General features: G+C 29.4%; 23 protein-coding genes, 1 long non-coding RNA gene and 7 pseudogenes across 64 annotated transcripts; 17 read left to right on the forward strand and 14 right to left on the reverse strand.

The window, feature by feature from the left end:
* Nucleotides 1–2904: 2904 nt before the first annotated feature.
* On the reverse strand, nt 2905–3950 carry LOC111297040 (protein PHLOEM PROTEIN 2-LIKE A1-like). The gene is made up of 3 exons (XM_022891619.2): nt 3741–3950; nt 3491–3606; nt 2905–3392 (listed from the first exon to the last, which is right to left on the reverse strand). The coding sequence occupies exons 1-3, from the start codon at nt 3798–3800 to the stop codon at nt 3014–3016; spliced, it is 555 nt and encodes a 184-aa protein (XP_022747354.1). The 5' UTR covers nt 3801–3950; the 3' UTR covers nt 2905–3013.
* An 11562-nt stretch (nt 3951–15512) lies between these two features.
* Nucleotides 15513–27200, forward strand: LOC111296870 (putative disease resistance protein RGA3). Of its 10 annotated transcripts, XR_016346838.1 has the most exons (10): nt 15513–15687; nt 15775–19270; nt 20770–20943; nt 21083–21534; nt 21872–21966; nt 22115–22196; nt 22440–22507; nt 23240–24803; nt 25044–25111; nt 25983–27200. XR_016346838.1 is itself a non-coding variant. In XM_022891343.2 (3 exons), exons 2-3 carry the CDS (start codon nt 15802–15804, stop codon nt 19561–19563), a joined length of 3492 nt encoding a protein of 1163 aa, XP_022747078.2. In that variant the 5' UTR covers nt 15513–15687; nt 15775–15801; the 3' UTR covers nt 19564–19872. The 10 variants fall into 10 exon arrangements, 1 of the variants encoding a protein (XP_022747078.2); XR_016346832.1 differs by having other exon boundaries at nt 21083–22196; nt 25983–26045; nt 26775–27200; XR_016346834.1 differs by having other exon boundaries at nt 21083–22196; nt 23240–23681; nt 23864–24803.
* A 21914-nt stretch (nt 27201–49114) lies between these two features.
* On the reverse strand, nt 49115–52052 carry LOC111297440 (RNA polymerase sigma factor sigB-like; annotated as a pseudogene). The gene is made up of 6 exons (XR_016326318.1): nt 51791–52052; nt 51057–51227; nt 50695–50937; nt 50408–50547; nt 50016–50234; nt 49115–49913 (listed from the first exon to the last, which is right to left on the reverse strand). The product of XR_016326318.1 is annotated as an RNA polymerase sigma factor sigB-like (transcript).
* Nucleotides 52053–52676: 624 nt separating this feature from the next.
* On the forward strand, nt 52677–55076 carry LOC111296502 (Ribosomal L18p/L5e family protein). Its single transcript, XM_022890852.2, has 3 exons — nt 52677–52894; nt 53060–53188; nt 54494–55076. The coding sequence occupies exons 2-3, from the start codon at nt 53075–53077 to the stop codon at nt 54944–54946; spliced, it is 567 nt and encodes a 188-aa protein (XP_022746587.1). The 5' UTR covers nt 52677–52894; nt 53060–53074; the 3' UTR covers nt 54947–55076.
* A 2007-nt stretch (nt 55077–57083) lies between these two features.
* LOC149515590 (uncharacterized) lies at nt 57084–59365 on the forward strand (annotated as a pseudogene). Its single transcript, XR_016346840.1, has 2 exons — nt 57084–57570; nt 58994–59365. The product of XR_016346840.1 is annotated as an uncharacterized LOC149515590 (transcript).
* Nucleotides 59366–70061: 10696 nt separating this feature from the next.
* Nucleotides 70062–71219, forward strand: LOC149515591 (inactive beta-amylase 9 pseudogene; annotated as a pseudogene).
* A 1172-nt stretch (nt 71220–72391) lies between these two features.
* Nucleotides 72392–76733, forward strand: LOC111296042 (uncharacterized). Its single transcript, XM_022890053.2, has 3 exons — nt 72392–72738; nt 74762–75429; nt 75857–76733. Exons 2-3 carry the CDS (start codon nt 74822–74824, stop codon nt 76536–76538), a joined length of 1290 nt encoding a protein of 429 aa, XP_022745788.2. The 5' UTR covers nt 72392–72738; nt 74762–74821; the 3' UTR covers nt 76539–76733.
* An 819-nt stretch (nt 76734–77552) lies between these two features.
* On the reverse strand, nt 77553–79684 carry LOC111296043 (tubulin-folding cofactor A-like). 2 transcript variants are annotated; one of them, XM_089769092.1, is made up of 4 exons: nt 79571–79684; nt 79069–79228; nt 78770–78856; nt 77553–77853 (listed from the first exon to the last, which is right to left on the reverse strand). In XM_089769092.1, the coding sequence occupies exons 2-4, from the start codon at nt 79219–79221 to the stop codon at nt 77743–77745; spliced, it is 351 nt and encodes a 116-aa protein (XP_089625218.1). In that variant the 5' UTR covers nt 79222–79228; nt 79571–79684; the 3' UTR covers nt 77553–77742. The 2 variants fall into 2 exon arrangements, with proteins under 2 accessions (XP_089625218.1, XP_022745790.2); XM_022890055.2 differs by having other exon boundaries at nt 79538–79677.
* Nucleotides 79685–84440: 4756 nt separating this feature from the next.
* LOC111297025 (protein NUCLEAR FUSION DEFECTIVE 4-like) lies at nt 84441–88949 on the forward strand. Its single transcript, XM_022891556.2, has 3 exons — nt 84441–85091; nt 86976–87865; nt 88302–88949. The coding sequence occupies exons 1-3, from the start codon at nt 84783–84785 to the stop codon at nt 88774–88776; spliced, it is 1674 nt and encodes a 557-aa protein (XP_022747291.2). The 5' UTR covers nt 84441–84782; the 3' UTR covers nt 88777–88949.
* A 1708-nt stretch (nt 88950–90657) lies between these two features.
* LOC111297024 (Nucleotide/sugar transporter family protein) lies at nt 90658–92147 on the reverse strand. The gene has a single exon (XM_022891555.2). The coding sequence runs from the start codon at nt 92034–92036 to the stop codon at nt 90792–90794; it is 1245 nt and encodes a 414-aa protein (XP_022747290.1). The 5' UTR covers nt 92037–92147; the 3' UTR covers nt 90658–90791.
* A 3460-nt stretch (nt 92148–95607) lies between these two features.
* AUG7 (nuclear matrix protein) lies at nt 95608–101222 on the forward strand. Of its 2 annotated transcripts, XM_089769094.1 has the most exons (10): nt 95608–95885; nt 95975–96060; nt 96160–96221; nt 96690–96781; nt 96950–97075; nt 97834–97924; nt 98526–98633; nt 99138–99236; nt 99949–100167; nt 100575–100713. In XM_089769094.1, the coding sequence occupies exons 1-9, from the start codon at nt 95752–95754 to the stop codon at nt 100165–100167; spliced, it is 1017 nt and encodes a 338-aa protein (XP_089625220.1). In that variant the 5' UTR covers nt 95608–95751; the 3' UTR covers nt 100575–100713. The 2 variants fall into 2 exon arrangements, with proteins under 2 accessions (XP_089625220.1, XP_022746559.1); XM_022890824.2 differs by lacking the exon at nt 99949–100167 and having other exon boundaries at nt 95617–95885; nt 100575–101222.
* A 287-nt stretch (nt 101223–101509) lies between these two features.
* Nucleotides 101510–102641, reverse strand: LOC111296488 (putative glutathione S-transferase). Its single transcript, XM_022890825.2, has 2 exons — nt 102305–102641; nt 101510–102055 (listed from the first exon to the last, which is right to left on the reverse strand). The coding sequence occupies exons 1-2, from the start codon at nt 102614–102616 to the stop codon at nt 101705–101707; spliced, it is 663 nt and encodes a 220-aa protein (XP_022746560.1). The 5' UTR covers nt 102617–102641; the 3' UTR covers nt 101510–101704.
* Nucleotides 102642–111743: 9102 nt separating this feature from the next.
* On the forward strand, nt 111744–117779 carry LOC111288229 (LEAF RUST 10 DISEASE-RESISTANCE LOCUS RECEPTOR-LIKE PROTEIN KINASE-like 2.8). Of its 4 annotated transcripts, none has more exons than XM_089769095.1 (4): nt 111744–112547; nt 113161–113184; nt 113356–113385; nt 116262–117779. In XM_089769095.1, exons 1-4 carry the CDS (start codon nt 111869–111871, stop codon nt 116330–116332), a joined length of 804 nt encoding a protein of 267 aa, XP_089625221.1. In that variant the 5' UTR covers nt 111744–111868; the 3' UTR covers nt 116333–117779. The 4 variants fall into 4 exon arrangements, with proteins under 4 accessions (XP_089625221.1, XP_089625222.1, XP_089625223.1 ...); XM_089769097.1 differs by having other exon boundaries at nt 111747–112547; nt 116242–117779; XM_089769096.1 differs by lacking the exon at nt 113161–113184 and having other exon boundaries at nt 111746–112547.
* Nucleotides 117104–123151, forward strand: LOC111297442 (AUGMIN subunit 7-like). The gene is made up of 6 exons (XM_089741730.1): nt 117104–117269; nt 117382–117443; nt 119721–119822; nt 120423–120530; nt 121036–121134; nt 122477–123151. Exons 1-6 carry the CDS (start codon nt 117104–117106, stop codon nt 122672–122674), a joined length of 735 nt encoding a protein of 244 aa, XP_089597856.1. The 3' UTR covers nt 122675–123151.
* Nucleotides 123152–123410: 259 nt separating this feature from the next.
* Nucleotides 123411–124604, reverse strand: LOC111297443 (putative glutathione S-transferase). Its single transcript, XM_089769099.1, has 2 exons — nt 124220–124604; nt 123411–123970 (listed from the first exon to the last, which is right to left on the reverse strand). The coding sequence occupies exons 1-2, from the start codon at nt 124556–124558 to the stop codon at nt 123620–123622; spliced, it is 690 nt and encodes a 229-aa protein (XP_089625225.1). The 5' UTR covers nt 124559–124604; the 3' UTR covers nt 123411–123619.
* An 8975-nt stretch (nt 124605–133579) lies between these two features.
* On the forward strand, nt 133580–137473 carry LOC149515592 (AUGMIN subunit 7-like). Of its 2 annotated transcripts, none has more exons than XM_089769101.1 (4): nt 133580–134052; nt 134604–134711; nt 135217–135315; nt 136655–137473. In XM_089769101.1, exons 1-4 carry the CDS (start codon nt 134035–134037, stop codon nt 136850–136852), a joined length of 423 nt encoding a protein of 140 aa, XP_089625227.1. In that variant the 5' UTR covers nt 133580–134034; the 3' UTR covers nt 136853–137473. The 2 variants fall into 2 exon arrangements, with proteins under 2 accessions (XP_089625227.1, XP_089625228.1); XM_089769102.1 differs by having other exon boundaries at nt 133594–134002.
* Nucleotides 137474–137589: 116 nt separating this feature from the next.
* On the reverse strand, nt 137590–138838 carry LOC149515593 (putative glutathione S-transferase). The gene is made up of 2 exons (XM_089769100.1): nt 138454–138838; nt 137590–138149 (listed from the first exon to the last, which is right to left on the reverse strand). Exons 1-2 carry the CDS (start codon nt 138790–138792, stop codon nt 137799–137801), a joined length of 690 nt encoding a protein of 229 aa, XP_089625226.1. The 5' UTR covers nt 138793–138838; the 3' UTR covers nt 137590–137798.
* A 12990-nt stretch (nt 138839–151828) lies between these two features.
* Nucleotides 151829–153146, reverse strand: LOC111297236 (F-box/kelch-repeat protein SKIP25 pseudogene; annotated as a pseudogene). The gene has a single exon (XR_016326251.1). The product of XR_016326251.1 is annotated as an F-box/kelch-repeat protein SKIP25 pseudogene (transcript).
* Nucleotides 153147–163280: 10134 nt separating this feature from the next.
* On the forward strand, nt 163281–178059 carry LOC111297966 (uncharacterized). Of its 15 annotated transcripts, none has more exons than XR_016346844.1 (21): nt 163281–163346; nt 164783–164862; nt 164965–165030; nt 165141–165222; nt 165314–165391; nt 165541–165600; nt 165720–165824; nt 166580–166690; nt 169141–169182; nt 170448–170561; nt 170686–170867; nt 171753–171874; nt 171947–172053; nt 172161–172203; nt 172292–172383; nt 172835–172883; nt 173621–173691; nt 174539–174699; nt 175407–175492; nt 176595–176640; nt 177479–178059. XR_016346844.1 is itself a non-coding variant. In XM_022892598.2 (21 exons), the coding sequence occupies exons 2-21, from the start codon at nt 164840–164842 to the stop codon at nt 177509–177511; spliced, it is 1632 nt and encodes a 543-aa protein (XP_022748333.2). In that variant the 5' UTR covers nt 163281–163346; nt 164783–164839; the 3' UTR covers nt 177512–178059. The 15 variants fall into 15 exon arrangements, 14 of the variants coding, with proteins under 14 accessions (XP_022748333.2, XP_089625230.1, XP_089625229.1 ...); XM_022892598.2 differs by having other exon boundaries at nt 174580–174699; XM_089769104.1 differs by having other exon boundaries at nt 171950–172053; nt 174580–174699.
* Nucleotides 178060–178236: 177 nt separating this feature from the next.
* LOC111297968 (RING-H2 finger protein ATL52 pseudogene) lies at nt 178237–180992 on the forward strand (annotated as a pseudogene).
* A 6545-nt stretch (nt 180993–187537) lies between these two features.
* On the reverse strand, nt 187538–195140 carry LOC111296838 (BolA-like family protein). Of its 2 annotated transcripts, XM_022891311.2 has the most exons (3): nt 194733–195131; nt 192856–192923; nt 187538–188122 (listed from the first exon to the last, which is right to left on the reverse strand). In XM_022891311.2, exons 1-3 carry the CDS (start codon nt 195057–195059, stop codon nt 187969–187971), a joined length of 549 nt encoding a protein of 182 aa, XP_022747046.1. In that variant the 5' UTR covers nt 195060–195131; the 3' UTR covers nt 187538–187968. The 2 variants fall into 2 exon arrangements, with proteins under 2 accessions (XP_022747046.1, XP_089625242.1); XM_089769116.1 differs by lacking the exon at nt 187538–188122 and having other exon boundaries at nt 192852–192923; nt 194733–195140.
* A 2089-nt stretch (nt 195141–197229) lies between these two features.
* LOC111297444 (benzyl alcohol O-benzoyltransferase-like) lies at nt 197230–198852 on the reverse strand. Its single transcript, XM_089741601.1, has 2 exons — nt 198360–198852; nt 197230–198114 (listed from the first exon to the last, which is right to left on the reverse strand). The coding sequence occupies exons 1-2, from the start codon at nt 198525–198527 to the stop codon at nt 197230–197232; spliced, it is 1053 nt and encodes a 350-aa protein (XP_089597727.1). The 5' UTR covers nt 198528–198852.
* A 6742-nt stretch (nt 198853–205594) lies between these two features.
* On the reverse strand, nt 205595–206009 carry LOC111296093 (zinc finger A20 and AN1 domain-containing stress-associated protein 7-like; annotated as a pseudogene).
* Nucleotides 206010–207167: 1158 nt separating this feature from the next.
* LOC111298027 (F-box protein At5g07610-like) lies at nt 207168–208364 on the reverse strand. The gene has a single exon (XM_022892715.2). The coding sequence runs from the start codon at nt 208362–208364 to the stop codon at nt 207168–207170; it is 1197 nt and encodes a 398-aa protein (XP_022748450.1).
* A 17187-nt stretch (nt 208365–225551) lies between these two features.
* Nucleotides 225552–231807, forward strand: LOC111296246 (maltose excess protein 1-like, chloroplastic). Its single transcript, XM_022890445.2, has 9 exons — nt 225552–225956; nt 226548–226721; nt 227387–227677; nt 227835–227924; nt 230415–230516; nt 230616–230734; nt 230963–231025; nt 231149–231210; nt 231363–231807. Exons 1-9 carry the CDS (start codon nt 225720–225722, stop codon nt 231443–231445), a joined length of 1221 nt encoding a protein of 406 aa, XP_022746180.2. The 5' UTR covers nt 225552–225719; the 3' UTR covers nt 231446–231807.
* Nucleotides 231808–231859: 52 nt separating this feature from the next.
* LOC149515594 (uncharacterized) lies at nt 231860–232523 on the forward strand. The gene is made up of 3 exons (XR_016346846.1): nt 231860–231995; nt 232114–232222; nt 232393–232523. It is a non-coding gene; the product is annotated as an uncharacterized LOC149515594 (long non-coding RNA).
* Nucleotides 232524–233055: 532 nt separating this feature from the next.
* On the reverse strand, nt 233056–237569 carry LOC111296211 (PPR repeat protein). 3 transcript variants are annotated; one of them, XM_089769117.1, is made up of 4 exons: nt 234200–237569; nt 233850–233925; nt 233632–233714; nt 233056–233521 (listed from the first exon to the last, which is right to left on the reverse strand). In XM_089769117.1, the coding sequence occupies exon 1, from the start codon at nt 237413–237415 to the stop codon at nt 234308–234310; it is 3108 nt and encodes a 1035-aa protein (XP_089625243.1). In that variant the 5' UTR covers nt 237416–237569; the 3' UTR covers nt 233056–233521; nt 233632–233714; nt 233850–233925; nt 234200–234307. The 3 variants fall into 3 exon arrangements, with proteins under 3 accessions (XP_089625243.1, XP_089625244.1, XP_089625245.1); XM_089769118.1 differs by lacking the exon at nt 233850–233925; XM_089769119.1 differs by lacking the exon at nt 233850–233925 and having other exon boundaries at nt 233289–233521; nt 233618–233714; nt 234200–237067.
* A 140-nt stretch (nt 237570–237709) lies between these two features.
* Nucleotides 237710–243508, forward strand: LOC111296212 (uncharacterized). Of its 2 annotated transcripts, none has more exons than XM_089769120.1 (9): nt 237710–237812; nt 237887–238530; nt 239253–239770; nt 240926–240976; nt 241054–241161; nt 242357–242452; nt 242581–242679; nt 243024–243083; nt 243160–243508. In XM_089769120.1, exons 2-9 carry the CDS (start codon nt 237909–237911, stop codon nt 243226–243228), a joined length of 1623 nt encoding a protein of 540 aa, XP_089625246.1. In that variant the 5' UTR covers nt 237710–237812; nt 237887–237908; the 3' UTR covers nt 243229–243508. The 2 variants fall into 2 exon arrangements, 1 of the variants encoding a protein (XP_089625246.1); XR_016346845.1 differs by adding an exon at nt 242188–242266 and having other exon boundaries at nt 237738–238530; nt 243160–243344.
* A 4858-nt stretch (nt 243509–248366) lies between these two features.
* On the forward strand, nt 248367–257115 carry LOC111296458 (cytochrome P450 89A2-like). 3 transcript variants are annotated; one of them, XM_089769122.1, is made up of 2 exons: nt 248367–250039; nt 256833–257115. In XM_089769122.1, the coding sequence occupies exons 1-2, from the start codon at nt 248502–248504 to the stop codon at nt 256849–256851; spliced, it is 1557 nt and encodes a 518-aa protein (XP_089625248.1). In that variant the 5' UTR covers nt 248367–248501; the 3' UTR covers nt 256852–257115. The 3 variants fall into 3 exon arrangements, with proteins under 3 accessions (XP_089625248.1, XP_089625247.1, XP_022746510.2); XM_089769121.1 differs by lacking the exon at nt 256833–257115 and adding an exon at nt 253627–256065 and having other exon boundaries at nt 248368–250039; XM_022890775.2 differs by lacking the exon at nt 256833–257115 and having other exon boundaries at nt 248372–250195.
* A 7145-nt stretch (nt 257116–264260) lies between these two features.
* Nucleotides 264261–266132, forward strand: LOC111296457 (cytochrome P450 89A2 pseudogene; annotated as a pseudogene).
* An 8459-nt stretch (nt 266133–274591) lies between these two features.
* LOC111296681 (GTP binding protein) lies at nt 274592–278964 on the reverse strand. 3 transcript variants are annotated; one of them, XM_022891107.2, is made up of 8 exons: nt 278635–278964; nt 277496–277528; nt 277167–277286; nt 276873–276930; nt 276599–276734; nt 276117–276444; nt 275522–275650; nt 274592–275445 (listed from the first exon to the last, which is right to left on the reverse strand). In XM_022891107.2, exons 3-8 carry the CDS (start codon nt 277249–277251, stop codon nt 274781–274783), a joined length of 1401 nt encoding a protein of 466 aa, XP_022746842.1. In that variant the 5' UTR covers nt 277252–277286; nt 277496–277528; nt 278635–278964; the 3' UTR covers nt 274592–274780. The 3 variants fall into 3 exon arrangements, with proteins under 3 accessions (XP_022746842.1, XP_022746840.1, XP_022746841.1); XM_022891105.2 differs by lacking the exon at nt 277496–277528 and having other exon boundaries at nt 277167–277281; XM_022891106.2 differs by lacking the exon at nt 277496–277528.
* Nucleotides 278965–288358: the final 9394 nt, after the last annotated feature.

The following is a 288358-nucleotide window of genomic DNA, read 5'->3' on the forward strand; positions in this document are numbered from 1 at the left end:
ATTTTAAACATGGCATCATTGAAATTAAAAGAGCAACCTAGCAAACAAATGAGACTAAAACAGTAAGCACAATGGACTGATTACAAAGCTGAAACTGAAAACTAACATGGCAGCCAACAAGCTAAATAAATCTAACAAAAATATTAAATGATGGGTTGAAGTAATATGGAGCCACATAGATATGACTTTCCCTAAAGGCATCCAATGAAAAAGAAATACACACAAACACTAAGTGAACAAATTCTGGAAAATGAAATGCAATTGATGTTCTTATTATTATTATTATTATTATTATTATTATGGTGTTTTTTCCCTCCAAATTAAGCCCATCATGTAATAAAGATTAAAAGACAACCTAAAGAATTTTTAAAGCAAGAAACAAGTGGAAAAGGCCCCTAATACAGCCCAAAACCGTGAACAGCCACAATTTTGGCTTCTTTTTTTTTTATTAATGACGGATTTTGATATTTAATTTTAGAAGAGTTAATTAATAATATATAAGATATTTTATTTTAATTTTTTCAAAAGAAATATTTTATCATATTTACTAACAAAACGAAAATAATATACTAATAAAGAATGATGAGTTACTAAATTATAAAACAAAAATATTATTGTGATAACATTATATTTTTAACAATAATAAGATTTACAATTAAAGATAAAATTACTAATTACATATTCTATCATGATTAATAAAATTTTCTTTAATTTTTTAGATATTAAAAATTGAACTAAAAAAATGTACAAAGAACTCAATTATTAAAATTTTTATCAAAAACAAAATAACTAAATGTATTTTTAAGAGAATATAATAAAATTTTGAGATTAAAAATTATGGTGCTTTGCCATTTTTTCATAAAGCAAATCAAATATGATTTTTTGTTGAAAAAAATTATGACAACATCGATATCTAAAATAAAAATAAAACTGAAAAATGATACAGAGAAGAAAATTTGAAATAAGCTAAAAAGAAAAGGGATTGTAGGACTCAATCCAAATGGTTTGCCTAACTTTCCAAGAGATAGATTCATGTGAAATTAAAGTTCAATTTTTAAAACTTACAATTTCTCTTTCTTTAAATCCTCTAGGCATCAATCTCTTGTACCCAAAAAAAAAAAAAAAAAGGAAAGACACATTTGATGCTTGATTGGAAATGGAAATGGAGTTTCATTGAGAAAACTAAAAAAATTATTTTAACTATTGTTAAATTCACGTTATTGTAATTTAAAATTTATAATAAACTTTTTAATTTTAAGAATTTATAAGTAATAATTATTGAATATAATAAACGAATAAATATTAATGTGATTTGAACGTCTATTGTATAGGATTAAATAATAAAATAAAAAAAATTAACAATTTTAATTTATAATCAATTTAAATGAATTATCTATCTATCTATCTATATATATATATATATATATATATATATAGATATAGATATAGATATAGATAGATAGATATATAATGGGCCCTAGTTCTTATCACACGCCGCCTAAGCTTTTCACCCTCCAAGTTGCATGGTTTCTCTCCAAGTTTAATCCTAAGCTTAAAACACACTTCATAAATCAAACAGTCTTGTGAAGTAGTGACCATGCATGGAGAGGAAACCTATCATGGAGAAAGACGTTTGAAGGGGGCCTCTTTTTCTAGCTGTGTGAGAGCTCTTTCAATATTTGATTCCAGCTTCAAGTGACGCAATCTCAACCTTCAAAAATGCCAAGTGAGCCCAGGAATATTTTGGAAAATAGGTTATGGTTCTGCACTAGCTAAAATTTCCAGCTAGCTTCCTCCACATATGCTGCTTGTTTTACCGGTCAAATGAGGTGTATTATTAGCTTCCAATTTTAGGTGAGTTGTCATCATTGTAAAGTTTTCAAAAGTTGCCTTATGAGCTGTCCAAATTGACCAAACACTTCGAATCTTGACAAAACACTTTCGGTGGAGCAAGTCCTCTTCATCCGAAATTTGAGCAAGAAAAATTGTAAAGCAGCTGCCTTTCCCTTTCTTTATTTCTTTTTTCACTTGCATTTGCTTGGAAGAGCTCACTTATTATGTCAAAGACTTTGGAACCCATGTGCACATTTTCTTGCATTGGAGCTGCTAAGCTTGTCTCTCTCTTTCTTGCATGACTTTGACGGTATATGAAGTTTCCATCACTCTCCTCCATTCATTTAGCTCATTTGACTTTTACTTGGTCATGGCTTTCTTCATTACATGCAGCTCAAATTAGCTTGGCAGCAACTTAGCATTTTCATCATTCATATACACGGTTTGCAACACACAACACTCCCCTCTTCACAGCAAGGTCTTCATGGCATCACTTTTTAGCTCTTTGCTTGACTTGAATTAATTGCCTACACGTGAAACAATCTGATTAATTAGGTAGATAACTGAATTAAATTGCTAATAATCAAGCAAAAATTTATCAAGTAAGTAGTAAAATTAATCAAATAAATCCTATAATAATTCTATATTATCAAAAACATATGATATTTGAAACCAAAGTTCAATTTAGATGATTTATGTAGCTGCCTCTAAGGCGACATCTAGCAGTTTTGAAATTAAAATTCTAACACCTGCAACTCTTTTCTTATCTCCAAGCTATGGCCTTTTTTGTGAAAAAAAAAAAAAAGAAGACCACCCGATATCCTTCCGTAGGTGTGGCAAGTGTCTATGTCTTGTTACTTCAGCTATTGGAAGTACTTAGTAGTTTTCAGCAAGGCATTGTAACTTGAATAGAACCATTTTGATTTTGTTATACAATATTTATCTCATTCAACTTTTAGTATACTTTATGTACGTGTGTTTTGACATGAGGACCCCTTAGTTTAAAGATTTTTGGTATAGAATCAGATGAATGAGTGGCATTTTAGGTCTGTGAAAGCTCCCACAATGTAATTCAGTCGAAAAAAATCATCCCATAAAACAAAGACATAACAGCTGTAACAAGCATGAATACAAAAGTGTGAAAAGGAGTTAAAACTAGTTTGTTATTCAAGTAATGATTTTAGCTTTTAGGCCTTAAAATAGCACCCCCGATAACAAGTCCGTTTTTCCAATGGCCTCCATGTTCATAGAGATCAAAACAAACTTCTCTTGCTTCTCCTGTTTCTTCGTTTTCTTCTGTGCAGAAATTGCCGACATTGAGCTCCATCCATTGCCCTCTAGGCTTCTGCAAAAGGCTGACTTGCCTTTCTTGGACTCTGCCGTTAGGGAGGGATAGTCTCAGCTTGATAGGAGGTTCCCAACCAAATGCAGATTTTGTCAACTTGATTTCATAAACAACTTCGTATAAAGTTCCAGGGGAAAGGTCTGATATTTTGAATTTTCCTCTCACATCCAGCCAACATACGTGGCTTAGTTTGGCTACTTCGATGTTTTCATCACTGCAAATGAAGATATAACTTACAATATTTTACAATCATGAGAAAACAGCAATTGACAAAACAAAGAATTTCCATGAAAAATATCCCCAGAATCTCACCTTGTATCTTTAAAACTGTTCCAAATCCAATGCTCACGGGCACCCCAAGTGATGTAGAGTGACCTTGCATACAACATGAAGCATTTGTGACCAGATTTTGCATCTTCCCAGGTTTTCTGCATGATGAGTTGGAACATATAATAATAAAATCTTTCTCTGTACAATATCACATATTCTAACTCATCCTTCATTTAGATGTACGAAAGTATAAGAACGAGAGAGAGAGAGAGAGAGAGAGAGAGAAACAAACCTTTCTCTTATGCTCAAGGAAGACTTCCTTGTTGTCTGTTGTTACAACCTTCTTCTTCATCAAGTTAATTGTTTATGTTCCCAACAAAACCAACAATCTCCGGACTCCTAACGCTTTTCCTGTATTTACTTTAATGGCACCTTCTTCCCATTTGTCTATTTATAGTTAAACCTGAAGAACAATGTAAAGGAAAGGGAAACGAGAGAGAAATTCCATTGCAGTCCACTTGTATAATGTTTGCAATTAATTTCTGAAACGTGTGGGGACCGCGAGAAAGAGGGACCATGGAACTAGAACAATAAGAAAGCGTCAATAAATTACCTGCTGCCCTATTTGCTTTACGCTACGTTTGGATATTAATAAAAGAAAGAAACAAAGGTTTTTTAAAAGAAAGAAAAAATTATATGTATTTCTTGTTTAGATAGTTAAAATTAATAAAAAAATTTTAATAATTATTATTTGAATAAATAATAAAAAAGAAAAAAAATTTATTATTAAAATTTTTTAATTATAATTTTTTTATAAAGTAATATATACAAATATATCTTTATACTACCTTATTTGTATAAACAAATTTTTTTAAACAAAATTGAGTATATTTAATATGATAAAATATATTAAGTAGTTATTAATTTACTCTTAATTTTGTATTTAATTTAGACTTTTAATTTATTCTGACAATAATTTGACTTATTTTGTTATTAAAACTTAAAAAATTATAAAATATTTATAAACAGTGATATTATATAAAATACTTATAAAAAAATTATTTTTATAGGAAGTGTCAATTATATAATCAAATCTAATATCATAATAAAAATATGGATATAATAATCTTTTTATAAAAATAAATTTTTTTCAAATTTTCTTTTTTGAACTTTTCTCTCAAATTGAGATATTGAAAAAGTGAAGATTACAAGGAAAACTAAAGGTTATTAGATTTTCATCTCTTTCTTTCCTTTTAAATTAAAAGTTTATCTAAACAAATGAAGACTTTTTTTTTTCCATTACTTCCTTTTATTTTCCTTAATTTTCCTTCTCCCCCTTTCAATCTAACCATAGTGTTAGCCTCCATCAATTACATTGCTTTGCGTGTAAGATATAGTTTTATCTCCTTCTAGATTGCATGGATTGGAAGGTGAATGAGACTTCCTAACAACTATAATACCCAAACCTAATTTTATATCCTAATTAGTTGACCCAGTCCATATGTTAAAAAAATTAAAAAAAAAAACTTTGCTACTTTTCCTTTTATAGTTTCTCTGAAAGGAAAAGTAATACGAAAACTAGAAAAAAAAAAAAAAAACTCTACACTATGTTTGGATTTAGGGGAGGGGAAAGAAAGGAAAGTAAAATAAAGGAACATAATGAAAACAAAAAAATATTTCTTTTATTTGGATAAACTTTTAATTTAAAGGAAATGAAAGAATTGGAAACCAATAACATTTGATTTGCTTGTAATACTCACTTTTTTAATAGCTCAATTTGGAGAAAAAATTAAGGGAAGGAAAGTTAAAAAAATTTTATTTTTAAGAAAAAACTATTATATCCATATTTTTATTATAACATTAAATTTGATTATATAACTGATATCTTTTACAAAAATAATTTTCTTTTATGAGTCTTTTATATAACATCACAGTTCATAAATATTTTATAATTTTTCAAGTCTTAACAACAAAACAAGCTAAATTATTGTCAAAATAAATTAAAAAGTTGAATTAAACACAAAATTAAGAGTAAATTAATAATTAGCTAATACATTTTAACGTATTAAACATGTTCAATTTTGTTCAGAAAGATTTATTTATACAAGTTAGGTTGTATAAAGATATATTTGTATATTATATGTTACTTTATTAAAAAAAAGTTTTAATTAGAAAAAAATATTATAATGAATTATTTGCTTTCTTTTTCACTATTTATCCAAACAATAATTATTAAAATTTCTTTCTTTTTTTTTCTTTATTAAATTTAACTATCTAAATAAGAGGTACATGTGTCACGGTCCTACGGAGGAGCCATAAATCCCACATCGACTTTGTACTATTATCATGCCCCAAGGTCAACACGCAACACGGTCATATTACCTTGAAGTAAATCTTAAAGTAATACGAAGCCTTCTTTCTTAACCATTTTAAAATTCTTCAATAAAACAATCACCAAGTAAAATCCATATATTTAATCCAACTGATGATACATCTTTATATATCCAAATACAAACCATATAAAATACAAAACCGTCTTATAAGATCTTATTGGCCAATATTTTCTCCTACGACTAAGTAATCTTTCTCATTTCATCTTCTAGCTTCTCACAAGACTAACCAAACTTATCACTTACTCATCTGTAAAGAAAAAGTAAAAGGAGAATAAGCAAACAATAGCTTAGTAAGTATAGGCTCACACATCTTACCAGATCAAACATCGTTTTTATACGTATCATATAGAGTATTCAAAATAATCATCAAATCATAATGTCAAAATATTTCAAGATCATCGTTCTGTCAAACATTTCATAAATTCATAAATTAATATCAAAACATGTCAATTCATCAATTATAAATCACAAAACATAATCAAATACATATTTCACACAAATCATGGATCAATATTTAAAATCATCATAAATCATCATTATCATTCATTTATCGTTAGGTACGGTCACTACTATAACCTGTGACATTAGCCGTATCGATAATTTCATCCTCATGATCATTGCTAACTATTATAACCCGCTAGTGAAGATCTTACGCTAACTACTATTACCTGTTAGCCAGGGTTGTGGAACTAGTTCTAATGTTGATGATCTCACTTCCTAGGGATGTAAAAACGTAGTTATCATAAAATTGTTCTTTAAATATAAATCATTTTCTTATTTCATTTGTAAACATGATCCATCATTTATATAGAGAAATGCAAAATAATCATATGTTTGATCTTATCTTCATACATCGAAAATAATGAAATAAAATATTTGTTCATTTAGAAACATATATATATATATATATATATATAGATTCGAAAACAAACAAAATGTGTGAGATTCTACTTATCTCCTTTCGATTTCATCGCTTAGTTTTTCTCTCAAAATAATTAATAGCCTATTCAAGATTATTTCAACACATAAAAATTTAATCAACCTTTTTTTAGACTATTTATACAAAAATCAACTAAGTTACACAAAAGTTAACTCAACTAATTAATACTGGCAACCTGACCTCTTTTTGTTAAAACAGTCATATCTCAATATATCCAAACCAGAATTAAGATCTCTTCAATGTATTAGAAACTAGACTTGATAAGCTTTCTAACCATATATGGCCCACATCGTAATTTCTTGTAGATTAATTATAAAATTTTTTGCAATCCACGTCAGATGCTGCTACCAAACAGGCTGTATACCTTCTCATAAAAATTATGTATTTATTCATAAGAAACTCCAAATTCAATTCTGCTTGTTTTGTTGAAAAGTAGACTCAATAAGCTTTCTAAATGACTTAATCTGTAATTCCTTGTATAAAAATTAAGATAATTTTCGTAATTCAACCCTGATGCTGCTGCCTTACAGCCTGCATATCTTTAAGTAAAAATTAGACAACTCTTTATAGAAACTCCGATTCAACTTCCGTTTATTTCATTAGAAAGTAGATTCAACATGCTTTCTAATGATAAATCATAATCATAGCAATAATCTATCCATTAATACAAAATTCTATTTTAATTTATTATTACAGATGATAGCATCTCATCTAAAAACAAAATTTTTTCTTCAATCTTTAAAAAAACCAAATCCTCACTTTCAGCCTTTAAACTCCGTTCAATAATCATCAATAAATCTTAAGAACATAAAATAAACAAATCTCAATAATTTACCCAAATAGATCATGAAGATTAATGAAAGATTTTATAATTTTTTTTTGTTTTGCTCTCAAAACTTCAACTCCAAATAATAGCAATCAACTTGATATTTTTTTTTAAATAAAAAGAGGGCATATACTCACCTTTAAGGGATTAACTTGATTATAGCATTTGATTTTGAATCGCCAACTTGATTTTTCATATTCGCTAACCCTAAGAAAGATGAGAAAAAAGAACTCTTATTTCTTTTCTGGTTCTCGATAGCCAGGTTTTCTTTCATTTAATAACTCAGCCATTTTTCTTTTACTAATTAGTCTCTTAATAAACTATGAGCTTGGGTATTAGTCTAGCCCAATTATTATTTGGGCTGGGGTATCACATTCTCCCCTCCTTATAAAAAGTTTCATCCTTGAAACTTGATTTACATTTATATCTTATTCCTTCATTTCTGTAATCACATCTCTTACTGTATGATTGTTTCATTAAACTTTAACAAAATAATCATTTTGCCTCAAAACTTGTTCTTTCCAATTAACCATTTGGAAAAGATATTTTCAATATGTTAAAACTCATATCATCTTGAATTTCTAAATACTCATATCCAATCACATAGCTTCTATTAAGATATTCTCTTAACATAGATTCATCATGTACACTAGACATCAGAGGTGATGGTATTCTTTATTTTGAACTTTTTTTTCTTTTTCAAGAACTTCAAATGTCTTTATAATGCAAACTTAACCTTTCTTACTTTATAATCCTTGTAACGAGTATAAATGATTAACCACTTAAAGCTATAAATCATATCTCCAAATTTTGATATAATTCTTTTGCTTACTTTAAACCATTGTTTAATCAACCAAAATTTATCAACTATTTGTTTCATAAATTCAAGAAACAAAAGTTTCTTCTTACTCATTTTTATCCCAATAAATTTGAGATTTAGATCTACTTCCATACAAATCTCAAAATGAACCATTGAATGTTTATCTTATGACTATTGCTATATAAAGTTTTTTTTTTTCTCTTCAAGTCTCAAGATAAGCACTGCTTAAAAGAATGTCTATGAATGATAAAGCTCTAAAACTAGAAGGAACACAAACTATACTTATCCCAAAATATGTTAGTCCTTATTTATTAAAGATTCATTACTTTCTCAACTAAAAATAACATAACAATTTAGAACTTAAATCAAATCAGGCTTCCACTGTGCACTATGATATTTTCTTCCAATAAAATTCAAACAAATTAACTTTTATAACATTACTTTGTAACAAGAAAAGCATGTGTCCACAAAATTCCTTGTAATCTGCTTCACACAATGTGTTCATAACCATAACAATCTTGAATAATAATATCAACAAATCATTTTGTCACCAAAAAGATATCATATAGTACTTTAATTTTCTTTTCTTCTTCATTGACAATATGAAAATTTCTACCAATTAATCATTATAAAACATACGAAATCAATGCAACAAATCATATCTATAAATTTACACCATGTAAATTCAAACATAAATCTCTAATTATCAAAGTTGTCTTTAATTACGAATATTATTCTTTCTAATTTAATAGACCAATTATCATATAATAATTGATTATTCGTAATCCCCACAAACATCATAATGTCTAAAATTTTCTTTTTACCAAATTTATTGCTATCATCTCCAAGTCATAGTCAAAACCTATGCATCATAATCCATAAATAAAATTCTCTTATAGAATTTAAACAATAAAAACTCCAAATACTTGAATTCACACCAAAAGTATAATTATGAACAATAGCCAAATGCATCACATTATTTCAGAAGTTTTTTCAAACTTCTCTAAAATTGAATACATGCTCAGCATCACCAAGTACACAAAATCATCACTTGTAAGATTTCAACCAATCTTTTGCCCTTGTGAAATTCAAACAATCATTTGCACTTGTAAGATTTTAAACAATCATTCTTAACCAAAACATGTATATTTTTCTATAAATCGATTACTCTTTTAAAACCAACTTTTTTACTAAATCATTTGGATAACTACAATTTTAATTTTTATCCATAAATTTAATTCCTTGCTAAGTACACATCTTTGTACCACAATAAGCAATGTTCTCCATAAATCTAAAATTTGAAGGAATCCAATAGTATACTTCAATTAGAAACTATAACCACAAATTAATCACTTTAGCTATTGAAAAAAAATTAGTACACCATAAATAGGAATTTAATAATCAAACTTCAAATTAACTATACAAATGTCCAACTTGCATGATCAAATCTTAAATACTTTCTCAATAAAAAAAATGTAAAACCAAATCAAGTGAATATCCTCCTTTATGAATATTAAACTATTTATCACAATTATAACATTTCGGACTAAATCCATCAAAACAAATTCTCAAACATTATAATCCATAAATAATTACTTCAAAATTTCAACATATCATTTCATTCCAACTCCAATATTCTATACTTTTAATTTCAACAATGAACACTCTTGTTCCAATTTTAATTCATCATCAAGGATTCACTTAACACTTATCAAATAATTTCGAAACCTCATTAAGTCGAAAGTCTTTTCTCAAACCCATAGGATCTCCAATGATTAAATCGTTATCCTAAATAATCTTTTAAGTCATAAAATATATCTCATTATAAGTCGCATCGAAAATCTCTTCAACTCATAAAATTGCACTATATCAAAGTAATTATACTTTTTCTTAACTGCAAGATCCAAAAGCAACATGTAAATATCAACTAAAATAATTACTCCATGAATTCATTGAACCATTGATTCCTCAATATTCATTGAAACTTTAACTACTCCAAAAATTCATCGAATCATTTTCTTATACTCACTACTATAGTATATGGATCAAAGTTATTTCCTTGAAAAATTATCACGTTATCCAGAGGTCATCATCTAAATTCTTAAAAATCTCCACATAATATATAGATTATAACCATACTCATAGAATATCTCTTTCAATCAAAAGATCATAAGCTACATTCTTTGAAACTCACGTTAATCTAATTATCATAGTTTAACTTCTTAGGAATCTCTAAATATCATAATTATACTTCTTAAAAAATCTTCAAAATCATAATATAAGCTTTTTAATATCTCACAAAGTTTAAAGATCATGACTTGAATTCTTAGAAAATCTCCAAGAAACATAACTAAGGCTTTTAAAGAAAATCACATCATAATCTAACTTTTAAAATTCTCTCAAGATCGTAACTTAAGCTTTGATATCATTTTTTGTCACGTCTCGAGATCAAGACGCAACACAACCATATTACCTTGAAGTAAACCCCAAAGTAATACAAAGTCTTATTTCTTAACCATTTTAAAATTCTTCAATAAAATAATCTACCAAGTAAAATTCATATCTTTAATCTACCTGATGATACATCTTTATATATCCAAATACAAAATTCTATTTTAATTCATTATTACAAATCATAGCATTTTATCCAAAAAATAAAATTTTTTCTTCAATCTTTAAAAAAATTAAACACTCATTTTCAGCTTTTAAACTCCATTCAATAATCATCAATAAATCTTAAGAATATAAAATAAACAAATCTCAATAATTTATCCAAATAGATCACGAAGATTAAAGAAAGATTTCATAATTTTTTTTTGTTTTGCTTTCAAAACTTCAACTCCAAATAATAGCAATCAACTTGATATTTTTTTTAAATAAAAAAAGGACATTTACTTACCTTTAAGGGATTAACTTGATTGTAACCTCTGATTTTGAATCGTCAACTTGATTTTTCATATTCTCTAACCTGAAAGAAGATGAGAAAGAAGAACTCTCATTTCTTTTTTGGTTTTCGATAGTCGGGTTTTCCTTCATTTAATAACTCAACCATTTTTCTTTTACTAATTAATCTCTTAATAAATTGATAGGCTTTGGTATTAGTCTAGCCCAATTATTATTTGGGATGGGGTATCACAACTATAGTTAGTCATGGGATATAAATGTTCGCATCATTTTCAACTTGTGAGGCGTCTTTTGAGAAACAAAATCGTGAGATCCAATAGGTTAAAGCGGATAATACCTCATAAGTTAGTATGAATTGTGACATTTAGGCTAATCTGAGACATAAAAGAGGCCATCCCTGTGTTCTGAAAATGTGTAAGCTTAAAGCTTGACTTTTGACCAATGATAAGTGGTATCAGAGCTAACTCTGAGATACTAACGATGTGCCACCAAGGACGATGGACTTTTGTTAGAGTGAGAGAGGATGTCATGATCCTAAGAAGGAGCCATGAATCCCCATGTTTTAGAGCCACGTGAGCCTAAAACTTGAGTTTCGACTCATGACATATGTACATTTTCTTTTCTTTTAAAATTTTTTTTTCCTTTTTTTTGCCTTTCATTTTTTTCCTTTATTAATATCTATCCAAACATAGCGCTAAAAAAAGAAAAGAATGGCTGAAATTAAGAATTTAATTATGCATTTGAAGATTTGGAGGTAAAACTTATTTTTTAAACTGTTTAATTTTCGTCTTTATAAGAAAAACTCAAATATTAATATCTATCCAAACATAGCGCTAAAAAAAAAGAGAATGGTTGAAATTAAGAATTTAATTATGCATTTGAAGATTTGGAGGTAAAACTTACTTTTTAAACTGTTTAATTTTCGTCTTTATGAGAAAAACCCAAATATTAGATTAAAATTTTTAATATTTTAAACTTTAGGCAACATTCCAATAACTTTTTGGCAAAATTTTGAGTACCAATAGAAAGAAAGAGACATTTCTAATGGTATGTGTGGTACTTCATTTAGGAGAATTTAATATTTCAAGTTTTTGATTTTTAGGTGTCTGACAATTACAAATGCCTAATTTTGAGCCACAAGAACTTTCTACTCCAGTAACCGATTTGGTCAAACTTTAAGTTTTTTTGATAGTTCGAAATGTGAACTTTCTAGTGGTACAATTGGTTTGTTCAAATGATTTATAAGCTAAAAGAGTTAAAGCCCCAAAGTAGGCTTTTTGAATTAAAAACCAAAAAAATTTAAGCTGTTTGTAATAATTTGTCAAGTTTTGATATTTAAAACTTAAGTTTCTGGAAATCATTTTTGTCGAAACAAAATTTTATGTTGTAGTATTACATTCTTAGTTTAAATTCATGCTTTCTTTTGTCACTAATAACTATATGATGTTCGAGATTTTGTAACTCAAAGTAAACCAAATGATCACATAATGTGAAAATTTTAGAATTTAGAAATTCTTATTTTTAATTATTTTAAAAATTGTTTTCAGCCACTATTTGATTTACTTAGTTATAAATTACATGAGTTTTAGTTATATTATTTTTAAAAAGTTTTTACTTATTTTAATATATTTGTATTGTGTTAATTTCATATTATTAATAATATTAAATGGTTATTAAGTTATATTCAGATTTACAAAAAAATAATGATTACTATTAAGTATTAAAAATTAAAATTTTGTAAAAAGCTATATTGCTACTAATTTTTATGTTTTAATTCTTAATTTCATATTTATACTTAATTTTTTGCATTTTGCTATATTAAAAGAAAATTTGTTTTATATGCTTAAAAAAATACTTTCAATTAGTTTCGAATTATCAAAAAGGTTGCCACACAACCCATTTTACTTAGAATGACCTGCGGAAGGTTTGTCTTATTAAATTTATGTTTTTGGGATAAATTCTGATTTTTGAATATTTATTAAATTATAGGATACTAAAAGAATTAAGTGATTTGCTGTTTAAGTTTTGGTTTAGCGCATTAGGTAAGTAACTTGATATCCCTTTGATTTTTATGTCCCTAAACGTCAATCTCAATATATCTAAAGTTGAATATATAATATATATTGTTTAATCTATTTGTTTTGTAAATCGGGTTGAGCATGAAAAATGTATATATAATTTCTTTATTATGAGTTTGAAATATGGTTTGATATTATTTTGATTTTATTTTGATTTTCGAATATGATTTCATAATAATATATTTATATATCCATCATTTGTCGGAATATGAAATTTCACTTTGGAATGATTGTGGAATTTACTTTGTGTGGATTATGTTTTGAGAAAATTTATAAATACTAAATTTGTATATGTTGGGTAATTTGAAAATATATTGTGATTTTTGTCTCCTAGTATGATTATGTTCTGACCCTACCAATAGGAATTCCAGTTTCAAACTGTGTTACCGGTTGAGAATAATGATTTTTGTTCACCTTGCCATCGGTGATATGCTTTTATCCCATTGCACTAAAAAGGTTAGTGTGATTTTTATTCTGTCCCATTGCACTAACGAGTTAATTACGATTGTCAGTGCAACGATTTAATTGCTTATGATATATTTCTTCCCATTGCACTAGAGGGGTAATTTTGATTTTGACTTATGCCACAAGGGTTAAGTGTGATCATAATATATTACGAGAAACTAAATAAATTTGTAATTTTATAATATTTGATTCTGTTTTGTGATTTGAGAATCTAGTTTTGAGAATATGTTTGTGAATGCAATATTACCCAAAATATTTTTGAATCATGTAGTTAATGTTTTGGCTTAAATATTTTGTGACATGCTTAATTCAACTGAAGGGATGTCGATTACTTGTTGAGTCATTATACTCATTCTTTTAATTTTTTTTACTTTTTCAAATTCGATATTGATATTTTAGAAGGTTTAATCTTGACAACTATTTGAATTAACAAGATTAACATTTATTTGTAATTTGGTATAACTTTCGAGTGAGTATTTTATTATTAAATTTACAAGATTTATTAGTAAGAATTTTAATTTATTTGACTAACTTGTAAATGATATAATTTTATAGACTTAAAATTTTTTTAAAATATTATTTTAGAGATTATTAGATATTTTAATCTAATTTAATATTTTATTATCTTGGATGCTTAGAAAATTTATCTTATGAGTGTACGATATTGTTACTTCTTAAATCTTGGGGAGTTGAGCGTGACAAGTAGGTGCCATAAAATGAATTATATACTTGGTTGTCAATCATTTTCCATGCACTGTTCAAAAGTCGATGAAGTCAAGGAAAATAGAGGGAAAAATCCAACTAAAGACAGAACGATGCATTAAATTATAGAAAGAGAAAAGGAAAGGACAGTTCTCTGCAAAAATTGAAATGATGTGCATAGAGGACCATTGGTTGGAAAAGTTCAGGAAGCCAGCAATTATTATCAAATTCATTTTTCTATAGATTGCAATGCAAGACTTTGAAATTATCTTTGGTTTCCCACCACATCTCTTCAGATATTTTCCTTGAATTATCTGAAGCATTAAACTCTTATAGAATTATGCAATTTCATTTTTTAGTTTACATTTAACAAGGCTAGTCCCTTTACTCAACTGATCAACTACACCAAGGTCAGCGAACGCGCTTCGTGTTAATTTTGCTCTGCATTGCAAGACTTTGAAATTATCTTTGGTTTCCCAGCATGTCTCTTTAGATATTTTCCTGGAATTATCTGATGCATTCAACGCTTGTAGAATTATGCAATGTCTTACATTTTACAAAGCCGTAGTTGCTTTAATTTACATTTAGCAAGGCCAGTCCCTTTACCCCACCATACTCACACGCCTAAACTTTGAAAACAATGAGTTTTCTACAGATAAATTTCCCACTAGTCATAAAGGATATAAGAATAAGACAACTCTGGTGGCATTAAATGAAATGCAGCATGTATAAAACAGATCAATCTACTTGCACCCTTTGTCGTCAGCACCGTGTGAGGTACTTTATGTTAGCAAGAAGAAAGAAGTTTCTCGTCAGCACCGTGTGAGGTATTTTATGTTAGCAAGAAGAAAGAAGTTTCATAGGAATCTGCAGGCAGACTTCGAAGTCTGTCTGAACTTTTCTATATATAGACAGAACCAGAAACCAAATGAAACCAAAGCAATTCATCCTGTTCCGATTGATTTCTTTTGGGGTTTTCGACAAATTTTCTTCTTGAGTAACCTGTCAAAGACGAACAAATGATGATAAAGAAGTAGGAACCAAATGAAACAACACAAGTCATCCAGTTCCAACTAAGTTCTTTCACATTCTTTGACATATTTTCTTGCTGGTGAGTTGTTGTGTAATTCTTCCATCTAGAAGAATAAATCGAATAAAAAAAAAAACCATACTTATTGATGCTTTTTCTTTCTTGTAGGACTTACTATCAATTAGGTGTCGAGTTATGCGAGATCCAGTTACTACTTTTGTGTCTCCTATTGTGAACAAAATCATTAGCACCGTTGGATCCTTGATCCAAGAAGAATTTCTTGCAATTGTGGGTGTTAAGAAGGAGGTCGAAAAGCTGTCAAGCAATCTAATCACCATTGGAGCTGTGCTTAAAGATGCAGAGCAGAGGCAACTGGATGCTGATTGTGATACATCTTTGAGAGTTTGGCTAGCGAAGCTCGAAGATGCTGCTTGTGATGCAGAGGACATATTGGACACTTTTGCAACAGAAACTTTCCTCTGGAAGAGAAAGCAGCAGGTACGCAAAATCCAAACTCCAATCAGTGTAAGCAAGCTTATTTATAAAGCCAGTGTTGCTCATAAGATCAAAGAAATTTCAGCAAAATTTGATGTGATTGCTAAAGAGAAAAGCAATTTCCATCTCAACGTAAGTATTGATGGTGGAAGTGTTCAAAACCTTCCAGAAACCACTTTCTTTGTAGACACAAAATATGTCTTTGGTAGGGATTCTGATAAAGAAAGATTAGTAGATCAGATGCTATCAAATGAATTTGATTCTGAATCAAATGTTTCTGTCATTCCTATAATTGGGATGGGAGGCTTGGGCAAAACAACTCTTGCTCAACTCATCTTCAATGATGAAAGAGTAAAGAATCATTTTGAGTTTAGGATGTGGGTCTGTGTCACAGTAGAATTCAATTTCAGAAGGATACTCAAGGAAATGATTGAATTTCACACAAAAATGGAGTATTCTAACAACTTACCCACCAGCATCCTAGAGTCACGCTTTCTAGAATTCTTGTCTGGGAAAAACTTTCTGCTTGTTTTAGATGATGTTTGGAGTAACAATTACCAAGAGTGGGAGCGACTTGAAAACCTCTTGAAACAAGGAGGTAAGGGCAGTAGAGTTTTGGTCACTAGTCGAACCACCAGGGTGTCGGACATTATGGGAACACAACCACCCTATAGATTGGAATATTTGCCCGAAGAGGAATGTTGGTCATTGTTTAAAAAAATTGTTTTCAAAGACTGTAATTTACTAGGTGGTTTACAGAAAGAACTGGAAGACATTGGTAGGGAAATTGTAGGGAAGTGTAGGGGCTTGCCTTTGGCAGTGAAGGCAATGGGAGGTCTCCTGCGTGGTGATGTTAATGTGAACAAATGGAAACAAATCTCAAGACATAGCATATGGGAGCTAGAGGAGGAGCAGAACCCCAATAGGCCTGAAATTCTGCCTGCTTTGAAATTGAGTTATTACCACCTACCTTCTTATTTAAAGCAATGTTATGCATACTGCTCTGTGTTTCCAAAGGCCTATGTTTTCGATAGGAAGGAGTTGGTCAAGCTTTGGATGGCTGAAGCATTTGTTCAACCCAGTGGGCAAAATAGTGTAGAGGAGACTGGAATTGGATATTTTGATGAGTTGTTAATGAGGTCTTTCTTCCAAATTTTTAGCATCGATGGCAAGGTGAGATATATAATGCATGACCTTATCCATGACTTGGCCGTATCAGTTTCAACTCCCCGGTGCTGCTTTGTCAAGGATAACAATTCATGTGTTATCTCTGAAAAATCTCGTCATGTCTCGTTGCTTTGTCAAGATTTAGAGAACCCTACCTTGCAGATTATTGAAAAATGTAATAAGCTGCGCACGCTCCTACTGCCTACTGAGTACTTGAAAAGCTTTGGCCAGGCTCTGAACAAAATTTTTCATTCTCTAAAATACATTCGTGTTCTGGATCTAAGTTCAAGCTTGCTCTCGGAACTGCCAAGCTCTATTAAAGAGTTGAAGCTATTACGATACCTGGACCTCTCTAGAACCGAGATCAAAATGCTTCCCAGCTCAATATGTGAACTTTGCAATCTACAGACACTTAAGCTTCTAGGGTGCCTTTGGCTTTTCGAATTGCCCAAGGACCTTGGAAACATGGTTAACCTGCATTATCTTGAGCTAGATGAGATGTTTTGGTTCAAGTGTAGGACGCTGCCACCAAGAATGGGAAACTTAACCAGTCTACAAAATTTGCATGCGTTTCCAGTCAGTGGCACAAGTGGACATGGCATTGGAGAACTGAAGAACATGGCAAATCTTACAGGTACACTGCATATTTTGAACCTGGAAAATGCGGAGAATGCAGCTGACGCAAAGCTGAACGAGAAGGAGCGCCTTCAGAAGCTGATGTTAGAGTGGAGTGACGGAGACTTGAACCAAGAAGATGAAGTCAGAGCACAGAGGGACCTTGAAGACCTCCAGCCTCATTCAAATCTCAAAGGGCTGGCAGTTGATCACTTTAAGGGCTCTAATTTTCCTACCTGGATGACAAATGGTCTGCTTCAAAATTTGGTAACACTTACTTTAAGTCATTGCACTAAATGCACGACACTCTCTGTTGGTCGTTTACCTTGGCTTAGACAGCTCTACTTCAAAGGGATGCTGGAACTGGAAGAATGGTCCGATGTTCAGTGTCCTTCATTGGTTAGACTACATATCAGTAACTGCCCCAAGCTGAGGAAGGTACCAAACTGCATGCCAAATTTAAGTGTCCTGAAGATAAAGAAGTGTGATTCACTGAAGGCTCTTCCAATAGTTCCTTCCCTGATGTTTTTAATACTCACTGACAATCTTGTTCTGGAGGATTGGCAAGAAGGAATGTGGGTTGCCCTAGATGATCAAGGCAACCAAATAGGCCAACCCAGGCCTACTTTGATTGGTCTTTTGGAATTGAAAATGGTAAATTGCCCCAATATACAAGCACTTCCTCAAAATTTTGCTCCTCAGAAACTGGAAATAAGTGGGTGTGGACTCATAACTGCCTTTCCTGTCCGGATGTTCGCTGGACGTCTTCAGCATTTAGCTCTGGGAACATGTTCTAATGGAACACTATTAAGGGCAATACCAAGTACCAACTCTCTCTACTCCCTGGTTATTTCAAATATCTCAAACCTTGCTTCTTTCCCAAAATTGCCCCATCTTCCAGGGCTTAAGAATTTGTATATCAGTGATTGCGAAGGCCTCACTTCTTTGTCTGAAGAAGAAGGGTCATTGAAAAGTTTGTCCTCTCTCAAACTGCTCTCCATTCGAGGGTGTCCAAAGCTTGAATCATTTCCTGATGAAGGGTTACCAACAGAACTTGAGTGCCTAGTGATTGGCTCTTGCCCCATTTTAAAATCTCTAGGTTCCAAACAGACCTTAAAAAGCCTTCTCTCACTCAAGGACTTATATTTGGAAGATTGTCCCTTGATACAGTCCTTTCCCGAGGATGGACTACCTTCCTCTCTCCCACATTTGGAGATTCATGGATGTCAACTGCTGATTGAACAATGCCAAAAGGAGGCTGCAGACGGTGCAGAATGGCCGAAGATCATGCATGTTACAGACCGGGAAATTGATTCCATCAAGCTACCTTCAACCCCAGATTTGCCAAAGAAGAAAAAATGGCCTCCTTTAATTGGCAGGAGTAAAGGTGAGTTACTTTTCCCTTGCTCATGTCCTATTTTTTGAGGTAAACAAATGATTAACACCATTTCCAAAACTTATTCTAGCTGGAAATTATTCTTGTTCATTGCTATAAATGGAAGTTATCTTAACAGAAAAGAAGCTAAGAATTTGTGAATATAAAAGTTCATTTTCTTTATTAGCTTAAGAATATTACTCCTTCATAAATGCTTAAACAACAAAACCTCTAGAATGAGAAAAGCAGTTTATTCCACAGTTGCTTATATGTGTTTGTCAGGGCCTGAAAAGATGAATGGTTGATTCAAGGAACACTGTCCATTGTGGTGAATGATTAAGCTGCAGCAAGGGATGAGAAGATTAGCTTGATAACTTAAAACCATGACTGCTACTGATATGTGTGTGTTTGTATTGTATTTGTATCAATAAAAAAGGCCATTGTCAGTAGGAGACAATGGCTTAAACCATTACATATTTGTTTCAAATCCTGTTGTTCATGTTCCATAGCTTTTTTTCTACATGGATTGAAGTGAGAGTGATCACTTTATTCCTCGTTTTCTTATTCAGATGTAATAAATGATAAATTGATAATTGGATGTTGGTTTTCTGCAATGCCCTGGAGCCTATTCTTTCTGTCTTTCCTAGTTATAATTTATCTGACCCTTTCCAGGTTTTCTTAATCAAGTTCTTTTGATTTTGTTCGTTGCATGGGACCGAGCAATCCAATACCATCTACTGCACCAACAAAATGCAGAGAGCCTGATCTATGGAAAAAAATGATAGTTGTTTATTCAATAAGCTTCAAAACAAATTTTCTTTTCCATAGTTAAAAGCATTCTTTTTTTTTTTAAGAGACAAGACACGTCATTAACTCCAAAACCAGTTATTTTGGGTTAATCGTATGTGTTAAAATTATTATTGAGGTGATGCTCTTGTGAGTAAACGAATCTTATATCAATAAAGAATGGGATGGAAAGGTGGCATGTATACATAAAAGATCCACAACCCAAGGACTTCAGCTTTTGGCCTCATTTGATATCTATCATGTATGTATAGACTCTTTCGGTATGTTTCTGTGGTCTTCAAATGTGGCTTATTCTCACATCAATTATATACTATACCTTTTAGACTGTTTTTCACTTTTTTTTTTATGGTTTTTTAAATGACAAACCAAATTAGGATATAACAAAAGATTAAAAAATCCAACTAAACAACAATTGCTCAGAAATCGGTATCAAGCTATTCACGTTTAAAACTATACATAGACAAAAGGATAGCTGATAATCTTGCTAACATCATCTCTTGCCAAAACTAATTCTCCAAAGATGCAAAAATCCAAATGTAAGAAAATTAAAAGAGTACGTGTAAAGACTCACAAGAAACCAACATCTCCTCGTGCCCCAATATTCCAAAGTCTTTAGTACAAAAGAGACCTTATGTTTGGAGAATTTTCCCTTGATTCAGTCCTTTCCCGAGGATAGATTACTTATCTCTTTCCAACATTTGCAGATTCATGAATGTCCCCTGCTGATAACAAACAATGCCAAAAGGATGATGCAGGAGCTATCAGAATGGCCAAAGATCGTGCATGTTACAGACCAGGAAATTGATTCCACCAAGTTATCTTCAGCCCCAGATTTGCCAAAGAAGAAAACTTGGATTCCTCTATTTGTTTGCAGTACAGTTAAGTACCTTTTTAATCCTTGCTCTTATTTTGAAGCTCTACAAAGAGAAACATTTTTCTCGACAAGTCAAAAACTTCTTGTTAGTATTTTATGGCAATGTTAGTTGCCTCTAAGATGAAGCTTCAACTTCTTTTCAGGGTTAGATGTTAGCTGAACAAAAAAAAAAATCAATTGCTTTAAGCATAAAAATGAACCAACGAATGCATACATGTATTATCCAAGGCCGTAAAGTTGAATGGTGATTCAAGGGATGCTGTCCATGGTGATGAATGATTAAACTGCAGCAAAAGATTGCTTAAAATTATGATTGTACTGACATCTGTATTATGCCTGTGTTGATATCAATAAAAGCCTTTGAAACTGGGAGACACTGGCTTAAACCGTTGATATTTGTTTCAAATTCTGCTTTTCATGTTCCACTTGTGTTTCTACACTGAGGTAAGAGTTGAGTACATTTTTTGCAGCTGATTTGATATGCACTTTAAAGGAATTCAGCTATCATGAAGATTTCTGGGTGAAAGCTTATGAATTCTTACCACAGATTCTCATTGCAATGTTCTCTCAGGCTCACGAGAGTGAAAAACAGCATGTAAGATTGATCCCTCAACCTGTAAAGGATCAATAGATCTTAATGCCATTTAATTTTCAGCCTGTTACAAATAATCTCTGAATGAACACTTTCCATCTTTGAAAATGGTTAAATCTGCTATTATTTTCTCAGAATTTTCTCTTTGAACAATCTTTGGTATGAACTTTATAGCTGTGTAGCAATCAACACAAACACGAATGTTCTTGGTTATTCGAATTGTTGTCCCAGCAGGGGTACCAATGATGCCAAAAGCTAAAGCTAATCTCTCACCATGGCTAAATATCTAGTATTTCTTCTGCTCCTCCTCAACATCATGACAAAACCTCACTTGTGTCAGGAATATACCCTTCTTGTTCAATCTGCTCCAGAAGATCTTTCAATGCCTTATTTATTCTATCATAAAGAGGATTTGATTTATCTCCTGATATGAAGGTATGAACGCGGCTTCTAACTTCTATGCAGCTGCAGGCTGGCTCCTTTCTTATGCCTTTTTTCTACATAATTTCCTGTTCAGTTTTAAACTCAAACGTCAAAAGTCTAACTGCAATATGTTTCTCAAATTTATTTGTTCACAACCCAGCCTGCCTGCCTGCTGCCAATTAGGGTGGATGGTGGTTAGGTTAGAGGAGGCCATGGCCACTGTTAGTGGTTGAAGCAACTAGGTATGGCATCTCTACTACAACTTTTGCAACATGTTCTGCCATCTTATGTAATACCCGAAAAAAAAAAAGACTATTTTAAGTATTTTTATAAATAGGGGACTCTTTAATAAAGAATGAGAAATGCAGAGGATTTATTGATAAATAACTCAATTTTTTTTATTAATAGAGTTAACTTTTCAGTTTTCAGTCGACGATTAATCGAAAGAAAAATAGAAACTTATTTCTCATATGTTTCTTATACAGAAAAGATCATTTGAAGGATTCCAAATGAAGGGAAGAACAAATCTACAAGGAGAAATTGTCTATTAGAGGTGAGTATATAATCTCTTTCAATTTTGGAGTATTGATGGTTAAGTCTTAAGGCGTAATTTATAATCGAGAAATCCTAAAATTTTAGGGTTTCCATTACCCCTCTTTGGGCAGATGATTTAGACTTTAATTAGAGTCAAGTTAAGTGTTGAGAAAGTTGGTAATATGAATTTATTGCTGAAACAGAAATTTGATGGGAATAGAAAGGAAAATCTTTGTTTCGTATAAATCCTGATATGAATCATGTGTTTGTAGTGATGAATTAAGGTTATATTCTGTATTAAAGGGTTAAATACTACTATGATTACTATATATGGTTGGAAAGCATGTTGAATCTACTTTCTAATGAAATAAACGGGAGTCGAATTCGAGTTCTCTATGAAGAGTTATCTAATTTTTACCTAAGGAGGTGCAGGCTGCCTAGTAGCAGCAATAAGGGGGAATTACGAAATTTCCCTTAATTTTTATACAAGGATTTGCAAATTAAGCCATATATGTTTGGAAAGCTTATTGAGTCTACTTTCCAATGAAATAAGCGGAATTGAATTTGGAGTTACCTATGAATAAATACGTAATTTTTATGAAAAGGTATCAGAGCAAAGGTTTAAGATCCAGGAAAGGAAAGAATTGAGTTATAGTTAGTGTAGAGTTTAAGTATTCTTAGCATTTACACTGATAAGATTCAATTATTTTATTTTGATCGCTTACGATTTTTTTTATTGGTATTAAATTAGGTAAGAATGAGTGGTAGAAATGAGACATTAGCAGACCTTGTGGGTCGAAGAAAAAGAACTAAGAGGAGAAGGGATGAATCTGAAACCACTAATTTTCGAGATGAGCAAATTGATATTGAAAATGCTCTTAATGCTCCGGTGACGCGAGATGATTTAGTTGGAGTGTGTCAGGTGGTGTTAAATTTGATACAACAACAGCAGTAAACACAAGAGAATCTGCAACAACGCGAGACAACTTATGAACGATTTCGAAAGGTCAACCCACCTCAGTTTGAAGGCAGCCTTGATCCTTTGGTTGCAGAAGCTTGGGTTAAAGAGTTAGAAAAACTCTTTAAGGCAATGCGTATCTCTGAAGATTTGAAATTGAGCTTGGCTGTCATTCAACTAAGAGAAAATGCTGAGTACTGGTGGGATACCATAAATCCCACATTTGAAGATTCAGGTGAGCCTCTAACTTGAAAAAAGTTTAAAGAGATTTTTTTTTATCAATATTTTCCAGAATCAGTGAAAGAGAGAAGAAGAATGAGTTTCTACAATTATAGCAAAAGCATGATATGTTTGTGCTGGAGTATGCCAACAAGTTTAATGAGCTGGGATGTTTTTGTACTCGTATCATTGACTCAGATAAGAATAAGGCAATACGATTCGAGCATGGGTTGAAGCCAAGTATGGTGAAATTATCCGATTACATGGAGTTCCAGTGAGTATTGTGTCAGATAGAGATTCTAGATTTATTTTTAAGTTTTGGGTAAGTTTACAGCGAGCTATGGGGATAAATTTGAAATTGTGTACAGCCTTTTACCCTCAGACAGATGGGCAAACAGAGAGAACAAATCAGATTTTAAAAGATATGCTTCGAGCATGTGTGATTGATCTAAAAGATAGTTGGGATGATTACTTACCTTTAACGGAGTTCGCTTATAATAACAGTTACCAATCTAGTATTGGGATGGCTCTTTTTGAGGCCTTGTATGGTAGAAAGTGTATATCCCCGATGATGTTGGGGAAAGAAAACTCCGAGGGCCAGAAATGGTGTAACTAACTGTAAAAAAGATCAAGGTGATTAAAGAGAGACTTAAAGCAGCACAAGATCATCAGAAGAGTTGGGCAAATAAAAAGAGAAGGGAGTTAAAATTTCAACAAGGGGATTTTATTTTTTTAAAGGTGTCACCCACAAAAGGTGTTATACGATTTGGGAAGCGAGGACAGCTAAGCCCACGTTATATAGGTCCGTTTGAAATTCTTGATAAGGTGGAAGAAGTTGCATATAGGATAGCCTTGCCACCTCAACTATCTGGTGTGCACAATGTTTTTCATGTGTCCATGTTGAGAAAGTATGTCTCTAACCCAAGCCACGTGATAGAGTATGAACCTTTAGAAGTTCAAGAAGATTTAACATACTTGGAATATCCTATCCGAATAATTGATTGAAAAGAGCAAGTCTTAAGGCATAGAACTATTCCCTTTATAAAAGTCCAATGGAGCAATCATACACCAAGAGAAGCAACTTGGGAAATGGAAGATGATATGAAGAAACGACATCCTCAGTTATTCGAAAATAAAGGTAAATCAAGTTTCAATGATGAAACGTTTTATAAGTTAGGGAGATTGTAATACCCGAAAAAAAAAGACTATTTTAAGTATTTTTATAAATAGGAGACTCTTTAATAAAGAATGAGAAATGCAGATGACTTATTGATAAATAACCCAATTTTTTTTATTAATAGAGTTAACTTTTCAGTTTTCAGTCGACGATTAATCGAAAGAAAAATAGAAACTTATTTCTCATATGTTTCTTATACAGAAAAGATCAATTGAAGGATTCCAAGTGAAGGGAAGAACAAATCTACAAGGAGAAATTGTCTATTAGAGGTGAGTATATAATCTCTTTCAATTTTGGAGTATTGATGGTTAAGTCTTAAAGCGTAATTTATAATCGAGAAATCCTAAAATTTCAGGGTTTCCATTATCCCTCTTTGGGCAGATGATTTAGACTTTAATTAGAGTCAAGTTAAGTGTTGAGAAAGTTGGTAATGTGAATTTATTGCTGAAACAGAAATTTGATGGGAATAGAAAGGAAAATCTTTGTTTCGTATAAATCTTGATATGAATCATGTGTTTGTAGTGATGAATTAAGGTTATATTCTATATTAAAGGGTTAAATACTACTATGATTACTATATATGGTTGGAAAGAATGTTGAATCTACTTTCTAATGAAACAAACGGGAGTCGAATTCGAGTTCTCTATGAAGAGTTATCCAATTTTTACCTAAGGAGGTGCAGGCTGCCTAGTAGCAGCAGTAAGGGGGAATTGCGAAATTTCCCTTAATTTTTATACAAAGATTTACAGATTAAGCCATATATTTTTGGAAATCTTATTAAGTCTACTTTCCAATGAAATAAGCAGAATTGAATTTGGAGTTACCTATGAATAAATACGTAATTTTTATGAAAATGTATACAGGCTGTTTGGCAGCAGCATATGATGTGGAATTCAAAAAATTGTTATAATTAATCCACAAAGAATCACGAGATGAGCCATATATGGTTAGAAAGATTGTCAAGTCTAGTTTCTAACGCATTAAAAATATTTTAATTCTGAATTGGATATCTTGAGTTATGGTCATTTTAATGAAAGTAGCGCAGATTTCCAGAATTAATTACTCGAGTTATTACTTGTTTAACTTAATTATTTTGGTATAAGTGGCCTCAAATGGGTTGATTAATTATTGTTATGTTAGAATTATCTTGAATAGGCCACTAAATTTTGGGGGAGAAAAATTAGGTGGTGGAATCAGAAGAAGGTAAGTAGAATCTCATACACTTTGCTTGTTTTCAAATCTATGTATATATATGTTTCTAAATGAATGAATGTTTTATTTCTTTATTTTCGATATATGAAAATGGGATCAAGCATATGATTATTTTGTGTTTCTCTATATAAATGATGGATCATGCTTATGAATGAAATGAGAAAATGATTTATGTTTAAAGAACGATTTTGTGATGGCTACGTTTTTACATCCCTGGGAAGTTGGATCATCGACACCAGAACTAGTTCTACGACCCTGGCTAACGGGTAATAGTAGTTAGCAAAGACATGATCATACGACCTTGGCTAATGGGTAATAGTAGTTAGCGTAAGCCCTAGCTAACGGGTTATAATAGTTAGCAATGATCATGAGAATGAAATTGTCGATACGGCCAATGTCACGGGTTATAGTAGTGACCGTAGCTAACGATTTGAATGATAATGATGATTTATGATAATGATGATTTACGATGATTTTTAATGATTGAACCATGATTTGGTTTGATTACGATATTTGAATGATAACATATTTTACAATGATTTATGAATTTACGAAATGTTTGACAAAACGATGATATTGAGATGTTTTGACATTATGATTTGACGAATGTTTTGAATGATCTATATGACATGTATGAAACAATGTTTGATCCGGTAAGGTGTGTGAACTTTCACTTACTGAGCTATGGTTTGCTCATTCTCTATTTTTTTTCTTTTACAGATGTTATGAATGATAAGTATGATTAGCTTGAGAAAGCTAGAGGAATCGAGCGTTGGAGAACTACTTAGAAATATAGGATTTTATGAAGTATTATTTATTTTAGTTGTAATACTCGACTTTGAACCTTTGGAGACTTGTTATCTAGCTATGTTACTTAATGTGAACCTTTTATATTTGAGAGTTGTTCAATGGTTATGGATTAGGCTTCGTATTGCTTTGGGATTTTACTTCAAGGTAATATGGCCATATTATGCCTCGATTCGGGACGTGACATCTTATTAGTTTAGGTAGCATGATGGATCTATGTATGGTAATCCATACTGTTAGGCAAACAACTTTTGTAGTAGTTAAACAAATTTTTATATTTTTGAAGCCTATAAATTAATGAAATGAAGCTCATGATCTGATAGAGCCAATTTACTGCAAGTATCAAATTAGTTTCTTCATTTTTTCCCTTGTTCTTTCTCTACTCTAGATCTTTCAATTGGTATAAGAGCTTCTTTAAGGTCTTAAAAGACCTGTGAGCTCCTGAAATTGAGTGAAAAGCCATCAAATACTTACTAGCCAACTTTTGTCAACCTTAAGTGACCTCAAGTAGTTGCTCCTTACCTCCACCTCCTATTTTTTTTTGTGATAACTACTAGTTATGGGTTGTCAAAATAAAATTTGAGTGCTTTTGATTTGTAGGAAGTGGTGGAAAATGAGAAGGAACCACCACAACTTCCTGTAAATCCAACAGTAACTCAAATGAAAAATTATAGTGAAGAAAAAGCAAAGAGGTATATGTTTAAAAGCTATATTGAGTCTTTAGTTTTTGATGACATATTCATCAGAATCATGACTTGTGCAACTACAAAACAAGTTTGGGATATGCTCGAAGAAGAATTTTAAAGCAGTGACAAGATAAGACAAATGCAAGTGTTGAATCTTAGAAGAAAGTTTGAAGTCTTAAAGATAAAAGAGTCTGAAAATTTAAAGGAGTATAATGACAAACTCATGAAGATAGTAAACAAAATTAGATTATTTGGTGAAGAGCTGTTAGTTAAAAGAATTGTGGAGAAGGTTCTTGTCAGCTTACCAGAGAGGTTTGAGTAAAAAATTTCATCCCTTGAAGACTCCAAAGACCTGACCAAGATAACTCCAACAGAGTTGTTCAATGTTTTGCAAGCTCAAAAGTAAAGAAGGGCTATCAAACAATAGGATTTAACAGAAGGTGCTTTTACAGCCAAAGAACAAGGTAAGATGCAAACAAAAAGTAAAGGCAGAAAATAAGGAGATCGAAGAAACAAAGGTTCTGAAAATAATGAAAAGAAAAAAAATATTTCACCTTGCTATCACTGCAAAAAGACCACTCACTTGGAAAAATATTGCTAGTATAGACTTGACATACAATGTAGGCACTGTAAGTAGCTTGGTCACATAGAGAAAGTATGCAAAAACAAAAAATAACAGCAGCCAGATCAACAAGCCAAAGTTGATGACAACCAACAACAGCTAGAAGAATAAATTTTTGTTACAACTAGAACCTCCTCAAGTGCATGGCTCATTGATAGTGGCTGCACACACCATATGGCATCTGATATCAATATATTCAAAGAACTAGACAAGACCTGTACCCTTAAAGTCAGAATAGGTAATGGTGATTTCATAAAAGCCAAAAAAAAATGAGTAGTGGCTGTTGAGACACAAACGGTACCAAACTCATTTCAGATGTGCTATTTATGCCTAAAATAGATCAAAACCTGTTAAGTGTAGGACAGTTGCTAGAAAAAAACTACTCTTTAGTTTTCAAAGACAAGGCATACATAATTTATGATCCCACTGGCCATGAACTCTTTACTATTAATATGAAAGGAAAATGTTTTTCCTTGAATTGGCATGAAGCAAACTCCTCTGCATATGTTAGTTCACATGATGAATCTTCTTTATGGCATAAAAAAGATAGGACATTTCAACTACAATGCATTGAATTTCATGCATAAAAATGATCTTGTATTAAACATGCCTACTGTTGAAGTCAGTGCTGGAGTGTGTGAAGTCTGCCAGCTAGAAAAACAAAGTAAGTTGCCATTTGTAATTAACAAAGCATTGAGGGCAACTGAAAAACTACAACTTGAATTGGCATGAAGCAAACTCCTCTGCATATGTTAGTTCACATGATGAATCTTCTTTATGGCATAAAAAAGATAGGACATTTCAACTACAATGCATTGAATTTCATGCATAAAAATGATCTTGTATTAAACATGCCTACTGTTGAAGTCAGTGCTGGAGTGTGTGAAGTCTGCCAGCTAGAAAAACAAAGTAAGTTACCATTTGTAATTAACAAAGCATTGAAGGCAACTGAAAAACTACAACTTGTTCATATTAATATTTGTGGTCCTATGATAACCTTGTCCTTGAATGGCAGTAGATATTTCATTACTTTTATAAATGATTTTACCAGAATGTGTTAGATTTACTTCATGAAACAAAAGTCTAAAGTTACAGATGTATTTTGAAAGTTCAAGGCTTGGATTGAGAATCAAAGTGGCTGCAAAATCAAGATCATAAGGTCAGACAATGTTACTGAATACACATATGATAGATTTAATAAGTTTTGTGAAGTTGCAAGAATTGAACACCAACTCATAGCAACTTACACTCCATAACAAAATGGAGTCAGTGAAAGAAAGAATAGAACAGTCATGGAGATGGCAAGATGTATACTATTTGAGAAGAATCTTTTCAAGAAATTTTGAGCAAAGGTAGTCAATACCTTTATCTATTTGCTCAATAGGTTACCCATAAAAGCTTTGAAAGGAAAAACTCCTTTCGAAGCCTGGTATGGGAGCAAACCATCAATGCAGCATCTTAAAGTTTTTGGCAACATCTGTTATGTGTTTGCTCATAATATCAAAAGGGACAAACTTGATCAAAAAGTAAAAATTTATATTTTTTATAGCAACATCACCAAAGGCTATAAGACTTACAATCTACTTGCATGCAAGATGATTGTAAATAGGAATATGAGATTTAATGAGCAAACTGTTGTAGACATGATAAGCTTTCAAGATCAATAAGATTATATGTTTGAAAATGAAATCATTGATCATGAACCAGTGAGAGGAATTAGACCACTCACAGATATTTATCAGAGATCAAATGTTGCCATTCTTGAACCTGCAAGCTTTGAAAAAGCTATCAAATTTTTAAAGTGAAAGAATGCCATGAAGGAGGAGATTCATATGATTGAGAAAAATCAAACATGGATGCTGGTTGACAAACCAAGCAACAAAAACATCATTGGTGTTAAATAGATTTTCAAAATGAAGTTGAATGCTGATGGTTCCATCAACAAACTTAAAGTTAGATTGGTAGTAAAGGCTACTCCCAACAGCTTGGTGTTGATTTTTTGGAGACATTTGCTCCAGTTGCAAGGTTAGACACCATAAGGCTGTTATTAGCCTTAGCAACTTAGTAAAGTAAGAAAATATACCAACTTGATGTCAAATCTACCTTCCTAAATAGTTATCTTGAGAAGGAGATTTACATTGAACAACCTGATGGTTTTGTTGTCAAGGGCGATGAGGGCAAAGTCTATCTACTTAAAAGGCTTTGTATGGATTAAAACAAGCTCCAAGAGCTTGGAATTCTAGAATTGATGATCATTTGCTAAAGTTAGGATTCAAGAAAAGCCTTAATGAAGCAACATTGTGCATTAAGGTTTTTAACAGTAATGATTAATTGATTATTTCTTTGTATGTCGATAATCTTTTGGTGACAAGTAGCAAATCAATTTTTTGAAAGATTTTAAACTCCAAATGCAAAAAGTTTTTGAGATGACAGATATGGGAGAAATATCTTATTTTCTTAGAATGGAGACTCATTAAGACTAATAAGGAATCTTCAATTGTCAAAAAAAATATGCAAATAAAATCTTGAATAAGTTTGGGATGGAAAATTGTAAACCAGTCAACACCCTTTTGGCTCAAAATGAGAAACTCATTAAGGAAGATAGAGATAACAAAGTTGATGGTTCTATTTATAGAAGCTTGGTTGGTTGTTTATTGTATTTGACAGCAACAAGGCCAGACATCATGTATGCTACAAATTTACTTTCTAGGTTTATACAAAGTCCTAGTGAGTTGTATTTTAAGGCTACTAAGAGAGTGTTGAGATATGTCAAAGGAACCAATGAACTTGGAATTTGGTTTAAGAAGAATGAAAGCTTAAGATTGGTTGGATTCACAAACAGTGATTGAGTTGGCTTTCATGAAGACATGAAAAATACTTCAGGTTATGTGTTCTTCATTGGATTAAATGTGCTCAGCTAAAATTTAAAGAAACAAGAAATTATGGCTCAATCGACAGCAGAAACAGAGTATATAGCGACTGCAGCTACTATTAATCAAACAATTTGGCTAAGAAAAATTATGATGGATTTGAGTCAAAAGCAAGATGATCCAACAAAAATTTCTTGTGATAATCAGTCAATAATTATAATGGTCAAAAACGCTGAGTTTCATGGAAGAACTAAGCACATTAAAATCAAGCATCACTTTATTAGAGAAGTTGAAGCTGAGAATAAAGTGAAACTGGTGCATTGCAAGTCAAAAGATCAAATTACAGATATTCTGACTAAGGCCTTACCAAAGGTAAGGTTTGAAACATTAAGAAAAAGTCTTTGTGTTTTCAGTAGAAATGCCAATGAGGAGTGCTAATGGTTGAAGCAACTAGGTATGGCATCTCTACTGTAACTTTTGTAACATGTTCTGCCATCTTATTAGTTTAGGTAGTATGATGGATCTGTGTATGGGGATCTATACTGTTAGGCAAACAACTTTTGTAGTAGTTAAACAAACTTTTATATTTTTAAAGCCTATAAATCAATGAAATGAAGCTCATGATCTAATAGAGGTAATTTACTACAACTATCAGATTAGTTTCTTCATTTTTTTTCCTTGTTTTTTCTCTACTCTAGATTTTTAAGCCACTTAGAAGCTTTAAAATTCTTATATTTTGATCTCACAAATTTAAAAGATTACAAATTGGCCTCCAAAACCATTAATCTTATATTAAAAATTATACTAGTTTATATTATTTTCATGCACAGTTTTATATTGGCCATCCACTTGAGCCACTGCGGCCTATTCATTGTTCTTCTTAGTTAATTATATACAATTATTCCTTCCTAGAAGCTACCTTTTTATTTTTGTTTTCAAAACTATCTTTAGTCAGATTCTTAATTTCTTTCGGTTAATACAATTACACTGCATAAAAATAATATGAAAAAAATATAAAAGTAACTTGATTTAAAAGGATAAAAATCCATATGAGTTTGACAATAAAAAATGTATTTTGTGTATGACGTATCTGTAGACACCCAATTTGGTCCAAGTACGGATCAATTGAACCTGGTCCAAAGGAGTCAGCTAAGCCCAAAGACTTATTTATTTATTTATATTATTTATTATTTATTTATTTATTCTTTCTTTTGTTCTTTTAGAATTTATTCCTGATTAATTTTTTATTATTGATAATAATTAAGATAATAATAGAAGAGGGAATATTCTACCAAAGATCGAGATTGGTAGAGTTGCAATGGGATTCAAAAACTCTATGATGAATTTGATGATCTATGAAGGATCCAAGAACCTAATCAAAAAGGGACTCTGAATTAATCATAAATTCTGTGATTAATCTCTATAAATACACATTGATCAAAGACAATAGGACCGACAGAAAAGAAAACAAGGAGAAAATTGAAGCAAAAAAATAGTGTTTAGCAATCTTAGAAATTTTTAAAAATTTTTTGAAATTTTGGCTTTGTTTTTCTAGAAATTTTTTGGAAATTTCCATAATTCGGTGAATTTTTTGGCAAAAATTTAAGTTTTTCGACTTCTTTCAAGTGAAAACCCAATTTTCGGTGATAAAACTTAGAAACCGATAAACTTTTCAGCGACAGCCAACGAAAAATGATGATCGAAAATCACCTAGAGAGGCAAAAGGGTAGAGAGAGGAAGAGAAAAAACGGTTTGAGGAAAAAATAAAATTTCAAGCCTTTTATATCAACTGAAAATGATGTCGTTTCAGGGAGCTGAAAGTGATAGGATCCACGTATTTTGCCAAGATCTGACCTAGGGTCGGCAAATTTACCCAAATCCGTCGGGTTCCGACCCGACCCGATAATTTAGGGTCGAGTTTTTTTCTTAAAAAATGAGTTTCGGGTCGGGACGGGTCGGATTTAATTTTTGAAATGTCGGTTTCGGATCGGGGTCGGGTTTATATGAAACTCGACCCGACCCGACCCGAGATATTTACTAAAATACCCTTAATATATATATATGTAATTTTTTTTAGGGTTTCTGAGTTTCGATTGCTTTCAATGTTTTTGTTTTTCGCCCGTCCTATCCTTCTCATCTCTTTCGATTTGTTCAAAATTTCTCATCCACCCATCCAATTCCAGCCATCCCACCTGTTTTCATCCATTTAACTTCCATCTATTTAGCTTTCTTCCTTCGAATCTTTCCTCTATTTCAACAAAAAAAGCCATCAAGCTAGAAAGAGTAAAGTTAACAGGACAGAAAGACAGACGAGTCGCAACCATTTGTAATCTCCACAGTGCCAAGATACCAGCAGACAGTAGTTTTGAGGGAAGCCAAAATCATCTCCTTACCCTCTACTGTTAATGTTATATCGAGCATGTTGAGTTTTTACAGAGACTTGGATAGTTTCAATTTCGATTTCAGACAAAGCTGAAACTCTGCTAACCGGCTGTTCTGGTTCATGTTCTGTTGCAACTTGCAAATCATGTTTTGTTACAAACCATGTGCTGTTTTCGAAACCATGTTCTGTTGCAAACCATGTGCTTGCAAACCATGGGAGGGGTTTTGGATAAACTTTTTGCGTCTCTGAGGGAGTTGAAAAAGGCTATGTTTTAAAAATTGGTTTTGTAACTTTTCAAGAACAAAGTAATGCCCTGCAGAATCGAAAAACCTTAGCTACGATTGTAGGTTTTCTAGGAATCTTTTCGGGTTTCTTTTTCTTTAAGAACAAAAAAAATTTGAAAAATCCCTGCAGTGTAGACTTGTGGTGTATCTACCTACAACTTTTGTTTTTGTCAAATTGAAGGTGCTGGTCATGGTCGGGTCGGGTCGGGTTTTATTCGGGTAAATAATATTTGTAACGGGTCGGAGTCAGATTTTTCACTAAAACCTCCGAACGGGGATGGGTCGGGTATCGGGTAGAAGCACTAAGGCTTCGGGTCGGAGGCGGGGAAAGCAAAAATCCGACTCGCCCCGCCCCGCTGCCATCCCTAATCTGACCTGACCTGCAGCGCACTGACCCGTCAACCCGTTCACCTAGCCGTTGCTAAGCCGTCGAGTCGAGCCACATACCAAGTCGCTCCAGCCGATTCTCTCTCTCGAGCTGCATTCCATCCGAGCTCAATCGAGCCGTCAAAGTTTTTTATTCCTTTAGTTTTATTATTTATTTATTTATTTATTAAATTGAAATAATTTATTCTTTTAATTAAACATTCTTCAATTTTCAATAATCTCTTTAGAATAAAAATTTGAAAAAATATTTTTGAAAGAAAGTTAAATGTATCAATTTCCTTTAAACATAAACAAAAAATAAAAATATTTTTGGAGAAAAGTTGAAAGTATCACTTTTCTTAAAATAACAAAACTTTAAAAAAAAACATTGTTTTTTAGGAACAAAAATTAAAAAAAAAAACATTTTAAGGAAAATTTGAAAGTATCAATTTTTCTTAAAAATAAATTTTATAAAATAAAAATTTTTTAAAAATATTTTTGAGAAAAAATTAAAAGTATCAATTTTTCTTGAAATTAAAATTTTAGAAAAAAAAGCATTTTTGAGAAAAAGTTGAAAGTATCAATTTTTTTTTTAAATAAAAACCTCCAAATGCTTTAAAAAAAAAATTGAAAATATCAATTTTCCTTGTATAAAAGCAATGAGTTTTTTTTTATAAAACGAAAAGAGAAGGATTTATATCAAAAGTCTAATCATTATTCCTCTTTTTTTTTTTTCTTGAAATTTTTAAATATTATATAATCCGACGATGGAGCCTCTGTGAGAGAAACAATAGTTTCCTTGCATACTCTTGATGTAAGAGGATTTTCTTAATTTTTTACCAAAAGTATTTGAGTTAATTAAGAATAATTTTTAATAATTAATTACTTGGTAAAATTTTTAAGGCTAATGGATAACATAAAATCAAGCTGGTACCATTTTTTAATGGGTGTTGCGGAGGTGCTATAACCTTCATCACGCGTAATCGCACTCTTAGACCTAGCTCTGGTTTCGTAGATATTGAATTTACCTTTTAGAGATACCTAAGTCGAACTTAGAAATCCTCTTTAAAAGGGACATATTCAGTTAGGTGGTCAATCTCACATAAACAAAAAGATTGATGGAAACTCTTCAAGTCAATGTCAGCGATAGGTCCCTAGATCTAGATATTATGATAATTTGTCGACTCCGCTGGGGACAACCGAGAGTCAGGCCAGTGAATAAATTCGTGTTATCCAAAAGCTTAATAAAATTAAACCTTTTGTATAGATTTTTTATTCATTCATATTTATTTACTTTGTTAATTCTATCATTCATATGCATGTGCAAAATATGAGCTTTATACCCGAGCTTCGTTCCTTTAGGAGGGAGTTAAGTACCTATTACTTTCGTGAGGTTTTAGTGCCTCCGCAGTGGCTAGCAAAATACTCCCACTCAGATTGAACCTTTTTCGCTTGTAGCCTGTAATAGGTGAGGATTGGGTGCCTTACTAGTCTGTGATGGACAATGATGTAAGAAACAATTTGAGAATCTTTAAACTTTAACCTTGAACCACATATAGTGAATTTTAGAAGCACTTAACTTATAGATAGAGCCATCTCCTTCCCTTTAGAATTAACCAAAAGCATAGGATTCATTCCTCTTATTATGTGTGACATTTTAATTTATTTAGTTATTTATTTATTTATTTCTCTTTATTTGATGTACTAACCTCTTCTCTTATTCATGTTTGCATGATCCATACTCATATCATAAAATTGCATAAAGAACATTTACCTGAAAGACAGTCTTCAACAATGAGTTTTTCACAGACTCCATAGAACGACTAGTTTGCTCTTCGTTTGTATTAGCTCCTTATGAGTCATCCAATGAAGTAAAGCTCTAGTTAAAAAGGACTTAACTAAAGAAAAGGGATTGTTTACCAATCGACTATGCTTCTACCTTATCTCAAGAAACATCTATCCTCCTCAAGAAAAATAATCTAAAGGATTTGGCCCATTTTATGGGGACAAATAAAAAGATTATGGATTCTCATACAAAGAAGAAAGAAGAACAGGTTTGCCTACCTTGAAAGTTTTTTCATGATTTTTTAGTGCAATATACCGATGAAGAACGAGAGTTAGACGTATTTACCTTAGCCAGATACGAAATGGTGATATTTTTAAAGGTTTTAGGTTATATTGAATTAGCAGTGGTTAATTTCTTCAAAAATATGATTAATGGTTATAACCCTTCAATGGTAATATTAGTAGAGACTATCAGATCTTTGAGTTACTGTCACCGAAATGGAGGGCATTTTACAGGCTGCATACAATTATTATACTTATGGATGAGAAACCACTTCGAGTGAAAAAGAGGTGCTTTCTCAAAGCTTTATGTCCGCAATTGAGCTCCGATTAAAAAATTATGTGAAAGTGAGTGGTCAGAACAAAAGTCTAAAAAAAATAGATAGTTTTTTTACAAAAGCTGACAAGTATCGAAGTAAGATAGTTGGTCCCATGGATGAATCGTGAACCTATACTATATCAATGTCGAGATAACACTGTGGTTCTACTTCTGAGTTTATGGGGAGCAACAAGTTATTAGCCACTTCTAGTGAAAAGGCAGTTTGGGGAAGAACAATTCATTCCCATGATGCATAAGCTTCATCAATTAGATTTTTCTTACAGTGAGCCAAAAGCATTTTAAAGGATGAATGAGATGATTAAAGCATGAAAAAACCACCGTAGAGTGAGTTCAGGACTGTTCATTGACAAGGTCACTTATAAATACTTGGTTTAAAGAGCAAGACAAAGATAGAAAATAGTATTCACTTATGAAAGCTTTCAACCGTCAACAAAAGGAAAGCTTGAATAGATACCATCAAAATTAGAGCTTCCAATAAAAAAATTTGAGACCGAAAAGGATAAGTTAAAGCAAGAAATCCAGAAGCTTCAAAAGAAGAAGGATCAATGGAAAGATAAAGCTAAAAAGCATGAAGTCAAAGTTTGTAAGATTGCTAGAGAACATAACGCAGCTATCAAGGACTTAACAGAGCTACACCATGAACATAAGAGGTTGTATGTGAAGGTAAGAGCCAAAGAGATAACAATCACTAAGCTAACAGATGAAAATGAGCGATTAAAGCAAGAATATGCTAATTTAGGATAAGAAAGTACCTAGGTATAGATAGAGAATAACATGTTAAATAGCTACCTAAGCAGGTTGAGACAGAAGTTGAATAAATAAGAAGACTATATTGTTGTATTGGTTAGAAAGCATAGAGAGTTATCATACCAAGTATGGTGTGATAAAAGGGAAAACCTGGGAAGACATAAGTATATTGAGCACTTAACAACCCAAATTTACAAAAAGGGGTATGTAAGGTAAGAGAAATGGCCGAAGAGGTAGAGGCATTGAAATAAGTTGTGGCCCCAATAGGAGAATATGGGCAACGTCTCCTGAACTTCATCGATAAAGCTAGAGACTAGTATGAGCAGATCAAATGATTTTATGGTTATAACTCTAGGATGATAAATTCTATGTAAATGAAAGTTTTTTAGAATAAATGAAACTTTTGGTTGAACACTATCTTAAGGTAAATGTTTTTTTCGTGCATGTATTTTCATTCATTACATTCAACAAAATAACCATGAGACAGTTGTATAAACTTGTTAATTGTAAGATATGGTATTCAAGGTTCAAAGATAGTTTCATCCAGCAAGAACCTTATCCATCGATATAACACAAGAGCCAGAGCTAGACAAATGAAGTAGAAAAACTCTCATCAACTTGAAAAAATACAAAAAGCATAAGAAAAGCTTGAGAATGAGTTGAGTAAGATTTTGGATGCCCTCAATAAGTTAAATAAGGGAAAAGGGATAGAAGAAAACATAAGCCAATAAGGCCTTTCATCACAAAAAGTGGTCGATCATCTATATCCTTTCGATTTTAGTCCACAACAAGCCCAGTCCACACAGGATATACTACCATAGCAGTTCACATATCCTGTATACTTTGAAATGTCATCAGTTTCGAACCTAAGGCATTACTATAACTATGTGAATCCTAACTTTACTGAAAAGACAGTAGAATCGATCCAAGTTCCTAATCTAGATAACTTAAAAGAGAAGGAGAAAGAAAAGGCAAAAGTAGAATCTCAAGAAGATTCGAAGATTAGTGCTTGAACAAAGATTACAGGCTGTAGAAGGAATTGAGTTTTATGGTTCTGTCGATGCTGATGGGCTTTACTTAGTCCCAGATGTGGTTATTCCACCAAAGTTTAAAGTATCAAAATTTAAAAAATATAATGGTACGAAGTGTTCAAAAACTCACATTACCATTTACTATCGAAAGATGGTAGCCCATACCCATAATGAAAAACTATTAATGCATATTTTTTTAGATAGCTTTACAAGCTCTGTTGCTATGTGGTATATCTAGTTGGACAGAACCCGCATCCGTTCTTAGAGTGATATGACCCATGACTTCATCAGTCAATATCGGTATATTATGGATTTAGCTTTTGATCGTTTGTCTTTACAGAACCTGAAAAAAAAGATAAATGAGTTTTTTAAAGAATACGCCCAGAGATAAAAGAATATAGCTTCTCAAGTGCAACCTCCTCTAACTGAAAAGAAAATAATAGTGTTGTTCATCAGCACTCTGAAATCTTTCTATTATGAAAAGATGATAGGAAATACAATAAAGAATTTTACCGACATAATGATCTCGGAAGAAATTATCGAGAATGCCATCAAGAATGGCAAGTTAGAAAGAGGAAAGGCATCAAGTAAAAGAGCCTTAAAGAAAAAAGAGACTGAAGCTTAAGCTGTGAGCTTTGATAGGCAACAATTCAGGGGTTATAGATCCTACCCACCACAAGGATATCCTTTATATTATCTTGCTATAAATAACACTTCTCCTTACCCATACCAACCAATCCCACAGTTATCTTAGCCCCAAACATATCAACCTTTTTTTAGATCTCAAAATACCATATATAGTCCTAACATTCAACCTACCCAAGACCTCAGACCCGTCCGGGTAGCCCAATGGGTGGTTCTCGGGAACAACGAACTACTTGTGAAAAGTCTGTGTTTGACCCAATTCCTATGACCTATATAGAGTTATATCATGAGCTTTATAATAGTCATCTAATTGCTCCTAGCAAATTAGAGCCACTCAAGCCGCCTTACCCTAAGTGGTATGATCTCACAGCCTATTGTGATTATCACTATGGGATTGTTGGTCATTCCACTAAAAATTACACTGTCTTGAAACACAAAATGTAACAGTTGATAAAGAATGAAATGATTAGCTTTAATACATGAGGGGTAACTGCACCAAATGTTAGTGACAATCTTTTGCCTAATCATAACATAAATGCTCTAAGTAAGAAACATGAGCATCATTTGAAGAGAACAAGAGCATCATCAGTCAGCTATTTGATGTTTTATAAAGAGTTGACATGATACAGCTAGTAGGTCTGCATGGTTATTATGGAGCATATGTAGCAGGCACTAGCTTTAAATATCATAATAGAGCAATTGGTCACTCTATCAAAATTTATGAGCAGTTTCGTCAAGAGGTACAAAAGCTTATGGATTCGTATAAGATGGAACTCTATGAAAAATGAGAGGTCTCAAAGAGTGTTGAAGTATTTATGACCAACAGGCTAGCAAAACTATTTTTAAAATCGATAACAATTCACTATGGGAACAAGCCAAAGTCAGTTATAAATAAACTTATTCCTAAGCCAGTAACTTTTAAAGTCACGACTCTATTCTCGTATAAGGATGACAAAGTTGTATCTTAAAAATATGGCTATGATATGGTAGTTCAGGATAAAAGAAAAATGTTTCTAAGTCCAATGCTACTAACATAACAAGTGTAGGGGCATCACCCGAAGTGAAAGATGCTATACTCTAGAAATGCTGAAAAAGGCTAGAAAAGAAAAGGCCAAGGTAGGTGAAGAGTGAAATAACCCCGAAATGGAACTTGAAGAGGATCATCCGAAGCCAGTGTAAAAAAAAAAGCTTATGAATTTTTAAAACTGATAAAACACAATGAATATTCTATGGTTGAACGGTTAAATAAAATATTAGCACGAATCTCATTATTATCACTGCTATTGAATTTGAAACCACACCGGAATGTCCTGTTGAAAGTGTTGAACCAGGCATATATGGCACATAATGTGTCTGTTAAATATGTGAACCACTTAGTTGAAAACCTAGTCATGCCAAACTATATTTCATTTAGTGATGATGAGATTCCCCTAAAGGGAAGAGGAAGTGTCAAGGCTTTGCATATCACGGTCAAGTATAGGAGCCATATTATGGCTAAAGTCCTTGTTGTTAATGGTTTTGCTATTAACGTCATGCTTATGTCAACTTTGGTAAGGCTACTTATCGATTACTCTCATATAAAAGACAATCAAATGGTCATACGAACTTTTGATGAGACTAAACAAAAAGTTTTAAGAGATATCGAAATGCTTTTGCAAATTAGGCTGTGCACTTTAATGTGAAGTTTCAAGTGATGGATATCTCTTCAATTTATAACTATCTGCTAAGAAGGCCATGGATTCACATGACAGGTGCTGTGCCCTCTACTTTACACCAAAAGATCAAGTTTAATGTAGAAAGTCAATTGGTAGTGGTATTCAAGGAGAAAGATATGCTAGTGACCCAACCTTTGAATACTTCATATGTGAAAACTGCTGAAAAAATGATGAAATGCTCCTATCGATCTTTCGAGTTAGTCAACTCTGTGAGTGAAGGATCTAAAAATCAATAATTTTCAAAGATAATGATGTGCCAAGTCATCGATAAGGGCTGATATCCAGGAATATGGTTGGGTAAGAACTTACAGGAAATAAGAGAGCCACTAACAGTGGTCGACAACAGTGAATGGCTAGGTTTAGCTATAAAGCAGAAGAATGGGGGATCAGAAGAAAACTAATAGGTAAAACAGCAAGACTAATGATCATTTCACACTTATACAAGACTTTCAGGCCTGAAGGATTCATTTACCCAAACGTAAAAGAAAATTCTGAACAAAGTATGGAAGAGGCATTTGCCCAGTTGACCATCTATGTTATTGAAGATAAAACGGGGCTTGAACAAGAAAGGTGGGTCTGCCCTTATCCATCAAATTATGAGCTAAACAATTGGAGTACCATTGAAATGCCTTTTACCTTTGAGACTAATTCAATGTAATTGTACATCCCAATAGCTATTGCCCAAGGCATTAGGGTGATCTTTCTTGTTTGGATCATTTATCTTTTATTATTTTAATAAAGACTAGGAAGGATGCATTTTCATTCATTTATTTTTGTGCCTTCATTATTATAATTTTTTTATTTTTTCAAATACATGTTGCCAATATATCCCATTTCATTCAATTTCAGGTCTTTAAATGAACAAAAAGATAATTATGATAATGATCAAAATGTTAATTTTAAGAATTCAATTAACATTGATAAACTTGACAATGAAGATGATTCTAAAGAGTATGTTATACCTCTGAACCTAATGAAATTGATTGAATAAGAAAGTAAGCCAATTGAGCCTCATCATGAGATAACCGACTTGGTAAATCTAAGAGATGAGAAGAATAAGAAAGAGATCAGAATTGGCACTTCACTTTCATTGAGAGATAGGCAATGTTTGAAATATCTACTTTAAAAATTTATAGATGTGTTTGCTTGGTCTTACCAGGATATGTCAGGGCTGAGTACGGAGATAGTAAAGCATAGATTGCTCTTAAACATAAAATGTAAGCTAGTCCAGCAAAAATTGAGGTGAATGAAGCCTAAAATACTGCTAAAAATCAAAGAAAAGGTGAAGAAGCAGTTTGATATAAGTTTCTTACAAATGGTTAAGTATCCAGAGAGGGTAACCAATATAGTATCAATTTTTAAGAAAGATGAAAATGTACGAATATGTGTAGATTATTGTGATTTGAATAGGGCTAGCCCAAAGGATAATTTTTTTTTACCTCATATTGACACACTAGTAGATAACACGGTTAAGCATTCAATATTCTCTTTTATGGATGGGTTCTCAGGGTATAATCAGATAAAAATGATTGTAGATGATATGAAAAAGACCACTTTTGTGACCATGTGGGGGACCTTTTACTGTAAAGTCATACCTTTTTGGTTAAAAAATGTTGGGACAACATACCAAAAAGCCATGGTGACGCTCTTTCATGATATGATGCACAAAGCAATTAACGTGTATGTGGACAATATGATTACAAAATCTCATAAAAATGAAGCTCATGCCACCAACTTTAAAAAGTTGTTTGAGAGGTTAAAAAAATTCTAACTCAAGTTGAACCCAGCAAAGTGCACTTTCGGGGTAAAGTTAGGGAAGTTGCTAGGCTTTGTGATCAGTGAAAAAGGGATTGAAGTTGATCCAGATAAAATACAGATCATTCAAAATTTATCACCTCCAAGTACACCAAAAGAAGTTCGAGATTTTTTTAGAAGATTGAACTGCATTTCACAGTTCATATCTCAGCTTACTTATAAATGTGATTTCATTTTTAAGCTTCTCTGTAAGAATAACCCTGAAAAATGGAATGAGGAATGCCAAATGGCTTTTGATAAAATTAAGTAATATTTATCACATCCTTCAGTGTTGGTACTACCTATTTTAAGAAAACCTTTAATTTTATACCTGACAGTGTGCGAAAATTCAATGGAATGTATGATGGGGTAGCAAGATGAATATGGTCGAAAAGAGAGAGTTATTTAGTATCTAAGTAAAAAATTTATAGAATATGAGTCCAAGTATTCTTTTTTGGAAAAAATATACTATGCATTAGCTTGGACTGCCAAAAGACTCAGACAATACATGCTCTATCATACCACTTGGCTTATAGTAAAATTAAATCCAATTAAATATATCTTCGAGAAGCCTTCTTTGTATGAGAGAATTACTAGGTGGCAAGTAATGCTCTTGAAATATGATACCATATATGTAAGCCAAAAGGTAATAAAATGGAGTGTTATAGCTAAGTTTCTTGCAGATCGTGCTACTGAAGAATATGAACTAATAAGATTAGACCTTTTTTATGAAGATCTGATGACTGTTTCTCAATTAAAGAATGAGGAGTATGAAAGAAAGTGTTGAAAGATGTATTTTGATGGAGCTGCCAATGCTTTGAAACATGGAATTGAGGTAATTCTAATTTCTCTAGAAGAACAATACTATCTTATAACAATGAGGTTAAATTTTAATTGTACAAATAACATCCTTAAATATGAAGTATGTGTCATGGGTTTATAAGCTATTATAGATAGAAAAGTTAAAGCATTAAAAGTGTTTAGGGATTCATCTCTAGTTATATATCAATTAAAAGGAGAATGAGAGACAAGAGATTCAAAACTCGTTCCATCTTATAAGTATATTTTAGAGTTGATAAAACAGTTTAAAGATATCCAGTTTGATCATTTACCTCTATAGGAGAATCTGATTGCTGATGCCTTGACTACTCTGGCTACAATGATCAGAACTAGTGATAATATTGACATTCAGCCTATCAGGTTAGATGTCAAGGATATGCCAATTCATTGCTCCAATGTAGAACAAAAAAATGATAGGAAGCCATGGTTTTATGATATAGCACAGTACATTAAGAACTAGCAATAACTAGTCCAAGCAATAGAAAACGATAAAAGGATCATCTGAAGATTAGCTATGAACTTTTTCCTGGATAGGGATGTTCTATACAAAATGAGCCATGATCAAGTATTGCTGAGGTGTGTAAATAAGTTCGAGGCAAGAAAAATCATTAAAGAGGTACATGATGGAATATGTGGGGCACATGCCAATGGACATATAATGGCAAGATAGGTCATAAGGGCAAGGTATTATTGGTTGACAATGAGGAGTGATTGCATTGATTACACTAGAAAATATTATAAATGCCAGATATATGCTAACAAAATCCATGCTCTCCCATCTGCTTTACATGTTTTGGCACCACCTTGGCCATTTTCGATGTGGGGCATCGATGTCATTGGTCATATTACCCCAAAGGCTTCTAATGGGCATAGGTTTATTTTCGTGATGATAGATTACTTCACGAAATGGGTAGAGGCAGCATCATATGCAAATGTAACACAATTTATGATTTACAAGTTCATAAAAAGAGAGATCATTTGTAGATATGAACTTTCAGAGAGAATCATTTCGGATAATGTCAAGAATCTGAATAGCAAGATGATGAAAAAAATATATGCCCAATACAAGATCATGTACATAACTCGATGCCATACCATCCGAAAATGAATGGGACAATTGAGGCAGCTAATAAGAATATAAAAAGAATTCATGAAAAGATGATTGAGACCTATAAAGATTGGCATGAGAAGTTGCCATTTGCATTACATGCATATTAAACATTGATGCGTACTTCTATTAGAGCAACCCCATTTTCTTTGGTTTATGATATAGAAGCTGTACGACTAGTGGAAGTAGAGATTCCATCTTTAAAGGTTCTGAAGGAAGTTAAACTGGAAGAGGCTGAATGGATTCAAGAGCGCTATGAATAGTTGAATCTCATTGAGGAAAAGAGATTGATAGCGTTATGCCATGGTCAGTTATATCAAAAAAAATAATAAGGGCTTATGATAAAAAAGTTTGACCTCATTGTTTTTGGGAAGGAGAGTTGGTCTTGAAAAGAATTCTCTCAAGCCAGCACGATAATAGAAAAAAGTGAACTTCGAATTAGAAAAGGCCATATGTTGTGAAATAGGCTTTCTCACATAGAGTATTGATATTAGCTGAGATGGATCGAAATGACTTGTCTCATCCTATAAAATTTGACACTGTGAAGAAGTACTATGCTTGACAAAAAATTAAAAAAAAATAAAAAATGAGAAAAAAAATGAAAAAATAAAAAATGAGGACTCAAAGCGAAAACTCCAAGAGAGCGATTTGAGTGATAAGGGGTTTATCTAGGTTGAAAACCTGATAAGGTAACTTAGATAAAGAAAATACAGCATCAAATCTAAAAATTCATTGGCATAGAGCCTCTAATCAGCTTTGTTTATGGGTGTTTCGAGTGTTTTTTTTTTAAAAAAAAAGTGAATGTATCGACATAAGTAGGGTATCTACGTCTTTGCACAATTCCTGTTACACAGGAAATACGTAAAAAGGGACAACTGTAGACACCCAATTTGGTCTAGGTTCGGACAATTGGGCCTGATCCAAATGGGTCAACTAAGCCCAAATACTTATTTATTTATTTTATATTATTTATTATTTATTTATTCTTTCTTTCTTTCTTTTATTCTTCTAGAATTTATTCCTAATTAATTTTTGATTGTTGATAATGATTAAGATAATAATAGAAAAGGGAATATTCTGCTAAGGATCAGGATTGACGAAGTTACAATGGGATTTAAAGACTCTATGATGAATTTGATGATTTGTGAATGATCCAGGAACCTAATCAAAAAGGGAGTCCGAATTAATCACAAATTATGTGATTAATCCTTATAAATACACATTGATCAAAGACAGCAGGACAGACAAAAAAGAAAACAGGGAAAAAACAGAAGAAAAAAAAAGTGTTTAGCATTCTTAAAAATTTTTCAAAATTTTTCAAAATTTTCGCTTTGTTTTTCTGGAAATTTTATGAAAATTTTCAGAATCCAGTGAATTTTTTGACAAAAATTTAAGTTTTTCGACGTCTTTCTGGCGAAAAACCAAGTTTTTAGTGATAAAACTCAGAAACTGACGAACTTTTCGGTGATAGTCAATGAAAAACGGTGATAAAAAATGCCTAGAGAGAGAGAGGCAGAAAGGTAGAAAGAGAAAGAAAAGAAACGGTCTAAGGAAAAAATGAAATTTCAAGTCTTTTATATCAGCTGAAAACGACGTCATTTCAGGGACCTGAAAGTGATAGGATCCGCATGTTTTGTCAAGATCCGACCCGACCCGCAGCGCACTGACCCATCAACCAGTTCACTTAGTCGTTGCTGAGCCGTTACTGAGTTGTCGAGCCGAGCCGCATACCAAGTCGCTCCAGTCGATTCTCTCTTTCGAGCTACACTCCGTCCGAGCTCAGTCGAGCCACCAAAGGTTTTTATTCTTTTAATTTTATTATTTATTTATTATTTATTTATTTATTTATTTATTAAATTGAAATAATCATTCTTTTAATTAAACATTTTTTAATTTTCAATAATCTCTTTAGAATAAAAATTTGAAAAAATATTTTTGAAAGAAAGTTAAATGTATCAATTTCCTTTAAGCATAAACAAAAAATAAAAATATTTTTGGAGAAAAATTGAATGTATCAATTTTTCTAAAATAACAAAAATTAAAAAAAAAACATTTTAAAGAAAAGTTGAAAGTATCAATTTTCTTTAAAAATAAAATTTCTAAGATAAAAATTTTCAAAAAATATTTTTGAGAAAAAATTAAAAGTATCAATTTTTCTTGAAATTAAAATTTTAGAAAAAAAATATTTTTGAGGAAAAGTTGGAAGTACCAATTTTCTTTAAAAATAAAAATTATCAAGAAAAATATTTTTAAAGAAAAGTTGAAACTATCAATTTTTCTTAAAATAAAAATCTCCAAATGCTTTAAAGAAAAATTAGAAGTATCAATTTTTCTTGTATAAAAGTAATGAGTTTTTTTTTTTATAAAACGAAAAGAAAAGGATTTATATCAAAAATTGAATCATTATTCCTTTATTTTATTTTATTTTTTCTTTTTTTTTCTTGAAAATTTTTAAATGTTAGATAACCTGACGACGGAGCTTATGTGAGAGAAACAGTAGTTTCCTTACATACTCTTAAGATGAGGGGATTTTCTTAATTTTATGTCAAAAGTATTTGAGTTAATTAAGAATAATTTCTAATAATTAATTATTTGGTAAAGTTTTTAAGGCTAATGAATAACACAAAATCATGTTGGTACCATCTTTCGATGGGTATTGTGGGGGTGCTATAACCTTCCTCACATGTAACCGTACTCTCGGACCTAGTTCTGGTTTCGCAGACATTGAACTTAACTTTTAGAGATAACTAAGTCGAATTTAGGAATCTTCTTTAAAAGAGACAAATTCAATTAGATGGTCAATCGCACCTAAACAAAAAGATTGGTAGCGACTCCTCAAATAAATGTCTAACGATAAATCTCTAGATTTAGACATTATGACAGTATCATGATTATAATGCAATAATTTTTGTATTTTATGCATATTTGACGTGAAACAAGCACCACACGAATAGTCAAATCCCTTGATCTGGCCAAAGGCATGATCTTGGCAGGCAGTCCTGGTTTGCTGGTTCAAATGCTTCTCTTAACATATTTTGGCATCAACAGGGTAAAAGCCGATTTGGATAGCAATGCTTTATGTTTAACTTAGTTTTGAATCCTCAAACTCCCCAAATTCTTAGATCAAGGGGCAAATCAAGCAGCAAACTTTGTTCATGCAAATAAAGTTCATCCTTTAAAATGAAAGTAAAATAAAAAGTTACAAGTCTTACACAATTTATACACCTCTATATGTAAATTTTTCATGCTCCTCCAATTTAAATGAAAGCACACAAACCTGATCTTTTTTTTATTTTTTTTGTATTTGAGACCGTCATGATTTGAAGCTTGGCTACCATAAACAAACAATAACAAGCAAAGAAATGTATTGCTGCAAAGAAAGTAGTTTCAGGAGGGATGAAGCAGGGCTCAAACTCACCAATAATTGTACAAAACCAAGAAGAGCAGAAATAAAAGTAGAGTTCCCAATCCAAACCCATCATCAAAGGCGGAGCTGCTTGTTTGTTGAAGTGAAGGAGAGGAAAAAATGCGTAGGGTGGGGACGAACGTTGAAAGCAACTGCACAAGGACCAACAGTAAAAGAAGCACAAGCACCATCACAACATAAAAACTTCCACCATCCGACTCTCCTGCTTGAAACAAAGGCAGAACAAAGTCTATAATAGAAACCAAAGTAGGACCAAATATCACCAATCCCAACACTCCCACCATTAGAGATGGTACCAATGGAGATGGCCCTTTGCTTCTCATTGCTCTCCTTTTTTTTTTTTCTGTGGGGTTTTCAAATGCAAACAATCTTCTTGGCAGTCAAAAAAAAAAGTTGTTTGTGACTGTGAAAGTAAATGAGTTTGTTGAAGATGGATAAGGAATTTGAAACCATTTTATGATCCTTTTCTTTGAATTTTGTGTTAGTTGATCCATTAGAAAATGTCCATTGAGTTAATCCAGTCATCTGTATTTTAATCTCTTTGTTTGTACATAGAATGGAGGTTAGCTACAAGGCCAACTATGATCGGATTGAATCAGAAGGAAAATTTGTTTTTTAATGGTTTTCTTCAAGGATTATAACTACGGAAATGGAGCTAATTGCTAGAATATATATTTATGAAAAGGACATTCATCAGTCATCGATGCCTTCAAAGTGAAATTTTAAACTAACAACTTCGCTGTCAGAATGACGAAAAATTAGTAAAATGTTAGATTCTTAACTCCAGTGATCAGAAATTAACAACACTTGCTATCCTGCTTCATTTCCTGCAACTAGAGTTACAACACTGTATACAAACAAAACAAATATGGTGGGTTCCAGCCACACCAACACTCTTAAATACGCCTCAGTGATCAAGATGGAGGGCTATACTTAAGATGCGGCTCGAAGAAGTTCATCAACTGGCAGTCTGGCAGAGAAGAAAAAGAGACAAAAGATGTGCGAGCATTGTCAGCTCTTAGAGCCAATGTTGATTGACTAGGGAAAATATCAGCCGCGAAGATGATCAATTACAAAAGAGTTTGTAAAATGCTCCAACAACAACTAAAACTCTAAAGAGCATAACAAAAGTACATTAAGTGTTATTACATCAGAACATAATAATTAACAGAAGCAAGAACCAGACTTCCATCCAATAATACCAACCACCAACATAATAAAACTAGAAACAATCTCAAACGACCCCTTAACAATTTAACACTGTCAACTAAATTTTTATTAATGAGATTAAAACGTTATCATTGTATATACTTTAATTTCAGTTTAGCAATTAACACCGTCAATTCAACGCGCTTAAATGGGATTATTTACTAAAATTTTAGACTCAGAATTTGATACATCATTCACAAAATCTAATGTATTGCCATGTAACAAAGTAATAGAGTTATGTCATTCTAAGCAACTGATTATCAAGGAGTACTTTAATTTTATGTGGAATTACATTATTTTCAAAACTGTGGACAATCCCAGGAATTGAATCAAACATAACCTTCGTCTTCATATGACAATGAGTTACATAAAAAATGTCTCTGATACATAAAATATTGTGAAATGCTGCAGTCAAAAAATTTTATGTTTTCTATGAACAACCATTTGTAAGTACACGCACAATGCCAAAAGCCTTGCTACTTAATGCTAAACTCTTAGTTTCAGTGATTAAGAATCAATCTTGATAACTTCAAATTCAGAAAAAGAATGATGCATTTGTACCGTTGGCTTTTGATCCTCAATTCAACTATGCATGCCAGTAAGTCCATCAGTAATCTCTATCCTGGATCTTTTGTGGCATATGAAGGCAAATATTGCTGCAGATGTTCTGTTCTCTTTTTGTTCTTCAACTTCTGTAAAGCGCATGACTCGATTTGCCGGATTCTTTCTCTGCTTACACCCATTGACTCCCCGATTTCTTGCAAAGTTTTCATCCTTCCGTTCTCCATTCCGAACCTCCATCTGAGCACCTTTCTTTCTCTTGGACTCAGAGCTGTCCAATACCTTTTCAAGATCCTTCTTCATGAACTGCTTGATCAGCATATCTTCTGCCGTATCTTCTTCAGGATCTGCAATTACTTCCTGGACAAAATTAACATAGTCCCCTCAGAAAACAAAACAAAATCAAAGTGCATTAATGATCACAGGTTAAAAATGGAAAAAAAAAAAAAAAGTAAATGCCACATTTGAAATAGGACGGACAGAAGGTTTGAGATTTTGGTTGATCCCAATCTTCTGAGCAAGAGACCAAGGAACCCTAGGCGAGAGTAGAACAGCAGTGAGCCTCTTCATGGAGAGCCCTGTTGCCTCTGCAACTTCTTCATTGTCAGGCTGTCTTCCATTCTCTCTGTACAATTGCTTTCTAGCCTCCTTCACTCTGAATGTTGCCTCAACCATGTGAAACTGTAAAGCCAAAAAAGTTGAAAAAGTAAGCAGATTTGACGCATTTACTTCAATAATAACGACATATATTATGAGATCATTGATCCAACATGACAGGAATTGGTATTATCTTTATTTATCATAGACACTTAAAAATGGCAATGCATTTAGGACCAGAACACTTTAGAACTTACCGGCAAGCTAATTGTCCTTGGCTGATCAGAGAGAGACTTCCGTACAGCTTGCTTAATCCACCAGTGGGCATATGTTGAGAACTTGAAACCTTTAGAAGCATCAAACTTCTCAGCACCTCTTACAAGGCCTTGGCATCCTTCTATGAATGAACCAGGCAAGATTCAGACACTAAAAGCATAAGCTAAAGCTGCTCTTTTGCCCTTTCTCTTTCGTTTATTTTTTGCTTTTTTTTTTCACAGTTCCATTCTCACGATGAAATCAATTTATTCAGCTACATGTAGCAGACCACATACCTGAACAAGATCTTGGAGATTCATTCCAGCTCCCTGATAATTTTTTGCAATTGAAATAACAAGCCGTATATGTTGCTTTTAATCATTTTGTCCTTGCAAAGTATGCCATAATTTAAGCGCCTCCTCAGGGTCTTCTGATCAACTCCAGCAGCAGCAGCAGCCCACTGTGTAAGGGTTGGTTGTCCTCCACATCTGTCGGCAAGCTCCTCCTGGAGCCTTTCCAGTTTCAGTTGGTCCTGAAGGCATTGAAAAGAGGGGAAATTAGAAATTTACAAAAACAAAGATGAGATATATACATCAACGTTTTAGTTCAAAGTCCAACAAGCATGATAAACCATTTAGATGAGCCAATTACAGCAGATTTCTTTTCTGTTTTTGCAGAACTGTAGTTCTTAATCATCAAGGCAGCATCCTTGGCAACCTTAACAGCCGCTCATGGAAGAGCTACTGCTTCAGCAGCAGCAGCAGCAGCAATTACAGCCTCATCACTCGTCAGAAGATTTTCAGGTACTAAATCTGCTCCAAGCTAGCCTGCAGACATATCAAAACAGTGAAAATGCGACTGTATCACAGACATCATAGTATGACCTCATAACAAGCACCAAAATTGTATAGTAGATTTTGACTCTTTGATAAAGAGATAACTCAATCAGATATCGTAATTACAAATACAGGCCCAAATGATAAGGCACAGCCAGACAATTAACACTGAGAATGATCTTCAGAACTGATAATATGACCAGAACTCAGTTGCCCAGAATCAAGAAACTAAAAAGAGAAGTTAGGAGTGAAATTCTGATATGACAAATTGGCTCCATTTTAAAAGGATATCAAGAAAACAGAATTACTGGAAGAAAAACCCCTCAAATGGGACTAAAGCAAAACCTATGCACTTCTAACTAAAATGCTTGATCTTCATATACAATGTGAAGTTTATAGGCTCATTGTCGGGCATGATCTTCATATGAAAATAGATGATTCATAAGTTTATCTAGGGTCAATGAACTAGATGAAGGAAGAAAATATGTCTATTTCAGAAGTGCAATAACAAAACTCCACAGTTTTTCACTGAAATTCTCAACTTCGTACCCTCAAACTAACAAGACTGACCTCTGAGGGTGGACCAGTTGCCCCTATATATATATACCCATAGTCTATCCGCCACAACTGAACTCAGATCAGCTTCAAAAGATGGTAATCTTAGCTTTTTTACATCAAGCATTGCGGTTGTCACTGTGGATGTTGATGATGAAGTGGTAGATAATTGTGTTCAGAGACATAGATTCTTTATGTTTTTCTGCAGATTCAGCCAAGAAATCAGGAGAAAACAATTAATGGCGAATGATACCATTACCAATTAGGATAATGAGTATACAAGAAACATTACAAGCCAGTTAAACTTTAACGTTTTATATTTAATAATCATACAAAAAATCATGCAAAGAAAAATATTACAAACTACAAAGCCTTATCCAAAGTCCACTCGTGATGGGGAAATAGTAGATAAAATAGGATGGTAAAGCCATATTAATGTAACAAGCTAAATGAAGGTAATTAATTCCTCAAAAGCTGAGGAAGACAATTCACTCTGTCACTTACTCGAGGCATTAACAATAGAAATGTAGGTAATGCCCCGTTGAATGATTAAGAGCAAAAGTCAAGTGGTATTGGCATAAATTACTTTGTTATAAAAGTAACAAACGGGATTAAGATCCGATTTATGAATATGTTTACTGCAAGATAAGGATAATTATAATTTACATTTATACCATCCCAAATTCATGAACAAATTAACAAATGGAAAATCATAAGTTCTAATTAGAACCATTTTTACCATCCTCAATTCAAGTAATAAACAGGAATGTAAATTACAGCATAGCAACAAAGAGTTGAACCAAACACTCCATGACACAAACTCAAGTAGAGTTGACGTGGCAAGTTGTACAACCAAATATATATACTACCCTAAGTCCCCCTAGCAAAAGCAAAGCTAGAAGAGTGAAAAAAAACCTCTGATTTCCCAGTCCTGAGCCCTCTCTCTGTCTCAAAGGCCGCCCCGGAAATCTCGATTTTTCCTTTCACGCGGCAGCAAGGTCAAAGGCGATTCACTCCCTGCCGCAACCGAATTTCTAGGCTTCCAGTACTGAAGCTGTTAAGCAGATCTAGACCTATATCAAATCCCACAACCTCCAGGTCCAGTCTCTATATATTTTTCTTTTGCTTCAACTATAGTTTTTTTTTCTTTTTAATTTGCTTCAACCCAATTTCAATGTGGTTTAACTGTTCGATGTAATGCTTCTTTATACACTATGCAAAGTCCTTGCAATTATGTTTTGACATTTTGTTTTTGTTTTTCAGGGTGTAATTTGTAAGATGTTGAAGCAAGTAATAGGGAAGGTTTTGAGCAAAAGGGTAGTTTCAGATTATGGAGAGAAGCTTCTTTTGCCTTGCGTGTACTTGCCCACAAGTTCTTTTCACAGTGGACAGGTAATTCGTTTTTTCGTTTAAACTTTATTTAGTTTTTATGGATACTCAATTCATTTGTTAATAGAAAATTTTGTCAATTAAAACCAAAACCATTACCCATTGATGCCCAGACTCCAGAAATTGTGTTCATTGTTTGATATTACAAGAAAAAAGTACATAGAAACATGAGAAATTTTATTTGCAACATGTTTTTGTCAAGTCCTCTCTGTGTACGATGCATAGAAGAATTCAATTGGTGTATTTTGATTGAAATTTGGTTAGCTGAGAGTTCTTAAGTTCTTTTTAAAAGCTGAGTTTTTCCAACTTTCAACACTCATAATCATATAGCAGAATCCAATTCAGTCTAGTTTTGGTTTTGCCCTAATTTTTTTTCCATTTTATGATGCTAGTAATGTTCCATAATGGGTGGAGAGATTTAAAACTTACTGTAACATCTACCTTATGGCAAACTTGAAGTGAAACATTCAGCTTGGCTTGCTTGGAGGGGTCTGAAAATGGTTAGGAGAAGAGAAATGATAAGAGAGGAAATGTACATAATCTGTTCATACATCCTTATTTATTTGATTTGTTGATATAAATAAATTGACTTTGCCAACCTTACTTACTCTAGATTTAATGATTATAAGGTTCTTCTATCCTATCCTCACCTTGCTACCTATAGGCGTGGGATTACTATATCCTTTTTAACTGGTTTGCTAGTAGAATAGGGGATAGATAGCCTTTGAAAGTGCCTTTACCTTTTACTTTCCTCTAGTGGACCTGGGATTAGGTCGTTGCCTCATACATCGCTCTTTACTTAATTCCTGACTCTAGAACCAGTTAGAGAGAGCGGGCTTTCTATTACAACGCTGACTTACTCTAGAAAAAAGGGTTATTGTTCCCTCAAAATATCTCCTTTCTTCCAAATTTTATTGCTGAATGTACAATTATCAAGCTTTTTCTGATGCATGTAACCTTGTTTCTGATGGTTCTCAGCCCCTTCCTATAAGGAATTGATGTTATTCAATCTATGCTTATATGTTGCTTCATTAGGTAGAAAAGTTCAGTCACTTCCAAACTTTATAGAAATCACAATGACTAATTGATTCAAACTAAAGGGTCTGTTTTTGGTAGAACTGGTAATTCGTATGTTCATGTTTTATTTTACACAAAAATTATATGTTATAATTCGTGTCGACGTGGAAAACATGAAATATGTTTTTTTTTTTTTTTGTTAAACTCATATGATTTTCTTTAAAATTTTAAACCATGTTAGATTATGAGGTCTAATTTTTGGCAATGACAACAACGTTTTCCCTTTTACAGATTCATCGTGCGCCAAGAAGTTTTTTTGGGGTAGAGGATTTTCTTGATGATGATAATAGCAGGCCATACACTTACAAGAAGGAGAAAAAGTCAAAGAATCCAAATAAACATATGTCATTTAAACAACGCACTGGAGCCTACATGGAGCCATTTACACTTGATGTCTTCATCTCAAAGCGCTTTGTTTCTGCTTCCCTTACTCATAGGGTGACATGTAAGCAGGTTGCTGTGGGGGGCACAAACTCTAAGGACATTAAAGCAGTACTGAGATCAAGATCAGACATTCCTGCATGCTTGGCAATTGGGCGGATTTTAGCTGAGAGAGCAAGAGAAGCTGATGTATATACTGCTTCTTATACTCCCAGGGAGAGGGACAAATTTGAAGGAAAAATCAGAGCCGTGGTTCAGTCCCTCATTGATAATGGAATTGATATCAAAGTTTATCTTGACTGAATAAGTTGAATTCAATTTTGATGCTTTACTCAACCTTGTGGAAAATGTTTTCTATTGTTTTAGCTTGAGAGTATGATTGAACCAAAACCATATGCTGGGTATGAAAACAAATTTGACTGTTGCATTTCTATACCTTTTTTGTTTTTTGTATATATGGAGTCAATTCACTTATATTAGCGTAATTCTTATTATTAATTAAATAATATTAAAACACTAGAAGTGATATTATCATTATGCCCAGTGGCTTAAATAAAATGCACATTTAAATAGTAATAAATTTTTAAAAATGCAAACATTAAGAATTAAGCAAAGATTCATTTCTTAATCTTAACTCACGCCATTGGAGTTTAATATCAAAACAACATGCTTAGGTGAGTACTTAGTAAGCAAATCTGTCTATGAATCAAATTAGGTTGGATTAGATTCAATCAATCTTTTAAAAGTTTTATTGAAGGTTGGGTTCAAGAGGTTTAAATTTTTTTAAAATTATATATTAAAAAGATTAAAAAATAATATTTTATTAATAATTTAATCTCATATTGATACGAATAAATTTAAACTCAAAAATCTTTATTCAAAACCCGATTATTAAACATGTCTGCCTGCAAAATAAAGATAATTATAATTTACATTCATACCATCCTAAATTCATAAACAAAATAACAAATAGAAAATCACAAGTTCTAAGTAGAACCACTTTTAGCATCCTCAATTTAAGTAATAAAACAGGAATGTAAGGTTTCGTTTGTTTTATAGAAATTGATTTTCAGAAAATATTTTTTTAAAATATATTTACATGTTATTTGGTTATTTTCTGTAAAATATTTTTTTTCAAATAATTTAATATAACTATTAAAATATTAAAAATTATTTATTATTAAAGTATATTGAAATTATTTATTGTTAAAATTATTAATATTCAAGAATAATTATATTTTAATAATGATATTTAATATTAAAATATTTAAAATAAAACTATTTATTATTCTTTATATTAATATTCAAAATATTTAAAATAGTTTTACTATTCTTAAAATATTATTTTTATTAATATTAAAATAATAATATTTACTATTAAAATATTTATACCATTAAAATATTTATATTTTATATTGAAAGTATTTATTATTAAATCATAACAAAAATATTTATTTTGTATTTATTATTAAAATAGTAATATAAATACCTTAATAAATAAAAAATAAAATTATATATTTTAAACAAAAATAATAAGAAATTATTTAAAATATTCATATTAAAAAATTATTATTATTATATTATTTAAAATTAATTATTAAAATAATAAAAATATTATTATATAAGTTATTATTTATTATTAAATTAATAATATAATATTATTTATTGTTGAAATATTAAAAATATTTATGTTCAATAATATACAAAATAAAAATATTTAAAATTGAAATATCAAAAGACTTTTAATGTTAATATTTTAATATTTTAATTAAAACTAAATAAAATTTTTATTAACATAATAATTTTTAAATCGAATAAAATCAAATTCGAATTTAAAATATTGTATTCAAATCTTACTTAAATAAAATTATAAAAATATTTAAAATTAAAATATTGAGAGACTTTTAATATTAATATTTTAATTTTTTAAATAAAATTAAATAAAAATATTATTTATTAATATAATAATATTAATAAATATTTATTAACATAATAATTTTTAAATCAAATCAAATCAAATTCAAATTTAAAATATTGTATTCGAATTTTACTTCAATAAAATTATAAAAATATTTAAAATTAAAATATTAAGAGACTTTTAATATTAATATTTTAATTTTTTAATAAAATTAAATAAAAATATTATTTATTAATATAATAATATTTTGAATAAGATCAAAATAAATTTGAATTTAAAAAAACATGTACAAGATTTGATTTGAGAAATATTATACTATTTTTTGTTGATCTATATAAGTAATTATTGACCAATCAATTTTTTACAAAATAAATATCTAAAAATAAAAAATTATTTTTCAAAAATTATTTTCTAAAATGTAAAGGAGACTATAGCAACACCGAGTTGAACCAAACTCTCCATGACCTTACTCAAGTAGAGTTGACGTGGCAAGTTGTACAACCAAATAAACATACTACCTAATGTCACACTTGCAAGAGCAAAATTAAAAGACTGAAAAAACTTCCGATTTACCAGTCCTGAGCCTTCTCTCTGTTTAGAAGGTCGCCCCGGAAATCCCGATTTCTATGTTCACCCAACAGCAAGGTGAAAGGCGATTCACTCTCTACTTCAACCCAATCTCTAGGGTTTTCAAAGGTTTCAGGGTGCTGTAGCTTCTCCAGCGGCGGCGTCGCCGTCGTCAGCAGCAGCAGCAGCCAAGATTTCTTCTGCTTCTGCCGCTGCGAAATCAGCTACTTCGAAAGTGGCCAAGAAAACTACGAAAAAGCCAACCACTTCAAAACCCAAGACTGAAAAACCGGCTGCTTCTCGAACCATGATTCGACCCACTGGAATTGTTGAACTCTCCCCCGTTTCTACTGCTTTGGGTCAGTTCCTTGGAGCCCAACAGGCGTCCCGTACTGAAGCTGTTAAGCAGATCTGGACCTATGTCAAATCCCACAACCTCCTGGTCCAGTCTATATATATTTTTTCTTTTGCTTCAATTATAGTTTTTTTTTTTTTTAATTTGCTTCACTTCTAGTTCATTGGTTTTCATTGATGTGTTCTTATTGTTCATGACTCTAAGTTTGGTGCTTTTAAGGGATTTAAAATTGATGCTTGATTTGCAAGTTAAAAGGAGTTTTTTTCCCCAGTTTTTGTGGTTTCCTTTTGTATTTTAAAGTGACATTTATAGGAGAAAACTGGGACTCAGATGAGACTAGAAGGTAAATATTTGTTTATTCATGTAAGAAAGTGAAGTAAAGGTGAAGGGAAAGAAGGGATGGTTCCAGAAGTGATTTCTAAGACTTTGGATTCTGTCACCTGTGCTTAAATTAAGCCACATGTTATGCCACTATGGCCCCTTTTCTTGCATTTCCTAGTTTTCCAAGCGCCAAGGTTTTGCTTGGATTTTGTGCTGAAAATTGGAATGGAACTTTCTGTTTCTTGTGACAAATGATGTCTTCATTTGCTTTTCCAGAGTTTCAAGAGAGCTTAATGCGCTGGTGGATATTGGAAATCACTAGGGAAAGGAAAGAAAAAAAGACTTATATGAGAATATTTAAGAAAAGAAAAAAAGAATTGTATGAGAGTATTTAAGAATCAGACTTTAATCTCTTGAGAGTGACTTGTTGCTTCCTTCAGTTTAGTGTTAGATCCTAGAGGAGGGTAAACAAATTGAAAGGAGGAATGCTTGTTGTCCTTTGGGCTAATGAGACTGTCCTTGACAGAGAGGCTGAGAGCAATGGGTTCTTTAGGTCTATGGTGTTTGACTTGTCTAATGGCTGGTTATATTTGGTGTTTAGTTCTCTTTCTTGTTAGATGTATCCCTCCTAAGCGACATTTTCACCCTCCACTTCCTTTTTCCTCATTAATGCTTGAATAAGAGATTTCATTGGAGAATCTTAATTTTTCCACATATTCTCCCATGGCATGTGCATCTTATTACTGATTAGCTATTATTGGTGGAAATGAGAGCGTGAATGAGGAAAGAGAAGTATGGGAGAATGGTTGAGATTAGTCTCTCGGCAGTGTTAACGGATCCTCCGATCCTCTTGCACGTGTTTCATATTATGTCTACGGAGATGAGTAACACGAATTTATGCAATACATATTTGTGTTTCCTATAGGAAGGAAACAATAATCCTCTTTTTATGCCTGAACCTTAATTTTCACATGGATGATCTTGTTTCTTTGTCTGCTGGATCATGTAAGCAGTTACTGTGATCATTGTCTTGTACGCTGCTTGCCATGATGTTAAAGTTGCTGATTTTACTATTTTATGTTTAATAAATTTTGCTTAGATATCATATTGTGAGTGACTCTGACATTGTTTTATGAGGAAATTTTGTCTAATAACATACAATAAAATATATGGACGCTTTTGCCTGCAGAATTCCGATAACAAGAAGGAGATCTTTTGTGATGAGAAGCTTAGACTATTGTTGAAGGAAAAGAAAAGATTGGTTTCCTGGAGATTGCGAAAATGTTATCCCGCCACTTTGTGAAGACTACCTGACATCTATTCTCGTTCTTCAGTTGCCCAACCAACATTGAGCTAGCTCTTCTGTCATTTGGAACTGAACTCTTTTCAATATATGTTCATGTTTTGCATTTTGTTTTGAGAGCTGAAACTCTCTGGGGTGGGCTTTGCAACTGAGAAAGTTTCTAGCTGGACTAGTGTAAAAATCTAGTAGGGACTAGCGAGTGAAAAGGTTTCATTTTAATTTGGTTTCCTGATTTTAGTTTAACTGGATCTTTGATCAACTAGTAGTTTAATCATTCAATTATGAGGAAACCACTGTTGACTTTAACATTCAAAGTTCACCCTTATAAGCTTTCTTGTTTATGGGTGAGGCAAGCAGTATCATTTGCCGGCCTGCTCGCTGGCTTCCCATGCAATGAACCATGCTCTTGCATATTGCTTAATTTGAGGTTCAAATTAATGTAGGATGCAAGTTGTTGAATGTTTAGTCTATTCCAGTAGGTCAGTTGTGCTATCAGTTAGAGACAAGTTGGGCTACTTTGCAATGTTTTTCGTTTCCAAACAAATAGTGATGGTCGGATTGGTGAGCTATTGTCACCTATAGCCTATAGTCGTCGGTGATTTTCAATGGTCTATGGGGATTGTGACATTACATGGCTAACCCTAAGGTATTTTAACCCGCTGGTGGCTGGAATGGTAGCTTCGGTTTTACATCGTGAGATGCAAAAGGAAACTTGTTCAATTGGCTTTTGTATAAAGACTTCATATTCAAGCTAATGTGAAGTGCTCCCCCTAGCTCTAGATGAGCTGATACTTCAGGCACAACTCCATCAGGACCATCACCCCATACATCAGCCTGTCCAAAAACCTGATTCAAGGCTAAAACTTACCATGAGAAACTAGCACTCCACCAGCTGGAAAATCTTGAAATCACTTCTCCCAAAGAACCCAGATGGTCGGTGTTACCTGTTTGTACCCATGACCAACAAAGCGAGCACGAAAGGTTGTCGAAACAGACGCTGAATCAGTCTTATGTTTCATAACAGCAACATCTGAAATTGGTTGGTCACCATCAATGCCAACCACAGAATCAACATCCAGATTTGATCACTAAAAAGCCAGCTCCCTGGAGATACCTGCATTTACCATTGAAATTAGGGGCACAAGTATATTTTCAATCAACATTTAATGAAATGAACCAAAAATACGGCTTTACTCTGCCATAAAGCTTATTTGGTTTACTCTGCGTGACGAATTCTTTTATCGTTATATTTCACAACTCGATAGGAATAATAATCCACACTACAATTTTCAGCTTCATCAGCTGTCTTATCCAAATTTTTTCTCTTAGGCAATCAATGTATATGGATTCATGTGAATCACCAAGAAGTTTCTTGAATGAACCACATCTTTACAACCATATATTTCACATCTGCAATTTTGAGTTTTTGGTTCATCATGATAAAACATTTCTTGCGTTCTTCCATAATTCTTTAGATTCTGTACAAACTTAACAAAAATGGTGGTGCAGCCCTAAAAATCCTACCAAGTACAAATTTTTTCGGAGAACCGACTATGTCCCTTAATATTCATCCTTAAACCAACAAGCCTTGAGCTGTGAAAATACATAGCAATGTTTCACTACAATTGTGAGAGGTGAGAATTTCACATGTTAAAAAAATTTTTACTTTGAATTTAAAATTTAATTTAATTGATTTATATAATTATTTTTAAAAAATAATATAAAATTTTGAAATTTAAATCTCAACGATAACAATCTCTTCCTTTATCTTAAGTTATGATTTTTTTTACTAAAAAATGCTATGAAACTTACTATTACTCTACTTCCAACAAATATTATTGTGTAGTAAATAACTAAATATCAACAAGAGCCTTGAGGCAGAATTTTGAATTTTTGGTGATAGAAGCAAATAAATTCCAACAACCGTGACAATTGTAAATCTGTAATTAGGGGTGTAATCGAGCCAAGTCGAGTCGATACAATGAGAAGTTCGAGCTCGAACTCAACTTCCAACTCGAGGTTCGATACTCGATTCGAACTCAATCGAGTTTCATTTTCTTAACTCGAGCTCGATTCGTAATCGAAATCAAGCTACTCAAACTCGTTCGATTAAGCTCGATTAATATGTTAAAATAAACTCGATTCTTATATTTAATAAGAGTTTGATTATTTGTGCTCGAATTCGAATTCGAGATATTTTATTAATTAAAATAATAAAAAAATTTAAATATAAAAGTTCGATTAGGCTCGCGAGCTATTCAAGCCGGATATAAGAATACTCGAACTCAGCTTGATCGATAAGTCGAGCTACTCGAGCTCGAGTTTGACTCGATAATAATCGAATCGAATCGAACCCGAGTAATTTGCGAGTACTAATATATCATTTAAACTTCTATCTATAATACTTTTTCATATTAGATAATTCAGAGAAGTTTCACATAAAAGGAAAGTAGAATAATAAAAATTACTAACACACAAATCAGATGACATCTAAGCTGCAAGGTAATGGCAAAGATTCATAACCTGTGACAATTCCTTTGCTTCTTGAACTGCATCATCAACATCTTTAAATACTTACTCTCACACAATATCTAATCAATAAAAAAAGGGGCATTCCTCAAAACCACATTTCCATGTTAAAACTGCTAAAGATTTTTAAAATAAAGTATGAGAAATAATTTCATATTAGAAAAAAAAAAAAAAAGATAGTCATTTAAATTAAGAGAAGTAGAAGTTTATTATAGTTGGACTTAAGCAGCTAATGGATCATAGGTTTGGATTTTCAAGCTTGGTTGATCTTGCATTAATTAAAAATTAATGTATATTAATTAATTAATATATATTAATATTTAATTAATGGAACTTACAATGCAATAAATTAAATTTTATTTTATTTTATTTAAAGTTTAATTTTTAGTTAAATGTCTAATTAATTAAGTCTATCCAAAATAAATAGACAAATAAGAACAGATAATTATGTTTGCATAAAGCAGATAGATAAATCTGTTCAAATAGACAATTTTAATTATTAAAAAACAAACAGTTTATATCTATTCGAAATAGACTATTATATCAGTAAAATAAAAATATGCTTAATTTGTTTTATCTATATGTATATATATATATATATACACTCTTTTAATTTTTTGAAAATATACAGAAACAATTCTCAAAACTCTCCTTTCTTCAAATAAACTTTAGATTTTTTTTATAAAATTTTGCTGTAAAAAAACTTTATAAAAGTTTAATGATCTTGTAATATGTCGGTGAATACTCAGTGGGTTGATTTTGTTAGTACAAAATGTAATCAGTTGCTGAAGTTCATTATATCCTTGAGATTTATCACCTGCAGTCCTTTTATACACCTACCAATAAATAATACAATAGGGGTGAATAAAACCTTAAGAAAAGTAATATTGTTACATACCTTAAAGCCTTTCCTCTAAATTTCAAATTTATCAAAACCAGTAATTCTAGATTTTTAGACTTTTGTTTTAACAATTATTCCAAAAGCAATAATTCTAGATTTTATTTGCTTCAACAATGGCTATTGAAGCACACTAAGGGATTTGACCTTTAGTTTTGTCAAATTAGATCATTTTAATGATGGTAATTTTTGAAAATGGCAAAAAAAGATACATTTCCTACTTTCAACCTTGAAAGTTATATATGTTCTAACTACTCTTAGGCTAAAAGAAAATGAAATGGAATCTATTGCTACAACATAAAAAAGGTAGAAATGGGATAATGCAAATTACATGTGCAAAAGTCATAATCTGAATGGTCATTCTAACAGCCTATTTGATACATACCAAAACAAGACTATTGCAAAAGAGTTATGAGATAAATTAGAGATTAGGTATATGACGGAGGATGCAACAAGTAAGAAATTTCTCGTTAGTGAATTCAATAATTATCATATGATTAACAGGTGTTTTATAATTAAACAACTGTGTGAAATTAAAAGAATACTTAATTAATTTAAACAGTATAATATGAGCATGTATAAATAATTATTATGTCATCTGTGATAGACAAACTTTCTCCATTATAGAAAGATTTTAAAAAAAGTCTAAAACATAAAAAAAAAAATGAAAATCACTCTTGAGGCTTTGGCTAATCATCCTTGAATTGAAAAGGAATGCATAAAACAAGAATAAAATTCTAGTTATGATGATGCCAAGGTTCATGTTGTGAAAGAAAGACAGACCACTAAGCTTGCCAAAAAAAAATTTCAAGTTCAAGTAGTTTGCTAATAGGCTTAAATTTGAAAAGAACCAAAAAGGACAAAAATGCTAGTATTACTATTGTGGTAAGTCAAAACATTTTAAAAAAGAATGTTGGTTGCTACAAAAAAAATGATTCCTTAAAAGGTGATACTTCTAAAAAAATTATTATTATAATTTTTGAAATCAACATGCTTAAAAATGATAATTCTTAGTGGATTAATTTAAAGGCAACAAAACATGTGTGCAAAGACAAAAACATGTCTACAACATTTAAACCAAGTGATTATGTCCAGCCATTTTTACATTTTGGATTGAAAATAGCTCCATCACTATTTTAGAAAGCAATAGCAATGACAATCATAAATTTAATTTTTAAGAAAAAATAATTTAACTAATAAAGTTGCAAATAAAAGGTGTTAAGATTAGGTCAAAAAAAAACACTAAAGTAGAGCCCCTAGAGACCAAGACTGAGTTTGTGAAAGTTGATAAGTGGGGTTATATCGAGGAATGGCCCATCTATAAACTAGTGATGCAAAGGCGGTGTATGACCATGTGCATGGCTTGTTTGAAAAGGAAAGATGGTGGAAAACCTGGTGCATTCATTGAAGGGAGATTCAAATCAAACTCCTAATCCATTCATTTTCAATCAACAACTTGTTTTAAATCTACTATTATCGATTAGTTGATTAAACTTGATTTATTTATTTTCATTCTTCATACCGTTTGTTATTAGTCAATCTTGGATAAGATAATAATAAAATTTCTTTAATTATATTTCTTTTCAATTATTTGAATGATCGATGGACAAAATTCATATTTTCCTATCACGTCTTTTTAATAGAAGATTTTTAAAAATTTAATCTAAAAATGATATGATTTGCAACGAAAATCATTTTTAATTAAATATTTATATAAATGAAGCTTTAATATATAATATAAGACATGAATATTTTCTTGATATAACCTAAGATAAATATTGTAGCAAAAATAGGACATAAATTGTTTATAAATTATAATCTATATATCACTAAAATAAATCACATTGTGTAATTTCTTTTTCTTGTCAAGATATAGTTTTGGAATTCATTTGTAAATCATTTTGTTTGTGTTTGATAAAAAAATTACAATTCAAGATTTATTATTATTTTATAAATATGATATTAAAGATTTAATTATAAAATGCATCTTTCAATGCATTTCGTGTTTTTTAATTGATTTTTCAAATAAATTATAAATAAATAAAATTCATAATAATAAATTTATAATTTAACTTAATTGATTAATATAATTATTTTAAAAAAAAATTTGACAAATTAAAAATTGGAATCCTAACATTTAAAATTATTTCTTCTATTATCAAGCTATGCCTTTCTATCTACTAAAAAATAAAATACATGACCTTGTGATTTTCAATTTAAAACTCCAACCACAAATTATAATTTTTTTAATCCAAATATACACAATTTCTCCTTTTGTCACTCAATCCACTTTGAAAATGATGATTTTATTAAATTTCTTTTCTTGGGCAAGCGAACAAGGTTTTGGAGGAAGTGCCACATGGGTGACGCAAAGAGTGAAGTACTATTTTTCATTATTATTTTATTTTTATTTTGCATGATTATTATTAAAAAAAGAAAGTCATGGTTATTAGTTTTTTTTTCTTCAAAAATTCAAATTTAACAAAAATGAAATGAATGTATTAATTTTTTTAATTAAATATTTGGGTATCTGAGATTATTATTATTATTATTATTATTTTAAAGAGTTGAATTTTGAAATTCAAATTATTTGGATTCTATTGATTTTTTGAGATATTTAATTTGAAAATTGTATAAATTTGTGATAGTGTATGTTTTAAATTTTAATTTAAACCAATTATATTCATATAATTATGATAAGATTAAAGTAAATAATATCACTTGTGTAATAATAAAAGAATTAATGAGATTATCTTTTTTCGGGATTTTACTGTGAAGTTTGATTGCATAATATCCATATTGATATTTTCATTTTAATTTGCACAAAAAATGTGATTATTTTCAAATCTTTTCCGCAAGTGATATTATTTATTCTTAAAAATTTGATGATTAATAAAATAAAAGAAAATAGCTGCTATAATTTTGGAAGATACAAATTATTGGTACAAGAAAAGAATTTCATTTCTTTAAAGATGAAACTTTAAAATCAAGAAATGAAAAAAAAAAAAAAAACCAAATCAAAGTAAAAAAAAAATTCAATGTAAAATGAATTGCTAGGGTTTTTCGTGGATAACATTGCTTATTGGCCCCATTTCTTTAAAATTCTAGGGTTTTATTTTATCAATTATCAACAACAACAAACAACCTATTACGAGTCTTTTGCATGTTCTTATGGAGAGAGTGGTTTAATGGTTTGGGTTTTTCATGAATTGCTAGGGTTTTTCATGGATAACATTGGTTATTGGCCCCATTTCTTTAAAATTCTAGGGTTTTATTTTATCAATTATCAACAACAACAAACAACCTACTACTAGTCTTTTGCATGTTCTTACGGAGAGAGTGGCTTAATGGTTTGGGCCCCAATTTCTCTCATGCTTGCACATGCAATTTGTGCTGTCCAATATCCCTTGATTTTTCACTCTTTTTTTTTTTTTTTTTGACATTTCAAGCAAGATTTGGTTTCGACATGTTAGCTGACAATGCCATTTCTGTATACTTACGTAATTTATGTATGAGATTCACCCTCCCTACAACCTTCAATTAGGGCATTGAAAAATAATATATATATATATATATATATATAGAGAGAGAGAGAGAGAGAGAGAGAGAGAGAGAGAGAAAATTTTTAAGGAACATGTTTTGTTTTCACATAAAGATTTCTTTAATAACAGGCGAAAAAATTATTACATCTGTTCTTATTGCACGATTGCATCACGATTGCATCACATGTGATGCAATTTAGTTTTTTTTTTCTTTCAATTGAGAGAGCATTTCATTTTACTTATAATTCCATTATTATAATATTATAATTGTTTAATTATAATAAAAAAAATTATATAAGAGTCTATCATCTATAAATGTGAACTTCATATTTAATTTTACACAATTTTAAATTATAATTAATTAATTATAATAAAATAATTATAAGTAATATGCTTCCATTTTAAATAAAATATATAATACATTTTGTTTTGAATTAGCCATTTCAATTTTTCCAACAAAAATATAGAAATCTCAAGTTTTTTGCAAGGTGTGCTCGGTAAGGGAGAACTAACCTAAATCTATGTTATGTATCTTGCTTTTTTTTCAATAGCCACTAGAAAAAAAATTAAAAAAAAGGCAGATTTGGATCAAATTATTTATAAGTTTGAGTTGTTATTATTAAAATGGTGATAAAAAAAATCTCTCATGGGTTAAATGAAATAGAGATGGATTTAAAGATTTTAAAAATTAAAAACTTAAATTGATAAATATATGAATTTAAGATTTAATTCAATTGTTTATATAACAACAAAATAACATTTAGTAAATTTAAAATTCAAATTCTAATATTTACAAATTATTTTTATTTTCAAACTGTAATATTACTTGTACGAAAAAAATCTAATAAAAATATTGTTTATAGGTTAATACTAAATGTTAATCATTAAATCTATATTATTAAAATTTTCATTTGAAAATCATAAATTCAAAAAAATTTATATGCATACTTTTTTTTCAGTCGAACAAGTATTAAAATAAAATTCAAAGATGGGTTAAAATTTTCTAAAAATCATATTTTCCATTTTCATTTCCTTAAAATTAGATCTGACAATTTTATATTTGTATCATATAAAATACTAATAATTCATGTATTTATATCATATTTTATATAAAAATTATTTATTACAATTCGAATCGATATGAAAATAAAAAATATATTTTTTATTTTATTAAATATATTTATAATTTTTACTAAAATTATAAATTATATTTTTTATTTATAGTATCTCGTATCGTATTTTAAAATTTTCAATATGATTCTAAGCCGCCAAAGTCACTTTTTTTCCTTACTTTGGGCACTTTTTTTTTTTCTCCTTTAAGAGACAACACAAAGTGGTGCTTTTCCCATCCCACGCTTCATGCTTGTTTCTTTCTCATCAAAAACACAAATTTTATTTTGTCCCTTTATATAAAAAAAAAAAAAAAAACATATTCGTTTGCTCTATTTAGGTTTTCATTATTCTCTAATTTATTCTTTTCAAACTTTTTCTGATAAGATGTTTTTGCAAACTTAATAAAATTACATAATTTCACTTTTTAAGAATTAATTTTTGTGCATTAATACGAGAATTTTTAATTTCATAAGCATGATTAAAAAATTATCACATATTTTATTTTTAAATTATTTTTAAAAAAATTTAGTTATATTCTAAAACATATATATTATTTTATTAATTTTGATAGTAAAATATAATAAATATAATAATTTATTTTTCTAATTAAGACTTGATTTGATTTGAATAATAAATTCAAACATGTGTACTCGAAAAAATTATTTGATATTTTTATTATAATTTTTTTACACAATAATAAAAATAAAACCCATATTTCCTATTCTTTTTGTATTTTCTCATCAAATTAAATGTACCTAAAATGAGTCAAATCTAAGCATAAAAGAGTTTTGTGGTTAGGTGATTAATATAATTGAAATAATTATTTTTTATAAGTTTTATGGATTGTTTGTTTGTAGCAATCTTAGGAATCATGTTAGGTAATTATGAATATTAATTGATTTTAAGGCAATTGCTTTACTTAATTAATTAATTAATAGGGTTTAGCAAGTTTATTGATCAATGTCAATTTTGTAAGATCTTTTTTTTTTTAAATTATATTTAAGGTTGTTTCATTGAATCATTATTCTTGTTGGATTAAATGTTATAGATGTCCAACTTTAAGGCATAAACTTCTTTTTTTTTTCTTTATTTTAATTCAATTGAAATTTTAAATGAATGAAATCTAGTCATGTGTAAAGCTTTAATTAATCAATCCATAAATTATAATCAATTTAACCTTAAAGGGATTTTAAAAAGGGAAAATGAAAAAAAATATAAAATGTTTTTTTTTAATTTTTATATATATTAATTACAACATATGACAAATTTTAATTATTTTATCGGTATCAAATAAAATTTTTTCTTTATTTTAGTTGGTAAAAAAAATTAACGATGATAATTTTTTTACCTAAATATGAATTTAATCTTATTCAAATAAATATTAAAAAATTGATTGATTAATAAAAAAAACAATAATTTAGATTTTTTTAATTATAATTTGGAGATTTTATTTTCCTTTAGCCAATAAATAAAAATTCTAATTTCCAATTTCAAACTAACTACTACAAATGGCAATAGGACGTATTGAAATGAGTTTATGCTTGTCCCAATTATAATCTATTTTTTTAATAATTTCATTTTATTCCATTTTAATATGATCGATATTGAATTGTCTTTCGTCTTTTGGTTTAATGATCAAGAGGCTTTAAAAAAGACATGTGGGTTTGAGTTCTAACTCTATCATCTCTCTTCTCTCTTGTACGGAAGTTTACCCTCTTAAACTAAAAAAAAAAAAATATTAAGTTATTATTTTTAAAACCTAATGGCTTTATTGGCGATCAATTCTTTAGGAAAATTATGAGATTGGAGCTGTAGAATCTGATTCCCCGGTCAGCAAAGACTTGCATGTCCGCGAAACATGTTCTTCAGAATAGTGAGAAAAGGCTTTCTAAAAGTTTTGCAACCTTGAATTCCAAATGACTATGGTCTTCTCTTCGGCCACACCTTTTAAATTGGGCAATTCAATACCAGGGAAAAGCACATGGCCAAGGCTTAAAAATAAATAAATAAATAACAGCCACCTACCAGAAGTGATAATATAAAATACCATATAATAATATAATATAAATATGATATAAATAAAAATATAACTATAATATAATTTAAAATTTTAATAATTATTATATATATTTAATAAAATTAAAAAATATATTATATATTTTTATACTAATATGACACATAACTTTTATATAAAATATAATATAAATATATAAATTTTAATATTTTACATGAAATCATACGTATATTATATTACAACACACATAGTTACCTGATAAAATTTGCTGACATGGACGTTTAGGTGAATAATTTTATTTTTTTACACGTAAGAAAATTTTTAAAATTTCTTTTTAAAATGACGCATAAGATATTTATTAATTTTAAATTATTTATCAAAAAGATATATTTCAAAAATTATTGAATTATCTAAAATTTTAAATTATAAATAAAAAATCAATTTAAATTTTAATGAAATTGTTATCCCTATATCACCTCATCTCAATTTAAAACTAATTTTTAAATAATTTAAAACCAAATCCAAATATAAAGTAATTTACGTAATTTAAGTAATTTTTTTTGGAAACATCATTTTTTCTTCATCCTTTAAACCCATAAACCTCTCTAAGTATTCTTCAATTGAAGCTTTTCAATGGCGTGTATGTTTCTTTAAGCTTCTCGTTTTCTCTCTGTTTTTTTCAAAACTCATTTAAGATAACTCCTTTTCGAAACTCCAAATCTCTTTATTTCCTTAAAATTATTTCCCTTGAAGAATTGTTGTAAAAAATAAAAAGTCTCATTTGCTTTGTTAAATGTCTCTAATGCATGTAGTTGACCATTTGTCTTATAGCAGGAAAAGGTGGATTGAGAATAAAATATGTCCCGTATGGTATACAATCATAAGTTTGTTGGTACATGTAAAAGCCATTATCACTATAAAAATCCTATCAATAGACATTAAACTTATAAAATACATACTCAATCTAATATGCAATCGATGTAGATCACAAAATAAACCAGCATAAAAATTTCAAATCTAAAATCTTTGATAATAAAAATGTTAGAAAGATTATTCCATTAACCCATAGTCACCAAACAAAACATCAGCAACACCTTAGCCTTCAGTCCCTTGAAGTCAAGTAGCTACAAGTGCAGTAATTAATGAGAGATAAAGTTGCATAACAACCGGCTAGTCAAAGATGACCACAACAACACATTTCAATTTAAGTCTGCATTGATCAAGTGACTAATGATTTTGCTATTCTTAATGGAAAGACTCCAATTCAAGTTTACTAGGATTTTTGTGAGAGCTTTGAGTCTGTATTTTCAAATTTCATTGGTTTTATAATCACGGTAAGAGGTTTTACTTTCAAATAACTTGATCAAATAAAACAATGTCTTAGACTCTTTTTTGGTGTACTAATGCTAATGACTTCTATGTTGTGGTTTTTCAAAGAATCTCAATGGGTCTGGGACCAGATGGTGAGCTCTGTTATACCTCTCACCGTAAGCTTACCAAAAGTGGCATACATGCTTAATCTTATTAAACAACATATTGAAGCAATTTGAAATTCATTATGGGGGTTAAATGGTCCACATTATGTATTTACTTATGATCAGTCACCTAATTCAAATAGCTTCTTCAAAGATCATGATGAATCATAAAAAAATTTTTATAATGACTTCTTTTTTTTTAGATACTCAAACTAACTTATATATCATGAAAATCATCTCCTCTTTTTCGCCTTTTCAATTCAGTGATACTGCAGTGAATGTTTATAGGAAAATCCCACTGATGTAGTCATGGCGCAAATCCCGAGCACACCCTTCTGAACTGACAGCTGGCTTCCATAACACTGCCTCAAGAGATGGCTATAAAGCAGTTGCAAAAATGTTTGCAAAGAATTCATGCAAAATCATCTTGCCAGGGATGGACCTGTCAGATGAGCACCAGCCACGTGAATCTCTCTCTAGCCCAATCAACATTATGAAAAAAATAATTATTAATCTTAGTTATTTAAATATTAATTTTTGATTTTTTATCAAATAAGAAAAAAATAATAACAAAATTTTTAATATTTAATAAATAAACTGAAAAAAAAAATTTTTTAAATATTTTTATAATTCTTTAAAATTTACAAAAATTTAAACTTTTTTATATAAATAATATCATTTATAATATATTATATATAAATTATCATTTAATTATAACTTAATATTTATAAATATATAATTATATATTAAATCAATAATTAAAAATAAATTTAAAATTATGAAAATTTTAATAAAAAATCACGTACATTATACTGATTAAAAAAACTAATAAATTAATAAATCATCGTACCTACTCATATTCCCTTCTTCGTCCACTTCTCTTAATAGGAAGCCATCTGCAGCGGCTGACAGCTTGGTGGAATGCGACGTTGGAGTGAGGAAGCCGCTTGACTGTATAACTTATGCCAAGTTAAAAATTAGATACAATAATTTATTTATTTTGTATTAAATATATACAAAATATAAAAATTAATATATTATAATTTAAATGATATATCAAATATTAAAAAAAATTTAAATTTTAAATCATATTATTTTTATTTTTATATTATATAATTATATAATATTTAAAATTATCAAATCTAATAAAGATTAAAATAAGAGAAGTTATTTGATAAAAGAGGGAGATGGATATTATGATAACATAATATATATATGATAAAAAATAAAATAATAAAATAATATTATTTAAATTATAATATTAATTATAATAAATTTAATAAAATAAAAAATTATATTTAAATTTTTATGTCAATATAAATTATATAAAATTTAATATAAATATATAAAATTTAATACTTTATATAATATAAATATATGAATAATTCGTGTTTATATTTTATAAAAATTTTAAGTTATTATTAATAAATAAATAAATAAATAAAACAGTTTGGAGGATGAAGTAAACGGATGTGCGCGAAAGCGATCCCTTCTTTTATTTGCATCTTAACAAAACCCTGGTGTTGATTACAGCTGTATTCACGTCTTCTCTCTCCTCAATTTTTTTTTCATTTTTAATACTATTTTTTTATTCTACTAATAATGAAAAAGACAAATTCTTTGCTTTCTCCATCTATTTCGTGACAAATTCTGCAAAAATAAATAAATAAAATTTTGATATAATTACAATATTTACACGACAAGAAAAAAACCAAAAGAAAACAAAACAAAGACAAAGAGATTTATAAATGAAAAGAAAAAAAAAGGAGCATCCTCGTGATCTGTGAAAGAGTCTTACGTGTAAATCTAGATTGCCTTGAAGCCTTTTCAAAGACTTTTGTACACCTTGTTCTTCTTCCTCTCCCTTCAGCACCCAATTATTGTTCACATTCTTTAAAAAGCTTTTGCTTTTGTTGGGGGAGGAAAAAAAAGAATTTTTGGGGGTAAAAAACAGAAGGGGAAAGGATTTTTGGACTCTGGGGAAATGATGTTTTGATGTTTTCCTGTCTGGGAAATTTGTTTCCTTCAGCTTTTGTATGAAGAAAAAGCTTCATTCAAAGGTGGGTTTCTTTTATTTTTGTTTTAATTTTAAAATTTTCCTTTTTGTTGTGCATCTAATTAACTCATTAATATAAATTTGGCCTTTTTTTGTGTGTGGGTTGTTTTAGGTGACTTGATTTTTGTTGGTTGGTTGGGTGTAGAATTTTAGCTTTTTTTTTAGTTTTGTTTCAATTTTTTGTTTGGTTTGCAAGTAACCAACAAATATTTGTTGAAATTCAATGTGGATTTTCCGTTCCAAGTTGAAATTCTATGTGGAATTTCCTTTTTAAGTTGGAATTCTTGGCGGGTTTTTCCTTATGAGTTCAGTTAGAAGGCATTTTTTTTGGGTTGGTCAATGGAAAAGTGTGCTAAAAGAGAAGAATTTGGAATTCTAAGCAAAATATTTCTTGCTTTTAATTTGAGATTTTAATAAACTATAGTCTTTCTCACGGGAGTTTAATCATGGTAACTTCTGGTTTTTGTGAGGTCAATTTGCTGTTTTGGGAGAAACTTGAAGGATCCAGAAGGATAACCGAAGCCAGATCACATTGTTAAGTGGATAATGAAATTTTAGTAAAGAAACTGAAGGCTTTTTTTAACAAATGAATAAATAAATATATATATGATCAATTTCATGAGCATAAATGAGAAATAAAAAGTTAGTTTGGAAAATTGATCATAGATGGCTTGCTTCCTTTCTTGACTGTTTCTAGGCATGTAAATTTCTTATGGCTGTGTAGAAAATGAGGTGTCCAGTCTTTCTAGGATCTTTACGAATCTTATTTACAGAAACCAAAACACAAGATTTCCTTCTGAAAGAAGTGGCAAATCTGTAGAATTTACTTATGTTGATGATTTCAACTATTTCAATCTTTTGCTGCTATTTTCTATGTCACATAGAAGACAAAACTTTAGTTTGCATTGCCAGAGTTTTTTGATATATTTGAACTCGAGGATTCACCCTGTTTCCAGTTTCTTAGTCTTCTATGAACTGGTTGGTTTTTTGTTATTTTTCACCGAGTTTATTGTTCTATTTGAAGCATCTTTGAATTCACTGCAAAGTTTGAACTATAGAGAATAAGCACAAAAGTAATTAGAAACATATAGGTGTTGGAAATTCCCTTTAAGAGGCTATTTTTGCTGACCTTGGAAACAAGCCCCAATATGATTTTGCTTAATCCTGTATAGACATTTACATTAATTGCTGGGAGAACCTGGGGTTTCATTTCTTCTGTTGAATTTTTGCATAATTTTTCTAAAGCAAAAAGACAGACAGTAGAACTGATCAACCTATATTTATGATAAGATCCACATTTGTCGCATAACTGTTATATCATATTGATCATGGCCTGGAATATTTCTGGCAAGAAACAGATGTTCATATATTGCCACTGAAAAAACTGAGAATGATTTAGCTTTTGAGTTTCTAGTATATAATGTCGGAATAAAATATCAAGCTTTGGAACTTGGCAAGATCTTCTGACTGTTCCTTAGGGCCGGACATTGGAAGTTTTTTAGTTTGGGACCTTTACATTGGGTGTCTTAATAAATAACTTTGAAATATTTGATTGCATTGCATCAATAAATCCTACTAGTTGTTTTTTTTCCTTGCCACAAGCAAGTAGATTTGATCAGGTATTGATTATGTGGAAGAAATAAGAAGGTCCTCTTTTAAATCTTCATTAGTACTGGAGCTTTTTGTTTTTTCTCTTTCAAAATATCGGGTAAAGGTAGATAACACGGATGATATGGTCCTTACACCTGATATGATAATGCATAAGATGGTGTATGTTTCCTAGAAAACAACAACCAAGCTTACTAAGCTGTTGTAATTACTTGACTGACTCCAACCAAAAATTTCTTGCTTAGGCTACTTTATGGCACTGCCTAGATGTCATCTTGTCACCTTTTATATTTAATTAAATTGATCTTAATTAAAGTTATCAACATGCGCAGATCAGATAGCGAGGCAATAATTTTGCTACAACATGCTTCTGAGTTTGTTTCTGTGATCTAATCTTAACTTGCGTGCTGAAATGACAGGGTTGTTGAGTTGTCATAGCTTAAAGCTTTTTATACAATGGGAAAATATTTGTGACAATAATGGATCCTCAGGCTTTCATCAGGTTGTCAATAGGCTCACTGGGTCTGAGGATTCCTGGATCTGCCCTGAATTCTTCAAAAGCTGGTATTAATGCATTCACTTCTTCTTGTTCATGTGAAATACGACTCCGAGGTTTCCCTGTGCAAACAACATCAATTCCCTTAGTATCCTCACCTGAAGCTACACCTGATATTAACAGCATTGCCTCTAGTTTTTATCTAGAAGACTCTGATTTGAAGGCTTTGCTGACACCTGGCTGTTTCTATAACCCCCATGCTTATCTGGAGATCACTGTCTTCACGGGGAGGAAGGGGACACATTGGGGTGTTGGAGTCAAGAGACAGCAGATTGGGACATTCAAGTTGGAGGTTGGTCCTGAATGGGGTGAAGGAAAGCCAGTGATTCTGTTCAATGGATGGACTGGGATCGGCAAAAACAAGCATGAGGCTGGAAAACCAGGAGCAGAACTTCATTTGAGAGTAAAACTAGATCCTGATCCAAGATACATTTTCCAGTTTGAAGATGTGACCATGCTGAGTCCTCAGATAGTACAGCTTCAACGTTCCATCAAACAGCCAATTTTCAGTTGCAAATTCAGTCGAGACAGGTGATGCAAAACTCTAAATTGTTTCATCTGTCTTCCATTTTTGAAGATAAATTTTGAAAAGGGACAGTTTGTTTTAAAATATATCTGGACGCCTCTTGGAAACTATATTCAGGTAAAATTAATAAAATTGGAAACGAGACCAACCTGCTTATAGTAATAGCAATTTAAGATATATATAAAAAACTCCAAAAACTCTAGCTAGAAATTTTGCATGGAAATTATTTCTTGATAGGTAGTATTGTCTTTGACCTTTGGACTATTTCCTTTGCTATTGAGGATTTTTTCTTTTCTTTTTCTTTTTTTTGTGTGTGGGGGGGGAGGGGGATTAGTGACTTTTTAGGGTCATGGATCTCAAACATTTCTTTGTTATTTTCTAGCCATTTGCTTATTGTTAATGAAACATTTCTTGGTTGTTTTGAAATGGCAGAGTAGCACTGGTTGACCCATTAAGCACTTACTGGTCAGCTTCTGCTGACAGTTTAGACATAGAGACAGAGAGGAGAGAGAGGAAAGGATGGAAGGTGAAGATACACGATCTCTCTGGATCAGCTGTTGCAGCAGCCTTCATAACCACTCCCTTTGTGCCATCAACAGGTTGTGATTGGGTTGCCAGGTCCAACCCAGGTTCTTGGTTGATTGTTCGTCCAGATGTTTTCAGGCCAGAGAGCTGGTTGCCTTGGGGAAAGCTTGAAGTTTGGCGTGAGCGTGGCATCAGGGACTCTGTATGCTGCCGATTTCATCTGTTGTCTGAAGCCCAGGATGGAGCAGAGGTTCTCATGTCTGAGATACTTATTAGTGCTGAAAAGGGTGGGGAGTTTTTCATCGACACTGACCGACAAATGCGGCAGGCACCAACTCCTATACCAAGTCCACAAAGCAGTGGAGACTTTTCAGCATTAAGTCCAATTGCTGGTGGCTTTGTAATGAGCTGCAGAGTCCAAGGGGAAGGTAAGAGCAGCAAACCATTAGTGCAACTGGCCATGCGACATGTGACATGTGTGGAGGATGCTGCCATCTTCATGGCACTTGCAGCAGCCGTTGACCTCAGCATTGAAGCATGCAAGCCTTTCCGTAGAAAGTTAAGGAGAGGGTCCCGCCATTCTTTATAAAAAAAATAATAATTAAGGTTATTTATTCCCATGATCAAAGAATGGCTCTATATTTGTGTTGATTTCTGTATCATTTGGCATTATGTACAGGATCTTCTGGTTTACCAATGTTCAAAAATTGTTCAACTCATTTATGGTGTCAGTACAGCCCAAATGACACCTATCTATCCAGTCTTCAAGCTGGGGCATTATACAGCTGGTGAGATTATTCTGTTTTTTTGTTCTGAAATCTGATAGGGTTTCCTTAGGATGATTGGTAAATTGTCAGCTTAAGACCTAATCAAACTCTAGTCTGCATCTTTGGCTGTCATTGGTGTCATGGTGGTTACTGGCTGTCATTTGGTTAAAAAGTAGTAGACCTCGGGGCTTCCACTGGTTACATTTGGAACCATTTGTGTGAAAAAACACTAATGACCTGGGCCATAGATCAGGTGGCTGAGACAATTTTACCAAATGCATGCGTCAATTTCCATCAAGTTAGCTCATTAAACAGAACTTCACAAATGGAACACATGATATGGAGCAAAATCTTTATTTTGATGAACTCCAAAAATGACGTGTTAATGAGTAGGGAAGTTTGTTTTTTGTTTTATCGTTCTAAGTGGCCATGATAACTCAACATGGCATGCTCTTTGGAATGGTCAACTTACTATCTCATTTGGATTCTAAAATAAGTTTGAAGGAGTTTGGGTTTGAAAGACTTAATGGATAAACTAGAGAATATAGGAAATCTGACAATTTTAACAACCACATGAAAATTATATAAAATAATTTAAAAAAAAAGTATATCGATTTAAAATTTTAGTAATAACTTGAGCCAAAGCAGAATGCCTCTTTTTCAAAGGTGCCAGTGGGAATTCTAGCTTCTGAGTTTTTGGTTAATCTCCAGTAAAGTGGCAGTATTTTAATATCATCACCACTTACCTCATACAAATAAGCATGAATTCCCATTTTTTTCACCATAGATTTGGTTTTCCACAAAATGTAAAAAAACCAGACGATAAGCACTCACGATAACAAAATTAATTGGCAATTGGCATGATATTTGCAGAATCTATTTCAGAACATAGCAGACAAGATACCAAGTTCAAAAGACGTCTACCAGCATTCCATAACCCCTGACCAGATTGTTGCCAGAAATAGAAACAGTACAAACTTATAACCATCTATGCCAATTTTTTTGATTTGCAACCGCTAACAGAAGCTATAACTCAGCCGCCTCTGTTGTCTCAAACAACTTTTCGACTTCAGTTATGGTGCTGTGAGCATCTTCGAATTCTGGGCCTTCCTTCTCATTTGCTTCCTCCAACTCAGCCTGAAATTGAATATGTAGTTCATCAAACTTCATTTAGTTAATTGATCTTCAATCAGATATATAAAGGTACCTGGATAGCAAATTAATCCAAAAGCAACAGAATACAACAGCAAAGATTATAATCCAAAAGCCATAATAAAGAACCATGGACACTAAAAGAGAGGTGACAACAGAACTCTTCCACCTTTTTTCCAAGTTAGTTTGTAGTATTTGGAAGTCAGTAATCAATAAATAAGAGCAGCTTGAGCTCTAATTATCATTCTAGCACCCGAAAGGTAGCTACAAATTCAGTTATAGGCAGTGTGCATATGGGCCTACCTTTCTCAACTACATCCATGATCTATATCTGCTATCACCAAGGAATGCACTTTTCTAGGAGAGAGGGTTTGAGACAACCCCTAAACAACAGCTATTGGGTCATATTTCCCTAAGAACTAAAATCTGTTTGCATATGCCATGGCAACATATAATTCAACAATCGATTAGTGCAGCAGATTGATAGCTGGACCATCCAGCTTTGGTGCAATACAAACTCCAATACTGAAACAGAACTAATGAAATGATATTGAATATGAACCTCAAGCTTTAACTCAGTTGGTTCATTCAGTCACCTAAGGTTAAGAGGTGGCATCAAACAGGTTTGGAGTTCAAATCTCTACATCTACAACCCCTTTCTCTATCACCAGGCTGCGGCATCTTTGTACCAAAGGGAAAATGATATTGAATATAAGTCTCCATCCCTAACTTTTAAATAAAATTCAGTCAGGACCAAGTCATTCATCAATATATTAAAAACTGATTGCGGTTATCTATGGGGCTCTTGTAGAATAAACAATGGAAAAGAATCAAACCACAGCTCATTGACAGTGAATTCAGTTAGACAATAACTTCACCAAATACTATTAATGTACAATACCAAAGTTCCTTTAAGGTCAGCCAAAGAAGCCTCTAGCCGCTTGCGACAATCAGGGATCATCATCCTTGATTCAGCCAGCACATTTTCCTGTCCAAGCAGATAAAAGTTTATATGTATAGAGAACAATTTATATGCGGTAGCTCCAAATTGCACATACTCAATTTACCAGGTGAATTGATACCACAAATGAAAAATAAAATGGGTTTTCTCAACAACTTACACCTCTGAAGCAATAAGTTCTACCATCCCAAATAAGAAACAACAACCCTTAGAAAAGCAGCAATAGATAACAGTAATACCTGTTGCTTGAGGTCATAATGGTCAGCTCCTTTGTCCTTCATGTCAGCTGTTTTCGCAGCTTCCCTCTCAACTTCTTTCTCATAAGAGTGCAGCTCTTTAACAATTCGTTTGCAAGTCGATGTCTTGATTTTCAGATTTCTAACTGTTGCCATGGCTTAACTGTAATAAGCAAATGCTTTCTATTACTGATTTCCACACCATAAATCAAAAGAAATATCACACATTCCTTTGCTTCAAAAAATTGTACAATACTTTTTATCCTTTCAGCCCACATTTCTATTTTCCCTTTTTACTATTAGTTTCCTTTCATTTCCTCGGAAGCCAAACAGATGGTCTGGGTTTTTTTGGGAGAAATTATTGTCACTGTTTTAACATTTGAAAGAGTTGGGTACTTGGGTTTGATCGATCTTGTTGGCTGAATGGAAAGAAAAGCCCAAAATAATAATAAAAAATTGCATAATTACATACCTTTGATAAGGATAAGGGGGATCTGAATCTGACGATGAGAAGAGGACAGGAGTCTTGAAGTGAAGCTTCAGGATGTAAAACGCAGGTCAGGAAACAGGACCTGGGCGATACTCATAGAGCAGCGTCCTTTTTCATTTTTCTTTTTTATTTAAATCAAGAAAAAATATAATAATTTAAACATCTCAACGTAATAAAAAATAAAAAATGCTACGATTAAAAATTTTAATTAAACAATATAAATTTGATAAAAATAAAAAAATATATAATATGATAATTTTTTTATTTTATTTATGCGAAATAAATAAATATAAATATTCAGAATAAATATGATTATTGCCAATTGTTTCAGTTATGGCTGAACAATACATAAATCTTACTTCGAGTGAGCTCTTCCTCTGAAGTCTCAAGCTTCAATAAAACTATTTTATTCAAGGATGATTAACCTGTCAATTCAAGAGAAGGAAAAGCAATACTGGTTTCAACTTTGAAGTCTGTTAAGTTCATGTTGCAGCAATGCACTGAGCCCATCCTTGCCTGATCAAAAGACGCTACTCTAATTCCAACAGAGTCAAATGGCTGAAGTGAGAGTCCTTCACCAAGGCAGTGAAAATTTCTGAAAGATGAGATAAAAGGAACAATGGTCTAATTTACACAGTAATGTTGAATGCTATTTCCCCTTTTGATACATTTATATATAGGGCATGCATTTTGATTTGTATATGACGGATTTTGATTTGATCTGATCTTTTATCATTATGTTTTTTAATCGGGTATCAAATTGGGTCAAATGAAAAAAATAATCGAAGTCGGGTTGATATCAGATTTTAGGTAAATTCAATTTTAATTGATTCGATATATATATAAAAAATTTATTTTTTAATTAATTAAATATATTTAATTTTTTATTGATATTAAAAAAATAATATTATATTAATTTTGAATCATCAAATTGAATATAATTTTATATAATGTTAAATTGAATCAAATTTGGATATGATAAAAATTAAAAAAATCAAATTAAATTAAATTAAATTTAAAATAAAAAAATTTATCTCGATCCGACTGATATCATTCATATTTATGTATAGTCATTGGTGCATAAGCTACAACAACATTTCATATATTCAACATTGAGGTACAAAAGTACAACATAAATTGGAACAACTCAGGATTCAGTGCTGCCTGTGATAATTTGATTCCTTCCCTTCTTCATTTTACAGGGAAATGGTACAATTGCACCTGGTATGCCTTGTCTGTTATGTAATGTCAGAATTGTACTTCTTGCTTGAATCCTTCAATCTTTCCTCGTCTCAACAAGAATAAGAATCAATGTCCGAAACATGCATGTTTACGACACTATAACAGGATTCCTATGCATGTTGAAAACAAGGATTCTATAAAACTTTCATTCAAATACCAAAAAAAAAAAACAGACAAAACGCAAAAGCCTTGAAAAAAAAACAATAAATGAACATAAATGGATACAAAACAAAAACCCAGAGATATTTTCCACATATAAATACAAATAATAAAAAAAAAGCTATAAACGTTTACTTACATCAAGCTCAAGCAAGATCCATTCCTTATAATTGGCAGCAGTGCACCAATGAGTCCTGAGGTTGGTGTCGAGCACGTGAGAGGCTTTCTGTGAGGGTGACTCTCGAGATGCTGCTTTCACTTGTTAACTCAATGGCTTCACTTTGGGCTCCAATTCTATGTCCTTTTCTTCTTCTTTTTCTTCTTTAAGCTATCAAAAGCTTCTTCTTTTCCTCCTTTTCCCTCTTAAAGCTTTTTGGATTTTCAATTTGAAGAGGGCGGAGGATGCCTGCTTTCCCACCAAGACTAAGGGATAGAGAGAAAAATAATCTCTTCTTCTCTTTAATCTTAATTAATGAAAAAAAAAAAAAAGAGAAGAATTTTTTATGGGAGAAAATTGGAAGCTTTTGAGTTACTTTCAATCAAATTTACCTCATGACTGACTGAATTGAAGGTTCGGGCCTTTCGATTTTTAGGTTAATTGGACATTTTTAGGGTTAAGATCTGATATTCCTTTGAGCTTTGTCTATAATTTTATATCTGGTTGTTTGGATTTTTGATAAATTAAGATTTTTTTTTTTAATTTTAGATCAATACGTAGTAAAAATAAAAAAATAAAATAAATTTTTTATTAGGTTAAGAATTTGGTGTGAGAAAAAAAATCAACTATGTGGACATATATGTATATTTTTTATGGGTATGTGATCTCAATTTTTATATATTTGTTCTGTTAATTTTAAAATTGATCAATTTATTAGAAGTACTATACTCGTAATTAAATAATTTAAATATTAAGTTAAAAAACTTATAAATTACAAAAAAAAAATGAAAGTACTTAAAATATTAAGGATCATTTGTGCAATTTACCAAAAAATTATATAGAGTCATAGTGAAATTCATGCTCATAAATCATAAAAATAAAATAAATAAAATAAATTTTTTATTAGGTTAAGAATTTGGTGTGAGAGAAAAAATCAACTATGTGGACATATATGTATATTTTTTATGGGTATGTGATCTCAATTTTTATATATTTGTTCTGTTAATTTTAAAATTGATCAATTTATTAGAAGTACTATAATTGAAATTAAATAATTTGAATATTAAGTTAAAAAACTTATAAATTACAAAAAAAAAATGAAAGTACTTAAAATATTAAGGATCATTTGTGCAATTTACCAAAAAATTATATAGAGTCATAGTGAAATTCATGCTATAAATCATAATACATAAATTTGAAAGTAAATTTTTTCCAACCAACAATTTGAAAGTAAATTCAGGTACACTTTTGTTTCCCAATTTGAAAGACATTAGGAATGTGATTGAATTGAGTAAAAAATAATATAAATCTCCTAATTTTAGTTAATATTATTGAAGCTTTTCTATTAAAAAATTTCAATGCAGCTGAGATGTTTTCAACACATTAAAAGAAAAAAATTGGATTGGATTTGTAAGGGTCCAGTGAAAAATTTTTAACCCCATCGTAGCAGTTATTTTTTAAAAAATAATTATATTTTCTTTTTTGTTATCTCTAAAATTATAATGTAAAGTCAAAAATATCCTTATCACTTTACTTTTTTTCATTTATTTTTTTATTTAAAATTTTTTAAGTAATTTTATTAATTTAATATAAATAAATAAGATTTTATAATTATATAATAAACTAATTAATAATTAAATAATTTTTATTGTATTCATTTTAATTATTTTTCTTTTTTTATGAATAAAATTATTATTTAATATAAAATATTTTAATATTTCTAATAATTTATTAATTTAAAAATATCAAATATAATATTATAAATTTATTATATACATATTTAATTTAATATCTTTAATAATTAATTTTTATTCTTATTACATTTAATCTCATCGTTACTGTTGTTTTTACATCTAAGTATTTATCTAACCATTGACTTTGATCTCACTGTTATAATACTCAATTTTACTTCTACAATAATTAATTTTACTGAACTAATCTCATAATTTATATTTAATTCATTTAATATAATTGAATAAAACATTCGACTAGTAATTCATAAATATGCTCGATTTATATTTATTTATGTTTATTTATTAAATTTAACAAATTATCATGAACAATACTTTTAATTTGTTAATTAAATGAATAAATAATAAATATAATAAAATTTATTCATATTCAATTAATGATCTGGCTTGAAAATAACATGAACCTCATCAATTCAACCATAACTGCACATTACCAAGTAAATTGTATCCCAAAACCAGCAAAATATGACTTGAATACAAGACAATTTCAAAATAAAAATGATCAAAATCTAAAGTCAAGATCAACCTAACCAAATGTCACTTCTACTTGTAACTTGTAATGTTTGCATTTGATGGTAAAATCACTCAGCAAAAGAAGGAAACTAATTCACATTGTTTCTTTGGATTTTATTTAGCCATGGCTAAAACCCAAAGACAAAAATTTATCAGATATATATTTTTTTAATATTTAATTATATACTTTTTCGTAAAAATTTTAGAATTTTTAAATTTATATTTGATATTCGATTAATATATAAATTTTATATACGGTTAATAAATCAGTGATACTAATTTATTAATGAGAGAAATTAGATCATGTTATTTCATTAATAAGGTAATATTATTTGATTTACTGATAATATATAAAATTTATATATTAACAATGCATTAAATATAAATTTTTTTTAAATTATACATTTAAAAAAATAAATAAAATCTAACTCAAAATTTAACATAAACCTGATTTTAAATATGATATGATGACACAATACTAAAATGATACAAAAAAATTATGTATAAATTTAGTGTAATCGTATTTCATGTTTTAATATTGTTGACACGATTAAGATGCGATATTATTTGTGTCATGTTATTTCAAATAGTGATGACATACTTAAGATAAAATATTGTTCGTACAAACATATATAATATATAAATTATAAAATTATTTTAATTTATTTTTTAAATAAATAAATAATTATATTTATCGTATCATTTTCTTATTTAAATATATTTAAATATTTAATTTTAAATAATATTTTAATACTAATTTAAATAATTTTTTATTTAAATAAATAAATAAATTATATTTAATTATATTATTCCTGTCTAATTATATTAATCGTGTCATGTTATATTATTTAAATTATGTTAAATAAATTAATTTTAAATATATTAATTATATCGTATTACGTATAATATATATAATAAATTTATTATATTAATATTTAAATTATTCGTATTATTTAAATATTTATATCATATTTATATCAAAATTATTTATATCATATTTAAAATTATATTTGCCACGAAATTCCTCTTATACAAATTGTTTAGATACAATTTAACATAATAAACTTATTAATCCTAGTATTGCCATGCCACTCCTGTAAATGCATTAGACAAAGATACTGTCTTCAAAAGTGAAACCCACCAACAGGCCACAGGTCACATCTATATTTTTCCCTCTCAATATAAAAATGGATACTTCCTTAACTTATCTGAGACTAAGATACCCCACCTCCAATCTAAAAAACAAAGAAAGAAAGCCATGTACCCAACACAACCGTCTTGGAACCTCGGGCCTTAACTGCACAATAATTGCTGCATTCCAATCCAAGTTTATTCTTCTTCTCTCTCTCTTCTCTGTCTCTCTAATTATCTCCCTCTTTCTCCCTGGTTAAGTGAAGTTTTGGCAATGGCAGGACAATCAAGAAAATGGATGATACTAGTTGCAACGACATGGGTACAGGCTTTTACAGGGACAAACTTCGACTTTTCATCCTACTCTGCAACATTGAAATCAGTTCTTGGGATATCTCAGGTTCAGCTCAATTATTTGTCTGTTGCTTCAGATATGGGGAAGGCATTTGGTTGGTGTTGTGGGGTGTCTCTAATGTATTTGCCATTGTGGGTAGTCATGATCATGGCTGCCTTCTTGGGGCTTTTTGGCTATGGTGTTCAATGGCTTGTAATCAAACAAGTCATTACCTTACCCTATTTCCTGGTAAGTTCCCATTATTTAAAGACTATGATTTTACAGAAGATTGGAAGAAAGTTGTATGAGAAAGAAAATGCTTCTTATTTTCTTTGCGTTAACTTGAATCTATACTTGTCTAAATTTCCTGGTTTCTGCTTTCTGGGATTGTTGATCTATCTTAAGTGAATTTTGCATTTTTTTTCTTTCGTTTCTCTTGTTCCCAGAGTGGGTGGGGGGTTTAAATAAATGAGTGAACCAAACTCTTCCACACAAAACCAAACATAACCGCAACCTGAAGCTTGTTCCTAGTAAATCTAACAACGCAAGTTAGTTTGACAAATGGAAAGTGAAACTACAACATCTCATTCAATTAGGTGTGAAGGTTGTGGCTGGTTGTTGAAGTAAAAAGATTAATTTTCATATCCTTTTAGAACCTCCCCTTATCCTTTGGATGCCAACGCCCCACGTTAGTTACTATGAGGAAGCCAGTCCAATACCAAGATGATGATAGCCACTTTTGGTTCGGAACCAATTTTTTGCCCTCATTTGCTTTTCCCATCTAATTTCTGCCAAATCACATATTTTAGTAAACACAAAAGAAAAATAGTAGGAGAGCAGTCCAATTGGTATTAACCACATATAGACTCTTGGTTACTAAATTAAGCTGAATCTTTGTTAATTAGATCATTGAGAGACAAATACCAAAGACTTTACCTAATACTTTAGTTTGGTCTGAAAAGAATCTTTGCTTGATTTGTTTATTCAAAATTAGCTTTTGGGCCAACATTCTTGACCGAGTGGTTCCGGGAAGAATTATGGCATGTTATAAGGCTTGGATTCGAGTACGAGCAACCCCAACCCTCACCTCCAATAAAGTTGTTTTTTGGGTAAAACTTTCATACAAGAATATCTCAAACAAGGATGATTTTCATTTTCAAGACACTTTTTCTTTGAAAGAAAGTTAGGATATTTGCTTTAATGTGACAAAGATTCTGTACAAACTTGTTTCTGTTAAAGGTAACATGGGATTTTATGTTGAACCACTTTGTTTGTTATATCAGATCAACAAACATTTGATATCTAAGGATCAGTTGGTCCTTCAATGATGTGATTAAAAACGTCCAGCAAATTTTATTTGGATCACAGTCTGCCAGGCAAGTAGGCAACCTTCCATTCCAACCTACCTTTTCTTGCATTGGCAGCATGGGCTTATCTCCTGAACTCCAGAAGTCACCCTCAACTTGATACAATTTATTCAAACATTCAACATCTCAGTGTACCAGACTGCTTATGCTGGAAAAATACCCTTTTTATTATAGAGAGATAACTAAACATTGTTCATATTAAACATGAAAAGAAAAATTTACACGCCATGTCCACATCCTTTCTATTTGCAGACACAACCAGGAGAGAAGGACCAAATAGGTCGAATTCCGCTCTGCAAAAACCCTTGTTCCTTAATTGGGGGAAGATATTTGACCATTGAGCCAAAACTTACAATTCTATACTGACGTTACTGAATGAATTACTTTATTTCTTTGATAGAAATTCTACTGCATCCATTACTTGCAATATCTGGTACCTATCTGTACATTATTTGATGAGATGATGACTCTGCTCAGTCATGTAAATGCATTATCCATGGCTACTCCACATTTTGTGCTAATATATTTAACAGAATCTAAGCTTAGTTCCTTCTTATCAGTAATTAAAAGTTTAGCCTCAGCCACATCTGTCCCTGTCACCATCTCTCTATCTCCGTGCCTGCACCCAAACAAATTTTACAAGGAGTTGATGGATAATAACCTAGTGGCAAAAGAGGGAAACAGTTGCTTGAGTAAAAGCTTTTGATTAGTTCTGAGAGACCATTCCACTGCAAACTAATTGTGTTTTGATGTGAATTCATGGCAGGTATTTCTTCTGTGTTTGGTATCTGGTTGTAGCATCTGCTGGTTCAACACAGTATGTTTTGTTTTATGCATCAGAAATTTCCCAACCAACAGGGCACTTGCTTTGTCCCTCACCATCAGTTTCAATGGTGTAAGTGCTGCAATTTATACTCTAATTGCTAATGCTATAAACCCCGATGATGACACGCTCTATCTCTTCTTAAATGCACTTGTGCCTCTTCTTGCATCCAGCTTAGCTCTCATTCCAATACTCCGCCAAGCACCTTTGCAGCTTCTGTCCACTGATGCTATTAATCGGGATTCCTTCATTTTCATTATCCTTAATGTTTTAGCTGTTATCACTGGCCTATATCTTCTCCTTTTAAATTCACTTTCTTCTGAAGCATTAAGGGCGCGCATTCTCCTGGTGGGTGCCTTAATCCTATTGCTCCTACCTTTGTGTTTACCAGGCATTGTCTGTGGTAGGAACTGGGCTCGTCGTAATATCCATACTAGCTTTTGTCTTGATGGTTCGACCTTCAGCTTGTTTGACCCCGATGACCTTGAGCTCCATAAGGAATTGATTGGAAGTGATCAAAATAATAGCTTGAGTGTTGATTCATTTTGTGTAACAAACACAGAAGGGTTTATTGGGAAGGTAATGGAGAAAGGCAGGTTAACAATGCTAGGTGAGGAACACACAGCAAGACTGCTAGCACGCCGGTTGGATTTCTGGCTATATTATGTGGCCTATTTCTGTGGAGGGACAATAGGGCTGGTTTATAGCAATAATTTAGGGCAGATTGCACAATCACGCGGATACTACTCCCAAATTAGTACAGTCGTGACTCTCTACTCCTCTTTCTCATTCTTTGGTCGTTTGCTTTCAGCTGCTCCAGACTTCCTGCGTGAGTACGTATTTACTGCAAATAGTACATATATGCGTTTACAAGATTGCATCAACATAAAAAAATAAGCAACACCTTATCATCTTCAGAACTCATTAAGTAGAGAAAGGCATCTCCAGCAAAGTTGCATCCCTTTGCATGGAAATTGACCTTACTCTTTTAGTTGACCCCATGGACATTATTAGAGTTCAATAGTCATTGAATATACATACAATCTTAGGACTCAGAAGCAATTTTGTTTTAAAGTTGCTTCATAACTGACGAATAAATTCTAATGTAAAGCCTCAAGAGTTCGCTAATCTTGCAGTTGCCCACAAAGGCCTTATTAAAATTCATCCCTGAAGAATTTTGGAGTATTAAAATTTTAAATTGACTTCCATACTTCCATGTAGGCATTTAACTCAGAAAATGATGAAAGCTTAAATGTCTTAACAATGCAGCAAGGTGTACTTTGCAAGGAGTGGGTGGCTAGCAGTTGCCCTGGTGCCTACACCAGTAGCCTTCTTTTTGCTTGCTGCATCAGGCAGTGAGGCAGCACTGCTTGCTGGCACAGGCTTGATTGGATTAAGCTCTGGATTTGTATTTTCAGCAGCAGTATCCATCACATCAGAGCTTTTTGGGCCTAATAGTGCCAGTGTCAACCACAACATCCTCATCACCAACATTCCCATCGGATCACTCCTCTATGGTCTCCTTGCAGCTCTGGTATACGATTCTAATGTGAAAAGTTCTATACAGGAAAACTTGTTGGAGGAAGCAATGGTGTGCATGGGCAGGGAATGCTATCTGCAGACATTCATATGCTGGGGATGCATTTCCCTGTTAAGCCTAATCTCAAGTTTTCTGCTTTTCTTAAGGACCAGGCCTGCTTATGACCACTACAAAAGGAATAGAAGTCGAGCACAGTTTTCCTAGACTATGAAGTTTAAGTCCCCTCTCCCCTCTCTCTATTTTCCTTTCATAGGATCTCATATTGCTAATGCACTTAAAGGGTATAAGGATTCCCAGGAAAATTGGGAAATCCAGAAGTGAACAATGACTCATTGAACATATATGTACAACTAACAAAATGCCTATCCCCCCTTAGAGCAGGCCGGGCAAATGTTTCTAACGAACTACAGAATGAACAGGAAAAAAAATTAGTTAGATTATGACTTGTGGAATGCATCATTGTATGTAAAGGCAGACTACATTTTATCTAGTTTTACTAGTCTTGGCTTAAGCATTGTGAATTAGATATTTGCTTGTATGAATAAGTAAACATAAAGGGAAAAAGAGATAAAAACATTTATTAATATGTTAATTATCTCAAGAATAATACAACAGCTTCCAAGTTCCGACCAAGAATATTAGTGTTATTTGGTGTAACAACCACATTGGAAATGATGATGACCTTGCTTTTAGTATAAAAGCAGGGCATCAGGACATTGATTAAACCAACCATCCAAGGTTAGATTGTTAGAAGTTTCTTGTAAGTTGGGCATTGCAATTTGATTATAAGATACAATTGGTTGGTAAGGATAGTTTTTGACAAGCCCTATAATAAGAATCACTTGGGACTGAAGTAGAAAGCTACCAACAATGGTAGGTTTCTTGTCACCATCCTCCTTTGCTGATAGCAAGAAAGCTGTCTCCGCAGGTTATCTCAAGTGGCTTATTTCCGCACTTGGACAGAATTTATGAGTCTTTTACAGGGTTATCTTAGCAGCTGCTAAATACTGCTTATCCTTTTGTTTAACTCTTTCTTTATGCTAAATACCTGGAATATCATGCCCTTTTTAGAAGGCGTTCTCAGGATGGATAAGTGATAAGGGGGATCGCTATCGACACAAGAACCAAAAAGTTAGCAGTCTCAGATGTTATTTGAAAGGAATAATGCAAGAGCAAACGGATTGCCTTTTAAGTGTCCTGATCTCTTAGAGTTAGAAGTCAAGTACGCAATTTGTGCAAATCTCCACACTTCAAACAGTTGAACCATTCCTTGATAATCTGCTCTGTTTGGGGAGAGTGGGAAACAACTTAACTCTCAAAGTTTCTTGTGTCCTTCCAACTGAACCTCTGATCAAACTACCCAACCAACACAAAGAAGTGAGGGAACCATTATCCTAAGATGGTATTCAATCAACAATTAAAATGAGAAGTCATAATGTTTAATAAGTGCGTCGTGGGAGAACTCTCAACACACTGTGCATGTCGTTTGTTAATTGACCTGTAGAGCTATAATCATAAAACGCAGTTACGACGGCACGGTGAAATTCTCTCCCATCTCGCAACCAAGGGGACCCTAAAACTAATGTTAGAGCAAGTAATTGCAATTACACATGCAGGACTTCTGGGAAATTAAACCTGCATGCAACTAACAAATTCAAATAAAAGCATGCTCTCACCCCAAATATATTATAATTTTAACCTGCAATAAGAACTTAAATGCAAAAGGGTTGATTCACTTGACTACTTTCTCGAACAACTCAATACTTCAAAAGCTAGTATTAATTCAAGTTGCAGTATGCAATTGTTAATAGCATGATGCAAAATGTTATCAGATATTCAACAAGGAAAATTGCTAGAAAACTTATCTAGCTTTTATGCAATCAAGAAATATATTTTCAAAAATGTATTCCCCTTTTGAGGCTCATCATGTATCAACTTGATTCAGCTCAGTTACACCCATAAGCCAGAGACTTGGGTGCGTAAAAGATCATGTCATTTTAAGGCAACTTCAAGAAGCCAAGCAGATCTTTTTCCAAATCAAACCCAAGAACACAAAGCAAGCATATTACAGTGGAAGAGTGCAGATTAAGGAAGCAAAATATAGGTAATTTATTAACATTTATAAAAGAGAGGGAAGAAAAGATTAAAAAAAATGCAAATATAATCCGATCAAAAGGAAAAACAAAAAATTAAAAACTTTGAAGAGATTACAGAACCCCTTAGCTCTTCTTCTCACCTTCAGTGCTCTTCTTCTTGGCTGTTGCTTGTGAATACAAGAAAGTTCCAAGTATAGCAATCCCAGATCCAAGTGCATTCAAAGGCCGAACTTGATTCCTGAAGACCAAAATAGTTGACACTATAACTACAACCCTCTTCATTGTGTTCCCAACTGAAAATGTCAAAGGGCTAATTTCATCTAGTGCCTGATAAGATGATTGGTTGTATAGATGGTAAAATATCCCTGAAAGCAAGACCCATATGTAAAATGTGGATGCTTTGCCAACAGTTTGGATTGCTTTGTGATATCCTTGAACCCATTGGGACCCCTCAACAATAACAGCCACAGGAAACAGATAAAGCAGAGAGATTATACTGATCCAACCATACAAATTCAAGCCATTCACTTCCTTAAAGTTCTGCAAACTTCTCTTGGAATAAATGTTTCTTAACACAAATCCAACATTGCTAATCAAAGCACCCCATAAGCCTTCAAAATTGAAGGAAACCTCGGTTATAGCAGCTAGAGAACATCCCAAAACAATGGGAACAATGGACAGCCAGACTTTCAAAGGGTATGTATCACCAAGAAATGAAGAGAAAACAACAGAAAACACAGGCTCCGATGATTTGATAACATGAGTGAAGGAAACAGCAACCTTAGAAAATGATACACAAGCTGAAATATGGCCTATTGTGTGAAATAATGCAGGACCAAGAAGTGCAATAATAAAAGGCTTTGTGATTTTGGGACAAGGTTGCAACTTTAAAGACCAGAGAACGAACATCCAAATGGAACCAGCAAAGAGTTGAAAAGAAGCAAGAAGCCAAGGGAATGGAAAGACATTCAATGCTTTTTTGTTGTAAATATTAAAGACAATGTTTTGGAAGTACCAGAAACCGAACACAAGTGCAAGCTGTAAGGTTTTGGCCTTTGACTTTGCTGCTATTTCAGCAGCTTCAGCTTCTCCTTCTGGATTAGATTCAGATGCTGCAGCTGCTTTGGGAACATTGGATCCTGGTTTCTTGGATGGCTTTCCATGGCTGAAAACTTGGATCTTGCCAAAAGGGTAGCCATGGATTTTGTTAAAATCGCAAACTTGGGGGTTGTGAGGGGTGGATTTGTTGAGAAAAGCAGGAGGCTGAGTACAGTTTTTTGGGTTTTGGATCCTTTTGATGGGATAATATTGATGAGTGGATTTGGAGAAAGAGACGGGAGAGGATGGTACGAGATTCAATGTAAACATTTTTAATTGCAAGAGAAAAAACAAGAGATCCTGCAACAAGAGAAAACAAAAAACAAATTGAAGGAAGATTGAAGCAGGGACACATATTTCAGTGCCTCTTTGTAAAACTGGCAATTTCAGATATTTACGGTTACACCGCGTAAAAATGATATAGAAATAATCGAATATGTATTTAAAAAAATATATATTTTATATTTATACGATATAAATTTTAATACGATATAATTCGTATTATATATGTTAATTTATTTAAATATAAAATATGATATAAATAATATGCTTAATTTAATTTTATTATATAAATATACATGTAATATGTTTAATATATTTAACATATTTTTTATATTTATTTTAATTTAATATAAATATATAAAAATTATTTTAATTTTTAATTTTTTAATTATGATATTTAATTAACTATTTAATATCATATAAAAATTATTTTAAATATTTAATTATGATATTCATTTTATTTTATTACTTTTTTATATTAATAATATAAATATTAAAATTAGTTCTATATATTTTATTTTATTCTTTAATTTTTAATAATTTATCATTTTGAATTTAATATTAAAAATGAATACAATTATATAAATTAAATTAAATTTAAATATATATATTAAATAATATTAAATGAGTATTAAATTTTTTATTTTTTAATAAGTAAGTTATTTTTTATATTATTAATATATCAAATTTATTAAGTTATAATGATAGATAATTTATAATTATTTATTATTTTAATCATATTTTTTATATATTCGTATTAATCATATTTATTCATATATATTTATGTTAATTATATTAATTTATATATATTTATATTATTCATATCATATTTAAATAAACAAATTATATATATTAATTATATCGTGTTATATATAATATGTAAATTAAATATGTTATATTTATATTTAAAATTTAAATTTATTTTATAATTTATGTCATATTTATATTTTAATAATTTATATTAATATATATATAAAATACGATATAAAATATAATACATAAACACTAATTACCCACCTTTATCCTTTTGGCTTGATCCTCAATTGTTCTTTTCAAGATACTGTTTTGGGGTTACAAAAATTTGAACGTATGCATTGGGTTTTGGTTCATAGAATAAAAAAATCCGTAGGACATGGGGAAAATGCATATCAATAAGTACGTTGAAACACAAACAGTGCCTATAAATTATTCTTTCTAGCTCATATAGAAAACATTAAACTCCAGGATTCATGTTGAAAGTTTATAGTAAAGCTGAAAGGCTGGATGGATAACTTGGCTTCATGTTGTCTGATGTAGCAAGCTATTTACCTGGATTGGCCCCTTTCTAAAGTTACACAAGTGATTCACTTCCACTCGTCAAACGGACAGAATCCAAGCATCTGAATATTTTAAAAGTGCCTGTATATCCTATTCCAAAAGCTAAGTTCCATTCTTCTGTTCTTTAATCAAAAAGGAAAGTACAAAATCTGACAAAAGAAACATTGTTTGTTCAAAGCTTTTCCAGTCAAGGTAAACCTTCGGTCATATGTAGCTCGACATGTGAACAAGTTAATGATTACTAGTTAGAGTTTTCACATTTACATTCCATTTCCAACTCCCTGAAGCAACAATTTCCCATATTATTAATGATTAACTTTGGCAGCCCATCTCGCTCCGACAAGTTTTTACCCGATTCAATTCTGTAGGAACGATTTTTTTAAAATTAAGTTTTGAGTTAAATCGAATTGAGTTATATAATAATAAAAAAAATCAAGTTAGATTATAGTGAGATTTAAATATATTTCATCTCATTCGATTCGATTTGATATATATAAAAAATTTATTTTTAATTAATTATTTATATAATTTTATATTTATATTAAAAAATAATATTTTATTAATTACAAATCGAATTGAATTAAATATGATTTATATAATATTAAATTAGATTTGTTTTAAATATAAAAAATAAAAAAATCCTTGAATCGGGTCGCATTCAAATTTTATGAATGTAAAGTTAAGTTAAATTTAAGATGAACAAAAATTCATTTTAATCTAACTCGTTATTATTCCTATTGATGATAAGATGATAACAGTTTAGTTTGAATTGGATTCGATTCATTTTTTTAGATATTACACAATATTATAAAATTTAAAATTTGATTTAAATCCAAACTAAATTTTCATTAAATCCAAATTAAATCAAATCAAATTTTATCGATTCGATTTGGTTTATTGATTTTTAGTTTTTAATTTTTTTAATTTTTATGTATTATTTTAATATATTTAAATTGATTTTGATATAAAATTATTATTTTTATTTTATAAAAAATTTAAAAAATATATAAAAATTAAAAAATATATATAATATGATTCTGCTTGTTTTTTTTTTTTTTATCTAAAATTTGATCCGAACCTGATATATATTTAATATTTAAATTTAATCTAAATCAAATAAAAAATAATATAAATTAAATCAAATATTATAATTTCAAATCGATTTATAAATTTTTTGATTTTTTTTATTCCTAATTAATGAACCTTAATTTAATCATGCCGAAGCTATGATTGATGGGCACGAAGCTGCTTGAGGACGACAGGACCTTTAATCTTCTGTAAGAATGCCTCTAGGCTTAAGGCATGTAAGCGTGCGCATCATCAGGAACGTGAAGCACTAGCGTTTTTTTTTTTTTTCCTTAAGGAGATTATTATTTACATTTTAATATAAAAACAATTATATAAATTAAATAACCAACATAATAACATTGTATTAAACGTACATATGTTTAAACCCTAATCCATGCATGGCAGAGACAAAGGACTTTAAGAATGAAAAATTATTGAAGAGATCATATGATTATTAAATTATTAAAATTTTTAATTTAATCACTAAAATTTTAAAACATATTTAGCTTCTAATAGCTTGTTAACATAGCAATGACGTGTCAATTGTCATATACTATTAAGCATTGTCATGTTAACAATTTTTTAAAAAAAAATTTATAATGTCATGTTAATAATATTACGTGATATATCAAATGACGAGATAATATTATTTTAACATATTTACTCAAAATTTTATAATTAAATAAAAAATTTAATAATTAAATAATTATTTTAAAAACATGATCATAAATTGAATGATAAAAAATATATTTTACCTTTTTATTAATATATTTTTATTATATTTTTTATCATTATTTAATTCAAACAAGAACTTCTCTTTAATAGTGCATACTTTTTTTTTTAATATTTAAAATTTAAAATTCAAAAGTCATTTAAGCATTAACTCAAATGGAACGTATGTTGGTTCGATTTCTTTAAATTTTAAATTCAAGAGAATTTATATATGTAATGTTTTTTTTTACTTGAATTGAGTTAAGCCGGTGGAGGTCGGGAATGAAAATATATTAAAATTTTCAAAAGAAAATTAAAATTAAAAAAATGAAAAAAATCAAGTTGCGTTGGGCTAGCTTTTCAAACCTTGAAACCAAACAAAGCCGAATTCAAGTTTGCCCATGGATCCCTTTAGTAAAACCAAAACTAGCAATTGGGCTTTGTGGATTTGAGATTGATCACCGCCCGATTACATTTAACCAACTTACCAAACGGACCCAGTTTCAACCTCCCCTTTCCAATTTTTAAAAATTCCAGAGCAGATCCTGGAAGTCTGAAGCTCCGATTCAATTTCTCAACGTAAGAGACAGAAAAAAAAAGGGGGAAAATGGCAGCAAAACAAATGGAGGAAATTCAAAGAAAATTATCGATGCTCAATTACCCGAGAGCCAATGCTCCAGCTCAGTCTCTTCTCTTCGCCGGCATGGAACGTTACGCTCTTCTTGAATGGCTCTTTTTCCGGTAACTTCAATTTCAACACTTTTTTTTTTGTTTGCTTTTCTCTTCTTCGGGGTTTTCTTTGATTTTTTTTTTTTTGGGGTTAAATTCAGGCTATTAGGGGATAAGTCACCGTTTTCGCAACAAAATTTACAAGGGGATGCTATGGATCGTGATGAAGAAACTTCTAGAATCCAATGTAAGTTCATTATCTCTTGAATTATCTTTCTTTTCCTTTTGGGAATTGGGTTTTTTATATTTTTTGTTTGGTTTTGGGGAAAATTGTTAAAATTCGCAGATTTGGCTGAGATTGCGAAGTTTTTGGGGATTACTACTACAATTGATACAGAAGCGATCCAAGTAAGCTAGCTAAGATACTAAGTTTCTATTTTTAGAGGCTTTGTTTGATAGTTACTTTTACTTCTTTGAAAGTTGCTAAAAAAAGAATGCAACACATGTTCAAATATAATGATTTTATGTGAAAGTAAAACAAATCATGCGTGTTATCATTCATAAATAGTGTGCGTGTTATCATTCATAAATAGTGGGGATTTTAAATCTTAGTTATTAAAAGATATTTCCAAGTTCTGATAAGAGGCTTTGAAATTTTTGAGAAAGTACTGAAAAGCATAGAGGTTTATCTCTCAAGTTGTTTGCCGAATGTCTCAATGGAACAATGCAAGGAGTGTTGATTATGACTGTGATGGGATGTGTACTGATAGTGATTTCAGATTCTTCTTCATCCGCTCTTTAAGAAGCTAGCTCTAACTCTACCTGAAACTTTGTATTTCCAAGTTTTAGCACAAGCAATAACATTGTGTTTTCTAGGGACGAGGAAGCTATGAAGATCGGACCGAAATGCTTCATCTTATCGTTGATCTGGTGGAGGCAAGCATCTATGCAGATAATCCAGAATGGAGGTGCAGATGATATGGAGTTCACGTTTGGTTTAAATTGCATTAATTCTCATAGAAGAAATGTTCATTTCCTTATGTTTATATTATTTCTTTTGTTTCAGTCATTACTTTCAATGTTTAGTATGATTTCATTATTTCTCATTCCAAAATTTCCTTTACATTCTTTTGCAGTGTTGATGAGCAGGTAGCAAAAGACATACAACTAATAGATGCTATTGCAGAGAAACAAGCTCTAATTTTCTCTGAGGAATGCAAGTTGTTCCCTGCAGATGTGCAGATTCAATCCATATATCCATTGTAAGTAGCCCCCCTTTTGCCTTATTAGTGTCCACATACCTTACCTGATTCTATTTTTCTTGTTCCTCTTCTATTTACCATACTATTTAATATAACTATAAGTCAATCTTCCATTTTCCTCCTTTTGAACTTTGATTCTCTATCAACTGATCAACAAAACCCTAGATTCATCAAAGTTGATGATTATAAAATAATTGCTGATATGTTGCCATGTCCATTACTGAGGATCATCTTCAACATGGCCCTTCCAGAGAGCTAGCATTTATCACCATGAAAAATACTCAGCTATCAAGCCCAAATATGTGATTGAGCCTGAAAGGCTGCTTTTTGCCCATTTCCTGATACGACCATACCATATTGCTGTCATTGTAGTCAACATTTCCTGGGACTAGCTAGTAGGGCTTCTCTTAGTACATGTATCTAGACTCCATTTAAACCAGAATATGGAATTGTTATATGTCATGGACTGTTGGGTTATAATTCTGCTAGTCCACTAATGCTACTAGCCTCCTGCCTCTATTAGACCCCACTTCTACTTATTCTGCAATGTCACTATTTAAGAAGCTTATATAGTGCTTTGGCTGAACTTTTTAGGCTATGAAGACCTTGCTCCCAGAATAGGTCCCATTACAATTAAAAATTATCCTATATTGCAATTGATAACAATTTCAGACTTCGAGTTACATGCCAACCACGTGTGTAGTTTGCTATGAGCAGATGTAGTGACATTGTCTTCCTTTAATCAAGTTTGTTTGCAGACCTGATGTTTCTGAGCTGGAGTCGAAGCTTTCAGAACAGTCCAAGATACTCTCAAATCTTCAGCAAAAAGTTGATGACTTAGCATCGAAGGTTTATCCTAGCTCCACAGCTCATGGTTCAACATGTCTTTAAAGTTCCATGTTTGTGTCTGTTAAACTTCTTGCATTTAATTCCTGGAAATGCAGTCCTTTTTGATCAACTTGATGTTATGTTTTCTTTGAAGATGTCTTTTTACTGTATGTGATGTTTTTATTGGGAATAAAGCAGTGCCACATAGGATTTACTCTATAGGGAATTGGTTTGTCCTTAAGATGAAAATACAATATTTAGGATTTGTTACTGAGCTTACTTTTTTGGAATTTTCAAAGTTGTGTTGATTGTGCTTCAAATATGTAATTGATCTCCAGTCAGATGGAGCTTGGGCGTTGGTTATTCGGTTACTAGACTGTCAAAAGTTGCTCTTATATTTTTAAAATTTCCACCAACTTAGAAGATACTCTTTGCAAATTTTCTGAGGCTACATGGTTTTCTAAATTTTGTGTTTTCTGGATATGAATCAGCCAAAATTTTGATTTCCTGCTGTATGTTTGTGCACATAATTTTGTTTTTATGTGTTTGTGCATGCTCATGTGTCTGTTACTAGTTACTTGTATTTTGTTTATTTAATTTCAATTCTTTCCCCCCTTTGTAGCATGCTTACAATCCTGACGAGGAGTATATGGAAGTGGAATCTAAACTGCGGGCACATTTGGAATCATTTCTTGAAACTGCAAGATCATTCAATACGATTTATACCAAGGTCTGTCTTGCTGTTGCTTTCGGTTGATGTGCTTCTATATGTTTATTCTCAGTTATCTCCTATATTTAAGCTTGAAAGATCTTGCTACTTCTATGTCTTACAATTATATGCACTTTTTCTTTATGCTCTTGATACTGTGTAGTGGCATAACATAGAAAGATATAGCCAACCCCATTTAGGTGGGTATATGGTTTACTCTCTTGATTTTACTTAATAACATTTCTTGTTTTCATGTCCCACATCGCTATAAAGAAGGTTGTTAAGAGAAAAGCTTTGGTTTAATTTCCAATATATAAATGGTCTGAAGTTTTAGTTTTGACTTCCATGCCGCTTTAGATCTGCATAAAACCTTATTCTAGCATGTATTCATTTATCTGGTCTCAGTAAGGTGTTCTGCACTTAATATAATCATTGAGTTCTGATGCCCTAAAATTTCTCTGTAGAACTATCGTCATATTTTCCTCTGTCAATGAATGGTCTTAATTTTGAAAGTTTTCCTTGTAGGAAATTCGTCCATGGACACACATGATGGAGGTACCACAACTTCATGGGTTTGGGCCTGCTGCAAATCGCTTATTGGAGGCTTATAAGATGCTTTTGAAGGTATCTCAATGTTGATTCCATCTTTCTCCTCTCCTAACTTGTGATGTAGGAAGATGAATACTTCTTTTTTCAGTGGTTTGATAGGAAGAGAGATTTACTAACAGAGGGTTATCATCTGCTTTCATGAGAATGCATATACATTTGTGCCCATGTGTTTGTACACATACAAGAGCAGGGTCATCTTATGTGGACTATGTGCTGAAATGAATACTATCACCCAAGGTGTTCCCCCTAACACCTTTCATTCCTCTCACATCTATCTGAATTGGTAGAGGAAATGAATCTCTAATATCTTGCTTTCAATAAATTAGCTTTCAGGTGAATCAGGTCTAGATTTTAAAAGTTTCAATTAAAAGCTGTGTTAAATTCATCAAATGCTAGAAAGGTTAGATTGATAGCTTTGGGAAATTAATTATTTTGTGGAAACTTGGATGAATGATCAACAATAATAGGAAGCTTAGATAGATGAAATCTAAAGTTTTTTTTTTTTGGGTTAAGTTGTTTTATTTAACCAAGTTAGTAGAATTCTGCTACAACGCAACAATATAACTATCTTTCATAATCTATCAGTATTTGAAGCTCTAATTGCAGCTTATTCTAACATAGCAACATTAAGGTTCCATGCATCACATAGCTCCTTATTAACAGGATCTGCAACAATCTGACTTATTCTCTGTAATCGAAGCCTAATAGCATCTTTAATTCGATCAAGCACCTGTGCAGCTGCCTCTTCCTTGTGCTTAAACTTGCTGTAATTCCTCTCCCTCCATATCTGGTATACGTTGGCACTCCAACCTATGCACAATATGATGGAGATCAAAGCTTTCCCCTTCAATCTGCTCACTGCCCAACTCAATTCTGCAGACCAATACTCCACTTCCCTATTGATCCTGCACAACTGAAGAATCTTCTGCCAACTTGCACTACTTAGGTTTTATTTACTTGCTATTTTCCTGTCTTATATAATTAGCCTGATCATAAATCCTAAATGTAATCCTGAAAAGAATCTTTAATCCACATATAATGGCTGGAAGACATGCATATTTGTTATGCAAGAATCATCATCTGAATTTATTATGGCAAGAGAAAATATCAAAATATGATGTGCATAAATAAAGAGAGTATGTGCATATACACTGGGAGGGGGAGAGCAGGTTGGAAATGATGCTAATATAAACTAAAATGACACATGATATATCCAGTATCACTTCATATATATAGTTTTGTACTTTCAGTCCTAGAATATTCGATTATTTTCATATATATGCAACATTTTAACTATCCTTCACATATTTTGGGTTTGTTAGTGAACTTGAGATTCTTTTGCTTCTATGGCAGTTCCTGGGCAACTTGAGGAGCCTGAGAGACTCGCATGCCGCTCTTGCAGTTGGATCATCTGAAACAGTTGCAGGTGAACCCTCTCCTGTAACAAGAATTATCTCTGAGTGCGAGTCTGCATTAACTGTCTTAAATCATGATCTTGGAATTCTCTCGGCTTCTATTGCTCGTGAGAAGGGTGAGCAAGTAAATTTATGATGATTGTAGAGAGACAGCCGAAAGAACCGACAAAGTATCTCTCCATGTTGCAGAGTGTGTATGTTCCATTTAGAAAAATGCACCATTGTCTTTTATTCAAGATATGAACTTGGATTCAGTTTTGGATTAAGACCTGGGTGTTGAGAGCTGGTCTGCTATGATGCAAGTTCTTCCGGATCTATAACATAGTTGCCGTAAAATAATGGAATCTGAATTGATGTAGATGAAGTAGGAACTGGTAATTCGTAAGAGTTATTTGCAATTGTGAATCTGCATTGACATTCTTAATTTGTGATATTGGATTCTTTGGCTCAATGGTTTGTAAGCGAGGTGGTTGATGTCATCTACAACTTGATTTACTGTAATTTTTACAGTTTGATTGCTTGAACCCACGACAGTTGGCTGGTTACAATGCAAAATTGTACTAATTAGAAAATGCTTATATTTTTATTTCTGACTCCATTATTTACCCTTATACATGATCTCTTTTTATTTTTATTGTTCAACTTTCTGGTTTGGAAGGACTGAGAAGTGAAATCAAGTAAAAACTCAAAAGAATTTTCCTGCCTGGTTGTAAGAGTGGAGCCTGCATATATTGATTCTGTTTATTATTCATTTCCACTTATGATCCACTTGATTAAGTTGTTTCCTTGCATTCTACGGTCAAGGAGAGCTAGCTCTGTGATATTGGAGTTAGCTTGGATCTCGAATTTCAACATTAATTATAGTCCAAAAAATTAAAAAAGGAAACAGCAACAAATTGATAAGGCAATCTCCCTCGTATTACAACTTCTGTTTCTTGATAAAGCACAAGGGAAAATCCCCATTTATGGTAACAGTACTAAACAGGCTCAAAGGCCTTGTCTGCATAAACAGTTCAATGTGATGCCCAAATTTTATTGCAAACCATCCATGGAAAACCTAACAACAGTTCATTTCGCAGGATGGTATTTGTCATATTGTTCTTGGTACTTGATGATCATCTTGTCATGAGGTGGCCAGTTGTCTTTGATTATTGGGAGTTGCGAAAACTCCTTCATCCAGGCCAATAACAATGGAAATCTCTCATCAATTATTTTAAAGCCAAGTACCTCTTCAAAAACACAGATCAAGTTTGCAAGCCAACCAAAAACGAGATCAGCCAGTCCTATCTTTTCTCCACCGAAGAATTTCTTTCCCTTCAGCTCTTCTTCTACAAATTTCAAGTTCTCCAGTGATGCTGCAACAGCTTCCTCTCGCTCTTTTCCTTCTTTGGTGAAAATACCCGATATTGATGGTAGAAGCTGCATCATGTTTTGTCATTGACAAAATAATTTAGAATTAGATAATATGACAAAAAAAGGATAAGAAAAAGTAAAGAAAATGATACAGAATTTAACAAAAATCAAATGTTTTTTATATTAAACAAATAATTCTTGTATAAAACATAATATTAATACATAAATTGTCAATATTTTACACCAATATAATCACATCAGTTACCATATATATATAAAACAAAAATCAGTACTTGCAGAAACAAAAGTTTTGACCTTTTCATCGTTGAATTTGGCCCAGAAGCGTTGCCTGGCTTTCTCCAAAGGATGTTGGGGCAACATGGGATTTTGCTTCCATGTCTCATCAATATATTCAAGAATCACAAGCGACTCCGAGATGGGTTTTCCATTGTGAACAAGCACTGGAACTTTCTTGTAGACGGGATTATACTGAAGAAGTAAAGCACTCTTGTTGGATAGATCTTCATCAAATGCTTCATACTGTATACCCTTTAGCTTCAACGCCCAAACAACCCTTAATCCAAAACGGGATGACCATGTCTTCAAAAGCTTCACTTCTTCCGCCATATTGTTTGATATCCCAATCTTCTTCATTTAACATCATATATATAGTAATTTTGTCTTTGCTTTTACTCTTTTAGCACTCTTCTTGTCGTGACTATGTTTTATAAATTTATAATAGTTCTAAAAAAGATAGAGTTTATATTTAATACTATTAATATATAAATTTTATATATTATAAATAAATTAAATAATATCATATTATTAATGAGTAAATATTAATTTTTAAAATAAATATATAAAAATTAATATTTTTTATAAAATTTAATTATTAATAAAATGATTTTATTTGATTTATTTTATTAATGGAATTGTATCATTTAATTTATTGATAGTATATAAAATTTATATTTTGTAATATATCAAATATAAATTTCAAAATAAATTAAAATTTTTAATTTGAAAGTTTTTAATTCTTATTTTAAAAAATAAATAGTGACATTCATGAAATAGAAAATTTTTCATTATGTAATTTAATATATATAAAAACAAATTATCACATTAAATTTTTTTTTAAAATTTTACAAATAAAATTAATAAAATAATAATATCTTTTAAAAAATAACAAAAAAATATACTAATATTTTAATTTTATTGATATAATGAAAAAGTTTTACCATCAATACGGTCTGTTATATATTAAAACCCCAACTTGCTTTTTGTATAAATCGAAAATGTTAAATGAATAAAAAAAATGGAGAAGAATACATTGAATTTTCTTTATGAAAGTTTGGATTAATTGTGATGTTAACATCAAGTCGAGATTAATTTTTATTTATTTTAAATTTGATTCAATTATATATATAAATTATTTGAATCTAATTCGATTTAATTTTTTAATTTTTTTCATACTTGAATTTGATTCGATTTAATATTATATAAAATCATATTCGATCTGATTCAATTTAAAATTAATAAAATATTATTTTTTAAATATAAAATATTTTTTAAAAATATAAATATAAAATTAAATAAATATGATATATATATAAATATAAAATTAATTAATTAAAATAATTATATATATATCATATAGGATAAGATCAAATTTACTTAAAATTTAATTTAGACTTAATTATGATTTTTTTATCATTGACTCGATTTAATACCTAATTTAAAAATAAATTAATTTAAAAAAAATTAAATCGATTCAAAATTTAATAGGTAGAATCAAAGTACCTTTTTTAGGGCTGATGTATATAGTCAAATCGCATGCGGCTCTTGGAACGCAAGGTTGGGATTTTAATTTTGATAACATTTTTGTCCATATCTTCATTTAAAAAATTTATTATCCTCATATAATAATACAAAACAAAAATTACAAACACGTAGATCCACAGTGGGCATCTCAAAAATTAAAATTGAAAATTAAAAATTTTGTTTAAACACTTTAAAAATTTTTAATTTTTTTTAATAAATTAATATATTTTTTAATATTATAAATAAACAAAAAAATTTTAAATTCGTCAATGATTATATGAAAAGCAAGGCATAAAATGCATTAAAATAAATTTGGCCAACTTCTCTTTTTTTTTTTTTGATAATCTTTCTTTTTTATAAACAAAAGTTATACTTAAAATTGTGAATACGATTCCTTGAACCAACGGGGAAGCAGCAAAGTTGGTGGCCTATCACTTCAAAAGAAAAAAATGAATAGAATTCTAGACCAATTTTTTTTTATATAATTTAAAATTGAAAATATAATAATATTATATGAATATAATATAAATAAAAAATATAAAAATAATAAAATTTAAAATATAATTATATCAATGCCATCATTAGTTTGACCATAATTATTTTTTTATGCATTTTTTGGAGTTAGGACTTTGCTTAAGTGATTAACGATCACTCACTTCATTTATTGGTTTTCTCTTCTTTTTTTCTTTGTTTCTCCAAAAATGTCAAATGGGTGGTGGGTTTTGCTTTTTTTTTTTATATTATATATCAAATGAATGATTTTCGTAGGCTTGAATTTGTCAAAATTGTACTTGTTTTTTTCTTCAAACAAGGCTGATTGGTTTTATTGGCGCAACTAATCTGAATTTGGTAGGTATCCTTGGCGTTTTCACGGCAGTAACAATAATTGAAAGCTTCAACAATTTTAACATTATCACTAGGTTTTACTATTAGCTCATAGAAATAATATGGTCGAGCTATTTTATTAAAAAAAATGTAATTTAAAATAAAAATATTATTTTTTAAAAATAAATATATGAATTAATAAAATTAAAATTAAAATTTAATAATTTTTTATAACATAAAAAACAATTATTTCAATGCTATCTTAAAAAATTATTTTTCTTTAAAACTCGAATGACATGAATGAGTCAAGATGAAAAATTTTTTTAACCCAAACCTAATTAAATTATATAATCAAGATTCAAATTAAGATTTCTAAATTAAAATGTTAAGTTATAATCATTGAGAGTTTGCTTTTAAACAAATGACTTGTTGTTTATAAAGTTAGGAAATGCTAAATTGATTTATCATGTTTGCACCGAAATAAAGATTACTCCACTTGTAATTTAGCTTCAACAATTGCTTGATCAATCATAAGAAACAATGAACAAAAAGGAGAAAACCAAGCAAAATGGCGGGCTCAAGTTCTTATTTTAAATTTTTATAAAATAAAAATAATAATTTTATATCAAATTTTACTTAAATATATTAAATTTTTATATTAAAATAATATATAAAAATTAAAAATTAATAAATCAAACCGAACCAAATCGAATCAATAAAATTCGATCTGATTCAATTCGAATCAAATAAAAATTTAATTTGAATTCAAATTTAAATTTAAATTTTTATAATATTATATCATATTTAAAAAAATTAAATCAAATCCAATTTAAAACGTTATCAATGCAATCTCTACACCTAGATATGTCTGATCATCAGCCTACCACTATTTCCTATCGAGCTTCCCTCATGGGAGATCAAGATTCATCGTCTTTCTCTTTAGTTAGTAAACCAAACTTCATGGATGAAGATTCAGACCAAGAAACTGATGAAGGAGACGATATCCCAACAATCCTTCTTTCAAAAGAAGAAAAGAACAGAATCAAGGCCCCATGAAAAAATGCTATCATTGTGAAAATTTTTGGAAAGACGATTGGCTACAACTTTCTTTATCCCAGAGTCAAAGCACAATGAAGACCAAAAGAAGGCCAGGTTAGGTGCACAGGTTGTGGATCACCTGCGGCTTAATGCACGGATCTGTTTCTCAAAACGATGCCATTTTGGTTCTTTGGTCTTTTATAAATGCCAAAATTTTTTATCTTTTCATTTCTAAACCTTTTTCTTAAAAAAATCCTCTTTCTGTCAAAAAATTCTCTTAAGCTTTGTCAGAGTTCGGCATCGTGCCATTGTACCAGTTATCGCCTGAAGTTGCCATCGATGGTCATTGATCATTTTTTTATTTTTTTAACTAAAACTAATGATTTTTACTTTTATACAGAGAGCTATGGCACTGAGATTCCTCCCTTTTGGAAGGATTGTGTTTTTTTTTTTTATGTTTGTTTGTTTGGGTGCTTGGGATTGTTAGTAGAAGGGCTGCGAGGGGGGGCTAGGCTGTTTAGGGGGCTAGGTTTTATGCGTGGACGCAGGATGGAAAGGCTCGAGAATATTATGCTAAAAATGGTGATAATCTTTTTTTAGGTAATGAAAAATGAGACAATTAATTTCAAAATAAAAAAAAAAAAGAGATTCTTAAAAATTCAGACAAAACATGAAATTTTTTAGAATTTGAATGTAATAATTTAATGGGTTAAGGCTATGCTATAATTTCGAGAATTTCCTAAACCAAAGCCTCCAATTCTTTTAAAATAACCTCAAACATATTAACCTCTCAGCTCGATACCCCAAATTGGTCTTTGTTGGTGTCTAGAGGTACATTAACAAAAAAGAAAAATCTTATTACACTTAAGATAATTTGAGTTATAATCAACTAATTCTTTTTATGGAGTGAAATGAATTATTTGACACTTTAAATGGTTCATCCCATATGAGCCTTTTCTCACATTAACTTTCGTTAAGAATGGTTTGTTAAAATAAAACACCTTTCTCGAATGATAGCGGGAGCATACAAAAAAAAATGAAAAGAAAAAATTAAAAATTTTTTTTTATTATAACATCATGCACTTAAGACATTTGAAAGAATTCAAACAATCTTAATAAGTTTATCACCCAACCCAATTAAATGGGAGTTTATCTTTTCATAGCAGTTAGTGTTTTTAGGCGCTGTTATTGCACTTATGTTTTTTTAATAGGCTGCAATTTGAGATAAAAAAAAGATAAATGTTAAAATTTAAAATTTAAAATTATTAAATGTCACATATTAAAAGTAATTAAATAAATTACTTAAAATTGAGTTAAATTCTAAATTTATTGTCAAATGTTATGTTTCATATAATTTTATATTTAAATTAAATATTTTCATCTATTATTAATTAATTTTAAATTTCATTTTTACCAATAATTTCTTATTTGTTTACAACAAGACCATGCATATATTATTATGCGCTCACATTATAATAATTTATTATATATATTATATCTGTACTATCTATATTATAATAATTTGGTTATTACGTCAATATTTTTTAAAATATATATTTTAAATTATTTAAATTAATAATAATTTGTAGTCTATAATTATATATTAAAATTATATTTAAGCGATAGAATGATAACATGTGACATGACATGTGGCAAATCTTTTTGTTTACCACGTGTCAATTTTTAATTTTTTTAATCAACTTTCAAAAACTCTTTTAAGAGTTAATATGTTGATATGTGATAAACTTTTTGCTCGTCACGTGTTATTTTAAAATTTTTTTAAAAAAGTTTTTGAAATTTTTTTTATTTATTTCATTATATTATAATTATAACAAAATTAAAAAATAAAAAATGGGAGGTGAGTAATAGGGAAAAAAATATTTTTAGCAATTACAAAACCCTTTAAACTTTGCAAAAAAAATCAAATCCAACATTTACATAATAAATAAATCCTTAAGAATATATCCAACTATAAAAAAGCCAAACTTCAAAAATCTTAAAATTAACCAATATATTAAAAAATGACTTATATAAAATTCTTTTATATAAAGTTCATGTAATTTTTATTTTTAATAAAAATTAAAATTAAAAAGTTAAAATCAATGAATTGATAAAGTTAAATGAAAAAATCTATAATATGTAAAAAATTATTAAATATATTATTTATAATTTAAGTTTAATAAATATTTATTTGATTAGTTAAAATTATATTAAAAATTATATTAAAATATTTATTAAAAAATATCAAATTTGAGGTGAAAGAGGAAGTGAGACTTCAAAATGGCTAAAGACGCGTAGTACGTCAATTGATTATGATGTTTTTGTTTTTATTACTTTTTTCAAGGTCTAGAAAATCATGGCGTAACCCAGTTGACGGGAAATAAATATTTATGGAGCATAATGACCAGTCACATATCAAAGAAATTTTAATAAGTTGAAAAGGATAAAATATATCACTTGGAAAGGTTTTTTTTTTTTTTTTTTTTCAAACATATTCCTTTGAAACTTAGCCCAATTGACAGCAAAGCAAAGTGACATGGAGAGTTGGTCATTTGGGTCAATATGCAACGACTATTGACCCAGTTAGGGGCAAAGCAAAGTGACCGTCATTAGTGGGTTTTGACGAAAAAATTATAGAATCGTTTGATTTCCAAAATGTTGAAAAAGAAAGATAAGAGTGGAAATTGGGTCAAGTAACCATTGGTGTCAATTCTTTTTTTCAGTAATTGCAGTTTCCTGGGAAGATATGTCAAATAATGCCAACTAATTTTCTTTGGGGAATTTAAGTCCAAATAATGCAACTAGCAACGCGCATACACGCCTTGGAATTGGATGCATCTGCTTATTTAGATGTGGCACTTAAATTCTTGGAAAAATCTTTTAATTAATAGAATAAGAAAAAATTTAGATGAAGTTATTTAAGTAAAATTTATGAAATTTTTTATTAAAAATAATTATATAAAAATTTAAATAGAGAATTTGAAAGATTTTATTATATAGATTAATGTACAAAATTTGAAAAATAATTTAATAAATTTTGATTTTTTTATAGATTTTTTATAAAAAATTTTGACAAATTTTTTATCATTAGATAAATACTAAATAAATATGAACAAAAATAATATTTAAATTTTTTTTCATATATTATTAATCTTATCATAAACTCTATTAATTTATTAATTTATATTTTTTAAAAAAACTTTTATTAAATAATTTTTAATAAAAAATTTACGAATTTAACTTCAAAAACTTAATCCAGGTCTTGACTGATTGGGATATATTTGTGACTTTGAGAGTCGTTGACCCAAGTTGTCTTGGATCCTCAACTCCTAATGGAGTACTATTAATTAGCTAACACAACTTAGTTACTGGTGGAATATAATTTGAATTTTATCTTCTTTTTTTTTTAATCTCCAAAACCACTTTATGAATCTTTTTGTAAAGAAATTTTAAAGCTAATTTTTGTCCCGGTCCTCTTAAATAATATACTTTTTTTTTAATTTAAAAATTTTAAAGAAAAGAGATTTGAATTTTATACTTTGAATATAATTATAAGTGTATTAATTCTCGAATCTTTTTGTTTTTTTTACTTTGTTATCTATCTTTGTTAATTAAGTTGAGAGGAAAAAAAAAAGAAAAGAAAAGGAAAAAGGAATGTACTATTGTTTTTCTTCATTTGAAAAATCATGTTTAAAAATTTTAAGGAGGTGTTTGGTTTAAGGGAAAATAATTTTTTCTCTTTGAATCTTTTTTTTTTTTTTATAATTTTAATCTTTGATTTAGTTCATGGGAATGTGATTATTAGGTTATTTTAAAATTTCCAACAATATTAAAAAATGAGAAAGTAGTTGAAATAAAAAAAACTCAAGGTTTTTTAAGATTCCAGAAAAGAGTGAAATTTTTTTAATTTACCCTCATTTAATTGCATTTTCATATTATATAAAACAACATTATTTATCTTGAAAATATAGTAATTTTTTATACAATATTTTAAAAATAATTTTTTTCTTAATATATTTGAAACAAAAATCACATTTTTAACACAATATTATTGAAATTCTCACAAAAGTTATAATTAAAAACAAGCTTTTTATTGAAAACATGAAAATTTTGTTCCATAATTCAACAAAGTTGACATTTTTAAAATAAAAAACGTGATGTTTGTTAAAAATATGAAAAAAAAAATTACTTTTCAAAATTTAACAAAAATGACATTTTAAGATAAAAAAAAGCAATCTTTGTTAAAAAAACTGTATTTCTAAAATTAAAATGTAATTTTTGTTGTAGAAATGAAAAAATATTTTTCAAAATTTAATAAAAACAACAGTTCTATGATAGAAAATGCAATTTTTTTTTAAAAAAAAAACGTTTCTAAGATAAAAATGTAATTTTTATTGAAAATATAAAAAAAATATTTTTAAAATTTTAATAAATACAATGTTTCTAAAATGAAAAATGAAAGTATTTGTAGAAAACTTGAAAAAACTAATTTTCAAAATTTAATAAAGATGATGTTTCTAATATAAAAACTTAATCTTTGTTGAAAAGATAATGTTTTTAAAATAGCAATGCAATTTTTGTTAAAAATATAAAAAAAAAAAATATTTTAAAAAGTATTTAATAGAAGCAACTTTTTTTAATAAAAATTGTAATTATTGTTGAAAATATGAAAAAAAAAAAAAACGTAAAATATCTTTATTTAATATATTACATATAAAATCTAAAAGTTGGTCCACATTTTTTCTTTGTATAAAGACAATAATGTTAGAATAATAATTAAAATTGTAAAATTATATTTGTTGAAAAAATAAATTTTTTTTCAAAATTATTTAGTTTAAACAAAGACAACGTGTTATTCCCATATCAGTATTATCAATGTCACGATTTTCTTTTTTTTTTTGTATTATCAAGGATAGTATAATAAAAAAATTTTTAATAGGTTATCTTAACTCTCCTAAACCAAATATAAAAATCTAAACCAAATATAAAAATTTTATATTTCTCAAGTCAACAAAATGTACAAAACCTAAGAATCACGTATTTTCTTTAAATATCATTTTCCCTTTAAATTATTTTTCCTCTTAAAATCTAAAAATTTACAAACCTGAGTTATAAAAAAAAAAAAAAAAAAAAAACTCAACTTGCTGTATAATTAGGTAATTATCCACAAGATAGGACGCTCGTTCTGGTTTAATGTTAGGTAAAATACAATTAGCATGCAGTGTTTGGATTTTTATAAGTGAAATTAAAATTAAATCAAATTTCATTAAAAAAAATTGAATCAAATTATATGAAACCTAATTCCAACAGTTTGGATTGGATCAATATTTAAAATTTTAAAGATTTTTTTAATTTCTCATACGATTTTTACTTTGTTTACATCAATTTTGAAAAAGAACTTAATCTTTTATTTTATCAAATTAAAATAATAAATAAATAATGAAATTTGACTATTTGAAAATTTTTAATTTTTAACTTATGAATTAAAATTCAAACCAAATCAATTTGATTGAACCGAATCAAATATTATGGGTTGAATATCTTTTGGTTTTGTTGGGTTTTTTTTTTTTTTTTTTAATTTTACCATCTAATTAGGGATGTTATAGGATAGGATATACAACGGGCAAAGCATTCTCTATTTCTATCCCCATTATTGATTTTTTTCATTTCTATCCCTATTATTTATTTTTTATATTATATCTATCTACATACATATATCCAAGAAGTATTTTAAATTTATTCTCATTTTTATTTCTGTAAGTATTTAATGGATATAAATAATTTTTGTAATGATAACTTTAAAAAAATAAAAAATATTTTTTAACTTATATATTTTTATCTTACACATTTATATAATTTTTTTATAAATATAAAATTTTTAAATACAAATATATTAATTAAAATTAATCTAAAATACAATTATATGATTAAATAAAAATTAATTTATTAAAAATATATAAAATACGGATATCATATTACCCATCTCCGTACTTATATATAATAAAATATTTAAAATTATATCCATTCCTTTTCTCTTATTCAAAATTTAATTCGTATCTTCATCCCTATTAATCTTCATCCAGGTAAAAAAATTGAATATCTCATTCAATATGGATACATAAATAGATATCTGTGCGCCTGGCCTCTTCTAAGTCTTTCCGTTATCTTACGGTATACTAGCTATCCTCTATCACCATGTATTTGGGAAGGGTTATCTGCACAAACTTCTTTCTTCTGCTTCTACTTGTACACCCATCTCTTCTTCGTTGCGGTGCAAAGAAACTCCATAATTGCGAATGCGATAAACCCTCTTCTTGCGGCCAAATTCTCAACATCTCTCACCCTTTCGGATTGAAAGGCGCCCATCCTAAAAAAAACTGCCGTAAACCCATTTACCAGCTTGAATGCGAGAACAACAACACAATTTTTTACTTGAATAATGCCGTGAAGCACTACGTGCTGGAAATCAATTACCAAAATTCCACCATCAGAGTAGTTGATGCTAGTCTTCAAAAGGACAACTGCTCCACCCTTCCTTTTCGTTCTTTCACTCCTTCTAGTAACAATTCTTACATTTATCCAAAGAAAAGCAAAAGTGTTTTATACTTGAGTTGTGAAAATCCAGTTGATTCTTCTCTCTACATAGAAACAGGGCCTTGTATGGTGAAAAGGCAATATTATTCTTATGTTTTGTTGGGGCATGCTGTTATGGGAGATGTTGCAGATTTGTGCAGGATAGACATGGTGGTGAAGTCATCTTCTCCAGCAATTTACAGTGAAAATCTTTCCTATGCAGACATTCACAACGAGCTCCTCCATGGTTTTGAGCTTCAATATTGGGCTGACCCGCCTCACGAGGCTATCTGCTTTCTGTGTAAGTAATTTCGTACCCCCCCCCCCCCCCTCTTTTTTTCCCTTGAAAGCATGGCATGTGGAGTCCAGGATTTAGAGTGAAGGGTGTTGTTAACAATAGCTGTGATATTGGTAAAAAGAAAAATAAGGGTGGAATTGGGAGTTTTAATTCAATTGTTTATGAAATTAGTTTTAAAGATGTTATTTAATAAATTTTGAGATTTAAATTTTAATATTTATAATTTTTTTAATCTCTAAATTTAGTGATGAAGATGAGATCTTTGGATCATAGAGTTCTAGAATCAAATCCAATTATGTGTGAATTTAATTCAACTTTATGTTACATTTTTTTTTATTTTTTCTTGATTCATTGATTAACTTGTTTGTATATTTTTAAGTTAATAAATTTTATATTAATATAATATTTGATTAAAATTGTAATTTTTTTAAGACATTAAAAAAACACTTTATTAAACTTTATCATGATTATGTTGGATTTGTCACATTGAGAGATTATGTTTATTGTTTACTATTATAATGGATGTCTTAAGCAGTTAGGTGCGTAAAGCTTTTTAATTAGTTATCAAGTACTCTCATTAGTCATTATTAACAATTTCTTTGCTTTTTAAATGCAGGTATAATTGAGTTTATAATTTTTAGTGAGTTTTCTTAATATCCTTTATAGTAATGAACATTTTATCTTTCTTTAATTAGTGCCTTTTTCTAATTATCCAATAAATAAATTTTTTATTTGATATCATCAGAGATTGAAAATAAATAAAACATTTCATTTGGTACTTTAACGTCTTGTTGTTCTTTTCCTTTTACAGGTTTACCTGTTTATGTAGTACAATTGTTTGGTAAGACCTTCTATATAAAGCATATAAACTTATACATTAGCATATGATCTATGTCTATAATTATTTTTTTATGCATTTTTTGGAGTTAGGACTTTGCTTAAGTGATTAACGATCAGTCACTTCATTTATTGGTCTTCTCTTCTTTTTTTTTTTCTTTGTTTCCTCCAAAAATGTCAAATGGGTGGTGGGTATTGCTTTTCTTTTTTATATTATATATCAAATGAATGATTTTCGTAGGCTTGAATTTGTCAAAATTGTACTTGTTTTTTTCCAAGTTGGTGAAAAAATTGGTATTTTTATTCTTCAAACAAGGCTGATTGGTTTTATTGGCGCAACTAATCTGAATTTGGTAGGTGTCCTTGGCGTTTTCACGACAGTAACAATAATTGAAAGCTTCAACAATTTTAACATTATCACTAGGTTTTACTATTAGCTCATAGAAATAGTATGGTCGAGCTATTTTTATAAAAAAAAATGTAATTTAAAATAAAAAATATTATTTTTTTAAAAAATAAATATATGAATTAATAAAATTAAAATTAAAATTTAATAATTTTTTATAACATAAAAAACGATTGTTTCAATGCTATCTTAAAAAATTATTTTTATTTAAAACTCGAATGACATGAATGAGTAAGATGGAATTTTTTTTAACCCAAACCTAATTAAATTATATAATCAAGATTCAAATTAAGATTTTTAAATTAAAATCTTAAGTTATAATCATTGAGAGTTTGCTTTTAAACAAATGACTTGTTGTTTATAAAGTTAGGAAATGTTAAATTGATTTATAATGTTTGCACCGAAATAAAGATTACTCCACTTGTAATTTAGCTTCAACAATTGCTTGATCAATCATAAGAAACAATGAACAAAAAGGAGAAAACCAAGCAAAATGGCAGGCTCAAGTTCTTATTTTAAATTTTTATAAAATAAAAATAATAATTTTATATCAAAATTTATTTAAATATATTAAATTTTTATATTAAAATAATATATAAAAATTAAAAATTAATAAATCAAACCGAACCAAATCGATTTGATTCAATTCGAATCAAATAAAAATTTAATTTGAATTCAAATCCAATCTAAATCGAAAACCACTATGTCCTATCGAGCTTCCTCATGGGAGATCAAGATTCATCGTCTTTCTCTTTAGTTAGTAAACCAAACTTCATGGATAAAGATTCAGACCAAGCAACTGACGAAGGAGACGATATCCCAACAATCCTTCTTTCAAAAGAAGAAAATAACAGAATCAAGGCCCCATGGAAAAATGCTATCATTGTGAAAATTTTTGGAAAGACGATTGGCGACTACTTTCTTTATCCCTGAGTCAAAGCACACTGAAGACCAAAAGAAGGCGTGGACTGCATTGACCTGGGACATGATTTCTTCTGTCTTAGGTTCCTTAATGTGGATTATTTCTTCTGTTTTAGGTTCCTTAATGTGAAATGTTAAAAAAAAAAAAAAAAAAAAGAAGGGAAGAACACATTGAATTTTCTTTGGGAAAGTTTCGATTGATATCTATATATGGTCACATCGCATGGCGGGCTCTTGGAAAGTGAGGTTGGGATTTTAATTTGGATAACATCTTTGTACCAATTAACGTGTTAGAACAAACAAAAAGTCAAAACATGTTCTCAACAGTAGACTTAACTCATTGATAAAAGTTGGAGCGTCCTTTCGATCTATTCGATTAATTTTAAATCAAATTATTTAAAATTAAATTAATTATTTTATTTTATTTTTATTAATTAAAATAAAATTTTTAATTTTAAAAATTAATTAATTTAATTTAATTCAATTAATTCGATTAATTTTTTTAATTAATCAAATAATAAATATATTTAAATTAAATTATATTTTTAATTCTTAATTTTTCATATTTTAAATAAATTAAATAAAATTATTTAACAAAATATTCAAATATCAAAGTATTATATTAAAAACTCTAATAACTTAAGAAATAAAATCAATTTTATGTATTTTTTATTTTATATTTGGATTATATTATATTTCGGATAAAATTTTGATTAATTTAATTTTCAAATCTAATTAATCAAAAATTAAAATTTTTCTAAAATTATTTTAATCGAAATTAACTTGGTGATCAACTGATTAATTGAATTAAATCAATTAAATTGATTAATTCGGTTAAAACTGAATTATGAACATTCCTAATAAAGGTTCTCTTCAACAATATGAACAATAATTTTTACGTAGTGATATTATTTTATAATTAAATTTTTAAAGATTAATCATAAATCATAATTGTATTACATTTTTAAATGATTTTAAATTCATTTGTTTCAATATAAATAATCTTAAATTCAAGCATTATACAGTTAGAAAAATAATTTTCAATTCTGCATCCAAATTTGAATGTTTGGAACAATCTATTTATAATCGGATTTTTGTAGGAAAAAATTAAAAGAAAAAAAAAAAGAAAAATGGAAAGAAAAAATTCGAACACTATGATTTCTTTTTGAAAGAACAAGGCAATGAGAAATAGAAGGTTTGATTCAATTATTCAACTATTAAACCATCAATTTAGCATATGGATGGAAGAGGGTGTTGTAATTGTAAAGCTGCTATGGGAATACTGTAATTATATATATATATATATATATATATATATATATGAATGTAAAATAGTTGCTAAATGTAAAAAAGTTTCTAGCTCACGTTAGTTGGTCTTTTTTGAGCCAAGGAATTTCCCGTCTTACTCAATTTTCTCATCATTTTCTTGGCCAATCACATCAATATTTCATAGTTGTTTGCTATAGTTGCTCATTATTGTTAATACGTGTTGAGTACGTATTTCTTATTAGCTTATTGCAAATTTGTGATGAGTAAATTGGGGATTTCAACAGGAATGACCTCCGATCCAATTGAGAGATTTGAGATCAAAGAAGTTAGGGCAAAAATGGATGGCCGAGTTTAATCAAACATGGAAGAGGTAAATCAAAAGGAGAGCACAATGGATTGGAGGAATCTATTTGCAGCCTCAGTGGATCAAGCATTGGAGTACTTTCCCCTTCAACAGACATATGGCAGAATAACTGTAAAACCTCTTTATGATGCCTTCGAGGAATGTATCTATCAATGGCAAAGCGCGCTCGTAGCTCAGTTCATTGGAATGATGCCAAATTTCAGTTTATTTCAAAAGATGGTTAATGTTTTATTGGGGAAAAACAGTTTAATTGAGATCAAGCTTGCTGGAATAAATCTGTTTGTCATTCAATTCCCAAATGAGGAAGTTAGGGATTGGGTGATAGAACATAGACCATGGCATATCCAGAACAAACCATTGATTATTCAGAAATGGGAGCCAGGAATGCGATCATTAGAGTTTAACATGGAAATGCTGCCAATATGGGTGCACTTGGGCAATATACCACTTGAGCTCTATACGAAAAAGGGACTTAGCTATATAGTTAGCGCCCTGGGTAACCCATTATATATGGATTCAATCACTGCAAATAAGTAGAGACCAGCATATGCAAAGATTTGTATTAAGATGAAGGCCAGTATAGAAGTGACAAAGTTCATTGATGTGGAAAGGAAGGATGGATCAATGATGTTTGTTTCAGTAAAAATTCCATGGATGCCACAGAAATGCAAGCACTGTTGCATATTTGGGCACAATGATAAAACTTGTACAAAGACAGTAAAGATAGAAGTAATGGTTTGAGTGCCTAAGGATAAGGGTAATATGGCTATGCAAAAGGCAAAAATGACTGAAGTAGATAAGTTACAACTAGATAGTGCCATAAGGAAAAATGAGATTCCGATTGCACTCCCAACTGCTCGAGCAGGCTTTGTTAATAGATTCTTGATCTTAGAAGCTATGCAGGAATCAGAATCGGTAGTGGATGAAGGCAGTGTACATTAGAGTTATAAAAAATGAGGCTAAAGAGATAATCCATTCTCACCAAGGAAATAGAGAGCTGCAGCTGCAAGTGTTGCTAATTTAATGAAGGCCCTTAAAAGCAAGAAGAAAGGTCCAATTGATAAGGGGAAGAAGGTTAAGGCAGGAGCCACTGCCTCTGGAGGTAAGCCTAGTTGTTTTTTAACATGAAACTGATAGTATGGAATACTAAAGGACGTAATGATCCTCGAAAACAAAAGAATGTTGTAGATAGAATAAATAGAATAAGGGCAGATATTGTGTGTTTATTAGAAACTAGAATAAAGCATCATAAAACGCAGCCTGTGCTAGAAAAGCATTTTCGTGGTTGGGGTATTCTTCACAATTATGCAACATCTCCAAATGGAAGGATATGGATATTATGGAGAGATCATGTACAAGTGGATTTACTAGAATTTTCTGAGCAAAGTATTATTTGTGTGTTACAATATGAAATCAGGAAAGATTATTTTTTTTGCCATTTATGGGAGTAACGATGGTGTTCAAAAAAAGATCTTATGGTTGCATTTATTTCATATCAGTGGTATAGTGCAATCCATTGCTCACATATACATTTACTAATAAAAAGAATTATAAATCAAGATAACCTCAAATTCTTCATAACATTCAATTTTTTTAATACAAAAACAAAGATAAACTACCCAAGTTTCCTATAATCATATATAACAAGAAACTCTATTTTTATGGGTAATAAGAAGAGCCTATAAAATTCCAACACAAGACACCACAAAATAGGAACCGAAAGGCTACCTTTGCCATCTTAAATATCAACTAATGTCATTAACCTATCACTCAGATCTGAAACAACACTCAGATCTGAAACAAATGAAAATGATTTCATTAATTTTTTTTCTCTCAATTTCTTTTTGCTTTCTTCCTTTTAATTTTAAAGGAAAGAAAAGAGAAGATGGAGGAGAGAAGTCGCTAGAATCTCAAATGGAGAAGGGTTGGATTAGTTTTATTGAACCTTTGCATTTCATTTGGCGAAGGTAGAGTTGCTGCTTAACTCTAGCTTTTGGTGCAGTTAATGGAGGAAAAAACAAAATTAAGTTATAACAACGTGTTGATTTTGGGTTTATTTTGTTTTTAATTTCATATTTTTAAATTACATATGTTTAAGTTAACTTTAAAATTCCACGCATTTAAGTTTTTAAAAGTTATCTGTCATGCTACTTGGGATTTTCTGTTAATTTAGATGGTCCAACATATGGAAGAACTATATTGATACTTATTTGGACAATTAAAAAATCGATTAGAATTTTTTAAAGTTTAGGGACTAAAATAGAGTTTGGCCTAAAGTTTAAGGACTACCTACACTATTTACTCTTTTATTAATGAAAATCAAAATTACATGCAACAGGCTTTCGGCATTACAGCTGTTACCATTCTTTCAATGCCTAAATCTATCTGTATTCTATGAGTACATATTTCCTTCCTTATAACGAAGTATGAAATAAAATTGTAGAATCCACTATCATTTTTACTAACGAATCTACAAAAGCGTTAGCCTCTCTGTAGACATACATAAAATCCATATATCTTATTATCTCTTTTAACTTATCAATCTCCTCCAACTCTACTACAAAAAAATTACTCTATACTGATGCTAAAAAAATCATCAATAAAACTTAAAAATCCATTGGTATAACGTAATAAACTTTATACTATTCTTTTGCCTTATTAGTGTCCACATACCTTACCTGATTCTATTTTTCTTGTTCCTCTTCTATTTACCATACTATTTAATATAACTATAAGTCAATCTTCCATTTTCCTCCTTTTGAACTTTGATTCTCTATCAACTGATCAACAAAACCCTAGATTCATCAAAGTTGATGATTATAAAATAATTGCTGATATGTTGCCATGTCCATTACTGAGGATCATCTTCAGCATGGCCCTTCCAGAGAGCTAGCATTTATCACCATGAAAAATACTCAGTTATCAATCCCAAATATGTGATTGAGCCTGAAAGGTTGCTTTTTGCCCATTTCCTGATACGACCATACCATATTGCTGCCATTGTAGTCAACATTTCCTGAGACTAGCTAGTAGGGCTTCTCTTAGTACATTTATCTAGACTCCATTTAAACCAGAATATGGAATTGTTATATGTCATGGACTGTTGGGTTATAATTCTGCTAGTCCACTAATGCTACTAGCCTCCTAACTCTATTAGACCCCACTTCTACTTATTCTGCAATGTCACTATTAAGAAGCTTATATAGTGCTTTAGCTGAACTGTTTAGGCTATGAAGACCTTGCTCCCAGAATAGGTCCCATTACAATTAAAATGATCCTATATTGCAATTGATAACAATTTCAGACATCGAGTTACATGCCAACCACGTGTGTAGTTTGCTAGGAGCAGATGTAGTGACATTGTCTTCCTTTAATCAAGTTTGTTTGCAGACCTGATGTTTCTGAGCTGGAGTCGAAGCTTTCAGAACAGTCCAAGATACTCTCAAATCTTCAGCAAAAAGTTGATGACTTAGCATCGAAGGTTTATCCTAGCTCCACAGCTCATGGTTCAACATGTCTTTAAAGTTCCATGTGTGTGTCTGTTAAACTTCTTGCATTTAATTCCTGGAAATGCAGTGCTTTTTGATCAACTTGATGTTATGTTTTCTTTGAAGACGTCTTTTTACTGTATGTGATGTTTTTATTGGGAATAAAGCAGTGCCACATTGGATTTACTCTATAGGGAATTGGTTTGTCCTTAAGATGAAAATACAATATTTAGGATTTGTTACTGAGCTTACTTTTTTGGAATTTTCAAAGTTGTGTTGATTGTGCTTCTAATATGTAATTGATCTCCGGTCAGATGGAGCTTGGGCGTTGGTTATTCTGTTACTAGACTGTCAAAACTTGCTCTTATATTTTTAAAATTTCCACCAATTTAGAAGATACTCTTTGCAAATTTTCTGAGGCTACATGGTTTTCTAAATTTTGTGTTTTCTGGATATGAATCAGCCAAAATTTTGATTTCCTGCTGTATGTTTGTGCACATAATTTTGTTTTATGTGTTTGTGCATGCTCATGTGTCTGTTACTAATTACTTGTATTTTGTTTATTTAATTTCAATTTTTTCCCCACTTTGTAGCATGCTTACAATCCTGATGAGGAGTATATGGAAGTGGAATCTAAACTGCGGGCACATTTGGAATCATTCCTTGAAACGGCAAGATCGTTCAATACGATTTATACCAAGGTCAGTCTTGCTGTTGCTTTCGGTTGATATGCTTCTATATGTTTATTCTCAGTTATCTCCTATATTTAAGCTTGAAAGATCTTGCTACTTCTATGTCTTACACTTATATGCACTTTTTCTTCATGCTCTTGATACTGTGTAGTGGCATAACATAGAAAGATATAGCCAACCCCATTTAGGTGGGTATATGGTTTACTCTCTTGATTTTACTTAATAACATTTCTTGTTTTGATGTCCCACATCCCTATAAAGAAGGTTGTTACGGGAAAAGCTTTTGGTTTAATTTCCAATATATAAATGGTCTGAAGTTTTAGTTTTGACTTCAATGCCGCTTTAGATCTGCATAAAACCTTATTCTAGCATGTATTCATTTATCTGGTCTCAGTAAGGTGTTCTGCACTTAATATAATCATTGAGTTCTGATGCCCTAGAATTTCTCTGTAGAACTATCGTCATATTTTCCTCTGTCAATGAATGGTCTTAATTTTGAAAGTTTTCCTTGTAGGAAATTCGTCCATGGACACACATGATGGAGGTACCACAACTTCATGGGTTTGGGCCTGCTGCAAATCGCTTATTGGAGGCTTATAAGATGCTTTTGAAGGTATCTCAATGTTGATTCCATCTTTCTCCTCTCCTAACTTGTGATGTAGGAAGATGAATACTTCTTTTTTCAGTGGTTTGATAGGAAGAGAGATTTACTAACAGAGTGTTATCATCTGCTTTCATGAGAATGCATATACATTTGTGCCCATGTGTTTGTACACATACAAGAGCAGGGTCATCTTATGTGGACTATGTGCTGAAATGAATACTGTCACCCAAGGTGTTTCCCCTAACACCTTTCATTCCTCTCACATCTATCTGAATTGGTAGAGGAAATGAATCTCTAATATCTTGCTTTCAATAAATTAGCTTTCAGGTGAATCAGGTCTAGATTTTAAAAGTTTCAATTAAAAGCTGTGTTAAATTCAACAAATGCTAGAAAGGTTAGATTGATAGCTTTGGGAAATTAATTGTTTTGTGGAAACTTGGATGAATGATCAACAACAATGGGAAGCTCAGATAGATGAAATCTAAAGTTTTTTTTTTTTTGGGTTAAGTTGTTGTTTTATTTAATCAAGTTAGTAGAATTCTGCTACAACGCAACAATATAACTATCTTTCATAATCTATCAGTATATGGAGCTCTAATTGCAGCCTATTCTAACATAGCAACATTAAGGTTCCATGCTTCACATAGCTCCTTATTAACAGGATCTGCAACAATCTGACTTATTCTCTGTAATCGAAGCCTAATAGCATCTTTAATTCGATCAAGCACCTGTGCAGCTGCCTCTTCCTTGTGCTTAAACTTGCTGTAATTCCTCTCCCTCCATATCTGGTATACGTTGGCACTCCAACCTATGCACAATATGATGGAGATCAAAGCTTTCCCCTTCAATCTGCTCACTGCCCAACTCAATTCTGCAGACCAATACTCCACTTCCCTATTGATCCTGCACAACTGAAGAATCTTCTGCCAACTTGCACGACTTAGGATTTATTTACTTGCTGTTTTCCTGTCTTATATAATTAGCCTGATCATAAACCCTAAATGTAATCCTGAAAAGAATGGTTAATCCACATACAATGGCTGGAAGACATGCATATTTGTTATGCAAGAATCATCATCTGAATTTATTATGGCAAGAGAAAATATCAAAATATGATGTGCATAAATAAAGAGAGTATGCGCACATACACTGGGAGGGGGAGAGCAGGTTGGAAATGATGCTAATATAAACTAAAATGACACATGATATATCCAGTATCACTTCATATATATAGTTTTGTACTTTCAGTCCTAGAATATTCGATTATTTTCATATTTATGCAACATTTTAACTATCCTTCACATATTTTGGGTTTGTTAGTGAACTTGAGATTCTTTTGCTTCTATGGCAGTTCCTGGGCAACTTGAGGAGCCTGAGAGACTCGCATGCCGCTCTTGCAGTTGGATCATCTGAAACGGTTGCAGGTGAACCCTCTCCTGTAACAAGAATTATCTCTGAGTGCGAGTCTGCATTAACAGTCTTAAATCATGATCTTGGAATTCTCTCGGCTTCTATTGCTCGCGAGAAGTGTGAGCAAGTAAATTTATGATGATTGTTGAGAGACAGCAGAAAGAACCGACAAAGTATCTCTCCATGTTGAAGAGTGTGTATGTTCCATTTAGAAAAATGCACCATTGTCTTTTATTCAAGATATGAGCTTGGATTCAGTTTTGGATTAAGAGCTGGGTGTTGAGAGCTGGTCTGCTATGATGCAAGTTCTTCCGGATCTATAACATAGTTGCCGTAAAATAATGGAATCTGAATTGATGTAGATGAAGTAGGAACTGGTAATTCGTAAGAGTTATTTGCAATTGTGAATCTGCATTGACATTCGTAATTTGTGATATTGGATTCTTTGGCTCAATGGTTTGTAAGCGAGGTGGTTGATGTCATCTACAACTTGATTTACTGTAATTTTTACAGTTTGATTGCTTGAACCCACGACAGTTGGCTGGTTACAATGCAAAATTGTACTAATTAGAAAATGCTTATATTTTTATTTCTGACTCCATTATTTACCCTTATACATGATCTCCTTTTATTTTTATTGTTCAACTTTCTGGTTTGGAAGGACTGAGGAGTGAAATCAAAGTAAAAACTCAAGAATTTTCCTGTCCGGTTGTAACAGTGGAGCCTGCATATATTGATTGTATTTATTATTCATTTCCACTTATGATCCACTTGATTAAGTTGTTTCCTTGCATTCCACAGTCAAGGAGAGCTAGCTATGTGATATTGGAGTTAGCTTGGATCTCGAATTTCAACATTAATTATAGCCCAAAAAATTAAAAAAAGAAACAGCAACAAATTTATAAGGCAATCTCCCTCGTATTACAACTTCTGTTTCTTGATAAAGTACAAGGGAAAATCCCCATTTATGGTAACAGTACTAAACAGGCTCAAAGGCCTTGTCTGCATAAACAATTCAAAGTTATTGCCAGCATACGATGCCTAAATTTTATTGCAAACCATCCATGGAAAACCTAACAACAGTTCATTTCGCAGGATGGTAATTGTCATATAGTTCTTGGTACCTGGTGATCATCTTGTCATGAGGTGGCCAGTTGTCTTTGATTATTGGGAGTTGCGAAAACTCCTTCATCCAGGCCAATAACAATGGAAATCTCTCATCAATTATTTTAAAGCCAAGTACCTCTTCAAAAACACAGATCAAGTTTGCAAGCCAACCAAAAACGAGATCAGCCAGTCCTATCTTTTCTCCACCGAAGAATTTCTTTCCCTTCAGCTCTTCTTCTACAAATTTCAGGTTCTCCAGTGATGCTGCAACAGCTTCCTCTCGCTCTTTTCCTTCTTTGGTGAAGATACCCCATATTGAGGGTAGAAGCTGCATCATGTTTTGTCATTGACAAAATAATTTAGAATTAGATAATATGACAAAAAAAGATAAGAAAAAGTAAAGAAAATGATACAGAATTTAACAAAATTCAAAATTTTTTATATTAAACATATAATTTTTGTATAAAACATAATATTAATACATAAATTATCAATATTTTACACCAATATAATCACATCAGTTACCATATATATATATAAAACAAAAATCAGTACTTGCAGAAACAAAAGTTTTAACCTTTTCATCGTTGAATTTGGCCCAGAAGCGTTCCCTGGCTTTCTCCAAAGGATGTTGGGGCAACATGGGATTTTGCTTCCATGTCTCATCAATATATTCAAGAATCACAAGCGACTCCGAGATGGGTTTTCCATTGTGAACAAGCACTGGAACTTTCTTGTAGACGGGATTATACTGAAGAAGTAAAGCACTCTTGTTGGATAGATCTTCATCAAATGCTTCATACTGTATACCCTTTAGCTTCAACGCCCAAACAACCCTTAATCCAAAAGGGGTTGACCACGTCTTCAAAAGCTTCACTGCTTCCGCCATGTTGTTTGATATCCCAATCTTCTTCATTTAACATCATATATATACTAATTTTGTTTTTGCTTTACTCTTTTAGCACTCTTGTTGTCGTGACTGTGTATTATAAATTTATAATAGTTCTCAAAAAGATAGAGTTTATATTTAATATTATTAGTATATAAATTTATATACTATTAATAAATTAAATAATATTATATTATTAATGAGTAAATATTAATTTTTAAAATAAATATATAAAAATTAGTTTTTTTATGAAATTTAATTATAAATAAAGTAATTTCATCTGATTTATTTTATTAATAAGATTATATCATTTAAGTTATTGATAATATATAAAATTTATATATTATAATATATCAAATATAAATTTTGAAAAAAATTAAAAAATTTAAGTTGAAAGTTTCTAATTCTTATTTAAAAAATTAAATAGTGACATTTTATGAAATAGAAAAATTTTCATTATGTAATTTAATATATATATAAACAAATTATCACATTAATTTTTTTTAAAAATTTTACAAATAAAATTAATAAAATAATATGTAACTTTTAAAAAATATAAAAAAAACATGTAATAATATTTTAAAATTTACAAATAAAATCAATACGGTCTTATTATATATTAAAACCCCCACTTGCTTTTAGTATAAACGGGAAATGTTAAAAGAATAAAAACAAAGGGGAAGAATACATGGAATTTTCTTTTGGAAAGTTTGGACTGATTATAGATGATAACAGATCAGATTAAAATTAATTTTTATTCACTTTAAATTTGATTTAATTATATATATAATATTTATATTTGATCTGATATGATTTTTTAAATTTTTTTATATTTAAACTTGACTCAATTTAATATTATATAAAAATTTATTCGACTTGATTTAATTTAAAATTAATAAAATATTATTTTTTAAAATATAAAAATATTTTTTTAAAGTAAATATAAAATTAATAAATATAAATATATATATCTATAAAATTAATTAATTAATTAATTTTTTTATATATATATCGAATCAAATAAAATTAAATTTACTTAAAATTTAATTCCGATTTAATTTTAGTTTTTTTATCATCCGATTTTATTTGATTTGATATTCAATTTAAAAAAATTCAACCTTAAAAAATTTGACCCAATTAAAATTCATTATATTCTAATCAAAATACCTTTATTAAGACTGATATATAGAATCAATTCGCATGGCGGCTCTTGGAATGCAAGGTTGGGATTTTAATTTTGATAACATTTTTGTCCATATCTTCATATAAAAAATTTATTATCCTCATATAATAATGCAAAACAAAAATTACAAACACGTAGATCCACATAGAGAGTGGGCATCCCAAAAATTAAAAAATTAAAAATTAAAATGGAAAATTTTGTTTGAACACTTTAAAATTTTTAAAATTTTTTTTGTTAATAAAATTAATAAATTATTATATTTTTAATATTATAAATAAACAAAAAAATTTAAAATTCGTCAATGATTATATGAAAAGCAAGGCATACAATGCATTAAAATAAAATTGGCCAACTTCTCTTTTTTTTTTGGATAACCTTTGTTTTATAAACAAAATTATCTTTCTTTTTTATAAGACAACTTGTCTTTCTTAATGTAAGAGAGAAAAAAACAGAAGCAAAGGAGCAATAAGAGATGGGAGATTCATTGTTTGCCACACATTCCTTTTCTTAAAATTGTGAATATATTTCCTTGAACCAACGGGGAAGCAGCAAAGTTGGTGGCCTATCACTTCAAAAGAAAAAAAAATGGAATTCAAAACCAACTTTCCCTCTTTAATAATTTAAAATATAATATAATAATATAATATAAATATGATTAAATAAAAAAATAAAAATAATAAGATTTAAAATTTTCAAAAAATATATATTTAATTGCTCCACTTGTAATTTAATTTCAACAAAATCATAAGAAACAATGAACAAAAAGGAGAAAACCAACCAAAATGGCAGGCTCAAGTTCTGGGAAATAAGCCCAAGCAATGAGAGGAAAAGTAGTAAGGCCTAAAATGGCCCTATGATGCAAGAAGGGCCATGTTACTATCTTATGAAGAATGATACATTCCAACCCTCCTTTCATATATTTATTTATTTTTCATTGAAATCATAGTTTGTAAAGAATATATATACATATGTGGAGGTATTAAGTTATACAAAAATAATTTTATAATTTTTTATATTTTTTTAATCATTAATTTCAATGGATAAAAAGGATGAGAGAAACGAGACAAAAAAATTTACTCTTATTTTTTGGATCCAATGAAATCAATTGTTAGTAAAATGTATAAAATTAAAAATTTTTATATTATTATAAATTGATACATATATATATATATATATGTGTGTGTGTGTGAGTGTTATAATGTCTAATGGATTTCCTTTTGCATAAACAATAGAAGAACTAAAAGAGGAAGTGACAGTACTATGACTATTTGATCTATTTTTTATATAAAAGAAACTGTAGTGTGAGGAGTAAGGGTGTAAATGATACATTAATACTCATAAGTTATTCAGATTCGATTCGAAAAAAATTTAAATTCGGTTCGATTATTATCGAGTTGAGCTCGAGCTCGAGTAGTTCGACTTATCGATCGAGTCAAATTCGAGTATTCTTATATCTGACTCGAATAGCTCGCGAGCCTAATCAAGCTTTTATATTTAAATATATTTTTATTATTTTAATTAATAAAATATTTCGAGTCCGAGTTCGAGCATGATTAATCGAACTCTTGTCGAGTATATGAATCAAGCTTATTTTTACATATTAATTGAGCTTAATCGAGCGAGCTCGAGTATTTCGAATTTGATCGCGAATCGAACTCGAATTTGAAAAATAAAACTCGATCAAGTTCGAATTGAGTATCGAACCTCGAGTTGTGAGTCGAGCTCGAGCTTGAGCTCGAGCTATTCGGCTCACACCCCTAGTGAATATACAAGTAAAAATTGGAAATAATGAGATTTAAATTAAATCTGTAAAATATTTTTTTTAAGAGTAATTATATAAATTTATTAAATTAAATTTCAAATTCATTATTTTTCAATTTATGTTTAATCATAATTTCATTGTGTGACTAAATTTTACTTAAAACTCGTAAGTCCATTATTATTCAATTTATCTTTAGTCATAATTCAGGTGCTATTAGCCGATGACAGATGGACAGTGGCCTTCTCTTGGAGCGAAGAAGATGATGCTCCAATGGTATTGAGTAAGCTAGCCCCTCATTATTTCGACAGCCGGCTTACTAATTACTACAAGACGATGGTAGACGCATTTTCTTACTCATACAGGGCTGTTTTAGGGTTTGCCTATCCTTATTCAAGCATGAGTGGACTGAAAAGAAAGGAATGACCGACTCAATGGATTACTTGCTAACTTTCTCTCCTCATTGGCTTATTAATTACTGGCTTTATACAATCAAAGGATGGTTGCTGAGACTGCATATCTAAGAATTTCAATGTATGACTAAATTTTACTTAAAAATCGCAATAATAGTAGTGATCAATTTATTAAAAAGTCGTAAATAAAAATTAATAAAATAAATTTTAATTTTAATTTAATTGATTTTTATAATTATTTGAAAAGATAAAATTTAATAAATTTGATATTCAAATTTTAATATTTATAATTTTTTTATATTTCAAATTATAATTTTTAAAAAATATAAAAAAATTATTAATAAAACGAAACCAAAACCCAAACAAGCATCCTTTACCAAAAAAAATAATACGTACAATTTCGTCAGCAAGAAATAGTATGGTGGTGGGCATTTGTCTTAGGTCGAACTTTTGCTGCATATATATATATACCTACGTATTCAAGCTTTCATATTCTTAAAAAAAAAAAAAAAAAAAAAAGAATCCAAGATTTTTAAGTAAGCTTTTTAAATCATGACAAGATCGATGATCATCATAGCAAAGTAGTAAGAGCCAACCAAGAATAAAAATAGAAATCTTGGAGTTATTACATGTGATGTGATTTTTATTTAAAAATTTTATGCCAGAATTAAATAACAGAAAATTAAATTTTGATGAGATTTAATTTTAATTACAAAATTTTAATTCATAATAAAACGATAGATTTAATTTTAAATATTTTAAATTAATAAATATAATTTCAGATTTTACAATTGTAATTAAATCACATTAAAATTATGTAATATTCTCGATAAAACCAAAATCCATAAAATTAAAACTCAAGAAAATATAAATCATATGAAATTGAGAAATAAATTAAATAAATTATATATTTATATCATATTTATATTATTTAAATACATAAAAAATAAAATTATTATATCATAATCTATACGTTAAGCATAAATTATATTTTTCTCAAAATTATAAAATAAATTATTTTTATTTTTTTTTTTCAATCGTATCAAAATCATTAGATCTAGGGTAGGCAACCTAATTCGTTTCCGACGGGTTTCGACCTGAGCCCATAAAATCGGATTTTTTTTTTTTGAAAATCGAATTTCGGGTTAAATAGTACTAAGAAGAAGTCGGATTCAGATTTATCTAAAACTCGACCTGATTCGATGTTATATAAAAATAATTTTTTATTTATATATTTATATAATTATATATTTAAATATTTATATTTTAAAAAATAATATTTTATATTTTAAAAATAATATTTTATTAATTTTAAGTTAAATTAAATCGATTAAGATTTATATATTATCGATCAAATCAAATCAAATTTAAATATGAAAAAATTAAAAAAATATCAAATCAAATTAAAATTAAATTTAATAAATATAAAATTAAATCAATTCAAAACAAATAAAAACTCTTGATCCGTTTTCAATTAAAAGTTGTCAATTAAAAGGTGAAAGGTCCATCAAATTAAAAGGTGAAAGGTCCATCAAATTAAAAGGTGAAAGGTCCATCAACCCTTTTATGGTGTTGTTATTAACGAGAATAATAAATAAGAAAAGCTGAGGAGTTGTTGGGCATTTGGTGGTTCATACGAAAGTAAAGGCTGGATGCCTTTTCGTACTCGTTTGTCTTTGAATCTTTAATTTCTAGCCTTTCATGTGAGCCCCCCAACACCTCTCCTGCTTATCTCTTACTTTTCTCTATTGACCGAACTTTTTGCCCTCCATGCATTTGGCTTTCCTTCAATCTTCAAATGCATGGAAGAAATTGTAAACTTCATTTCAAGTATAATAATATCTCAGTGTTTCCCTTTGATTTTAGGACATGCCTCAATGATGATTGAAAACGGATCTTTAGCTTTTTTATTCAGTAGGATATCTATGTATGTTGAAATTAAAAATTTTTTTTATTATCACTGGATTTGTAATTTTTACTTGCACATATAATTTTATAATATTCTTCAAAATATTGCGTCTTAAGCATAAAAAAAAAATTGTTATTTAGGTATAGAAAAAATACTGCAAATATTAAAATTTAAAATTTAAAATTATTAAATATTTTATTTTAAAAATATTTTTATAAATTAATTAGACTAAATTTCATATTCATTAAATACATATACGAAATGGTCATAAAGTCAAGTGAATGTAATTGCATGTCATCATCGAGGTGCTTTTGGTTTAGTCCACAGTGTTGGTTAGCCTTTATGCCACTTAGTTTATTAAATTAAATTGGTTTTGACAAAATATAAAAAGGAAATGTAATCATGCACACGACACAACAAGGTTACCAAATCCATGAAATTTTTTGTTTTTTCTTGTACTTGAAAAATTGTAATAAATTCTTATCCAACAAAAAATGAAGAAAAAATGAATGCTTGAAAAATAAGCAAAATAAATATAACCCTAATATTTGAGATGAATCATGAACATATATGATTGTTTTATTCAAGCAATGGTTTGGGTTAGAGAACTGCATGTGACCACACAACCACCGTATTTGAAGACAATCTAGGGTTAGGCTATTAAATGAGCCATGCCAATCCTTTAGACTATTTTTTATTGAATTTAATTAATTTTATTCAAATAGGCACGTCAAGATATGAATCATAAACAATATGATATGTAAAAAGAGATATGATATGATCAACCATATTTTCTCTCAATAATAAAGAAGAGATCATCGGAATATAATTTAATTTTTTTACATAATTATTTTTAAAAGATAATATTTAATAAATTTAAATTTTAAATTATAATATTTGTAATCTTTTTCTTAAATTATTTTCAAATTATTTTTTTTATTTTCATATATGTGTGTGTGATAAGATATATCAAAATCGTACGCATGTATTTAAGTCAAGTAGATTTGAACATTTGGATAGACATACGACCTTGATATGCCAAATTTTATCAAGGTTTTAATGGTTGATTGATCGAAAGATCAATTTTGAAAACAATTTAAGAAGATTACGGATGATAAACATGCAATTTTTATGCTAAAAATGAAAATAATACATTCTTAAAAGGTCACAAAAAGCTTTATTAAGAAAATAAGTCCATTAATTTCTGAAAATTTATATTATTTTAGTTTCATCTTAATTTAAATAATCAGAAAAATAAATTTGAACTATTGATACTCAAAATATTAATACAAGAACTATGCAAGTTTTATTAGTTGTTCTTTAAAAATCAACAAAATTAAAAATATAATGATAAAGTAAAGTATATATAATGACAAAGTTTAAAATTGAATCATAATATAACAACAATTTTAACTTTAAAGAATCCAAAATATATTTATTTTTAAAAAGTTTTAAACTTTAAAGTTGACATACTTTAATTGATAATGTGAAAAATATATATATATATATATATATATAGTTCACTTATTCATTGATAATGTATCAAATATAAATTTTAACTTGTACGTAAATACAATTCGCACTTATACTTTTATGTTTTATATATATATATTTTTCAGCCAATCATTTTATTAAGAGTAAATAACATATGTGGTCCCTAAATTTTAGATTAAATTTTATTTTGGTCCTTAAACTTTAAAAAATTCTACTCAAATCTTTAATTACCCGAACGTATACCAATGTACAAATAAATAAATTTTATGTTGTATAAAAATTTTAACTTGTACATAAGTGCAATTCATACTTATACTTTTATGTTGTATATATATATATTTTTCTCAGCCAATCATTTTATTAAGAGAAAATAGCATCTAAGCTCTCTAAATTTTTGATCAAATTCTGTTTTGATTCTTAAATTTTAAAAAATTTTAATCAAATCCTTAATTGCCCAAATGTATACCAATATAGTTCTTCCATTTGCTAGACCATCTAAATTAATGAAAAATCTCACTTGGCATGACACATAACTTTTAAAAATTTAAATACGTGAAATTTTAAGGTTGACTTAAACATGAGTAGTTAATAAATGTAAAATTAAAAACAAAAGAAACCATAAATCAAAACATAATATAATTAAGGACTGAATATTAAACTAACTCAACAAAGATTTGCTTTTCACTGATCAAGTGAAAACATGTAAACAAACTCAACACATGTATTAATTCATGAAAAAATTTAGCCCAAATTCGTATCAATCCATTGTTCATATATACATTTACTAATAAAAAGAATTATAAATCAAGATAACCTCAAATTCTTCATAAGATTCAATTTTTTTAATACAAAAACAAAGATAAATTACCCAAGTTTCCTATAATCATATATAACAAGAAACTATATTTTTATGGGTAATAAGAAGAGCCTATAAAATTCCAACACAAGACATCACAAAATAGGAACCGAAAGGCTACCTTTGCCATCTTGAATATCAACTAATGCCATTAACCTATCACTTAGATCTGAAACAAATGAAAATGATTTCATTAATTTTTTTTCTCTCAATTTCTTCTTGCTTTCTTCCTTTTAATTTTAAAGGAAAGAAAAGAGAAGATGGAGGAGAGAAGTCGCTAGAATCTCGAATGGAGAAGGGTTGGATTAGTTTTATTGAACCTTTGCATTTCATTTGATGAAGATAGAGTTGCTGCTTAACTCTAGCTTTTGGTGCAGCTAATGGAGGAAAAAACAAAATTAAGTTATCACAACGTGTTGATTTTGGGTTTATTTTGTTTTTAATTTCATATTATTTAATTACATATGTTTAAGTCAACTTTAAAATTTCATGCATTTAAGTTTTTAAAGGTTATCTGTCATGCTACTTGGGATTTTCTGTTAATTTAGATGGTCCAATATATGAAAGGACTATATTGATACATATTTGGGCAATTAAGGATTCGATTAAAATTTTTTAAAGTTTAGGGACTAAAATAGAGTTTGACCTAAAGTTTAAGGACTACCTACACTATTTACTCTTTTATTAATGAAAATCAAAATTACATGCAACAGGCTTTCGGCATTACAGCTGTTACCATTCTTACAATGCCTAAATCTATCTGTATTCTATGAGTACATATTTCCTTCCTTATAACGAAGTATGAAATAAAATTGTAGAATCCACTATCATTTTTACTAATGAATCTGCAAAAGCGTTAGCTTCCTTATAGACATACATAAAATCCATATATCTTATTATCTCTTTTAACTTATCAATCTCCTTCAACTCTACTACAAAAAAATTACTTTATACTGATGCTAAAAAAATCATCAGTAAAACTTAAAAATCCATCGATATAGCATAATAAACTTTATACTATTCTTTTGCTTATTAGTGTCCACATACCTTACCTGATTCTATTTTTCTTGTTCCTCTTCTATTTACCATACTATTTAATATAACTATAAGTCAATCCTCCATTTTCCTCCTTTTGAACTTTGATTCTCTATCAACTGATCAACAAAACCCTAGATTCATCAAAGTTGATGATTATAAAATAATTGCTGATATGTTGCCATGTCCATTACTGAGGAACATCTTCAACATGGCCCTTCCAGAGAGCTAGCATTTATCACCATGAAAAATACTCAGCTATCAATCCCAAATATGTGATTGAGCCTGAAAGGTTGCTTTTTGCCCATTTCCTGATACGACCATACCATATTGCTGTCATTGTAGTCAACATTTCCTGGGACTAGCTAGTAGGGCTTCTCTTAGTACATGTATCTAGACTCCATTTAAACCAGAATATGGAATTGTTACATGTCACGGACTGTTGGGTTATAATTCTGCTAGTCCACTAATGCTACTAGCCTCCTGCCTCTATTAGACCCCACTTCTACTTATTCTGCAATGTCACTATTTAAGAAGCTTATATAGTGCTTTAGCTGAACTTTTTAGGCTATGAAGACCTCGCTCCCAGAATAGGTCCCATTACAATTAAAAATGATCCTATATTGCAATTGATAACAATTTCAGACTTCGAGTTACATGCCAACCACGTGTGTAGTTTGCTAGGAGCAGATGTAGTGACATTGTCTTCCTTTAATCAAGTTTGTTTGCAGACCTGATGTTTCTGAGCTGGAGTCGAAGCTTTCAGAACAGTCCAAGATACTCTCAAATCTTCAGCAAAAAGTTGATGACTTAGCATCGAAGGTTTATCCTAGCTCCACAGCTCATGGTTCAACATGTCTTTAAAGTTCCATGTTTGTGTCTGCTAAACTTCTTGCATTTAATTCCTGGAAATGCAGTGCTTTTTGATCAACTTGATGTTATGTTTTCTCTGAAGACATCTTTTTACTGTATGTGATGTTTTTATTGGGAATAAAGCAGTGCCACATTGGATTTACTCTATAGGGAATTGGTTTGTCCTTAAGATGAAAATACAATATTTAGGATTTGTTACTGAGCTTACTTTTTTGGAATTTTCAAAGTTGTGTTGATTGTGCTTCTAATATGTAATTGATCTCCGGTCAGATGGAGCTTGGGCGTTGGTTATTCTGTTACTAGACTGTCAAAACTTGCTCTTATATTTTTAAAATTTCCACCAGTTTAGAAGATACTCTTTGCAAATTTTCTGAGGCTACACGGTTTTCTAAATTTTGTGTTTTCTGGATATGAATCAGCCAAAATTTTGATTTCCTGCTGTATGTTTGTGCACATAATTTTGTTTTTATGTGTTTGTGCATGCTCACGTGTCTGTTACTAATTACTTGTATTTTGTTTATTTAATTTCAATTCTTTCCCCCCTTTGTAGCATGCTTACAATCCTGATGAGGAGTATATGGAAGTGGAATCTAAACTGCGGGCACATTTGGATTCATTTCTTGAAACTGCAAGATCGTTCAATACGATTTATACCAAGGTCTGTCTTGCTGTTGCTTTCGGTTGATATGCTTCTATATGTTTATTGTCAGTTATCTCCTATATTTAAGCTTGAAAGATCTTGCTACTTCTATGTCTTACACTTATATGCACTTTTTCTTCATGCTCTTGGTACTGTGTAGTGGCATAACATAGAAAGATATAGCCAACCCCATTTAGGTGGGTATATGGTTTACTCTCTTGATTTTACTTAATAACATTTCTTGTTTTGATGTCCCACATCCCTATAAAGAAGGTTGTCAGGGGAAAAGCTTTTGGTTTAATTTCCAATATATAAATGGTCTGAAGTTTTAGTTTTGACTTCAATGCCACTTTAGATCTGCATAAAACCTTATTCTAGGATGTATTCATTTATCTGGTCTCAGTAAGGTGTTCTGCACTTAATGTAATCATTGAGTTCTCATGCCCTGGAATTTCTCTGTAGAACTATCGTCATATTTTCCTCTGTCAATGAATGGTCTTAATTTTGAAAGTTTTCCTTGTAGGAAATTCGTCCATGGACACACATGATGGAGGTACTACAACTTCATGGGTTTGGGCCTGCTGCAAATCGCTTATTGGAGGCTTATAAGATGCTTTTGAAGGTATCTCAATGTTGATTCCATCTTTCTCCTCTCCTAACTTGTGATGTAGGAAGATGAATACTTCTTTTTCCCGTGGTTTGAGGAAGAGAGATTTACTAACAGAGTGTTATCATCTGCTTTCATGAGAATGCATATACATTTGTGCCCATGTGTTTGTACACATACAAGAGCAGGGTCATCTTATGTGGACTATGTGCTGAAATGAATACTGTCACCCAAGGTGTTTCCCCTAACACCTTTCATTCCTCTCACATCTATCTGAATTGGTAGATGAAATGAATCTCTAATATCTTGGTTTCAATAAATTAGCTTTCAGGTGAATCAGGTCTAGATTTTAAAAGTTTCAATGAAAAGCTGTGTTAAATTCAACAAATGCTAGAAAGGTTAGATTGATAGCTTTGGGAAATTAATTATTTTGTGGAAACTTGGATGAATGATCAACAATAATAGGAAGCTTAGATAGATGAAATCTAAAGTTTTTTTTTTTTGGGTTAAGTTGTTGTTTTGTTTAACCAAGTTAGTAGAATTCCGCTACAACGCAACAATATAACTATCTTTCATAATCTATCAGTATATGAAGCTCTAATTGCAGCCTATTCTAACATAGCAACATTAAGGTTCCATGCATCACATAGCTCCTTATTAACAGGATCTGCAACAATCTGACTTATTCTCTGTAATTGAAGCCTAATAGCATCTTTAATTCGATCAAGCACCTGTGCAGCTGCCTCTTCCTTGTGCTTAAACTTCCTGTAATTCCTCTCCCTCCATATCTGGTATACGTTAGCACTCCAACCTATGCACAATATGATGGAGATCAAAGCTTTCCCCTTCAATCTGCTCACAGCCCAACTCAATTCTGCAGACCAGTACTCCACTTCCCTATTGATCTTGCACAACTGAAGAATCTTCTGCCAACTTGCACGACTTAGGATTTATTTACTTGCTGTTTTCCTGTCTTATATAATTAGCCTGATCATAAATCCTAAATGTAATCCTGAAAAGAATCTTTAATCCACATATAATGGCTGGAAGACATGCATATTTGTTATGCAAGAATCATCATCTGAATTTATTATGGCAAGAGAAAATATCAAAATATGATGTGCATAAATAAAGAGAGTATGCGCACATACACTGGGAGGGGGAGAGCAGGTTGGAAATGATGCTAATATAAACTAAAATGACACATGATATATCCAGTATCAATTCATATATATAGTTTTGTACTTTCAGTCCTAGAATATTCGATTATTTTCATATTTATGCAACATTTTAACTATCCTTCACATATTTTGGGTTTGTTAGTGAACTTGAGATTCTTTTGCTTCTATGGCAGTTCCTGGGCAACTTGAGGAGCCTGAGAGACTCGCATGCCGCTCTTGCAGTTGGATCATCTGAAACCGTTGCAGGTGAACCCTCTCCTGTAACAAGAATTATCTCTGAGTGCGAGTCTGCATTAATAGTCTTAAATCATGATCTTGGAATTCTCTCGGCTTCTATTGCTCGCGAGAAGGGTGAGCAAGTAAATTTATGATGATTGTAGAGAGACAACAGAAAGAACCGACAAAGTATCTCTCCATGTTGAAGAGTGTGTATGTTCCATTTAGAAAAATGCACCATTGTCTTTTATTCAAGATATGAGCTTGGATTCAGTTTTGGATTAAGACCTGGGTGTTGAGAGCTGGTCTGCTATGATGCAAGTTCTTCCGGATCTGTAACATAGTTACCGTAAAATAATGGAATCTGAATTGATGTAGATGAAGTAGGAACTGGTAATTCGTAAGAGTTATTTGCAATTGTGAATCTGCATTGACATTCGTAATTTGTGATATTGGATTCTTTGGCTCAATGGTTTGTAAGCGAGGTGGTTGATATCATCTACAACTTGATTTACTGTAATTTTTACAGTTTGATTGCTTGAACCCACGACAGTCGGCTGGTTACAATGCAAAATTGTACTAATTAGAAAATGCTTATATTTTTATTTCTGACTCCATTATTTACCCTTATACATGATCTCCTTTTATTTTTATTGTTCAACTTTCTGGTTTGGAAGGACTGAGGAGTGAAATCAAGTAAAAACTCTAAAGAATTTTCCTGTCTGGTTGTAAGAGTGGAGCCTGCATATATTGATTGTATTTATTATTCATTTCCACTTATGATCCACTTGATTAAGTTGTTTCCTTGCATTCTACGGTCAAGGAGAGCTAGCTCTGTGATATTGGAGTTAGCTTGGATCTCGAATTTCAACATTAATTATAGCCCAACAAATTAAAAAAAGAAACAGCAACAAATTGATAAGGCAATCTCCCTCGTATTACAACTTCTGTTTCTTGATAAAGCACAAGGGAAAATCCCCGTTTATGGTAACAGTACTAAACAGGCTCAAAGGCCTTGTCTGCATAAACAGTTCAAAGTTATTGCCGGCATATGATGCCTAAATTTTAATGCAAACCATCCATGGAAAACCTAACAACAGTTCATTTCGCAGGATGGTATTTGTCATATAGTTCTTGGTACCTGATGATCATCTTGTCATGAGGTGGCCAGTTGTCTTTGATTATTGGGAGTTGCGAAAACTCCTTCATCCAGGCCAATAACAATGGAAATCTCTCATCAATTATTTTAAAGCCAAGTACCTCTTCAAAAACACAGATCAAGTTTGCAAGCCAACCAAAAACGAGATCAGCCAGTCCTATCTTTTCTCCACCGAAGAATTTCTTTCCCTTCAGCTCTTCTTCTACAAATTTCAGGTTCTCCAGTGATGCTGCAACAGCTTCCTCTCGCTCTTTTCCTTCTTTGGTGAAAATACCCCATATTGATGGTAGAAGCTGCATCATGTTTTGTCATTGACAAAATAATTTAGAATTAGATAATATGACAAAAAAAGGATAAGAAAAAGTAAAGAAAATGATACAGAATTTAACAAAAATCAAATGTTTTTTATATTAAACAAATAATTCTTATATAAAACATAATATTAATACATAAATTATCAATATTTTACACCAATATAATCACATCAGTTACCATATATATATATATATATATATATATATATATATATATATACACACATATATATATATATATATATAAAACAAAAATCAGTACTTGCAGAAACAAAAGTTTTACCTTTTCATCGTTGAATTTGGCCCAGAAGCGTTCCCTGGCTTTCTCCAAAGGATGTTGGGGCAACATGGGATTTTGCTTCCATGTCTCATCAATATATTCAAGAATCACAAGCGACTCCGAGATGGGTTTTCCATTGTGAACAAGCACTGGAACTTTCTTGTAGACGGGATTATACTGAAGAAGTAAAGCACTCTTGTTGGATAGATCTTCATCAAATGCTTCATACTGTATACCCTTTAGCTTCAACGCCCAAACAACCCTTAATCCAAAAGCGGTTGACCACGTCTTCAAAAGCTTCACTTCTTCCGCCATATTGTTTGATATCCCAATCTTCTTCATTTAACATCATATATATATTATTTTGCTTTTGCTTTACTCTTTTAGCACTCTTCTTGTCGTGACTGTGTATTATAAATTTATAATAGTTCTCAAAAAGAGAGAGTTTATATTTAATATTATTAGTATATAAAAATTTTATATACAGTTAATAAATTAAATAATATTATATTATTAATAAGTAAATATTAATTTTTAAAATTAATTTATAAAAATTAATTTTTTTATAAAATTTAATTATAGATAAAGTAATTTTATTTTATTTATTTTATTAATGAAATTATATCATTTAAGTTATTGATAATATATAAAATCTATATATTATAATATATCAAATATAAATTTTAAAAAAAATTAAAAATTTTAATTTGAAAGTTTCTAATTCTTATTTAAAAAATAAATAGTGACATTTTATGAAATAGAAAAATTTTCATTATGTAATTTAATATATATATATAAACAAATTATCACATTAAAATTTTTTTAAAATTTTACAAATAAAATTAATAAAATAATACGTAACTTTTAAAAAATATCAAAAAAACATGTAATAATATTTTAAATTTTACAAATAAAATCAATACGGTCTTATTATATATTAAAACCCCCACTTGCTTTTAGTATAAACGGGAAATGTTAAAGCAATAAAAACAAAAGGGAAGAATACATGGAATTTTCTTTGGGAAAGTTAGACTGATTATAGATGACAACGGGGGATTAAAATTGATTTTTATTCATTTTAAATTTGATTTAATTATATACATAATATTTATATTTGATCTGATCTAATTTTTAAAATTTTTTTATATTCAAACTCGACACAATTTAATATTATATAAAATTTTACTCGACTTGATTTAATTTGAAATTAATAAAATATATTTTTTTAAATATAAAAATGTTTTTTTAAAGATAAATATAAAATTAAATAAATATAAATATATATAACTATAAAATTAATTAATTAATTTATATATATATATATAGAATAAAATAAAATAAAATTTGTTTAAAATTTAACTTTAACTTAATTTTAATTTTTTTATTATCCGATTCGATTTGATTGATATTCAATTTTAAAAAAATCAACCTTAAAAAATTAGATCGAATTAAAATTCATTATATACTAATCAAAATACCTTTATTAAGACTGATATATATAGTCAATGCATGGCGGCTCTTGGAACGCAAGGTTGGGATTTTAATTTTGATAACATTTTTGTCCATAACTTCATATACAAAACAAAAATTACAAACACGTAGATCCACATATAGAGTGGCCATCTCAAAAATTAAAAAATTAAAAATTAAAATGGAAAATTTTGTTTAAACACTTTAAAAATTTTTAAATTTTTTAATAAATTAATAAATTAATATATTTTTTAATATTATAAATAAACAAAAAAATTTAAATTCGTCAATGATTATATGAAAAGCAAGGCATAAAATGCATTAAAATAAAATTGGCCAACTTCTCTTTTTTTTTGGATAACCTTTGTTTTATAAACAAAAGTTATTTTTCCTTTTTATAAGGCAACTTGTCTTTCTTAATGTACGTAAATGTAAGAGAGAAAAAAACAGAAGCAAAGGAGCAACAAGAGATGGGAGATTCATTGTTTGCCACACATTCCTTATCTTAAAATTGTGAATGTATTTCCTTGAACCAACCGGGAAGCAGCAAAGCCGGTGGCCTATTACTTCAAAAGAAAAAAAAAAATGGAATTCAAAACCAACTTTCCCTCTTTAATAATTTAAAATATAATATAAACATGATTAAATAAAAAAAATAAAAATAATAAGATTTAAAATTTTCAAATATATATATATATATATTTGAAAGAAAAAAGGCAATGAGAAATAGAAGTTTTGAATCAATTTAATTTCAAATATATATATATATATATTTAATTGCTCCACTTGTAATTTAATTTCAACAAAATCATAAGAAACAATGAACAAAAAGGAGAAAACCAACCAAAATGGCAGGCTCAAGTTCTGGGAAATAAGCCCAAGCAATGAGAGGAAAAGTAGTAAGGCCTAAAATGGCCCTATGATGCAAGAAGGGCCATGTTACTATCTTATGAAGGATGATTCATTCCAACCCTCCTTTCATATATTTATTTATTTATTTTTCATTGAAATCATTATTTGTAAAAAATATATATATGGAGAGATTAAGTTATACAAAAATAATTTTATAATTTTTTATATTTTTTTAATCATTAATTTCAATAGATAAAAAGGATGAGAGAAACGAGACAAAAAAATTTACTCTTATTTTTTGAATCCAATGAAATCAATTGTTAGTAAAACGTATAAAATTAAATTTTTTTATTTTATTATAAATTGATACATATATATATATATATATATGTGTGTGTGTGTGAGTGAGTGTTATAATGTCTAATGGATTTCCTTTTGCATAAACAATAGAAGAACTAAAACAGGAAGTGACAGTACTATGACTATTTGATCTATTTTTTATATAAAAGAAATTGTAGTGTGGGATACAAGTAAAAATTGGAAATAATGAGATTTAAATTAAATCTGTAAAATATTTTTTTTAAGAGTAATTATATAAATTTATTAAATTAAATGTCAAATTCATTATTTTTCAATTTATGTTTAATCATAATTTCATTGTGTAACTAAATTTTACTTAAAACTCGTAAGTCCATTATTGTTCAATTTATCTTTAGTCATAATTCAGGTGCTATTAGCCGATGACAGATGGACAGTGGCCTTCTCTTGGAGCGAAGAAGATGATGCTCCAATGGTATTGAGTAAGCTAGCCCCTCATTATTTCAACAGCCGGCTTACTAATTACTACAAGACGATGGTAGACGCATTTTCTTACTCATACAGGCTGTTTTAGGGTTTGCTTATCCTTATTCAAGCATGAGGGGACTGAAAAGAAAGGAATGACCAATTCAATGGATTACTGCTAACTTTCTCTCCTCATTGGCTTATTAATTACTGGCTGGATACAATCAAAGGATGGTTGCTGAGACTGCATACCTAAGAATTTCAATGTCTGACTAAATTTTACTTAAAAATCGCAATAATAGTTGTGACCAATTTATTATAAAATCGTAAATAAAAATTAATAAAATAAATTTAAATTTTAGTTTAATTAATTTTTATAATTATTTCAAAAGGTAAAATTTAATAAATTTGATATTCAAATTTTAATATTTATAATTTTTAAAAAATATAAAAAAATTATTAATAAAACGAAACCAAAACCCAAACAAGCATCCTTTACCAAAAAAAAATGACGTACAATTTCGTCAGCAAGAAATAGTATGGTGGTGGGCATTTGTCTTAGGTCGAACTTTTGCTGCATATATATATATATATATACCTACGTATTCAAGCTTTCATATTCTTAAAAAAAAAAAAAAAAAAGAATCCAAGATTTTTAAGTAAGCTTTTTAAATCATGACAAGATCGATGATCATCATAGCAAAGTAGTAAGAGCCAACCAAGAATAAAAATAGAAATCTTGGAGTTATTACATGTGATGTGATTTTTATTTAAAAATTTTATGCCAGAATTAAATAACAGACAATTAAATTTTGATGAGATTTAATTTTAATTACAAAATTTTAATTCATAATAAAATGATAGATTTAATTTTAAATATTTTAAATTAATAAATATAATTTTTATTAATAAATATAATTTCAGATTTTACAATTGTAATTAAATCACATTAAAATTATGTAATATTCTCGATAAAACCAAAATCCATAAAATTAAAACTCAAGAAAATATAAATCATATGAAATTGAGAAATAAATTAAATAAATTATATATTTATATCATATTTATATTATTTAAATACATAAAAAATAAAATTATTATATCATAATCTATACGTTAAGCATAAATTATATTTTTCTCAAAATTATAAAATAAATTATTTTTATATATTTTTTTCAATCGTATCAAAATCATTAGATCTAGGGTGGGCAACCTAATTCGTTCCCGACGGGTTTCGACCTGAGCCCATAGAATCGAATTTTTTTTTTTTTGAAAATCGAATTTCAGGTTAAATAGTATTAAGAAGAAGTCGGGTTTAGATTTATCTAAAACTCGATCCGATTCAATGTTATATAAAAATAATTTTTTATTTATATATTTATATAATTATATATTTAAATATTTATATTTTAAAAAATAATATTTTATATTTTAAAAATAATATTTTATTAATTTTAGGTTAAATCGAATCGATTAAGATTTATATATTATCGGATCAAATCAAATCAAGTTTAAATATAAAAAAATTAAAAAAATATCAAATCAAATTAAAATTAAATTTAATAAATATAAAATTAAATCAGACTCAAAACAAATAAAAACTCTTGATCCGTTTTCAATTAAAAGTTGTCAATTAAAAGGTGAAAGGTCCATCAAATTAAAAGGTGAAAGGTCCATCAAGCCTTTTATGGTGTTGTTATTAACGAGAATAATAAATAAGAAAAGCTGAGGAGTTGTTGGGCATTTGGTGGTTCATACGAAAGTTAAGGCTGGATGCCTTTTCGTACTCGTTTGTCTTTGAATCTTTAATTTCTAGCCTTTCATGTGAGCCCCCCAACACCCTCTCCTGCTTATCTCTTACTTTTCTCTATTGACCAAACTTTTTCCCCTCCATGCATTTTTCTTTCCTTCAATCTTCAAATGCATGGAAGAAATTGTAAACTTCATTTCATGTATAATAATATCTCAGTGTTTCCCTTTGATTTTAGGACATGCCTCAATGATGATTGAAAAGGGATCTTTAGCTTTTTTATTCAGTAGGATATCTATGTATGTTGAAATTAAAAAATTTTTTTATTATCACTGGATTTGTAATTTTTACTTGCACATATAATTTTATAATATTCTTCAAAATATTGCGTCTTAAGCATAAAAAAAATTTTTTATTTAGGTATAGAAAAAATACTGCAAATATTAAAATTTAAAATTTAAAATTATTAAATATTTTATTTTAAAAATATTTTTATAAATTAATTAGACTAAATTTCATATTCATTAAATACATATACGAAATGGTCGTAAAGTCAAGTGAATGTAATTGCATGTCATCATCGAGTTGCTTTTGGTTTAGTCCACAGTGTTGGTTAGCCTTTATGCCACTTAATTTATTAAATTAAAATGGTTTTGACAAAATATAAAAAGGAAATGTAATCATGCACACGACACAACAAGGTTACCAAATCCATGAAATTTTTTGTTTTTTCTTGTACTTGAAAAATTGTAATAAATTCTTATCCAACAAAAAATGAAGAAAAAATGAATGCTTGAAAAATAAGCAAAATAAATATAACCCTAATATTTGAGATGAATCATGAACATATATGATTGTTTTATTCAAGCAATGGTTTGGGTTAGAGAACTGCATGTGACCACACAACCACCGTATTTGGAGACAATCTAGGGTTAGGCTATTAAATGAGCCATGCCAATCCTTTAGACTATTTTTTATTGAATTTAATTAATTTTATTCAAATAGGCACGTCAAGATATGAATCATAAACAATATGATATGTAAAAAGAGATATGATATGATCAACCATATTTTCTCTCAATAATAAAGAAGAGATCATCGGAGTATAATTTAATTTTTTTACATAATTATTTTTAAAAGATAATATTTAATAAATTTAAATTTTAAATTATAATATTTGTAATATTTTTCTTAAATTATTTTTAAATTATTTTTTTTATTTTCATATATGTGTGTGTGATAAGATATATCAAAATCATACGCATGTATTTAAGTCAAGTAGATTTGAACATTTGGATAGACATACGACCTTGATATGCCAAATTTTATCAAGGTTTTAACGGTTGATTGATCGAAAGATCGATTTTGAAAACAATTTAAGAAGATTACGGATGATAAACATGCAATTTTTATGCTAAAAATGAAAATAATACATTCTTAAAAGGTCACAAAAAGCTTTATTAAGAAAATAAGTCCATTAATTTCTGAAAATTTATATTATTTTAGTTTCATCTTAATTTAAACAATCAGAAAAATAAATTTGAACTATTGATACTCAAAATATTAATACAAGAACTATGCAAGTTTTATTAGTTGTTCTTTAAAAATCAACAAAATTAAAAATATAATGATAAAGTAAAGTATATATAATGACAAAGTTTAAAATTGAATCATAATATAACAACAATTTTAACTTTAAAGAATCCAAAATATATTTATTTTTAAAAAGTTTTAAACTTTAAAGTTGACATACTTTAATTGATAATGTGAAAATATATATATATATATATATATAGTTCACTTATTCACTGATAATGTATCAAATATAAATTTTAACTTGTACGTAAATACAATTCGCACTTATACTTTTATGTTTTATATATATATATATATATATATTTTTCAGCCAATCATTTTATTAAGAGTAAATAACATATGTGGTCCCTAAATTTTAGATTAAATTTTATTTTGGTCCTTAAACTTTAAAAAACTCTACTCAAATCTTTAATTACCCAAACGTATACCAATGTACAAATAAATAAATTTTATGTTGTATAAAAATTTTAACTTGTACATAAGTGCAATTCATACTTATACTTTTATGTTGTATATATATATTTTTTTTTCTCAGCCAATCATTTTATTAAGAGAAAATAGCATTTAAGGTCTTTAAATTTTTGATCAAATTTTGTTTTGGTTCTTAAATTTCAAAAAATTTTAATCAAATCCTTAATTGCCCAAATTTATACCAATATAGTTCCTCCATTTGTTAGACCATCTAAATTAACGAAAAATCTCGCTTTGCATGACACATAACTTTTAAAAATTTAAATACGTGAAATTTTAAGGTTGACTTAAACATGAGTAGTTAAAAAATGTAAAATTAAAAATAAAAGAAACCATAAATCAAAACATAATATAATTAAAGACTGAATATTAGACTAACTCAACAAAGATTTGCTTTTCACTGATCAGGTGAATACATGTACACTAACTCAACACATGTATTAATTCATGAAAGAATTTAGCCCAAATTCGTATCAATCCATTGCTCATATATATATTTACTAATAAAAAGAATTACAAATCAAGATAACCTCAAATTCTTCATAAGATTCAATTTTTTTAATACAAAAACAAAGATAAACTGCCCAAGTTTCCTATAATCATATATAACAAGAAACTTTATTTTTATGGGTAATAAGAAGAGCCTATAAAATTCCAACACAAGATACCACAAAATAGGAACCAAAAGGCTACCTTTGCCATATTGAATATCAACTAATGCCATTAACCTATCACTCAGATATGAAACAAATGAAAATGATTTCATTAATTTTTTTTCTCTCAATTTCTTCTTGCTTTCTTCCTTTTAATTTTAAAGGAAAGAAAAGAGAAGATGGAAGAGAGAAGTCGCTAGAATCTGGAATGAAAAAGAGTTAGATTAGTTTTAACAATATCAAATTTGAACCTTTGCATTTCATTTGGCGAAGGTAGAGTTGCTACTTAACTCTAGCTTTCAGTGCAGTTAATGCAGGAAAAAACAAAATTAAGTTATCACAACGTGAAAATTAAGTTATCACAATGTGTAGATTTTAGGTTTATTTTATTTTTAATTTCATATTTTTTAATTACATATGTTTAAGTCAACTTTAAAATTTCATGTATTTAAGTTTTTAAAGGTTACCTGTCATGCTACTTGGGATTTTCTGCTAATTTAGATGGTCCAACATATGGAAGGACTATATTGATACACATTTGGGTAATTAAGGACTCGATTAGAATTTTTTAAAGTTTAGGGACTAAAATAGAGTTTGGCCTAAAGTTTAAGGATTACCTACACTATTTACTCTTTTATTAATGAAAATCAAAATTACATGCAACAGACTTTCGACATTACAGCTGTTACCATTCTTCCAATGCCTAAATTTATCTGTATTCTATGAGTACATATTTCCTTTCTTATAACGAAGTATGAAATAAAATTGTAGAATCCATTATCATTTTTAGTAATGAATCTGTAAAAGCGTTAGCCTCCCTGTAGACATACATAAAATCCACATATCTTATTATCTCTTTTAACTGATCAATCTCTTCCAACTCTACTACAAAAAAATTACTCTATACTGATGCTAAAACAATCATCAGTAAAACTTAAAAATCTATCGGTATAACATAATAAACTTTATACTGACGGTCAAAATATCTATTTCGATGAATTTATAATAGTCAGTATATCCTTTGTCAGTATAAACCTATACTAATAGTTTTTAAGCTATCGAATTATTTAACAAAAATATACTAACGATTTTAGTATGTCACTATATGTATAGCTATTGGTATGGCAATTATTATATTTTTTGCATTATATTTTTTACCGATGGTTATTCCCGTTAGTATTGACTTGTATGTTTTAATTTTGTCAACTTATACCGATGATGTCTTTGTCAATATATCTTTTACTAACGGTCAATGCCCATCAGTATAGCCTTATGTGATGACTGTCAGTATAACCTAAAATATTCTCATAGTAAAACACATCGGTATAAATTTTAAGGCGTCGGTAAAATTTTTTTTTGAATTATATTTTGAATTATTAATATTAATTTATTTATAATCATAATATGATATGGCTTCATATAAAATAAAAATATATAAAAAAGTAAAAATATTTAATAACATTTGAAATAAAACAACAACCAAATTGCTTTATAATCCATAAATTTAAAAAATGTTAAGAACTATCGCCATTATACCAAATCCAAAAAAAAAAAAAAACTAATATCTATGATTGAATCCTACAAACATGGTGTTCAAAGTAAATAAAAAATTTTTCAAAGTAAGATGATGCTATCCCAAGTTGGTCTAAATACCTGTTTAATTAGTAAAACCTAATAAAAAAAATTCATGTCAAATTAAGCTTTTACTAGTCAATTAACATAGGAAATGTTCCCAAGGTCTAGTTAAGCATACCAGAAACTATAAACAAATGAATTGCTAACAAGATTTTGTCCACTATTATAGGTTTCCCATACTTTACCAATCCAAGCAACTGCTGAAGTTGTTGAATTCTTCAAAATTGTTTAAATGTCTCTAAAGGGTTGCTACCCACTATCTAAATATAATGGATCTAGGATTTTGTTTATAAGCTGATTATCATTGCCTACATATAGAAAAAATATGTAATTTAATAACTAAATTCTAGGAAATATTTTTTAAACAATGTAATTTACTATTTTATTGTACCTGCACCAAGGTTGTAAATATGTTAAATCACTACTTACAGAGATTTGGGTTTTTTTGTACAAATTGTGTGAACCCCAAACATTCAATCGTCTTAAGCTATTACTTCTTTACAAAACATTCAATCATCAAAGCCAATGTTAGTAGGAGGACAAAAAAAAAGGCATGCTCGATGACACAAAATTAAAATGCAAAAAATAAAAAATACCTTTGAGAAATTACTAAAGTGTTGATGCTTCAACTTTGATTTAGCTCTAAAACAAAATGGGTGTCGATGGGTTTAAGTTTGTAGAGTCAATGAGAAGTGAAGAAAGTTGGTAGAAGGTGGAGATTAAGTATGTAGAGTCGGCGAGATGTGGAGGGAAAAAATGATTTAAACATTTTGAAGATTATTCCAAGCATTTTTTGTCAGAAACACCTTGAATAACCCCCTTCAATTTTTATGAAGGGATTATTCAAGGCACTTTTTGCTAGAAAATACCTTGAATAAGCACTTTTTGCTAGAAAATACCTTGAATAATCTTTTACAAAAAATTAAATAAGATTATTTAAGGTTTTTTTTGGGCCAAAAATGTCTTGAACAATCTAAAAAAAAATGAATGCAGATTATTGAAGACGTATTTAGCAAAAAACGCTTTGAATAATCCCCTATGGGAGATGATTTTTCTTAGTTTAAATAATATCTTTTAATTATAAAAATATTAGAGTAGCTCAATCGGTTAAAGTATATAGCTGTTAACCATAAGGTTATACGTTTGATCTCTTTTTCTAACATTTTTTTAGTTTTTCAAGAGATTATTCAAGACGTTTTCTAGTATAAAACGCCTTAAATAATCCCTAAAAAAAGAGAAAAGATTATTGATGGCTTTTTTGACAGAAAAAGCCTTGAATAATCTTCTTTGGGAAGAGATTATTCTTAGTTTAAATAATACCTTTTAATTATAAAAATACTAGAGTAACTTAATTTGTTAGAGTATATAGTTGTTAATCATAAGGTCATATGTTCAATCCCTCCATTTAGCTTTTTTTGGGTTTTTCAAGGATTATTCAAAGTGTTTTCTAGCCAAAAACATCTTGAATAATCCCTTCATAAAAATTAAATATGATTATTCAAAGCATTTTTAATACAAAACACCTTGAATATTTCCTTCTATGAGGAGATTATTCTTAGTTTAAATAATAGCTTTTAATTATAAAAACATTAGAATAGCTCAATTGGTTAGAGCATATAGTTGTTAACCATAAGATTGTAGGTTCGATCAATCCATTTAGTATTTTTTGGGTTATTCAAGGCATTTCTGACAAAAAATGCCTTAAATAATCCCTTACCAAACACCTCATATTTTTTTCCCAAATGAAAGCCAATAGTTTTTTTTTTTTGTTTGAGCTTATACTGACGGTTAGCTCACGAATAGTCATATATTGTCAAAAAAATTTTATTTGTACGGATGGTTAAATAAAATGTTAGTATAAGTATGGTATATTCAGATGATATTAAAAAACCATCAGTTAAAGTCTTTTATTAACGTAATTTGACCATCAGTATAACCAAATGTCAATATATAAAAATTTTTTTATAGTATTCTTCCCATTACCTTAGCCTAAATTGAATCTTGAATTCCTAAAGGACCATAAAACAATCTTCTTATGAGCCATGTTGCATATTTTAATACTAAGGATGGCAACCCAACCCGCTCCTAGCGGGTTCCGACCCAACCTAACTTCTTAAGATCGATTTTTATTTTGAAAATCGAATTTTAGATCAGGTAATAGTAGAAAAAAGTCGAGGTCGGATTTTAGACAAACTCGACCTGACCTAACCTGACCCTATATATATAAAAAAAATTATTTTTAATTATTTATTTAATTTTATATTTATATATATATTTAATTTTATATTTATATTAAAAATATTATTTTATATTTAAAAATATTTTATTAATTTTTAATCAGGTCAGATCGGATCATATATGCTTTATACAATATCAGGTCAAGTTTGAGTATAAAAAAATAAAAAAAATTGGATTTGAATATTGTGAATATAAAGTCGATCAAATTCGAGACGAGCAAAAACCTGCCTCAACCCGATCCATTGCTATCCCTATTTAATACACCCCCACATCCCGTCGATCTTAGTTTGCTTTTAACCAATCCATCCACATTAAACTTTAACACATTCCCTCTTGGATACTCCCATTGAATGTCCATTCTCGTCTATGTTTCATTTACAGTTGAATGGCTTTCTTTTGGATTCGCCCACCATTCTGCCTCTCCTATCCCACCTTCTTCTTCAACAGCTTTTATCCAAAATAACGATTTTAATTTAATAAGGAACACTACCTCATCTCTTTCAAAATTCTTGTTTAAAATACTGTTTCATTTTTTACCAGTCAAACTGACCAGAAGGTGGTTCCACACACTGCTAGCCATCTCTTTTTTATCACTCCATTAAATGAGGCCTTTGCACAATGAATTAGCATTTCTTTTACTCCCCCCGATATTGCCCAATTCAATTCCCACCATTTAAAAATTTTTATGTTATATAAATATATATATATATATATATATATTACCAAAAAATAATGTTTTCTAAGTAAGAATGTTGGTTTTCTAAATCATGTAGAATGCATTTTTTGATAAAATTATGTTTTAAAAATTATAAATAATCTTTGGAATGAAATAAGTAAGGTACATTCAATTACTCTATTTCAAAATAATCAAATTTGACAGTTAGAGAGCAAACATTTAAATACCTTAACTAAGTTGGGCATTTGTATACCCATATGCTTGATAGGAAAACTAAAAATCCGAGAGAGAGCATTCGAATATCATAAGTTGGGTTTTCAAATACTCACATTCTGAAATAGAAGCATCCGAGTACCCACATCTTGAAACTAAAAATAAGTTCGTTAAAAATGTTCTTTCATTCCAAAAGTTACATCAATTAATTTGAATGATACTTTTATGTGAAAGGTTGTTTGAAACACCTATTGAGGTCTATAAATACTTTTCTAAACACATTTTTAATAACACCTTTACATATTTACAAAAATTAAAATCAAAATTTCCTTTTTGCACTCTTCTTTGTGTTCTTGGTTCAAATGAGTTTAAGAAGAAATAATAGTGCAATCTCATTTTATTCATGGTAGGAATTGTATTGTAGAGATAACATTTTCAAGAGTCCATTTGCATCGTAGTAGAAAGATTATTATCCTTCATAAAGCTTTCTAGAAGTGCCTTGCTTACAACTTTGTTCTTTTTCTTCATTTATGCATGTTTATTATTGTTGCTAAAGGTATTTATGAATCGAGCTGAGTTCGATTTGGGTCGGATCCATGTTTGATATTAATAGTTTATATGCTTGCTTAGACCTGACCTGATCCGATAATTTGGGTTTCAAAATCTTTCCACGCTCGACTCAAATTGAAATATTAAATTCTAAATCCATCCATTGAATCTAATTTATATAATAAAAATAAAATAAAATAAAATATAAAAATTAAAATTAACATTTATATACTTATACAATTCTAATATTTTAATTATATATTTTATTCGATTAAGCCGAACTCGGATTTTAATTCTTTTATCCAAGACCTGACCCTAAACATAAACAAACTTAAAAATTATGCCCAAATCCATTCAACAAATTTTAATTTTTTGTCCAACTCTCTTAAAATTTGAACGAATTTTTGACTCAAAATAGATATTAGAACTCTTAAATAAGTCTAGTGGTTGCCATAACTACACCAAAATATAACATTTTATAAAGCAGATATATACTTTAAAAACATAAAATTAAAAATTAAAAAAGGTGAAAAACAATCAAGCAAGCAAACAAATGACTTGATTCTCAACGGGGCTTAGTTTTAACAATATTGACTATTCTTGCCTACTAATTCTAGGCAAAACATGGGCAGCAACCACTTCCAACCCACGAGGCGGCGCCACCTCCCAAAACCTGGCAGCTCTTCCTCCAACATCCACCACTATAATGCTTTCCCCATTTGCTGAAACGGCACAAATTTTCCCTCTCCCTGCGGCTATCTGTTCCACACGTTTAAGCTGTTCCAACTCAATTACCTTCACCCAACAATCCTTTTCACCATCATATTTGCTTAAACAACCTTTCACTTCATCAATCACATAAATCACATCTTCATCCATTGTCGCTGCTGGCCCAGTCCAACCAGCAACCATTCCTGGAGGCATGTCTTCCCATTTGTCCAATTCCACATTGTAAACTGCACCTTCTTTCACTGCATTGCCTTTGACATTAACCATGTAAAGTTTCCCTCTATATCCAACTGCTTCCACTGCTTCTCTGCTAAACCTTCCGTCTTTGAGTTGTGCCTTGTTTTCCCAACACCATTTTTCAATCTTCTTGTTTAAATCCCACTGTTCCATTGACCTCGCTACATCAGGTTTGTAATGGGAGCCAACACCGCTTGCTATATAGACCACCCCTCGTGCTGAGCCTGTAGCACACCACCTGCGTGGGATGGAGACTTGGGGGCCATAAAACCAGCGGTTGGACTCTGGATGGAAGACTAAAGGGCTGGAAAGTGCAGGGAAAAGCTTGTGAGTGGTGGCAGCTATGAGGACCAAATGGTTGGAGACTGCCAAGGATTGTATTGGAAGGTTCCGGGATAGAAAAGAAGGGTGGCGATGGAGGAGATGAAGAGGAGGGTTTTGTGGAGGTCTAGGAAGTGGTCTCCAAGCTGATGATAATGGATCAAAAGAGAAAAACTCAATTGAGTTTTGAGAAGCAACTTCTCCAAGGTTTCTTGTAGTGGGATTTTGCAAAGGAGAAAGGAGAGCATAAAGGGAGAAGAAGGGAGGGAAAGAAGGAGAGTAAAGGAGGCGACGCCATGGGTGGCAAACAGAGAAAAGAAGGGAAGGAGATAGAGAAGAGAGACAGCGTTGAGCTAGATCGTCAGGGAGGCCTGGCAAAAGGGTTTCACCTACAGTTTCATCCAAGGAATCATTCTTGGTTTGTTTGCTGCATTGAGGAGTGGTTTCCATGAAGGAATTCGGCTCAAGGACTAGAAAAGTGGATATGGACTCGAAGTCGAAGGGGAAGCATGGGAGAGGTGGGGCTTTTTATCTTCTTGTTGGGGCTCACATTTCTTTAATGTGAAGTTCCAATTTCAACATCCAAATGGTTTATCAATAAATCAATACGAGTAATATTTATACAAATGATTTTTTTTTAATTTATAATCTAAATTTTGAACCTTTATTTTTATATTTAACTTTCTTATTAAGATAATATAGGCATAATTTTTTTTTTATTCTATAATTTTTAAACCTTAATTTTATCATGCTAAATTATACAAATTTCAATCCGCATAAAAATAATTCTTATACAAAAAGATTTATGTACTAATTTATAGTACTAATTTATGTCCTATAGTTTTTAATGTTAAAAGTTAAAAATAGCAAAATAAATATAGACCACATATAGAAAAGTAAGAGTCGTAAGTGTTCAAAAAAAAAAAGGACGTGGACATATAAACTAATATAATGTAGGAACAACTTAAAAAATTTTAAAAAAAAAGTGAAAATTCAATTTGGCATGGAGGAAATTATATTTATATTAAATTTTTTTCATAGTTAAAGGGTAAAAAATAATAAAAATCTAAAAAAAAAAGTCGATTTTCATAAAAACAAAAGAAAATTTAATTCAGAAATATCAAAGAAAGTGAAATTTTAATTTTAGAAGAGAAGTGTTTAACTTTTTTTACATGAGAGATTGATTAAAAAAATTGCTATTATTATATTTTAAATTTTAAATTTAATTAAAATTATCTTTTAAAGAGGATGTACAAATTAATTAGATTAAATTTTGGATTTAAAGCACTTAAATTTTTATTTTTGATATTTTTTGCATTCTCACTTAATGTTGCATAGAACAGAAAATTAAAAAAAAATTCCATTGATAAATATAAAAACTTTTTAAAATTTTTTCTTCGAAAACTAATACTATGTAAATAATAACTTTGAAAAGAATTTATGTAACAATAAATATCGAAAAAGAAAAAGCGGACAATGGAATCCAGAAATTAATGGCAGCCGTTGATGATATACAGTATATATTCATAAACTTGTTTTGGTGACCCACTTTAGCCGTTGATATACTTTTTTTTTTTTTTGTAATGTTTTGGTACACCCACTTTTGCTTTTATAGCCAACCTTCCATTTGCCTTTTTGAGGGGCCCAAGAAAGGAAGTTGCACTTATGCCTCTCAATAATTTTCCTCCTCATCCATGGTTGGTTCAAATAAAAAAAGTGTGGATGACAGTCTGTTTTTCTTTAAAGCAAATACTGTGGAAAGCGAAAGGGAGCGGTAAATATTACAGAAATATGGAGAGCAACTGGTTAATTTCGAGCAGTCATTGCTTTTCTTTAGCAGAAATACCTCTGATGAATCAAGAGACGTAGTTAAGCATAAGCTAGGGGTCAATGCTACTAACGACGCAGAAAAATATCTAGGGCTTCCTTCAATGGTTGGAAGAAATAAAAGACGTGCCTTTAGGAGTTTGATTGATCGAATGAAAATGCAAATCCAGCACTGAAGTAAAAGGACTCTCTCCCAAGGTAGAAAGGAAATATTTATCAAGTCTGTTTTACAAGCATTCTTAGTGTATACTATGAACTGTTTTCCCTTACAAAAGGACTTTGCGAAGAATTAAATAGTTTGACTAGTAGACACTGGTGGAGCTCTTAAAAAGACATGAGGGGAATGCACTTGCTAAATTGGAGCATGATATGTTGGTCTAAACGCAAAAGGGGACTGGGTTTCCGTGACTTTGAATGCTTTAATTTGGCAGTACTAGGTAAGTAGTGTTGGAGGATATTAAGGAATAAGGAAACCATTCTGTATAAGATGCTATAGGCTAAATACTTTCCAGACAATAATTTCCTGGATGCACCACTAGGATCGACACCATCACTTACCTGGAGGAGCTTGTGTGCGGGCAGAGAATTATTGAAAGCATGTATAAAGTGAAGGGTTAGGGACGGATCCCAAATTCGCATATGGTACGACAAATGGCTGCCAAGTGGATTTTCAACGTATGATCAAGCTAGATACAATAAAATTCATCTTATAATTTTGCCACAAATATCATATTTATCATTCTAAAAAATATACATAAAAAATATTATATATATTTATATTATATAATATATTTTAAAATTTATTTTTAAAAATCGATTAATTCAATTGATGCAATTATTAATTTTAAAAATAAAAACCAACTTGATAAATCGATTAAACTATTTTATTTAATCAATTGTTATCAAAATCAAATTAATCAAATCAATTTAACTAAATTCATTCAATTTTAATTGATCAAATTGGTATGTTCACTCCTAATTTTAAAAACTTGCTCTCCCACCTCAATATGGTTTTAATCATTTTAATTGATTCTTGTTCAAAGTTATTTGCCTCAGTTAAAATATATATTCTATTCTTTGATTTTTGATATTTTGTCTCTTTAAGGAAAAATAGTCAACTTTAAGAATTAATTAAAATTAAAAAGTTTAGTTAGATGTTAAATTATAAAAAGTTGCATTAAATTTCTAAAATAGTATAAAATTTTTATTTTGATCACATAGCAAGAATATCACAAGCTAAGTCTAGCTAGCCTATTAATAAAATTAAAATGAAAATAGTCAAGCTACCTAGCCTTCAAACCAAATCATTTATATGCTGTGAATGAGTTCTAAAATCCACTGATTGCACATTGCTTACTTTGTTAAGCTATCAGTCTGCTGTTCGAAAAGTTGCCAAAACATCATTAATTGACAATTAACTTGGTGAGATTTTTTTTTTAATGAATTATGTTTGTCATCAATTCGCGAATATAAATAAATTTTATTATATTCGTATTTTTTTATTTAATTAACAAATTTTAAATTATTTTTTAAAATAATTTATTAAATTTAATAATAAATATAAATAAACAAAAATTAAATTTATTAACAAAATTATTTATAGGTTTATTGTAGCCTTAGGGCCAATATATAAAAATCTTCATGATGTGTAGCAACCGAACCTTTTTTATAATTAAAAAAGGACCCCAATGGATGCATGCTGCCTGTCATTTGATTTTGAAATGTCATGGCAAGTATTGTCCTAATTCTATAGGGTAGTGGTTTTCCTTCTCATTGCAATCATTTTCATATTTAAAAGACGGAAATGTACCATTGAGTCACTAGTATTTTTCAGTTTTACTAAGTATTTTTGAACACAAATTCTACCTAGATCTGAATTAAGGTGAAAATGTGTAGGTTTCAACTTGCTCTCTCTTGTTTGAACATAGGCTTTTTTTTTTCTCATGAAAAGTTTAGGGTGAGGGAAGGCTTCTATAATCTAGAACCTAGGTAGATGGCAGGTTTTAAAGAAAACTTACATTAGATTTATAGATCATCCACCAAAAGAGATTGGTAGTAGTAAGATTCAAATCTAAGTTTTACAAATGAAATATTCGAATCTTACCAACTCAATCAATTCTTATCGGCTATTAGGATATAGGCTTTGAGGAAATGCTTTGCCCTTTTGGCAGGGTTAGAGAATTAAAGAAGAAGATTTTCTAATATGGATGTGATATAGGCCATGTCAAGTGCTTTTGATAAAGGACCAACTTAATCTCCAAATTTGAAACGATCCAAATAACCCTTCCACTTTAAGAAAAATTGAAATTTTCAAAAGAACTAAGCACCCAACTTGAAAAATAGGAGAATTTGAAAATGCCATAAAAACCTCACATGATAACAAGGAAAAGAAACATAATTTTTACATTCTTGCATCTTCAAGGAAGTCTTTGTTAAGCTTATAAGGAATCTTGATAAGAGCGAAGATGATAATAGTCAAGAGAGATAGCAAGAAAATCATTATGTGAAGATAGTAACGGCAAAAATAAGGGCAGCAAAAGTGGAGAACTTAGGGTTTTTAGCATGTGTATTGTGTGGAGGGGAGGGTGGCAGCTGAGTGAGGGGTTCGAGAGAAATGAAAATGAGGATGAAAAGAAATTTTAGGGTAGGGTTTTGTGAAAAAATAATAAATATAAAACAATATATTTCACTATTTCATAATTCGATTAACCATTTAATTAATTCGATGAAAGCTATTGGAGCTTTGAATTAAACAAAAATATATAACCCTTTTCTACTCCATAACTTTCACATTTGTCTTCTTAAGATTCAATTTCATACTCTCAAAATGAAAATCTAAAATCCTACCCCTTAGCTTAAGGCTATTAATTTCTTCCTATTTTATTATAAATGCAACTACTCTTACATGTTTCATGGATAGCAATTTCATCAATCCATTATCATATTAGGAAAACTAATTAAATGACCAATGGGATTGTTTTTACCAATTTCCCACAATATTCTTTAGCAATATCGGTCTAGGGCTAGCACTCCTTTTAATTTCAAAAACTTTCTTTTTTTGTATTTGAAGTTACACAAAATATCAAATCTTGATCAATGAAATTAAAATTTTAACATTATAATAACATATCACACTAGATAAAATTAGAAGATACTCAATTTGTTTTAAAATTTAAACCCGAGATCATTAATAATATAGGTTTTTATGTTTCTCATATTCATTTTTAAAGAGAGTTATTACATATGTTTATCGTTTGTTCTATATAGAGCTTTTAAAACTTGCTAGTTCACTCAATGATTTCTTTAATTTGTTTCAACCTCTTTAACAAAATAGCCAAGTTTTGTTTCACCTATATTTGCATCCTTGTCCTCCTATTTTCTAGCTTGTTCATTTACCCCATATGTTAAAATATTTCTATCCCATATCCTATAGTTTTATATTTAAATTAGATCCATTTACTTATTGTATTTTAAGTTAGATGCTTAATATAATATTAGAGTCAAGATTTTTTATTATTATTCTTTTCAAATTTGTCACGTAGAATGCTTCTTTCATTTTTGCTTACATGTAATGAAAGTCTATTAAAATGATATTATATCACATCTCGTAAACTTATATTCAAATTGAATCTTTTTATTTATTGTTAATTGATTTTAAATTGGATGTTTAATACAAAGTTTTCTACCATTTCATTTTATTTTTCTACTTTAAATATTTTTTTAATTAATTTAATTACATAAGATGTTTTCTTTTGATATCGTAGTTATAATTTTAATTTTAAATTTATTAAATATTACTTCTTAAAAGTATTGTATGAATTATTTGAATTAAACTTCAAATTTTTATGAGATAAGACTTTATTATTAAGTCCAATGTACTTTTACTTGAAAAGTTGTCTTGCATGTTAGCTAGATATTAAAATGAATTATTAATAAATATATTACTTGTGATCGGCCCAAGCATGTCGGCTCGACATAGCATGACTCCTTATAGTCCCATGGCACAAAGGAAATTGGCTAGCAAGACTAGGAAGTGAACATGGGCCTACCAGTATAGGTTGCAGGAATATGGCCCATGGGTTTCCATTTTTTTTTTGCCTAATATGGTCGATTAATTGGATTTTTTAAATGTCCACTGGCTCAGGCCATAGACATTATTTTTTAAATTGAAAAAAAAATTTTTAATTAAATTTTAATTTTAAGAGGATAGATTCTATAAAATAATTAAAGACAAAGTACTGCTCATGAATTCTAGATAGCGAAGACGGTTGTTTACCGGTATTGGTACATAAGCCTACACGTATTTTTTATACAGCTACATATTAATAATTTATATATTTATATCATATTTTATATAAAAATTATATGTTATAATATATGTTAATATAAAAAAATAAATAATACATTTTTTTAAATTTTTTGTTAAATTTATATAAAAATTTTATTATAATTTTAAATAATATTATTTTTATATATTTTTATATTATTTTTATGTTATGTCAACGTATTATATTTTAAATTATCATATATAATTATTGAAATTCCTTTAAATAAACAAGAGTATTCTTTAAATAAAATTTGACTCATTGAAATACTTACAAAATATTAATTTAACTTTTGATATTTTTAAGTCATGATAGTTAAGTATAGTAATAATTTTGTATCTTATCTTCCATATTTATATGTCTATTACTAGAGGTAAGGTTCATTTAAATGGACAGTAAAATTAATTTTAATAAGATTGAATATAATAGAAATGTTGAGATTAGTAATTATAGTGAATAGATAAAAAATTGATAATAAGATATGTGTTTGAATATAAAAATAACAGTGATGACAAAATAAATTATAGTAAAAAATAACCATTAAAAATATTAGATTAAAGTTTGTGTATAATGAAAATTTTAAATTGTTTTGGTTTCTTTTTCTTTCTTTTTTTAAGTTTTTTTTTTGGGTTTTTACTATTAATTAAACATATTTTATAGTAAAACATCAGTGATGATAAAATAAATTATAGTAAAAAATAACCATTAAAAATATTATATTAAAGTTTGTGTATAATGAAAATTTTAAATTATTTTAAATTGTTTTGGTTTCTTTTTCTTTCTTTTTTTAATTTTGTTTTTTTGGGTTTTTACTATTAATTAAACATATTTTGAAAGGAAAAATCAATGAAAGTAGGATTGGTAAAATAATCCCTATCCAATATATTTTGATTCATCTTAATCTAATACATGTGTTTTTTTTTTTTAATCAAACCAAGGTTTTATGTAAACAATTAGAATTGAGTTAGAAACAAATTTATTAAACGTTGTCTCACCTCATATATATAAAAATATATATTTTATTATTTACTTAATTTTATATTGATATTCGTATAATTAATATTTTAGATTTTGAAGCTTAATAAGGTGTCCATATGACATCTTATAAATTTTTTTTAAAAAATTTTTAGCCTTCTTTTGCTTTTTTTAAAACTTTTTTTATTAAATAATATTTTTAGAAAGGGAGCTCAATCAAAGTATTGACTAGCAGCATCATTTGGGTTATTTTATTTTATTTTTATTTTTAATTAGATAAATTTTATAATAAAATAAACTTTGTGAATTAAGATGATAAAACAAGCAGTATAGGATAAGTTTCGATACATTCTTATCCAATAAGGAATAATAGTTTTTTTTTTCTTAAGTCGAAATCAAATTAAGATGGAGCAAAATTTTAAATAGAAAGAACATAGAATTAAAAGCAAGTAAAAATATTTTATCTCGATTTATTTTGAAATAAATATAAAAAAGTATATATATTTTATTATTTATTAATTATATATTTATATATTAATTATATTAATTAAGTTATTACTTAAAATATTAATTTAAGAGATTAACATTTTAAACTCAATAAATTTACCCGCTTAACACCTCAATATTTTTTCTTTTGCATTTGTAATCTTTATAAAATATATCTTAATGCTTAGTTAAGTTTTTAATCATTTACATTAAGAAAAATTATTTATTTTTGTCTTGATTTCATTTTTTTTTAAATAGGTATAAAAATTTTTTAACCCATAATAAAGCGCAAATATCATATCAATACAAGTAAGGGTGTAAATCGAGCCGAATCAAGCCGACACAGTGAGAAGTTCGAGCTTGACTCATAACTAGCGGCTCGATACTCAACTCGAATTCAATGGAGTTTTATTTTTCAAGCTCGAGCTCGATTTGTGATCAAATTCGAGCTATTCGAGCTCGCTCGATTAAGCTCGATTAATACGTAAAAATAAGCTCGATTCGTATATTCGATAAGAGTTCGATTATTTATGCTCGAACTTGAATTTGAAATAGTTTATTAATTAAAATAATAAAAATATATTTAAATATAAAAATTTGATTAGGCTCGTGAACTACTCGAATCAGATATAAGAATACTCGAATTCGACTCGATCGATAAATCGAGTTACTCGAGCTCGACTCAATAATAATCAAAATAAATTCAAATTTTCTTCGAATCAAATCTGAATAACTTACGAATATTAATATATCATTTACTCCTTTAAAAACTACACCACTTATTATTCAAATAACTTGAAACGCTGCTATTCAAAAATCACATGCTGAAGATTTAACAACTTCCCAGTATGTTTTATTTATTTATTATTATTATTATTTTTTCAAAATAAAACACTTTAATAATGTGCCATAAATTCATGGCATCTTTTTGGTACGTTAATTAATTACATATTTAAAACCACTTGAAAAAGTATATTTTTTTGGTCTGAAATCACAATTAATGTCACAAATAAATGTTCACCAAAATCTATCTATAATTAAAACGAATAATAAATAACTCTTCATTTCTTGAATTCTCTTCCCTCCCTTGCATCCAGTAATCTATAGATCTTTGTATAAGTCGAGTCGAAGCATGTTTTTATTCATTTTAAATTTAATTTATTTTTTTAATTTTTTATATTTAAATTTAAATTTAAATTTGATTCGATCCATTTTAATTTAATATTATATAAAATTATATTTGATTTGATTTGATTTAAAATTAATAAAATATTATTTTTAAAATACAAATTAAATAAAATATATAAATATAAAATTAATTAATTAAAAAAATAATTTATATATATTAAGTTGAGTTTACCTAAAACTCGACCCTAACTCAACTATAATTTTTTTTAATCACTTGATCTAATCTAATCTAATATCTAATTAAAAAAAATCGACCCTAAGAAATTATATTAAGTTGGAATCTGCCGATATGGATCAAATTGCCTTTTCTAAACGTGTGTACATAAAATAACAAGAAATATGTACAAAAATTCACAGAGGAAAACATTAAAAATTTAAAATAAACTTTTTTTATACAAAATGAAAAAGAATTCTTATTTTATATAGCAAAATTGGTCCTTTTAAAGGTTGAGTAATGCTTTTTTTGGATATCTATGTAATAATAAATAAGAAAAAACTGAAATTAACGTATTTATATTTATTTATGAAATTAAAAAATTTTACTGTTTACGTAAAAAAATTATAATTCTAAAAAAAAATCAAGAAAAAAGTTCGTAGGAAATGACATATTTTATATAACAAGTGTTATTTGAGAAAAGAAAAATTTTTTCATATGGTATCTCTTAATTTAATATTATATAATATTAATGTAATTATGTAGTTAAACTAATATTAAGAATTATTATGCTATAATTAAAATAAAAGAATTTATTAAATATGTTGACAATAAAATTTTTTAGAACTCACAAGTGGGTTAATAGAATAACACATAATTTTTAGGTATATTTAAAATAAAAATGAGATATGCTTTAGTTTTTTAATTTCATTTATAAAATTAAAAAATTTCATAGTATATTAAATAATAATTTTTAAAATAATATTTAAAATTATGATTTTATTAAGATATCATATCAATTTAATTAACAAAAAATTATATGATATTGGATTAACGGTACCAATGAAAAAATAATGAAGGTTCCATAATAGGAGATAATAAAATAATTTTGGATTCAAATTATTAGGACTTGTAATTGGCATTAATTTTAAATGTAAAATTTTGCAAGATAAAATTTGTTTTGATCTATTTTAAGATCGAATAATTTATTTATCTCGATATTTTGTAAAAATAATTATATGCTTAATGAGAAATCATTTTTTTTTGGTATAAATGATAAATCATAATTTTTTTATATTTTTAATGAAATTACTAAATTACTTTTTATTTCAATTTTTAAATATTTCAAATATAATAAATTATATAACTTATCAAATTTTTATATTCTATAAATTAAAAAAAATTATATTTAGGGTTTAGAAGTAAAATTCAATTGAAAAAAAAATCTCAATCTAACAAATTTTTATAGTATTTCAAAAAAAAGATTTTTTTTAATAATTATAAGCTCATTTATAAATTGATAGATAAAAATTATATATGTAAATTTTTAGATTTTTTCTTGATTTTATACAAAATAAAAATTTTTAAAAACTTTTGAATATGCAAAACCGAAAACCTTTAAAAGTTTCTGGTTTTGCTAATCAGAAACTTAGAGAAGGATATGAAAAAAAAAATAATTTTATTTATAAATAATTAAAAAATATATAAAAAAATAGGTACAAATAAAAGCTCAAATAGAAGTGCTTGAAAAGTCTAAACTCCCATTTAAAAAAAAAAAAAAAAACGCAATGATAGTCCAACGACCAGGATTTGACTTTGTCTGCCACTTTCCACACGGAAACCTCGAACCACCCACAATTCCATTCCCTTAAAAAAAAAAATCGCACCCCCTATAAAAACCAGGACTTTACTATCAAAAAACACAACGGGATCTTCTTTACCTTTCTAACGCCAGCAAACGCAGACCAAATAATTAATCCAAACACAGGTAAACCAATAAAAAACCTTTCTTTTTTTAACTTTTCTGAAATTCTTGTTTGGATCCGAGATTATTGGAAAAGTTTAATTCTTTCTGAATCTTGTATGGCTATATGAATCTTTGTTAGTTTTCAGTCAATTTTCTTTTTCTTTGATTTTTCTTGGTTTCCAAACGGAGCTTTACTTAAAAAGCTCTTTTAGCAATAGTTTAAGGCTATAACATGTTAATGGAGTTTAATTTGAGCAAATGAAGTTTTCTTCCGTCTTTCATTTTTGGGTGTGCCAATTACTTTGTTGATATAGATAGTTATGTTGTATTATTGTTACTGCTGTTTTGGATTGAACATTTCCTATTAGTTTCGGGTTTTTAATCTGAGGATCAGGCACTTTTTTTTTTGCGTCTGTCATGGATGGAAATAAGAAAGGGAAACTGCAAACTTAGTTTGAAATGAAATTATTGTTACGAAGTTGAATTTAGAATGATGTGTTTGGAATGGGGAAAAAAGAATAGTACTCTCCCTTTTTTCTCCTCTTTTCTCAGCCCTTCTATTCCAAACCGAGTGCTAAACAATCGCTGATTTGTATCCAAGGTACATTAGCTTTATGTTAGTCTAACAAATTTCTTAGAGATATTTTATAATCTAACTATATATGGGAGACTCGACTTGTGCAAGTAAATGCAGTGGAGAAGAGACAACTAAGATTTTGGCTGTTGGGGAAAGAAGGTGGCTTCTCATTTAAGAATCTTACATTCGAAATTGAATTGTTGGATTATTAGCGATTTAATGCAATTGCAATATAATCTAAAATCTAAGTGCTGGGAATTAGGATGCTAAATGCCCCTGAACTTTTACATTATTTTCATTTTAGTTATCTCTCTTTTCTGTGTAGGATTTGTCTTGTAAACTTGGCACCATTGCCACTACTTTACCACTCTAACCAAGCAAAAGGGCAAATTCTTCTCACTTAAAAATTTTGCATTGCATTTTGGAACTCATTGTCCGGTCATCTCACCTTTTGGTCTGACGGATTATTTTGCATTTCATTCCTGTTGGGTTGACAATGATATTAATTTGTTGCTCTTTTGAAGGGTGGGAATGGCGCTGTTTAATGGGTTCTTTTGTAATTCTTGTACTTCATCTGATGAGATGATCATTTATAGGCCTCGCTAGTCCAGATAGCCTTCCTAGTTCTGCGTATTGAATGGTTGTTCATAAATAATTCATTTTTTTCCTAGAAACTATTGAAATTTATGAATGAACTCCTGATAAGAAAAGAAAAAATATAAGAGCTGAAAATTGTTATACAGTCAAGTATCAGTTTGCTGTATGTTTGATCTGGATGTTTTATGACTTTGATCTCGTCATACAAAAATTGTGTCCCCATAACTGTAAGTACCTTGCTTTCAACTCTGACTATTTTTATTTCATGTTAATTGTCATACAGCTGTGGAAGTGGTATTCATATCATGTAAAAATTATATTACCTTCTGGACAATGAAATATGGAACAGGAGAATAAAATGAGGTACAGTGCGAGATTTTGTTAGTGATAATGGAAAATATTGGCTTTTGTGGTCTCAGATGCTGTCTTGAAGAGGACCTAGACTGACAATGTGATGGCTTCTAGTGAGCATTCCACAAATGCGGTTAACAATGATGGGGTTCAAACACAGAGCTCTGATTTTTTAAATAGGTAGTTCCCCAACCAGGTCCAAATCGTTTCATTTAACAGTCTTTTATGGTGTTTTATGTAAAAGATTGTAGAATTTGTTATTAATTTCAAGTAAATATTGCCTTGTTTAGCAGGCAAAGCTCTGAAACACATCTTGCTCCAAGTAAATTAAAAGTAGATGGAAATTTTGATTTTCAAGATCAAAAGGCTAAGGTACTGGAACTTCTTAACATTTCATTGATGGATTTTACTCTACACTCATGATGAGGCTTTTGCGTGGTTCCCTCATAATTTTATGAATTAGGAACTTCATTTGAGAGCTAGTGCACAGAAAGAGGAGATTCAGCATCTTCGTGAACAAATTACTGTTGCCTGTTTGAAGGTTTAACATTTCTAAAGGCCATTGCTTGCATTTAGATTAATTTCCATTTCCTTTTGCAAGAAAAATGCTTCAAATTAATTTTATAGTCATTTTGGCTCTAACATATCTGATTGACATGCAAAAAAACACATTGATCTGTATGGTCTCAGGAATTGCAGCTGCTGAATGAGAAATGTGCACTGGAGAGGAAATTCTCTGACTTGCGGATGGTTCATTATAGTCTCCACATTTTCAAATTTTCTCTGCATTGGTTCTTTGTGTTATTAAAACTGAGTGACAAGTGCAATCATTTATGCATGAACTGATGTAACATCATTTTGAGTCGCAGGCAATTGATGAGAAGCAAAATGAATCCATTACTTCTGCCTTAAATGAATTGGCTCGCAGAAAAGGTGACCTTGAAGAAAATTTAAAGCTGACCTATGATTTAAAGGTGAAACATAGCATCTATTTCTGTGAATAAAATATTTTCTCCTTTATAATATTTGACATTTTTGCCATGGCTATGTTGGCTTAAACTACTAATGCTATTATTCAGCAAATCGGTAAAAACAACATCACTAATGAAGCCTCACAAACTTTCTACATATATGGTAATTTAAAGTTTAGGGTTCATATATAATGAGCTAAATATGCACGGTAACATTTGGTTTTAACTTGTAAGTGACCTCAAGGAACCATTGTAGTAGCAATGATAACTCAATGAGATCAAAATGTTTACTCAATAGACTTAGCAATATACTTAATTTGTCCATTAGAATAGTTCCAATTACCAGACGCTGAAAAATGAGAAGAGTAGTTATTGTTAACATATTGCTATTTCACTGTACTTACCATTTACTCACTAGCACTACCCATAAAGGGGTCATGCAAATCAAAGAATCTTCTAACTCTTATATATTGACAACTTTCCAGTTTGACTCCAAGCCAGCTGGGTGATTTTTAACCTGTTCGCTTAAATGTATAAAATGTTGTATGCTTATATGCCCTTTAGGTATCTTGAAAGATACTAGATATCAATCCATTTTATCAAAATATCCGAGCGTCAAGTGATATTTTCAACTATTTAGTATGTTTTTGTGTGGGTGTCTGTATTCTGCAAAACTCCTTGCTCATTGTCTTTCATTTCTAGTTTCTTTCTCCGTTTGCTCATAAACTATGGTTGTTAAGCGCATTGCTTTTTCTCAGGTTGCGGAGGATGACAGATATATCTTCATCTCATCCATGCTTGGTCTGTTGGCTGAATATGGTCTTTGGCCCCACGTTGTAAATGCATCTGCCATTACCAACAGTGTGAAGGTATGAACTTGATAACATCCAGGTTCTATTTGTTTGACAACTGGGTAGGGGGATTTTGGCAAATGGGTTGCAATAATACTGATATGGCCATATGGGGTATCAATTTTGACTCGCCTCTGATTCTTACTAACATTCTGTTTGACTTATCACCATCGCAGAAATTAAAAGTTAATCACATAGGGCAAATCAGGACAAGCTGGTGCTTCTGCAGAGGCCATACTGCTTTGCCTGTCTAAATAATTAAAAAAATTCTCTGTGGCTGGTCCTCTCTATTGTACTTTTGTTTGATTTATCCCCATCAAAATTTTAAAAGTTAAAACATGTAGTCAAATCAGGACAAGCTGATACACTAACGCATAGGCCACAGAGCATTTCACATCTACTGAATAATTAAAAAATTTGTACTGGCTGTTGCTCACCATTGATCATATGGCCAGCATTCTCATATGATTTTTGCAGGAGGTATGGCCTTCTGTGTATATAATTCAATTGAAAAACATGAATTGGCTACTTTCATCAATTCACCTTCTATATGCCCTATGCTTCCTGATGATCTAATGGACAAGTATCAGTTAAGTTAAGCAGGCAATGGTCTGATTGCAGATTGCAGTGCATTGTGCTACAAGGATATAAAAAATAAAAACACCAGGCACCATATTTACAAAATGCTCAGCTTCAATGTTACTTCAGGTTAATTTGTTACACAAACATAAGATCTTTTGAAATCATCTGGATACTTCACCTATTTTTGATCATTTATGCTGAAGAGTTAGGTTTGAATGGTATCTGAGTTATAGGAATTTGGCATATGAATACAATGAAGTTTCATATAATGAGGCTTTGAAGGGCTTTATGTATTCTTTACATCCCTATGACCATGTTATCAGGACTAGGGATTCAAATAGTGGAGTAGTGGTGTAGCAGCCACTATTTTGCGGTAACGCCACTATCTGCCGCTGCTATTAATGAAAAAGCGGATGAGAATTGGAATCACGACAATAGTGGTAGATAACGGCCGTGAAAAAGTGTAAATCGGTGAATTGTGGCAATATGGGGCCACTATCAACTGCTAGTCTGTTTTTGATTCAAACATTCTAAGTAAAAAGAAAAAAAAAAAAAAAATTCAGGTTAAAATCTTCAAATAGAAAATAACCCTTGGTTGACGGAGACTTCAGTCCACAAATTCATTCCCACAAAACATCAAGCCCAAGCAATTTATTACTTGCTGTGATTTTCTGTTGAATGAAACTGGACTTTGGATCATTGAGGACTAGTGAAAGTCACTTTGTGCACGAGATTGAGACTCCTAAGAGACGGGTGACAAGAGGGAAATAGGACTGTGGGTGAGAATTGGGATTATGAGTGTGTAGGAATTTTGAAATTGGGATTTGGGATTTGGTGTGTGTGGGAATTGCGATGAGAGGTTGCCACTTGGGGGAAAAGGTGAGGGAAATTGAGAATGACTTGGGGATTGGGGAAAAGTTAGGGGAAATAATGAGAGAAGAGTGATCGGTGAAGATGCAGGGTAAAGGGCTGGTGGATTTAGCTTTTTTTTTTTATTGTTATTAATAGAGGAAATTTTTTTGTTTAGAGAATTTTTTTTTAATTTTTTGGTTCATAAGGATATTTTATTTAGAGGAAAATTTATTTTAGTAATGGTTTTTTTTTTCTTGTTAATTTTTTTAGTATTAGATTAGTTATTATTTTTTGTGTAATTAAATAATAATTTAAAATGCTGTTTATTATAGAATAAATTAAAAGTAAATTATGATAAAAATATTAAATCAATTAATATGCTAAAAAATAAATTACTTAATAAATTGAACATTTTATAATCTATTAAAATTATATTTTTAAAGTTTGTATTATTATTATATATGAATACTTGACATTTAATATGTTTTATTTTATTAATAAATTTTTTGTTTGTTTAAATTTAATATTAAATATGAACTTTTCTTAAGTAAATATTTGTTATTAAACCAAATATAAATATGTTGTGTAATCTCAAAAAATTATGAATAATTTTTTTTAAGTAAACAAAAGATCATAAACTACTTTAAAAATCATAAAATAAGAATTTTATAATTATAATTATAATTACTACACTTTGTATTAAGTTGTGTAAATTTTAAAAAAATTCACGACTGTAATGACCATGATGATCTTTATTATATCCGCAACCCATGATAAACGTTAAGCAACCACAATTTAAATCCCTGATCAGGACAATAATTGTTACCTGTTGCTCATGGGCCCATGTTGTCCTTGTTCTTTACCTCTCAAATTGTGATTTATATGCCTACTATTTTTATAACTTTTGTCCATTGAGAACTTTCTTTTAGTCCTGGAAGACTATTCAGAACCTTGTTTTATTTAGCAGCTTGTGTTCTCTTTTTGAAGTAAATGGTTTTAACAAATCAAACTTACAGTCATTTATATATTTGTAGCACCTACATGATCAGTTACAGTGGAAGATCAGAACCTCACATGTAAGTGTACTGTCCTCTGATTGCCTGTAGCATTTGTTAGTTGTAGTTCCTACTTGCTAGGTATTTATACTTATACCCTACATTTTAAGAAGGGAAACTTCGTGTACAAAATAGAAATTGCCAAAAAGAAAGGATCTGGGCAGACAAATATTTATACTTCTTATGGATGATAAACCATTGATCTCACTTATGGCCATAGTCTTATACTCTTATTTAGTTAGATGAGGAGAATTCCAGTTGTAGTTGGATGTCAACTTTCACTTGTAAATATATTCATTAACTATATATGTTTATCAACGCTGGTGGTAGAACATAAGAAGAATGTTTTTTTAGATGAAATCATTCTATTGGGATCGTACTTTGAAATGTTAATTCTTGCAATTTCAAAAGTTAAAGCCTGGTACAAAAGTGGTTCGGATAACTGAGCCTTCTCAAATGGTTTGTTCTTAAGAACTAAAATGATTTGTGTTTTTTACCAAAGCAATACCTGCTGAGGAGAACAAAAGGCATTTAACGTGTAATGGATTTCCTCAAGTTTGAAGAAGATTCTCTTTGAAAGGCACATGGGAGGATCATGTCTTTCGGCTTGCAATAACATTTTTGTATTTGTTTAAGAATTTACAAAATCAAATAACTAGAACAAGGAAATTCAAGTTTTGTTTCACAATAGGAACCTCTTTGTGTTGATCTGTCACAACTAAAATTTGTGATGTCAACTTCTACTTGGCCTCACTTGAGCTAAATTTGACTTCACTTTAAAATATAAATCCATTTATTTTATTTTGCATGAAAATGGAGAAGTGTTACATCATATATAGAAAACCAAGGAATTGGCAGAATTAGTGACTCTCCTCCTTCAAATGACTTGAAAAGCAGTTACTAGGATTAAAAGATTCTCTTCTAAATGTAATAGTTAGTTCAACTTATTCTACATTTCATTGTTCTTCTTCAATCTGGAGTCTTGAACACCACTTTTTACTATGTGACCAATGAAGTTTCAACATTGCTACCTGCTCTGCTTGCATGTCCGTGTAAACTGAGATGCACAGATTTGTAGATGTGGCTATGAGTAGATGTATGTTTGTATTCATGCATCAGCTCTTTACATGATTTTATGTTTCTTGCATCAAGATTTTGCTTGAATGTGTCTTTGCATCTTCAGGCAACTTATAAGATCAAGGTGTTTCTTTCTGCAGTGAGTTCAACTGTTGTTAATTTCATTATTTTGAAGAATGGATAGACTTGCTGATTTACTTTTATCACAGGATAGAATTAGAGAATTGACAGGTATTGTGGGAACTCATGCTGGTGGTGGATCTCATGAAAAAGATAACCCTCTTTCCGGCATTTTGAGAAATCAAAATCCTAATAGATCCATGGTACTATTTGCATGTAATCTACTAGATTACCTTCTTTCCCTGTTGCTTCTTTATCTTTTTGTTATCTATTGCATTCTTTCCATTTTATATTAATTAGTCCTTTTATTTTTCTCGTCTCTCTCAGGCTAGTCATGGCTTTTCTCCCAATAATCAATATACAGATGAGCAGCATGTTATGCCACCTGAGAATATGCTGAGATACATGCATGATAATGATCACACTGTGAAAAATTTAATGTTTAATGATCAGGCGCAGCAACAATTGGGCAATGGCAATACACAGGAGTTGTTGTTCAAGTCTCATAGGTTTGCATCACTAACCCAGTTTCTTGTAGCTGTTGTGCTGAAACATATCTGTAGCCTTTGCTTTTGGTCACAACTCTGCCTCAATTTTTTTCTTTGCTGCATGGTTTATAAATTGCAAGAGATATTATCCAATAATTTTCCCTATTATTGAAATTGGTTATATATGATAATTATGAGCACCTTTTCTCCAGATCCTTGAATTCCTATAACGAAGGACGGAGATATGCTAGTTGAGGGATTAAATCTTCTAGGACTTTATTGATCCTTTAGCATGTTATGAGCAGCTTTTCTCAAGAACCTTGAATTCCTATAATGAAGGACGGAGATATGCTAGTTGAGGGATTAAATCTTCTAGGACTTTATTGATCCTTTAGCATGTTATGAGCACCTTTTCTCCTGAACCTTGAATTCCTATAATGAAGGACGGAGATATGCTAGTTGAGGGATTAAATCTTCTAGGACTTTATTCATCCTTTAGCATGCATATTTTAGCGTGTTTTCGACGCATCTGATTTGAGCACATAGCTGTGGCAGGTTAAATTAAATCCTTTTTGAGCTGCATTTTTATGTTTATGACCCTGTCTCATTTGTTTTTTATCATTAATATGCCTTGAAATGAACATCATTGATATTGCTGTACCATATCAATCTTGAAATTTGATTGCAATTGGAAATATATCCCACATGTTAATATATTCATCCTCATTCAAAGGTAGTCTAACTTTTTTTTTTTATCATGATTTGGTTTTATTGGTTTTATTTGATGTAAATAATACAATGTGACTTGTTCATTTAGTGCCTAGTCATTGCTTTGATTTGATAATAATTGGACTTAATTTAAGTATGCTTTTACTTTGTACTTACATGTTAATCATATTCTTGCAGAGGAGACACTGGCCCTAATCCTGATAATGCATTTGATAAAGGTTCTGTGAATATTGGAGCAGAGGATATGACCAACAATGTCTTGTCTCAGCATGATGGGATGGCCTCTAATGGTTCTGAAGGTGATTGATATTTTATCTGTGGAATAAAATTATATAACTTTAATGGATCTAATATAACTTCTTCGAACTCAGAAGGGCCTGGTATTGAGGGGTTTCAGATAATTGGTGATGCCACACCAGGAGGAAAGCTTTTAGGGTGTGGATTTCCGGTTCGGGGGACTACACTTTGTATGTTTCAGGTGAAATTCTTGGATTCTATTCACATGAAAATTTTCATTTCTGAAGTTTTCCTTTAACGCATAAGGATTATTCTTTCATATGTTAACAATGTTGTTTTATACTGCAGTGGGTTCGTCATCTTCAGGATGGCACTAGGCAGTATATTGAGGGTAAGCACGGAATGAATGTGACCTTCTTTTAGTGTTCTTCATTTAGGTATCTTGTATACCTTAGTCTCTGGTAAAACATTTTATCCAGGAGCTACAAATCCAGAATACGTTGTCACAGCTGATGATGTTGATAAACTGATTGCTGTTGAGTGCATACCAATGGATGACCTAGGCCGTCAGGTATATATATTTAGCAATGATTATTTTATGTCATTCCAATCAGTTTCCTAGCAGCAAAAGCCCATGCATACTTTTTTCAATTGTATGAAGAACTCATTCAGTTCAATTCTATCAGATAGAATCTGATTGATTTTTCAAAAGGCAACCAAAATATGAAATTGAACATAGTAGTTCATATAGTGTACAAGGGATAGCTTTTTGCATGCTAGTCTTGCATTGCACTTGGACTTGATGAGGATTTGAATAGTATACTAAATATCATTTTTAACTTCTTCAGTATGATGGTAAATAATGTGTGCTTGTTGTGGCTGCATTTTTACATCCCTTGTAAATTCCATACACTGTATAAAATTTTCCTATAGCTCGCTTCGCTAAACCTTTTGACAATTTTTAGTTGAGAAGAATATTGTCTCCCTGATTCTACTTTTATCAAATTGTTTACTGTTGTCAGGGGGAACTAGTGAGGCTTTTTGCTAATGATCAGAACAAAATTAAATGTGGTAAGTGCGGAACAAAATTAAATGTGATAAGTGCATGTGAGGCTGAGTTGTTAGACCTCATGGTCACTGAAACTTAACTAGAAGTAATCCTTAATGTATTTCATTTCATTTTCCATATTTTGATGTGGTAAATTTATCTGTTTGTGATGTTTGTCAAGCCTTAATTCAACTGCTTAAATGATAAGGGATCATAATTTTGTTGCCATTTGCTTGAATTTCAGCATTACAAGTTTTTCTACTTTGAAAATATGATTTAATTTTATTTAATTTGAAATTTATTTTCCCTACACCTTTCACGGAGGTTTGAACTTGTTTATTGATGGTCCTTCTCTCTCTCTCTATCTCTCTCTTTATCTCTTTGCATATTCATACGTGCATATTCTTTATACAATTCTCAATGATCAAGATTTCACTGTTATATATTGGATATATTCTTTTCAAGTCCCATGATGCTATAATGTCTTGAATTTCCACATAGTTCTTGTTAGATCATTGTCTTTTTGTTTCTTAATAATTAACATAATGTTATTCAACTTTGACAAAATATTACTTGGCTTCATTCCTAAATTAGTAATGAAAGATTCTGTTTATGATTCCTACATGCACATCAAAGAATGTTTTTGAATAGTTTTCAGTATTGTGTATAACATATATGTTGATGCATTTATACATCAACATATATGATTTATTTGGCGTATTTTTATTATTTTCATAGAATCTGATCAGCTGCTTTGCAGACCCAGACATGCAAAATGAGATTGACATGTACATTTCCAGAGGCCAAGCAACATTTAGTGTTCTGTTGCTGGTAGGTTAATGACTGCTCTTCCAAAGTAATATAGATATTTATTCTCCTCTATGATTTATTTTTATTTTTTACTTTGTATTTATTTTTAGTAACTATACCCAATAGTATCTATTTTCCAAGAAAAGTGGTGCGTGGTGAATTCAAATAAATGGGTTGGTAACTGTTTTAGCAGGAGACTTTCATTTTATTTATCGATCAATTCTTATTGTTTATCAGTTTTGCCACTTCTGTCAATCTAAATAGTGTTGCCAATTCATATTTTAAATGCCATGGTAAATTGAGGTTTATTGCTATTATGAACCCAACTTCACCCAAATTGGATTGGATTAGGAAGGGAGGCAATATCCAGAGTTCGATGAGTCTCCTCTCCTCCCCCTTCTCTATCTCAAATTGTTCATGAGTTGCACCCTTCTGAAACCGCTACCCCTAACCACAGAAAGACTTAGTACTGAGTCAGAGAAAACTGTTTTTAGGGTAGCCTTAGACATGCTTTGTAGAGGAGGAAGAGATGAGGCTTATCATTGAAGATTAAAGAAATTGATGGTCAATGCTGACTGCTGATGTACTTTTAGCAACGCATGTGGATTAAAGAAAACCATTGCAGAGGATGTTATGCTGTTTTAGCAACTGATATGAGAACAAAGTCCATTCCCTTTTCTTGGGGGGTGTGGGTGGGTGGGTTAGTTTGGTAAGGGGGGTTTTCTTCAAACTGTAAGATATAGAAGAAACATGTTGATAAATGTTCTTGATAAATTTATAAATAAATGTGGATGGAGCAATTTAAAGGCAATTTTTCTTGTCAAATTTGTAGTTCTTGCATTTATGTGTTTATGTAAATGTGGAACAGAACAAGCAAGAGAATTAATATTGTTCCAACACTCTCAACAGATGGATTCTTCCGAGAATTGGGAGCCAGCAACTTTGACTTTGAGATGGTCAAGTTACCAAATTAAGATCAATGGCACAGAAGCTTTGGAAATTTCAGAGAAATATTCAAAGGAATTATCAGTATGCTTTTCAAATTCTCGTTCATTTTCTTCAAAAAATATTTTTAATTTATTATTTTATTTTATTCCCAAATAGTCTGTGACTAAGGTTTACCTGAGTAGAATTCATATTTTGTGGTTTCCATACTTGATCATATGCCAACTCATGTAAGTCTACTTGTCTGACCATGGTCTATATACTGTAAGTTATCATTCTATGGACTTGAAAATTTACATCTATTTCAGACAGATATACATTGTATGAATTTTCTAGATTGTATGATTTCTTAATGCCAACATAATTACCACAGAAATTATCTATGCCATCTGCTATCATGAAATCAACACTTTCTATGACAGAATTAATAAAAAGAAATTGTTGAGTCTGAATTATATCCTTTAGGTCAATGCATAATTAATGAAAATACAGAACTTTCACCTTTTCAAACCATAGAGACCGAGCAAGAAATTGCATAAGAAAACTTTCTTTTGTTCCTTTTTATGGTGAATGATAAAACTGGGAAGGGAGTCTTATAATTTGCTTAATTCGAGTGCATACTATACACTGGTTTTAGACTACAAATTGTGGGCCATGCTATGCATTTCATAAATAGCCTTGAATGCCGTATCTTTTGCAAGATCATGTAAAAAAGATTATAAAAGTTATGCCAGAATGATTGACTTATTAACATAAGATTCAAGTGCATTTTTAACTTGGTGATGTTGCAGATCAAAGTACCTTGTGGGCTCTCAACACAATTTGTTTTGACATGTTCTGATGGGTATTCACATCCCTTTAGCGCATATAATGTTCGGTAATACATTGTTCTGATGATTGATATTTTTATTTGTTAAATTAGTACTATCATTTATTTATATTTCCTATTTAATTGTTGTTACATTTTGCTTATCCTTAAGCATGTCCATGAGACTAATATTAACTCTTCCTTTATGTCCATTCCTGACTTTGCTAGCACATAAGTTTGCAAAAGAAAAATATTACTCTAAAGAATTGGATTTATATGAGATAGAAACCGTTTAGTTTCAACTCAAGAGCTCTACCCTCCTATGAAAAAAGAAACAGGGAACTGGGGAATAGAGATAAAGAGAGAAAAATGGGGGGTGGTGGGGTTGGCTGATGGAATTGGATTTGTTTCTTATCAGAAGTTTGTAGAAAAACCAATCAAGTTTAAATGATGATATAGTTTATTTTGTCATGTGGTAGACTTGTGCTGTTTAATATAAACTCATTTAGTGTGTGAGGTTTGGCTGTCTAATGCAATTTTTTTTTCTTTTTACAGTTTTATATTTGTGTAATAGAAATAAAAAAATATTAGGCTAAAAGGTTAAAAAAGCCTTTGAACTATAATTAAAAAATCCTCCGAACCCCTATTTTTTATTGCAATCAATCAACTCCTCCAACATCTATTTGCATCCAATTAAACTTTTATTTAAATGAAAAAGTTAATATTGTTAATTTTTTTGTTAACTAAAATAAAATTCCATGTGATATCAATAAAATAAATTAAAGTTTGCTATGTACCGCAATTAATATATGTGAAAATAAAATAAAATAAAATAAAATATTCTTTTTTTCTTTTTCCTTTTTCTTTTTCTTGTCTATTATTCTCCCCTTCTCCCTCTAAGGTATTTCCAAAGGTTCAATTGATTATAATTCAAGGGTTTGATTAAATAAGTTTTGCCATGTGACTTAAATTCTATCCATTTAAGGGATTTAATTGAGTCAAAATAGAAGAATAAGGGCTTGATTGATTGCAATAAAATGTTGGAAGCTTAAATGATTCTTGAATTATAATTCAAGGGTATTTTTGACCCTTTAGCCAAAATATTATTAGACTGACTTATTTTGTTTAACCATGATACTTTCTAATGCAATGCTATACATGTTCTTTGTAGAGTGCGGGATACTCTTATTTTGACTATGAGAATGTTCCAGAGCAAGGTACCTTTCTCATCAAAATTTGCTTAAGAGTGTTCCAAATGCTTGCATGTGGTTTTTGTTATAGTGGTAATGGTGGTGATTGTTTCTATGGAGAACTCATACCGTATACTTTTGAACAATTGACATCTCATACCCCTTTTAGTCAACAAATGCAAGTTTTGTTGCAAGGATGTCTGTAAGTTATCTTGTACCTGGTTATGGTATCAGATAGAAAACTTTACTTCTAGGGTAAGAATGCAAAAATTGAATTAGTGGAGATATATAATGAGAAGATACCCAAAACAATGGTTATTGATTATTATAGATTAACTACATCTGTAAAGGTTGAGTTGTTACAATAGTTTTAAATGCAATCTTATGTCATCTTTTGATTTTCTCTTAAAAAACAAAGGGTGAAATGAATGAGTGGTGTTGTTGTTCGTACATATTCCTACAAATTTGTCATGAGATGAATAGAACCACAAAGAATGCTATTGTGATGAAGTAGCCATCAGATGAGGTTAAATTTTTAAAATTTGAAAAAGTATGTGTGCTGTCATTCAGATTTGGTTTTCAGGATGAATTAATGAAGTAAGAATTATATTGAGGCATCAAAAGGGATAAAATAAAATATGATGATTTGTTACATGCCTGTTATATCTCTACTTGGACATAAAGGAAAATATGAGTAGATTGATACCAACATAAGTATGAGAATATGTATTAATCATGCTCTTCTCTACAGTGCTTAGATGAAATATATTGTTAGAATTTCAGGGGAAAGTAGTTTTATTGTTATCTTAGTTGCCAGTGCATTTAGTTATTTTTGACCCATTTTTTTATTTTATTTTTGGAGCAGGCCTTGGATGACCGGAGAAAAGGAAAAGCATAGGCCCTACTGAATTGAGTATAGGTTTAGCCTTAATAGTGATTATTCATTTATTTATAGAAATTGAGAGGAAAATAAACACGTCAAATGTTTGTATCTTAGTTTGAATCAATAATGAAAAATCATTTCTATAATCTTCTTCCTCGGTTGTATTGTAGATTACATTGTTTAGTCCACTACTAAGAAATGCACCATACATCTCTCTATTAGATCGACATATTGTTAAACTTTTTCACCCGTGACATAAAAAGCTCGATCTGGTAGCAGAAGTTGATAGAAAATTGGTAACAGGAGCAGCTGCTGTTGAAGCCAGCTGCCTGATGCCCTCAATTCGTAAGTCTTCCTAAACTGTCTTAACTGTATGATACTGGAAGCCTAATGCTGTGGCTCCATCTGGATAGAGTTTTGGAATGCAGCTGCATTTTCTGCATTAGTCTGTAAGTAATAACATATAAATTCCCTGTCTCTTAAGATTTTGATTTGAAACCATTCATTCGGGAGTGATACTATTGAGATATTTTAAGTGAACATCTTATGAGTTTTGAGTCAAATCCGGAGGCTGATTTAAACTCTAGTTTTCAAAGAATCCTCATTCCTGTGGATTTATTGCAATTTTTTTTGCCATCTATACTCAGTTGTTTTCTTGCTAGGGTTATAACTTTATGATGTAGGACAATTTTGTTGCGCTGATATATATATAAATAAATATATATATATATATATATATAAAGGCACATTGTTTTTTTGAGTATATAAGAGGCTGGAGTTTAGGAATAGACGAAAAGATTGTAAGTGTGAAGATTTAAATTTTAAATTTGTTGAATATTAGCTTTTGAAGTGAATTATATAAATTAACCGAATTAAGTTCCGGGTTCAAGGTACTTTTATAAAGGAGAATTCGTTTTGTTGATAATCAATGAGATGATCCATCTTAGTAAGTATCCTTTGAATTTTTAAGACCATTGAATTTGAAAGTCAACCCAAAGAGAGTTGCAGTTTTTGCAACTCTAATTTAAGGTGGGACAGCCATGTGATCAACCTTCACTCTTGATCAATGCCACCCAAAAATAAACCTTGAATCTTGATTAAGATGTAGAACATTGACAAGGACATTATGTTGTTGTGCGAATATTGATGGTAAATTTTGGGTCAGAGGTCAACATCCTCTTCAATCGGCGCTTGCAAGATAAAAGAAAAGGGGACAGGGGAGAGGTTCTAGTCAAGCTTGGAAATGATTTTCCGACTATCAAGTCAATATATATAATGAAAGTAATGAGAGAAATAAAATGTGAAAAAAGTGAGAAATTAGAATAGCAAAAATCCATCATTAATGTTGCAAAGAGCCCCCATTTTCCCTGCTGTAAAACTGTAGCAGCAGCTCTAGTTTATCTTCCTATCATCTATCTTTCATCTGCTCCTAAGGCCTGCTTTACGCAATTGCACCCAAAAAGGGTATGTAATCCTGTGTGGCAAATTTCATTGCTCACCAATGAGATTTTGCCACGTCAGACAATAAATGGTAGCATCTGATTTATTCTAGCACAATTTGGGAATCATGGCAATATCCCATTGGTTGAGCCTGTTGTTATGTGATTTGCTTTCTATAGGAAATGTAAAATAATCCACTCAACTACACTTTACCAACCAATATTGAATGCTGAGACGGTACTTAAGGCAATTGATTTAATAATTCTCTTTGATCCAAGAAAAACATGCCACTTAGTCAACTACCCATCAATCGCCATTGAAGAAAAAAAAAAAAAAAAAGGACCCAAAGCCAAAGCAATGGGAATAAAGTAGAGGAAAAAGAGATGAAGAAATCAACTTGCCCTTTCCTCTACTTTTTCTTCCCTTCACATCTAAGAGAAAACAAAGCTGTTTCAAAGATTGAAAATGAGTTCTTCGGCAAGCACCCCAAATCCGTGGTCACCCTATGATACATATAAAGATTGTTCAGAAGGACTTTGTAGCATATATTGTCCACAATGGTGCTATCTCATTTTCCCACCGCCTCCTCCTTTTGGCCTTGATGGTGATGATGATGATGATCCTGGAACTGATTTCTCACATCTGATTATAGCATTTATTGGCATCCTGGCAAGTGCATTTATCTTGGCAAGTTGCTATGCTATCATCTCAAAGCATTGTAGACGGCGCAGCCAGGATCATACAAGCTTAGAGTTCAACGAAAGTAGGGATGAAATGAATCATGATGGCTGGCAAGCTACTTCACAAGGATTAGATGAAGGTCTTATCATGTCTTTAACAGTTTGTAAGTATAAAAAAGGTGATGGTTTAGTTGAAGGAACAGATTGTTCTGTTTGTTTAAGTGAGTTTCAAGAAGATGAGAGTTTGAGACTATTGCCAAAGTGTAACCATGCTTTTCATGTTCCTTGTATCGATACTTGGTTACAGTCTCACTCTAGTTGTCCCCTTTGCCGTGCCAATGTTGCATCTACCATTTTTTTGCCTGATCAAGCTGCGGCGGCGACAATCCTGGAAGTTTCCAGGAATGTTGGTGTATCTGCATTTGAATATCAGCAAAGAAATTATGTTATTTCAGTGATCCAGGATTTGGAAAGTGGTGTTAGAGAAGAGGCTGTGGGTAGCCTTGTTGTGTGAGATGATGCTCCAAAGACAACAGGTGAAGGTGTTGGTGATATGGGGAATGTGCAAGAAAGTAGCAGCATGGTAGAAATTAGACAGGATGGGAATGGAATCCAACCATTGAGAAGGTCAGTTTCAATGAGTTCTTCTGTTTCAAGGCCAAGTCCTCTCCATTGCTGATATATTACACATTAGTGAAGAAGATGAGGATCTGCAAGTGGAACATCATTTCCAATCAGCAATGGGAATTAGATCCTTAAAACAATTTGATGGGGAGAATATTGCAAGTCAAATTACAGAAGTGGGGTTTTCAATTTGGTTACAAGTCCTTTAGCAATAAAAAGATCCATTTCAACAGGAAGAATGATGTTCCCCAGGTATGAAAAAGAGAAATTCTATGCTTATTGTTCCCCAATTGAAAAAGTCATTAATTTTTTTGTGTATAGCAACCGGGTTTTTTTTATTCCTCTGTAACACATTAGACACACCATAGTGCAGATCTCAGACTCAGATTTATAAATTTGAAGTGATCAGATTCTTCCATTTACTTAATCCTTATTCCTTCATGGTATCCTATCCTACAAATTTCTGTATAGATTTTTCAATTTTCTTCTGAATGGCCTAAACTTCAATCTATTCTACATGATGCAGCGAAGGATCTTGAATATTCATTAGTTTCAATTTGTTTAAATTATTTCTTCAATCAAACCTTCCAGTAAAATTGTTGTTGAGAAATGGGAAATGAAAACAACATGGTAACTTAAAAATTTGCTACATTCAAGAGTTAAAGGCACACAGTAAATTTAAGTGATGACTTATATTAAATTTACATATCGTTTACCAAACTATTAATAAGATAAACAAATTTAAACAAAATATTTTGATTTTTACCAACTCAACTAACGTTTTGAAAGATCTTTTAATTAATATATAAAAGTTGTTATAATTAATGCTTTATTTTTATTTTTAATGTATGTGTTGATGAATGTTCTCATCTAATGAGTTGGCAAATCCTAATCTCTGCCATTGCTAGCTGTTTAAGTGAAACCTGTTACCGGTTGTCTATAACAAAACATTAACCACTTCTCATCTTGTCATTTTGCCCGTTAGAAAACAAGCCTGGACTACACTTGCGCTGCGTTACCCATCTTTACTGCAAATTTTCTTTAGAGTTCACTTTTTATAATAAGCTCAAGATTGAGATGGCAACAGATCAGGTTAAAGTAAGTTTTTATTTATTTTAAATCGATTCGATTTTATATTTATAATATTCTAATTCGATTCGATTTAAAATTAATAAAATATTATTTTTTAAATGTAAAAATTAAATAAATAATTAAAAAAATAATTATATATATATATTAGATCTCATCGAGATAAGTTTATCTAATTTTATTTTATAATTATCCGACTTGACTCAAAATATAATTTAAAAAAAAAAAAAAACTAATTTTAAGATATCAAATCAAATTGAAATCCATCGAATACGAATTAAACTGTCATCCTTACTCAAAATTTCACTAACTCTTTAGTCTTAACAACACTTTCATTAAAAATGAAATGTCTCAACAACATTTGTATGGGTTTACATAATAAATTTTGCATTCAAATACTTGTTAGCCTTTTCCTCACAGTATAAATATTTTAAATTTTGTTCTAAAAATGCTTGTCTTTTTTTTTTTTAACTCTTTTCATTTCTTTTTCTAATTATCGCTTGTTGAAGCAAAAAAAAAAAAAAAAGGAAATATTTATTTTCCTTAAAATTAAAATTCAAATCTTTTGATCCTATTATGAAAACAAGGAAATTCATTATATAAATATCTATGGTTCGGTCGTCGATCTCGCATCCATGCCATCTCGAACGATTTATCATATTCTCCCAACTCAATTCTCTCAAATTCTTCTCTATTTCCATCCTTTTTTCACTGAGTCTAATCATCCTCCACTTATCTTTTTACCTTTTTCAGAGTTAATAAAATTAAAATGGATGTGTTGTGGAATAAAGAGTTATCATGTTAGTTAAAGAGTCAACTCACCGAGTTGACTCAACTTGTGTCTCTATATTAGGCTTTAATTTTGAATTGGAAATTTTCAATCAGCTAAAAAAAACAAAAACTAACACTTCATCAGTAACTCAAAATAATAATAATAATAATAATAATAATAATAATAATATTATTATTATTATTATTATTATTATTATTGTTATTATTAACCAATTTAAAACAGGTAAGTGAAATTGAGTTGATGCACTTCTGAAAGAGTGTTGATTGGTGACCCAAGAAACGACTGGCCCTAGCATTGTTCGAAGCTTTTATTAGGCAGATAGATAAAAGTAAAACTTTATCACACGTCATTGACCAAGTGGTCTTGTCACTTTAGGCTAGGGTTTAAAATTCCCCCTTTTGGTACATTTCAGTCACACGTCACACCCAATCAAAGGACAAAAAATAATTTGAAAATAAATTAATTGAATAAATATATAAATTTTATATAAAATATAATTTAAATATAATATTTTATATGATAAAATAGCATGAATTAATAAATTAAAATACATAAAAAACCATCAATTTTAAATAAAATTGTAATCATATACATATACATATACATATTTTTTATTTATGAAAAAATATATATAAATAATAAGAGGTTAATTTAGAGCCGTTTGATTTTAATCGGAGTGTCATTGACGTGCGATTAAGCCAATCCTTTTTCGTGCGTCGAAAACCAATAATATATAGAAGAAATAGTGGATAACTATCTCCCAACTAAATCCTTTTTATCTCAATTAAATATTTTTATATTCATGTTATGTCCTTAAATTTGTTATATTCGGATTAAAATATCCTATGCAAATTTATTCATTGATCTATTTTGATGACAAGTAATTTTTATTTAGTTTAATTATTTTGTCAATAATTTTTTTTTTTTACATTAATCTTGAAACAAATTTAACAAATTTGATCTATCCTAGATTTTAATTCTAAGCAGCAAGAGAAAGAGTTTCACAATAAAAAAAAAATAAAAAAAGAGAGATGAAATGTGAAGAAAAACGAGTGATGGGAGAGTCCAATGAGGTAACAATCATATAAATGTGATTCATCCAACAACGAATAGAGACTTTTTCTACCTTAAATCATGTTCTTTATTAATAAATAATTAGTTAAATTGATTAAATTTATTTTTCTCGATGAAGAGATTTTATGTTTGAATTTTATCAATACTTATTTATTGAAATCATTTTGAATGTATGATCTATAATTACCTGTCTTAGACTATTAGATATGATACATCTTGTTCTGACGAAAACTAAACAATCTATCTATCTCTGAATTTTTTTTATAAAAAAAAATCATGCACTTTTTTTATGTGCATAAATTTTTTTTGAATTTTGAATTTTTAGTCATTAATTTAAATGATACATGGATCGATTTAAGAGTTAATTTTAAATTTGATAATTTAAGATATAATATGATGACATGAAATAAACATAAAATGAAAAATAAATATAAAAATAATATGATTTAAAATTTTAACTATAACTATATATAAATTTAATAAAATAAAAAAAAAAATTTTTTTATTTTTTATCCACATAAATTATGATATGTAATTTTTCGTACAAAGACACGAAATAATTAGGTCTAATAAGTTTAGCCTTCTCTCTCTCCCTCGTTTTATATTACAATTGGTCTCTTGTTACCTCTACCTAAATCCCACATTTTGTGCTTTCTCTATATGCATCCGTTACTCTGCAAATTTTTTCTTTGACATTTTCCCAATTTCTGCCTATCCTCTCGGATTACTTTGCCTTTTCATACAAATAATTCAATACTATATATTTTTTTCTTTTCAATGGGTACCAGACAGATTAGTCTAACCATTTTTCTGTTGTTTCTGTCGTTTCTTTTTCTTCTCCTTCCTGTAAGCAATGGAGCTGTATACAGAATACATGATTCAAGCCTCAGAAACAAACAGAAACATAATAAAATGATCAAAGTTTCCTTCAGTGTTCTCACCAAAGGTGTTCCCATTCCTCCTTCAGGTCCATCAAAGAGACACAATGACCACTCCGATGGTGATGGCTCGGACGGTTCAGCTTCAGTTTCAGTCAAAGATGGTCTGAGAGTCTAGCCATATATATGATTGGAAAACATGGTGTTAACTATAAGTGTGATTGGTGAATCTTTCTGAACTCAAAAGATGAATTGTTTCAGTGTTTTTTGTCAGCAAGGCAAGTAGTTTTCATGTTCGTTGGGAACATTACACATGATCATGAGTTTGTTGTCTTCTTTTTGTTTATATGATCATGATCATGTTCTTGTTTTTTTGTTTGTTTTTCTTGTGTTTTGAGTTGAAAGATTGTACTTGCAATTTTGTTATGTTAAAGCAATCAAGGGTTTTTAAAAAAAATTATTTAGTATATGGAGTAAAAGTCATCATGCATTAAGAGGCCATTATTTCAACATGAATGATAAATCAAACAACAGTCAACATAACAAATCAATTAGACTAAACCCTCGGAATATTAATCTTGTTTATTACAGGTTAAAATAATCACTTTTCTTGCATGATTCATGTAACTAAACTCTAGAAATAATTACTTCAAGCAAATTTCTTAATGTCATCTTATATTTTTTATCTAAGATTTTTGATTCGATAATCACTTTAAATTTCGATTAATTCGGAATCGAATCAAATTGAATTTCATAAAATGAATAAGTTTTCTCAAACCTATTTTTTTCATTAATAAAATTCGAAATTAAAATTTTATTTAAGGAAAATCAAGCTCTTTACCATTCAAAGCAATAGATTTTGATAATTTCACCTCATTTGTAACTAATTATAGTAAGGTCATTGATTTCCATAATATTTTGAACAATCTTATTCTGGAAAATAATGCATGGATCAGTTCCAAGTTTTTTGGAACCTTAAAAATATACTAATTTACAAAGAAATAAATGATATACATACTAAAGTGTGGTGAAATAAGTTAAAAGATAGTAAGTTTTTGATAATTTGGCATGAATCCTTCCACTTGCCAACTAGGTTATTGTCAAGGTGACTTGTCTAACATAAATATATACCTAAAGCAACCTAATTTTTCAACCAGAATGGAGCTAAGTAGGGTTTAGTGGGGGCTTTAGCCTATACCGAATCCCAAAAAAAAAATCTCAAGTCACGTGTGACTTAAATAAAGTGCAAAAAGCTCTTATTAGTCTACTTTTTTTTTTTTTTTGGTTGTTAAGCATAGTTTTGATTTTTTCGGTTGTCTTTATTATAACTATTATAATAAAGAAAGTATTTTTATTAATGAATATTTTAAAATTTTAAATGATAATTTAATTGTGTATATTGAAAAAAAAAATGCATTTAAAAGTATTGATAATGAAATTATTATTTAATATTTTTAAAATATTAAATCATGTAAAAAATAATTATAAAATTTTTAACAATTATGATGGGATATAAAAATTTTAATTTTTTATTACTAATATAGTTATTATTTTTATTTTTTATAATTTAATATATTTAAACTAAACTCTCACTATATAAAATTTTAAAATTGATAATTTAAAACATTACATGATAAAAGAATACAAATAAAATATATAAAAAAAATATGATTTAAAATTTTTAAAAAATTAAAAATAAAGTTAACAAAATTAAAAATATATATGTTATATTTATACATTAATATAAATTATGATATATAATTTTTATATAAAATATTTTACATAAAAGTTATTGTACTTAAAAATTAATGAGTGAAATAAATATAGCAAGGAGAAAAATAGAAGTAGCATGACTAAGTTCAGAACAAAAGTTGACAGAAACTAGTGCAATCAGACACAAATATGGTGAAAGTAATATTTATAAGAAAGCACTACATATAAAGTTACGTTTTGTACAAGGGATAGGTTTGTTTTATTTTTATAGGGTTTGCTTTATAGGTGGGGGCAGAATGTGGCTATCGTTAAACCCCTTTTTTATTATTATTAGGTGCTAAGTTGTGGTCAATGTTTTTTTTGTATTATTATAAGCCTGTTGCTTCTCTTGAGTTGTTTCATGGACGCAAGGCATCCTTTACCCTTTCTTTTTTTTTTTTTTTTTATTATTATTTTAGTATATGTTTTCAATTCATTTTCATTTCCTAGTTCTACAGAGATAGAGAGAGGACTCGAGTAAAAATGGGAGTGGCATTTATGGCAGCTAGCTTGACTCAATTAAGAATATCAAATTATTTTTTTAATAATTTAAGTTGATTCATGAAATATAAAATATATATTTTTAATTTTTATTAAAATTTTAAATAATATTATTTTTATATTTTTTATCATATAAAAAATTTATAATTTAAAAATAAAAATAAAGATTACAATAGCTAACATTTAAAATTTAAATTTATTAAAATATTATTTTTTAAAAATAATTATATAAATTAATTTAATAAAATTTTTAATTCTAATCTTTTTCATTTGAAATGATAATAAAGATTATAAATACTAATATTTAAATTCTAAATCTATAAAATATCAACTTTGACGACAATTGATTGAATCAATTGACTAAAATATTAAATTCTAATATCTTCAATTTGAAAGAGTCGAATTTTGGCTTGAAAGCACACAGGCTCTTCCATAAATTCTTTTTTTTTTTTTCCAAGGATTTCTCCCTATACCAAACAGATAAAAGTAGAATTGGTAACGAAACGTATGGAAGATAAATTTTTGCTTACCTGAATTCGATTCAATTTTTGTATCATCAAATCCAAACTCGATTTGATTTGAATTTTTTTTTAATTTTTTTAATAATCAATTTAATATTATATAACTCATATTCGATTTAAAATTAATAAAATATTATTTTTATAAATATAAAATATTATATATTTAAATATAAATATTTAAATATATAATTATATAAATATATATAATAAAAAAATTAATAAATAATTAAAAAATTAATTTTTATATAAATATCAGGTCAAGTTATATTTACCTAAAATCTAAATCCGACTCGATCTAAATATTTTTTTTAACAATTTTTAACTCGACTCGAAATTCAATTTTCAAACCTTATGAGATTAGATTAAATCGAAATCCATCGGAAGTGAATTGAATTGTCGACCCTAAGTAAAAAGGGCTGCCTTAAAATTATATGCAAGCTCTACTTTCCACTCCATTTTCCTCTCCCACCAAACACAAGAAACCTCCAACCTCAAGAAATCATTGTTTGTATATGCCTGCCAAATTCCTACCTGCAGCAGTCCGTTCAAACTCAACGAGCCCTTACCAGAAATAATATGGGCAATCAGAAACCACACATCAGCAACCATAGTTCATATAGATGACAGATAAAATCACTATCGTGATACTTGAACTACGTGACTAACTTAAAATAATGACACGTGATAGATAAATAACTTTCAAAGTACTATATTAGTTAATCAATTTATAATTCAAATATCATATTAAAAATTTTTTAAATTCAGATATCATATTTATCATTTCAGTATAGTTTAGTGGTCATTCATGATGTAACCCTAAAACAAAATCATAATAACAGCCAACACAATGGTAGTGACTAGCAATAACTTCCATCCTTTTTCTGGCAGAAGAAAGGGAGGAGAAAACCCAGTAACAGTAACTCTTTCCCTTATCTAGTGCATGCAGTGATAAATTCTGCAAAAGTTTTTGACTTTTATGGTAGTGGAATATAAAGGAGAGGAAGAATACAAATTGCTACTAGCCAAACCAGATTGAAGACTCTTCATAAGGCAAGGAAACTAAAGAGAATTATTGGAAGGAGTTTGGTTGTCAGGTTGAAAATATAGGCTATGCTTTTTATCACATCTGACTTGCTGCTTCACTGGGGGTTCTAGTAGTCATCTGGTCTACTGCATGCACCGTGTTTTGGAGCTCCTCCCATATGGCTTTGTAAACCATCCTCTGCCTGTTCACAACCGATTGTCCCTCGAATGCTGAAGAGACGACATCAATGCTGCAACAAGGAAGATAAATTCAGTCCAGAAATTGTGCAAACTATGAAGCCAAGCACACTATAAGCTCCAAAACCGAGTAAATTGCACTATCCAAAAGAATCAACAGTTTACAGAGTGATTCAGACTTAGCTATTGCTAAGTAGGTATTTACAGCATTGATGAACTAGCCATAACTGTGCAACATCATAATTCGCAGAGATACGCCATTCCAGATAATCAGATACATGGAGACCAACAATCAATGTTTATAGTACTAATTTATTAAGGAAAGACCCTACTTCACCTCCACTCTAAAAGCTAATTATAACTCCATGAAGTCCAATAACTGCTTATCTTTTGAGAATGCAAATATATCTAGGGGCAAAAAACTAAATTCTGGCTCAGGGCCAGCAGGCATGCTTCACCTTCAGTCTCCATTTCATTCATCAGACTTTGAACTTTATACCGAAACTACCCTGTAATTTGCTAAAACGACAACTCAGAATATGAGTTTTACAACAACAACACACTAAGCCCTATATCCCATACTCTGGGGTCGACTATATGAAAAACCAAATAAAAGAATCAAGTTAGGTTGTAATTTGAATCTTCTTGCGCCACTCATTTCTATCAACAACCACCTTTTCATCTAATTCTTTAACCATTATATCGTTTTTTATTACTTGCGTCCATATCTTTTGTGGTCTATCTCTAGATGTTTTGATCTCTCCTAGATCTAAAGACTTAATTCTCCTAACCAGCGCACAGATAAGCTTACATTTCACATGTCCAAACCATTGCAAACGTTCCTCTTTCATCTTCTCTTCAATTCGCACCACCCCTAATTTTTCTCGAATCTCCTCATTTCTGATTTTGTCTCTTCTAGTCTTACCACACATCCATCTAAGCATACTCCTCTCCGCTATGTTCATTTTCTTCTGATGTTGTTTCCCAACAGCCCAATAGTCAGTCCCATAGAGTAATGCATGCCTTACAGTTATTTTATACAACTTCGTTTTTAATTTTAAAGACATGTTGCGATCACACAAAACACCCGAAGCACTTCACCACCTCGCCCATCCTACTTGAACCCTATGTTTGACGTCTGCTTCTATCTCAATATAACTCTGAATAATTAATCCCAAATATTGAAACTAGCTACTCTTTAGAACTCCCTCACCATCCAACTTAATCACACTAGTACCCACTTCCTTTTGACTACTAAAATTGCATTCCATATATTCAGGTTTAGATCTACTCAATTTAAAACCTTGAGACTCTAGTGTACTCCATAATTCTAATTTCGTATTAAGGGCATCACAAGTTTCAGCAACTAAGACTATATCATTGGTAAATAACATACATCATGGCACCTTATCTTGGATATGTCTAGTAACTTCGTCCATAACTAATGCAAAAATGAAAGGACTTAGTGTTGAGCCTTAATGTAATCTTGAGGTAATAGAGAAGCTATCTGTCATGCCCCAACTGTCCTCATATTCGTTACCACTCCTTCATACATATCTTTAACTATATCGATGTACTTTAAAGGTACTCTTTTCTTCATTAAGGCTCACCAAAGCACCTCTCGAGGAACTCTATCATATGCTTTCTCCAAGGCGATAAATGCCATATGTAGATCTTTCTTTCTCACCCAAAAACCCTCCAATAAAAGCCTCAAAAGATAGATCGCGTCTGTTGTGGAACGTCTTGGCATAAATTCAAATTGGTTTTGAAAATAATGCTCTCACCTCGTAACCTACATTCACATACTCTCTCCAAAGTTTCATAGTGTGACTCATAAGTTTTATTCCTCGATAGTTCGAACAATCTTGTACATCACCTTTATTCTTGTATAAAGGCACAAGAGTGCTTTTCCTCCATTCTTTTGGCATCTTTTGGGTACACCAAATTTTGTTGAAAAGATCCGTCAACCATATTATCCCTATTTCACCCAAGCATTTCCAGACTTCAATCGGGATTCCATCTCGTCAAACAACTTTCTTTAATCTCATCCTTTTCAAAACTTCTTTAACTTCGTAGCTTTTAATATTACACTTAAACACACGATTTACATCCTATAAAGGTATGTACAACCCACCTATATCATGCTCAAAGCTACTATTAAAGAGATTATCAAAATAATCTCTCCATCTCTTTTTAATCTCCTCATCCTTTACTAAAACTCTTCCATTCTTACCTTTGATGCATCTAACGCCATTAAGATCTCTACTCTTCTTATTCCTCGTCTTAGCAATTTTGAATAGTTCTTTTTCTCCAACGCTTGTCTCTAATTTTCTATGTAACTCCTCATGGATCCTACTCTTTGAGTCTGGAATAGCCTTCTTGGTATGCTTTTTTGCTATCTTATACTTTCGATAATTCTCCTCATCCCTATTATTCCATAAATTTTTATAACGCTCCTGCTTAATTTTAATTGCCTTTTTCACATCCTTGTTCCACCACCAAGATTCCTTTCCTATTGGTGCCTTATCCCTAGATTTTCCAAGTATCTCTTTCGCAACCCTTTGAATTCTGACTGTAATATTTTCCCACATTCCTTTTACATCCTCATCGGTCTTCCAATCAACTTCTTCTACTAGTCTATCCCTAAACACTGCCATTTTGTCCCCCTTCAAGTTCCACCACTTAATGTGTGGTTCATGACTTTGATGTCTCTTCTTTGACCCCCTGAGGTGGAATGGATCGAAAACTAACAATCTATGTTGTGTGGCCACACTCTCACATGGTATAACCTTACAATCCTTACAACTATTTCTATCCTCTTTTCTCGTAAAAAAGAAATCAATTTAACTAGCATCTAATCCACTCCTAAATGTCACCAAGTGTGATTCCCTTTTCATAAAACATGTGTTTAATATCGTTAGGTCAAATGCAGTAGCAAACTTTAGGATATCTCTCCGATTTTGTTTCTCTCTCCAAAGCTATATCCTCTATGTACCCTCTCAAAGTCATTACCCTCCTTGCCTACGTGACCATTAATGTCTCCTCCAATAAACAATTTTTCTCTGTATGGTATGACTCGGATTGTCTCGTCTAAATCTTTCCAAAATTTTTACTTACTCTCCTAATCCAAACCTATTTACGGGGCATGGGCACTAATGATGTTAATAGTTTCCTCTTCTAAAATAAGTTTGACAAGTAAAATTCTATCTCCCTTTCTTTTAACCTCAACCATATCACCCCTCAAATTCTTATCAACAATTATCCCCACTCCATTTCTACTCCTCCTATTCCTTGTGCACCAAAGCTTAAAGCCCTATGTTTCTATCTCTCTAGCCTTTTCCCCTACCCACTTAGTTTCTTGGAGACACGTAATATTAATTCCTCTTCTAGCCATTGCATCTCCCATCTCTACAAGCTTACCAATTAATGATCTTCTATTCCAAGCAACTAAGCATAATTTACTCCTATGGACTAGCTTCTTTACTTGTGTTCGTCCACCAAAACATGAGACCCCTTGGCTATTTGACACCACATCCGGGTGGCGATGCAACACCTCACTCTCGGGCGATGACATAGCAACCCTTGCATATTTAACACTACATCCGGGCTCCAATGTAGTGCGTTGCTGGGAGGCGATGACCTAACGAGAATTCTTATTTTGGTCTTTCATCATGATTTGACTATGTTTTACATTGGCTATCAACCTATCGCAACCCTCCTCCTTTATTCGAGCTTGGGACTGGCAGTGTGACATGAGCTATGCACAATATCATATCCCACTTAGAGCAATTAGAAGATAATAATGTCAAATGGACTGGACAACTATGTTCCCCTTAGAACATATAATTAATATAGTCTCCAAGAATTATATAATGGTACTTGTTAGAGTACATAAATTTGGTATGAGAATCAAAGCTACTATGCTCTATTAGTCCCATGATGGTATGTTCACTGAAAGAATTTATTTTGGATATATTTTTATTTTAACTTTTAACTTTTAACATTTCCCATCAAACGAACTTCACTCATTGCAGTGTAGAACTTATCAGAGCAAGACATTCTAACAAATTAGTGGTCTTATGTAATGATTTACATGTTTTTCTGCAACAAAGCAAGATGCAATACAGATTTGATTAAAGCAAATCTCCAACTATATGCAAACTTCTTAGAATCCAAAAGAACCTATGAAATGGTGAGCTTGACTTTCCTTCAACCCTCAATTTTTACACAATTTTTTTTACTTTGCCACAACAGCCATGTCCAATGGCATACCCCATATCCTTGCTCAAATCTTTTGAGGCAAAATGCCACTATGATCGTCTGAGAAAGAATTTGAAGAAGTTATGCATAAAAAATGAATGCAGAATATCCAACAGTTGATATAACACAGTTATGTGTTTTACATCGTATGTTATCATATAATCTTAAGTCTACACTAGTCATAAGAATCCTATGTTACAACTCGCAAGTATATCCCTTCTATAAATTGAAAGCATCATATCCTAATACACAAAGGAAATTTTAAGACAGGTCTAGAAGATGCTGCTAAAGGAATCATACAGCATTGCTACAAATCTACAGAATTGAGGAGTTTCTTACTGATGACAGAGCAATCTCATAGATTACAACAGAATACTTATTAACTATGCAAAACAACTACTTGTATGGATTCACCGTAACGTTGAACTACAACTTCCAAGAACGGTATTAAGAATGAAGCAAGAGGCCATTGCAGCTCTTAGCAAGTATTTTTGCTCAATCTTAAACCAGTGAAAACATGGCTTACCAAACATGTCGACCATCTCCAGATGCATCCTTTACAATGACTGATTCTGCATTTAAATGTTCTTTGATCTGTGGAAGCAAAGTAAATCATTAACTCCAATAAGAGCATAGACCAAGTAGACAAGAATTATACTACCTCTATGAACGACAGTGAACAAGAAAAATCAACAGTTAAAATGGCAAAAAGTAAATAATACTGGTGCCTCTACTGGAATAATTAAATAAAAACTCACATTAGACAAAAACTGAACTCAAGCTACAGCATAGTTGGATAAAATGAATAATACCAATCAACTGGAAATAAATTGCATTTCACCCATGTTTATTTCAATTAACAGTTAACATTGATACAGGCTCCTTTAACACTTGACTAGGTAATTTGAACAACATTCACACATCATCTTTTGCAGAGAAAATTTTCTTTTCTAACAAAACTACTCTCATTTTTATACAGTTGGTTCCAGCCAAGCTATGATTTGCTTTCATTCCTGACAAGTTGGCCCAATAAAAAGCTTTATCAGAGCCATGTACTTGTTGTAAAGGTCAAACATGGCTACTTCTTGCCAGAAAGAAAGAAATAAGGCCTTCTCCTGTAATTGATCAACTTATAGATGACTCCAAGACATGAAACCCATTAATATTAATTATTTAAAGGCTCATTCCAAGACTGTCACCAGTGCCTCTGTATTGACAGCTTTATAGGGGATGACTATCATCCAGCTGTAAGAGATATGTTAATTGCTCTCCTTGGAATTGATTACTGAGACTGCTGGAATATTGAAAGTGGATTTATTGTCAAACAGTTATGTTATTTGAAAACAAAGGAACAAGAGGACTTTGGAATAGTTAGTTGGAGATGATAAACAATTTAGAATTTGTTTTGGACAGTAATTGCATTGAAACAAATAGGGAATATTTTCTTGTCATCAGCAGGGACTACTTCCATTGATACCTTAGGTTTAAATGGGTAAAAACTGAAAAACACCTTTTCCCATTTGCTGAAGTTGAAAGTAATTTTTTTCGTAAAAAGTCAAGACTTTGTGGAGGCAATTCCTTGAAATAAAGATTGAGGGCTTGACTGAAGCTTGCATTAGGGGTTTTCTTAAATCATACAGTAGACACAATGAATAACTTTGACTGCAAAAAGAAATGGACAGTAAATAGTTATATTCCTCTTTTGTTTTGAATTACTTTGATAGAATGGCAAGTATGTCTTTAATTACTGTAAGGGCCGATTACGAGTCTAAATTTCTAGGCTATTAGTGTTTCTATGAAATTAGCCTTAGAAAATTTCTCCCTCTCGAACAAGCTTTACAAGCAACACTTAAAATTGGATTCTTGAGATATATACAATGAAGATTAAACTCTTTGAATCTTAAACTCATAATCCTAAATGAAAATCCAGAAAAGCAAAGAAAATCGATGCCATGAAACTTGTTCTATGTCTTCCTTTGCATTCGATAATATAAACAGAACAAACTAATTTAGAAAGCCTTTTATTTTCAAACTTCAAAAAGGCTTCATCCTTTTTTTTAAAAAGAAAAAAATTCTTTCCATCAGTCACACAGATTACATTGCAGAGTGCTAATAGCTAACAATTGATCAACTTGCAAAAAATTTAAACTTTCAGGTTTTAGCCTGACATAATTATTCAACTTATTATCTATTAATAGAGTGCTGGACTCTTAGTTCAATGATCGGAGTTCAAATCCTGGCGTCTCAAATAGCAAAAAAGAATTAAGCAACAATCAAGAAACAACATATCCTCATTTCACTTAGCCAAACAGAAACAACTAAATAACAACCCTATGAGAATAAAAATCGAATTTTGAATAAAATCAAACATAAAAAAAGTACAAAAGAAAGAGAAAAAGTTACCTTTTTCTCCATAGATTGCATTAGAGGGGAGTCAATAGAGCCAGGATCATTAACATGAGTAGCTTTTACGGAAAATCTGCGGTGACCCAAAACTCTAAACCCGGTTATTGAAACAACCCGGGTGTTCTTTTCTTCATTGTTGATTGGTTTATTAATGTTGGAAGAACAAAACAACCTTGAATTTGGGTGGTTTTTGATGGCCAAGGGTGTGGCTTGAGAGTTAAAAGATTTGTTGAAATGAGAAAATAATGGAAAGGAGTTCAGGAAAAGATTGGTTTTTGTTGATGAGAAGATGGAAGGGCGAGCTGTTATTAGAGTCTTGGCCATTGCGGAGGTTTAAGGTTTTCCTTTGCGGTGATTTTTGGGTTATGTTGTTGAAGAAGAAAACGAGTGGTGCGAGCAAAGGCGAAGGCAAAAGGAAAAAAATGGGCTTCGCATTTTGGGTCCAACTGCTCATTGTATTGAACGTGGTAATACGAGAAGGTGGGCCAAACCAATGAAAAACATTGTCCAAATTTAAAACTTGAGGATGAAATGAACTCTTTGTTCATAAATTATTGCCAGCTTCAGGGCACTTTTTTTTTTCTTCAATTATGTTGGATTCAAAAGAATCCTCAAATTTCCCCCTTTTTTTTTAAATTCTTGTGAAATTATTCGTTTAAATATACAATAATGGAATATTTGAAATTATTAAAATTAAAATTTTAATATTTTATTAACAACTCATATGATTATCGATTTCTTCTTTATATGTTGATAAGCACTTTCCAATCAAGTACTTTTTATTTTCCCTTCTTTTATTAAAGTCAAAGAATTTTTTTGGATAAATTAAAGCCAAAGAATCGACCACATCTAGACTGCAAAAAACTAATGTTGAATCTAGTTCAACTATCACCATTATTGATTTCAAAGGAGTTTCCACAATTAATCAATTATTATTGTGACAACAAACAATGATCATGCTTACACGTTGTAGATTTATTTTCAGTCTCATAATTTTTCTTTAGTCTCTTTACAATCTAAACATATCTATGAATATGTATTGCTTTCATGGGGCTCAACTTCTACAACATTAGATTTAGTTTGAAATATAAATGATTCTCATTTTTTTTTCCAATCTCAAGTAAGAGTGTAATCGAGTCGAGTTGAACAGATACAGTGAGAAGTTCGAGCTCGACTCCCAATTCATGATTCGATACTCGGTTCGAACTCGATCGAGTTTCATTTTTTAGCTTGAGCTTGATTTGTAATCGAAATCGAGCTACTCGAGTTCGTTCGATTAAGCTCGATTAAAAATAAACTCGATTCTTATACTCAATAATAGTTCGATTATTTGTGCTCGAACTTGAACTCAAATTTGAAATATTTTATTAATTAAAATAATAAAAAATATTTAAATATAAAAGCTTGATTAAACTCGTGAGCTACTCGAATCGGGTATAAAAATACTCGAACTCTACTCGATCGATGAATCAAGTTACTCGAGCTCGACTCGATAATAATCGAATCGAATTCGAGTTTTATTCAAATCGAACCCGAGTAACTTGCGAGTACTAATGTATCATTTATACCTCTAATCTCAAGTGATTACTACAATAGAATGGTCAATTTTTGCCTTCTTGGAAACCCAGAAAAGAGCACAAATACTAAACTATTTGTAAAGGAAAATGGAGGAAAAGATGGGGAAAGGAGCTTATTATTCCATCAGACATGTCAAACATAGATAAATATAATAAGATGAAAGTAATATATACGATCTATGTATCGAAACAAGATTTAGATGAAATTTTTTAAGTAAATTTTGTTTTTTTTTTTATTAAAAATGATCTAAAATATTAATAAAAAAATATAAATTGATAGGTTAATAGAGTTTAATGAAAAGATAAATAATATATAAAAGTAATTGAAAATGCAACTTATAATTCAAATTTAATTAATATTTATTTAATAGTAAAAATTTTATTAAATTTTTTTAATAAAATACCTATTTATAAAATATATATATAATTTTTTAAAAACTTTTCAAATTTTGCACTTGATATATATAATAAGATTTTTTAGTCTATCGGTTTAAAATTTTAATTTTAATTTATACTTATCATTTTTGATAAAAAAATTTTACAAATTTTACTTAAAAATCTTTGTCCAAAATTTTCCTCTTTGTAACAAGCACTCAAATTATTCTATTTGCACATTAAGCTCATCCTAAACCATCCTTTTATAAAGAGTAAAAAGGAAAATACGGCTAAAGAAACTCATCAAGGAAAACATAAACAAACTTAAAATCCCAATAGTTTACACATGGAAATAATGCCCAAAAACAACAAAAAACCAATAAAAAAAACATTTAATTAAGTCTCAACTCCCCATTTGGTATACATTAAATGAAAGATTGAGAGTAAAAACTAAAAAATTATTTCGAGTGAGAAATATTTGTGATTGCATAACAGGTTATGCACTTATTCTTACAAACTCATGTGATAATTAAAATTAGTAATTATAATTTGTTACTCTCATCCTTCAACATGCCATCCATCTCCTTTACAAAGCTTTTCATGGCTGGGGCTGGCAGGCAAACTGGCACCACAATTCCATCCTCTCCGTCCTTGTTCTTGGATTGTATATAGAAGCTTATTAGCGGCAAACTTGTGGCTGGTCCAACGAAGGCTGCCTCATCCCATCCAAAATCCACTTCTTTGAACTTGGCTCGTGTTAAATCCGACACAATGTAGGATCCAACCAAGTTGACATTTGGTCGACCTCTAATCACCAGTAAATCAGCTGTTGATTTCATGTACTCTTCCGTTACTTTTGTCTTGACGAGTTTCACGAGCTCTAATGCATATGATAATTGGTTTTGGCATAGCTCTCCTGCAGTTGTTGAAGCCGCCGGGTAACCAAGTACATTCCCATAATATCCTGACGGTAATGGAGGATTAAACTTGGAGCGAGCATTAACAATGCAGATGAGGCGAACATCATCGTCAGGGTCAAGTTCCAAGGCTTTTGTGCGACAGCGCCATAACCATGCAGATAAGATATCAAACGTCGAACAGCGAACGTTGTCAGGGACAAATCTGCGAAAAGCTGAAATTTGGGTTGGTCCGAAGAAGAAAGAGCGACGAACCAAGTTGCCAGTCGGGATAGTTGTACCTTTTGTGGCAACCGAATCATTGTAGTACTCGTCGTGCAGACATGTTATGTGTGGTGTATCTCGAGCATTCAAGAGGTGCCTTTCCCAAACCGATGAGATTGAGGGAGCACGCGCACCTCGTGCTATCTCTCCCACAGCATACATGAATTGAGATAGCCCAGCACCATCGCTCATTGTGTGGTTAAACCGGTGGGCGAAGATGAAACCTCCACATTTCAAGCGTGTCACCTGTTAAATTTTCAAAGGTGAAAAGGATTTAATAAATCTAATTTTTTCCATTGTTTGCAAATATATATATATATATATATTTTGCCCGGCTTGAACCTAAAGTTTAGCACAGTTAATTTATGCAGAGAAAATATTATTTGTGATTCAAATCTCAATTTCTGCATTCTTTTCTTCTATCTCTCGTGGCCTTCATAAAAAAAAAATCCCATAACAAAGTGAGAGATAAGAGTTATAAAAACAAATACCTGAATTAGCAGCAATGGACAATTCGGCAGTTCGGTAGAACCAGGGACATCATAAAGAAGCTCCTCCAAACATGGAAACGGTGGGTGAAGCACATCACCAAATTCCTCCAAGGTAACGTCAGCATCAGCCTCAATAAACATGACACCTTCCCCAGTACAATCAACCATCAGCTTTCGGTTTGGCCCTTCTCTCAGCCTACCAGCAAATGGATAATAAACACAAGGGTTTGAGCAACTGCCTCCCTGATATCCTTAGCAGGGTCCTTCCCTTGCATGCAGGGGTTGTGTTCATAAAAATGGAGCCCTTGGATTTGGAATCGATGACCCTCTTGGTCGTGAATGTCCGAGAGTAATTTGCACTCACGAGTGGTTGGCTTAGCTGGGACGACTAGCTCAGGCTCATGCCTACGAACTGTAAACACTAAAGGATTCGTTGGTAACAATGCCATGGCTAAAAATGATGATCGAATAAGGCTAAACTCTTCCTTTCCTCCTTAAACTCTCTTACTTTTGTTTCTTGGGATCATATTTATAGTGTGAGAGATACAAGGATTTAAGAAAAAAAAAAAAAACTTTCAATCCTATTTTGTATGTTGATATTTGATTTTTTTTTATCCAACAAACTCAACTTTAATAATTTTTTTAAAAATATTATATTAAATTAAAATTTTAAAACTGTTTTTTTTTTAATTTTGAAATTCAAACTTTATAACTCTTATTATTAAAAATTTATTAATTTTATAAATTAATAATGTATTGATTTTTTTTTTTTAAGTTTTCAAGAAGGCTCAATCTTGAAGAAACATTTTTTTCCCACTTTCTTTAATTAAATGCCACTTCATCATAACAACCAATGTTCATCGTTGACCTGCAAATAATTATTAATTTTTTTTACCAAAAACCTATAAAAGTTTACATTTTATAAAAAAGACGTAGCCTGGAGATGTAAAATAAATTATAAATATTAAAATTCAAATTATAAATTTAATATCTGAATATCATTTCAAATAATTGGATAAATAAATTAAATTAAGCTACAAATTTACTGACTTTTGCTTATTACTAAGAAATCACCATCTTACGGATACATCCTCTCTTGAACATTCTGACAATCCTGCATGTCAGGCTAGCTGCCATATTAGCTTTTCCTTTGAACATAAATAATTAGTTTTAAATAAGCTACTATCACTATCACCATAATTTATAAAATAACAATGCTCTTAAATAATTAATTTTTATTAATTTATTGATTAAATGATGAACAACTAACTAGAGATTCCATTCTTCCAAATTGTTTTTTCTTTTATTTTTCAGTATCATAATTATTGTTAATATAATGTTATCTAATATTAATATAATTATATAATCAAACCCAATATTCGGTATTATGATACTATAATTAAAAAATAATTAGATAAATTTTTTAATGAGTATCATAATTACTAATATCACCTTTGATAACATAATTATCTATTTATGAGAGAATGAGGGTTTGAATTAAAATTTTTAGCTAAAAGAATATTATGGGTGTGCTTTGGAGTCAAATATCTAAATCTCAAGCCAATTACTAAATTTTAAAATGATTTAGGTTTATTTATGATCATTATTGATGTAGTTACAACCCTCCACTCCCACCAACAACTACAACAAAAAAATTGAAAGCAAGTTTCAAATAGATATAGATTAGTTTCTCTTGCAGTCAAGGAAAGTGTAAATTAAACAACAAGTCAAATGTCTAACCTTCACCAAATTAAGGGATTATTTTAAATCGAAGGAAATTTTCTTCACAAATGGCAATGGAAACTTGTTGGGACCTGCGCATGAGTAGTTGTTTTAATAATAGATGCTATAATGTATCTCCTATACTCAGAAGTCATGGGTTTTCGTGTTGGTAATTGTTTGTTTTCTAATTATCAATTTAATAGAAGATTTGATAATCATGCATTCACGTTGAATAAAGTATTAATAATTTATATTCGTATAGTCTTTTATATAAAAGTATGTTATAATTAATGTTAATATGAAAAATAAAAGTGTATAATTTAATTTTTATTAAATTTATATATAATTTTTAAAAAAATTTTAAATCATATTAATTATATATATTTTTATATTATTTTAACCAATCATCCAATCATATTTTAAATAACTAAACCTACTCAAAGGGTATTTGATTTGTAAAATCTTAGATTTTGAAAAAAAAAAAGTGTGATTTTGAAAAGATAAGATATTCAAAAATTTTTTATCATTTTTAAAGTATCTTATATTCAGATTCACTCATTTGGTTGGAGATAATTTACGTATATTAATTCTTGTATAATTACTATTATCTCTTTAACATATATGATGACAATTTTTTATTTTTTTATTAATAATAAATATCCAAATGACAAATGATGCCTTTAGCAACAATAAAATAAGACAAATATTTTATTTGATTACTGTTTTTATTTATAAAATATTATCAATTGAAGCATTTGGCACTTTGCACACCTTAATTGATAGTACAAATTATTAGAAAAAAGATCAATAAATCTCCAAATTTAAATGATCATTTAATTTTTTATAAAATGATTATTTAAGTTATTTTTGTACAATAACGTGTTAAATGATCATTTTATAAAAAATAAAATAAAGAGATCATTTAAAGTATTTTTTGTACAGAAACTCCTTCAAAGATCATTTTATTTTTTTTATTATGGATAATTTAAATGATTATTTAATTTTTTTTTATAAAATGATTATTTACAGTGGTTCTGTATAAAAATATCTTAAATAATCCTTTAATTTGGTTATAAAAAATTTATTTAAGGCGTTTATGTACAGAAAATACTTTAAATATTTCTTTTATTAAAAAATAAAAAGATCATTTAAGGTGTTTATCGTATAGAAAGGCCTTAAATTATCATTTTATTTTTTTCTATTATGGATCATTAAAAAATTTCCTTTAATTTATAAAAGAATTATTTAAGATGTTTTTGAATAAAAAAGCCTTAAATAATTATTTTATGAAAAAAATTAAATGATCCTTTTATTTTTTATGTTATGGATAATTTAAAAATAATCATTTAATTTATTTATAAAAGGATTATTTGAGATTTTTTTGTACAAAAATACCTTAAATAATTTTTTTATAAAAAATTGCAATGATCATTTAAGGCATTTGGGTGTTTCTGTGCTCAAACGCCTTAAACGATACTTTTTTTTTTATATATGAAAAAAATGAAAAATTATCTTTTAATTTATTTATAAAAGAATCATTTAAAATATTTCTATACAGAAAACGATTAAATAATCATCAATTAAGGTATTTTTTCATGCAAAACACCTTAATTACAATATAAAAAAAAATTTCTATAAAAAAACCTACAACTGAGTTTCAATCACTTCCAAAAATACTTTTTAAAAGGGTAAAGACTATTTTATAATTTTTTATTCAGATCAAATTTAAAAATAAAATAACTTTTTTCTTGAAATCTTAAAATATTATAGGAAAATATGAATTTTTTATTTTGAGACTTTAGATACTATTAATAATCTAATTTTTTTTTATGATTGAATTATTCTAAATCAAATATAGAAATTAAATACTCACTATCAATATTTTGAGAAAAAATTTGTGAATTTTCCTAAATCGAATTTTCCTAAATCAAACTCACTCTTAAAAATTGTATAAAGTTTTGCATTGCTTGGTTATATAAAAAATTGTTCTTATCAAACTAAAAGTAAGAGGCTTATTAGGCAGCATGAAGTGTTTTGGGGAGGGGGTTTGGGTCGGATTGGATTTAAGTGAGGATTTAGATTGTATCGTATTTTTAGTGTGGTACAGTTTATCATTATTTTATCAATTGAATTTAAATATTAATTTTAATAAAATTTATTTAATATAATTTTTTTTATAAATTTTTTTAAAATTAAAATTATAATAATTTTTTTCAATCATAATTATTATAATAATTATTATTATTTTTAATTTCACTAAAATTAATTTTATTATTTTTTTAAATAGACCCTACAATCTGAATCCAACTTGAATAGACTAGAATGGGGGGCGGGGTTGATAGAGCAGCTGACCTAGAGCCAATAGATATATTAGTCGTCGACGGGCTTCCATGACCTTGTTTCATCAGCTATAGTGCAGCCTATATAAATTAGAGGTTTTTCATAGAAATTCTAATAATTTAAAATGTGATGTCATAATATAATATAAAAATAATTTAAAATATATAAATAATATAATTTAAAATTTTAATAAAAATTATATATAAATTTTAAAAAGATAAAAAATATATATTTATATATTTTTTAGTAATATAATTTATTATATATAATTTTTATATAAAATATAAAATAATTATATAAATTATTAATATTTAATATAATATAAATACATAAATTATTAAATCTAATAAACAGCATAAAATATTATTTTAATATATTATGAAAAATTATTAGTCTTTTCGATTTAGTCTGAGAAGAGATTAAATAAGATTAAATAAACCACGTAGCTACGTACCAATGGTGAGGTGGCTTCTTTATCAACTTCCCCTTTCACTAGTTTTCGATGTGCCATCAAATTTCATTTGCAATTTCGCTTCTCACTTTTTTTAGACTTGGTTCCCTTAAAGTAAATTTACTTTTCATTTTGAATTAAATTTAAATTTTAAAATTGATGAAATGAAAATTTATTATTTTTTGTTGGGTAAATTAAATAATTAATTACTCACTTATGATTGTATTTTTAAAATAATTACTAAATTATTAAACTTTTTAATTTAATAAAAAATTTGAATAATTTTTTTTTTACATAATTTTTAACTTTTAACAATATGTTAACATGGTAATGTTACATCAATTGTCAGATGTCATATAACATTATCGTGCCAGCAAATTTTATTTTTACTAAAATTTATAACAATTTATTAACAATATCACATGACATATAAGATGATATGATAATGTCATGTGGCATCTTGATAGCTAATGTGAGATTATGTAATATTTGACAACTCATATGGTATTATCATGTTAACAAACCATTAGTTTTTAATGATAAAAAACACGTATTTAAAATTTTAGTGACTAAATTAAAAATTTTAATAATTTAGTGACCATTTTAAAAATACAATTATCATAACGGTTTTGAAAACTGTTAAACGAATTTTCAAAATTTTAAATTAAAGGAGTTGTCTTAAATATTTTTTTATTAGATATGATTAGCCACTTGAAAAGTTTTATTTTTTTAATAAAATCTTAAAGTTAATTAAACCCTATTAAAAAGATAATTTTTGGTTTATGAAAACAAAGTAGGATTTGGTAGTACAGTTATACATGAAAAAAAATTAGAATCCCAATAAAACCCATTTTAAAAACGATACTAACTAATTATATGTTATCATTTTGATTTGATAAATTAAAATGGCCTTAATCCTAAATTAAAATAATTCTTTTAATTTTTATTTTTGTAAAAATCTTTTTTGAAACCTTTTTATTTAAGAATAAAATAAAAATCTTCGATTTCAAAAAATTCTTTTGAATTCTGCAATATTTAGATAAAATTTCAAAAACTATTTCTCCACTTATGATTTTTATAATTATCTTTGAAATCTGGCTCAATATTCTTTTATAAAGAATAATCATTGAAAAACCTTCAAATAGGTAAGATTCCAAAAATTATCTTTATTTTAAAATAATATTTTTTATTTCAAAAATCTTTTTTTTTCAAAATTTTATTTTTTATTTCACATTTATTACTAACTATGATGCATGTAATACCATATATGAAATAAATGACACAAATAAAAATCACACAATGCAATTAATTTATTTTATTTTTTCAAATCTTTTATTTTTATACTTCTTAGCATTATTTTTTTAGAAAAATCTTTAGTGATAGAAAATTTCCTTAATTCTCCAATATCTAGGGGAATTTAGGAAAATTGATCATTTATTTTTAAAAATTATAATAATTTTTAAAATGAAGATAACATTTCTTGATAAAAATAAATATTTGAATTTTTTCCAATATCTATGCAAGATTTTCAAGCTTATTTTTACTTAAAATACTATCGTATTTTGTAAACATCTAATTTTGTCCAGATCAATTTAATTTTATTCAATTTTTGTGCTTAATTCAAATGGTTTAATTTGAACTAATTTAAGTGTTGTAATTGGATTAACTCATTTAAGCAGTTTTTCGAATGAATTGTTTTTGATCATTTTGCATAAGATAAAATCCAAATTTTATTCTATTTAGGTTAAAACACAATTTAATTGGGGTTAATTCAAAATTTAGTTAAAAGCCCAAATCCATCCTTAAAGCTCAATTTAACTTTAGATTAAATCATGATATAGGCTTAGAAGCCCAAAAGCTAATAAATCCACTTTCATTTCATAAAAGCCCAATTTAATTTTTATTTTTTTATCATTTAAAATTAATCAAATTAATTTAAAAAATACAAAAAAAAAAAGAAGAAAACAAAAAAATTTAGTGATAGACAATTCCTGCCTTGCGAGGCCAAAAATCTCAGGGGCACCAACCACTGGTCCATGTGAAGTACTGCAATTACTTGTTCCATCCTCGCGCTACAATTTCATTAAATGCAGGCAGTTAGTAAGGTCTTCTCACTTGCATCTTTGAATGGTCGTCTACGCGAGACTCATCATAGTGTAAGCTAGATGAGCTTGGAGTTTAGTTTAATAGGTTTATATTGCAGTAATTTTCAAGAGATAATATTTAACAGGTTTAGGGTATAAATTTTAATATCTATAATTAATTTTTTATTTTTATATTATAATATTTTTATTAAAAAAAAATTCCTGTTTTATATGACCAACCGAAGAAAATTTGAATTTTCTTTATACTTCTTTTTATTTATCATTAATCCAATTTCTTTTTATCATTGTCGAACTTTTTTTCGACAATTGGTAATAAATGATTTTGTATGATATTTATGTGATTGAATTTTATTAAAATGAAGTTTTGAATTTAATTTACTAAAAATATGTCAAACAATATATCATTTTTATACCACTACCTTTGAATAAAGTTTAACTATTAATTTACGAAATTGAAAATAACCAATTAGATATAGATTTACGATTAAATCTAGAAATGAATCGCATGGTAGCATTGAAGCTTGTTTAAAACTAATCGAAACCATGCAGAAGTAATAAAAAAAACAAGTTGAAATCAAGAATACAATATTATAAAATCTAAAGATAAAAAATGAAAATCAAATACTTGATTCTAGTTTGTCACCCTTCATAAGAGGGTTTTGTTTAGCCAAAATCAGGCGATCAGCTGTCTTGAAATCAAAGTTGCATGAATGTTCCCTGGGATAACGATGAACCCCGCAGAAAACTTTTCCGCATCGACACGAAAATCCCAACAAACCAACCTTCTTGTTACAGCTTTCGCTTCTGTTCTTGGGTTTCGATGGCGTCGAAACAGATGATGAAGAAGCAAGCTCAGAAACAGAGGGGTTTGGTGGTACAATACTACAGTTGAAGTAGCAGACACTTTCAGTTTGGCTTCAAACTCGGAAACCAATGATTTGTAACACTTGGAGCATAAATTCGTGGTTTCAATGGAACCTAGAAGCCACAACCCTTTGCACATAGAGGAGGAAGATTACTATTGTCAGCCATATCGTTGGTTTCTTTGCCCGTGAAATACAATTTGTAGCAGGCGGACACTTCATATATATATATATATATATGCTCGTATTGTCTCTGACTTAGATTTGGATTTACTCAACCGCCAAGGAGTTATTATGTAGGCGAATTTATAATTACCATTTTTTTTAGAAATAATTACCAAAATTAATTACTTTGATTGTGAAATTAGTATTGTTATATTATAAAATAAAATATAAATATTTTAAGATATAAAATAAAATATAAATATTTTTTTAAAATGCATATAAAATAAATTTTCAAATGCATATTTATTATGTAATTTATAAATAATTAATTTTTGTTTATTTAAATTTCATAATTGATAAAATATAATTATACCAATATCAATACATAAATTTAAATATATAAAAAATAAAAATTATTAAATAAATCTTATTTAATATAATTTAATTTAAAATCGTATTTTATATTTAATTAAACAAAAAGAGTTATAAATATTTTTAAGAAACCACGTGACAAAATGAGAGTATCAATCTAGTCTACAATTAAAACTAACATCGTGTCTACCATGGAATTTGGCTATCATTTAACTCGCATGTGCTTGACATGTGCCCCTAATTTTTGAATTTTTATTTTAAAATATTTTATTTTAAACATTCATCCTCAATTTCATTTTCACTTTGGGAGAACAAAATCTTATATTATAAGAGATATTTTAATGTGAGTTCCTTAGAATATTTTTCATAATATAACATCATTAAGTTGTTTTGAAAGGTATATAAAATAGGAATTTAATTAATTAAATGAAGTAAAGATAAAAAAGTAGTTCCACACACACACACACACACACAAAAGAAGCTTAAACAACTGGCAATTACATAACATTATGTGAAATAATTGTTCAATCAACCTCAACCTACTTCACATCGATTTGTTTATTTTGACAAAAAATTAAAAATATCCCACTTATTTCAATGATTCATAACCAAGATTAAGCAACCAAATAACCAGCATGCATGAATGTCTTCAATTAAAACCTGTAAAATCAAAATCAGCAATTTAAAAACAAAAATCCCAATTTAATTTTTTTTCATCAAAATCAATTTGTTATAATGGATGACTTAATTACCTTGATTAAAGTCAATCCAGAAGCTGCATTCTCAAGTTTTAGACACAAGCGAGTGTCTCAAAGTAACGGCAGCTGACACGAAAAGTTTCAAAATCTGGTCCATAGTTTTGGATGTTGGAACAACGCAGCCTCTTCACTGTCCCATCCACCAAATTATATGAAATTGCAAATCCCCCTGGAAATATTGCTAGTAGCGAATCCCCTTTTACCTCATCAGATTGAACAGCGCAAGACAGAAGATAATTATGAACAGTGTCTTTTGGGGCCAAAACATACATTTTAGCGTCAAGATCTAACCTGTACTTCAGGAACCAATTCGAATAATCTTCCGCCATTTCAAAAATCTTAAATTCAAAAAAAGAAAATCCGTTTGCAGCTACAATATGCATATGGCCCCCGGACTCTCCCAAATACCGAACCCATGTCCTATCTACCGTTGGCATTGGCATTTGTTTCAAGCACTCATTGTATGGATCAAAATAAAATGACCTTCTATAAGAAGAATCCCAATGAATAGCACCATTGAATAAAACAGCACGATCAAATTCCATCTCTTGACTCCAAGCGAATTTGATTTTTGCAACGCTCCAAGAATCGGTCTCTGAAGAATATATGTCGATAAAGTGCATATAACATCTACTTCTTTCAGGATCATTTCTGAAAAATAGATCTTGCCATATGGAAATAATCTTATAATAAGGAGATTTGAATGGATCAAAGGCCAAGTTAACTCCAACATGATGAAATAACCTCTCTCTAGTACCAATGGTCACTTCACGCGTCACAGGAAAAGAAAACATCTTGAACTTCTTGGTAACAGGGTTGCATAAGAAATAACTCTTGTTATTATTACTTTGAGAAACACAAAGAATCAAGCCATAGCAAGACTGAAGGATTCTAACATTTCGGGCATGAATGAAATCAAAGAGAGGAAGTCGCTTTAACTCAGGATTCAGACGAAGGACCATGAACTTTGAGGGTAGTTTTTTGTACACGACGTCGAGGAAAAGGGCCTGTGGTTTAAGAGAGTAGTTGCTTTGGAGGAAATGAGTATAGGAGAGGCCAAAATGGGGGCAGGAAATTAGAGACAGCCATGGTTTAGATACGATCTTAAATTTTATTAGAGTTTTGATGGGTAGTCTGAGGAGGATATCTTTCAAAAGATCTTCACTATTCGCAACCATCTCTGCCGATGTGATGTTCAGCCTTAGTCGAGAGGATCGAGTCGTCACCATATCTAATTAGTAATGGTTTTCTTTTTCTTTGTTTTGCACTTTTGGTGAATTGAAAATTTTTGTTTTTGTTAGTTTTGATACTTTATAGCACCTTATTTATATTGAAGATCGAAGAAATCAACCATAGTTATCAAATCCGGATCGATCTTAAAATTTGGTTCGAGTCGATTTTTTAATTGAACCAATTTTGTAATTAATTCGAAAAAAAGCCGATATTGACTCGTTATGTTTACGAAAAATCAATGATTTGCCAAGTTTTAGATTAAATCTAATAAATTAAATATAGTTTTTAGGGATAATTTTAAAATTATACTTAAGTATAGATTCCTTAATTATTTTGAAAAAAAAAATATTTTTCTTAAAATAAGTTAAAAATAAAAAATATTTTATACAAAATAAAAAGTAAAAAAAAATCTTTATAATCTTTATATCATTATTCTTTGGCCAAAAAAAGTCTTTAAACCTTAGCTTTTTTTGTAATTTTTAAATAGTAATAAATATTTCTAATTATAATACCACAACTTTTTACCTTATTAAAGTTTACAAAAATTTTATATAATTTTAAATTTTATTTAAAATATTTTATCAACCTAAGTGATCAATGGTTGAACCATTTGATTCAAGACAGAAGGCTTGAAAATGTCATTATCTAATTGTAACTCGAGACCAAAAGTTCTTGTAACTATGAAAGAGTTGAGAAAGGTTCACATTAGATCGAATTTGATTTGACTTCTCAAATAATGCATAATATATGAATTTTAAAATCCAATTCAATTCAAATCGACCTTTCATTGCAAATTAAATTCTATTGGTTTGCTTCGATTAATTTTTTTAATTTATATATTATTTTAATATATTTAAATAAATTTAGATATAAAATAATTATTTTTATTTTATAAAATTTTAAAATATATATGCAAATAAAAATATATAATTTAATTCGATTAAATTTTTTTGGTGTTTCACTACCTGATTCTAAATCTAATCCAAATCTATATATATTTAATATTTAAATTTAATCCGAATCAAACAAAAAAATTGATCTGAACCAAATCGAACTTCATAAGTTCGATTCGGTTTTTTTATTTTTCAATTTTTTTCTCTCCCCTAATCAAACCGACTAATTTTATTTCTAATTATATATGGAAGGTTGAAATTTGGGAATGGATAAGGAAGTTTGCTTTTTTACCATGCATATATCAATTAATTAAGAAAATAAAAATTCAAATATAAATTTCCATTTAAAGATCAAATTCCATAATTGGAATAAACATTTAATGACTTTTGTGACACTCAAGGAAAAGAATGTGATATTTTGAATATATATATATATATATATATATATATATATATATATAGTATGTGTGTATGTGAACACGCCCATAAACACAAACTTAAAAAGGAAAAAAAATGCCAACTTAAAATTCCAAATTGATCTAAGTTAACATATATAACTTTTAACTTTTTTAAGTTTTCAAAAATTTATTCAAATTTAAAAATATTACTATAAATAGATTAATTAGGTTTATGATTATTATTAAACTATTTGACTTGAGTATGGGAGATTTGAATAGGTCATTATCTAATCCAATTTTGATAAGTATGAAACCAATTGATTTTATTAGAAACTTATATATATATATATATATATATATGTAAGATTGAAATTTTGGGTTGGACATGAAAAGTTTACTAGTTTTTACTTAAAAAATATCAATAAACTAATTAATATAAAAATTTAAATATAAATTTTCTATTAAAAGGTCTAATTATTGTAATAAACATATATAGGCTTTTAAAATATATACATACATACATATATTAGATTCTTATGAAAAAGAAAAAGAAATACCAACCATAAACTCCAAATTTCATATAAGTTAAGATGTATAACTTTCAAATTTTTTAGGATCCAAAAATTTATTCAATTTTAAAATATTAATGTAAATGAATTATTTAGGATTAAGATTATTGCTTGTCTTTATCTCCACCTCTTATCTTTTTTTTTCTTCATCCATTGATTAGGTACTTTGCAAAATAAATAAACAAAGAATTAAAGATCACTTTGCAAAATCTTTGTGAAGAAAAAAAATGCAAGGAAAGTTGTGATCTTGGAGGAGTTTTATAAAGATTTATAATAGATTTAACAATTCAAAACATGATACAGTAACATGATATGTGTCATAACGTATAGATTTGTAAATTTATAGCTAAACCTAATAAGAGGAGTTGCTACCAATCTTTTTTATTTAGGTACGATTGATCGCCTAATTGAATCTGTCCCATTTTAAAAAGATATCTCAAGCTTGACTTTGGTATCTGTAAAATGTAGATTCTAGTCTACAAAACCAAAATTAGGTTTAAAAGTACAATTACGTGTGAGAAAGATTATAGTATCCCAACATCACCCACCCAAAGAATGATATTAGCTTAATTTTGTGTTATCCAAAAGCCTAAAAAAACTTACCAAATAATTTAATATAAAAAATTATCCTTAAATTACTCCAATTTGTTGGTAATAATTTAAGAATATCTCATCACCTCAAAAGTATTGAAGGAGATTATTTGTCACGCTTTGAAGAGGTTTCGTTATCGGATTCATTGTCATTTTTTCAAAACTTATTGTAATAATCAAATAAAATTCATAATCTTGATATTGAAAATTCCTATCTAAATTCTCCAATATGTTGATAAAATTTAGAAAAGATTTCTCACCTAAGAATTTACGTAGAAATTGCTATTTATAACACTCTTAGTAATTCCATTATCAGATATTCAAAATATAATTTTATGAAAAGAAAAACTCTTTATTTCCATAAATATCCTTTAGTATGTTGGTAAGATTTTCTGCTAAAAACTATCCTCTAATATATTAATAGGATTTTATGTAAATTATTTCTTTTCTAAAAATTAATTTTTATATAAAACTTATAAAGTTTTTTAATAGATTGGTAAAATCTTACCTTAAAAATCAAATTGCCTTCCAATATATTGGTAAGACTTTATTGAAAACTATTTTTTCCCTTAAAATAAAAAAAATTAATAAGATTTTTCAATATATTGATAAAACCTTATTTTAAAAATCAAATTGCCTTCCAATATATTGGTAATGATTTTTATTTTATTAAAATAATTTATTAAAATTTTGAATATTCCAATATGTTGGTAAGATTCTTTTTATTTAAACATTTTTATTTTTTAAAAATTTGAACCCTCCAATATATTGGTAAGGTTCTTTTTATTTTATTTAAAAAATATTTTTTTCTTTTTTTAAAAAAATATTTACAGATAAATGAATAACAAATAAATAAAGAACAAATAAATAAAATAACTTCATGGCAGTTTTTATAGATAAATTAGGCACAAACCAAACAATTTGTGGACTCTATGAAAGTTTTTATTGAAAATAACTTTAGGGTAATTTTTTTATAAGTCTTTATGCATTGTTTATGAATATGCAAAGAAAAGAAATTGATTAGTTTCAATATCAGGGTAACAAAGAAACAAATTAATTAGCACATGAAAGCAAATAAAATAGCATGATTCCTAAACTCTAGGTTAATTTTAAAGGGTAAAAGGAAACATGGTTTTACCTATATGTTAGGCTTTATAAGGTTAACTATATGTGGTTTAGGTTAAATCTAAAAGTTCTTAAATTATTTTTTATATCATTGTCCCTTACAGACTAGTAAGGTATTTTAATCTTCATCCATTATAAGCTATAAATAAAAATAGTTCAATTCGAGTGAGAATGTTTCGCTATCTTGGGTAGAAACATGAAATTTCATGAAAAACATATGTACTTAACTCTCTTTTAAGGGAATGAGTACGAGTGTAGAGCTCATGTAATGTAGATATAAATGAATGACAGAATATATACAAATATAAATAAATAAAACATTCAAAGAAAAAAAAATCTTAAGTTTAACACGAGTTTATTGGCCTGACTCTTTAGTCTCTAATGAAGTCGTCAAACTATCATAACGTATAGCTCGGTAGACCTGTCGCTAGAAAATGAGTCACTACCAATTTTTTTTATCTAGGTATAATTAGTCACCTAATATATTCATGTATATGAAACCAGAACTAGGTTTAAGAAAACGATTACGTATAAAAAAGATTATAGCACCCTTATATCACTCATCCATAGGATAGTAACAGTTTAATTTCGTATTATCCAAAAGCTTAAAATTTTACCAAGTAATTTTATATAGAAAACTATCCCTAAATTACTTAAAGATGTTGATAATAATTCAAGAATGTCTTCTCACCTTAGAAGTATTTAAAGAGACTATTTGTCATACTTTGAAGAGGTTCTATCGTTGGATTCATTTAATTTTTATAAAAAGCTTTTATTTGTGATAATTAAAATTTTTGTGAGAATCTTGATATTAAAAATCTTTTCTAAATTTTTCAATATGTTAATAAAATTTTAAAAAAAATTCTCTCTTAAAAATTTATACACAGATTGCTATTAATAACACTCTTAGTAATTTCATTATTAAAAATTCAAAATCAATTTTATGAAAATGCCTTTTGTTTTCATAAATGTCGGCCATAAGATTCATTTCTTAGAAACTTAAACCCCCTAATATGTTAGTAAGGTCCATTTTTATTCAAAAATTCATTTTTTAAAATTTGAACTTTTTAATATGTTGGTAAGATTTATTTTTATTTATTTTAAAAATATTTACAGATAAATAAATAACAAGCAAATAAAGAACAAATAAATAAAATAATAAAACATAAATGGAAAACAGATAAATAAATAATTAAACATAAATAAAAAAATAAAAAATACCATAAAACGGCTCGGCTTGGCGGCTTAGGAGGTGCGACTCAAGACACAAAGGACAACGCAGCTTACGATTCACGGCTCAAAGCTCAGCCGGCTTAGCAGGAAACCAATCCCAGCAACGCGGGTCGAGCGCGTCAAGAGTCGGGTCACCCATTTGAAAATGAATAGATCATATTCCTTATTAGCGATGTAAATGACGCTATATGGACTAACTATAAAAGCCCAAAATTTTTGTTTTTCTCAAATTTCTTTTACCCTTTTCTGTCTCTTCAGCTTATTCTCTGCTTTCTCTCTCTACAAGGTAAGAACATAGGTTGAATCTCTTCACTAAATTCTAGGAAAGCACGTCGAAATCTGGGAATAGTCACCGGAAAATTTAAAAGCTATCGGGAAGTTCTACTGGAAACTGGAATTCTTAGAAAAAATTTCCAAAAAATCAAAAAGTCGCAAAAAAAATTCCCAAACCCTTTTTTGCCTTCTAGAATCCTCTAGTAACCCCAGATCGAACTTTTCCCAATTTCAAAAACAAAAAAAAATTTTCCAAAAAAAACTTGTATTTTGCTCGTGTTCTTTCTGTAATTTTGCTGTGTATTTTCTTTGCTAATTCGGTGTGATTTTTCTGTATCCCCTTGCTTGTTGGTTATCTGTTCTTTTATAGATGGGAATCCCAGCTTAATCAGTATTTAAATTAAAGCTGGATTCTTCAAAATCTTATCTTATAATCAGATGGGAATTGAGTTTTATATTCAATGAAATCCTTTTTATTCACAACTCCTTCATCAATTTCAATCAAACCTCTGCTAACTAGCTTCTTTTTTTTTTTTTCAATTTAACAAAAACCAAACCAATTCTTATCAATCTCACACAAAATTAGATATCTATAATATATATATATATATATGATACAATAAAAAAATATAGAAATGATTCAATTTAAAATTTTAATAAAAATTATATATGAAGTTAATAAAATTAAAATTTTATTTTATATTTTTAATATTAATATAAATTATGATATATAATATTAATATAAAATATAATATAAATATGTAATTTATTAATATTTTATACAATACAAGTATATAAATTATTAAATCTAATTTAAAGATGGTCCAAATGTTTTCCTTATCACAAAAGGAGTATAACTTCCAATTTGATAAATCAAATTGGCATTGGTTCAAATGTAGTTAGCCGTGGAGCAAATAAACAAAATCCAATGTTACTTTAGCATCCCAATTGAAATGAAAAAGGATATTATAGCCTAAGTCCCTGCCAATTGGGTTTCATTTTTCGTTTGCGGTTGAGTGAAACAGCACAAACTCACTCATTATGGATCCAACACAACGAAAGGCCCAATCTTTTTAGAGTTCACATATGGTTTTTAAGGTGTTAATGAGTCAAGTTGAACCAAGCTATGATCAATTAATATTTTTAAATATTTGGTCAAGGTTCAATCGTGTTTATATATTTAAATTCGTTTAATTTATATTTATTATTATAATTTAAAATTTTTACATATTAATATATTAAAGCTTTTATATATATTTATTTAAAAATAATTATTTAATGGTGTGCCACCTGGTCCATAAATAACCATGCTTTCAGCTCTACTACATTTAGCTCTAAGTAACTTGATTTTTTTTTTTAATTAAGCCTGAGTTAAAAAAATAAGTATCAATTAAGTTCAAATCAAATTTTGAACCTCGAATTTAAAGTTGAGCTCAAGCTTGAGCTTAATGTTATATTGATTCGAATTTGATCAAAGTTTAGAGCCTGCATCTTTTTTTTGGGAGGGGGGCGGTTTTAGTAAATTGAAAGGACCGTAAAACACTTCTCTATTAAAAAAATCTTAGAATAAATTATGAATGATTGGTTAATTAATTAAGTATGAAAATATAGTTAGATTAATTGAACCAACTTATAGCTTTATGTATAAACTAGGTTTTTGGCCCGTTTTTCACACGATTAGTTTTTTAAAAATTAAAAAAAAGCTAAATTTAAAAAAAAGAAACAAAATTTTAAAATAACAATCATATTGAAGAAAAAAATTATTATTGAAGACAAATGAAATCGTGAAACCTATAAAACAAATAAAAGTAAAAAATTAGTAAATTTTATTCATATATATTTTTTAAGGATTTATTTTCAAATCATTAATTCATGAAATATGTATAAATTGAAATTAATATAATAATGATTTGTGACTTTTCATTTTTTTTACTACTAATTAAATTAAGTGATTAGTAAAATATGAAAACTTTTTTAAATAATGATAATTTATTTATTTTTTGCTTTTCAAAGATTTATTTTTAAATCATAAAATAAAGAAATATGAAAACAAAAAATGAAAAGGGATCTACTTATATATGTGTAAAACTAAATTAGTTTTAAACTATCTCATATTTGTTTATACCATTTACATTTATTAATCCAACCATTGAATTTTATGCTCTATTTAAGTAAATTATGTATTGCCAAATTTCAAGTAAATTTAAAATATTTGTTAATCTATTTGTGTGACAATAATAAAATTTTAATCATTAGTATGTACCGAAAATGATATTACTCTCGTTCGAAATGATAGAAATATTGAATTAACTTGAAACTTTACTTTGATGACATGTACAAATAGGTTGTTAAAACTAATAGTCAATTTATAAAAATATTTATCATTTATGAAGTTATAAAAGAGTGTAAAACAAATTAATTTTACAATTGTATAATTTGATCCCTCTATTGAAATTAATATAATGTTTTATGTGACTTTTCGTTTTTCTATTATTTTTCTTAAATTCATTTATTAGTAGAATATGAAAAGTTTTTCAAAATAAATTGATTATCACAAGATTAAAATTAATATGATAATATTTATAGATTTTCTTTTTCCTATCATTTTAATTTATTTTGGTGATAGAAAATAATGAAAGTTTAAAAAGTTAATTTATATATTTTTCTCTTTTTTATTTTAAAATCATTAATTACTAAAGCATGAAAACATAAAAAAATAATATTCTAACATTTCATATTTTACTTTTTATTTCAAATAAATAATGAATTAAGGTTATATTTGGTGCATGGGATAATGGATAAGAAAAGATGATTATTATTTTTTTTGGCATAAAATGATTCAATTCACCCAAAATAGAGAGGATTACTTTTAATTCATAATATTGAACTTATATGATCTATTATATCCTTTCGAATTATATCAATAATTTAAATTGTATAAATTTTAAAAAATAATAATTTAATCAATAAATAAATTATCCTATTATAATCTCTGCATACATCAAATATAAGATAAGATAACATTATTTAATTTAATTTAATTTATAATATCAGCTTATCTTATCATATCATAATCTTGCACATCAAACTCACCCTAATAACATAATATGTAATATGTAATATATATATATATATGCATCATTAATTAACATATTTATTGTTTGGAATCTAATTATATACATAGATAAATATTCTAATTCTTCATATTCTATTTTTTATGTTAATTTTTTCAAAAAACAATTAATACTTAACAACATTGAAATTAATATGCCAACTTTTCATATTATTATTTTTATTTAAACTAATTTATACTAAAATATATAGAAATATTTAATATTTGTATTTATTGTGTGGAAACCTAACATTACATAGAAATAAATGGAGAATAACTTATTTTTAATATATCAATAAATAATAAATAATTTTTACTTTGTCTCTTGTTTATGTTTTTACTCTCTAAAATGTATGATATCAATAAAAGCTCATATTTTAAGGGATCGATTATAGGGAAAAAATTAAAAGAATTATTTTCATTAATTAAATGAAGGTGTTGTTCCAACAAAAATTATTTTCATAAAGAAACCTAAATAAATAAATAAACACATTTAGATAGCCATAAGCTTTATTGATTTTACATTAAACTCCTAATAGTAATTCTTTTTGTATATGTTTGTACCTAGAAGTGGAAGTTATATGACATTTCTATTACAATGAATTATGTTTTAAAACTTATGCATGCTAACCAATGTTTCAAAAGTGGAATATGATTTATCAATTTTCATTAAATTTTTAATGTTTTATCAAGTATATACACATCTTTTCATACTTTTGGTAGACCTTGAATTAGAGATCTTAATGACAATATGCATGTAGCCATCAAGATCAAGAGAAGGTAGAGTTTAGCCTAAATTGATTTTCATTTCTTTTTTGTGTATTTGTTCTTTTCAAAAGTAAGAATTTGAAATGAAAATAATAGTTTTATCATTATTATTATATAAATTATCATTTAAAACCAATATTTTAACCGATAGATATGAAACAAAAATGACAATTATGTTATTATGAATCATTATATTAAATGATGTAAATGTTAAATTTATTTATTTATTATAGTTATTTAATCATCGATGTTCATCTCTTTTTTATTTTTTATGAAGTAGATATTGTAAAGAACGGAAGTAAAAAAATTTTACGACTAAAATTATTAATAGATAAAAATTGTTATGCCTCGTATCTTTATACTTATGTTTTAATGCCAATTATCATATTTTTTCAGCATTCATGAAAACTTATTATGTGTTAGACTACAAAAAGAGAATTAGCTATCTCCCATCCATAAAGCTAACCTTTGAGACTTGAATTATTTATTTTATATTACATAAAAGTTGTTGATTACCATTCTTCAAATATGGATAAACTAATTTTAGTTATAGCCAATATTGGAAAAACTTGAGTAGTTATCAAAATATACATATTTTTTACTTGACAAGGTATAATTTTTTTAAAAAAAGGTTTTAGTGGATTTATCGTACTTGAATTAAAAAATGATAAAAATAAAAGAATGCTCAATATTCAATCATGTATATATAATATAAATATGTAATGAAAGAGTTCCAAATGAAAAGTTTTAGGTTTATACAAATGTCCTTCCAACTCTAGTATTTATTCATTTTCATTAATGTTTTAATGTTGTTATATAAAAAAATTAAAAATTTAATTAAAGTCATTCAACGAGTAAAATATTAATGAATCATAGACTATTATAATTATTATTTCTTAAATTATTTACAAAATATTTATTTTTTTATAATGCACCAAATAAACATACTAAAAAGAGAATATATTTTAACTATTATAACTTGTTCTTTAAATATAACTTATTTTGTAGAGTTCTTAAAGCAAATTAAAAACTAATATTTTTAGTGTTAGGTTATTTGTTACCAATTTGAAACTACACAATGCTCAACTTTTTTTAATTAAAATTATGTCAAAAATCAACTATAGAAAAATCAAGATTTATTTGATTGAGTAATACCAATATTTTAAATTTTATTTTTAATATATTTATTTGAATCAATATCAAATATTTACTTTAATTTTTTAAAAATATAAATAATGTTAACCATAAATTATTAAGATAATGAAGCCTTTTCTTTTAACATTATAAAAACTTTTCAACATGAAATTGACAAGTTTTTGCATATTCTTTAAAATGAATCAATTTTTTTGTTAAATAAATGAATAAATGAAATTTTTTATTAAAAATTACAATAAATGGATCCTTTTGCTTATTTTTAAATCTACATGAAATTTGATAAATACAATTAAAAAGTTATTATCTTATACTATATATGTTTTTAATATAAATGGCTTAGTAAGTTATATGCTATAGATTTTTATAATATAACTAAGTAATAATTAAAAAAATATGCAAATTAAACAAATATTTAATTTTTATATAAAACTAAAATATCTAGTTAATAAATGTGGTTAAAAACCAAATTACATGTATCTTTGATATCACTACTCAAACCATCAATAACAAATGTAAATAACAAATAAATATATTTAAAAAGAGAAGACAATTGCAATTTAAAAATTGTCTAACCTAGAGTAAATGGAAGGTAACTTATATATTCAAAGAAACTAAAAAGAAAACCATAAGTCATGAAAAAAAAAATCAAAAGTTTACAAACATTTAAAAAAAAAAACAATTGAAAAGAATATTATAAATCCAAAGAAATATCAAATTAAAGTAAAAAACTTATATAAATGCAAGGTGGCCGAAAGTCTAAAAAATAATAAGTTAAATGATTCATTTTATGTATTAAAGTTAAGAGATTTACGCTTCATGCAAAATTTTATGCAACCAAACACTTCACAATTCATTTACTGAAAAATGTTTATTATTATTTTATTTCTTAAGGTAGAAACAAATTTAATAAAAAAGATTTTAGTAAATCAATCATACTTAAATTAAAAATCATAAAAATAAGAAAAACTCATTATTCAAATTCATATCATTATCATCAAACAGTTATGTAAAAATAATATGAAAGTTTTATCAAAATATCCTTGCAACTCCAATATTTATTTATTTCTATTAATATTTTAACATATTTATATGAAAATTAGAAATTTAATGAAACTTCACAAATGATGAGTAAATATTAAATAATCATAAATTATTATTATTTCTTCATCTTTCACAAAATATTTATTGTTTAATAACAAGCTACATTAAACATTCAAAAAAGAGAAAATATTTTAATTATAACTTGTTTGAATATAGCATATTTTGTAGAGCCTTTAAAGCAAATAAAAAATAATATTTTTTAGTGTTACGTCATTTACTACTAATTCTAAACTTCTCATACCTAACTTTTTCTTTTTATTATTTTTTGCAATTAAAATGATGATAAAATAAATTATAAAAGAATATGAGTTATTTGCAAGAGTAACACCTATTGCTTAAGTTTTTTTATTAATATTTTTATTTGAATCAATGTTAATTATTTATTTTAATTTTTTAAAATATAAATAATATTAATCATAAATTGTTATGAGAATAAAATTTTAATTTTAGCATTATAAAAGTTTATAACATGAAAGTTAAGATCTTTGCATCCTCTTACAAACAAATCATTTTTTTTGTGTTAAGTAAATGATTAAATGAAAAACTTTATTAAAGATTATAATAAGTAGAACCTTTTTTTTCTCATTTTCATATCTATATGGAGTTTGGCAAAATATAATTAAAAAAATATTATCTTATACGATATACATTCTAATATAATGTTATCCACAGCATATTTCTTATGTTTATTTTAAAAATAACTCAGCATGGTACATGCTACGATTTTTTTCAATAAAATTATTAAGTAATAATTAAGAGAATATATTACATTAATATCCTTGACATATAACATTACTCAAACTATCAAGAAAAAATATAAATAACAAATTAATATATCTGATAAAGAAATAAATTCAAGAAAGCCAAAAATAATAATTAAAATTCAAAATTGGTATAACCAACAATAAATTGAAAATACCTCAAACATCCCAAATATTTAATTATAACTTAATAATAGGTTTCCGACATAAAAATAGATTTTATATTTTATGATTACTACAAATAAATGAAATTTATTACCAAAAAGTATGGAAATTAAAACTTTTAGTTTTGATAGAATTTTATTTGCTTACATAAATTGATTAAAGCTGCTTCAAATCTAACAATTAACACGAAAAAGTAACAAAAAATAAAATAACAACTATATTGTGAAAAATAAGAAAGACAAACTAACGTAATATCAAACAATAACTTTAATGCGGAACTTGTAAAATAACATGTGAGTAAATTTGTACTTTTTATTTTTAATTAAATTAATGTATAAATTTACTATGTAATGTAATTCATATGAAAAATTATTAAAAAAACCTTAAAAATTAATACAAAATAATACAAAATGGATTTTATAAGCAACCAAGAAATAATATAAAAATCTTTAACCTTCACAAATGCATCTATAGAAAAAGAACATGTTATTAATAATTTATTTAGAAAAAGAAACAATTAATAAGAGATTAAAACAATAAAAATTATACCATTAACTTTAAGATCACAAAAATTCTTAACAGATGAAAATAGATAACATTAAAATATTAAAGAGATCGAAGCATGAATTTTATAAGAAACCAAAAAATAAATTAAAATCTTTCAAGTTTTTCAGCTTTTCATTCATAGAAATGAATGAAACATTGGTAGTTCTATTAAAAAGATATCTTCACACAAAAATAATAAGCTTAATTATTTAAATTAAAACCTTAAAAATCACTCCAAAATATCTTAAAAATCAAAACAAAATAATAAAAAATATTTTTAAGGAACTAAAAAATAAATTAATATCTTTAATCTTTCTCAACATTTCATCCCTAAAAAAGGTAAAAAGCTAAAAATTACTCTAAAAAATATTTAAAATAAAAATAAAATAAAACATGAATTTTATAAAGAACAAAAAAATAAATTAAAAATGTTTAGCCTTTCTCACCTTTAATCCATAGAAAGGATTGGATTGCTAAAGCTAAGTTTTGTATAAAGAAAAAATAATAAAAAAGATATTAAAACAATAAAAATCTTTTAATTTAAGATTGAAAAAAAAAAAAAAGATTAAGATAGATACGATTAAAAATTTAAAAGATTAAGATATAGATTTTAAAAGAACAAAAAAATTATACTTTTAACTTTTAGATTAAAAAATATTAAAAGAAGTATTTAATTTTGTAAATGAATTTATCATGAAAAACATAATATAACTCAAATACTACCATAAGCTTAAGAAAATTTATAATAAAATCAACAAAGAAACTATTAATTAAAAAATTACAATATTTTTAAATAAATCAAATCATAACCACAATGAAAAAAAATTAAGAACCAACAAAATAGTGAAAATGTCATGAAAAAGATAACTATTAGCTATCAAAGAAATAACTATAACAACTCAAAATTCATTTTGCAATTTTTATGCATTGACTAATCTTGAAAACTCTAAGCAATCAAAGAGTAGGTACAACAATTTGATATTCATTTTATGAAAACAAAGTGCTTATCTTAAAATTCACAAATAAACTTGTCCCACAAGCTAATGCTTATAAAATTTTTTGCTAAAGATAAAATAATTAAAATGATATTTACTTTCAATAATAATAAAAGTTTATTTTTTAAAAACAAATCATCGCTCTTATGATATTGCTGATATAAAAAAAAAATTAAAAAACCTTAAATCTTGAAGGCATAACACTACATAGTTTACGAACTCATTACCGGAAGTTTGAAGATTAACAAATCTATATGAACAACAACACTATCTAATGAAAAAAAAATTAAAGAAAAATTATCTTAAAGAAAAGCACAAAACACAAAATCCATAATAAATTATATAAAAAAAAAACTATTACGCACTTATATATCTGAACCATTATCAAAACAATCATAACCTACAAACAAAAACAAAAAACATATCATGAAATATTTATACATTCATCAAGCATCTTTTTGGTGATGGTATTAACAATAAAATGAATCATATCATTGAAACAATTATTCGATAATCATCTTTATTTCTAACAATAGAAAATTTTTTGATATAGTATAAACCTCCTTCATACTCTTCAACCGATATGGATTATGACTCCAAAGAATATCATGAATTTCATATCTTTATGTTAAGTACAAAAAATGATAAAATAAATCAAAAAAATGAAAATATAAAAACAAAAAAAATTTTATTTACTTGCCTTTTTATCAACCACCATCATTTTTGTGCTAATACTTGTTTATTTTTATAATTATAAATATCCTACAATCAACATACATATTCCAATTAGCTAAAAGACAAACTTGAAATGAAGAAATCATAATCATAACAAAAAAGTATATAAATAAAAATATAAACATTAAAAAAAAATAATCGACTTAAAAAACTTAAAATGATAAAAAAAAAATCATAGATTCTAATTAAAAATAAAAATTTATAAAAATACAAACACAATAAAAAACAAACCATGTGATTGGGAATAGAAAATGTAATACATATATGAAATACATTTATATAACACTCTCATCCCTAAAAAAGAAGAAAAAATCATAAGGTTGATTTTCAACCTCTAAAATTTTCAAATTTGATATAGGCATGTCTTATGTACCTAGGTTTTTCTACTACCTTATGTAAGATAATGGGAAGTAATATGACCTCTAGGACTTTTATTGATGATGTTTTTGGTGTCTTAGTTAAAAAGAGGTGAGGTGAGGTTAGAGAAAAGATAATCTAAATCTAAAGTTGAAGAATAGAGTTAAAGGGTGTCAGAATTATCATTTTATGGTGTGTTTCGATGTCGCGTTGGGTATGAAAGAAGAAAGGAAGGTAAAAGAAGGTGAAGTGTGAATGAGAAGCTTCAAAGTAAGGAAAGCATAGATGTGAAATATAGGCATGTCTTATGTACCTAGGTTTTTTTACTACCTTATGTATGAGATAACGGGAAGTAATATGACCTCTAGGACTTTTATTGATGGTGTTTTTGGTGTCTTAGTTAAAAAGATGTGGGTGAGGTTAGAGGAAAGATAATCTAAACCTACAGTTGAAGAATAGAGTTAAAAGGTGTAAGAATTATCATTTTGGGTGTGTTTCAATGCTCAAGTTGATGATATATTTGAGATAAGGGTATGAAAGAAGAAAGGAAGTCAAAAGAAGGTGAAATGTGAATGCGAAGCTTCAAAGGAAGGAAAGCATAAATGTGAAATATAGTCATGTTTTATGTACCTAGTTTTTTCTACTACCTTATGTATGAGATAATGGAAAGTAATATGACCATAACAGTTGACACTTGATGGGATATATACGTAAAACTCAAAAAAGATTCACATGAGTAATTATGAGTCACATTAATGATTTATGTAAACATGAGCTATATTTAATAATTTCTAATAAATTAGAGGTCAAATAATTAATTTTAAAATAATTGTCTCAATAAAATATCAGTGAGATATTAGATGAATCTTTTTTTTAACAAAAGATAAATCATTTTTTTAAGAGTAAATGACATGATGATTTGAGTGTGCCTTACTTAAGTAACCTAAGAATACAATTATATTAACTAAACTTTAATCAAATTAATCATTGACCACGTAATTGGGTGTGATAATTAACCCCCAAAGTTCAAGGGGGGTTATAAAGTGATTGTTGTCAAACCGCTGTCCAAAGCTCGAAAAGAAAAGGAAAAATTGTTACGACGAGGCAACTGTGGCTTGGGGAGCTTACTACGGTGACGTCTCATTTTGAGAGTCATTGAATGTCCTTTGGCGAGCTATAAAGTTGGTCGAATCATAAGGAGCAGTAAGTGAGAACTTATGAAAAGTTTTTGTGAGATCACGAGACTTCCGTGTGGAGCACGTTCAATTGAACCGTATCATATAAGGCGGTGCTTGGCACACACCCGTACTTTTAAGGGATGCGGCTCGACAAGTTACGTGTCACACTTGGAATAAAGAGCTATCGTATGAAATGAATCGGTGCACTTTTTCAAAGTGCACTTATTTCGAAAGGGTGTGTACGTGTTTATTTTTTTTTAAAAAAAAGGTAACTGAAGGAATTTTCAGGAAAGGATTAATTTTGTACCATTCATGAATCAGTTAAAATGGTTCAAACAATAACCTTTTTCTTTTGTTTCTATAAATGGTTGGCCCAATTTGTCTGAACATTTTTTGCGTTTACTCGTCATTATTTCTTAAGTAATTGTTAACAAACTAACGATTAGAGTATTTTTTTTTTCTTTTAGGATTACTGTGATTTAAATTTTAATTATTTAAATTTAAATTTTAATTATTTAAATTAAAATTTTAATATTTTATCAATAAATTATATGATTATTGATATTATTATTTTTTAAAATATTTATTAATATAAAAAATTTAAAATTTAATTTAATTAATTAATGTAACTATTTTTTAAAATTTATATCTAATAAATTTGAATTTAAATTTTATTATTTATATATATATTTATCTTTACGTTGTAATTTTATTTATAAAAAAATATTTATTAATATTAATAAAGGATTGATTCAATTTGTTAGAATTATTTTTTTTATAAAAAATTTTTGAATTTAAATTATATTGATGATCATTTATTAAAATCATCTTAAATATATGACTTATAATTATTCATCTTAAATTATCACGTATAATATATTTTATTTTAATATAAAAAATTAAATAATCGAAAATTTTTCTTATATAAAAAAAAACCTATTAATATAATGCCTAACATTTATTAATTTCAAGGTAAATTTATAATGCAAAAGTAATAGTACTCTCATTAGTAATGTTTATATTTTTACTTTTTTTTTTTTTTTGGCAAAAATGATGATATTTTTATTTTTATTATTTATTAAAAGCAATAAAAGACGCAATTTTTGACATAGATAGATCGGTCAGCAACAAAAACCGACGATATTTGGAAACAAGATCCGATCCACCGCTTCCTTCTCCTACTTACATAACACATTTAAAATATCTTCACATGTTATGCTCACATCCCGACACAGTCAAATGATATCCTACCACCCTCTAGGCTTCTGCATTCTTCCACGTGTCACCTCTAGATTCCCACACTCCCTAATCATCCTCCGAAAACACACTCATCTTCATTCCCCACTCAAATTCGATCAAAAACCAAAAGCTTCAATTTTTTTTAACCTTTCTTTCAATGGCTGATTCTGTGTTTTTCCCTTTGGCTGCCAAGGCTCCCTATGATCATTCTTCTTTGGTTTTCCGAAACTGCCGTTTCCCTTCACGTTTGTTGCTATCCCAGTCCTTCTCTTTGAAACTGAATGGGAATAAGTTGAATGTGTTGGCCCTGAGTCAGTACTCGTTCCTCTCGCTCCACCACCGAGTTGGCCCGATTCGTGCTCTTGAATCGGACGTTCCTCAGCCACTTCACAAGGTAGAAAACGAGCTCTTCTAAAATTCTTTTATTTTTTTAAAAATCGAAAACAGTGGCAGTTATTGACAGTTATTTGAAAATAAGGCTCTGTTTGCCTGCTGGAAAATGTGAAATGGAGTATTTTTTATTGATTTTAATTTTTGTTAGTGTAGTTTTATATGAGGGAATCAAATTATCTAATTTTTTTTTATTACTTTGCTTCAATTTTTTTATTTATTTTTTGTTTTTTTTAATAACTGAATTTTGAGCAACCAAACAAGGCATTAAAATGAAGCCATAGATTTTTTTTTTTATTTCAATTTTTAAGTTTATTTTTTTAGTTTATTTTATTTGATCTCTCCTCAGTTTTTTAGGGAAAAAAAAAAAAAAAAAAAAAACACAGTCCATCAAAGGCCCTATATTTTTTAATGATGCTGTGGATTGTTGACAATTTCATGGAATTTAGGTTTAGGAAAATCTGAGGAAAGAAAAGGATGGGATTTGGGATTTAAAATTTGGCTTAATAGATCTGAATTGGTTTAGTAGAAATTTGTGTAAGTTGTGTTAAAATGTTCATTAATGATTCTTTGTGTTTGTTGTGAAATTTGAAAGGATTCAGTGAATTTTAAGAGTACAAAGAGCTATGAGGCATGGGATTCATTGACAGCAAAGTTTTCTGGGGCGGCAAATATACCATTTTTATTGCTTCAATTGCCTCAGATCATCCTCAATGCACGCAATCTTCTGGCTGGGAATAAGACTGCCCTTTTGGCAGTACCATGGATGGTGATTAGAATTTGAGTTAGATTTCTTTTGGTTACTTAACATTTTATGTTTTTGTTTCTTAATTGTTGTTTTTTAAACCTTTTTGCTGATATCTTGAAGCCAAAATTTAAGGTTTAAAGATAAAATGAATAATTTGAGAGCGCTTCTGGCCTTTTATCAATTGTAGTGAGGGCAATATGCTAAATCTGCTTGCCTTTTTGCTTTGGAAAATATCCACACTAGGCCATAGACAAAGTGATGAAACAGTGAATTTGACATCATCTGCTTATTGTGGGGGCAAACAATATATCGGTAAATAGAAAATAGACACTGAGTTGTAAGTTTGTTGTGCAGTAAATTTATATGGGTTTCCTCGAATTTAGTCAGCTGAAAACATGGTACACAAACGTCTACTTGTGACAAGGGCTTAGCATAATTTTTGTGGCTTTGAGTCTTCTTATTGTATATCTAACAGTTGAAGGTGTAATTTGTTTTTGTTGACTCATTACAAGAACAGTCATTATTTGATGATCCTATTAAGTCTCTGCTGAGCAGTGATTATGACCTCTATTTTATGGAACTTTTATAATCTTAAATTTTGTTCTATTTTCTTTCTTGAATTTTTTCAAGGAGCCAAATGAAGATGTCATTTTAGGAACCTAAGAAAGGGAGTGTTGTACATGCAGGGAATGTTCACTGGTTTGCTTGGAAACCTTTCACTGCTTTCTTACTTTGCCAAGAAAAGGGAAATGGAGGCAGTTGTGGTGCAAACACTAGGAGTGGTATCGATATATGTGGTGATTACGCAGCTCGCAATGGCAGAAGCTATGCCGCTACCTTATTTTGTGGCCACTTCTGCTGTTGTGGGTGCTGGACTCATTTTAAATTTTTTAAACTACCATGGTATGCTCAACGTGACAATCTGGCAATTTTGGGAAGATTTTATTACTGTTGGTGGACTTTCAGTGCTTCCCCAGGTAAGCTCTTAGTCCCCTGTTTTATGCACACACTTAAAAATTCTGATGCACACAAACTATGTATTTACATATCAACAAAATCTATTTATATTTGGAAATTTAACATTGGTTTATTTATTCAAGACGAGAACCTTTTCTTTAACCAATTTGAGTACAGATAATGTGGTCCACATTCGTCCCATATATACCTAATAGCATCTTGCCAGGGGCAATAGCTTTTGTTCTTGCTATGGCAGCTGTAACTATGGTAAGATCTATATGCTGCTCTATGATATTGTTACATTTTAATTGATTAAACTTTTTTCATTTATCATGAATGATTTGTTGGGAAAAACAACAATACCTACGCGCAGCAACCACACACAAAATAACAAGCTCAAATCAAGAATAAGAACACACAAATATATTTGGTTCGGCCCAACTCAAAATGGCCTACTCCAACTTAATCCACTATCAAATAAATCTTTACAATTGTGAGACTTTTAGAATGAGAAAAGTCTCCTAAAACTCCTTACTCAAAACTTAACCCAAAACCCAATTACACCCTTTAATAGCCTACTCACTTAGCTATTCTCTTGGTGTCTAACTCTATGGGGTTACTAAACTAAAACCAAAACATCTTATTTATAGGGGTGAAACCCTTTATACCTTTACTAAACTCCCGATGTGGGATACAAGACAAATTCAAACTTACTTAACTTTCGATGTGGGATTCTGAGATTCAAGGCAAATCCCAACAAATCCTCCCTTGACTTGAATCTCCAAACACTTCAACAGTATCTGCAAAGCTAACATGCTTACCTTTCTTCTTTTCTTTCATCACAGGCATTCCAGCAACTGAGCTTCCATCAAACATGTACAAGTGATTGACCCTATTCCCTTGTAGAATCACACTACCATTCTTATACACTTTCAACCAATCATTACTACCATAAAATGTGTATCCCCGAGAAGATAACTCACCTAAAGCAATCAAATTGTAGTGACAATTTGGTACATACCTTACATGACGAAGTGTCCTAATAACACCATTGTGAGATCTAAGGCGAACACTCCCAATGCCTTGAATCTGCACCTTTTCTTTGTTAGCAATCACAATATCCCCATACTTTTCATTCTCATTCAACTCCACAAAGCAGCTCCTATCATTGCAAACATGAACTGTAGCAGCTGAATCTAAAACCCAACCTTTGTCACTTTTCAAAGTCTGGGTCTCATCCACACAAGTTGTCAAAACAACATCATCATCATCAGACAAAATAGCAGCAGTATCACTCTTTTCTTCATCTGATTTCTTCTCATCATTCGCCCTTTTGAAAGCAGCCATATCCCTTCTCAGCTTCCTGCAGCGCACTTGGATATGTCCCTTCTCACCACAATAATAACATTCTACATCACTGTAATCTCTGTCTCTTGACTTGGATCTCCATCTTGATCCATCAATCCTCTTTTGAGTCCTCCCTCGATCAAAACCCTCTACAGCTAGTGTACTCCCCCCAGGTGATGAGTTCTGAGCTCCCATAAACCTTTCATTCTCACGCAACAGGGCAGTCACATCATCCAACTTCAAAGTAGACCTGCCTACCAACACAGTCTGAACTAAAGGCCTATAAGACTTGGGCAAAGATGACAGCAAAATTAAAGCCTTCTCTTCATCTTTTAACTCATCAACAGAAATCGCTAACAATTGAGAAACCAATTTATTAAATTCATTCAGGTGATTATGAAGACTCATACCTTCTTCCATCTTCAGAGAATACAGATCCATCTTCAAACATAATCTATTAGTCAACGACTTCGAAGCATAAATACCTTCAAGCTTATCCCACAAACTCTTCGGAGTACTCTCAGTCAACACATTGTACTTTACTTCTGGAGCTAACACCAATCTAATAGTACTAACAGCCTTCTTCTGAATCCTATTCCAATTAGCATCAGACATTCCTTCAGGCTTACTACTCTCCAATGCCTGATCCAATCCTTGTTGTACTAACAGATCTTGAATCGTACTTTGCCATAACATAAAATTACTCTTTCCATCAAATAACGGAATCTCAAACTTAGGCATAGACATACCAGACATACCTTCTTCAGACATCTTCAAACACTGCTTCACGATCTCTTGGACCCACGAACCTAGAACCTGGAACCTCGCTCTGATACCACTTGTTGGGAAAAACAACAATACCTACGCGCAGCAACCACACACAAAATAACAAGCTCAAATCAAGAATAAGAACACACAAATATATTTGGTTCGGCCCAACTCAAAATGGCCTACTCCAACTTAATCCACTATCAAATAAATCTTTACAATTGTGAGACTTTTAGAATGAGAAAAGTCTCCTAAAACTCCTTACTCAAAACTTAACCCAAAACCCAATTACACCCTTTAATAGCCTACTCACTTAGCTATTCTCTTGGTGTCTAACTCTATGGGGTTACTAAACTAAAACCAAAACATCTTATTTATAGGGGTGAAACCCTTTATACCTTTACTAAACTCCCGATGTGGGATACAAGACAAATTCAAACTTACTTAACTTTCGATGTGGGATTCTGAGATTCAAGGCAAATCCCAACATGATTGGTGAACAATAAGACTCATAGTTCCATCTATGTGTTTTAAAACCCTCTTACTTTGGGAACTTCTTGCCTTTGTTTTCTACAAATGAATAATTAGAAAATAGGCAGTACAATTGCACTGTTTTAAATTTGCACTTGCCAAGACTTGCAGGCACATATGGGCAAACTTTCAGCGAAAGGTGTTAAATTCGTTGGAGCTATTTCTGGATGGACAGCAACACTTCTTTTTATGTGGATGCCTGTTTCACAAATGGTAATCCTTGTTTGAACTTATATATCTAAGGCTCTGAAGATATCAAGCAAAATTGGTTAATACATGCATATCTGACTAAGATTTGTGCTTTCTTTTCAGTGGACAAATTTCTTGAATCCTAATAATATTAAAGGCCTATCAGCTTTTTCAATGTTGCTTGCTATGATTGGAAATGGACTTATGATTCCACGTGCTCTATTCATTCGTGATTTTATGTGGTAATGCATTCTTTCAATTTTATTAACTTATTTGTATAAATGATTCCGACCACATGCACACAACAGTGAAACCAGAAAATATTATTGTAAAAAACTAACCAGAGTGAATTATAAGTGACTTCAAAGTCAACAGTTTTTTATTTCTGATTTTTATCCTTCTTTGGGTTGATTTTGTGCTCATTTTTTTCATTACATTAATTGTCCTTACATGGGCAATGCTCTTTGCAGGTTCACTGGTTCTACTTGGGCAACACTCTTTTATGGTTATGGGAATATTGTATGCTTATACTTGTAAGGAATATCTGATTTATTATGTGCATGCTTATACTTGGGCAACACTCTTTTATTCCCTGCTGCATTTTTTATCATGAAGTGTCTCAATTGGCTTTTTTTTTTTTGTTTTTTTTATTCCAGTTTCAACTCTATCAGCCGAGAATTCTTCTTTGCAGCAACAGTTGGTTTGATTTCATGGCTAGGTTTTCTCTCCATCCCATCTAACTAAGATTACACTATCCTATGCCCTAACTCTTACCGACTAGAGATATAGAGATGGAGAAGGGAAAACAAATTTAATCTGTTTTTTACCTTACAATTTTTATGCATCTAATTAATTTTCCCCCATCAACAGGAATGGCTCTATGGAGAAACACTGTTGTATGTGGATATGACTCACCGATAAGAACTTTGAAAGAGTTGGTTTTTGGATCATAAGGTGAAGCCAGTTGTGACAAAGCCATGAGTTGGAATGGCACAAAAGTGATTTGCATGATCTTGAGCATGAAATATTCTTTGCTGAGATTCCAATTATGTGGTCAATATTGTGGCCACAGTCTGCCAACTAAAGAGTTTACCAAATCGATAGTAGTGCATGTTCCTAATTTCCAATGATTTTATTTGCAAACATAGCTGGAATGATCATATGTAATTAGTACTGGAATTGAATAAGGATGGATGATATGACAGTTCATGTTATCAGGAACTGCTGTCCAATTATACAAACTTGGACCGGAAAATGGTTGGCGTGAGGTATATTGCAGAGTGATGGCAGATAATAAACAGCCTGATTCCAATTACTGCTTGCTTTGGGGCGTTATAATGTTCTTGCTGAACTAATTAATCTTTTCTCATACTTTTTTGTGCTATAATTTTTTTGTAGGAGGAAAAATTCCTGTCAAAATCGTTCTCTATTATGAATTACAATTTTCCTTCATGTCATTTTCAGATGTCATAACCATAACCATGCTAGGCAGTCGAGATACTTGTAAGGATCTTGTTCCATTATTCTCTAGATTGTTGTTTTCTGTAGCGATAGTCGCATATTTTGGAGATTGGTTTTCACACGGTTTTGATCAACTCTCTTCTTGGCATACACTATTTAGGTAATTTAGACGGGGCTTTGGTAAGTTGTGATTGGGCCCAAAAAAGAGCTCCAATCGCACCATAGCATTCGTTTTGTTCAATGGAGATAATTACCCAGTGAACATCAAGGTGCTTTTTAACTTCTAAAGTGGCTGGTCTTCATATTTAATATTTTTAATTTTTATGTTTGTACCGCTTTTTATTAGTTTTCGATTTCAGAATCATGTCAATCCTCCAATAATGTGATATTGCTTTATTCATAGTCTGATATTATAAATGATTACACCTGTGATTGCTAGGATTTTAAATGCTTATCCTGACTTCAAATAACTCGTTTCCAGTATTGAACTGTATTTACTCAGGTGTGTAAACCATACTCTTTTGATGTAATAGCATTTCCATAAATGTACACTAGGATGTTTCTTTTCTTTATTTTTAGGGTTGGGTTGGGGAGTGAGGCTAGTATAGTTATTTGGACACTGCAATACATTTTCCTTTGAATGATAATGATTTGTCTGTACTATGACTTGCAAAGAATTTTGGGATCTTTAACATATAGTTTCTTTGTATATGATGTGCCTGGCTGGGTGAGTTGGAAAAATGGAAGTTTTGTTCAACAATTTTTTATTTTTTTTTAATACTTGAGACTCATAATTTGAACTCTGAACACTAAAATTAAAAGTTGTTCAATTGCCTTTGTTCCCTACAATACTTTCATGCTTGTTTGTCCTTTTATTTTGTTTGGTATCTTTAACAGAGGGAAAATGACTATAAGAGAAAATGCAAAGTTCAAAGCAAATAAAGAAACATAACTCAACATTATAAGACTTGAAACCTCTGTATAGTCTCAAAGTTGCTTCATGACAATGCTAAGAGAAGGAAACATGTATGCATCTTTCAGTGATGAGAGATGTTACAGTTTCATGAAATCCACTTTAAGGGCTAGACAGCACAAGGAGAAATGCTTAATGATAAAATCACTATTAATAATTGCACTAAAGCAACATCAATCAAAGGTTATACATCAGAGTTACCAAGGTCATCAGATTGTCACCTGAACAAAATGTTTTCTCCAACAACAACAGCGAAGTGCGGTAACCAAGCTATGAAGTCTTTCTTTCCTGACTGAAAGTTGAAAAGATGGATACAACTGAAAAGCTTTGAGCCCCATGTCTCAGCAAGTCTTCTTCCACAATCAGAAAAAGCATTTATAACCTCTATAACTAGCTCTTAGCAAATCAAGCTCTATACATTGAAATATCACAAATGCTTTCCCATGCAATGACTATGTTCCAATGTTATTTCTGAATCAGCCTAGAAACTTCATTACTGGTGGAAAAGCAATTCCCTGGATCTTGTCCAGCAATACAAGATAGACATACATGCCACAAATTGAGTGCATACTGATTAATGAGGTTTGGTGCAGTTCTGCAAAGTATCGTACAATACAATATATTAATAGGCTATTATGAAACGACGAATGACTGACTAAAAGATGTACGAATTGCATTATAAAATATCAACCATGGAACTCTTGCCTCTAAAAACAAATTTCCTGAAGCTGAATCCAACCGCCAATACATGACAATGGAAAATTATTGCCGCTCAAAGATCAAGAAATCTGTTCAAATGGAAATCGATGGGTTATTTCCACTTTTCATGTTCTTTATCATAAGAAGATATAAAGAGGGAAAAGATTAAAGAAAATGCATGCCTATAATGTGAAAATAAAAGAAAGAACCTAAAATGTACATACCGACTCTGTTGGACTAAGAATGGCAGATAAAAAGTCCATAAATGAAACCCACGACAATCACCATGTATCGTAATGACTGTAGAAAGGCCTAACATGTCAGTGATTAACCGAGATAGTCCAAACATGACGCTGGCAAATTGCCAATCAAATTTCAAAGATTACAAAGCAAAAGAAAATTGATTAAATAAAATGCAGGCATGACTTTTATTAAACCTTTCTTACAGTCAACATGCATAAGATTCAAAGTGATAAAAACTGCGAATAGTTTTCATTGCCAGCATCACTACTTATCAGAAATGGAAGCAGCAACAAGACATCCATATGCTAATAGCAATGTAGTAAGAGCATACCATGCACAAAGAACTGAAGCTGGGTTTCTGAAGGAGGACCCGAGGAAGATCAGGAAGGTTGGCTATCCAAGTCGAGGGAATCCCCTGTTTTTGTACTTAGCTTATTCCTTATGTGTTCTTTCTCTTGTATAGTCCCTTCCAAACATTCTGAGCCTTGAACTTCTTTCCTAATTTTGCAAAGGTAGAATTGACATCTGAAAGAGTACTTTCACATGGTGTAAACTGTTTATCATTCATTTCCAAAAGTAAATTTTTCACCTCAACTAGGCATGACATTTTTGATGCCCTGTCCAGCTCTGGTCGGTCAGAGAGGTTACACCAACCAGAGATTAGTGTGTCATAAGTTGAAGAATTAGGCAATGCTCCCCTCAATTGCATCTCCTTGAGAAGCTCTCTAGCTTGGGCCATTTTTCCTACTTTAGCAAAACCATTGATAAGCACATTGTAGGTGCTAGTTCTGGGAACAAATCCTTTGGTAATCATTTCACAATAAACTTTTATAGATTCCTTTTTATTTCCAATCTTACCATGGCCAGATATCAATGTATCATATGTTGAAGCATTAGGGTTCAAGCCTTTTTCTTTCATTTTGCTAAACAATTCATCTGCTTCTTCCATTAAACCAGCACTCGAGAGACCTCTCAAAAGAAGATTGTAAGTTACAAGGTTTGGTGGAACTCCTTCCCTTAACATCTGAGAATATGTAGCAAAACCCTTCTCTACATGGCTGCCTAAGCAATATCCATGTATAAGGGCGTTGTAAGTTATCGTATCAGCTGAAAAGCCTCTTCCTGTCATATCTTCTAAAACTGAAATGGCTTTGCTGGTCATCCCCAGTCTGCATAAGACAGTTATGAGAGTGTTGAAAACTGCCTGATTAAGTTTAAGACCCATGGAAACCAGACGTTCATGCATTAACAAAATGGCATCAGCCCTTCCATTCCTTGAGGATGCATCAAGAAGAAATCTGTGAATTGCAGTAGTAGGTGAAAAGCCTAAAATCAGCATCTCATTCAAAACATTCAGAGCTTTTTGAATTTCACCAGCTTTACAAAGACCTCTCATCAGAATGTTACAAGTTATGGAATTTGGCATTAACCCACAACTCTTCATGTCATCCCAGAGGTTTAATGCATATTCAAACTTACCCTCTTTGCAGTATGCATTAATCATGGTATTGCATGTAATCAGGTCTGGAACCAAACCCAACTCTCTCATTCTAGCATAAACAGATTGTGCCTCATATTTTCCAAGCCTCAAAAGACCATTAATTAAGACATTGTATGCAACAACATCAAATGGTATATTTTTCTGAATCATTTCCTGGGCCAAGGAAAGAGCAGCTGACTCCTTTCCCTCTTTGAAAAAGCCATCCATCAAAGATGTATAGTTTACTTGGTCAAGTGACAAGCCCCTAGACGTCATATCTTTAACAAATCCCTCAGCTTCCCCCACCCTTCCAGATCTTTTCAAGTTGTTAACAAAAGCATCAAGTATAAAATTGTTTTCCTTTAATCCTACCAGTTTCATTTCATCATAGAGGTCAAGAGCAATTATGTCTTTACCTGCCTTGAAATATCCATCTATTAATGCAGCATAAATAAATACATTTGGCAAGATACTTTCACCCACCATCTTCCTCATAATGTTAACAGCTTCATCAAGCATTCCTTTCCTGATGTAGCTGTTTATGATAGAAGAATAAGTCACAACATTAGGAACAACATTTTTTTCCTTCATTTCTTCCAATGCAGATTCTGCACCATTTATGTCTCCCAACTTGCAGCGGCCATCAATCAATGCTGAATAGGTGGTCAAATTAGGCACCAATTTGTGTTGTAAAAGATTAATAAACATGTTTTCTGCCTCTTTAGGTTTTCCAACCTTAAAAAGCCCATCCATCAGTATAGTGTACACAACAACATCAAAGGCAATTCCACGAACAACCATCAGACTTTGAAGGGCAAAAGCATCCATGGAATTCCCTGCTTTAAAGAATGAGTCCATAAGAGTAGCATAAGAGACATGGTTAGCATCCACACCCATCTTTTCCATCTCCCTCAATAGCACTTTTGCTTCAGTTAACTTTCCATGCTTGCAGAGGCCATTTATGATTGAATTATAAGGAACGGCATCAGGGAAAATCCCCTTTACAACCATTTCTTCATACAAAGAAAGTGCTTCCTCAAGCGCTTCTCGCTTACAGTAGGCACTTATTAGTGTAGTGTGCGTAATAAGGTTTGGTTCCAACATCACACTGTTATCACCCTCATTTTGATGATCATTACCACCCAAAATCTTAAAATCCTTTTTCCTACTAGACCTCAAAACCTCATCGATTAAACTTTTAGCCTTAACAAAATCACCCTTTTTGCAAAATCCATTTATCAAAGAATTATAACTAATGATATCAGGCACTAAACCTTCTCTTCTCATCCTATCCATTAATTCAACAGCATAATTCATATCTCCACTCTTACAATACCCATCAATCAATATGTTAAACCCTATAACATCCTTAGAAATCCCACCATTCACCAAATTATCCCTAACCCACTCTCCATATTTAACCAACCCAATTCTACAAAATCCCTTTACAACTATATTACATGAAAAAGTATCAAAATTTATACCCTTTTTGAACATTTCGGACAGAAAGCCAAAGCCTTGAAAAGCCAAACCTTGCTCACAAAAACCCCAAATCAAAGTATTATAAGTAACAGTATCAACATTATTGTTGTTATCAACACTTCTAAGAAATTCCAAGGCAAAGCTCAAATTACCAACTTTGGCAAAAGAATGAAGCAAAACATTTATAGTGAAAACATTAGGCAAAACCCCACAAGCTATCATCTCAGAGTAAAGTAGCATTACCTCGGAAACCAAGCCAAAGGCATTGAAACTGTAAATAAGCTGATTCCATTGGGACAAAACAGGAATAAAACCATGTTTCCTCATGTCAAAAAATGTCTCCTTGGCATGGGAAAATCTTCCACAGGTTAAGTATAAGTGGATAAGAGTGCAGAAAAGTGAGGCGTAAAGATGGGACTTGGATGACCGGATTATTGGATTGGAAAAGGTTTTTGAAAAAAAGGGTGGTGGGGTTTTGGAGAGTTTAAGGAGTGAAGGGTGGTTGGATGATGAGAAAGTGGAGGATCTTGATAGAAAACGGAAGGGAAAGAGAGATTTTTTATGGGCGGTGAAATATTTTATCATAGCTAAAACTTTTGGATTTGCTTTTTAAGTGAAAAAACAAAATGGGGCTTTGGTTTAGCGTTGTTGTGTTGAAGTGGTTTCTTAGGATTTCGGAACTCAAACTGAGCAGACAAAGAACAATTGAACAGAGTTTCTGCAAAGTCTGCTACTCGACGAGTTCTGTTCGATGTCGAGTTGTCAATACTTATGTAATACGTCATCGTTTCGCACGTTGAAAAGAGTCAGAATTGCCAACAGAGAGAAAAAAATATATGATCACTTAAACGCACCGTTTAGGGCTATGAAAACTAAAAAAATTCCTTCATTTTCTTCTATTTCTTTCGCTCTTCTACACTTTTCGCTCTCTCTCCCAAATTCGCCGGCCACTGTGCTTCGCCGTCAGCTGTCACTCGCCGGTGTAAGTTTCACCGAAAAATCAATTCGTTTTTCTCTTCCCGATCTCTTAAGTTAATTTTGTTCTTCATTTCTCAGATGACAAGCCAATAGAAAAACAATGTCAACTAAATCACAAGCATCTTCATGGTCTAGGCTCCTAAGCCAAAGACTGCCTTTATTGTCCCCGAAAATCTCAACTTTCCCACGTGTTCTCACCACCCAAACACCCGGCTTTCACATTTTGCCTAATACCCATTTCTCAGATACTTCCATCCCCAATGATACCCCTAAAACCCCCACTAAATCTCACTTCTCATTTTCTCGGAAAATCTCAACTTTTTCTCATTTTACCACCTACCAAACACCAAAATCCTCACTTTCTTCACAAAAATGCCGTTTCTCCACAGCCTTCTCATCGAGAGCTGTTGAGGATCTTCTTGCTGAAGTAGAGCGTGAGAAGCAGAGAGAAAGAGACGATAGGAAGACAAAAGGTTTGGATGCAAAGGATATTGATGAAGAGGATCAAGAAGATTACATGGGTGTAATGCCATTGATAGAGAAGCTTGAGAAGGAGAAATTGAAGGATACTCCTGATTTAGACCTTTATGAGGAGCCAACGGATTCAGATAGTGAAGAAGATGATGAGTGGTTTGCTGCAGAGGCAAAGGAGAAGAGAGTAGAGGAACTTCAGAAGAAGCTTAAGAGGCATGAGGAGTTGCTAAAGAACTTCGCCGAGGCTGGTAAGCGAAGAAATCTTCTTTTTGTTATTGTTTTGCTTAATTAGAAGTGGTAATGATATACATTAGATGTGTGCATATAGTGTAGAATGCATATAAAATACCAAAGCATATCACCTACAATTACTGTAGTGCAATTTACCAATTATAATTCATGTAAGGTCCATAACAAAATTATGTAGAGCCCACACTTTTAAGTAGTGGATCAGTTCTGGATTGTGATTGGCTAATTTTAGTATTGTAGTAAAGAGAATTGTAAGTGAAATGATCTCATAACATACATGCATGCACGCTAAGAAATGTTAATCTTATGGCTTTAGGCTTGTATAGTTGAGTGTTAGAGGGTTGGGATCGTTATTAGGTTGCTAAAATAAAGAATTTGAACTTCAGTTTTCCTTGGGAAAAAAGGAGGTTGCAACTATGGTCAAAACCAATCATTCTTCTTTGTCAAATTTGTTCAGCAATAAGACAAATTGATTATTGTATTGTTTGCTTTGATCGATTCGTTGAAAACTTTCAAACGAACTCAGACACATTTGGTACTTTCATGAAGTACATAAATTCTGAAATAAAGATGCTTTTGTATAATTAGTGATAATGAGTATAATAACAATGTAATACATTAAAAATTTGTTTAAAGTATTTAGTAACATCTTTATATATGATATTTATGAAATTTCATTAATTAGTCTATTGATTACCAGTTACATTTTCACACTTGACAGAGACACTCGATGATTGTTTTAAATGGATGAATAAAATTGACAAATTCGAGGACAAGCATTTTAAACTTCGTGCTGAATATAGGGTCATTGGTGACTTGATGAATCGACTTAAGGTTGCAGAAGATGAGGAGAAATTTATTCTTCAACAAAAATTGAATAGGGCAATGAGGCTGGTTGAGTGGAAGGAGGCCTATGATCCCAACAATCCTGCTAATTATGGAGTTATTCAGCATGAACAAATCAATTCTTCTGTTGATCTTGTGGAGAATGCTGGATTTGAGAAGGAGAAGCAAATGATACATGGAGATGATGATGATGAAGTATTTGATGACATGAAAGAGAAGGATGATATACTATTGGAGGAGCTCAATGTCATTGACAAGAAACTCGAAGAGAGGCTGGCAGAGTTGGATCATACATTCGGGAAGAAGGGAAAGCTGCTAGAGGAGGAGATCAGAGATCTTGCAGAGGAAAGAAATGCTTTGACAGAGAAGAAAAGAAGACCGCTTTACAGAAAGGTAAGTGCATACAAGATCCTCCTTCATTTATGTTGCTTCAAAACAGTTTAGTTATTTTTGAAATAGTAATTCATGACTTCAGGGAAAGAAGCTAAGCTAATGTTATTCTTCATTTTCTTAAATATATTCTATTATATGCATGCCTTCAGTGAGCATGCTCTGATGGTTTTAGTTCTCCTTTTTCACTTCCTTTTTTCATTTTGTTCCAAGAATGAAATGTGTTATATCATTTAAAGAATGCTAACAAATTTCCTTAGCTGAAGTTTTATTCTTCTTCATATTCTGGTTTATATAAGTGCACATATTCATTGTTCATTCAGGAGTTAAGTAGAAAAAATTTCATTTCCTTCATGTGAGGAACATGAGATGTCTGTATAAAAGAATTTGTAATGTGCTATATAGTTGCCAGCATACTTGTTCGGTATTCCCGGATGGCTATGTAGTGAACTTATCTATTCCTTTGAAATTTGAATTTGAAGGTCACAATGTGTTTGTTTTGTGTTTGAGCCATGTGTTAAGCCGCCTTGTCAATAGCTATAATTGAACTTGATCATGCGGTACATGAGGAGTTTTGTTTAGAAATTCATTGCCTAAACTGTTGTTGCCCTTTCTGTGCTCAGAGGTATCAAAAGAAAAAATTCTATGATATAACATTTCATTTGGAATTACGATGTAGTCCATTGACAATATATCATTTTATTGCATAAATCTACTTTTTGGGGAAATGTCATTGGATATGCAGTCCATTAGGGGCAATTACATTTTTCATGTTAAGAAGCCTATACTCTAATTTTGGATGTAATTTTTCTGAGAACATGGAGGCTGAGGAGATATGCAATGGTGTATTAAGCTATATAATTAATTAGCCTGAATGTCATGTAGTGGACGTGATGGATGTGATATAAGATTTGCAGCTTGCAGCTCTTGTCGTTTAAGTTTGAAGAACTAAGTGTCATAGGCAGTCAAATAAAAAAGTTTTCAGCTTCAATCTTGATTAACCACTATAATATGTGCTTTTGACTATCAATTGCTAGAAAATTCTCACCGACTTTTAAAATTTCAAGTGCATGCTGTTGTCTCCGTTGAAAGTTTTTGTTTTTCAAACAGTTTCATGTTATATTTACAATTAACTCCGCTTTTATTGAATAATGGCAGGGCTTTGATGTAAAGTTGATAGATGTAAATCGAACTTGTAAAGTAACAAAGGTAATCTCATGCCATCTAATTTTGATTTGTTCTTAGAGTGATTTCTATATAATTCTTTTGAATTTGATATTGTCCAGGGAGGGCAAGTGGTCAAGTACACTGCTCTGTTAGCTTGTGGAAACTATCATGGTGTTGTTGGCTATGCAAAAGCCAAAGGCCCAGCAGTCCCTATTGCACTTCAGAAGGTAACTTATTTTTGCTTTTCTTCATATATTGTTGAATAATTTTGCACTGGATCATGGATAGGTGAATTAGTTATTTAACTTCTATTAGGTGGCTGGTAAATCCAGTCTATTCAGACAGACATGTTTTACATTCTTAACCAGATGCGAGTGTAGATCTTTTTTAATGGTTAATGTCATGAATAGCCCTCAAACTATAATAAAATGTTCAATGAGGTACCTGAACTTTAAAAATCTCTAATGTGATACCTAAACTATGAATCTGTTAACTATTATGGTACTTGGAGGGTTGTTTTTTGCCATATGTTATCATTTGAAGCTAGCCATGTTAGGTGAATACCACATCAGTCAACAAATTCATAGTTCAAGTACCACATTGAACATTTCACTATAATTTAAGAGTCATTCATGATATTAACCTTTTTTTAATAATGTAAATTATGGCATAGCATCCAGTTTTACTTCCGACACCTTTGGATGCTGTTTTTAACATGCCATGAGTGGTAGGACACAACCTTCTTGTACAAGATAGGGATGAAAGTGGGAATAAGGTTAAAGCATATGAAAATTTGATACCTGTTAGTCCTGATGTAAAAATTACAATTTATATTAGAAGTTGCAATGTTGGAGTTTTTAACTAATAAAATAACCCTCCACCCCACCCCAACATAAAAGAAAATAATTTAAACAAAGAACCGATTGTCTGAATTCTATTTTTTGGATTTTTTGAGTTTGGTCTATCTGTATTTGTCTTTTATTATATCCATGTTCTCGATTTTATATACAACAAAATTGTAAGTTCCACATGATAAGTAGATTTTCTGCCTCTGGAACTTGTATAATGTAAACGTTTTGTTATGGCTGGGTTGAATGCTGTACATTTTAGTTTGACGTATGGCTAAATTTTAAATAAACCATGTTCTGATTCACTTGCTCTTGTCTAATGCCGTCTTTTGGGGCCTAGTTTTGCTAATCTTGAGGTTTTTCAGCTTTTCTTATTATTGGTTTTTTATATGGCTATTTTCTTAGTATGATTCTATGATGTCCGGGCTGGAGTAACGAAATCAAGAGAGGTGCATGATAATATTATCAATACTTTCCCTCATGAGTATGTTATTGCATATCATTAATTGATTTTTCAACTCACAAGCTTGATGAATTTATATGACATTTACTGACTTGTTTAACCTACCAACAGGCATATGAGAAATGCTTTCAGAATCTCCACTATATCGAACGACATGAGGAGCATACAATTGCCCATGCAATTCAAACAGCATATAAGAAGACTAAGGTGTATAACTATCTTTTGTCATTTCTTTTTATCTCACTCTCGGGTCTTCCCCTTGAGTTAACCCTTCACTTTTGTTGCTGCTCAAGTTTCTCTGCATTCACTCTCTTTGAACATGTATGCTTTGATAGGTGTATCTCTGGCCTGCACCAACTACAACAGGTATGAAAGCTGGAAGAACTGTCCAAACCATTTTGAATTTAGCCGGCTTCAAGAATATCAAATCAAAGGTAACAGAGATCTATCTGATAGGGTTCCTTACAATTAGACTTTACATTTTTAAAACACGACACGAGAACACGAAATGGAAATAATATGAATAAAAAATAACAAAAAATAACACAGTTTAAAATTTTATAAAAAAAAACAATTGGTTTAATAAAAACAAAAAATATATTTTGTATTTTGTGTATCTATACGAATTGTGACATGCAATATTTGTGTAAAACAATAAAACAGTACATGAATACTCAAAATTTTAATGTTTTACATGATACAAGTAAGAATCGTTAGGTCTACCTAGAATGGCTTTTAGAATTCGGCTTCTTGTTGTTAACCTCAGCTCGATTCTCAGGTTGTTGGCTCAAGGAATCCTCACAACACCGTCAAGGCTCTTTTCAAAGCCCTCAATGCTGTAAGTAGTCTAATTTTTTTTTCATTTTTACACCCTAAACATCTCAATAACTGCTGTCGTCTTTACATAATTACAGGTTGAAACTCCACAAGACATTCAGGAGAAGTTTGGTAGGACAGTTGTTGAGAAATACTTGCTACAGTAAGATGTTTTACAGCCGAAACAACATACCTTGTATTTTCTCAATTTAGATTTTTGAATGGTTTGAATTATATAAATTAGATGACAGAAAAAAAAATGAAAATTTTGCCATTGCTTGTAGCTTTCCCATGTATTTGGTAGACATATAGAAACTTCAGTCGGGCCAAACAAGCTCGGAGTTGGCGACATTTTCCTCTAGGTCCACCATTAGCAGCAGATAAAGGGAATTGAACAAGTCTTTTTTTTTCTTCAAAATTCTGCCATTTAATATTCTGGTAGCACAACTCTGTCTCTAATGGCATTCATCTTGTCCGCCGTAGCCCTTGCCCCTTGCATTCATAGTGAGTCGTTACCTTGGTGTGTTTCATTAGCATCCTGTGTGATCAAGTTCACTTCAGGCAGTTTGTACCCTTCTCTTTTACCGAAACTTTGGTCATCATGGATACTCTTTGAACAGTGGTGACTGTTTACTTTTAAAATAATTTTATGAATAGAATCAAAATCTCTTTCATAAAGGAATAAATTCAATCATTGAAATTAAAAATTTAGCATTCTATTAACAACAACATATCACTCACCACTGTTAATTGTATCAAATAGCAATTGATATTTGGTAAATATAAAGCTTTATTTAGGTAAATGTACTTTTAAAAATAAATTTATTTAAATTGATCTAAAAAATATTTACTGAATAAAAATAAGAAGCTTCTGCTCTTACCATAATTTGCAAACTCGATCCTTATCTGCAAATTTTGCAATTGTTTTGTGTTTCTAGTGACTTCACCCAAAAGTAACTTGCCTCATTGTAGTTGACCTGGAAGATAGAAAGCTTGAATTGTTATGATCCTTGCAATTGCTTGTCTATGCAGAATGCATTTTCTCATAATGACATGTTACTGTCCTAAAGATTTTATCAAAGCACAGATGAAAGGGATGGGAGCACTCAAGATGACAAGCCAAATTTTGTCCTTGCCTAGCCAAGCGTTCCTCATTAATGGTTTTGTGGGTATAGATAAAAGTGGGCGACCTAACAAAATTCGAAGTAATTTGAGAATGGGAAAAGGTTGTCTTCCTAAAGCGGAAAGCCGAAGCAGTGATTTGTCAATCTAATAATTTTAAACACGAAAATATGATATAAAATAGGCACGAGCGACATGGTTTTTATAATTTCAATAAACAATTAAACATGAATTTGATAAAATTTAAAAGATACATTTTGTTTTTTATAATTTTTAACAAAAAAATTAAATATAAATTTGATAAAATTGAAAAAAAATATATTTTTTAACGTATCTAATACAATAATTTATATGTTTTACATATATTAAATATAAAAAAAATATATTAATACATAAATTATCAAATATAATAATTTAAATAAAATTAAATACTCATGACTATCAAATTTCAAGATTGTTCGTATATATGTGAATGAAAATTAAGTAGAGATCTTATATAAGGATTATTGGTGAATAAAATCCTAAATTTTAAATTTGTGCATACTTTAGACCCCAAAAGTTGAATTTTGCCCTGCAAGATACATCATTATGTATTAATTGAGCCAATATCAAATTTTCTTCGATAATTAAAACCCCACAGCCAAATGATAGTTTATACCCTGCTGCCTACATTTAACCTCGTTACAAGCAAGTAAGAGTATGAACGAATCATATATTGAAGAATAGTTTATAAATAGATTCAATTTTTATCTATTTTTATTTATTTATTAAATTTAATAAATGATCATAAAAATATTTTAAAATTTAATCAAATAAATAGATTGTTAAAATGATGTTATCTCATATCTAATAAATATTTAATTTTTTGTAATCTTATATTCAAATTAGATCATTCTACTTATAGTCAATTTGTTTTAAATTGGATATTTAATATAATATCAAAACCAAGATTTTCATTTATTATTATTTCAAATCTCTCACGTGATAGATTTTTTTCATTTCCGTTTACACATGATAAGGGCATGTTAAGGTAGTGTTATCCTATATCTAATAAATATATAATTTCTTATAATCTTATATTTAGGTTAAACCCCTTCACTATTTGATTTCTTGTAATCTTATATTTAGATTAAGCCTCTTAATTTATTGCCAATTTGTTTTAGGTTGATTCTTAATGTGATGTTATCTAATATCTAATTTTTTATAGTTTTATATTCAAGTTGAACTTTTTCATTTATAGTTAATTAATTTTAAGTTAGATACTTAACATAGCATCAAAGTCAAGATTTTTTTCTATTGCTATTTTCAAATCTCTCACATGATAGTTTTTTTTTATTTTCGTTTACATGTGATTGGGACATGTTAAAATGATGTGATCCCATATCTAATAAATATCTAATTTCTTATAGTTTTATATTTAGATTGAACTTTTTCATTCTTTGATTTTTTGTAGTCTTATTTTCATGTTAAACTTATTATCAATTAATTTTAAGTTGGATCCATAACATTTGAATCTTTAACACGAGGTAGAATGCTTAATATAATATCAAAGTCAAAATTTTCTTTTATTATACTTCCAAATCTATCAAGTAGGTTGAATTCTTAATACGGTATTAGAGTCCATTTTTTTTTTTGTTGTCATTTCTAAATTTATCATGTAAATTAGACGCTAAATATGGTTTAGAGTTAGAATTTTTTTTTTTTGCTATCCTTTCCAAATCTGTCATATAATAAGTTTTTTTCATCTTTTTTTACACTTATAGGAGGATATTAATTTTATATTTAATAAATATTTAATTTTATGTAATTTTATATTTAAGTTGAATTTTTTTATTTACTTTTAATTAATTTTAAATTAAATATTTAATACATGTCATGAATATAATAAAATTTATTTATATTCAATTTATTTACGGTATGTAAATAAATAAAACATTTGACGATTAGTTATTGAATAGGCTCAATTTCTATTTAATTATGTTGGTTTATGAAAATATTTGAGATAGTAAATAAAATGAAGGAAGGGAGTACATGAAAGCTGCAGTGGCCACATCTAGAAATCAAGGTGCGAGGTGACAGTAGGGAAGAAAGATTTGTCAGTTAAATTTGCTATTCTGAGAACAAAAAATGCTATTTTTGAGGTCCGTAGAAATCAGGAGGTGCGGGTGGTTTCAGGAGGAAATAGAATTGAAAGAGGTAATGATTATAAAAAAAAATGAAGTTATCTAGAAACAGGTTGGTTAAAAATGAACTGTGATGGTGCATGCTGTGCAAGGACAGGATAAGCAGGGATAGGGGGTGGTAATAAGGAATGATAAGAGTGAGCTTATTGATGGAATAGGAAAGACAGTGAAAGCCGATTCTGCACTGTTAACGAAGGGTTTGCTCTGAAAGCTGGAGTTGAGCTAATAGTTGAAAGGAAATATCAAAAGTTGGTTGTCGAAACAGAGTCTGAAATCCTGTTTAGTAACTTGGATAGAACAAAGGATAGGCAGGATTGGAATTTGAGGCCTGTGGTAAAGGATGTCTTGCAGCTATGGGAGCTAATACAGGAAATGAAGCCGGTTTTGATTAGAAAACAAGCCAAAAAGGCAGCAGGCTGGGTGGGCAGGCATTCGAAAATAGTGATGGGTGGATTGGGTTTGGCGTCGGCAACCTCCATCTTCGTTTATTGGTGTGTTGAGTAGAGATGGTTTAGCAGCACCACATGTTAATTAGCTTGTCAAGGTTGGATAATTGTTGAATTTAGTGTTTCTTAGAGAAAAGATCCCAGTATTGAGATTGATTGACTCATTCTTTGATTAGAAAAAAAAAAAAAAAATATCTCATAATTTGTTAATTAAATTAATAAATAATGAATATAACAAAATTAAAATAATTTATATTCGACACTAAATGCAATCCAATCGGGGCCCCACCTTCTTAACAACCACGATCCCCAAATTCATTTTTTAATTCGAGGATAGGGCTAGCTTCTCAACCCCCACCGACCATCCTCCCAAATTCAATTCTTTTTTGAGGATAGGGTATCTGAATTCAGCCTATTTTGTTTTATTCATTAATTAAATGTTTGTAAAGGATGGGGCCCCCAATTTTGATTAAATGGTCATTGGCCGCTTCATTTCCATGTGAAGGAAATAAAAAATTTTGGCATCGACTGCGTCACTGAAGATAACCGCAAGCTGCATGTGGATCGAATAAAATAAAAAAAAAAAAATGTTGGGGGGTATGGTTCAATTGTAAAGAATTATAATACCTTATTATCTAGTTTAGAAGAGATTTAAAGAGATAATTTTGTTACATTATTTCAATTGTGAAATTTAAGTTTTGGACAAAAATATAAAGGTATATTGTATTCTTTCAATTTGCTTATTTCTCATTGTGAATATTTTTCAGATTTTGTTTCATGATTTTTTTTTCTCTATCTTAAAAGGTTTTTCACATAAATTTTAATTTTTTATTTTGTTAATATTATTTATTGTCTGGTTTAGATTTTATTTTTATTAACTAAACCAAGTTGTCTAGATATTATTATTTTCACATTATTTCACTAATGTTTTGTCTAAAGATCCAACAATGTTCAAATGAGAATTTAATTTTAAATATAAATAAGTTATAAATGTATAATAAAAGACAGAATTTTTTTATAAAATTACAAATACAAATTATATAAATTTTATATTCACATAAAAAATTATTAAATAATTAAACAAACAAATCAATCAACAAATTAGAACAGTAAAACTTAAATTTCAGACTTTGAAATTCTAAAATATGCTCTTTATCATTAAATCAAAATTTTATTAACTAAAAAATTAAAGAATTTTAAATTCAAATAAAAAATAAATTAATAAATATAAATAATATCAAACTATTTTATTTTATTATCATTATGGTTTCCTTATATTTCTATTTTCTTCTCCCACATTCAATTATTTTTCATTAGTATTTATCTTATGTAATTTTAGTATATGTTATAAATATATAGAAAAGACATCCACTTTACAAAAGTAAAACTAATTAATTTTTATAAATTTTTTAATATCTTTTTATAAGATTTATAAAAATTCAGGAATATAATAAAACATGCAAGATTTAATGTCATTAGACTACCCTTATCTTGTAAAATATAGAGTCAAGTCTGGATAGGCTTTCTCTTATAAAAATATAAATTATTTTAGAAGCAAAAAACTTTTTTGGTGACAAAAAGCAAAAATAATTGTGAACATTGAAAATTGGAATAGTGGTCAAAAGAAAACAGGAGATACCGCTATAAAATGAGAACTCAAGTTTTTCTTGTCACACCTTGACCGAAACAATGGAAACTTGGTTTCTGATCCTTCTCACAATCTCCATTTCTCTTCTTCTCAAAGCCTTCTTCAACCTCTTCTCCTCTCCCAAAAAGCTTCCCCATACTCTCCCCCCTGGCCCTTTCACTTTCCCCATCATCGGCAACATCTTATGGCTCCGCAAATCTTTTCTCCAAAGCGAACAAATCGTCCGCAACCTCCATCTAAAGGTTGGTCCCATGGTCACTCTCCACCTCGGTCCTCGTCCCTCCGTCTTTATCTTCGATCGTTCCCTTGCTCACCAGGCTTTAATCCAAAACGGTTCACTATTTTCAAACCGCCCCAAATCTCTTCCTACTACCAAGATCATGAATAGCAACCAACATACCATCAGCTCCGCCTCCTATGGCCCAACCTGGAGGCTTTTGCGGCGGAACCTGACATCAGAAATCTTTCATCCCTCGCGTGTAAAGTCGTATTCTCATGCACGTAAATGGGTTTTGGAAATTCTTTTTGATAGTTTAGAATCAAAGGCTAAAAGTGGAGAATCAGTTCAGGTTTTGGCTCAGTTTCGATATGCTATGTTTTGTTTGCTGGTTTTGATGTGTTTTGGTGACAAGCTTAGTCAGGATCAAATCAAAGAGATCGAAGCTGTTCAGCAAAGGGTGATGTTAAGTTTTGGAAGATTCAATATACTTAACTTTTGGCCCAGAGTGACCAAGGTTTTGCTTCGTAAGCAGTGGGAGCAATTTTTTCAGCTATGCAAGGATCGAGAAGATGCTTTGATTCCTCTGATAAGAGCAAGAAAGAAAGCTAAAGATGAGAGGTTGAGCAAGAAGGAAAGTGATGATTATGTTTTGGCATATGTTGATACTTTGTTGGATTTGGAATTACCAGAGGAGAAAAGGAAACTTGATGAAGGAGAAATTGTGAGTTTGGCCTCTGAGTTTCTTAATGCTGGCACGGATACTACCTCCACGGCTTTGCAGTGGGTTATGGCAAATTTGGTGAAATACCCATATATTCAAGATAAATTGTTGCTTGAAATCAAAGGAGTTGTGGGAGATGGCGAGGAAGAAATCAAAGAAGACGATTTACAAAAGATGCCATATTTGAAAGCAGTGATTTTGGAAGGGCTAAGAAGGCATCCACCAACCCACGTTGTGGTGCCTCATTGTGTGACAGAAGACACCGTCCTGGGAGGATTTTTGGTCCCCAAGAATGGATCTATCAATTTCATGGTGGCAGATATGGGGTGGGATCCAAAAGTGTGGGAGGATCCGATGGCATTTAAGCCTGAAAGGTTCTTGAGAAGTGATGATAGTAGTGGGGAAGTGTTCGATTTAACAGGAAGCAGGGAGATTAAGATGATGCCTTTTGGAGTTGGCAGAAGAATTTGTCCTGGACTTGGTTTAGCCCTGCTTCATCTGGAGTATTTTGTGGCAAATTTGATTTGGAAATTTGAATGGAAAGCCATGGATGGAGATGACATCAGCTTGGAGGAGAAGATGGAGTTCACGGTAGTGATGAGGACTCCATTGAGGGCCCAGATCTCACCAAGGAAGAGGTAAGGTCTTGCCTTTCTACTTTAAAATTAAATATTATATATATGTACTGATGACTTTAGCTTTTGGTACCGTCCTTACTCCGTTTGATGTTGTGTGCAAAATGAATTACTCTATAAAACTTTTTGAGTATTTTGTAGATGACTTCATTCGATTCATCTGATAACGACTAATAGTTAAATGAGCCAACCTAGACGGTTACTTCTGCATAGGCAATACACTTTATTGCTTTCCCACTATTTAAGTTTGACAAAACCTATGGTAGTCTTTTTTTCCTCCACCCCCTTTAAATCTCCCTACGATATTAGATATCTTACATTATTAAAGGGATTATGTGCTTAAATTTTTTCAAATTTGTAATTTTAATTATCAATTTTAATCAATTGATCTAAAAAATAATCGATACTTATAATTTTTTTGTTGTTGACATTTTTGCTTTGGGGTCATGGCAATATTGTGATTAATTGGTTTTCTAAGATTTATATGACAAGAAGTAACTTCTTTAGAAAATAATTAGGTATGAATGATGAAATAATACGATAAAATAATAATTAACAAAAATATAAAAATTTATGTGGTTTGGCATAAAATCTACATCCATGAATGGGACGAAAAATTTATATTTAGATTAATGTGATGAATGGTTTTTAAATTATAGTGAAAATCTTTAATGTAGTTCATGAAATATAAATTTATTAATTAATGTTATATCCATTTTTAAAATAATTAGTTTCAAATGATGATACGTGATAAATAAATAATTTTTTAAATATTAATTAATATATTATAATTTTATAATTTAAATATCATATTAAAAATTTTTATTATATGATTATCACATTAAATATTTTATTATAATTCATTATAATTTAAAAGTCATTCAAAGATTAACTATTTTTATTATAATAAAAATTAGATAATACAAGTGTTAAATAACCAAACATTCTTTACAGTCCTCACCAGTTTATAATTCTATCTAACACTCATTTAGTACCTCCCTATCTTTGTATCGTTCTTGATATCTTTTCTTCTTCTCATTCTTCTCTTTTTATTGTTTGGCAATTGTCCCCACTGAGAAAAAAATTTCGGCCTGAATTTTAAGCCATTTTCCCAACAATTCTGCTTTGTTGTCAAGGTATCCTGAAATTTCTATGGCATTTCCTGCATTCCAGTCATGCAAATTTCGCTGGATAACAGTGGCAAAGCCTATCTTTTACTGAGTTGTCTTTGAACTTTTCTTCATATTAAATTAATTACTAAGGCTCGTCATCGTCATTATCATAAACTACTTCAATTTGCTTATGCATGCACGGGAGGTTCAAAATTTGACATCTCCTTGCTCCCTGTTTCCAATGTCGTCTGTATCTTACACGGATTTATTTTATGAGTAATGAAAGATATTGAGGCTCTATATGTTTTGTAAAAAATAATTTTTAAAAAATGTTTATATTTTTTGAATTAAAAAGTTTTTTTTATTGTTTAAATGAGTTAATAAAAAATATTTTTCGTTATTTAGTTGTTTTCTGAAAATTTTATTTTTTAAAATAATATTAATATAACTATTAAAATATTAAAAATAATTTATTATTAAAATATATTGAAATTATTTATTATGAAAATTATTAATATAAAAAATAATTATAATTTTATATTAATATTTAATATTAAAATATTATATTAATATAAAAATACTTAAAATAAAATTATTTATTATTTTAATATTATTTATTAATATATTATAATATTATTTATTAAATTATTTATAAGTAAAATCGTGCTCTAAGTATTGATAAATAGTATTATTCATAAACAGTTTCTTTCAAAAAAAATTTTAGTTCGTAATATAATTTTTAAAAAAATAATCTCATTTTCTATTAATAGGAAGTTATTTTAGTTAATCAACCAATTTTTCATCAAAGAAATACCTAAAAATGTAAAAATTATTTTTCAAAAATCATTTTTCAAAAGTCATTTTCTGTGAAACAAATAGAACCTGTAGCCTCTCATTATTTCCTTTAAATGTATTTAGATTAGATTTGATAATTAATATATTTATATTTGTCAATTTTACGTTTAACAAGGGTAAAATATATTGTATTACAATTTATGTTAACATATGAAATACGAAATAAATTTTTTGATTTTTCTTAAATTTATGTACGATTTTTGTTAAAATTTTAAATATTGAATTTTTTTTATGTATTTCATATTGTGTTATTAGATTTTGTTTAAAATTGACATATATAACTTATATGACCCAGATTTGAATTTTACTCCCTAGCTAGTTCAAATCAAAATTTCAATGATTGTAAAATTAAAATTCATCATCCAATCATCCCACTCGAGGGAGTACTTAATATACATTGTTGAATGAGTAGTTGCCTCATAACATTCTAATACGAATAAAACTTGCATAAAATTACATAAAAATGTAACAAAATTATTAGTAGCGTTCTAATTGTCAAAAATCAAACATAGAAAGTTCAATTTTAGAAAGGAAGGCACTAAATCAACCATAAAGTTATTAGTTCTTCCATTTGAAGTCTTTTGTTTGGACACTTTCAAATCCCTCTATAAAATCTTTTGCATGACATCTTGGTGGAAAGCTGTGATCCTCGGCCCCCCACTGGGGGTGTAATCGAGCTAAGTCAAGTCGATACAGTGAGAAGCTCGAGCTCGAGCTCGGCTCTCAACTCGAGGCTTGATACTCAGCTTGAACTCGATCAAGTTTCATTTTTCTAGCTTGAACTCGATTCATGATCGAAATCGAGCTACTCAAACTCGCTCGATTAAGTTCGATTAATATGTTAAAATAAGCTCGATTCTTATATTCAACAAGAGTTCGATTATTTGTGCTCAAGCTCGAACTCGAATTGGAGATATTTTATTAATTAAAATAATAAAAAAAATTTAAATATAAAAGCTCGATTAAGTTTGCGAGCTACTCGAGTCGAGTATTAGAATACTCAAACTCAGCTCGATCGATAAGTCGAGTTACTCGAGCTCGAACTCGACTCGATAATAATTGAATCGAATTCGAGTTTTATTCGAATCGAATCCAAGTAGCTTACGAGTACTAATATATCATTTACACTTCTACCCCCAACATGTAAACCCTACGCCTCAGGACCATTATTTCCATTTTTTTTAAATAGTTTTGTTGCTTTCATTGATGACACTACGAAAGTTGAACTCGATTAATTTAAATGATGAGATCTCTCTCACATGTCAATAATTGGGCTCAAATATGCTTTTTCTATTCCATGTATTTTTGGGCTAGATTTCCATTGTTAAGGTTTTTGGAGTGTATGTGTATACCATCTAAATTCATGTTTGCTCATTTTAAAAGAGAATAATTATGAATTCACTAGTTTACCTTGGCATAGATGTCCTAGTTATATTTAGAGAATTCTCGTTAAGAGAGAATTAAATCATAATTATGTAATTATTTCATACGATATCATAATTGTATCGAAATCTTAAATATTGTTCTAGTTATAGTATTATATTCCTTAATATTAAATTTGATAACATAATTACATTAATATTACATAATATTACATTAACAGCTTGTATTTGGTTGTTGCAGCATTCGAACCTTATTTGATTAGGAAAAAAGGCAAAAATGATTACAATGAAGCAAAAAAAATGAGAGTAACAATTGTTTTTTAGATTTTTTTCCATGTTGTTACTACTTAAATATAAGAAAAGAAGGCCAAGATAACATTTTCAGTTGAGATGATAAAATTGCATAAGTTTATTCATCTGTTCGTATGAGCTTTGGTTATGATCTTTTGTCTGGATGCTTATACAAATTAATTACGTGTTGAATTTTTGGCAAATTGTTGTTTGCCTATTTAAACTAAATTTGCTTTGATGCTCATTTGATTTAAAATCCATGATGCAGTCAGTAAAAATTTTTTAATGATCTCTGTGAAATATCAAAGTTTTTGTTAAAAATAGAAAACATGATTTTTTGTTTTCTTTGATTATTGCATTGTACTATCCTAACCAACATATGACTTAAAATTTCGATGTCACAAGAAAATATGACGCTTAAGAATGAAATAACACAAAAGTTCGAAAGCTCGTTGAAAGCTCAATTTATTTAGACTCCTTTGATCCAAAATTGTTATTTGATTCATTACCTGTGATGGAAATTATTCGAATTTTGAAACGTCATTTTTCAAATAAATTTACTTGAAGTAAGGTAAAATTTGTTATGAATAATGGTTCAAATATTATAAGAGATTTGTTTAAGATTGACTAAATATTACTTAATAGATAAGAAAATTTGCAAAAAAAAAAATTAAACACTAAAAAAATTCTTGATAAACAAATTAATATGGTTATAAATAAGTGTTGTCTTAACAAAATTATGTATAAAAAAAAAAAGTAAGAGAGTTGTAGGATTTTATTGAGTAAACATCTTATAGAACTATAGGAGATTAACATCTTTTATAAGAATACATTTTTGAGTGGACTAGAGGAAAATAGAATGGTCCACGTAGATATGTTGCATAGATGCACATTGATATATATTTATTTTGGTTGAGAATATTTCATAAGAGTAAAAGAGATTGAGATGGTTTATGGATATTAATTGTGAGTGTTTGATTAGATATATTTGTAATTTTTTATAATTAATAGCTCTTATTTTTCATATGTAGACGTAAGTCGGTTGAGTGAACCATGTTAAATTATTGTTATCTTTTATGTAATTGATTGATTGTTTGATTTTGCTTTAGCTGACTTGGATGTTTAATTGAGTGAGGTTTTTAGCTTAACATATGGTATCATAATTGTTATAATCTTAACAAGTGATATCAGAACTGAAAGTTCGATACATAGAAAGAGGCAAGTTTAGAAGAACTCAATTCAATAAAGGAGTTTGAATTTATGTTTTGAGGATTGGCTTGCATGAAGTGTGAAAATACATAGAGAAATTTGTTACGAGACTTCCATTAGAAGTGGAGTCAAACATGTCTAATATGAAAATCAATGATTTAATGAAATTTGAGTTAAAGTAAAGATTACTGAAAATAGTGACTCAAATCCTATAAGATATTTGTTTAAAATTAGTTAGATATTACTTACTAGATAAGAAGATTTGTAAAAGAATAATTCTAAAAGGAATAAGATTCTTGATAAACAAGTTAGTATGGTTATAAATAGATGGAGTTTTTACAAGGGTATATATGAAAAAAAAAATGTAAGAGAGTTGTAGGGTTTTATTAGGTAGACATCTCATAGGGCTAAAGGAGATTAACATCTTTTATGGGAGTGTATTTTTTAGTGGATTAGAGGAGAATGAGATAGTATACATAGGTATACTGCATGGATGCATAGGAGTATATATTTATTTTAATTGAGAATACTTTATAAAATTAGAAAATTGAGGGGGTATATGAGTATTAATTGTGAATGTTTGATTTGATGTGTTTGTAATTTTTCACAACTAGTAGATCTTGTTTATTTTTTGTGTATGTAGGTTAATTGGTCCGAACTACATTAAATTATGGTTTTTAATGTGAGTGATTAATTATTTTATTATGCTTCTGTTGGCTTGATTAGATTAGGGTTTTTTAGTTTAACAAGTATTACCATAACTCTCGTGATCCTAATAAGATTTAATGGCTCTACCAATGACTTGGAAGAGCCATTAAAAATTACAATATATGAATTAATTCAAATAATCATGATTAATAAATTTATTGATTTTGAAGTTAATTGTTAGGAGATTGGTAGTAAATATAAATATAATTGAAATGTTCATTTCATGCAATTAAATATTATTTCCTTTTTAAGATGCAAAATTTATTTCTTAAAGTTATTGATAGGAATTTAAGGGTATTAGAAATTTGCAATGAGGGTAGGGTTGAAGATGCAAAGAGTTTATGATGAGTTTATGTTCATGAGGAAATTCATTTAAAATTCATTTAAAACACATTTGTTTATTACTCATTTATTGTTTATGATAGTATTAATAAAATTACATTTTTATCCTAATCATATTTTAAAATTCGCTTATGTTTGTTTGGATTCGTCTATATTCATTTAGGGGTTTGTTTGTTTAACTTTATTTGATTATGATTTATTTATTATTTATAAACATGTTCGTTTATATATGTCGTGAACATATCTATTAATGTCCAAGAACGCGTTCATTTAATTTAATTGAACTAAATACGAATTAAATGTAAATATCTTATTATTTTAACAAATCGAGCTCGAACTAATAAAGTAATTTTCTTACTGAACATGAATTGAACCTGAACACTTTTAAAAATAAATGAACAAATTACAGATATACGTTCATTCATTCATATTTGATTCGTTTATAATTTTATTTCACGTTGAAAACAATTGAGAAAATAAAAAATTATTAATAAATTGTAATATTTGGTTTAATTTAGATTTTTTTTATTAGGTTCAAATTAAATTAAGATATTAAATATATTATGTTTGAATTAAAGTTTGAATTAAAAAGTAAGAAATAACAAAAAATAAATTGAATTATATATTTTTATTAACTTTTATATATTTTTAAAATTTTATAAGATAAAAATAATTATTTATATTTAAATTTATTTGATAATATTAAATATTATATTAAAATAATATCTAAAAATAAATTAAAAATTAATAAATCAAACTTAAAATTTGATTTAAATTATATTTAATTATAAAAAAATTTGATTCAAATTCAAATTAAATTTTAAAAATTTATAATTTTATATATTATTTGAAAAAATTAAACAACAGCAATATCCTCTGAGGCGTTGTCTTTCGCAGGATGGAATGTTATTGGTAGGTAGGTACGTTAAGTGTGTAAGACTAGCCACTTTCTGCAAGGCTCTTATACGATCTGGAGACTAGAAGCTGGAAAGCAATGCTTTTTAGTTTGGCGGCGTTGCGTATTTTTTCCTTTTTCACATCACGTAATTTATCTAATACCACTACTACTACTAATAATTATTTTATTTTTATTTATCACGAATGATTACCATTACCAACCCAAATAGTGGACAGAACATGGTTCAATTGTAGTTCCTTTTAATATTAGCGTCGAATGGAAAGCCAGGTTGGACTTCAATAGATTTGCCATGCAGTTCCATTTTAATATGGGGCCACTGAGCTTCCATCTTCAAACCATTATACCATTATACCATAGTACCATACTTCATTTTTTAATCTTCTATTGATGTCCTAAATGATATCTGAAACACAACTATAATTGCAAGATTAAATTCTCATATATATATATATATATATATGCGTCAATATGCAAACTAGATGACACTATTCAACTTCTACAATAAATCAAGCTACAAAAGTGGGGTGATGTCATTTATAAGCAAGTACTATTAGTATAATGTACATAAAAAAAATGCCAGTAACTAGCCAAAATATTTCAAACAGGTATAATATATTTCGTGGACAGAATGCTTTCAACAAAAGATTTACACAATAGGACTCTCCCTTAGCAGGCGAAAATTAAAAAGAGATCTTATATAAGGAAATGAAGCCATTTTGATTAGAAGACAAGCCAATAAGGCGGCAGACTAGGTGGCAACGCAGTCGAAAATGGGGATGGGTGGACTGGGCTTGGGTTCGGCAACCTCCATCTTCATTAATTGGTGTGTTGAGTAGAGATGATTTAGCAGCACCACATGTTAATTAGCTTGTTAAGATTGGATAATTGTTGAATTTAGAGAAAAGATCTGAGTCCTCACAAATATCGGTTGAGATTAAAATGTGCTCAACAGAGACTGATACTGTTTGGCTCATTCTTTCATTAGAAAAAAAATTAATAAAATATCTTACAATTTATTAATTAAATTAATAAATAATGAATATAACAAAATTAAAATAATTTATATTCGACACTAAATGCAATCCAATCAATTAAAATATCCAACGTCCTCACAGGGGCCACACCTTATTAACACCATCGACCATCGACCATCCACCATCCACCATCCACCATCCACCATCCACCATCCCGAAATTCATTTTTTAATTAGAGGATAGGCCTAGCTTCCCAACCCCACCCATCATTTCCCCAAATTCAATTCTTTTTTGAGGATAGGGGATCTGAATTTAGCCTTTTTTTTATTCATTAATTAAATGTTTGTAAAAGATGGAGCCCCCAATTTTGATTAAATGGTCATTGGCCGCTTCATTTCCATGTGAAGGAAATAAAAAATTTTGGCATCGACTGCGTCACTGAAGATAACCGCAAGCTGCATGTGGATCGAATAAAATAAAATAAAAATGTTGGGGGGAATGTTTCAATTATAAAGAATTATAATACTTTATTATCTAATTTAGAAGAGATGTAAAGAGATAATTTTGTTACATTATTTCAATTGTGAAATTTAAGTTTGGGACAAAAAGATAAAGATATATTGTATTCTTTCAATTTGCTTATTTTTCATTGTGGATATTTTTCAGATTTTGTTTCATGATTTTTTTCTTCCATCTTAGAAGGTTTTTCACATAAATTTATATTTTTTATTTTGTTAATATTATTTATTGTTTGACTTAGATTTTATTTTTATTAACTAAACCAAGTTGTCTAGATATTATTATTTTCACATTATTTCACTAATATTTTGTCCAAAGATCCAACAATGTTCAAATGAGAATTTAATTTTAAATATAAATAAGTTATAAATGTAAAATAAAAGATAAAGAATTTTTTTATAAAATTACAAGTACAAATTATAATTATATAAATTTTATATTCATATAAAAAATTATTAAATAATTAAACAAACAAATCAATCAACAAATTAGAACAGTAAAACTTAAATTTCAGACTTTGAAATTCTAAAATATGCTCTTTATCATTAAATCAAAATTTTATTAACTAAAAAAATTAAAGAAATTTAAATTCAAATAAAAAATGAATTAATAAATATAAATAATATCAAACTATTTTATTTTATTATCATTATGGTTTCCTTATATTTCTATTTTCTTCTCCCACATTCAATTATTTTTCATTATTATTTATCTTATGTAATTTTAGTATATGTTATAAATATATAGAAAAGACATCCACTTTACACAAGTAAAACTAATTGAAATTTATACATTTTTTTTATATCTTTTTATAAGATTTATAAAATTTCGAGAATATAATAAAACAGATAAGACTTAATGTCATTGGACTACCCTTGTTTTATAAAATATAGAATCAAGTCAGGATACGCTTTATCTTATAAAAATCAAAATTATTTTAAAAGCAAATAATTGTGAACATTGAAAATTGGGATAGTGGTCGAAAGAAAACATGAGACACCGCTATAAACTGAAAACTAAAGTTTTTCTTGTCACAGTTTCACCCAAACAATGGAAACTTGGTTTCTGATCCTTCTTACAATCTCCATTTCTCTTCTTCTCAAAGCCTTCTTCAACCTCTTCTCCTCTCCCAAAAAGCTTCCCCATACTCTACCCCCTGGCCCTTTCACTTTCCCTATCATCGGCAACATCATATGGCTGCGCAAATCTCTGCTCCAAATCGAACAAATCATCCGCAACCTCCATCTAAAGGTTGGTCCCATGGTCACTCTCCACCATGGTCCTCCATCTGAACTTTAGTCTTATTCAATTTCTTCCAATCTGCCTCAAACTCTTTAACCCAATTTTTTACAAATTTAATCACCCTATTCCATTTTTTTCATTTTAATTTTTTTAACTAATTAAAAAATAGACCCTGAACAGATTGAGTGTCTACAATATTTATCACGAGTGATTACCATTACCAACCCAAATAGTGGACAGAGCATAGTTCAATTGTAGTTCCTTTTAATATTAGCGTCGGAAGGAAAACCAGGTTGGACTTCAATAGATTTGCCATGCAGTTCCATTTTAATATGGGGCCACTGAGCTTCCATCTTCAAACCATTATACCATAGTACCATACTTCATTTTTTAATCTTCTATTGATGTCCAAAATGATATCTGAAACACAACTATATTTGCAAGATTACAACTTCTACAATAAATCAAGCCACAAAAGTGGGGTGATGTCATTTATAAGCAAGTACTATTAGTACAATGTACATAAAAAAAATATGCCACTAACTAGCCAAAATATTTCAGCCAGATATAATATATTCCCTGGACAATGCTTTCAACAAAAGATTTACACAATAGGACTCCCCTTTAGCAGGTGAAAATTAAAAAGAGATCTTATATAAGGATTATTGGTGAATAAAATCCTAAATTTTAAATTTGTCTATACTTTCGACCCTAAAGGTTGATTTTTGCCCTGCAGGATACATTATTATGTATTAATTGAACAAATATAAATGATAGCTTATACCCTACTGCCCGCACATAACCTCATTAAAAGCAATTAAGAGCGTTAATGAAATAAATATTTGACGAATAATATATGAATAAATTTAATTTATATTTATTTATTAAATTTAATAAATAATCATAAATAATAGTTTAAAATTTAATTAAATAAATAAATTTAAACATATTAAAATTTATTTATATAAATAAATAAATTATTTTATAATCAAATTTTGACCAGATTCCATATCTTTACGCTTGATTAGGGAAACCTTAGAGAAAGTAAATAAAATTAAAGAAGGGAGGGCGTATATGAAAGCTGCAGTGGCCATATCTATAAATCAAGGTGCGATGAGACAGTAGGGAAGAAAGACTTGGCAGTTAAATTTGCTATTCTAAGAACAAAAAATGCTGTTTTTGAGGTTTGTAGAAATCAGGATGTGAGGGAGGTCTCAGAAGCAAATAGAATTGGAAGAGGTAATGATTATCAAGAAAAATGGAATTATCCAGACACAGGTTGGTTGAAAATGAACTGCGATGGTGCATGATAGGACAAGAAAAGCAGGGATAGGAGTAGTAATAAGAAATGATAAGGGTGAGCTTATTGATGATATAGGAAAGACAGTAAAGTCCGATTCTGCACTGTTAACAGAAGGATTAGCTCTGAAAGCTGGAGTTAAGCTAATAGTTGAAAGGAAATATCATAGGGTTGTTGTTGAAACAGATTCTGAAATCTTGTTTAATAACATGGATAGAACAAAGGGTAGGCAGGATTGCAAGTTGAGGCCTGTGGTAAAGGATGTCTTGCAGCTATGAGAGCTAATACAGGAAAAAAAGCTGGTTTTGATTAGGAGACAAGCCAATAAGGCGGCAGACTGGGCGGCAACGCATTCGAAAATGGTGATAGCATGGCTGGATTGGGTTGGCTTCGGCAACCTCCATCTTCATTAATAGGTGTGTTGAATAGAGATGGTTTAGCAACACCACATGTTAAGTAGCTTGTTAACGTTGGATAATTGTTGAATTAGAGTTTCTTAGAGAAATGATCTCAGTATTCACAATTATTGGTTGAGATTAATATGTGCTCAACATTGTATTAAGACTGATTGGCTCATTCTTTCATTAGAAAAAATAATAATAAAATATCTTATAATTTATTAATTAAATTAATAAATAATGAATATAACAAATTAAAATAATTTATATTCAACACTAAAGATGTGTTTGGTACAAAAATATTATAATAAGATAAAATAAGATGATATTATAATAAGATTAAATTAAATAATATCATTTTATATTGTATTTAATATATATAAATATTAAAATTAAATAATTTATTCATTAATCAAAATTATTTTTTTAAAAGTTTATATAATTTAAATTATTGATATAATTTTTAACGATATAATAAAAAATAAAAATTTAATCTCACAAATTAAAAATAACTTTTTTACTTTAAAATAATTAAATTATCTTATACTAAAAAAATAATTATTTTTCTTTATAATTTTTTTTATATAAATTAAATTTAATTAAGATAATTATCATTCAATTCTATAAATCAAACATGACCTAAAAAAGTAATCTAATCAATTAAAATATCCAACAAACTCACGGGGGCTACACATTCTTAACCCCATCCACCATCCCCAAATTCTTTTTTTTTTTAATTCCAGGATAGGGATACCTTCTTATCCCCACCCACCATTTCCCCAAATTCAATTTTTTTCAGGAAATTCAGCCTTTTTTTATTCATTAAATTAAATGTTTGCAAAAGTTGGAGCCCCCAATTTTGATTAAGTGGCCATTGGCTGTTTCATTTCTATGTGAAGGAAATAAAAAATTTTGGCATCGACTGCGTCACTGAAGATAACCTCAAGGTGCATGTGGATCGAATAAAATAAAATAATAATAAAAAAAGAATTGTTGGGGTTGAAGTATATTTCAATTATAAAAAATTATAATACTTTATTATCTAATTTAGAAGAGATTTGGAGGTGTATTTTTAAAGAGAGAATTTTTTATATTATTTCAGTTGTTGTGAATCTTAAGTTTTAGACAAAAAGATTAAGATATACTGTATTCTTACAATTTATGGATTTTTTTGAAATTTATTTCGTGATTTTTTTCTCTATTTTAAAAGATTTTTCACTTAAATTTTGATTTTTCATTTTGCTAATATTATTTATTGTCTGTTGTAGATTTTATTATTATTAACTAAATCAATTTATCAAGGTATTGTTGATATTTTAACATTATTTCATTAATGTTTTATCCAAAGGTCCAACAATGTTCAAATGCGAATTTAATCATAAATTTAAATAAGTTATAAATAAATATTAAAAGAAAGAGAATTTTTTTATAAAATTATAAATACAAATTACAATTATAATAAAATATTATATCCATATATAAAAAATTATTTAATAATAAAACAAATAAATAAATTAACAAATTATAATATAATTAAACAAATTCATTGTAAAATTTAATCAAACTTGCATATAACGAGACATGAAGTTAAAACCTTGAGATTTTAAGATGTACTCTTTATTACTAAGTCAATATTTTATTGGTTAAAAAATAGAGAAATTTAAATTCAAATAAAAAAATAAATTAGTAAATGTAAATAATATGAAACTATTTTATTTTATTATCATTATGGTTTCCTTATATTTCTCTTTTCTTCTCCCACATTCAATTATTTTTCATTATTATTTATCTTGTGTAATTTTAGTATATGTTATAAATATATAGAAAAGACATCGACTTTACACAAGTAAAACTAATTAAATTTAGGTTTTGTTTGTTTCGCGAAAAATAATCTTTAAAAAATAATTTTTATATTTTTAGATATTTGTTTAATAAGAAATTGATTAGTTAACAAAAAATGACTTATTAGTTAATGAAAAATAAAATCATTTTTTTAAAATTATGTTACAGATTTGAAAAAGGGAAGATATTTTTCAAAAAAAGCTATTTATGAGTATAACTATTTACTAATACTTTTAAGCATAATTTTATTTATAAATAATATTATATTAATAAAATTATAATAATAAATATTTTAATTTAATTAATAAATATTATAATAATATATGAATAAATAATATACTATTAATATAATATATTAGTAAATATTATTAATAAATAATATATTAATATATTAATAAACAATATAAAGAATAATAAAGAGTTTTATTTTAAGTATTTTTTATATTAACATAAGATTTTAATATTACATATTATTATTAAAATAGAATTATTTTTTAATATTAATAATTTTAATAATAAATAATTTCAATATATTTTAATAATAAATAATTTTTAATATTTTAATAATTATATTAATATTATTTGAAAAAAACAAATTTTTCAAAAAACAACCAAATAATGAAAAATATTTTTGATTAACTCATCCAAATAGCAAAAAATGTAAATATTTTTCAAAAATCCGAAAATCATTTTTTAACAAAACAAACCTATAAATTTTTTATATTTTTATAAGATTTATAAAATTTGAGAATATAATAAAATAGATTCCCTCAATCTTATTTGTTTCATCTTTCTTTTTTGGAATATCCTAAAATTATAAAATTTTTAATATATAAAACTCATTTTTTCTATATTTTAAAATTATATTTTACATTTTTTTTTATTTTTTAATATTAAAAATTATGAAAATTTAATTTTAATATATTTTAATATTAAAATTAAAATTTTTTATCTCAAAGTCTATAAAAATCAATAGAACTTAAATATTTTGAGACAAAGAGTATAAAACTTAATTTCACTTGACTAACCTCATTGTTCCTTGTTTTAGTATCAGAATTAAGGAAGGGAAGATTAGAAACCGAGACCTCAATGTGTCTTAGCATTCGTTAACCTGGCACCTTATCTTATTAAATATAGAATCAAGTTCTGATACTCTGTATCTTATAAAAATCTAAATTATTTTAAAAGCAAACAACTTTTTTTTTGTGACAAAAAGCATATAATTGTAAACATTGAAAATTGGGATAGCGGTCAAAAGAAACAGGAGACACCACTATAAACTCGAAGTTTTTCTTGTCACGTCTTCACCCAAACAATGGAAACTTGGTTTCTCATCCTTCTCACAGTCTCCATTTCTCTTCTTCTCAAAGCCTTCGTCAACCTCTTCTCCTCTTCCAAAAAGCTTCCCCACACTCTCCCCCCTGGCCCTTTCACTTTCCCTATCATCGGCAACATCTTATGGCTCCGCAAATCTTTTCTCCAAATCGAACAAATCATCCGCAACCTCCATCTAAAGGTTGGTCCCATGGTCACTCTCCACCTTGGTCCTCGTCCCTCCATCTTTATCTTCGATCGTTCCCTTGCTCACCAGGCTTTAATCCAAAACGGTTCACTCTTTTCAAACCGCCCCAAAGCTCTTCCGACTACCAAGATCATGAATAGCAATCAACATACCATCAGCTCCGCCTCCTATGGCCCGACCTGGCGGATTTTGCGGCGGAACCTGACGTCAGAAATCTTCCATCCTTCGCGTGTAAAGTCGTATTCTCATGCACGTAAATGGGTTTTGGAAATTCTTTTTGATAGTTTAGAATCAAATGCTAAAAGTGGAGAATCAGTTCAGGTTTTGGCTCAGTTTCGATATGCTATGTTTTGTTTGCTGGTTTTGATGTGTTTTGGTGACAAGCTTAGTCAGGATCAAATCAAAGAGATCGAAGCTGTTCAGCAAAGGGTGATGTTAAGTTTTGGAAGATTCAATATACTAAACTTTTGGCCTAGAGTGACCAAGGTTTTGCTTCGTAAGCAGTGGAAGCAGTTTTTTCGGCTATGCAAGGATCGAGAGGATGCTTTGATTCCTTTGATAAGAGCAAGAAAGAAAGCTAAAGATGAGAGATTGAGCAAGAAGGAAAGTGATGATTACGTTTTGGCATATGTTGATACTTTGTTGGATTTGGAATTACCTGAGGAGAAAAGGAAACTTGATGAAGGAGAAATTGTGAGTTTGGCCTCTGAGTTTCTTAATACTGGCACTGATACTACCTCCACGGCTTTGCAGTGGGTTATGGCAAATTTGGTGAAACACCCGTATATTCAAGATAAATTGTTGCTTGAAATCAAAGGAGTTGTGGGAGATGGCGAGGAAGAAATCAAAGAAGACGATTTGCAAAAGATGCCATATTTGAAAGCAGTGATTTTGGAAGGGCTAAGAAGGCATCCACCAACCCACTTTGTGGTGCCTCATTGTGTGACAGAAGACACCGTCCTGGGAGGATTCTTGGTCCCCAAGAAAGGATCTATCAATTTCATGGTGGCAGATATGGGGTGGGATCCAAAAGTGTGGGAGGATCCAATGGCATTTAAGCCTGAAAGGTTCTTGAGAAGTGATGATAGTAGTGGGCAAGTTTTCGATTTAACAGGGAGCAGGGAGATTAAGATGATGCCTTTTGGAGTTGGCAGAAGAATTTGTCCTGGACTTGGTTTAGCCCTGCTTCATCTGGAATATTTTGTTGCAAATTTGGTTTGGAAATTTGAATGGAAAGCCATGGATGGAGATGAGATCAGCTTGGAGGAGAAGCTGGAGTTCACAGTAGTGATGAGGACTCCATTGAAGGCCCAGATCTCACCAAGGAAAAGACAAGGCCTTGACGTTCTACTGTAAAATTAAATATTATATATATGTACTGGCTGGTTGTCATTTTAGGTTTTGGTACTGTCCTTACTCCGTATGATGTTGTATGCACAATTGATTACAGTCTATAAAACTTTTTGAGTATTTTTCCAGAAGACTTCATTCGATTCATCTGATAAGGACTAATAGTTAATGAGCCAACCTAGACAGTTACTCCTGCATAGGCGATAAACTTGATTGCTTTCACACTATTTAAGATTGACAAAATCTATGGTATATATTTTTTTAATTTATCTTTAAATTTTCTTACACATCTAAATATACGATTATTGAAGAGGAGATTATATATTTAAATATTTTTAAATTTATAATTTATAATTATTAATTTTAATAACATATTAATTGATTTAAAAAATAATCACCATCTACAATATTTTTATTATTGACATTTTTGCTTTGGGGTCATGGCATTATTGTGATTAATTGTTTTTTTAAGATTTATATGACAAGTAACTTCATTAAAAAATAATTAGGTTTGTATGATGAAATAATACGTTAAAATAATAATTAATAAAAATATAAGAATTTATGTGATTTTGCATAAAATCTTTATCCATGAATAGGATGAGAAATTTATATTAAAATTAATATTGTGAAAGGTTTTTAAATTATAAGAAAAATTTTTAATGTAATACATAAAATATAAATTAATTAATTAATATAATATTCATATCTAACGTGATTAGTTTCAAATAATAATGTGATGAATAAATAATTTTTTAAATATTAAATTAATTAATATATTTATAATTTAAATATCATATTAAATATTTTTAATATTTAATTATTATATTAAATATTTTATTATAATTTAATATAATTTATTATTATAAGTCAACCTTAAAAAAAATATCAAAATTGAAGTTCCAACCTCAACCTTCTCTCCTCCTCCCTTACGTGGGGTTGAACCTTTCCTTGAATGACAAAAAAAAAGATGATTCATAAGATTAACTATTTTTATTATAATAAAAGTAAGATAATACAAGTGTTAAATAACCAAACATTCTTTAAGGTCCTCACCAGTTTATAATTCTATCTAACACTCATTTAGGACCTCCCTGTCTCTGTATCTTGCCTGATATCCCTTCTTCTTCTCATTTTTTTTCTCTTTATTGTTTAGCAATAGTCCCCACTGAGTAAAAAATTTCGGCTTGAATTTTAAGCCATTTTCCCAATAACTGTGCTTTGTTGTTAAGGTATCCTGAAATTTCTATGGCATTTCCTGCATTCCTGTCATGCAAATTTCATTGGATAAGAGTGGAAAGGTTATCTTTTACTGAGTTGCCTTTGAACTTTTCTTCATATTAAATTAATTACTAAGGCTCGTCATTGTTATTATCATAAACTACTTTTATTTGCTTATGCATGCTCAGGGACGTTCAAAATTTGACATCTGCTTGCTCTCTGCTTCCAATGTTGTCTGTCTACACAGGTTTATTTTATGACTAATGAAAGATACTTATAGCCTCCCATTGTTTGCTTTAAATGTATTTAGATTATATTTGATAATTAATTTAATTATATTTGTGTTATAATTTATATTGACACATAAAACACAATTTTTTTTTTTATTAAATTTATGTATGATTTTTGTTAAAATTTTAAACTCTAAAATTTTTATTTTTATTTTTATTTTTATCTATTTCATATTGTATTATCAGATTTTGTTTAAAAGCCAGATCTGAATTTTACTCCCTAGCTAGTTCAAATCAAATTTTCAATGATTGTAAAATTAAAATTCATCATCCAATCATCCAACTAGAGTGAGTACTTAATATCATAGTTATCAGAACTGGATTGAACATTAAATTGTTCAAGGTTTTGGGTCATCGAGTTAATGATTTAATCACTAGGTTTATGGGTCAATTATTCAATAAAAAATATTATAAAAAATATAAATATTTTTAAATTCTAAAATTCAAACGTTTAACTAAAATTATAGTTTAATATTTCAACCATAAAACTATAAATTTAAGATACATTATAAACTACAAATTTTAAAATATAAAATTTATAGAACAATTAATTAGAAATGAAATTATTTCACATTTTATTAAAATCATATTTTATATTTTATTAGTTGAAAATAATATTTATATTTTAATAAATATAATAAATAATAAGTAACAAATAATTATAAACAATTATTATTTATATTTATTAAAACATAAATATTATTTATTAATTAATATTTATGTAATAAAAAAGAAATATCTATATATAAAATTAATAAAAAGAAAATATTTATATTTATATTTATATGAAAATTAGTAAAGAGGAAATTAAAATAATTTTTATTTTTTTATATGAATGTAGATTTTTTTATTAATTTTACATATATACATTTTCTTTTATTAATTATTTTTTATCGTGATCAAATAATTAATTATTTTTATTAATATTTTATTTTTTTTATTAATTTTATAATTATTTTTAATTATTGTATCTATTAATAAAACTTTTTGTTAGATCTTTTTTTCTTAAATTGCTTATTTTTATACATGTATAAGTTTTTTTATAATATCATTATTCACATATCTCAAAATATGTTAATATATTTTATTAGTATAAGGATGCAAGGACTTTAATAGTAAAAACATAAGAATTGGGGGGTTTATTTAGATGAAATAGTACTATAAGAGTTTAATTAGATTATTTCAAATACTAAAAAGTTTTTTTTATATGAAATAGTACTATAAGAGTTTAATTAGATTATTTTAAATATTAAAAAGTTTTTTTTTTATATTTTACCTAAACTTATTAGTTGTTATTTAACTAATTTGATTTAAAAAAATAATTCGATTTATTGATTTATTATATAAATCGTGAGTTCACAATAATTTAAAGTGATTTAATTATAAAATTAATTTAATTATAGAATCGAATTAATTTTAGCATTGATTCACCAATTCATTTGGTCGGATCAATAATCTGTTCTAATTTTGATAATTATGCTTAATATATATTGTTGAATGAGTAATTACTTCAAAGCATTCTCATACGAATAAAATTTGTATAAAATTACATAAAAATGTAACAAAATTATTAGCAGCGTTCTATTTGTCAAAAAAAAAGCAGCATAGAAAGCAATTTTAGAAAGTACGGCACTAATCAACCGTAAAATTATTAGTTATTCCATTTGATGTCTTTTGACACTTTCAAATCCCCCCATAAAATCTTCTGCATGACATCTTGACGGGAATTCGCTGTGATTCTCGCCACCCCCCCCCCCCCCCCTCCCTAACATGTAAACCTGCACCTCAGGCCCTTTATTTCCTTTTTTTTTTTTTTTTAGTTTTGTTGCTTTCCTTGATGACACTGCGAAGGTTGAACTCAGTTAATTTAAATGATAAGATCTCTCTCACATGTCAAATTTTGGGCTCACATGCATTTTCTAGTCCATGTATTTTTTTGGGCTAGATTTCCATTGTTAAGGTTTTTGGAGTGGGCATGTATGCCATCTAAATACATGTTTGCTCGTCTTAAAGGAGAATTATTCTGAATTCACTAGTTTACCTCTACAGAGATGTCCTATTTACATGTAGAAATTTCTCATTAAGAGAGAATTACATCACAATTTATGTCATATGATGTCGTAATTGTGTCATAATTTCGACTATTATTCTAATTATAGTATTATATTTCTTAATATTAAATTTGATAACATAACTACATTATATATTACATAATATTACATTAACAGCTTGTATTTGGTTATTGCAGCATTCGAACCTTATTTGATTAGGAAAAAGTGCAAAAAAGATGACAATGAAGTCGAAAAGATGAGAGTAACAATTGTTTTTTAGAAAATTTTTTCCATGTTGTTACTACTCAAATATAAGAATAGAAGGCCTATGAGCCTTTGTTATGATCTCTTCTCTGGATGCTCATACAAATTAGTTACAACGAGTTGAATTTTTGGCAAATTGCTGACTACCTATTTGAACTAAATTTGCTTTGATGCTCATTTGATTTCAAATCCATGATGCACTCAATAAGAAATTTTTTTGATCTTTCTTAAATATCAAAGTTTTTGCTAAAAATAGACAACATGATTTTTTTGTTTTCTTTGATTATTGTATTGCACTATCTTATCCAACATATGCCTCAAAATTTCGATGTCACGAGAAAATATGGCGCTTGAGGATGAAATAACAACAGAGTTCGAAAGCTCTTTGAAAGCTCAATTTCTTTGGAGTCATTTGATCCAAAATTGTTATTTGATTGATTACTTGTGATGAAAATTATTTGAATTTCAAAATGTCATTTTTCAAATAAATTTTTTTGAAGTAAGATAACATTTATTGAGAATGATAACTCAAATCTCATTAGAGATTTGTTTTAAGTTGTTTAAATATTACTTGATAGATAAAAAAAAATTTAGAGAAAAAAATTCTAAAAAAAAAAACTATTGATAGGTACGTTAGTGTGATTATAAATAGGTTAAGTTTTTATAAGAAAAATATGTAAGAGAGTTGTAGGGTTTTATTAGGTAAGCTATTATAATTATAAATAGTTATAGTCTCTACAAGATTATGTATAAATAAAAAACGTAAAAAAGTTATAATATTTTATTGGGTAGATATCTAATAGGATTAGAGGAGATTAAAGTTTTTATGAAGTGTATTGTTGAGTAGACTAAAGGAGAATAAGATGAGTTACATAGATATAGTGCATAAGTGCACATAGATATGTATTTATTTTGGTTAAGAATATTTTATAAGATTAGAGGAGATTTAGAGGGTTTATAGGTATTAATTATGAGTGTTTGATTTAATGTGTTTGTAATTTTTTACAACGAGTAGACCTTATTTTTTATCTATAGACGTAAATTGATTAGACCAAATTACGTTAAATTTTTATTATCTTTTATGTGATTAATTAATCATTTGGTTTTGCTTCCACTAGTTTAGATATTTAATTGAATGAGACTTTTAGCTTAAAAAATAATATCAAAGTTATTGTAATCCTAACAAGTAATATCAGAGTTGAAAATTCGAGACATAGGAAGAGACAAGCCTAGAAGAACTTGATTCAATAGAAGAGTTTGAGTTCGTATTTTGAAGATCAGTTTATATGAAGTATGAAGATACAAAAAAAATTTTTATGAATTGAAAGTGAAGCAAAGTATGTCTAGGATGAAGATGAATGATTTGATAGAATTTGAGTCAAAGTAGAGATTATTGGGAATAGTGACTCAAATCTCATAAGAGATTTGGTTAAAATTGATTATATATTGTTTGATGGATAAAAAAACTTGAAAAAAAGAATTCTAGGAGAAAAGAGATTTTTTATAAGCAAGTTAGTATTATTATAAATAAGTAGTCTCTATAAGATTATGTATGAGAAAAAGATGTAAAAAAATTATAAAATTTTATTAGATAGACACCCTATAGAACTACTTGAGATTAACATATTTATGGGAGTTTTTTTAAATAGATTAGAGAAAAATGAGATGGCTCACATAAGAATGGTACATGGGTGCATATTTATATGTATTTATTTTGGTTGAGAATATTCCATAAGATTATAAGAGATTGAGAGGGTTTATGAGTATTAATTGTAAATGTTTGATTTGATGCATTTATAATTCTTTATAATAATAGATCTTATTTTTTATCTTTAGACGTAAGTCGATTGGATCAAATCACGTTAAATTATTGTCACTTGTGTGATTAATTAATTATTTAATTATGCTTCTAGTAATTGATCGGATTGAGGCTTTTGATCTAATAAGTATTATTAGAACTATCGTGATTTTAACAAGATTTAGTGGCTCCACTTGTTTAGTTAGAAGAGCCATTAAAAATTACAATATATGAATTAATCCAAATAATCACAATTAATAAATTTATCTATTTTGGGGTTAATTTTTAGGAGATTAGTAATAAATAAAAATATGACTGAAATGTTCTAAAAGAAATCATGCATAAACATTATCACTTTATTATGTTTCATTTCATGCACTTAAATATTATTTCCTTTCCAAGATGCAAAATTATTTCCTAAAGCTGTTGATAGGAGCTTAAGGGTATTAGAAATTTGCAAGGAGGCCCCTTTCCCTATCATCTCATCTCATCATAAACTCTTTGCATCCTCAACCTTGCCCTCATTGCAAATTTCTAATATCCTTAAGCTCCTATCAATAACTCTAGGAAATAAATTTTGCATCTTGGAAAGGAACTCTAATGCTTCCTCCAAAAGGTTCTCCTTGTATAAACTATACGACACGCTATTATAGGGACTAATATGCCCACTGTAAACCCCCTTACTCCTCTCCATTGGCTCTAAAATCTTACAGCCATCTTTCATCCTCCCTGCTAAACACAGTTCTGTGATTAATGAATCATAAGTAACAAAGTTCCAACTCTCTTCATGTTGTTGTTGAACATATCCGAAGTTGAATCCAATATACCAGACTCACAGAAACCAGAGATCAATATGTTGTATTTGTCAGCATTTGGGAGGCAGCCCATATGCTCATCTCTTTCAAAAGGCGCTGCCTAAGTTTCATCTTTGCTATTCTATAATAACCTTTTATCAAAGTATTATGAGCTAGCCAATATTGGTAAGAATTGAATACTTCACTTGTAAGATTTAGATTCAATTTTTGCTGTCAGTAATATCTTTTAAAAAACGATTTATAAATGCAATTTAAGTCCTTTACGAGTTCTACGATTTGCCTTGATCTTGTGCTGAGAAAACTTCCTCCCATCTAAAATTGTTTTCAATAAAAAAAATATTATAAGCTACCACATCGACTACACCTCCCTTGCTCTCGACTTTCTCTAAAATCTCCGAGGCTTGTGTTACACGGCCCCACATTAACCTTGGTAAGAGTGATGTCATCTGGTAAAAATCCCATGGTGAAGCTCTTCTCTAACAACACGAGCTTGAACTAAATTTTCATTTTTGTAATATGCAGATATCAAGACATTAAAAGAACCTGAACGAAGTGGGGGTTGATGTTTGCATGCAGGTGGTGGCAAGGTTGTCTGTTGCCATAGGAGAGTCCTGCTGCGTAAACCTTTTGTTCAAAGCATTCCGTCCGGTGAATATATTAATATCTGGCTGGAATATTTTGGCTAGGTAATGGCATTTTTTTATGTAGATCACATTAACTTACAATAACAGTTATACTTCAGATATCATTTTGGACATTAATAGAAGATTAAAAGATGAACTATGGTACAATGGTATAATGGTTTGAAGATGGAAGCTCAGTAGCCCCATATTAAAATGGAATTGCATGGCAAATCTATTGAAGTTCAACCTGGATTTCCTTTCGACACTAATATTAAAGAGGAACTACGACTGAACTATCTCTGTCCACTGTTCGAGTTGGTATGGTAATCATTCGTAATAAATATAAATGAAATAATATTAGTAGTAGTAGTATTAAATAAATTAAGTGGTGTGATTGAGGAAAAGATAGCCGCCACCGCCAGACTAATAAGCATCTCTCCGCAGTCTCTAGTTTTCAGATTGTGTAGGAGCCTTTCAGAAGGTGGGTTAAGTCTTACACACGTAATATACGTACCTCCCTACCAATTACATTCCATCCTGCTAAACGCAACGCATAAGATCAGATATTGTTTAATTTTTTTAGATAATATTTAAAATTATAAATTTTTAAAATATTATTTGAATTTAAATTAAATTTTTATATGATTGGATTTAATTTAAATTAAATTTCAATAATTTGATTTGATTTATTAATTTTTAAATTTTATTTTTTTGTTTTGTATATGTTATTTTAATATGAGCCTTAATATCATCAAATAAATTTAGACATAAAATAATTATTTTTGTTTTATAAAAATTTAAAAAGATATAAAAGTTAATAAAAATATATAATTTGATTCGATTTTATTTTTTTATCTTTTAATATAAAATTCAAACCAAATCTTATATATATATATATATATATTTAAATTTAATTTGAATCGAATAAGAAAAAAATTGATTTGAAGTAAACTGAACAATATAATTTCGAATAAATTTTTATTTTTTTCGAATAAATTTTTATTTTCTCAAAAAAAATTTTCAAATTTAAATAAGATTGTAAATGAATCAAATATGAACGAATGAACGCATGTCTATAATTTATTCATTTATTTTTAGAGATATTAAGACTTTATTCGTGTTTGAGAAAAAATTATTTTATTCATTTGAACTCGATTGGCTAAAATTATAAGATGTTCATGTTCCATTCGTGTTCAATTTTATTAGATTAATCACGTTTATTTATAAATATTAAACAAATATATTTATAAACATATATAAATAAATATCTATAAATAATAAATAAATTATAACCAAACAAATTTAAATAAATATAAACGAAACTTTAAATAGGATTAATATAAAAATATAATTTTATTAATATTATTATAAATGAACAATAAACAAACACTAAACGAATGAGTTTTAAACAAATTTTAAACAAATATAAATAAATTAAACAAATTCCTATTCGTATTCAGATCATTTAATAAACAAACATAAAATTACTGTTTAAAATTATTTATTAAACTTAATGAATGAACATAAATAATCAGAAACAAAACATGTTCATTAACAATTCATCAAAAATTTGATTCGTTTACACCCTGAAGTTATATTCATTTACACCCCTAGCGCTAGAGGCACCAATTGCTCTAGCAATGGGCCCTCTCACAACACTTTTCTTATTTCTACTAACTGAAAGTTCCTATATCACAGTAATACCCATATTGATTACTTATATCTCGGCTTCATCATCGCTGCCACCTCCAAACATGGCAGCCATTTTCATAGCCAGCTTTGCGGCCATCTCCCTCCTTTGAAAATCAGGCATTAACCTCAAGTTGCTGCGAATATTTCCTATCTCAGACATCAACTGTTCCAAGTCCTCAAAATCATAATGTGTGCCATCATTTAATTCTGATGCCGAAGCCAGGTCAGATTCTCTGATATTGGGTTCCACTCTGTCAATCTCCTCCTCTGACGCAGAAACTATCGGAAAAGGCTGCAACTCTTCATTTGCACATCTGGTTATATTTCCTTCAACACACTCTGTAACGGAATTTTCCTCATCAATTGATTTCCCCATATCCAGGACCGTGTTAGCTGCACTTGCAGAAACCCATTCAGGTTCTCTGGCATTGGGTTCCACTCTGTCAATCTTCTCCTCTGATGCAGAAACTATCGGAAAAGGCTGCAACTCTTCCTTTTCACATCTGGTTATATTTCCTTCAACACACTCTGTAACGGAATTTTCCTCATCAATTGATTTCCCCATATCCAGGACCGTGTTAGCTGCACTTGCAGAAACCCATTCTTCACCTGTCTCATCCCATGGTTCAGCTGAACCCGCAGATAGCACTTCATAGTCAAATTGATAATCAGGTTCTTCTTCCGATGACTCTAGATGGGGACAATAAAATGATTTAGCAATTAATAAACAAGAACTTTTATTAAAAACAAGGGTGTCTCATATAACCTTCTTCCTCAGTTAACGAAGGTTCAGTTATCTTATCACCGGATTTCAGAACCATTCCAGGCCACATATGAGCAGAAAGAGCACCATAAACACGTTCAACTCCTTGTAAATCACCATCAACCGACAAACCTGCCAGGAACAGTTCTTTTCCACATTAATTCCAAAAAATAGGCATAAGAATATATAACCTGTACATGACTTTTATTTAGTGTTCATTTTGTGAGTTGTGACTATCGTGGCAGTGATATCCTTTCCATAAGAAAACTTAAAACCCACTAGGTCATATGGAGAAATATCTTGTACTTTTGTACTTAATGAAGAGATGTTTTTCCTTTTATAAAAGTTCCCATTCAACAAAAGGAATATTATTCAAGTAAAACTTCTCACAATTATACACGTGTACATCATTTTGATTTGTTTGTAGGCAAAATACATTTCTGCTGAGCAGGATGACATGGTTATTACAATTTATAATTATTGTTTATTGGAAATTTGGCGTTGAAGCATGTTATTCCATATCACTGATTCAGTATATATGCAATGTAACACAAAGTAAAGAGAGATATGATGAAGCAGAAAGTAAATATGGGCTTACATTTGTCAAATTCGGCATTAGAAGCACAAGTTTCAATGAACTCAATGTTGTGGTCAATGCACCATTCCAAGCATTTCCTACTAATGTTGGAGGATGGGTCTTCATAGCCCAATAAACTGCTTCCTTCAGTTTCAAAATTTCCATATTGAGTGGAGTCAGAAGAAAGATGAGTAGAGGAATCAGCAAGTTTGAGTAGGCGTTTTGTGTATTCAGCATGGACAGGATGCCCTGAAATACGATCCACTTTGTTCCCAACGCAGAGTAAAATCTCAAAGTTTCGAATATCAGTGCGAGACACCCAATCCTGAAGTGCATCAAGAGTTGATAACTGCAAGAAAAAGAAAAAAGAAAAAGGCATAAAGGAAGGTGAGGGTATAGAACAACATATATACACACTTAATAATCAAATTATAAATATGTTGTAAAAAGGCAGAAGATTGTAGAATTAAGTTAGGAAGAACTGAGAAAAGTAAGATGGTTACCTGAGACATGTCAAAAACCATGAGCAAGGCAGTTGAACGGCTAAAAATAGGGAGGGTTCCAACTGAAAATCCATCTTGAAGATGAGCTATACACACTGAAACATCAGCAGTGTAGTATTTGGTGTTGATAGTCCAGCTGTTGTTGGTTGAGTTATCAGTAATCAGAGTCCAGTTTTATTTACCAAAAAAAAAAAAGAAAGAAAAGACTACGTATTGTATAATTAATTAATACAAACAAACATTTTAAGGGTAAGTAGCAAGAAAGCATACACACCCATGGACAACCACTTGCGAGCCATCTTCTTCATCTTCAAACTCCACAGAGGCAAGCCCTGCATAGTTTTTCTTTTCTTTTTTAATAAAATTTGTCAAAAGTACTTAAAACTTTTAATAAAAGCATAGCAACCCATGGCTCACAATTTTCAGAAACAGTATCCCATCCAACACAATAATTAATTTATAAGTACTATAACAGGAGTAGAAGTATTTGAGGAAGATCCTATTTTTATTTTAATAATAATAATAAAAATAATAATAAAGAAAAATCGGAAGAGAAAAGGAGAGTTACGGGAGATGAGGGTGCGCTTGCCAACGTTGGGACATCCGACGACAAAGATGGAGGGTCGCTTCCTAATCTCATCACAGCCTTCCATTTTTATCAACCCTTCCTTGTTTTTTTCGATCTGCTCTGCATATAATTTATATAGCACAAACCCTAATTAGAAAATTTTACACTCTCAATCTCAAATCTTGAATCTCAATGAACTGCCTTTGGCTTTTGAAGAAAACAAGGAAAATGCCTCTCAACTGGTCCAGTAATAACCACGACAAGTGGGTAATTTTAATCAGTTTGTACAAATTTTACGTTCCATATCAAATACAATGATTATCACTAACCATTTGGGAACAAGAATACTGCTTGAGTCCAGACTGTACAAAAAAAGAAAAAAAAGCTGAAGCAAAACGGCAAAGGGAAAGAAAATGGACTAGTACAAAGTTACAAAAAGGAGAAGAAAAGACAGTTGCAAAATCAAATAGGCCAAAAATACAACGCACAATCATTCCTTTAGCGGTTGCCATATACTAATGAAAGAATCAGTCCACCACATAAGAGAGCAAAATCTTGACCTATAAGGCTTTAACATGAAAAGAGAGACAGCCGATTTAATAGCATTTATATATATATATATATATATTATATTTTACTTGACTAAAAAGCACTCCAATTACCAGAATCTCTCGTCAGGGTCTGACTCTCCAGTGATGTCCTAAATGGCCCAGTTGATCCAAATGGATCAATAACATCTAAAATGTCAACCATGCAAGAATTCTCCAAAAACAACAGAGATATGAAACAATCTACTGAAACCCTCGAAGAGTACCCTTTTTTTTCCTAGCATTACAATGCTGAGCCGCACTTAAATATTCTCATATGTGAATTGAACATAAATGATGCTTAAGTTGAAGAACAAAGATAAAGGCATGAAGGTAGTGCATCATCCACAACACAACTACAAACTAAAGAAGCTTTTACTGCAATAGTTATGAAATATCAGTTTCTCTTGCACCCTTTGAAAAATATTTTGCAGCTCATATTCAATAAAAAAAAATTACACACCATTTCCATCTATGCTATTTCTGACAGTTTAAAAGAAAGACAAAATCACTGACGCCTACGCATTCAGATCAGATAGGATTATAAAGCTTAGTGTAACCCAGTCAATTTTGTGTTCTTCGTTATCCTTTCGTCTCAATCACCAGATATTAGCCAACTTCCAGAAGAAAAAAAATCAATAAAAACTGAATAAAAATAATAAAAAAAAACTGCAAAAAATTTCGGCTGGGCAGTAAATAGTTTGATTAGATCCAAATCTGGTGTATGTTTCAAGAATTAATAGCACCTAAACCTAATTAAAGAGGAATAGTCTAAAAATGGCGGATGAAAGACTCGAATTCGATCTACGTCTCTGGGGCCCTAAAGAAGAAAGGCAAGTTGCCATTTGTTAGAGAAATATAAAAAGGAAGAGAGAAATGACCTGAGCGAGAACGTGTTTGGGCAAATTGGAGCCAACAGCCTTCGCTCCACTGATCTGGCCGTCTCCGTCCAAATCCGCTTTCCTAAAATAAGCATCAAACAGATCGGTGTTGTTAGGGATTTGGTTTTGCGCCGCCATTCTTCAATTTCCGGTGAGTACCAATTTTTATCCAGCAACCGCCAAGCTGGAATTTGAATTTCAATTCAAATCCACGATTAAACGAAACAGAAAACGAAAACAAGCCAGATGGGATATGGATCGATAAGCATGGCTCATCAAGTTCGACAGTTGAAACTTAAAACGGCGGTGCCAAGGACAACAAAGTGGCCTGCTTTCTTTCTTTCTTTGCACCGGAGGAAAATCAAAAATAGATTAGACTGAAAGCCAATGACCACATTTGACACCTGGCAACCGTTTATTGGGTTAACGTGCTAATCGACGTCGTTTTGAATGGTGACCAACTGACTGCTCGGGTAGCAGCCAATTAGTTATCCCATGGTCTCCTTACAAGTTAGAGGTTAGTACTCAGTACAGCCTCTAATTTTAATTTTAAAAGGAAATTATATTATTACTAGTTTTTTCTAATCATGCCCAAATTTTTAATTATATTTTTTATAATTTAAATTTAAATTTATATTAATCTTCAGGTTTAAATTAGGATAAATTTTATATTTTTTTTAAAATTTTGGATTAATATAAAATTTGATACTTTAAAATTTTTAAAAATTAAATAATTAATTTGATAAAATGATTTAAAATAACCATACGTGTTAATAATATAAAATTTTACTTAAGTATTTATATAAATAAATTTTATCAGATTTTTATATATATTATAATATTATATTATATATAATTAACTAAATAATAACATTGATACATTAAATATAAAAAAAAACTTCATATATAATATATATATTGGGTGGGTATTCACGAGTTACCCCAATTAAAAAATTTTTTTATCATTCTTATATATTAGTTTTTTTGTTAAAATATTTACTTAATTTAAAAAAAAAACAAAAAAGACAAAACATATAAAAAATCAAATAAAAGTAACACGTGAATATATAAATTGATTTTTTATTTTCATAAAATATATTTTGTAAAAATAAATTATATTTACTTTATTTTTTATGTGTACCTATTTAATACCAAACTTTCAAAAAAATAGGTGAATACATATATATAATAATAAAATTAAATAAATAATAAATATAATATTTTTATATATATATCATACAGAGGCTCCTTTTTTTATTCATCCTTTACTTTTATAAAAAATCTACTTTAATTGATTCCATATCGATTTTTTATTAAAATATTCATATCAAATTGAAACGAATAAAAATTTATTAAATATTAACTATTTTATCATTATTATCAATTGATTTATTTTATTATAAAATTAATTTAATTAAAAATTTAAAATAAATAAATAAGTAAAATAAATTTAGGTGCTACATAAGCACCTCCGTTAATGTTATTTTCTTATAAAAAAGTTTTTAAAAAATAAAATAAAAAGAAATAAATGTAAAGTATCACTTTAACACTTTAAATGAGAATGAAACAAAAATAAAAATAAATCAAATTTATATAATGGATAGATGTATTAAATTTAATTATTTATAAATATAATATTTTTATCAAATTAAAATATTAAATAATAATTTAATTATTATAATATATATAATAAAATAATTAATTAAAAAATAATTTTATATATACTCAAAATAAAACGAAAAACTCTAAATTTACCTTTGACCACTCCAATTTAAAAACAAAAACTTTTATTTAATCCCAAAATTCTTAAAAAACTATAAAAATTGGATCTAGGCAAATTAAAACCTATTGAAGATAAGTTATTTTGTCATCACTACATCCATCAACTTTTTTTATATAAAATTTATTTAATTTAAAAAAATTGATAACTTAAAAAACAAAAGAAATGACGAGAAAAAAAAAAGAAAGAAAATGAACTAAATAAGAATAAAATATGTATTTATTAAATTAAGGTATCCATATATCTAGACGATGAGTTTTTTCTATTTCTTTTTTGCAAGATTTAATCATGGATTTTGAAAAACCAAAAAGTAGAAAAAAAAAAAAAAAAGACCAAATAAGATAACTAATATCAATTCCTTCCACACATTTAGAATTTATTTTCTTCAAAATTATCAAATCGAAAAGGAAAAAAACAAAAAAATAATTTTTTAATTAACAATATCAAATAGGAGCACATTTAAAAATGTTAAAATATAAAAATTATTAAATATTTAAAATAGAAAAAAAATTAAGAAAAAAATATCCAAATGACTTGACACATGACATATTTTTTGTATTAATTAGGTAAAAAAATTTTGAAATCTTAAAAATATTTATTAAATATATATATATATATATAAAAAAGCAAACAAGCAATGTACCCTTGGTATCAAGTGTGTTTCACACAAAAATAAAATCTTTCAAAAATATTAATAAAAAAATTTAAAAAAAGCAACTGACTTGACATATGATATACATTCGATATTAAATAGGTCAGACAAAAAAATTTAAAATCTTAAAATATTTGTTAAATATATAAAAAAAATAATAATAAAAAAAAAAAACCAAACATGTGGCATACCTTTTTGTATCAAGTGAACCTCAATTAAAAAAATTTAAATTTTAAAAATATTAATTAAAAATTTTAAAAAAATGGTAAAAACATAAAATAAAAGAAAAAAACTTGGTATAAAATGGTCTCATCCTTAAAAATTCTAATCTTTTAAAAAATATTTATTAGATATTTTAAAAAATCTAGAAAAAAATTTAAAAAAAAAAAAAAAGCAAAGCAAAAAAAAAAAAATGATTAAACACAACATGGCACCCTTCACGTATTGGCATTGTATTATAGCATTCTAGTAATTCAAATTAACTACTAGTAGTATAGTACAGTATCTAACCTCTATATAATTTTGGCTAAAAGCCATCTACCTGCATGTCACATGTTTTTTTTTAGGACAAAAGATGAGTTCTTTTATTAGTTACAGATAATAATGAAATTTTACAATAAAACATAAGAATAAGGATAAACAAAAGATAAGAAAAGAGTTCAAGAACTAACTAGAAATATGCAAAAGAAAAAAAAATGAGAAAAATGTGAAACAAAACAACAACCATAAATTAATCCAAGCTAATCCTCATTTCTATCAAATTTAAAAACTCGTTTTTCCTTTCTTGAGTTAGGTTAACACTTTTCTTCTTCTTTCAGGTGAGTCACTTCTCCCACTTCTCTTAACTTCTCACTTTAACCACTTTTTTTTCATTTACTAAACTTTCATCTAAGTTTTTATTTCTTTATAAAATTCAAATCTTTGTTCCATTTCATACTTGTAAACATTGAATTTTATCTGGATTCTCTAAATTAGTAATTTTATTAAAATTAATAATTAAATATTAAATATAATAATAATTAAATATATGAAAAAAAAAAGACAATGGCGTCACGTACAGCATCTTATCCAAGCCACATCTTGACCTTGAGCTGCACCTACCCCAAACAACCACTTAAGACCTTATAGCCCCTAAACTCATACCCTAAGCCACCTACCCAGTCGCAACCACCACCATCCCTTAACAACGGGGATTGCAACCGAAAACATGGAGGCTTGTCCCCATTAAAGCTCTATAAAAAGATTTAAAAAGATCTTAGCTAAAAATTGAGAGAAAAAAAAAACCAAAATAAAAAAAATCTTATCTGAAAAACCATTAAAAAAGAATAAAGATGCCAAAAAAACCAAAAAAAAGAAAGTCTCTGTCAAACCGAAAAAAATCCCAAGCTACCAAAAAGTTAAACAACAAAAATTTTAAAAAAATCCCTTGAGAATAGGGAACCCAGCACCAACAACCACATAGAGAAAACTAATAAAATAAAAAAACTGAAAAGAGCAAAAAAGTTTTTTTTTTTGGTTGAAACCGAAAGGTTTTATTTAGATCTAAGGAGATTTGGGTGTTTTCAGGTGAAAAGGAAGTTGAAATAGGGTGGCAAAGGTTAAGATTATTATTTGGGAGTTTTTTGAAAAAATTTTGGTGACAAGCACATCAATCGACAACCACCGGCTGCCAACCAGGTGACAAATAGTGCAATAGACAATGGTTGGTTTTTGGCCTTTAGGTTTTATCTTAGAGAGAGTTTTGAATTTTTGTTTGTAAGAAGAAGAAAAACTAAATTGAAAAAAATAAAGGTTTATATAAAATGAAGAAGACTCCAAAACGATGTCATTTCATTGCCCAATAATCTACACATGACCCAACAACCAAATTAGGGGTCCACACATTCGCACTCGACCAAACTCCTCTTTCAACCTTAGTAGGTCCAGTTGAACCGATGTTGATCGGACCGTTAACTGATTTAATTCAAGTGCTTTTTTTTTAATTTTTTGATTTAATTTTAATTTTAGTTTTTATCATTTTAAGTTTTTTGTTATTATTATTTGTGCATGTTTAAAGTTTTAAAATTTCTAGAATAAATATTTGTTTTTTTTTAATAACAATAATAAAAATGAAAAATAAAATTTAAATTTTTAGTAATTTTAAATTCTATTAAAAATTTAAAATAAACCTAATAAAATAAAAATAAAAAATAACTAGATAATAATAATAACAATAATAAAAATTTAAAAACTTTTGATATTTTTAAATTTGAAAAATAAAGAAGAATAATAACCAAAAAAATAAATAAAATAATATAATATAATATATATAGTGAAAATAGAATAATAAAAAAGATTTTTTTTCTTGCCTAGAAGATTGAAGGAATAAAAATCATTTTTTAAAAGAATAATAATAAGTAATTCCATCTAAATGTTGAAGAATTATTAAATAATAAGAATAAAAATAAATAAGTAATAAATAATAATAATAATTTTATGAAAAAATTTAATTAATTTTCAAAAATTATAAAAAAACGAGCTTATTTCGAAAGTTTACCTAGATGTTTGAGATTTTTAAAAATATTCATTTTTTTTTAAATTTTGAAACCCTAAGCTCTTAAAATCCAAAACCTTATAAAACCTAAACCTAAAAATTTCAAACCCTCCAAACCTTTGAAATCCTGAAAAACCTCAAACCTTAAAACCTCAAGACCTTAAATCTTTAAAGCCCTAAACCCCAAAATTTTAAAACTCTAAAATCGAAACCCTAAACCTCCAAAACCCTCAAAACTATCAAAACCCTAAAAATTTAAAATTTGAAACCCCAAAATTTCAAAACCATAAACCTTTAAATTTTAAACTCTAAAATTGAAAACTTAAACCTCTAAAACTTTGAAACCTCAAAACCTTAAAAATCCTAAACCCTAAAATCTCAATACCTAAAACCTCAAAATCCTAAAACTTCAAACGCCTAAAACTTTCAAAACTCTAAATTCTAAAACCTAAAACTCTAAAACCATAAACCCTGAAACCTCGAATTCTTAAAACCTTGAAACCTAAAACTCTCAAAATCCTAAAAATCCATCAAGACCTTAAATCTAACCCAAACTTTAAATTCAACACACAACCCTAAAATCATCACCCAAAAATTATTCAAACCTTAAAACCTCAACCTAACCCATGCCCAAAACCATTCTAAAATTCTAAAATCCAAAACCTTATAAAACCTAAACCTAAAAATTTCAAACCCTCTAAACCTTTGAAATCCTGAAAAACCTCAAACCTTAAAACCTCAATACCTTAAATCTTTAAAGCCCTAAACCCCAAAATTTTAAAACTCTAAAATCAAAACCCTAAACCTTCAAAACCCTCAAAACTATCAAAACCCTAAAAATTTAAAATTTGAAACCCCAAAATTTCAAAACCATAAACCTTTAAATTTTAAACTCTAAAATTGAAAACTTAAACCTCTAAAACTTTGAAACCTCAAAACCATAAAAACCCCAAACCCTAAAATCTCAATACCTAAAACCTCAAAACCTAAAACTCCAAACGCCTAAAACTTTCAAAACTCTAAATTCTAAAACCTAAAACTCTAAAACCATAAACCCTGAAACCTCGAATTCTTAAAACCTTGAAACCTAAAACTCTCAAAATCCTAAAAATCCATCAAGACCTTAAATCTAACCCAAACTTTAAATTCAACACACAACCCTAAAATCATCACCCAAAAATTATTCAAACCTTAAAACCTCGACCTAACCCATGCCCAAAACCATTCTAAAATTCTAAAGATACGTGTGAAAATCTCACAAGAAGTAATTTATTCCAGAATGTTGCATAGAAGATAAGGTATTTAAAAAATTTAATTTCGTTAAATTTTTCATACAAATCCTTAACCATCGATAATAATGGGATTAAATTAAAGGAAAAAATAAAATGAGATTTTAAATATAAATAATCACACCTAAACTCTACCTAGATGTTAGGGAGTCAGGGTAATCTCATTATATTTAAGAACCCGATTTGAAATGTGTATTTCATTACCTTGTGTAACATCTATTGGCATACATGCATCAATTCATTATTGTTTGTACTCATTTTGCATGTTCACACCTTTAATTATCGTTTGCTAGCTAATTATGCCATAATTAATTTTTTTCACATAAAAATGTGTTTTTTTTAAATGTAGTTTAAAAATGTGGAATTATAAAATAAAACAAAAATATCATTTTGAAGGAAATAATTCTTGATGTTTTACCTAGATATTGGAGAGTCACCAATAATTATCTTCTATAAAGAGTTTTATTTTCATTTTTTAAGGAATGTTATAATAATTCTTAGGCAAAAAAAATTATCTCTAAATTCTACTTAGATGTTAGAGAATTTTAAGATAATTCGTTATCCTAAAGATTTTTACAATATTCATAAATAAAGGACTAATAAAATTACTCTCTTTAAAAAAAATAAAAGAAAGTATTATTAAATTTCAAATTGAAATCATTTTGTCAAATACAAAAAATAACACACGATTAATTTATATCAATTTATGGGCGTTATGGGGGTATTAATCCATTCCTATAATAATTGACTCCTGAACCTAATCTTATGTTTCATAAACTTAAAATGATCTTTTTGATAAACTTTAAACATGTTTTTATAATTTTATTAAAAGAATAAAATTTTTAAGTGACCAATCGCACCTAAAAAAAAAAATTGGTGGCAACTCCTCTATGCTTTTTTCGATTTTAAAATTATTTGTCTAGCGGACCTAAAACCGTTATGACAATACTCACCAATGAGTGGTTTGACAAGTTGGAGGACCTAAAAATAGCATCGAATTTCTTTAATTAAAAACGTGAAGGTAATGGGTTTTCTCCCAATTTTTTTATTTATACCTTTATGCTCAGAATTTTGGCTAATAAAGATAAAATGAAAAAGTTTTAAATGAGTTTAAGGGAAATGAAGGACCAAAGTAGGAATTTAAGTTTTCATAGTTATTTTTTTTTTGTATATTTTACTGCTAGAGCAAAATTAGCTTGGTTAGTTTGGATTTAAATTATTTATATTCCATAGATGCTTGTTTTGAACAAGTTGGAAAGGTATTTTTTTATTTTTAAAAATTAAAGAAAGTGATTTGCTTTTGAATGTTTTTGTATTTTTTTTGGAGCAAATATAAAGAATAAAAAAAGAGTAAGATGGAGTTTTCAAGCATGTTTGAGGTTATTTCCACTAAACCAATGCCTAAATTTTTTAAAAATATTTTGACAAAATAAAGTTTTAAAATATTTTTTTTGGCATATTTGACTAATTTGACATGTTTTAGGTAATTTCAACCAAGTCAACCTTTTTACTGCTCTTTATTGCTTTTATATATGAAATTTGAGGTTGAATTTGCTGATTTCCAAATGTATTAATTGGGTTTAGAATTTTAATTAGTTTTAAGTTGCTTATTATTTTTTAATGTTCAATAATATTTTTTGTTTATAATTGTAAGATGAGGTTATGAAAACCTAAAAGACTTAAAAACATAAACATAGAGATAGGCTAAATAACCAAATAATTCAAATTTTGCTTTTATGAAAAAAAAATTTTGTTTAAAAATTTTCCTTAAATGATATCATGATGTCTATAAGAACATCTTTAACTATTATATGGTTCTATTAGTCTTTGTTTGTTAGAATCTTTTCCCTTATGTTTATTAGATTACACTACTAAGTTCATTTCTTTCCTTCACCTTAGTTATTTATGAAATAACTTTTGCAACACTTGAAAACATGTAATATGAAGAAGGTTTGCATTTATTTCACTCATTTCTTTTTGTTGTTTTGTCAACATTTGAGAAAATGAAATGTTTTAATTGTTAAAGGTTTCTCTAACATTTATTATTGTATTTGTGTAATTGGATATATTAAACCTAACACAAAAGTGGGTTATCAAGCGTATGCTAGAAGTGAATATTATGATAAGAGATGATTTATCTAGCACATTACTTGCCATAGCATTTTTTTTTTCATTTGAGGCATTTTTTATGTAGATAGACATGCAAATTTTTAATTTATTTATTTGATAGTCAAATATCATTTTTGTAGGTATAATTGATGACTTTGTCAATCACTAGATTTTATGCATTTTTTCAATTTTAGTCCACATTTCGAAATGTAGCATTTTCTACCATGCTTGCAAAAACACTTAACTATAAATAAAGTTCTTTAGCATGGTAATTGTCTTTCTTCATAGGGTTGACATGATTTTTTCAATTCTTGAAAATTGAAAGCCCCAAGAGTTATGGTTTACACTAACTTCCAAGTTGGCGACAACATTGTATCTAGCCTTAAGTACACCAATACTATTTGGAAAATAGTTGTTAAGGGTAAGCTTTTTATATGTAATGATTCTTGCAAAACAATTAAATGTAAAACACATGAAAGTCTGCTTTAAAATGATCTTTGTTTTAGTTTTCAACACAAATGATATGATTAGAACCTTTAGTCATCAACCAGAGCCTTATACACATTAAATGCTAGAATAGACAACCTTTTTTTTTTGTTTTTTTTTGGCAAAAAGATTATATACTACAAAATCGAAGGTTTATTAAAAATAGTTATGCCTCTTACTATATGCTATACTCATGCTTACACATTATGTTAGCAAATTTTATGATATCATTAACATTCTTCCTGTGCATGATAATGGTAGCATTAAATTTAAAGTTTAATGATGCTTTAAATATTTAAATTTAATAGAAAATGCTTATTTTTTTTAAATTAATTCCCAATAGATAAAATAACATAGAAATTAAAAGTTCTTTATATTGAGTGTTTATTTAGAATGCATCTTTTTAGACATCTATAAATAAATATGAGCCTTTCTTTCTATGTGAAACCTTTACATAATTTTCCTTGAAATTACTTACGAATTAATCAATTGGTGTCAATTGTCACCTCTTCATCTTATTTAATCATTTGCCCTTAGGATAAGGGGAAAAAAGAAAAGCACTAAATTTATTGTATGAATTTTTGGGCATGTGATTAGTAATCAAACCTTTTGGATCACATGCTAAAGAATTAAATGAAGTTTAAATCAATAAGATTGACTTGATTGAGAGCCTACTATTCAATGTTATTTAGGTTTGTAACTAAGTTGCCTTTTAATTTACATTTATTCTTTCCAAGATTGACAATGCCATAAATTCTAAATATATTTTTTGAAGTTTAAGCTTAACTCTTTAATGTTGGAACATATATTGACTTTTTCTTTTGGTGTTTGGTGTTTTATTTATGCTACTAAATTTGAGTTTGCTTTAAGAAATA

This window comes from Durio zibethinus, chromosome 12, assembly GCF_047325235.1.
Source record: "Durio zibethinus cultivar Kanyao isolate XHJ-2024 chromosome 12, ASM4732523v1, whole genome shotgun sequence".
Lineage (NCBI taxonomy): Eukaryota > Viridiplantae > Streptophyta > Magnoliopsida > Malvales > Malvaceae > Durio > Durio zibethinus.

Coding starts and splice junctions, on each gene's coding strand:
- LOC111297040 (XM_022891619.2), bottom strand. CDS start 3,800: ATGAAGAAGAAGGTTGTAACAACAGACAACAAGGAAGTCTTCCTTGAG. Junction 3,607..3,740: donor TCCTTGAGCATAAGAGAAAG/GTTTGTTTCTCT, acceptor CTCATCATGCAG/AAAACCTGGGAAGATGCAAA. Junction 3,393..3,490: donor AACAGTTTTAAAGATACAAG/GTGAGATTCTGG, acceptor CTTCATTTGCAG/TGATGAAAACATCGAAGTAG.
- LOC111296870 (XM_022891343.2), top strand. CDS start 15,802: ATGCGAGATCCAGTTACTACTTTTGTGTCTCCTATTGTGAACAAAATC. Junction 19,271..19,540: donor TTTAATTGGCAGGAGTAAAG/GTGAGTTACTTT, acceptor TGTGTTTGTCAG/GGCCTGAAAAGATGAATGGT.
- LOC111296502 (XM_022890852.2), top strand. CDS start 53,075: ATGTTGAAGCAAGTAATAGGGAAGGTTTTGAGCAAAAGGGTAGTTTCA. Junction 53,189..54,493: donor GTTCTTTTCACAGTGGACAG/GTAATTCGTTTT, acceptor TCCCTTTTACAG/ATTCATCGTGCGCCAAGAAG.
- LOC111296042 (XM_022890053.2), top strand. CDS start 74,822: ATGGATCCTCAGGCTTTCATCAGGTTGTCAATAGGCTCACTGGGTCTG. Junction 75,430..75,856: donor TGCAAATTCAGTCGAGACAG/GTGATGCAAAAC, acceptor TTGAAATGGCAG/AGTAGCACTGGTTGACCCAT.
- LOC111296043 (XM_089769092.1), bottom strand. CDS start 79,221: ATGGCAACAGTTAGAAATCTGAAAATCAAGACATCGACTTGCAAACGA. Junction 78,857..79,068: donor ATTATGACCTCAAGCAACAG/GTATTACTGTTA, acceptor CTGCTTGGACAG/GAAAATGTGCTGGCTGAATC. Junction 77,854..78,769: donor CTGACCTTAAAGGAACTTTG/GTATTGTACATT, acceptor ATTCAATTTCAG/GCTGAGTTGGAGGAAGCAAA.
- LOC111297025 (XM_022891556.2), top strand. CDS start 84,783: ATGGCAGGACAATCAAGAAAATGGATGATACTAGTTGCAACGACATGG. Junction 85,092..86,975: donor TTACCTTACCCTATTTCCTG/GTAAGTTCCCAT, acceptor AATTCATGGCAG/GTATTTCTTCTGTGTTTGGT. Junction 87,866..88,301: donor GCTCCAGACTTCCTGCGTGA/GTACGTATTTAC, acceptor TTAACAATGCAG/CAAGGTGTACTTTGCAAGGA.
- LOC111297024 (XM_022891555.2), bottom strand. CDS start 92,036: ATGTTTACATTGAATCTCGTACCATCCTCTCCCGTCTCTTTCTCCAAA.
- AUG7 (XM_089769094.1), top strand. CDS start 95,752: ATGGCAGCAAAACAAATGGAGGAAATTCAAAGAAAATTATCGATGCTC. Junction 97,076..97,833: donor ATTCAATCCATATATCCATT/GTAAGTAGCCCC, acceptor GTTTGTTTGCAG/ACCTGATGTTTCTGAGCTGG. Junction 97,925..98,525: donor TTGATGACTTAGCATCGAAG/GTTTATCCTAGC, acceptor CCCCCTTTGTAG/CATGCTTACAATCCTGACGA.
- LOC111296488 (XM_022890825.2), bottom strand. CDS start 102,616: ATGGCGGAAGAAGTGAAGCTTTTGAAGACATGGTCATCCCGTTTTGGA. Junction 102,056..102,304: donor CCAAATTCAACGATGAAAAG/GTCAAAACTTTT, acceptor AACATGATGCAG/CTTCTACCATCAATATCGGG.
- LOC111288229 (XM_089769095.1), top strand. CDS start 111,869: ATGTATTTGGGAAGGGTTATCTGCACAAACTTCTTTCTTCTGCTTCTA. Junction 112,548..113,160: donor CGAGGCTATCTGCTTTCTGT/GTAAGTAATTTC, acceptor TTTTAAATGCAG/GTATAATTGAGTTTATAATT. Junction 113,185..113,355: donor AATTGAGTTTATAATTTTTA/GTGAGTTTTCTT, acceptor TTCCTTTTACAG/GTTTACCTGTTTATGTAGTA.
- LOC111297442 (XM_089741730.1), top strand. CDS start 117,104: ATGGCTATGCAAAAGGCAAAAATGACTGAAGTAGATAAGTTACAACTA. Junction 117,444..119,720: donor AGGAGCCACTGCCTCTGGAG/GTAAGCCTAGTT, acceptor CCTTTAATCAAG/TTTGTTTGCAGACCTGATGT. Junction 121,135..122,476: donor CTTATAAGATGCTTTTGAAG/GTATCTCAATGT, acceptor CTTCTATGGCAG/TTCCTGGGCAACTTGAGGAG.
- LOC111297443 (XM_089769099.1), bottom strand. CDS start 124,558: ATGAAGAAGATTGGGATATCAAACAACATGGCGGAAGCAGTGAAGCTT. Junction 123,971..124,219: donor CCAAATTCAACGATGAAAAG/GTTAAAACTTTT, acceptor AACATGATGCAG/CTTCTACCCTCAATATGGGG.
- LOC149515592 (XM_089769101.1), top strand. Junction 134,712..135,216: donor TCAATACGATTTATACCAAG/GTCTGTCTTGCT, acceptor TTTTCCTTGTAG/GAAATTCGTCCATGGACACA. Junction 135,316..136,654: donor CTTATAAGATGCTTTTGAAG/GTATCTCAATGT, acceptor CTTCTATGGCAG/TTCCTGGGCAACTTGAGGAG.
- LOC149515593 (XM_089769100.1), bottom strand. CDS start 138,792: ATGAAGAAGATTGGGATATCAAACAATATGGCGGAAGAAGTGAAGCTT. Junction 138,150..138,453: donor CCAAATTCAACGATGAAAAG/GTAAAACTTTTG, acceptor AACATGATGCAG/CTTCTACCATCAATATGGGG.
- LOC111297966 (XM_022892598.2), top strand. CDS start 164,840: ATGGAACAGGAGAATAAAATGAG. Junction 164,863..164,964: donor GAACAGGAGAATAAAATGAG/GTACAGTGCGAG, acceptor GATGGCTTCTAG/TGAGCATTCCACAAATGCGG. Junction 169,183..170,447: donor GGAAGATCAGAACCTCACAT/GTAAGTGTACTG, acceptor CTTTTATCACAG/GATAGAATTAGAGAATTGAC.
- LOC111296838 (XM_022891311.2), bottom strand. CDS start 195,059: ATGGCCAAGACTCTAATAACAGCTCGCCCTTCCATCTTCTCATCAACA. Junction 192,924..194,732: donor TGCAATCTATGGAGAAAAAG/GTAACTTTTTCT, acceptor TTGCTTCCACAG/ATCAAAGAACATTTAAATGC. Junction 188,123..192,855: donor GGAGATGGTCGACATGTTTG/GTAAGCCATGTT, acceptor TCCTTGTTGCAG/CATTGATGTCGTCTCTTCAG.
- LOC111297444 (XM_089741601.1), bottom strand. CDS start 198,527: ATGGTTGATTGTACTGGGGAAGGTGTCATGTTTATTGAGGCTGATGCT. Junction 198,115..198,359: donor GTCCATTGCTGCTAATTCAG/GTATTTGTTTTT, acceptor AAAATTTAACAG/GTGACACGCTTGAAATGTGG.
- LOC111298027 (XM_022892715.2), bottom strand. CDS start 208,364: ATGGTGACGACTCGATCCTCTCGACTAAGGCTGAACATCACATCGGCA.
- LOC111296246 (XM_022890445.2), top strand. CDS start 225,720: ATGGCTGATTCTGTGTTTTTCCCTTTGGCTGCCAAGGCTCCCTATGAT. Junction 226,722..227,386: donor TTTTGGCAGTACCATGGATG/GTGATTAGAATT, acceptor TTGTACATGCAG/GGAATGTTCACTGGTTTGCT. Junction 231,026..231,148: donor AATATTGTATGCTTATACTT/GTAAGGAATATC, acceptor TTTTTATTCCAG/TTTCAACTCTATCAGCCGAG.
- LOC111296211 (XM_089769118.1), bottom strand. CDS start 237,415: ATGATAAAATATTTCACCGCCCATAAAAAATCTCTCTTTCCCTTCCGT.
- LOC111296212 (XM_089769120.1), top strand. CDS start 237,909: ATGTCAACTAAATCACAAGCATCTTCATGGTCTAGGCTCCTAAGCCAA. Junction 239,771..240,925: donor GAAGACCGCTTTACAGAAAG/GTAAGTGCATAC, acceptor GAATAATGGCAG/GGCTTTGATGTAAAGTTGAT. Junction 240,977..241,053: donor GAACTTGTAAAGTAACAAAG/GTAATCTCATGC, acceptor GATATTGTCCAG/GGAGGGCAAGTGGTCAAGTA.
- LOC111296458 (XM_089769121.1), top strand. CDS start 248,502: ATGGAAACTTGGTTTCTGATCCTTCTCACAATCTCCATTTCTCTTCTT. Junction 250,040..253,626: donor CAGATCTCACCAAGGAAGAG/GTAAGGTCTTGC, acceptor TGGTTGTTGCAG/CATTCGAACCTTATTTGATT.
- LOC111296681 (XM_022891105.2), bottom strand. CDS start 278,772: ATGGCGGCGCAAAACCAAATCCCTAACAACACCGATCTGTTTGATGCT. Junction 276,445..276,598: donor TGGTTTTTGACATGTCTCAG/GTAACCATCTTA, acceptor TTTTTCTTGCAG/TTATCAACTCTTGATGCACT. Junction 275,651..276,116: donor TAATGCCGAATTTGACAAAT/GTAAGCCCATAT, acceptor TGTTCCTGGCAG/GTTTGTCGGTTGATGGTGAT.